The following is a 228394-nucleotide window of genomic DNA, read 5'->3' on the forward strand; positions in this document are numbered from 1 at the left end:
CCTCACGCCAGGCCGACGCTCTACCACTGAGCCAACCAGCCAGGGCCGGCTTAATGACATTTTATTTTTGTTTTTTGTTTTTTTTAATTTTATTTTATTTGTTCATTTTTAGAGAGGAGACAGAGAGGGAGAGAGAGAGAAAGGGGAAGAGCAGGAAGCATCAACTCCCATATGTACCTTGACCAGGCAAGCCCAGGGTTTCGAACCGGCGACCTCAGCATTTCTAGGTCGACGCTTTATCCACTGCGCCACCACAGGTCAGGCCTGGCTTGGCTTATGACATTTTAAAGTTTGGGGAGCCCCTCACTTTTTTTCCAAAAAAAGCCAGAGTATGTAAAAGTTTCAGTGAACAGTTCCTATCTTTGCTGTTAGAACAAGAAAACCTACTTGTCAGAGTCCCCAAAGTACCTCAGAGGACCCAGGTTTCAGTGCCAGGAACAGCCTGACAGCTCTGGGCTAACTCACCCCGCAGAACCCTCCTCAGTGCCTTCCTGCCTCGCGCACCTCTAGTGACGAAGGTCTCGCCAGCTCCGTGGGCCCGTCCCACCACGGCTTCTTCCTGCGCTGACCTCAGCTGTGCCTCTGGGGCCCCAGAAACCTCCTACCCCCCCAACAGTTCTTTAGTGCTGTGTGCACAGGCCCCTGGTCCTCCCGAGGCTCCTCCAGACCAGGGGCCTGTTCCCCTTGGGAGCTCGGTCAGCACGGAGACAGCAAGGAGCCCGTGTCCTCAGACTGCTTGGGGGTCGGGGGGGGGGGGGCACAGGCAGGTAGATGCGGGGAGGCCGGGTGGTCTGCGGGGCCTCCTGTGTCCTCAGACCGCTCGGGGGGTCGGGGGGTGGGGTGGGGGAGGCACGGGCAGGTAGATGCGGGGAGGCCGGGTGGTCTGCGGGGCCTCCTGTGTCCTCAGACTGCTCAGGGGGGTGGGGGAGGCATGGGCAGGTAGACGCAGGGAGGCCGGGTGGTCTGCGGGGCCTCCTGTGTCCGCTGCCCCGTCAGGAAGGATACTGTACTCGTGCAGGATCAGCTGCACCAGCTTCTCTGAGCACTGGGTCAGAGTGACAGTCGAATTGAAGGAGATGCCACCGCCTTTCTTGGGCTGGGGAGGACAGAGGAAGGAAGAGCTGCCCACAGGTCTGCTGTCGCCTCACGTGCTCAGCTCCAGGACGCCATAGGGGACAGGGCCTCACCTTGAAGTAGATGTTGGGCTTGTGCTTGTTGAGACGGATGCCCACCGACTCCAGCTCCTTCTCCAGCAGAGACCTGGGCGGGGACCCACAAGCCTTCACAGGAGCCCCAGGCAGGTGCGCAGCTTCCCGGCTGCCCAGGAAGCCCCTGCTCTGCCTGCCCCTACAGCCAGGTGTTCCTCCCCATACACCCAGAGCTGCACAGAAGCCCGACTCTCAGCCGAGTCTGGGGTAGAATGGCCAGATCTCTGGTCCGTGGGCAGAGGCAGGCCTGGTGGGCCCCACAGCCAAGGGGCTGGGGCACGAACAAGGCTTCTGTTGCTTGGGGCTAGGCTCCTGGCAGGTTTGGGGCAGCAATGAGGGAGCTGGGCCTCTCCTGGCTGGAGCCAGGCCACACTCCTCTGGCCTGGACGGCCAGAGCTGCCAGGGGCTTCTGCTACGAGTCTCAGCCGGTCTCTAGACTGGACGCAAGCCTCCTGGAGAGGAGCCACTGACCGCATGCAGGGGGTCAGCCCAGGGACAGTCCTGCTGCTCCTCCCTCCAGCAGGGCCCAGCACCACCCAGACTGCCCACCAGGAGCTCCAGGACACTCTGCTGGGGCCAAGGGCCCTTCCAGACACGTCAGCCCTGCCCCGCCCCACCCTGCGAACCTCTGCACCTTGCCCTTGGTGGCATCCAGCATCATGATGACGACGTCAGCCGTGCGGGCCACAGCAATCACCTGCCGGCCACGGCCTTTCCCTGGGCAGGCAGGAGAGACATGGTTACCCAGTGACGTAGGCAGGACCCCTGACCCCACCCCGCCCACAGCACCCAGGCCTTTCCCTGGGCAGGCAGGAGAGACATGGTTACCCAGTGACGTAGGCAGGACCCAGGACCCCACCCGCCCACAGCACCCAGGCCTTTCCCTGGGCAGGCAGGAGAGACATGGTTACCCAGTGACGCAGGCAGGACCCCTGACCCCACCCGCCCACAGCACCCAGGCTCCTGTCCTTTACAGACCTGCAGTGTCAGCGCTTGCCCTGGCCTATGCTATGACTGCTCTGGCATTTTTCTTTCCTCGAGATGCTACCTTAACTTGGGGATACTTGTTTTTGAAGGAAATTTGATATCACCACTCTGGGGGGGTGACATCCTCCCCTGGGTCCATGCTAAGTGCTTTGTGAACATTTCCTCACTGGATCCTCAAAACTTATCCCAGACGACTGGTGTTATGATGCCCATTTTACAGAGAAAACTGAGGCCTAGCTTAGAGATACCCAATCACCTGCCCAAGAACACAAAGCCAGTATGGTGCCAGGATTTGCCCCTTCTAGAAAATGGGTGACAGAATGCCCACCAGGGGCTGCAGCAGTGGGGCGGGGTCCCAGGGGTCTGGCCTATGTCACTGGGTAATGCCCATCTCAGAACACACCCCAAAACAACAAAAGACAACACAGAAGATGTTTCAGGGCTGCCACACAAAGGTCCGACCCCATTATCATCAGACGACCAGGGAAGCCAGGCACCCTGCCAATGTCACACAAAGTTGGAGACCAAAACTGCAGCGCCAGCATCTACGTACAGTGTGGGTTTCCACTGGGACAAGCCTCCCTCTTCTGAGAACGGGGGTTAGACGGGGTCCTCCCTGCTGCCGGCTGCTGCCAGCCTGTGCGCCCACCACAGGGGGCCAGACCACCTCCCGGCCCTAACACACCAGGTGGGATGGCATGGGAACCCCCCCTTCAAACAGGCAGGATCGTGACGCGGCGATGGCAGTGGGGCACGGAGAGTGCATGGCAGGGACAGCCCTGGACACCTGCAGACAAGGCCTGGCTGCCGCCCGGAGGCAGCTCAGCCCCGGGGCTGCCTCCCAACAGCCCACAGCCAGGCGGGGTAGACCCTCCCCTGTCCCCCGCGCTCCTCTCGGCTGTGGAACACAGACGGCGCCACCTCCTAGGTCACAGGGCTATCTGAGGTGAAAGGAGGTAGTGGTCAGCAGGTCACAGGGCTATCTGAGGTGAAAGGAGGGAATGGTCAGCAGGTCACAGGGCTATCTGAGGTGAAGGGAGGTAGTGGTCAGCAGGTCACAGGGCTATCTGAGGTGAAGGGAGGGAATGGTCAGCAGGTCACAGGGCTATCTGAGGTGAAGCGAGGTGATGGTCAGCAGAGCCCGGCGCTCACTGAGGAAGTGCTGGAAAACCAGCAGCCGGTGACCAAATCTGCAGACGCGGGAGGCAGCCACCTGCCACAGGAGGCCACAGGAACGTTCCCGTCTCAACACCCCCCCCAAAACAACAGAGGACAGGGCTAGGGACACAGCTGGAGATGACCACTAACAAGTGTCCACTCCTCATAGGCCACAGTGAAGCACAGGAGTGGACATGGGGATTTGAGCCTGTCTGGTCAGCTGCGCAGCCGTCTCGGCCTCCTCGGCTTTGAGATGGGTTTCTCAGGCCGGACCAGGTGGTGGCGCAGTGGCCAGAGCGTCGGCCTGGGATGCTGAGGACCCAGGTTCAAAGCCCCAAGGTTGCTGGCTTGAGCGCAGGATCATAGACACGACCCCACGGTCACTGGCTTGGTTGCAGCCCCCGGACACGGCACGTAGGAGAAGCAATCAGTGAAAAAACTAACGTGCTGCAACTGAGCTGACGCTTCTCATCTGTCCTTCCTGCCTGTCTGTCCCTGTCAGCCCCCCCGTTTCTCTTTTTTTTTTTTGAAAAGGAAAAAGAGCACAGCGTTGTGAGGGATGTGAGCCCCACCACACACCCTCAACACCACACCCGATTCCAAGAGTGAGGCTCCCTGCGTCCCAGGGGGAAGGGCCCCGGCGCCCAGCTCGCACCTTGCGCTGCGCCTTCAATGATTCCAGGAAGGTCCAGGAGCTGGATGTTGGCCCCTTTGTACTAGGTGCAGAAGAGAGGACGGTGAGGTGAGGGTGGCCCGCGGGCCAGGGCCTGCCTGCACCCAGGACACCGCTGTCAGCCTGCAGCCAGGGGCTGCTGGAACCCAGGATGCGCCCCACGCCTTGTATGAGCTGCCTGGGGGAGGCCTCTGGGGCTGCCAGAATCCCACTACACTCATCGCTGAAGGGAACAGCTTCTCACTAACACACGGTGCGTCACTGCGGGAGGCTCAGCCACAGGACCCCGCTGCGCACGGCTCCCAAACTTCATGGGAAACAGGGTGCACAAGCAGCAGCCAGTGTGGTGGTGTGGGGAGTGGAGCACCAGGGCCGGGAGATCTGTCACACACTGGCCCGGCTCCTGGGTCCACTCAGCACGGCAGGAGCCCAGCTCCGTTGGGGTCTCAGCGGCCAGAAGCCCCAGAGGTGCTGCGAGTGCTTGCTGCAGGGCACACGTGCTCGTGACACGCACACCACACTGAAAACACAAGCACACACGAGGGCACACGTGCTCGTGACACGCACACCACTGAAACCACAAGCACACACGCAGGGCACATGTGCTCGTGACGCGCACACCACTGAAACCACAAGCACACACGCAGGGCACACGTGCTCGTGACGCGCACACCACTGAAACCACAAGCACACACGCAGGGCACACGTGCTCGTGACGCGCACACCACTGAAACCACAAGCACACACGCAGGGCACACGTGCTCGTGACGCGCACACAACTGAAACCACAAGCACACACGCAGGGCACATGTGCTCGTGACGCGCACACCACACTGAAACCACAAGCACACACGCAGGGCACACGTGCTCGTGACGCGCACACCACACTGAAACCACAAGCAATCACGCAGGGCACACGTGCTCGTGACACGCACACCACACTGAAACCACAAGCACGCACGCAGGGCACACGTGCTCGTGACGCGCACACAACTGAAACCACAAGCACACACGCAGGGCACACGTGCTCGTGACGCACACACCACACTGAAACCACAAGCACACACGCAGGGCACACGTGCTCGTGACGCGCACACCACACTGAAACCACAAGCACACACGCAGGGCACATGTGCTCATGACGCACACACCACTGAAACCACAAGCAATCACGCAGGGCACACGTGCTCGTGACGCACACCACACTGAAACCACAAGCACACACGCAGGGCACACGTGCTCGTGACACGCACACCACACTGAAACCACAAGCACACACGCAGGGCACACATGCTCGTGACGTGCACACCACACTGAAACCACAAGCACACACCCTCTCCGCTCCTGGGATCCAGCAAACGCCCACTTACTTCAATGACCCCGGGGATACACGTCAGGGTCGTGAATTCATAGGACGCAGCTTCACTGGCTGTGGAGGTCATCAGGCTCAAGAAGGTGGACTAGGAGAAAAAGAAAGTCATTGCACTGTGTCCTGTCCCGGGGCTCAGGCAGCAGGGGTCCCCTCGTCCTCCGCTCGGTGACAGGGGTGGGAAGACAAGAGCTGCAGAAGCTGCCTCAGGCACTGGCCAGAGGACTTGGGCGCCAGGACCTCTGTTCTCGGAGGCTTCACGCCTGTCTCAGGTGGACAGAGACCTGGTTTCTACGTGGGTTCCCCCATTTAAAGCAGGGGCCCTTCCTGTTCTCGGAGGCTTCACGCCTGTCTCAGGTGGACAGAGGCCTGGTTTCTACGTGGGTTCCCCCATTTAAATCAGGGGTCCTTCCTGTTCTCGGAGGCTTCACGCCTGTCTCAGGTGGACAGAGGCCTGGTTTCTACGTGGGTTCCCCCATTTAAATCAGGGGTCCTTCCTGTTCTCGGAGGCTTCACGCCTGTCTCAGGTGGACAGAGGCCTGGTTTCTACGTGGGTTCCCCCATTTAAAGCAGGGGCCCTTCCTGTTCTCGGAGGCTTCACGCCTGTCTCAGGTGGACGGAGACCTGGTTTCTATGTGGGTTCCCCCATTTAAAGCAGGGGCCCTTCCTGTTCTCGGAGGCTTCAAGCCTGTCTCAGGTGGACAGAGACCTGGTTTCTACGTGGGTTCCCCCATTTAAATCAGGGGTCCTTCCTGTTCTCGGAGGCTTCACGCCTGTCTCAGGTGGACAGAGGCCTGGTTTCTACGTGGGTTCCCCCATTTAAATCAGGGGTCCTTCCTGTTCTCGGAGGCTTCACGCCTGTCTCAGGTGGACAGAGGCCTGGTTTCTACGTGGGTTCCCCCATTTAAAGCAGGGGCCCTTCCTGTTCTCGGAGGCTTCACGCCTGTCTCAGGTGGACAGAGGCCTGGTTTCTACGTGGGTTCCCCCATTTAAATCAGGGGTCCTTCTCTAGCTCCACAAAGCCCTCCAGACCTTCACGGCCCCCGAGAGCTTCAAGCAGGTGACAGCCCCGTGGCACTCAGAGCTGCTGGTCACACAGGGAGAGGTGAGACGAGCAAGCGGATACTGACCTTGCGGTCTGAGACAAAGCCAGGTGGTGAGAGAAGGTGCTTGAAGAAGGGAGGGGTGAGCTGAGAAGGACGGGAAGGACCGGGAGGGAACACTTACTCCACAGTTCACTGCGGGAACCGGGCTCCAGCTTGGTAAGAAGACAGAGACCTAGCCTTGGATCCCGCCTCTGTTGGGGGACCCGGGGCAACTGTCGTGACAACACACACAAGCCACATGTGGTCCAGAATAGACCTTACTTTGGACAGGCCAGGTGCAAAGGTCATTTGGGGTAACTACTGAAATGAGAAGACAGTCTGGGCATCAGATTGTTACTGGATTGCTGTTCACTTTGTTTGGTGTGCTACAGCAGTTTGTGGCTAGGTAGCAAAATATCCTTATTCACTGGAGATACAAGTTTAACCACAATGCTCACAGAAATGAGGGGATGCTTCAAAACTAATACGAAGCAATACAATATCCCCTCATTCTTGTGAGCAGAACATCTAGGACTGTGGGGTCATGAAGCATGACACCTGTAATTTACTCCCAAATGGTTCAGCCAACACAAAGAAGAAAACCCCGCACACGCACACACACGCAGACACACAGCAAACATGGGTCAGCGATGCCTCCAGACAGAAGGCACCAGGGCCCGCTCATCCACCTTCAGCGCAGCGGGACGTTTATACAACACTGGGAAGAATGAGACGAGACAGAAGAGTCCGGAGTCTGAAACCAGGACTGAAGGTTGTGAGTGTACTCGGTCGGCAGAGAGCACAGCTGGGGAAGTCCTGCCCTCTGCGGCTGGAGGGGCTCCCGCAGTGGGGGGGGGGGTCTGCTCTTTCTGAGGGGCTGAAGCAGGAGGCCCCCGAGCAGCTCTGTGTCTGGCTTTGGTGAAGTCGGGGCGTCACGAGCAGCCCCATCGCTAAAGGAATCTGAGCACTGGCCAGACCACAGCACGTACAAGGACGCTCACGTTTCGTGGGAGGGTCAAAGGGGAACACCGGCTGAACCACAAGGGCGAGTGTGTACAGAACCCCTGAGCAGCACCTCTCCACACCAGCAGTGGTCAAGTGAAGGCAAGGTCTAAGGCGGCCTGAGGAGACAGGACAACTGAGCGTGCGGCAGCCCCTGGGACAGGAAAAAACAGAAAATCTGCACACACGGGGGGGGGGGGGTACCCAGGAATCCTCTGTCCTAGCTCTGCAGTTTTGTTTCTGTAAATCTACGACGCTTTGAAAATTTAAAGTTTACTACAAAAAAGTTAGTCAGCTCAGCTCTTTTTCTGCTCAAAACCCTTTAATCTTACTCCTCACATAAAAATTAAATACAAATTTTACATGAAACGAGGAAGCTTATAGAAGAAACCTTCTAGAAAACTCTGCAGTGGCTCCTGCTTCACTCTTTTTCACTCAAGGCCAAGGTGCACTCTGGTGGCCCCACGGCCATCCACCCTCTAGAATCTGTCTCCTACTGCTTCTCCCTCAGACCCGCTGCCTTGGCCACCCCTGAACACGCATGTGAGCTCCCAGCCCTGGGCTGTGGCACTCTCTGCTCCCTCTGCCTGGGGTGCTCCTTGCCCAGGGCCCTGCTCAGTGCCTGCTGCCCAGAGCAGCCCTTCTGGATCCCCGACATAAGCCGGTGGGACGCCAGCCCTCTCCCCCACGCCCTCCGAGGCAGTCCTCACCACCTGATACCCCGATACTCCATGAGCTCACTGTCTGTCTTCCCTCCTCTGAGAACGGCTGCTCAGTGTGGGCAGGGACAGAACCCCCTCATTCCTGCGTATCTCCAGCAACAGGCCCACAGAATAAATGGGCACAATGGACGAGTCGGAGGCCGAGAGCAGCTACTTCTGCTGCAGCGGAAAGACTGTTCTCACGGTAGGAGGATTCCACCCCCTTCGACTGAATACCTATCATGGACCAGGGTGGGACCCGATCGGGGAGGCTGGTCCGCTCTGTCCCTGGGGCTAATCCAGAGGGGCAAGGAGAGGTGGGGTCGTGTTTGAACGAGACACCTGCCTTCCTCCCCGAGGACCGTCACTGACCTTACCCACAGAGGGAAAGCCAATCAGGGCCACACGGGCGTCGCCCGACTTCATGACATCGAAGCCCTCTCCTTTGGACGAGGCCGACTTGGAGGGCTCTAGGAGCTGGGCCCGGTACTTGGCGAGTTTTGCTTTCAGCAAGCCCAGGTGGTACTCGGTGGCTAAAGGATGAAAAGCAAGACAGAAGGAAGGTAAGTGTCCAAAGTACCCAAGCCCTGCAGGATGAGTGGGGCCCCACATACAGCCAAGTGCTGGCTGGGAGTATCAGAACCAAATGTCAATCACTGTCAAGATCGGGGACAGAAAACACTACCGCTCTGCTCACATCGCCTCCTTGGGTCTCACTTCACTCAGAGGAGAAACAAATCTCCCTGTTGGGACCTCAGGACCCCGTAACACTCTTGCTCTTATCTGCTACATTCCAGCTGTCGTGGCTTTCTCTGTTACTTCAGAATACGCCAACCCATGACTACAAGGTCCTACATGATTCGCTTTCTCCTTTCCCCTCACTGCACTCCAGCCCCAGAACTTCTGATTCTTTTTTTTTTTTTTTTTTCCTGAAGAGAGAAGCAAGCAGGGAGACAGAGAGACAGACTCCTGCATGTGCCCGACCAGGATCCACCCAGCATGCCCATCAGGGAGTGATGCTCTGCCCATCTGGAGCATTGCTCCATTGCAACTGGAGCCGTTCTAGCGCCTGGGGCAGAGGTCAAGGAGCCATCCTCAGCGCCGGGGCCAACTTTGCCACAATGGAGCCTTGGCTGCGGGAGGGGAAGAGAGAGACAGAGAGGAAGGAGAGGGGGAGGGGTGGAGAAGCAGATGGGCGCCTCTCCTGTGTGCCCTGGCCGGGAATCGAACCTGGGACTTCCGCACGCCAGTCCGACGCTCTACTGCTGAGCTAGCCAGCCAGGACCAGAACTTTTGATCCTTAAACACATCAAGCTTGTTCCTGCCGTGGGGCCTTTGCACCAACTGTTCCCTCTGCCAGAAACAGTCTTCCCCCAGATGTTTGCAGGGCTGATTTCATGCAAAACAGTCTAGTCTCAGCTCAAATGTCCCCTACTCAGGGTGCTCTTCTCCAGTCATTCCACCTTGGTAGGCCCAGCTCCCACCCCTAGCACCCTGGGCTTTCTTCACAGAATTCATTGCTATCTGGAATTACCTTGTTTATCTAGTTACTAACTTATAGACTGTCCTCCACGAAGGCAGGATGTACCTGCTGCATCCACCGCTTTAATCACACATATTAAGGGCTCAGCAAAGATCTACAGGATGAATCGAATGATACGAGCCCCTCAACTCCTCAGCCTTCAAAACTAAAGAGAACCAAGGGAGGACAGAAATCAGCCACCTAGCGTTCCTTGCTTCTTGCTCCTGGAACACCCCCACAGCAGGTCTGGCCAGGTACTGGGCCCTACTCACCTCAGCCAATCACATCCCCCCATTATTCCAGACCCTCCTTCTGATCTAGAGGGTTCTCCTCACGGTCCCATGAACACAGCATGCTTACCTAGACTCCCACGGCTTTGGCCCCCACGCCCTCACCCGGAATACCCTTCCCTCGGCCAGTTCAAGCCCCGTCTCCTCCTGGAAGCCTTCCTGAGTGTCGCCATCCTTGTCTCTTCACTTCTCTTGTGCTCCTGTTACCCTGACAATCTGAAGCCTAGAATTGATACACTGGGAGGTTGACTGGAAATACCCAGGGCTCCCCTGGGCCGAGGGCTCTGCACATGCTCTCTAGTTTAACTCAGCTGTGAGCTAAGTAAGATGGGGCAGGGGATTATCTTCCCCATTAGCAGGTGAGAACATTGAGGCTCAATGAGGCGAAGCGAGTTTCCAAGGTTTCACAGCAGGTTAAGTGGTGGAGCCGGGGTTCAAAGCCAGGGCCTCCAGACTCCAGGGTCCTGATAGCCTCCACTCCTCCACCAAGGGTCTCCTAGCTGCTGGGAGACCTCCGAGAGGTCTCCTCCCACACTTCCCAGCACAAAAGGGGAAAGCACCAGCTCCCCAAGCCCAGCCAGGAGGAGGCCCCGGGTTCGAACCCTGGTCCTGCCGCACCCCCCATCTCCCTCCTTCCCTCCCTCCCTCCCTCTCTCTCTCTCTCTCTCTCTCTCTCTCTCTGGGTCCGATGCTTGCTCTGTGAGCTGGGACTTCTCTCCTCGGTCTCTGTCACCCGGCAGGCCCCGCACTGATTAGATCCCTCAGAGGAAGTCTGCAGGGGGACCGGGTCGCGCCTGGCCCTGCCCGCCTCGGCTCTCTCATCCTGCCCTTCTCCGCGGCCTGCCCGCCGGCTCCAGCCCGACCGCCGGCGTCGCGCCCGCATTGAACAGACAGACGGAGGCCGGGCAGAAAGCAAGCCCCGAGCGGGTCGATCCTCACCCTTGTTCTTCTGCGTCCGAGCGATCTCCTTCTCGATCTCGGATATCTTCTCCAGGATCCCCATGGCCCCGGCGAAGCAGGGAGCAGCACCGGCTCCCGGCGGAGGGGCGGGGAATGCCGGCCGGACTGCGGGAGCCCCACCGCGTGTTCCCGGAAGTCCCACAGCCTGTGCCCGGAAGCCCCACTGCGTGGGGGCCCGGAAGCCCACACGTAACAGCGTCCTCCGGCGCTCCGGGGTTCAGAGTCCGGGCGGGCGACGCCGAGCGTCGTGCTAGACATCATTGGTTCCTGCCTCCGGGCTGGGCCGGCGGGGCTGGGGACCCCGGGATGGATGCACCCGGGTTGGGGGCTCGGCCGGGCAGACAGAGAGGGAGAACCTTCGGTGATGAACCCTGACCTGTCGGTCCCCAGTGGAGCTGACAGTGCGGGTGTAAAGAAAAGGCGCTGAGCCTGACCTGGGGGGGGGGGGCGGCACAGTGGACAAAGCCTCGACCTGGAGCACCGAGGTCGCCAGTTCGAAACCCCGCACTTGTCTGGTCAAGGCACATACGGGAGTTGATGCTTCCTGCTCCTCTCTCCTCCTCTCTCTGTCTCTCTACTCTACTCTCTTCTCTAAAGTGAATAAGTAAAGTCTTAAAAAGAATAAAAGTACCTCCATACCTTATAAAAAAAAGGCGCTGAGCTGAAAGTCTGGTGGCTCTTATTTTTATGCAGAGATGAACAGAGGGTCCCCGTTGCCATGTTAACCAAGTATTCCGACTTCGCCCTTACTATATCTGCTCTAGATACCTCCTGATAGGATGCAGCCGGAGGTAGACATCTCCTATGTGGAATTCTTGCCCACCCCCCAAAAAAAAATCTGTATCTGGGTTTAAACACGAGGAAACACAAATCTAGAAAGTGGTACATTTTATAAGACAAATAGCCTGAGTTTCTTCAAAATTGTAAACGACGGGAAAAGGGCCAGGGGGACTGTTCTAGATGAACAGATGTTAAATATAATGTGTGGCCCTTGTCTAGATTCTGATTAAAAAAAAAAAAAATTTTTTTTAAAACCAGCTATAAAAAGACATTCTTAGGATAATTGGGGAAAATTTGACTCCGGATAGGGCATTGGATATTATGGAGTAATTGCTCATTTTTCTGGTGTGATGATGTAGGAGAATGTCTTTATTATTAGCAGATGCATGCTGTGGTATTTAGGGTTGGCTTAGTCTGCTTAGGCCTAGCATAAAATACTTACACATTGAGTGGCTTAAACAACAGAGATTTTCTCAGTTCTGGAGGCTGGAAGTCCAAGACGGGGGTGCTTAATGTGGTTGAGTTCTGGTGGGAGCCCTCTTCCTCCTTTGCCAACTGCCGCCTTCTTGGTGAGTGTATGCAGAGAGGGAGAGAGCACAAGAAGTCTGGCATCTCTTCTTAAATTTTTTTTCAATGTTTATTTATTGATTTTAGTGAGAGAGGGACAGAGAGAGAGAGATACAGAAACATCGATCTGTTCCTGTATGTGCTCTGACTAGAGATCGAACCCAGGATGTCCACATACCAGGCTGATGCTCTATCCACTGAGCCAACTGGCTAGGGCCCTAAGTTTTTCAATTGGAAGGCTGAGATTTGAAAGCAGAGCTTTCAATTCCAAGTCCAATCAACCCTTAAGTAAATTGAAAGACCGCATATAGGAATGTCTACATATAAGGTTTCTGTAAGGTTTAAAGATGATATGATGCACTGCCCTGGCCGGATAGTTGGGTTGGTTAGAGCATAGTCCCAAAGTGCAGAGGTTGCCGGTACAATCCTGGTCAGGGCCCATGCAAGAATAGATGGATGTTCTTTCTCTCTCTCTCTCCCCCCCCCCTTCCTTCCTCTCTTGCTAAAATCAATTAAAAATGTAAAAAATATAGAATATGCAGCCCTTTGGGAATTAGGAGGGTCCATGCAAATGTGGAAGCCTATAAGATCCCTGGCCCAGAGGTGGGTCTCTAACTCCTCTCTGCCCCCAAATTCCACATGATTTGGCCCCTGGGGTTCATTTACTGCCACACTGTGCCCATGGAGGTGTGTTCACTTCCAGTTTATGTTTGCGGGAACAGAACATTCTGGAATATGACTCACCTTCCCAGAGTCTGGCCTCTCTGCTGTTGTATCAGTTGCAATTCCCAGGGGCTTCAGTTTCTTCACAAGTAACGTGGGAATCATGCCTACTTCGAGTTAAGAGAGATGACCAGAGTGTCAAGCTTTCTCCAGTCAACTGCCCTTTCCTTCTTGGAGGTCCTGAGTCCTCTAACCCCAAACTTGGGAGCCATGCTTGTTCATGCTACACAAGGAGTCTTTGAAATAAGAATGTACAGACCTTCAGAGAGGCTGCATTGGATCTGTGCATCAAAAGAGACAAGAGGCCTGACCTGTGGTGGCGCAGTGGATAAAGCGTCGACCTGGAAATGCTGAGGTCGCCGGTTCGAAACCCTGGGCTTGCCTGGTCAAGGCACATATGGGAGTTGATGCTACCAGCTCCTCCCCCCTTCTCTCTCTCTGTTTCTCTCTCTCCCTCTCTCTCTCCTCTCTAAAAATGAATAAATAGGCCCTAGCCGGTTGGCTCAGTGGTAGAGCGTCGGCCTGGCGTGCGGAAGTCCCGGGTTCGATTCCCAGCCAGGGCACACAGGAGAGGTGCTCGTCTGCTTCTCCACCCCTCCCCCTCTCCTTCCTCTCTGTCTCTCTCTTCCCCTCCCGCAGCCAAGGCTCCATTGGAGCAAAAGATGGCCCAGGCGCTGGGGATGGCTCCTTGGCCTCTGCCCTAGGCGCTAGAGTGGCTCTGGTCGCGACGCCCCGGATGGGCAGAGCATCGCCCCCTGGTGGGCGTGCCGGGTGGATCCCGGTCGGGCACATGCGGGAGTCTGTCTGACTGCCTCCCGTTTCCAGCTTCAGAAAAATACAAAAAAAAAAAAAAAAAAAAAAAAAAAGAATAAATAAAATTAAAAAAAAAAAACTAAAAAAAAAAAAAAGAGACAAGAGCACCCCCTTACCCACAGTGTCTCTCTGCGGTTTGTTACCTCAGACAACCTCCTTCTGAAAATACATATTAAATGGAAAGTTCCAGAAGTAATTCACAAGTTTCAAATCGCATGCCGTTCCGTGTAGCATGAAGAAATCTTGCGCTGTCTCACTCCATCCTGCCTGGATGGGAACCATCCCTTTGTCTAGGGTCTCCACACTGTAGAGCTGCCCATTAGTCACTTAGGGGCCATCTTGGTGATCAGATGGACTGTTGTGGTATCACCGTGCTCATGTTCAAGTCATCTTTGTGTTACTTAATAATGGCTCCAAAGATCAAGAGTAGTAATGCTGGCAATTCAGAGATGCCCAAGAGAAGCTGTCAAGGGCTTCCTCTAGGTGGAAAGGTGTGAAAATAAAGGAAAAGAAAACATCGTATGTCTAGGGTTTGGTAGCATTTGAGGTTTCAGGCATCCACTGGAGGTCATGGAATGGATCCTGTGAATAAGGGGGTGGGAGCTACTGCATTATCAACACAGTGAAAAGGCAACCCAAGGAATGGGAGAGAATATTTGTGAATCATCATCCTGATAAGGGGTGAATATCTAGACTATAAAGAAAAGAACTAAAAGCAACAAAGCAATGCAAGTTTTAAAACGTTGGAAGGACCTGAATAGATGTTTCTCCAAAGACACACACATGGACAAGCACAGGAACAGACGCTTGACATCGTGACTAATTAGGGAAATGCAAATCAAAACCACAATGAGCTATCACTTTCCATCCATTAGGGTGGCTATTGTTTAAAAAAAAAAAAAAGGATTGGCAAAGTTGTGTTACCACTGGCGGGGATGGAAAATGGTGCAGCTGCTGTGGAAAATAGCTGGAGCTTCTATTCTAAAGTTAAAAATAGAATTACCATATGACCCAGCAATTCCACTTCTAGGCATATACCCAAGAGATATTTGCACACCCATGTTCGTAGCAGTATTATTCACAATAGTCAGAATGGTGGGAGCAACCCAAGGGTCTGATGGATAAATGGATGACAATATGTGATGCGTACAGTCAGTGGGACACTGTTCAGCTTTAAACACGGAGAAAATTCTGACACATGCTAAGTGAAGTCACAAAAGGACAGACATGGTGCAGTTCCATTTATGTGATTGCCCAGAGTCATCAAGTTCATAGAGATAGAGAGCTGAAGTTATTAGGGGCGGGGGGAGAGAGGCGGAGGAGGTAGTGTTTAATGGGGACAGGATTTTGTGTTTGGGATAATGAGAAAGTTCTGGAGATGGATGGTGATGATAGTTGCACAACAATGTGAGTGTACTTAATGATTCCGAATTGTCACTTAAAAATGGTTAAAGTGATAAAACTTTATATTATACATACATATATGTAATATATATCATATTATACATACATACATATATACATACACACATACATGTGTATACATACATACATACATACAATATATACATACATACATTATATATATATATATTCTTTTTTAAGCAAGAGAGACAGGAAGGGAGAAAGATGAGAAGCATCAACTTGTAGTTGTGGCACCTTAGTTGTTCATTGATTGCTTTCTCATACATGCCTTGACTGAGGAAGGAAGCCTTCTGCTGAGCTAGTGACCTGTGCTCAAGCCAGCGACCACGGGGTCACGTCTATGATCCCACACTCAAGCTGGTGAGCCTGCGCTCAAGCTGGAGACCTGGGAGTTTCGAACTTAGGTCCTTAGCGTCCCAGGTTGATGTTCTATCCACTGCGTCACTGCTTGGTCAGGCTATTCTATTTTATTAAGAGACAGGAAGGGAGAAAGAGGAGGAGAAGAGAGATAAGAAGCATCAAGTCGTAGTTGCTTCACTTTAGCTCAGTGGTTCTCAACCTGTGGGTCGCAACCCCGGCAGGGGTCCAATGACCAAAACACAGGGGCCGCTTAATTTCCGATGGCTTTAGGCGACCCCTGTGTTTTGGTCGTTGGACCCCTGCCGGGGTCGCGACCCACAGGTTGAGAACCGCTGCTTTAGCTGTTTATTGATTGCTTCTCATATGTTCTTTGACTAACAGGCTCGGACCGAGCCAGTGACCCCTTGCTCATGCCAGTGACCTTGGGTTTCTAGCCAGTGACCTCAGGATCATTTTGATGATCGCGTGCTCAAGCTGGTGACCCTCACGCTCTATCCAATGACCTTGGGGTTTTGAACCAGGTCCCTCAGTGTCCCAGCTGATACTCAATCCACTGTGCCCCCACCTGTCAGGCTGTATTATATATATTTTATCACACTAAAAAAACTCATTACATATGATAGTATAAAACAATTTGCCAAAAACTCTCAAAACTGCAAGTTGCTTATTCTCACCGTCTCTGCTTTCTCTTCCTGCGTGTCCTAAACTTGGTATGATCCTCCCATTCCATGGAAGCTGCTCTCATCAAAGTCAGATGTGACCTTCACGTAGCTGTACCCGATGGTCAACCTCAGCGTCATCGAGTCAGTGAAACAGTCTTCTTCCTTCTAAAGGCACCGTCATCACGTGGCTTTTCAGGACACCAGCTCGTTAGCCCACCTCCGGCCTCATTGCTCCTTCTTTAACCTGTGCCTTCCGACATCTCCCTGGACAGGTGGGAGATTCCAGACTTGAGGATTCCCAATACTGTCAACTCCTACGTGATTCCAACATGCCACCACGTCGAGAAGCCCCATCCCAGTCAGTGCCCGTTAGAGACGGTGTGGAGGGTGGGGGCGACCGAGCCAAGCATAGAGAGGAACAATGACTAATGCAGTGAACGAGGCAGCAAGCCAACACATCAGCAGGAAAAAACCCCAAAACCCAGCAAAATAAACTTGAATGTCAGTATCTGCTTCTCTCTCGACACACGACAAGCCTTACGTGTTTTTCCTGCGAGGTACAAACGGGAAGCTTCCACCTCTTCGGTGTGTTAGAAGGAGAATCTGAGGGAGGAAGCGGCTTCATCGCAAAGCAACTTCCAGGCGCTTCTGTGTCAGCGCCGGGTGCCGCTTCATCACTGAGCAACTCGATTTTATTCATTTTAAAGTATTGTAGTTACATACGAGAATGTTTTTATTTATTTAATTTTTATATTTTATGGATTGATTTGGAGAGAGAGAGAGAGAGAGAGGAGGTGCGTGGGAGGAGCGGGAAGCATCAACTTGTTTGTAGTTGCATGTGCCTTGAGCCGGCAAGCCTGGGGATTCGAACCAGCGATCTCGGCGTTCCAGGTCGACGCTTTTTCCATTGCACTTGCGCCGCCACAGGTCTGGCATGGGTTCTCAGAGTTCAGCTCGATGGTTTTCAACCTTCTTATACGGGGCAGCCAGTGAAAACAGAATTACGTCGAGGACCCCTAAGGCAGCCATTACCCTGAGCGTAGGGGAATTCGACTTAGTACCCCTGGGTCTATAATCTTCATACAACATCAGATGGTTAAATCTTTTGCGGACTGGCATGAAATTTCTGGCGGACTGGTCCCTGGAGCAGAGGCTGAAAAACACTGGTTTAGCTGATGCGCAGGCTACGTTAGAACTTAGAGGCAGACCCAGGAGGACCCCAGGGGTCCCATGGCGTTTTGCGCTCTACACAACCACCAATAAATGGTGTCTTCTACTAAGAGTCCAGCGCGGTTGAGAGTTCATTCCTTTCTTGACACCACGTCTTGGGAGAAGTTTATTATTATTGTTCAAACAACATGACATCAGATGATACTTTATACCCATAGGGGAACTTTGCCCTGATAGCAATGTAAATTCACAGGATTTGATCTTAACATTTAAACCTTTCAGCACTATTAACCTTTCCTCAAAAACAGTGCTTCCAGCTGTGTTCCTCGCCACTAGGGAGGTGGGACCTGAAACCCCACACTGTAAGAAGAAAGCCAAGGTGCTCTGCCATTAGTTTGGTTTGTCAGAATCACCATCTCACACTCCAGTGGAACAGGCTGGGTCAGGGCCCTGGTCCTCAGGGCGCAGAGAAATCAAGGGCTGAAACCTGCCCCCACATCCGCTTCAGGACCTTTGCCAGTGCGGCGTTTCAGGTGCTCTGGGGCTCGGGCATCGCTGGGAGGGCCGGGCCAGAGGGGACACGGGTGCCAGCGTGTCACCATGCACGCCGCCTGCAAAGCAGGTGGCGAACATATAGCTCCATTTGCCCATTTTCTGTGTTAAATAAAAGTATAAATCCTGCACACATACAAAAATAATAAATAGATGCGCTGAGCACGTGACGATCCCCGGAATGAGAGGAGGGCCCCGCGGTGCACCAGGTTCTGAGCGGCCCAGCCCTGCACCACCCTCAGGTGTGGGGGGGCGACCTCGATGACCCAGAGACCTCCACCCAAAGCCACAGGGGCAGAAAGAGGACGGGAGTCGAACAAAACGGTTCTGATTTAGAAACAGGACAGACTCGCTGCTTAAATACCTTTATTATTTTTTTAAAAAAATTATTTGGACATTGATAGCTCTGCAAAATACTTCTCCCATCCCAAACCCTCAGACCCTTTTCCACACGTCCCCCCTAAAGGAACAAAATAGTCACACTGTGCGCCCATTCGCATCTAATCTTTTAAAAACATGTAAGACTCAAAAAAATACCCAAATACTTTTCGTTTCCAGAACTCATCATTTTAAACCACAATGCAACATGTTTAATGGCATTTCTTTTTCTTTTTTTAAATAGCTTATGAGACTATTTTATGAGGAAAAAAAGAATATCAATTCAAGGCCTTAGAATAGATTCCCTGTTTTTGAAAAGCAGGTGACCTTGAAGAGCCCCCTTTGCTCCCCTGGAGTTTGCCATTTCCCCATTACCCACAGAACCAGCTCACAGACGGACGTTCTGCTTTGCGTGGGGCCTTGCTCAGGTCCGTCTGGGCTGCAGCTGAGAAGCTCTGAAGTGTAGGGGAGGGTGAATGGGACAGGATAATTCCAGCACAAGACAGCAGTGAGGCCGGGACCCAGAACAAGAGCTTTCTGAGCCACGAGATAAAAGCAGCTAAATCCCTAAGACCGCCCCCCCACCCTCACGGCAGACCTGCTCGCAGCAGAGGAAGACGGAAGAGAACCTGTGGTCTGCGCGAATTTCTGAGGGACGGATGCAAGTGTCAACCAAAATATTGCACATAATGCCAGAGGCACGCGAACCACCGAGGGTCCAGAGAGAGGAACTGCACGTGGACAGGAGTCGATGTGGACGGTGTGGGAGTCACTGAGAGGAGTGGAAAACACTGCCTTCCTTGTCCTCAGTGGGCAGATCTTCATCACAGATGTGCCCGAAAGATCTAATAAAGGTTATCATTTCTTTATTTCCCCCAACACAACTGGTATGCACTTCACTGCGTGGCTAAAAAAAGGGAAGAAAGAAATCCTACATAGAACCCATCTGGCTAGCTGAACACCATTAATATTTGCAAATGTCCTTCCCTGGCCATTCAATCAACCCCAACCCACGGACCTCCCGGAGCCATAGGCAGGTCCTGATCAGCTCCACGGGATGACCTCACCCCACAGTGTTCTGAGCGAGACCTTGTCCTTCAAGAAGCTTGCACACTGCAGAGGATGTTTACGAGGATGCTGTGGGGGGAGCACAGAGGGGCGTTGGGGGGGGGGGCTGCATCAGGAAAGCCAGCAGTCCTGCAGCCTCTTCTCTCTTAGGTCACACTGGTCAGCATGTGTCATTGCCTCATCACTGTGTCTTCAGCTTGGTCTGACCAGGTCCACCCCTTTGTTGCCTTTTGGAGTTTCAAAACAAGAAAAAAGGCTCTGGCCAGTGGCTTAGCGGATAGAGCGTCTGCCCGGTGTATGGATGTCCCCAGTCCAATTCCTGGTCAGGGCGCTCAGGAGAAGTAGCCATCTGCTTCTCCACACCTCCTTCTCTCCCTCTTCCCCTCCTGTAGCCAGTGGCTCGACTGGTTCAAGCATTAGCCGGGTGCTGAGGATAGCTCCCTTGGAGTGCATCAGCCTCAGGTGCTAAAAACAGCTCAGTACTTGAGCATCAGTCCCAGATGGGCTGCCGGGTAGATCCTGGTCTGGGCACATGCAAGAGTTTGCCTTACTATCTCCCCTCCTCTCACATAAAAAAAGAAAAGAAAAAAGAAAGCGTTTCTGACTCATCTCGGAGAATGGACGTATATCACTGTTCCACTGAGGTCACGGAGACAAGTCTTTAGGCCTCTGTGGCCCTGGCTTGATGAGTCGGGTCCATCGCGGAGCCTAGGACTGCACATCTTTGACTGCGTTCCTGCACACTCTCCTCTAAGGCCTCCCCTAACATTCAGATCTCAGTAACAAACAGTACACGTCATCAAAAGAAAAGTCACTCTTTAAGAATGAAATACTCCCCACCACTCACCTAGACGAGGCTTTGTGTTCTCCCACATGGCCCATATATGCAGCTCTCAGCGTGTTTTGCTTCCGTTAGAATGCTATCTTGTTGTTAACACTTTCCCTCGAATCCTCTGAGTAAGTCTCGTAAACCACCAGACAACACCAATACCCCCAAGCCCTGCCCGTATCTGCGGGCCACAGCTGATGCCCACCTAGTAAGCTTTTTAAACATTAAACAAAAACAAAAGAAACACACACACACACACACACTTACTTTGGCACGTGAGCCTCGAGTTACTGGAGCACGTTCATGTCCCTGCCCCTCCCATCCCAACATTTCAGGCGCTCTTTCAGAATGACGGCCCCTTCTGCAGGACGAGAGATCACCGTGAAGCTCCGCTCTTCTCCCAGAGCAGCGAGAGGAGGAACCGATGCTAAACTGGCCCAGAAGCAGCTGTCATGTTTAGCACTCTTAACTTATGCAATGCCGCCACGCTTCTGTACCAGGACTAGTTTCACACTGCTGGTTGATTAAATATACATTTACATATAGATCTCGGTATAAAAATTACTAAGTCAACATTTGCTGTTTTCAATGTGAAAACGATACAATGCAATTCTGAATAGTTGTGCATTTGCCATAGGGTTCTCGTTCAAGGGATCATAAAAATAATTTTGCAATTAAAAAAAACCTTTTTTTCTCTTTTAAAAAAAGTTTAGTATTGCCCTCGAGTTCAAAAGTTTGGAGCAAAACGTGCTGAGTGAGCAGGACTGGAATCTGGTCCTGCCAGGGGTCTGGAAGCCTTAAATTCGGGGACCCCCAATGGCAGGCCCAGGGGACCCGCCAGCCACCAGCCAGCTCGGTGAGACCGTGACAAGGCTGGGCGGCGCCAGGTGACTCCGCTGGACAGCCAGCCTCCACTCGTGTCTCTTTGGGTTGCCGTCGCAGCTCGCCTACTCCCTGCACAGAGCTCCGGGGGGGGGGGGGTCGCGCGTGTGCTCGGGGTCTGCCCTTGCTCAAGCTACCAGACTAAGCAACCAGGGGGTGGGGGGGGGGTGCTGGCTGGGGACCACTGAGCACCAAGGTGGGCTGGAGGCAGGGATGGAGGCAGAAACGGGCATTTCAGTGACACAGAAGTTAGCTGTGCAGGAAGGAAAGTGCATATAAAGGTAGCTTCAAAACAGGGTAAGAGCAATGGCCACAGAGAGGGAGGAGAATGGAGACGGCCGCTCCGCGGGCCTGCCCGTTGGCCGGGGTTCTGTGTGACATTCATGCTTTCTGATGCGAGTCTGCTCGCGAAGAAACAGGACCGGGTGCTCCTGGTTCTGGCAGGTACACAATTTTCTTGGCAAAGTTTGTTTTTGTTGTTTTTTTTTTGCCAAGTTCAGTTTTATTGGGCTGCTGTTCTGAACCATTGTCACCGGAATTCATAGATGGGTGCGCTGTGTTCAGGAACATGAGTTAGGTTGAGTGACTGATACCTGCAATGGGGGAGAAAGACAGAAACGGAAGGCGGTTGTCTTAGCATCCCAAAAACTAGATAAAGGATGTTTAAAAAAAAAGAGCCAATCAGAGCGCCTGACAAACCACACACTTGGATGGAATGCAAATTTGTCTTAGACTTCTACAGGTGAGCCAAGTTTGGTTTTATTGCTAGTTCTTTGGTTAATCCTTTTGAACTACACATAAAATGAGCTGTTTTCAGGCCTCCTGCTCTAATATGAAGCAATTCTAGTAGCATGTCTTATAAAGCAAGAGGCTGAGGGCATTGAGAGAAGTCAGACTGCAGCCTGGTACCCCCCCACCCGCCTCTCTGTGACGTCCAGCATCGCTGCTACCAGGAACATCAAGCTGCAACATACTCAGAGCTTCACAGGTAACAAAGGCATACCCCAATTCTCCCAGAATCCCAGCAGAGGACGGGAAAGATAACTTCATAGCTAACCCTTTTTTACCATTTATTCTCATTTTCTCGCTCTCCAGACATGGCTACTAGTCTTTGAGAACGTTAGAGAGCTCTGAGGGGTACTTGGGTTTCCCTGTGGGTGGGGTGCTCCGAGGAGCCAAGCAGACGAAGGAGAAGCAGAGGCCAGCACACCCCACATGTGGGGTGATAACCCTCGGGGACATTTAGTTGCTGGTGTGGGCATGAGCTCTCCCCTTACTTGTTTCACATAGGAGTGAGCAGAAGCACAGGAAAAAGCAGTTTATTTCTTACCAAAAAAAAAAATCATCAGAAAAGGACTATGTATTAACCATCAGAATACGCATCAAAACTATGAGATACTTCATATCCACTAGGATACTATAATTGTAGCGACATCGTAACAAGTGTTGCCAAGGATATGAAGAAAGTAGAAAAATTGTAACCCTCATGCAATGCTGGTGGGAAGTGCAAACTCTGCTGTGGAGAACTGCTAGGCTGCTCTTTGGTGGTTCTTCAGAAAGTTAAAAATAGAGTTACAGTGTGGCCCAGCAATTCCACTCCTAGGTATATGCCCAAAGGAATGGAAAACAAGAGCTCGGACAGATACCTGTGCCCCCATGTTCGGAGCAGAATTGTTTACAACAGCCAAAAGATGAAAACAACCCAAGTGTCTATCCACTGATGACGGATAAACAAAATGTAGTATATATCCTTACAATGAAAAATGGTAACAAATATGAAGTACTAACACATGCTACAGAGTGGCTAAATGTTCAAATCATTATGCTGAGTGAAAGAAGCCAGACACAAAAGGCCACATAGTATATGATTCCATATTTATAAAATATCCAGAAAAGGCAAATGCATAGGTGGTTGCAGGGGGATGGAATGGGACGGGAGTTGGGGGTGACAGCTTAGGCGTGCGGGGTTTCTTCCTGCGGTGATAAGAATGTGCTACAACAGGGTGCGGGGATGGCTGCGCGCCTCTCAGAACACCAGAGACCATGAATTGTACACATGAAATGAGAAAATCCTATGGTATATAAATTGTATCTCAATAGAACTGTTATTTAAAAGAGAGTTATGGCCCTGGCTGGTTGGCTCAGTGGTAGAGCATCGGCCTGGCGGGCAGGAGTCCCGGGTTCGATTCCCGGCCAGGGCACACAGGAGAAGCGCCCATCTGCTTCTCCACCCCTCCCCTCTCCTTCCTCTCTGTCTCTCTCTTCCCCTCCCGCAGCCGAGGCTCCATTGTAGCAAAGTTGGCCCGGGCGCTGAGGATGGATGGCTCCATGGCCTCTGCCTCAGGCACTAGAATGGCTCTGGTTGCGGCAGAGCAACGCCCCAGATGGGCAGAGCATCGCCCCCTGGTGGGCATGCCGGGTGGATCCTGGTCGTGCGCATGCGGGAGTGTGTCTGACTACCTCCCATTTCCAGCTTCAGAAAAATACAAAAAAAAAAAAGGAGTTATAAAACGTTTTAAAGACTCCTTTAAAACAATTTATTGAAACCGTAGTAATTGTGGCTCTGAGAGGAGCTGGGGCTGCCCAGAGCCCAAGGGCCTGAACAAGAATTTGATTCAGCTCAGGGCAGAATCACTCACAAGTCACCAAAGTGTGTGGACATTTTAAAAGGAACCAGGTGTTTCTACATTGAGAGAAGAAATCAGGTATTTATGATACGGTCTGCCCTTCAGGTATAACAAGGTGCTTAAAATAGCAGCAAGGAGGCAGAAGAGTCCCCAAAAAGGGGGCAAAATTCGCACTTGCCGTGGCATTTGGTGCCTCACCTCGAACCAAACACAGGGCAGGACTGTCAACTCCCACGGGCCCCTAGATCACCAGGCGAAAACCAAGTGCATGTGGGACCTGCAAACTCCTGGGACCAGGAATGTGACCACAAAATTAAAAAGCTTGCTGACAGGCTCTGGCCGGTTAGCCCAGCATGCGGACATCCCGAGTTCAATCTCCAGTCTGGGCACACACGAGAAGTGACCATCTGCTTCCTCTTCCCTGCCCTCTCCCCCATCTCCCCCCCTCCACAGCCAGTGGCTCAACTGCTTTGAGCATTGGCCCCGGGTGCTGAGGATGGCTCAAGTGGTCCAAGCATCAGCCCCAGATTGGGGTTGCTGGGTGGATCCTGGTCGGGGCGCATGTGGGAGTCTATCTTCCCTCCTCTCACTTAAAAAAAAAAAAAGGTGGCGGACAGCAAAATTCACACTTTCTGCAGCTGGATCTGACATTTTTGTTACTGATTAAATCTGGGAGGAATAGATATGAAACCAGCAAGACTGAGAAGAACAGAGCTGAAAATACAGTCCTACTTTGAAAGCATTTAGCGGGAGCCCTTTACCTAATACTTCGTTTTCAGCCCATTCACTAAGCTCGTGGATGGGGCTGAGCTCCTAGTGAGCAACAGAGATTCCTGAAGGAGGCCCCCAGCACCGCAGAGGCAGGAGAGCCACGCAGACAGGAGCAGGGAAGGAGCAGCCGCGCCCCAGCCTCGGGGGCTCCTTACCATTCTGAACTCCTGTGGTAATAGTAGCCCTCTATGGAGGCCGCCGACTTCTGGAAGCAGATGTAGTAGAACCCGGCAAAGGAAGCACCGCTGATGTCTTTGATTGTGTGGTCGGGCACCAGGAACTGTTCCTGCACACAGAAGGGGAAGGTCAGTGACAGCGGACTCCAGCCAGCTCTGGGCCCCTTGTTAAGCATCAGGAGGTTCTAAGTTCCACCATCACATGGTCTAGCCCAGCCTGCTAGTTGATGGAAAGACTGCACTGCAACCCACCCTACTCGCCACACTAACGCGGGAAACTGTCCCGAGCTCAATAGGGTCAGTGACTAGGAGACGGTGCCATGGTCCACACACCTCATAAATGAATCAATGCCTGCCTGCCTGTCTGCCTACCTACGTACCTACCTACCTACCTGCCTACCTACCTGCCTGCTTACCTACGTACCTACCTACCTACCTGCCTACCTACCTGCCTGCTTACCTACCTGCCTGCCTACCTACCTGCCTGCCTACCTGCCTGCCTACCTACCTGCCTGCCTACCTACCTGCCTGCCTACCTACCTGCCTACCTACCTACCTGCCTACCTGCCTGCCTACCTACCTACCTGCCTACCTGCCTGCCTACCTGCCTGCCTGCCTACCTACCTGCCTGCCTGCCTACCTACCTGCCTACCTACCTGCCTGCCTACCTACCTACCTGCCTGCCTACCTGCCTGCCTGCCTGCCTGCCTACCTACCTACCTACCTGCCTACCTACCTGCCTGCTTACCTACCTGCCTGCCTACCTAACTGCCTGCCTACCTACCTGCCTGCCTACCTACCTACCTGCCTGCCTACCTGCCTGCCTACCTGCCTGCCTACCTACCTACCTGCCTGCCTGCCTACCTACCTACCCGCCTACCTACCTGCCTGCCAACCTACCTGCCTGCCTGCCTACCTGCCTGCCTACCTACCTGCCTACCTACCTGCCTGCCTACCTGCCTACCTACCTGCCTACCTACCTACCTGCCTACCTACCTACCTGCCTACCTACCTGCCTTTCAGAACCTACAGACAGACGACCTGGGAGGAGGAAGTCTCTGTGCAACTCCAGGAACTGTCATGAGGTTCCTGATCACGTCTGGAACAGCGGTCACTTCTGTTGGCCTATGGATCATTCTGAGGGCAGCTCCATCACCAGGAGCCCCGGTGATGTCCCCTTATAAAGCTTCTACAGCTCATCCAAAGCAACCAGAACATCACTGCTCTTGATCCGGCCCCTCAGGAGAGGCGAGCTTGCTACTCTGGTTGGAAACAAGGACTGAAAGGCCGCCTCCTGTTGCCTCCTCTCTTGGGGAGACACGGGCAGAGGCCCCAGGACACAAAGGGGTCTACTGAAAGCCCACAGGTGAGTCATCTGAGGAAGTCTTTGCAGAAATAACAGCTCTATTGCTTTTTTGTTCATCTTAAGACACTCTTCTTTCATTCCCTCAATCTCTGAAACTGTAGTTTTTAAAACTAATTTTAAAATCAGAACCTTACAAGACACTTCCTTTAATAGGTTCTTTTAGATGGCAAGCTCACGTGGGCAGGGCACAGTACCTGGCAACTCTCCTGAAAGACCACGCCCCAACCCCCGAAATGATTGCCCACACAAGGTGAACGTTGGGAATGACTACTCTGAATGATTTGACCATATAACAGCCAGCAAGATTTCAAGATAAAACAGCTTTTTCCTACAGGTTGGGATCTAGGGCTTGGAGGTAGGTATGTTCACAAAGGGATTTAACACGCTTGCTTCATGACTGGCTACCCTGTGACTGTCACACAGGAACTATCATGCTGCCACAGCAGGGAGCACAGATGACGTCTCGGCCCAGAGTGAATGCACGGGGCCCGGCCACACGGAGCTGTCTGAGGGCTGGTGAGCGAGAGACTGAATTCCATTCCTGGTTCCTCACTTCCTGAGCTGGCAGGGGCCAGGGGAGTGGAGCCTGCCCTGAGCGGGCCCTGGGCAGGGACATGATGCGGGACCGTCTCTCAAGTGGCCCTGAAGCCACAGCTGAGAACAGGAGATCGAGGTCGGCTGAGCTCCAAGGGCGTCAGGCTCTCCCCTGACTCCACCTCGAGGGCCAGAAGGGTTCTCGGGTGAGAGAGAGGGATGGGAGAGGACACAAACCCCAGGCATGAACTCATCTGCGAACACTCAACAGTCCAACCAGACGGCAACGTCTGGGACGGTAGCAGTGAGCCCGTGTGCCTTGGAGCTGTGCCTGCCGCTTACGGTGCACAGACCCTGCCAAGGAGAGAGGACTGTGACAGGCACTGGACAGGGCAGGGGGCACAGCTGGAGCTGCACAGCTGCAAGGAGAGAGGACTGTAACAGGCACTGGGCAGGGAGGGGCACAGCTGGAGCTGCACAGCTGCAAGAAGAGAGGACTGTAACAGGCACTGGGCAGGGAGGGGCACAGCTGGAGCTGCACAGCTGCAAGAAGAGAGGACTGTAACAGGCACTGGGCAGGGAGGGGCACAGCTGGAGCTGCACAGCTGCAAGGAGAGAGGACTGTAACAGGCACTGGACAGGGAGGGGCACAGCTGGAGCTGCACAGCTGCAAGGAGAGAGGACTGTAACGGGCACTGGACAGGGAGGGGCACAGCTGGAGCTGCACAGCTGCAAGAAGAGAGGACTGTAACAGGCACTGAACAGGGGAGGGGGCACAGCTGGAGCTGCACAGCTGCAAGGAGAGAGGACTGTAACAGGCACTGGACAGGGAGGGGCACAGCTGGAGCTGCACAGCTGCAAGGAGAGAGGACTGTAACGGGCACTGGACAGGGAGGGGCACAGCTGGAGCTGCACAGCTGCAAGAAGAGAGGACTGTAACGGGCACTGGACAGGGCAGGGGGCACAGCTGGAGCTGTACAGCTGCAAGGAGAGAGGACTGTAACAGGCACTGAACAGGGGAGGGGGCACAGCTGGAGCTGCACAGCTGCAAGAGAGGACTGTAACAGGCACTGGAAGAGGAGGGCACAGCTGGAGCTGCACAGCTGCAAGAAGAGAGGACTGTAACAGGCACTGGACAGGGGAGGGGCACAGCTGGAGCTGCACAGCTGCAAGGAGAGAGGACTGTAACGGGCACTGGAAGGGGAGGGCACAGCTGGAGCTGCACAGCTGCAAGAAGAGAGGACTGTAACAGGCACTGGACAGGGGAGGGGGCACAGCTGGAGCTGCACAGCTGCAAGAAGAGAGGACTGTAACGGGCACTGGACAGGGCAGGGGGCACAGCTGGAGCTGCACAGCTGCAAGGAGAGAGGACTGTAACAGGCACTGGAAGGGGAGGGCACAGCTGGAGCTGCACAGCTGCAAGAAGAGAGGACTGTAACAGGCACTGGACAGGGCAGGGGGCACAGCTGGAGCTGCACAGCTGCAAGAAGAGAGGACTGTAACGGGCACTGGACAGGGGAGGGGGCACAGCTGGAGCTGCACAGCTGCAAGGAGAGAGGACTGTAACAGGCACTGGAAGGGGAGGGCACAGCTGGAGCTGCACAGCTGCAAGGAGAGAGGACTGTAACAGGCACTGGACAGGGAGGGGCACAGCTGGAGCTGCACAGCTGCAAGAAGAGAGGACTGTAACGGGCACTGGACAGGGGAGGGGGCACAGCTGGAGCTGCACAGCTGCAAGGAGAGAGGACTGTAACAGGCACTGGACAGGGCAGGGGGCACAGCTGGAGCTGCACAGTTGCAAGGAGAGAGGACTGTAACAGGCACTGGACAGGGCAGGGGGCACAGCTGGAGCTGCACAGCTGCAAGGAGAGAGGACTGTAACGGGCACTGGACAGGGGAGGGGGCACAGCTGGAGCTGCACAGTTGCAAGGAGAGAGGACTGTAACAGGCACTGGACAGGGAGGGCACAGCTGGAGCTGGAGCTGCACAGCTGCAAGAAGAGAGGACTGTAACAGGCACTGAACAGGGGAGGGGGCACAGCTGGAGCTGCACAGCTGCAAGGAGAGAGGACTGTAACAGGCACTGGACAGGGAGGGGCACAGCTGGAGCTGCACAGCTGCAAGGAGAGAGGACTGTAACGGGCACTGGACAGGGGAGGGGGCACAGCTGGAGCTGCATAGCTGCAAGGAGAGAGGACTGTAACGGGCACTGGACAGGGAGGGCACAGCTGGAGCTGGACAGCTGCCAAGAACAGAGGACTGTGACGGGCACTGGACAGGGCAGGGGGCACAGCTGGAGCTGCACAGTTGCAAGGAGAGAGGACTGTAACAGGCACTGGAAGGGGAGGGCACAGCTGGAGAGCCGCCTGGGGGGTCAGGGGCTTACCTTCCACCTCATGAAGACATAATCTCCATTCGTTAGCTCTTCATAATCAAAGTCATCCGAATTAAATGATTTTGCATACTGATAAAAAGCCAGAAACTTGCCCTGAAAGCAGAAAAACAGAGTCAGGGGAGAAGAGGTCAACAGGAGAGAGAGGCTGGAGTCAGGGCCGCCCTCCGCACTCGGTGGAGGCACCTTCTCAAGGGCGGGACCGGGGCTGGCAGGGGACCGGCAAGAGCAGCGAAGGCTGAGGGTGGGGGCGAGCCTGTGGTCACCCCCCCTGAGCTCAGACGCACTCCCTCCGGACAGATGGCTGGACTCAGCCCAGTTAGCGCAACCCCAGGGGAGTCAGCTGGATGGAAACAGAGGCGATTCCAAGGGCCCTTTTCTCAGAACACTTGACCACAGACAGACCGGCCCGAGTGACTGAGAAGACCCCTGTGAGCAGATGACTGAGCAGACCCCTGTGAGCAGATGACTGAGAAGACCCCTGTGAGCAGATGACTGAGCAGACCCCTGTGAGCAGATGACTGAGCAGACCCCTGTGAGCAGATGACTGAGAAGACCCCTGTGAGCAGATGACTGAGCAGACCCCTGTGAGCAGATGACTGAAATACCCCTGTGAGCAGATGACTGAGCAGACCCCTGTGAGCAGATGACTGAGAAGACCCCTGTGAGCAGATGACTGAGCAGACCCCTGTAAGCAGATGACTGAGAAGACCCCTGTGAGCAGATGACTGAGAAGACCCCTGTGAGCAGATGACTGAGCAGACCCCTGTGAGCAGATGACTGAGCAGACCCCTGTGAGCAGATGACTGAGAAGACCCCTGTGAGCAGATGACTGAGCAGACCCCTGTGAGCAGATGACTGAGCAGACCCCTGTGAGCAGATGACTGAGCAGACCCCTGTGAGCAGATGACTGAAATACCCCTGTGAGCAGATGACTGAGCAGACCCCTGTGAGCAGATGACTGAGAAGACCCCTGTGAGCAGATGACTGAGCAGACCCCTGTGAGCAGATGACTGAAATACCCCTGTGAGCAGATGACTGAAATACCCCTGTGAGCAGATGACTGAGCAGACCCCTGTGAGCAGATGACTGAAATACCCCTGTGAGCAGATGACTGAGCAGACCCCTGTGAGCAGATGACTGAGAAGACCCCTGTGAGCAGATGACTGAGCAGACCCCTGTAAGCAGATGACTGAGAAGACCCCTGTGAGCAGATGACTGAGAAGACCCCTGTGAGCAGATGACTGAGCAGACCCCTGTGAGCAGATGACTGAGCAGACCCCTGTGAGCAGATGACTGAGAAGACCCCTGTGAGCAGATGACTGAGCAGACCCCTGTGAGCAGATGACTGAAATACCCCTGTGAGCAGATGACTGAGCAGACCCCTGTGAGCAGATGACTGAGAAGACCCCTGTGAGCAGATGACTGAGCAGACCCCTGTAAGCAGATGACTGAGCAGACCCCTGTGAGCAGATGACTGAGAAGACCCCTGTGAGCAGATGACTGAGAAGACCCCTGTGAGCAGATGACTGAGAAGACCCCTGTGAGCAGATGACTGAAATACCCCTGTGAGCAGATGACTGAGCAGACCCCTGTGAGCAGATGACTGAGAAGACCCCTGTGAGCAGATGACTGAGCAGACCCCTGTGAGCAGATGACTGAGCAGACCCCTGTGAGCAGATGACTGAGAAGACCCCTGTGAGCAGATGACTGAGCAGACCCCTGTGAGCAGATGACTGAGCAGACCCCTGTGAGCAGATGACTGAAATACCCCTGTGAGCAGATGACTGAGCAGACCCCTGTGAGCAGATGACTGAGAAGACCCCTGTGAGCAGATGACTGAGCAGACCCCTGTAAGCAGATGACTGAGCAGACCCCTGTGAGCAGATGACTGAGAAGACCCCTGTGAGCAGATGACTGAGCAGACCCCTGTGAGCAGATGACTGAGAAGACCCCTGTGAGCAGATGACTGAGCAGACCCCTGTGAGCAGATGACTGAGCAGACCCCTGTGAGCAGATGACTGAGAAGACCCCTGTGAGCAGATGACTGAGCAGACCCCTGTGAGCAGATGACTGAAATACCCCTGTGAGCAGATGACTGAGCAGACCCCTGTGAGCAGATGACTGAGCAGACCCCTGTGAGCAGATGACTGAGAAGACCCCTGTGAGCAGATGACTGAGCAGACCCCTGTGAGCAGATGACTGAGAAGACCCCTGTGAGCAGATGACTGAGAAGACCCCTGTGAGCAGATGACTGAGCAGACCCCTGTGAGCAGATGACTGAGAAGACCCCTGTGAGCAGATGACTGAGCAGACCCCTGTGAGCAGATGACTGAGAAGACCCCTGTGAGCAGATGACTGAGAAGACCCCTGTGAGCAGATGACTGAGAAGACCCCTGTGAGCAGATGACTGAGAAGACCCCTGTGAGCAGATGACTGAGCAGACTCCTGTGAGCAGATGACTGAGAAGACCCCTGTGAGCAGATGACTGAGCAGACCCCTGTGAGCAGATGACTGAGAAGACTCCCGTGAGCAGATGACTGAGAAGACCCCTGTGAGCAGATGACTGAGCAGACCCCTGTGAGCAGATGACTGAGAAGACCCCTGTGAGCAGATGACTGAGAAGACTCCCGTGAGCAGATGACTGAGAAGACCCCTGTGAGCAGATGACTGAGAAGACCCCTGTGAGCAGATGACTGAGAAGACCCCCGTGAGCAGATGACTGAGAAGACCCCTGTGAGCAGATGACTGAGAAGACCCCTGTGAGCAGATGACTGAGAAGACCCCTGTGAGCAGATGACTGAGAAGACCCCTGTGAGCAGATGACTGAGAAGACCCCCGTGAGCAGATGACTGAGAAGACCCCTGTGAGCAGATGACTGAGAAGACCCCTGTGAGCAGATGACTGAGAAGACCCCTGTGAGCAGATGACTGAGAAGACCCCTGTGAGCAGATGACTGAGAAGACCCCTGTGAGCAGATGACTGAGCAGACCCCTGTGAGCAGATGACTGAGCAGACCCCTGTGAGCAGATGACTGAAATACCCCTGTGAGCAGATGACTGAGCAGACCCCTGTGAGCAGATGACTGAGAAGACCCCTGTGAGCAGATGACTGAGCAGACCCCTGTAAGCAGATGACTGAGAAGACCCCTGTGAGCAGATGACTGAGAAGACCCCTGTGAGCAGATGACTGAGCAGACCCCTGTGAGCAGATGACTGAGCAGACCCCTGTGAGCAGATGACTGAGAAGACCCCTGTGAGCAGATGACTGAGCAGACCCCTGTGAGCAGATGACTGAGAAGACCCCTGTGAGCAGATGACTGAGCAGACCCCTGTGAGCAGATGACTGAGCAGACCCCTGTGAGCAGATGACTGAAATACCCCTGTGAGCAGATGACTGAGCAGACCCCTGTGAGCAGATGACTGAGAAGACCCCTGTGAGCAGATGACTGAGCAGACCCCTGTAAGCAGATGACTGAGCAGACCCCTGTGAGCAGATGACTGAGAAGACCCCTGTGAGCAGATGACTGAGAAGACCCCTGTGAGCAGATGACTGAGAAGACCCCTGTGAGCAGATGACTGAGCAGACCCCTGTGAGCAGATGACTGAGCAGACCCCTGTGAGCAGATGACTGAAATACCCCTGTGAGCAGATGACTGAGCAGACCCCTGTGAGCAGATGACTGAAATACCCCTGTGAGCAGATGACTGAAATACCCCTGTGAGCAGATGACTGAGCAGACCCCTGTGAGCAGATGACTGAGCAGACCCCTGTGAGCAGATGACTGAGAAGACCCCTGTGAGCAGATGACTGAGAAGACCCCTGTGAGCAGATGACTGAGCAGACCCCTGTGAGCAGATGACTGAGCAGACCCCTGTGAGCAGATGACTGAGAAGACCCCTGTGAGCAGATGACTGAGCAGACCCCTGTGAGCAGATGACTGAGAAGACCCCTGTGAGCAGATGACTGAGAAGACCCCTGTGAGCAGATGACTGAGCAGACCCCTGTGAGCAGATGACTGAGAAGACCCCTGTGAGCAGATGACTGAGCAGACCCCTGTGAGCAGATGACTGAGAAGACCCCTGTGAGCAGATGACTGAGAAGACCCCTGTGAGCAGATGACTGAGAAGACCCCTGTGAGCAGATGACTGAGAAGACCCCTGTGAGCAGATGACTGAGAAGACCCCTGTGAGCAGATGACTGAGCAGACCCCTGTGAGCAGATGACTGAGAAGACCCCTGTGAGCAGATGACTGAGAAGACTCCCGTGAGCAGATGACTGAGAAGACCCCTGTGAGCAGATGACTGAGCAGACCCCTGTGAGCAGATGACTGAGAAGACCCCTGTGAGCAGATGACTGAGAAGACTCCCGTGAGCAGATGACTGAGAAGACCCCTGTGAGCAGATGACTGAGAAGACCCCTGTGAGCAGATGACTGAGAAGACCCCCGTGAGCAGATGACTGAGAAGACCCCTGTGAGCAGATGACTGAGAAGACCCCTGTGAGCAGATGACTGAGAAGACCCCTGTGAGCAGATGACTGAGAAGACCCCTGTGAGCAGATGACTGAGAAGACCCCCGTGAGCAGATGACTGAGAAGACCCCTGTGAGCAGATGACTGAGAAGACCCCTGTGAGCAGATGACTGAGAAGACCCCTGTGAGCAGATGACTGAGAAGACCCCTGTGAGCAGATGACTGAGAAGACCCCTGTGAGCAGATGACTGAGCAGACCCCTGTGAGCAGATGACTGAAATACCCCTGTGAGCAGATGACTGAGAAGACCCCTGTAAACAGTAGCAAAGAGAGGCAAACAGCAGCTTAGCAACCTGCTAAGCCGAGGGGGGGCTAGGCACGGGGTCCTGTGTCTGACACAACGGAGTGGCTCGGTGCCAGCCAGGTAAGCAGAAACAAGACGCTGGCGGTGTATGGTTAAGTTAAAAAAAAAAAAAAAGGGTGGGAATAGAAATAGGTTACAAAACTGAATCTTATGATCCCATATTTGTTTCAAGAAAATAAAAAAAGTGTAGATGCTCAAACAGGTTTCAGGAAAAGGTTAATACCTGTTTTAATTTTAGGTGTTGTCACCTACAGGTGATTCTATTTCCCATTTGTTTTACTTTTTTTTTTTTGTGGTAGAGACAAAGAGAGTCAGAGAGAGGGACAGATAGGGACAGACAGACAGGAAGGGAGAGAGATGAGAAGCATCAATTCTTTGTTGCGGTTCCTTAGTTGTTCATTGATTGCTTTCTCATATGTGCCTTGACCGTGGGCTACAGCAGATTGAGTGACCCCTTGCTCAAGCCAGCAACCTTGGGTCCAAGCTGGTGAGTTTTTGCTCAAACCAGATGAGCCCACACTCAAGCTGGTGACCTCGGGGTCTCGAACCTGGGTCCTTCTGCATCCCAGTCCAACGCTCTATCCACTGCACCACCGCCTGGTCAGGCCCCTTTTGCTTTTCTGTTGTTCTTTTATTCAAGTATTTTTAAACAGGCATGTATTAATTTTGTAAGAAAGCATCTTAATTAAAAATGAGGACACACAGATATTAATCACAGGATTTGTTACACAGGTGTTTTTATTCTCAGAAGATCAAGTATATGAACTCCTCACTTTTTAGTGCCACTCTAAGAGCAACTTAAAACACCACTCAGGAAAACGTGAGGGTGAAACACAGGGTCTCCAATTCCAGTTTACATTGGAAATATGAGACCACAGGTGATGTTTATTAGACGCGGTAAAACCCTGACAAACAATGGCATAATATGGACCTCTAAGAGTCCTCAGTGGGGCCTTGGGCATCCTTCATGGGCTGGGAGAGTTAAGGGAAACCCGGGCATTACAGTTTGTGGGGCCAGCTTCCTGTCTTACCACGCCTGGCATACCAGCGCCTCTTTCACTCAGACTACCTCAGTCCAGCCTACCAGGGCTGGGGTCCCAGAGTTCCTGATGGGAAGACAGTGGGAAAGTAAGAGCTGCTCTCCAGGCAGCTAGTCTAGTGTGCCGCTGACCTCGTCTACAGCTGAGACTTCACTGGGCCTCAGAGACCTCGCGTTCTGCAGGACCGACTTGAGACGGAACACGAAGGTGAGTGGAAGAGCAGCTGCGGTTCATTATTACAGGAAGAACTGTCTCCCCTGTGGTTCATTATTACAGGGGGAACTTTATCCCCCGTGGTTCATTATTACAGGAAGAACTGTCTCCCCTGCGGTTCATTATTACAGGAAGAACTGTCTCCCCTGCGGTTCACTATTACAGGGGGAACTGTCTCCCCCGTGGTTCACTATTACAGGGGGAACTTTCTCCCCCGTGGTTCACTATTACAGGAAGAACTGTCTCCCCCGTGGTTCACTATTACAGGAAGAACTGTCTCCCCTGCGGTTCACTATTACAGGAAGAACTGTCTCCCCTGTGGTTCACTATTACAGGAAGAACTGTCTCCCCTGTGGTTCATTATTACAGGGGGAACTTTATCCCTGGGGCTGTCCGGAGAGGAGGCAGCCTTCCTGTGAGGTGGAAAGCCATAGGGAAAGAGCCAGCACTGGCAGGGCGGGGCCAGATGGTGCCAAGGGGCCTCCTACACCGCTGGCTTTCTTTTTGTGAAAGAGAGACAGACAGACAGACAGACAGGAAGAGAGGAGAGAGATGAGAAGAATCAACTTGTAGTTGTGGCACTTCAGTTGTTCATTGGTTGCTTCTCATAAGTGCCTTGATCAGGGGATTGCAGCCCAGCCAGTGATCATTTGCTCAAGACAGTGACCTTGGGCTTCAAGCCAGCTAAGCCAGCGACCATGGGGTCATGTCTATGATTCCACGCTCAAGCCAGCGGCCCTGCACTCAAGCTGAATGAGCCTGCACTCAAGCTGGTGACCTCAGGATTTTGAACCTGGATCCTCCGGGTCCCAGGTCGACGCTCTGTCCACTGCGCCCCCACCTGGTCAGGTTGCTTCCTGACACGGCACCACTGGCCACCACTAGGGCTCTAGTATCCCCACCCTCTGGATACTCAAATCCTGTTCGTTCTCTCACATTATAAAGACACAAACAACTGCCCAACCCCTAGTGTCTCTTTGCTACAATAGTCCAAACATGTAACTTTCAAAAAAAATGTTCTAAAAAGCTCAAGTCTAAATCTAAATTTAATCAAAACAGGATTTGATAGATGCCTCTTTCCTAACTCGAGAAAAACGTTAACAAGCAAAGCAGCTAAGCCACAGAGAAGCCAGCTCAGATGGGGCTCTGCAGCAGGAGTCTCTCCCAGGACTGCCAGGACTGGTTCAGGGACAGTGTGAACAGCCAGGTGTGAGCCCCCAGGACTGCCCGGTCAGGTTCAGGGACAGTGTGAACAGCCAGGTGTGAGCCCCCAGGACTGCCCGGTCAGGTTCAGGAGAGAGAGTGAACAGCCAGGTGTGAGCCCCCAGGACTGCCTGGTCAGGTTCAGGAGAGAGAGTGAACAGCCAGGTGTGAGCCCCCAGGACTGGTTCAGGAGAGAGAGTGAACAGCCAGGTGTGAGCCCCCAGGACTGCCCGGTCAGGTTCAGGGACAGTGTGAACAGCCAGGTGTGAGCCCCCAGGACTGCCCGGTCAGGTTCAGGAGAGAGAGTGAACAGCAGGTGTGAGCCCCCAGGACTGCCTGGTCAGGTTCAGGAGAGAGAGTGAACAGCCAGGTGTGAGCCCCCAGGACTGCCTGGTCAGGTTCAGGGACAGTGTGAACAGCCAGGTGTGAGCCCCCAGGACTGCCCGGTCAGGTTCAGGAGAGAGAGTGAACAGCCAGGTGTGAGCCCCCAGGTCAGGTTCAGGAGAGAGAGTGAACAGCCAGGTGTGAGCCCCCAGGACTGGTTCAGGAGAGAGAGTGAACAGCCAGGTGTGAGCCCCCAGGTCAGGTCAGGAGAGAGAGTGAACAGCCAGGTGTGAGCCCCCAGGACTGGTTCAGGAGAGAGAGTGAACAGCCAGGTGTGAGCCCCCAGGACTGGTTCAGGAGAGAGAGTGAACAGCCAGGTGTGAGCCCCCAGGACTGGTTCAGGGACAGTGTGAACAGCCAGGTGTGAGCCCCCAGGACTGGTTCAGGAGAGAGAGTGAACAGCCAGGTGTGAGCCCCCAGGTCAGGTTCAAGAGAGAGAATGAACAGCCAGGTGTGAGCCCCCAGGACTGGTTCAGGAGAGAGAGTGAACAGCCAGGTGTGAGCCCCCAGGACTGCCCGGTCAGGTTCAGGAGAGAGAGTGAACAGCCAGGTGTGAGCCCCCAGGACTGGTTCAGGAGAGAGAGTGAACAGCCAGGTGTGAGCCCCCAGGACTGGTTCAGGAGAGAGAGTGAACAGCCGGGTGTGAGCCCCCAGGTCAGGTTCAGGAGAGAGAGTGAATAGCCAGGTGTGAGCCCCCAGGTCAGGTTCAGGAGAGAGAGTGAATAGCCAGGTGTGAGCCCCCAGGACTGGTTCAGGAGAGAGAGTGAACAGCCAGGTGTGAGCCCCCAGGACTGGTTCAGGAGAGAGAGTGAACAGCCAGGTGTGAGCCCCCAGGACTGGTTCAGGAGAGAGAGTGAACAGCCAGGTGTGAGCCCCCAGGACTGGTTCAGGGACAGTGTGAACAGCCAGGTGTGAGCCCCCAGGACTGGTTCAGGAGAGAGAGTGAACAGCCAGGTGTGAGCCCCCAGGACTGCCCAGTCAGGTTCAGGACAGAGAGTGAACAGCCAGGTGTGAGCCCCCAGGTCAGGTTCAGGAGAGAGAGTGAATAGCCAGGTGTGAGCCCCCAGGTCAGGTTCAGGAGAGAGAGTGAATAGCCAGGTGTGAGCCCCCAGGACTGGTTCAGGAGAGAGAGTGAACAGCCAGGTGTGAGCCCCCAGGACTGGTTCAGGAGAGAGAGTGAACAGCCAGGTGTGAGCCCCCAGGACTGGTTCAGGGACAGTGTGAACAGCCAGGTGTGAGCCCCCAGGACTGGTTCAGGAGAGAGAGTGAACAGCCAGGTGTGAGCCCCCAGGACTGGTTCAGGAGAGAGAGTGAACAGCCAGGTGTGAGCCCCCAGGACTGCCCAGTCAGGTTCAGGACAGAGAGTGAACAGCCAGGTGTGAGCCCCCAGGTCAGGTTCAGGGACAGTGTGAACAGCCAGGTGTGAGCCCCCAGGTCAGGTTCAGGAGAGAGAGTGAACAGCCAGGTGTGAGCCCCCAGGACTTCGGCGAGGTCAGGTTCAGGGACAGTGTGAACAGCCAGGTGTGAGCAGCCGCGGGAAGAACGAGGACTTCTAGAATCTTCAGGACTAACACAAACAATCATGTCTGGTTGGTTCAGAGGGTAAATACACTGGACTTTCCGTGTTGAGCCAAAATTCATCATGGCCACTGTCAAGCAGGCCAATGGCTCTGATGATGGTTGGGAGGTGGACATTTGAAGACACAAAACTGTGCGACAACTGGGGTTGCCTTGAGGTGTTCACTGCTGATGAACAAGAACAGGCCCCACCCCTGCCGGTTCGAGGGGCAGAGGGCTGGCGCTCTCGGCAGCATCCTGCCCAGTACTTAGCACCCTGCCCTGTCCGTCAGGAGCCAGGACGAGACGTCTCCTGTGATTCTGCTGGTGGGCGGGGCGGAGGGGCAGTTTCCCAGGACCCGCGTCACGGTCTCAAAAGCTAAAGCTGGAGACCATCACTGCATGTTTGACAAGGTTTCCCCAGGTATGAGAGCTTAGAAAGGAACGTGGCCCTGGCCAGTTGGCTCAGCAGTAGAGCATTGGTCCGGCATGTGGAAGTCCCAGGTTCGATTCCCGGCCAGGGCACACAGGAGAAGCGCCCATCTGCTTCTCCACCCCTCCCCTTCTCCTTCCTCTCTGTCTCTCTCTTCCCCTCCCGCAGCCAAGGCTCCATTGGAGCAAAGTTGGCCCGGGCGCTGGGGATGGCTCCTTGGCCTCTGCCCCAGGCGCTAGAACAGCTCCAGCTGCAATGGAGCATCGCCCCCTGGTAGGCGTGCCGGGTGGATCCCGGTCAGGCGCATGCGGGAGTCTGTCTGCCTCCTGCTTCTCACTTCAGGAAAAAAAAAAAGGAAACGTGGACAGAGCTGGACAAACAGAAAAAGGGAGAGAGCACAAGACCCTGAGAGCCTGGTTCTTCAACTCGCCCGGGGGCAACCCCAGATCTACTCACCCAGTGTTTCCGATCAACATCTTCATCCGCATCCCACTTCCGGGTTAAGAAAGGATGTTTTTTGCTAATTATTTCTCCTTCAAAGAAGGTCGTGAGGGTTGGATACTCCTATATGGTAAAACACCCAAATAGAAAAAAAAAAAAAAATATATATATATATATATGTTGAACACAAGTTTTAACCTTTTACAAAAGGAAAAAATCAACCTCACTGTAACTTCTTCCCAATACTTAAAAAAAAATCACCAATTTGCCGATGGCTGTGGAGACCCTGAATTGAAGGTGTCCAGAGAATGGTGTCTCTCTCAGAACTCAGGGACTCTGCTTGACTTCACATGTTATGTGCTGATCACTCAAAAAATAACCGGGACGATTCCCACAAGTAAATTCTGAATATTCCAGCACACAAAGACGGTAACCTCATAGATTGCACTTTCCAAGGAAAACACCCAAAGAGTTTCCAAAATTACAGCCCTCCCAACTACGTCTCCCTCCATCTGCGATCCAGCCCACTGGTTCTCACACTGGCTCAGTGTTTCGTCCTTTATGTCAACTCTTCAAGCAAGTATCAAGGGGCGGTTTTGATAGTACACCTTGGTATACTAGGTACATTTAATTCTATCATCATATAAACAAAAATGATGTATACTAGAAAACTACACGTAAACCAGGTCTGCAAGGGAAAATCACAACCATAAAAAGAAATCTGTTGGGAAAGATAAGTAATCTGTATTCCTACCCGAGCTCTTAGAATACTTCTGTTCACTTGATTTGCTATTTTGTTCATTTGCTAAGAAGGACGCACCAGATTAATGAAAGAAAAATTAACACAATAAAAAGCCTACCATTTCTCTGCATTTGTAAAAAACCAACCAACCAGCCACCCAACCAACCAGCCGCCCTTCACCCCAGACTGCCGAGTCCCTGGGGCTCCTCGGGAGCGTGGTGAGGGCGGCAGTGCCCGGCAACCCACGATTACCGTCCCCATGTCCTTGGAACCACAGAGGCCCACTTCCCTCTTCAGACCCCAACGTAAGACCCTCTTGTTCTGCATCAAACATCTACACGTGTGTCAAGTGAACCTCTCCCAATGGCTGTGCCTCATCTCCCAGCCCAGCCTGCCCATGCTCCGGACCCTCCTGGGAGATGCTGCCGCACAGGCTCAGGGGCGGGCGGAAACAGCATCACCACCGTCACTGGTGCTGCCACGGCGACCGCGACCAAGGGGCTTGCTCCACGACACACCACCAGGTGTTCTATGCCCTCAGCAGTGACCTTTCAAATATTATAAATATAACATTCCCCACCACAGCCTCCTTACCCCGACACTGCTGCTGGGTTCTTCATGGAGATATTTACGTATACAGAGTGAAGAAATGAAGGAGGAGAAAATTTTCTAAATGGAAACCCGATCTTAAAGGTATAGACTAAATTATACTAATCTGTTTTAGGAAAGACTACTAAGGAAAACAAATTCTATATAAGTTAGCACCTGACTTGAGATTTTAAATGAAAAGCTACATACAGATAGGCTTACCGCTGTTCATATGGAAAGTAATACAGTAATAAATAACAATACAAGAATGAACTGTATCGTGTACACACAAGCGTCATTTTTCTGAGTTTCAAACTTTGATAGTTTTTCAAAACTTCGATAGAGAGAAGAAAATGATAAAGGCGTCCTATTATAATACAAAGAAAGTACGTATGCTTCAAGTCACATTTTCCTAACGAATGATTCTGCACTGACTTCTCCCTACAAACATTTTAGGCATTATATCAGGGTACCCCCAAACTCAGAGAATTAAATACTTAATAAACAAGAGCTAATATGGACAGAAGTTACCAAAAAGACAAAAATACCACCTCTCTCAGTGCAGGAACACAAAATTCGAGCACCTGGCTGCAGCCACGCTGTGGGTAATCCATAGAGCCAAAGAAAAACCGTCAGCAGGGGGAGGTGTGGGGGCATCAGAAAGATGAGCTACCCGAGAGGAGCAGAGCAGCACGCTGGCCTCCCTCAGCGGAGGTGTGCGCTTCCCACGGGGGACTGGCTGTCGCCAGGCAGTGACGCTGCTCAGTCTACTCCCCTCACCAAAAACTGCCTGGTGATAGGTCTGGGTCGCACGTAGACCTGCCTTCTGGGGGATCAACACTCAATTAGCCAGTAAGTCAAAGAGAACTTCCGGAGCATTCATGTAACTCCTAAGTGTGTAAACCAGCACTCTGTTTACACAGCGGGCTCCTGTGAGTTTAGTTAGTGTGACCTGTCTCCCTCCCTGCTCCAAGCTCGTTTTGCACAACGTCAGGGGGGCTTCCAAACCCTTCCAAGGGTCCAGCGAAGGAGGGAACAAGGGAAGAGTCTGCCCTGACTCCCCCAGGCCCCGGGCCAGCTGCCTGCCAGGGGCCTCCCCAGGGGACGGGTCCTCTCTCTCCCGCTGGCTCAGAACTGCAAAGAGAATGTTACTTGACACCCATTCTTTACAATTCTGGGATTTCGTTTCCAGAAGGCACACACACTTTAAAGCTGTGTGTTTCTGTGAATGTAAGGCAGCAAAGAGGCAAATTATCTCCCATTTAAGAGTCGATTCCATATTATAAGCACAAGTAGACTATAACTAAAACCCAAGCCGTTTAAATAGTTTTTATTAAACCAAATTATATAGTTTTATTAAACTAAATGTAATAGCTACAAATGGAAAAGTACACAAAATGGATGACTGCATTTTACAACACAGGTATAAAATCATTCTAAGAAATGTCACCCTTTTCTGAATTTTACTAATTATCTACAGTGACCGTGTATTTGTGTGTGTGTGTGTGTGTGTTTGTGACAGAGAGCGACAGAGAGAGGGACAGATAGGGACAGACAAGAAGGGAGAGAGATGAGAAACATCAATTCTTCGTTGAGGCTCCTTAGTTGTTCATTGATTGATTTCTCATATGTGCCTTGACCGGGGGGCTGCAGCAAAGCAAGTGACCCCTTGCTTAAGCCAGTGACCTTGGGCTCAACCTTGTGAGCCTTGCTCAAACCAGCAGAGCCCGCTCAAACTGGCGACCTTGGGGTCTCAAACATGGGTCCTCCACATCCCAGTCCGACGCTCTATCCACTGTGCCACCGCCTGGTCAGGCTTTAAAACATTTTTTTAAACTTAGTGATTTTAGAGAGAGGAAGGGAGAAGACAGAGGACACAAACATCGTGACCCTGTATGAGCCCTGACTGAGGGTAGCACCGGTAACCTCTTCACTTTGGGACGATGCTCTCACCAAACTGAGCTATCTGGCCAGGGCAACCACGTATAGGATTTATAATTTAAAAAGTTATTAAGAAGTTGTCTAACACCGCACCTATCCTGAAAGCCAATGAAGTTTCTTTTCAATGGGTAAATTGTATGGTATGTGAAGGATATGTCAGTAAAATTACTAAAACAAATGCTGTTTAAAAAAGATGAATTCAAAGAACCCAGAAGTTGAGCACAACTTAGAAGCATCAGGAAACACATGAGCCTTTTTCTAACTAAATACGACTTCAGCAGCACCTGGCGCAGACCACTCTGGGGAGGCCACTCCCGGTGCAGGTGGGAAGGAGAGGCCAGGAGGGCAGTCTCTGAGCTGTGGCCATGAACCAAAGTCGCCCTGGGCCGGCCTCCACAGAAGGACCATGCCATCACCCCCTCCTCAACAGAGCCTGGCTGTTTACGACCCGGAGGTGGGATTCCTTGCTTCTGATGCAAATGTCACAGCATTTCCATGCACTGGGGATTTTTAATGCTCCCTAGCATTTCTGTGCAGCTTCCCATGACCAGAATGACTGATTTTTAGAACCGGCATTAAATATACCCTACATTACAAATGTTTCTGGTTTCCTTATGAAGGTAAATGTTTACGTTCTGCCCTCAGTTAATTTGGCTGCCTAAGAGCGGAACATCCTCCGTTTGCTCTGTTTTCTGCTGCCACAGATGCAAAGGTTAGCATCCTTCACTCTGCAATCATTCCCGGTCCCTGCTTGACTGGGTCAGGCTCCAGAGGTGATGAAGGGATTGCCTTTTCTTTTTCTTTTTTTTTTAGATTTTATTTATTCATTTTAGAGAGGAGAGAGGGGGGGGGGAGGAGCAGGAAGCATCAACTCCCACATGTGCCTTGACCAGGGAAACCAGGGTTTTGAACCGGCGACCTCAGAATTCCAGGTCGACGCTTTATCCACTGTGCCACCACAGGTCAGGCGGGATTGCCTTTTCATCTCCACAAACTTCGCAGGAAATTGTCAACTAATGTTTCACAGAGAAGTAGAAGAACCAGAGGGAATCAAGGAGAGAGAAACTGTTTCAATACTGAGGGATAATGGGTACCTTATTAGCATTCTATATTGTATCACATTATAACCTACCACTTATATTACATTGTTTCCTCCCCACTAGGACTAGCACTGCCCCTTGGAGAGACAGAGCAAGTATTTCTAAAAATTTTTCTATTGATATGAGAAGGAAAGGGGGAGAGGAAGAGAGGGAGAGAGGGACAGAGGGAGGGAGGGAGAAAGCACCAATTTGTTGTTCCACTTAGTTGTACACTCATTGGTCGCTTCTCATATGTGCCCCAGCTGAGGATCGAATCCCCAACCTTGGCATGCTGGGGTGATGCTATCCACTTTGCAACCCAGCCAGGGCCTACAGAGCAAGTTTGCTTTTTGGGTTTTTTTTTTTTTTTTTTGTATTTTTCTGAAGTGAGAAGTGAGGAGGCAGTCAGACAGACTCCCACATGCGCCTGACCGGGATCCACCCGGCATGCCCACCAGGGGGCGATGCTCTGCCCATCTGGGGCGTTGCTCTGTTGTGACCAGAGCCATTCTAGCGCCTGAGGCGGAGGCCACAGAGCCATCCTCAATGCCCGGGCCAACTTTGCTCCAATGGAGCCTTGGCTGCGGGAGGGGAAGAGAGAGACAGAGAGGAAGGAGAGGGGGAGGGGTGGAGAAGCAGATGGGCGCTTCTTCTGTGTGCCGGAAGTCTGGCAATCGAACCCGGGACTTCCACATGCAGGGCTGAGGCTCTACCACTGAGCCAACCGGCCAGGGCCCAGAGCAAGTACTTTTAATTCTCATTTCATACATGAGGAAACTGAAGGGAAGTGCCAAGTCATGGAACAGTACAGGACAGAGCGAGAAGGCCACCCAGCGCCCTTGCACAGCTCCGCGCACCATCAACATGGCTGGGCCACCAAGACGGTGCGAGCTGATCAGGCCAACAAGACCCTGCGGCCCAGCCAAGCCCAGGCCCTCACCGTGGAGTCCGATGGCCAGTTTAGCTACCTCCTTCCTCTTCCTGTTTACTCACTAGTGGGAAAAGAAGGATGCTCCCTCTTGCTTCCTGTATTTCCAGGAGTTCTGAGGTTTAAAGAGTTGGTTCAAAGAAAACAGTCCACATGTACACAGCAGCCATTTCTGTTCAGAGGGTGGCTGAGCACTTCTTATTGTTCCAGGGAACTGAGGGACTGATGCTTATTTCAGAAACTCTTCAACTTAGGAGGGGGGTCAGCTATATTCTTTCTATTTTTTTTTCCTCTCAAAAAGGATGAAAAAGAAAATCAGCAGTATCAGTCACACTGTGACTTATTTACAAATGTGAAAGATTTGTGGACATGTGTCTTCCAACAGGAGCCATCCAAACGGCACGCTTTGAGTTCACCGCACAAGAACAGCACCTAGAAGCTGGGACTTCCCACCCCAGGAGTCGGAACTGCCGCCCTCCCCACTCGGAGACTGCTGAGAGTGCTGTCCACTCCCTAGTCCCAGTTCACTGAAAGGGGTGCTTACCTCAGTAAGGCCTTTAATCTTCAGGTACCCACAGAGGTAAGAGTTCCCCGTGTCCACATGCTGGAAAGAAAAGGATACACAGCCTCATTACAATTGCAAGAACCCCCAGGGGACAGACTGGAGGCCCTTTCCAGTGGTCATCCTTGAGATCAGGTGAAGTAAGTAAGAAGGGCCTGGAGGTCAGTGCACCCCCAGCGCAGCCTGGGGCCCCTCACCCTTGGAGACTGTGTGGAGTCCGCTCCACCCACGTGCCTGTTCAGATGAAGCACACTAACGCCAGGACCCCCTCAACTTCATTCAACCGAACATCTCAAGACCCAAGTTGCTTTTGGGACTAGCCGGCTCAGGGCAGCCTCATTTTTCCTACTGTCTTCGACACCAGTCTCCATGGGTCCTACAGACGTCGTGCGTCCCTGGCTATTAGACTCTTCCGTCTACCTGGTACACACGGGGTCCTGCCTAACCTTGGCTTCACCTGCTTTCTAACGTCTTTCTGGCCCATGTGTCTCCACGCTGCTCAGTTGCAGGTCTAACAAGACCACTCCTTCCCTGTATTTACACTAAGCACCACCCTGCATTATCTATGAAATGGGCAGAATACTTGGGGGAGGCGTCTTTCAAAGGTTCATGTGGTATAAATCTGTAAGACACCAAAATGCCAACCCCAAATCAGAATTCATTGTGAATGCCTCCCGCTCTGCCCAGTTCATGTTCGGAGGGAGCCTGTACTTCGTGATGAAGGGCGGAGCCTAAAATAAACAGGGGTAACAGGTGTAGATTTTGAGCTTTAGCAGCCACCCAATTTTCTACTTTTCCACAAGATCTGGCTGGGCCCAGATCTTGTTCTGGCACCAACCCTGGCCCTGTAAGACCAGGTTCACCCTGACGGGTCTGAGGCAAACTTGCCCCCCATCCCCTGTGAGTTATCAGTTTAGGGGTGAGTGACCCAGTTCTGGCCAGTCAGATCTGTGTATAAGTCTCCTGGGTGCTTCTGAGAGAGAGTCTGGCTTTGGGGAGGCTCTTTTTTGTCCCCTGCAGTGGGTGGCACTATCCGCACAGTATCCACACACAGTACCCAGTCCCATGGCAGCATCTAGAGATCATGAAGAGAAACAGGCTTGGAAATGCCAGGGGGACAGCACAGGAAAATGGAAAGAAATGGGTCCCTGAATGAGCCAATCTGGAACCAAGCCACCTCCAAACTTCTTGTAATATGGGACAATGAGTTCCCATATTCTGTAAGCTATTTTGCAATGGTATGGTTACTTGCTGCTCAACGCATACTAACTAGTGCATTTTATTTACCCCAATCTATGCAGACTCACCAGAATAGATAGGCAGATTTTCTGGTTTCACGACAACTGGATTTATTGACAAAGTTAACCCCCGGAATTAAAGCAAATCAATGTACAATGGTACGGTAAGACACTGGTATTTTCATGTTAAACGAGGTCTCATTTTAAGACACTAGAAAAGTTTTGTGGAATTTTATCAGGTTTGGGGACTCAACGACTTCCCAATTACACCATTATATCAAACACTGAGGCAATCCTCAAAAACTGTCATGAGCTCACTCAGCCAGATGAGGTCAGCACCAAAGCAAATGGGCTTCAATGAAGATAAAATTCTCCCAGGTTGTTGCTGGTGACAAAAGTATTCCCTGTGAAAACTGCCCAAGCATTTTAAATACCCTCATCTGCTGACCCTGGCATTGGACATTATCTACAGCAGCTGATCCGTACTAACACGGCTCAGCAAAGAACTTTTATTAAAGGATGCATAAAGCCTCAACCTGAGGCCTTCAATTTCATGTATGCCACTCTCACTGAATTCAACATTGTTTGGGATTTCACAGCCGCTGGAAAGGGTGTATCAGGTGGCAAGGATGCCCGCTAATAAGATTAAAACTCGAACTGTAAATTGGCTAACATTTTGCGTGGATTATCTCAAGAATCAGAATTTCCATTTGGCTTCCACTCAACCATGTGTTTCTCTCATTTTGCCCAAACATCTCGATGATGGTCGCTGAGCTCCGAAACACCACCGTCCAGAGCGCTTTAACCAAACCACAGGCTAGCAGCGGCTCAGTGAGAATAACAAGGCAAATGTTTAGCAAGAAAGCCTCACAGCACAGCTGTGTCCAACAGCTGCTCTTTTTAATATTCCTTTCACACTGACCCCGGCCCTCATTTTGCTCTTGGATGGCAGAGGAGAAACAGAATAGTCACAGGGAGAAACAACAACAACAACAACAAAACCAGTCAGCTCACTGGAGCTGAGGTGAGGAACTCTTTAAACTGGAATCTAACCCGGGTTCGATTCCCGGCCAGGGCACATAGGAGAAGCGCTCATTTGCTTCTCCACCCCTCCGCCGCGCCTTCCTCTCTGTCTCTCTCTTCCCCTCCCGCAGCCAGGCTCCATTGGAGCAAAGATGGCCCGGGCGCTGGGGATGGCTCTGTGGCCTCTGCCCCAGGCGCTAGAGTGGCTCTGGTCGCAATATGGCGACGCCCAGGATGGTCGCAACATGGCGACGCCCAGGATGGGCAGAGCATCGCCCCCTGGTGGGCAGAGCTTCGCCCCATGGTGGGCGTGCCGGGTGGATCCCGGTCGGGCGCATGCGGGAGTCTGTCTGACTATCTCTCCCTGTTTCCAGCTTCAGAAAAATAAAAAATGAAAAAAAAACAAAAAAAAAAAAAAAAAAAAAAAACTGGAATCTAAAAAAAAGAGAAAAAGAAAAGAAAAGAAAGCACTCCAAAGTGCACACGAGATGCCCCACATCCTTAGTCATTAGGGAAATTCAAATCAAAACCACAATGCCATACCACTTCACACCCACTAGGTTGACTACAATCAAAACCATGAACAATAGCAGGTGTTGCCGAGGCTGTGGAGAAACTGGAACACTCACACACTGCTGGTGGAAATGTAAAATGTTGCAGACACTTTGGAAATCGGGGCTGGTGGTTTCTCAAAACATTAAACACAGAGTTACTATGTGACCTAGCAATTCCACTCCTAGGTATCTAATCCAAGAGAAATGAAGACATATGTCCACACAAAAAACACAGTTGCATTTTTTATAACAGCCAGAAAGTGGAAACAACACAAATGTCCATTAACTGATCAATGGATAAGCAAAATGTTGTATCCCATACAATGGACTATTATGTAACAATAAAAAGAAACAAAGCCACATGCTATGGTATGAATCCTGAAAATGTGCTCAGTAGAAGAAGCCCAACACAACAGGTCACTGTGTTGTATAATTTCACTTATATGAAATGCACAGAATAAGCACATCTTAGAAAAAAATTCGTGGTTGCCTAGGGTTAGAAGGGGGTTACAGCTTAGGGGTCTGGGGTTTCTCTTCAGGGTGATGAAAGTTAGACTGCAGTGCTGGTTACACAATTTCTGTGAATATACTTGTAACTATTGAATCATCTACCTTTAAGGGGTTACTTGTATGGTTATGGGAAGTCTATCTAAATAAAACTGTTGTGGAAGAAAAAAAAAGAAAGCAAGAAAGAGGATGCATTATGAAAGACAGCAGTATTCTAAGAAACCAGTCCTGGCTGAAAAAATAGAGGATGGAGCAAGAAACTCTCAGTAATGGACCAGCAGCTGACCAATCCAGACACAGGGCAGCATTCCTGGGGAATGACCCCCCCACACACACTGCATTTTCTACTCAGTGGCTTCTAGCCATTGGCCAGGTGTTTGCTCTGGGCCTCTCTGAGACCTATCAGTCGTGTACCAACTCCATCACTGTGTCCACCGTCCAGTGGACGTCTGGAAACTGACATCTGACAGAAACTCAGAAACAACACACCGAGAACAGAAGAGTAGGTGCTACAGTAACCAAAGCAGACTTCTCTTTGACCCTTGGCCGCACGGCCAGTTGTTCCCTATCACATCAGAGACCGTCCAATCAAACAACGAACACCAGTTCACGATCACTCCAGAGAGGACCCATGCCAGGGATCCCACTTTCAGAATTTTATGATTTGTTTGCAGAAACGCTTGCACCTTCATGCTCAATTCTTTCATTTCAAGCAAAAGAAGGGGATCACCACGAGGGACATAATTATGAAGACTGAAATACCTCGGTCACAACGCTCTTCAATTACAGTAAATACCATCGCTCGTAATAGAAATTTAAGTCGAGGGCCCAAAGAGACAATCAACACGAGGGTGCAGCTTTCCCAATCCAAAAAAAAAGGGGGGACATTATTAATTTCCACAAAACAGAAAGAAAAAAGAGGCTGACAAGTGGTCTACAGTAGGCAGCGAGAGGCCATTCTCTTTTGGGTGGGAGGCTACTTGCTCAGAAGAGAGGCTGTTTAAGGGGTAACATTGAAAAGGGAGAAGGGCGAGTATTTGGAAAAGATGTTCCACATCCTGTCCTCACACACGGCGGCCGTGAGGCAGCTCAGGAGGACTGCAAAGCTTCTGTCAAGCCTTTCAAGGGGACAGATGTTTGGGAGGGCTTCTGGCAATAGCCTAGGAGTTGGGGTGTCAGGCTGAGGACGGGGTGGCAGAGTGAAGGAATACAGTGGGTCCTGAGGCGAGCAAGGGTAGCTAGAGAGGAATGTTTTTGGTAGGGAAGAGAAAGAGAAAGAGTATCAACGGCTGCAAATCTCCTTTGGCTGGGGAAAAAAATGTCCAGTGTACTACCATCTACGTGAGAGGGGTGAGGTGTAGGGAAGAGCCAGGGCAGGTGACAGTGTGCAGTTCCAAAGCTATCAGGAGGGGCTGACACCAGGTACTCAAAAATCCAGGTCAAATGGGGGTGGAGGTGGGGGCAGGGGAGGTGGAAGAGCACAGGAAAAGAAACACCCCCCCCCCCCCCCAAGAAATAAAACTAGGCGAGTTAGGCTTCCCGGCACATGGCTATCTATCTGACACTGGGAGGAAGCCACGGCGGTGGCGATAAAAGTTAAGAACCACAAAGAGGGTTCCCTGGAGCCACAGAGGAGGCAGAGGAAGGTAGAGCGGCCAGGGCAAAGGGCCAGAGAACAGGGGTAGGAGTATGAGAAGCCTGGGGCAAGAGGCCTGGGTGTGAGGAATCAGGAAGGTGTGGAGACCAGAAAGACACTAAGGCAGTGGGGGCGGGGCGGGGGGGGCACCAGGACAGGCTGTGAGGTGGCCCGTGGGGCAGCACCCAGGATGTGCGCCTGGTCAGAGGAGTGGGGGTCAAGGGCCAGGGGTCAGTTGTGCTTGGGGGCTCTCCAGCTGAGGGTCTACTGGAGGGAGGGTGCCCCCAGGTCTGAGGAGGCTCCCCCAGGAAGGAAACCCTCCGGGGGTGGAGGTGGGCCCTAGGACAGGATTCCTGGGACGGGGAAAGGCGGAGAGGGGGCCCGTGTCAGGTCTGGGGAAATCTGACATGGGCCCGGCCGCGGGGAAGAGTCAGGAGAAGCCCAGGGAGAGTTCTTCGGGGTCCTGGGAAGGACTGGAGGGAGGGCGGGTGTTGGGGCGACAGGTCACGGAGAGGAAGGACCCGAGTGTGAGTGAGGACTGGCCAGTCCCGGGGCTTCCGGATCCCGGGAGCGGGCCGGCTGGTCGCACGGGCTTCCAGTCTGGGCGAGTGTTCGGGGTCCGCCCGGCGCGGCTGGCGACCGGCTCCGGGGGCGGCTCGGGGCCGGGGGCGCGCAGAGTGTGAGACACCAGCCGGGCAGGTCCCGGGGCTGCAGGAGGCCCGGCGGCGAGGGCCTGGTCGGCGGCGGCGGGGCTCGAGGAGCCGGGCGGGCAGGCAGGCAGGCACGGCCCGTGAGCGCCGCGAGGAGGCCCTGGGGCCCCGGCCCGGCCCGGCCCGGCGCTCACCTGCAGCACCACCTCTACGTCGTACGAGTTCCCCTTGCTCTTCTGGTGGCCGCGGAACTTGGAGCCGCTGTAGAGCAGGCTGGTGGCCACGCCGGGCTGCTGGGTGTTGATGGGCGGCGGCGGGATGAGCGAGGCCGCGCAGGCGACCGAGGCACCGGCCGGCGGGGGACACTCGGTGCGGACCGGCATGGCGGGGTCCCCCGGAGCCAGGGCTGGGGGGGGGCGGGCGAGGGGGAGAGGAACCGCCGCCGCCGCCGCGCGGGAGCCGAGGAGGGTGGCAGCGAGGGAGGGGCCGGGGCGCGCACGCGCTGGGTCGGGACGCGAGTGGGGGGGCAGCACCCGCCGGCGGCCTGCGGGCCAACCGCTCCGGCCGCCCCGGGACCTGGGGACCGGCTAGCCGAGCCCCCCTGGTCCGGAGCCGACTCCCCCTCCCCACTTGTTCTCGCGCGCGCGCGCGCGCCGCGCCCGTGCGCACACGGACACACAGACAGCTACCGGGACACATACACACATACACACACACACACACACTCACAAACACACACAAAACACCGCCCCTTCCGATTGGCCCAGGAGCCTCTGGGGGCGGGAGCCGACTCAGACGGCGCTGCCACTCATTGGCGGGCAGAGAAAACACGTGGTAAAGGGGGGGGGGTGCGAGGCGCCCTCTGGGATTTGTAGTCTTCTTCCAGGAGCGCGACTGGAAGGGGGCGGGGCAAGGTGCGTTTGTGATGCTGATTGACTGAGGGAGTGCGCAGGAGGCGCGCCGCGGTGACGGTGCGCCGTGGGCGCCATGCGGAAGATGGCGGCGTCCAAGGGAGTGTGAGGGTCGGCGCTGGGCGGGCTCTGTCCGAGGTTTTCCGTACAGCCGGAGCGTGCAGCTTGCGGGGGGGAGCCCTTTCGCTCCGTGCTTCCAGCTCTCAGGTGTCAGGACTGGTCGTCCTCCCCCGGCCGGCGGGCACGATGTGGAGGAGCCGCCTCTGCCTGCGCGGAGGGTGGCGCCGTCTCCTGAACCGACCCTCGGGGGGTCCCACGGTCTCCGCCGGGGCCAGGGCGAACATCCCGTCCGCGTCCCCGTCCCCGTCCCGGGCCTACGCTCCTCCGACAGGTGAGGGCGGCCAGGGACCGAGCCGGGGCCCAGGTGGGCCGAGCGGTTCCTCCGGGCGGTTCCGGGCGGGGTGGCGAGGCAGCGGCTCGGCGGGTTCCCCGGGCCCGCCGGGTCGTGTTCTGTACAGTTTGGGAAAGGGACTCCCATGCTCGGGCAGGGACCCCCGGAGGGCACAGCTGGTGGCGCACGCAGCTCCGCCGGGCAGGAGACGGTCCCTGACATTTGGCACGTGCGGCGTCTCCCCAGGTGTTACGGCTCTCTCCTCCTGCAGAAGGAAGGCGGACGTCCTCCGCGTTTTCGGAGCAGGGGAGATGCGGGTTCTAGGTCAGGGCGACTCCAAGGTCACAGAGCAGACTCGGAGGTCAAGGGAGGAGAAAGGTCAGCTCGTCTGGACTGCGCTCTGTGTCTTAGGAAACTCAGGTCGTCCCCTCCCGGACGCTTTCCCTGCAGGTGGCCTGGCCCTCCCTCCCTCCTGCCCTACCGCAGCCACCGGGTGGCTGACACCTCCTGCCTCCTGCCAGTCCTGACTGATGAGATCCAGAAGAAGGTCCTGCGGCTCTTTCATGGCTTCTGGGGAGCGGTTTTAGGGTACAGGTGGGAGTGAGTCATTTAGAAGCGTGAGGAGCACCTGACCAGGCGGTGGCGCAGGGGATCATCTATCCGATAGAGCGTCGGACTGGGATGTGGAAGGACCCAGGTTGGAGACCCCGAGGTCGCAGGCTTGAGCGTGGGGTCATGGATAGACACGACCCCACGGTCGCTTGCATGAGCTCAGAAGTCACTGGCTTGAGCAAGGGGTCACTCACTCACTCTGCTATAGCCCCCCCCAGTCAAGGCATATAGGAGAAAGCAGTCAATGAACAGCTAAGGTGCTACAAGAAAGAATTGATGCTTCTCATCTCTCTCCGTTCCTGTCTATCTGTCCCTCTCTCTGTCTCTCAAGCTAAAAAAAAAAAAAAAAGTGAAGAGTAGTAACATTCTTTTTACATTAGCTTTCCTGTGCTGAGGGCAGGAGGCTTGGTGACCTTCAACACCATTAGAACAGCGGTCCCCTCCTGGAGGATGTTCATTGTCAAGGGCAGAAGTTGATTCTATCCGGGTTAAACAGCAGTTTGTAATGCCCTGTGATAAGGGAAGTACAAAGAAGCCGTGAGAACGCCCCTCCTCCCGTCTTGGGGGTGTCCAGAAAGGATCTTGGGATTTTGAAAGGACAGTTTAAGCTGCGAGCTGACAGATGAGTAGGAGTTTAGTGTAAAGGAGGAGCAGGAGGAGGAGGGAGAGGGTTGGGCAGCTAGAACACATCTAGAGGGGGCAGTGGGGTGGGAGGGATCTTGCTGCAATACTGCGTTCTTTAGAAAATCTGGAATTCTACCGGCGGTTTGGCGTTACGGCAGGGGTACCGGTCTGGGGTCTGGTGCTGGCCGGATTCCTGGGGGACTGTGTGATCTTGGGCCTCATTTCCTTATGTGAACTGAAGGACCAGGTTGCCTCTGAGGGACCGTCTGTTAAGTTCCATAATCTTATACAGGTGTTGGAGGGAGCTGGGAGCTATGGGTTCACCTACCAGGACCCAGGTGAAGGATCTGAAAGTGGGCCAGGAAGGGTGTCTGTGAAAACTGTTGATTTATAACAAGAAATATGTATCTATATTTGGACTTTGTCAGCTTCCTGGCGTACAGCTCCTGAAAGCCATAGGGACTGTGGGAGAATCTTTTGTTAAGATATTTGGTCTCTTGTCCTCAAGTAGCTCCGGAGTGAGAAAGATAAAAGAAAGATAAAAGAACCCGAGTTTCTGCCCATGAGGTGGCTTTTAGGACGGGGACTGGTTGCCCTGGGAACCAACCGTGCCTTGAGAGGGTTGACCTTGCAGCCTTCCCCTCCGACCTCCAGGCCTGAGATCGACCTGATCATTAATGGCCTGTTTGCCTACACCGTGAGTGGTCCCTGAAATCCTCGCACTGTAGGTTCTGAGGGGTCCAGAGAGCTTCCAGGCTGGTGACCCGGTAGAGATGCTGGTGGAGGGGCAGGTCCAGGAAGGGTAAGGAAGCTTCTTGCCCCTCCTCGCATCCCTCCCCTCAGGCATCTCTCCATCTGGCCTTCCGAGTTGTAGATTCTCTGACAGGAGATCAGTGATCTAGTTAGTGAAATGTGTTTCTGAGTTTTGTGCGCTGCTCTAGCAAACTAATCAAACCCGAGAGGACATCTTGGAATCCCCTCCGATTCCACTGGTTGGGTTGGTTGGTCAGAAGTATACGTGACAACCTAGCGTTTCGATTGGAGTCTGAAGGGGAGGTGTTGTGGGGACAGTCTTGTGGCACCGAGCCCCTAACCCAGGGGTCCCCAAACTACGGCCCACAGGCCGCATGCGGCCCCCTGAGGCCATTTATCCGGCCCCTGCCACACTTCCGGAAGGGGTACCTCTTTCATTGGTGGTCAGTGAGAGGAGCATAGTTCCCATTGAAATACTGGTCAGTTTGTTGATTTAAATTTACTTGTTCTTTATTTTAAATATTGTATTTGTTCCCGTTTTTGTTTTTTTACTTTAAAATAAGATATGTGCAGTGTGCATAGGGATTTGTTCATAGTTTTTTTTATAGTCCGGCCCTCCAACGGTCTGAGGGACAGTGAACCGGCCCCCTGTGTAAAAAGTTTGGGGACCCCTGCCCTAACCTGTGGGATCTGATGCTAGCTCCAGGGTGGACAGTGTCAGAAAATTGAACAGTAGGACTCCCAGCTGGTGTTTGCCGAGTTGATTGGTGGGAAAACTCACACATTTGGAGTGTCTGTGTGAGTGTGTAAAGGAACACGGGGGTTTTTTTTCTTCCGTTACAACATCCCAGGGAATTCACTTAAGTTGGCAAAAACAGAGGATTTATTTATTTATTTATTTATTTATTTATAATTTTACATTGATTTGAGAGAGAGGGAGAAGAATCAACTCTTTGTTCCATTTAGTTGTTCTATGTATTCAATAGTTATACACTCATTGGTTGCTTCTCGTATATGCCCTAACGGGGGATCGAACTCGTGACCTTGGAGCTCTCTATCCATGGAGACACCCAGCCAGGCCCAGAGGGTTCATTTGGGTTAGTGGATGCCCCACTTTCCATTTTAGTGACATGTCATCTGCCATTTCCTTTCCCTTCTACAAACTTACTAGTTCAGGCTCCTGGAAGTCCTTGATACATGGTAGGAAGTCAACCATGAAAGAAAATACGAATGAATGCAAGAATAGAGCACAGTGGGTGGGAGACGCCTGAATCAGGCCTAAGCGTGACCTACGGTGACTTTACCACTTGTGAGGTTCTGGGGTTCAGAGGTTCCTTGGAGGTGGAAGAGCAAACCCAGGCGGACCCGATGAAGACTGACTGGCAGGCAGGTTGAACTTTGGCCCATTGGGGAAGGGCCGTGTCATTGATGTTTGTCAGAGGAGAGAAGGGGGTTAGGATGGGGTTGCTTGGGCGTGAGAGGAGGTGTCGCAGCAAGGAGGCTGTGTGAGGCCGTGTGGCCGTCCAGGTCTGCCCAGCTGCTTGGAGGTAAAGGTGTTGTGGGGAGGCAGCTTGTCTGGCTGAGTGGTACATGCCCAGGGAAGTCAAGGTTAGAAGTGCTGTCTGCCGACTCCACTGACAGGTTGTCTGTCACCGGGACAAGCCGGGTAGCTTGTCAGAGGCTTCCACCTCAGGGACGCCCCCACCCTTGTCCTCCTCATGGCTGTGAGGGATTGAGGGAGAGTCATAGATAAGGTGTTCAGCCTGCCACCTGTTTTTGTAAAGTAAAGTTTTATTGGTCACACAGCCAGATACTCATTTACATATTGTCCCTGGCTGCCTTCACCACAGTGGCCAAGTGGGCTGGTTGCATCAGAGACTGAATGGCCTGCAAAGCCTAAAATACTTACTGTTTGGCTGTTTACAGGAAAGAAAATAAAAATTGTCAACCTCTGCTCTAGATGCTACAGCAGTTTGGAAAAAGGATGTTGAGCCATTTAGCCCATTTCCATTAATTGCTGTGGTAGATCTATTCGGCCCGAAGAATTCTATAACAGGTTTATTGGGGTAGGAATCACTTATTCTTCACTTACTTCAGGTGTACAATGAAATGGTTTTTAGTACAGTCACAGTTGTGCAAGCATTGCTACAATCAATTCTAGAACATTTTTATTATCCCACAAAGAAACCGTGTGCCTTTTGCAATGTTCCCTCTAGCCCTAGGAAACCACTCCTTTCTGTCTCTCCAGATTTCCCTCTTTTGAACATTTTATATAAATGGAATGTGGTCTTTTTTTGACTGGCTTCCCCCCCCCATTTAAAATATTTTCAAGGTTTATCTAAGCCAGGGGTCCCCAAACTTTTTACACAGGGGGCCAGTTTACTGTCCCTCAGACTGTTGGAGGGCCGGACTATAAAAAAAAATTATGAACAAATCCCTATGCACACTGCACATATCTTATTTTAAAGTAAAAAAACAAAACGGGAACAAATACAATATTTAAAATAAAGAACAAGTAAATTTAAATCAACAAACTGACCAGTATTTCAATGGGAACTATGCTCCTCTCACTGACCACCAATGAAAGAGGTGCCTCTTCCGGAAGTGTGGCGGGGGCCGGATAAATGGCCTCAGGGGGCCGCATGTGGCCGGGGGCCGTAGTTTGGGGACCCCTGATCTAAGCTGTAGCATGTATCAGCACTCTGTTCTTTGTCATTGCTGAATAACAGTCCGTCTTACCCATTCATCTGCTGATGAGCATTTGGGTCCCCAGGTTTTGACTCTTCTGCATAATGCTGTGATAAACATTCATGCACAACATTTTACATGGGCGTCTGTTTTTGTTTTCACGTATCTAAGAGAGTAGGATTTCTGGGTCAGATGGTTACACCTGTTTACCCCTTTGGAACTGCCACACTGCTTTCCAGGGTGGCTGCACCAGTTCACCTTTCCCCAGCGGTGCATGGAAGTCCAGTGTCTCTCATGGACACTGGTTATTATCTGTCTTCTTTATCATAGCCGTCCTAGCGGCTGTGAAGGAAGTGGTATCTCTTGTTTTTGATTGGCATTTCCCTGATGGTGAATAATGCCGATAGAGTTTTTATGTGCTTATTGACACTAAGTTAATAAGTTCTGATAACCCACTACCCTCGGACCAGCCTTTATGTGCTTATTGGACATTTGTACATTTTCTTTGGAGAAATGTCTATGCAGATCCTTTGGCTAATTTAAACTGGGTTGTCTTTTTGTTATTTAGTTGTAAGGATTCCTTATCCAGTTGGCCTGAATAATTTTTTTAAAATTTTTATTTACTGATTTTAGAGAGGAGGGAGAGGCAGAGACCGAGATCTGTTCCAGTACATGCCCCGACCGGGGACCAAACTGGCAGCCTTCGCGTTTCAGGATGACACTCTAGCCCGCCGCGCCATCCAGCCAGGGCGGGAATGTTGGTGTCAGAAAGAGGTGGTTGGAGCCTGTCTCCTCCCGTGGTGGATGGAAGGTACCGGAGAGAGAATGTTAGCATGAGGAGGAAGGCCCACCAGATGGCGCTGTTTAGAAAGATCGCGGTGTTGGCGGCTATGAGTAGGCGCTTCTGTTCTTGGGTCACAGTGGGAGTTGCCGTTCTGAGGTTTTGAGTCTTGATGAAGCAAAGGCCAGCTCAGTAATTGAGGCCGATAGAAAGCTCAGGCACTGGCCCAAGAAGCCTGGGACGCGAGGAACAGCGTCGGGAGGAGGTGACACAGGAGACGGCCTCGTGTTCTTTTACACCAGTGGTTCTCAACCTTTCTAATGCTGTGACCCCGCAATACAGTTCCTCATGTTGCGGTGACCCCATACCAAAAAATAATTTTGGTGGCTACTTCATATCTGTAATTTTGCTACAGTTATGATTCGGAATGTAAATACCTGATAGGTATTATGTATTTTCCGATGGCTTTAGGCGACCCTGCCGGGGTCGCGACCCACAGGTTGAGAACCACTGTTTTATACAGATTGAGGCAACTCACAGGAAAAGGGACGTAGTGGGCATTCATTTCCAATTCAACACAATCTCTCCATGAGCAGGTTTTTTTAAACACTTGTCCCTGCACATGGAGCCTGTTTTCTTGTGGTCAGCTTGTTCAGTTCCACACTTTCTCTAATATCCATTTCTTTGTATCTCCATAGTCCACAGGGGTCCCCAGACTTTTTACACAGGGGGCCAGTTCACTGTCCCTCAGAGCATTGGAGGGCCGCCACATACAGTGCTCCTCTCACTGACCACCAGTGAGAGAGGTGCCCCTTCTGGAAGTGTGGCGGGGGGGGGACGGATAAATGGCCTCAGGGGGCCGCATGCCGTGGCCGTAGTTTGGGGACACCTGGTCCACAAAATTGTTGGGTTTTTTTTTCTTTTTTTGATTGATTGATTTTAGAGAGAGGAAGGGAGAGAGAGATAGAAATATCAATTTGTTCCACTTATTTATGCATTCATTCGTTGTTGTTGTGGTTTTAAAGATTTTATTTACTGATTTTACAGAGGGGCAGGTGGGAGCAAGAAATATCAACTTGTAGTTGCTTCACTTTAGTTGTTCATTGGTTGCTTGTCCTATGTGCCTTGACCAAGGCAAGCCCAGGATTTTGAACCAGCGACCTCAGTGTTCCAAGTCAATGCTGTATCCACTGCGCCACCACCGGCCAGGCTCATTGATCGATTCTTGTGTGTGCCCTGACCGGGGATTGAACCCACAACCTTGGCATAGCAGGTTGACTCTCTAACCAGCTGAGCTACCACAGAATTGTCTCTTAAAAGGCAGTGAGTATGTTTTTGCCACAGAAACAGATATTCTCTAAAGAGAGTGATTTATACTCAAAATAGACCCACGTTCTGTGTGATCCTACAAAATTCGGCTATTTCTTTCATCTTTAAGGATGGTGTTCCTTCCTGTTGGCTAGCTCTGGATTCATGGAGACTGGAGTTTCCACAGGCTTCTCGTGGCCTCATGGTTGTCTTAGGTGACCCGAGGTAGAAGGCCTGGGAGAAGAACCTTTGTCTTTGGTCATCGTTGGGGAACATGGCTCCCATCAAGTGTACCCTGACCCTCTCTGGGCATCTTGACCCATTCTCTGTCAGCCAGCTGCAGTCTTCTCTTTCTGACTGTCCTTCCAGTTCTTCAAAACCCTGTCTGTCTCGAGGCCCCAGACCTGAGTGGGAACTCACACACTTCCACACATGCCCTCCCACAATGGACCCGTCGGTGCAGGTCGACGAGCTGCTTCCTTTCAGGTCTCAGACAGAATCTGACCGCTGGGAGCTCTCCCTGTGGCCCGCGAGGAGGCGGAGCCTCTGACGTGTGCTTCCGTGTTCCTGGTGCTCTGGCTGTCGCGGTCGCCCTGCCGTGCGGCAGGTTCACTGTCCATCTCCCCACTGGGTCGTCGGTGCCTCTGGGTTTGAGTCCTGTGGTCAAAGCACTTGTCACGCTTCCTGGGAAGAGACTAGCGCTCACCCGAGCTTCTTTCGAAACTTCGCGACTGAAGGTGGCCCTGTCCCCGTCACCGCTCCGTCCTCGGGAGAACTCCTAAGACCCGCCCGCACGTGGGCCCCCGGTGGAGGCCCAGCAGCCCCCGTGCTCCCTCTGCCCGGCTGTCCTCTCTTCCTGTGGGGTTTTCTCCCATGTGGAGCGATTCTGGTCGCCCCCTCTCTGCCCCTCCACCCATCCCACTCCCAGTTTTTCCTTCCTCCTGACAGATAAAGAACGGTCTGGCCAGGACGAAGGAGCCAAGTCCTGACCAACAAGGCAGGAAAAAGAAAGAAAAGGACTCCCCTTGTGGGACCCCGTGCTGGTCTGGCATCTCTGTCTGGGTCAGCCGGTGCTGGGGGACCAGTCCGTGGCCCCAGTCTCTGGGACCCATTTCCCAGGCTGTTGGGACGTGTGCTAGAAGGCTCCCCACTGACACTCCTGCTGAGGAGGGCCCCCCACCCTCTACCCTGGGGTGAGCCGGAGCTTTCGGACTCCCCGCTTCCTGCCTGGCCTGGCCTGGCCTGGCCTGAAGCGAGCTGACCAGCCCGGGCATTAGAGAGCATCCTGGATGCAGGCTGGGTGCCTTGATGGACGTCTCCAGACTTATACGAGGAGGCCTCCGCGCCCACGTCTCATCTGCCGTCTGACTGTGACTCCGATGGCCTGTGAAGGAGGGACATTTAAAAGCAGCCGGGTGGTGCACATCTTCTATTCTGGTGTCAGACGTGTGAGAGAATCGGTTTTATGATTTCAGACGAAGGTCATAAATCGTGTCCGGTTTTACCACTTTGTAAAAATGGTTGATGCCCTTACGTGCCCGGACGGTGACTGCACCTGCGACGTTGGCATATTGGCACGATGGCTCTAACCACTGAGATACCTGGCCAGGGCTGAAAAAATTTAAACTCTATGAAGGCAGGGATTTTTGTCTCTTTTATTCACTGTTTATTCCAGGTACCTAGAACAGTACCTGGCACCTACTTGGCACAAATAATTTTTATGGGAAAATAATGTGGATCTTTGTTTAATAAGGGCAACCATGGGAATGCAATTTCTGTTGTGTAAGCATTAATGATAGCAACTGAAATTTATGAAAAAAACAGTATGATGTAGAAAACGTAAACATTCGATGTTTGGAGTAAAACCAGGTACTCTCCATTACTTCCTTCCCCAAGCACATAAACCAAGTTCTCATTTTCATAGTCTCTTTGAATTAACAGAACTTTAACTAAAGCTTAGTTAAAAAAAAATCCAAAAGACATTAGGCCCTGGACAACTGGCTCAGTGGACAGAGCATCAGCCCAGCATGTGGACATCCTGGGCTTGATCCCCGGTCAGTGAACACAGGAGAAGTGACCATCTGCTTCTCTTTCCCTCCCTCTCCCCCTTCTCTCTCTCCCTCCTCCCCTCCCGCAGCCAGTGACTCGATTGGTTCAAGCGCTGTCCTGGTGGGCTGAGGACGGCTCGGCTGGTCGGAGCATGTCAGCCTCTGGCACTAGAAATATTATAGCTCGGTTGATTTGAGCATCAGCCCAAGAAGCGGGTTGCCAGGTGGCTCCCTGTCAGGGCACATGCGGGAGTCTGTCTCACTCTCTCCTCTCCTTTCACTTAAAAGAAAAAACATGAAAAGAAGGCAAAAGCATTAAAAAATAAGTGACTTTGGTCGGACTCTGAAGGCTTTAGGTCAGGGGTCCCCAAACTACGGCCCATGGGCCGCATGCGGCCCCCTGAGGCCATTTATCCGGCCCCCACCGCACTTCCGGAAGGGGCGCCTCTTTCATTGGTGGTCAGTGAGAGGAGCACATTGACCATCCCATTAGCCAAAAGCAGGCCCATAGTTCCCACTGAAATACTGGTCAGTTTGTTGATTTAAATTTACTTGTTCTTTATTTTAAATATTGTATTTGTTCCCGTTTTGTTTTTTTACTTTAAAATAAGATATGTGCAGTGTGCATTGGGATTTGTTCATAGTTTTTTTTATAGTCCAGCCCTCCCAACGGTCTGAGGGACAGTGAACTGGCCCCCTGTGTAAAAAGTTTGGGGACTCCTGCTTTAGGTACCTGATGAATATGTGAAGGAACAAATGAAGAAACGAATGAGTGAGTGAGTGAGTGAGTGTTTGTCACAAATGGCAAAGACGGTTATGGTTCATAGCTTCCAAAATGTGACCTGTTTATTTATTCTTTATTAATGGAAGGAAACAGCATTTTTTTTATGCTGTGCGCTTGGTGTTAATCCCCACAGCTGGAAGAGGGGAAATGTGTTTGTATTTTCCACGTAAGATGTTCTTCAAGCCGACTTCAGAAGGAAGGACAGGACACAGATATTTTCCTTCCTGAAGGAAGTGTTCGGAGTTCTGTTGAAGACACAGGCAGGCTGGTTAATTAGGTTAATTAATGAGTATAGGGGGTGGGAAAGGCTCTGGGACCTCTGCTTACGGCCTGTACACCGCACACGCGTGTGGGCGTGCACAGACGTTCACACCGGCTTCTATCTCTACTCCTGCCGGAGATGGGTCTCTGGCTTGGGTCTCTGGCTTGATCCCATTCGGACACCATCTTTAGATTCAGGCCCATGGGGGCAGCTCCGGGGGGTGTGTGTGTGGAGAGGAACGTGCTTAGAAGCTAACACAGGAGGATCTGGGAAAGGCCGTCAGGTCAGGCAGCAGGCTGCAGATTCGTGATGCTGCAGTGATCAGCGTGCCCCTGGGCCCACGGGGGCCTGACCCCTTGCCCTGTCCCTCCCTCATCCCCGGAGAGCGAATGCCCTCCCTCCCTCCAGCTTTGACCAGGAGCCGTTGATTGTGCCGCAGAGAGCAGGGCAGACCTTGAGTAGCGATATGAAAGAAAATCAAGCCCCTCAGTCAGCACGAGCAGTGATGGTACAGCGGGTCTTGTTGCTTCCCGCGCTGTCTGGACATAATTCTAAACTGCCTTTTTGAAAAAAATCTTTCCCACAGAAAGGAAGAGGTTTTATCAGAATGTCAGCATCACACAGGGTGAAGGTGAGTGTCTGAAATTTTGACTGCCTCTCCCTCCCTCTCTCTCTCCCTCTCTCTCTCTCTCCCTCTCTCTCTCTTCCTCTCTGTGAATGAGTAGAAACACTTTTCATCCCCCACCAGTGCAGTGGCGAGACTGCCCTGCACACTGTTCTCCGAGGTCTCTGTCAGCCCCCCTTGGGGGGACTCGGGGCTGTCTTTGTCTGCACCCCTTCAAGTGGCTAAATATAGGAATGGTCACCGGTTCCAGTTCACAGTCCCTGAGAGGGTTTTCATTTGATCTTTCAAGGTGGCTTTGAGATAAACCTGGACCACAGGAAGCTGAAAACTCCCCAAGCCAAGCTCTTTGCCGTCCCCAGCGAGGCCCTGGCTATCGCAGTGGCCACTGAGTGGGACTCCCAGCAGGACACCATCAAGTTCTACACCATGCACCTGGTAACAAGTTCGCAAACCTATACCCTGATGCCTGCTGTTGGTTTTCTAGGGCACCCGGCAAAAACTGAGAGTCCTATCCAATTGCAGTAAAGCCCCCCAGGGATGGACTCCACCCACGCTTGACCCCTCGAATGCACCGAACGTCCCCCGCTGTGTCCTGGCCACCAGCAGTTCCCCGGCTCAGAACTCTGTGCTGGGCGGCTGGTGCCTCCTCTGGCTGCAGGGCAGATTTACGCTCTCCACCTGCCCAGCTGCCTCACTGACTGTCGTGCAGGCTTTCTCTCAGTCTCATCAGCTGCACCGTTGTAACTGTCTGTTCTGTGCCTGCCGGCCTTGAGCGCACAGAAGGGCAGGACCCTCTCGGTCTTTCCAGCGCAGAGTGGGCTCCTCGTGTGAAGTGCAGTTAGCCCTCAGTATTGGTTGAGTGCAAGAGCCCCGGGGGCCAGTGGGTGAGGTGAGGGCCTCCCCCCTCACAGAGGGAGCCCCCATCCACACAGGGCGACTTGCTGAGGCACTGCCACAGCCTGAGGAAGGCGTTGGTTAGACCCTCTGGGTCCAGGCTTTGCAGCCTCCAAACCGTGACCTTGGGCAAGTCACTGCCCTTTCTCAGCTCCATGTGCCCATCTGTGAGAGGTAGGTGATAACAGTGCCCACTCAGAGTGGTGGCCAGGACCGGATGAGTGACATGTAGAGAGGTCCAAGTGTGGTCCCTGGTCCATGCGAGAGAGCGTCCAGTCCACACGGGAGGCAGTGCTGTCAGGTCTGCGCTGTGCTCGGCGGTGACGTGCGCACCCGGGCAGGGGCGGGTATCCTCAGCATCTGCACGGCCTGCGGTGCTGCTGGCTTGCTCCCTCAACCGTCTGATGACAGCAGGGTGACAGGGCTGCAGACTAGTCATTAGGGTTTCTAAGCAATCTGCTCCTGACCAGGCAAATCTGGAAAATAATCCTGCTTCTGGTTTCCAGTCAGATTTGAACTCCAGTCATGCTTATGTATCTTATTTACTGAGTGTGACCTCTGTGGGATCAGTTTCCACATCTCTGCAGTGGGTGTAATAGTACCTATCCACAGGGTGGTTGTGAGGATTATAGTAACTAGAGCAGAGCCTGGCAGTGGAGCGTATGAGGCCTTGGGAAATACAGGAACCCCAGGGCCTCTGAGTGCTCTGGGAGCCCCGTGGGCTGGCCCAGCCAGCGCTCTGCCGGCTCAGACCTGTGGCCGGGGCTGCTCTCCGGAGCCGTGCCGCAGCTGAGGTTGGGGAGGTGCCACGGGCCAAAGGCTTCAGCGTGGGACTGCCCCTCGCTCGGCGTTGCCGTGGGTCGGACGTGGCGTCCTCAGGAACGTGGTGCTTCTGCCCGGCCCAGTGGGTGCTGATGGGGCTCTCTGCCTTTTGATCCAGACCACGTTGTGCAACACGTCGTTAGACAATCCAACGCAGCGCAACAAGGACCAGCTGATCCGGGCGGCTGTGAAGTTCCTGGACACGGACACCCTCTGGTAATTGACGGTTAGCTGAACGTTCCCTCGGACCCAGGGAGTCCCTCCGTGGTTTTGCCTCATTTCCCGGCTGTCAGTAGAAGAGGCTGTGCTTTTCCTCTGTCTCACAGGGCAGGGGACGCTGACATCAGCGTTCCACTGCTCTGCAAGGTCCCTAGAAAGGAGAACCGCTCGGGCCGCGACTGTGTCGGAGCCCTGGGCACACCCCTCCTGCAGCCCAGCCGCTGTCCCTCGGCCTGGGATGGTGGGGTGGTGGCCTGTGCCACTCTGGCAGGCTCCAGGACCAAGGGAGGCCACTAGCTGACCCCCAGCAGGGCCTCGGACCCTGGACGTCTGCCTGCCGGCATGTCCTCGCCTCAGCCTCCTTGTCACTGACCGTCAGCCTGGACGCAGGAATGGTCAGATGTTGGTGTTCAGGAGCTGGCTTCCTCTGCTTCTGAATTTCCCACCATGTCTATGTGTTCTTTATTTTTATTTTTGCATACACACACGGAGTGGGGCAGAAGTAGGTTTACAGTTGTGATTGCGTGAAATAGCCTCTTGTGTTACTATTTATTAATGAATGTATTATTTCCATATAAACAACTGTATGCCTACTTTTGCCCCGCTCTGTGCTTATGAGAGGAATCGGCTCACGCAGGGTTAGTCCAGGCAGCCTCACCGTCCACCATCTGCAACCTGGACAGTTAAAGCCGCTCACGTGACTCAGTTCGGGTCTGAAGGCCTAGACCAGGGGTCCCTAAACTTTTTACACAGGGGGCCAGTTCACTGTCCCTCAGACCGTTGGAGGGCCGGACTATAAAAAAACTATGAACAAATTCCTATGCACACTGCACATATCTTATTTTAAAGTAAAAAAACAAAACGGGAACGAATATAATATTTAAAATAGAGAACAAGTAAATTTAAATCAACAAACTGATCAGTATTTCAATGGGAACTACACTCCTCTCACTGACCACCAATGAAAGAGATGCCCCTTCCGGAAGTGCGGTGGGGGCCGGATAAATGGCCTCGGGGGGCCGTAGTTTGGGGACCCCTGGCCTACACTACGTATATTCACACACACACACACACACACACAGACGCGAGGAAGTTCGTTATGAACGCCTCCTGCCGTGGGGCCCCGGCAGACCCAGGAGAGCCTGTGCGGCTCCAGGCCGAGCGCCCACGGGCTTGAGAACTGCCGTGAGCTCGTGTTTCTGTGGAGCCCGGGGCAGCGCAAGCTGCTGCCCGGCTTAAGGCATTCGGCCCACAGCGCCCTCCTCTGTCCTGCAGTTACCGGACGGCGTGTGGAAGGACAGAGGAGGCGAGGGCAGCGGCTGAGGTGCACTGTGTCTGCTGGCCGGGGCTCTAGGACCCTGGGTGACCTCCCGGATGGCCCACGAAGTCAGCAGTGAGGGCCGAGGAGGGAGGGGGCTCCTGCAGAGGCGGGGGGGGGGGGGCAGTTCTGAGTTGCTGGTCCGAAAGTTCAGTCCATGTGCGTGAGGGACCGTTGGATGGCAGGGAGCAGAAACCCATGCAACCTGGCTCAGGTGACAGGGTTTTCGTGAGAACTGCAGGGACCCGGACAGGAAATGAAGGACAGTTGGCCACCAGGCATGGGAGCCAGAAGACTCGATGTCAGCTGCTCGCTCCACCCTGCAGACGGGGCCTAGGAGCGGCTGCCCCTGGTCTGCTCCTCAGCAGCCCAGGTTTCCTTGGGCATGCAGGATCTCCTCCTCTGCTCACACCGGACTGACTCTCCACGGTGCCTGCTTGGGTGTCTGTGCCATGAGGCCTCGCAGCTCAGCGTCCTCAGCTGACCCGCAAGTGGTGCAGCCCGGCCTCAGCCGGTGTCAGGCCCCCCGGCAGCACCTGCTTCTGTAGCCAGGGGGCGGGTGGGCTCCCGAGGTCAGTTCGTGGCCAGGAGCACGCTCTCTTGAAAGGGGCGCGGGAAGCTAGGGACGCAGTGACTGAGCGTCCTATCCATACAGCATTCACGTGCGGCATCCCAGAGGGAAGGGGGCTTAGAGGGGCACTCACGGTGCCACACGCCTTGACCTCTGACGTAAAGTGGGAGTTTAGGACGGTGGTTCTCACACTGCAGCTTAGGTTGGAACCCCCGGAGGGCTCTGGTCTCCAGCCCCAGAGGCTCTGCTTCCCAAAGGTGCTGGTGGAGCCTGAGAAGTTGCACTTAACCCTGTTTCCCGCGGGTGCTCTGTGGGTGGTCTTCCCGGGTGCTCTGTGGGTGGTCTTCCCCCCCCCCCCCGTGCTCTGTGGGTGGTCCTCAGGCCTCACTGCTTTAGGGGAAAGATCTGTGGGGCTGGGGGGGGGGAGTTTGCTCTGAGGTCTGCTTTTGTGTTTTTCTGTTGTCTCTCACTGAATTGTACTTTTTTTTTTATTAATGAAGATGATTTTTGCAATGAATTAGCTACAGGGTGGAAGAGCCAGAGACATTAGTGGAACTTCAAAAGAACGAGTGGGATCCAATCATAGAATGGGCCAAGAAGAGGTAAGATGGGCAACCCCAGGTGTTGGGCAGGCTCTCAGGGTCAGGGGGCCCGAGCTGGACAAGCAGAGTTCTTAGCTGACAGACTTCCTGAGTCCAGAGCACCCTTGCGATGTGGCACCATCCTGGTGTGCAGGAACGGGACCACTTTGGAAAAAATGTTTCAGCCAGCATGCACCGAGCAGCTGCTCTTAGAAGGCATGTGCTGAGTGTAGGTGGGGAGCACCAGCTCAGCCACGATTGGCTTGAGCTAACTCTTTTTTTTTTTTAAGTGAGAGGAGGGGAGATAGACAGATTCTCACATGCGCCTCAACCAGGATCCACCCGGCAAGCCCTATTTGGGGCTGATGCTCGAATCAGCTGAGCTATCCTCAGCACCTGAGGCCAACACTCAGACCAACCGAGCCACTGTCAGAGAGGGGAAGAGGGACAGAAGGGGAGAGGGAGAGGAAGAGCAGCAGTTGGTTGTTTTTCGTGTGTACACTGACCGGGGATTGAACCCAGGACGTTCATAGGCCACGCCAGTGCTCTAGCCACTGAGCCAACCGGCCAGGGCCATTGAGCTGGTGACTTGATCTCTTTGTCTGAGTGGGGAGCCGATCACCCTACGCCTTAGGGTCCTGTGAGGAGAAAGCGAAGGCAGGCGTAGGTAGCATCCTGCTTGGTGCACAGCAAGGGTGCGTAACACGGTGTGTGTAATACGTGCACACGAGGAGGAAAGTCTGGACAGCATCCTACACGACTATAGGTCACGTCTAGCCTGTGGATGTAAAGGGTCCAGGAAGTGATGGTACCCAGTGTCCCCCCTTAGCAGGAGGACTCTTGTGCCAACTGAATGGTCTGTTGATGTGGTGGCCAAATTCAGTTTCGTTTCCTTCCGAGGGGACTTGGGAAGGGCTCCTCCCTCGGCCCCTCCCACCTTGACCTCATGGTGTTTTGTCAGCTTGCTGGGAGCAGTTTTCGGCAGGGCATTTTTCACAAAAGTGATGTCTGCTGGTCAGTCTGTCTCATTTGTAGACATTTCCTGAGTGCCCACAATGTGCCAGGCACCCTTGGAGTCTATATAGTAAAACGTATAGCCAGTATATTAAAGGGTCAACCAAAATGTAACACGATAGTACTGTGTAAGGACTACAAGGATACAGTGTCATTTTGGGGTCTAATGAAATATTGTATAACAATACTTAGGTGCTTGGAGAGCTTTGCTATGATACAAAATCATCCGGGGTTTTTTTGTGGCAGTTGAGATTTCTTGTTAATAATTTACAGCAAAACTGGGCCGTTTCCTATGTTCCATTTATACTATTAGAAATTTCAGCAAGACTATTTCTAAACCAATGGGGAAAATCAATGGTATCTGAAAGGAAATTATGGCTTCCATTTAAGATGGCGGACATGGTACTCATGTCCTCCCACGACCACATCAGAATCACAGCTAAACTACAGAACAACCGTCATGAACAGAGTCCCATAACTAAGAGTATACAGAAGAAGCCACGTTGAGACTGGTCAAGATGCAGAATGGGCAGGCCCCACCCACAGGTGGCCACTAAAGATCATGAGGGAGCCTGCCTGACAGGTGATGGCGCAGTGGATAGAGCGTTGACCTGAAATGCTGAGATCCCAGGTTCGAAACCCTGAGGTTGCAAACTTGAGCGTGGGCTCATCCGGCTTGAGCAAGGGGTCACTGGCTCTGCTGGGGCCCCCAGTCAAGGCACGTATGAGAAGCAATCAGTGAACAACGAAGGCGCTGCAACTATGAGTTGATGCTTCTCATCTTCCTTCCTGTCTGTCTCTCTCTCTCAAAAGGGAAAAAAAAAAAGCTTATAATGAGACAAAGAAGGACCCAGCAATTCTACATATGGGTTTATCTGAAGAAACCCAGAGACATCTGCACCTGTATGTTTACTGTAGCGTTGTTTACCATAGCCAAGGTGTGGGAGCGGCCTCAGGGCCCATCAGTAGACGGAGGGACGGATACAGGAGGCGTGGCCCGTACACAGGGAAGGATTCCGTGAAGGAAGGGAATCTTCCCATCTGTGACAGCACGGATGGACCTCGAGGATATTGTGCTGAATGAAATAAATCAGAGAGAGACAAATTCCATCTGACCTCACTTGCACGTGGGATCTGAAGAACAAAACACAAAAGCAGAACAGACTCAGGTACACAGGAAGCATTTTCTTTAGATTTATTGATTTTAGCGATAGAGGAACGGAGAGAGGGAAAGACAGGAACATCAGTCTGCCCCTGTGTGCGCCCTGACTGGGGATTGAGCTGGCAGCCTCTGTGCTTCGAGAAGATGCTGTAACCAGCCGAGCTATTGGGCCAGGGCCGGGGAAAATTTTGACGGTTGCCAGAGGGGAGGGGTATTGGAAGGCTGAGTGAAAAAAGGTGAAGGGACTAAGAAAGAAGCACAGATTGGCAGTTACAAAATTGTCATGAGGAGGCCCTGGCCAGTTGGCTTAGTAGTAGAGCGTCGGCCTGGCGTGCAGGAGTCCCGGGTTCGATTCCCGGCCAGGGCACACAGGAGAAGCGCCCATCTGCTTCTCCACCCCTCCCCCTCTCCTTCCTCTTTGTCTCTCTCTTCCCCTCCCGCAGCCGAGGCTCCATTGGAGCAAAGATGGCCTGGGCGCTGGGGATGGCTCCTTGGCCTCTGCCCCAGGCGCTAGAATGGCTCTGGTTGCGGCAGAGCGACGCCCCCTGGTGGGCGTGCCGGGTGGATCCCGGTTGGGCGCATGCGGGAGTCTGACTGCCTCCCCATTTCCAGCTTCAGAAAAATACAAAAAAAAAAAAAAAATTGTCACGAGGATGTAAGCACAGCATAGGGAATAGAGTCAGTAATTTTGTAATAACTGTATGGAGCCAGGTGGGCACTGGGTTTATTGGAGTGATCACTTCAGAAGTTATATAAATGTATACAACTGGGTTGTACACCTGTAACTAATATAATATTGTATATCAACTGTAATTGGAAAGTAAAAAATTAAGCAAAACAAAAGAAAGTTTTTAAAATTGCTTTTCCCTGGCTGGGTTGCTCAGTGGATAGAGTGTCGTTCCAGCACAATGAGATCGCGAGTTCAATCCCCAGTCGGGGCACATATGAGAGGCAGTCCATGAGTGAACAGCTAAGTGAAGCAACTGAGTAGAACAACGAGTTGATTCTTCTCTCTCTCTCTCTCTCTCTCTCTCTCTCTCCCCCCCTTTCTCTCAAATCAATGGAAATTTTTTAAAAATTGCTTTTATTCTGTTATGTTTTTCCTATATTCTATTAGTTATGATTGTTCTTGAAAAGATATCATTCTTGCCTGACCTGTGGTGGCACAGTGGATAAAGCATCAACCTGGAACACTGAGGTTGCTAGTTTAAAAACCCGGGCTTAGCCTGACCTGTGGTGGCACAGTGGATAAAGCATCGACCTGGAAATGCTGAGGTCGCTGGTTTGAAACCCTGGGCTTGCCTGGGCAAGGCACATATGGGAGTTGATGCTTCTAGCTCTTCCCCACCTTCTCTCTCTCTCCCTCTTTGTCTCTCTCTCTCCCTTTCTCTCTCCTCTCTAAAAAGAATAAAAAAAAAAATTAAAATTAAAAAACAAAACAAAACAAAAAAACCCGGGCTTGCCTGGTCAAGGCACATACGAGAAACTACTATGAGTTGATGCTTCCTGCCCCTCCCCCCTTTCTCTCTTCCTCTCTCTCTAAAATCAATAAATAAAATAGATTTTTTAAAAATCCCTTTAAAAAAGGATACGGTATATCATTCTATCTTTCTTTTTTTCTTCTTCTTTTCCATTTGCAGTATATCGTTCTGAAAGCCGGCTCATGTCCCAGACCAAAAACGCTGCCCACACTTCTGAAGGGGATGCCAGGCAGACAGTTTCAGGCAGCCTCACGTCAGGAAAGCCCCGGCTTGCAGGACTCGCTGACCCGTGCCTCCGTTCAGGGTCATTTCTTGATCCTCTGGCTTTGCTCGTGACAGAAGTGATTAGGTCAGGAGGTCACGGATTGTAGTGGCAGCTGCCCCCAGAGTCCTCAAGACTGACCTCTCAGTCCCATGCCCGGCAGGGGCACGCACCTGCTCAGCAGCTCAGGGCTTTGCTTCCAAGCAAACGCCGAGGGACGCCGCCCACCAGAGCCTTCTCCTTCCAGATACGGCCTGGAGATCGGCTCGTCCACCAGCATCATGGGGCCCAGCATCCCGGCCAGGACGCGAGAGGTGCTCGTCAGCCACCTGGCGTCTTACAACACGTGGGCCCTGCAAGGTAGGTGTGTGGTGGGGTAGGCACGGGCGTCCCAGCCCAGAGAGTCACAGGGGCGTTCTAGGGTGGCTCTGATGCTAACTTTTTGTTCAGTCTGAGGGGACAGCAGGCTTACCCCTTCCAGGAGGAAGTTGGCTCCTCTTCACTTCAAGTGTCACTGACCTGGCCAGTTGGCGGTCACTGGGCAGGGGGTGGAGTGCTGTGCTGGGCCAGGTTCAGGGCCTGTGTCTACCCAGGCAGTAGCAGAGAAGGGGCCTCCGCCCAAGAACAAGCAGAGGGCTCTCGGAGGAGAATGCGGGATGGACGCAGAGCTGGCCAAAGAGCAGTGTGTCCTGTTACCCATCCCCCACCTTGCGCCCGTGCCCCCCTGAGGGCCGTGTGGACCCGGAAAGACCAGGTCCGGCCGCTGCCCCGTGTGGACCCGGAAAGACCGGGTCCGGCCGCTGCCCCGTGTGGGCCCGGGAAGACCGGGTCCGGCCGCTGCCCCGTGTGGGCCCGGGAAGACCGGGTCCGGCCGCTGCCCCGTGTGGGCCCGGGAAGACCGGGTCCGGCCGCTGCCCCGTGTGGGCCCGGGAAGACCGGGTCCGGCCGCTGCCCCGTGTGGGCCCGGGAAGACCGGGTCCGGCCGCTGCCCCGTGTGGGCCCGGGAAGACCGGGTCCGGCCGCTGCCCCGTGTGGGCCCGGAAAGACCGGGTCCGGCCGCTGCCCCGTGTGGGCCCGGGAAGACCGGGTCCGGCCGCTGCCCCGTGTGGGCCCGGGAAGACCGGGTCCGGCCGCTGCCCTGTGTGGACCCGGAAAGACCGGGTCTGGCCGCTGCCCCACTTCAGTGGAGCTGCCCCGGGTTCTGACTGGGCTTGTGTCCCCGCAGGGATAGAGTTCGTAGTGGCCCAGCTCAAGTCCATGATGCTGACCTTGGGCCTGATGGACCGGCGGCTGACGGTGGAGCAGGCCGTGCTGCTGTCGCGGCTGGAGGAGGAGTACCAGGTGAGGTAGCGGGGGTCCCGCCTCCCCCCGCCAGGTGCAGACTAACGGTGGGGAGGGTGGTGGGGGGGCAGACCCATCTGTTTTTATGACTTTTGTGTATGTAGCAAACCACAAGAAACAGTAATAAAAGTAACAGTAAGTATTACCGCCTGGTCCCGGCATTGTGTTTGTCTCGCCCTCGTGGCCTCACCTCCTCTTCTGAACAACCCCGCTTCACCCAGGAGGAAACCGAGGCACAGGTCACACCCCTGGAAAAGGCTGGAGCCAGGTGGCTCCAGGTCAAGGCCTTCACCCCTCCTACCCTGCTGGGGGAGGTTCATGGGCACATCAAGAGCCCTTGGGCTGGCGCACCTGCAGATGGGCCTGTCACGATGCCCGGGACCCCCGCGTGTTCCGCTGGAGACCGAGCCGCTGTGCCCTGACCGCCCCGTGCAGGCGTCGGGCTGGCCGGGAGCACGGAGAGCTGCTGCTCGTCCACGGGTCCCGAAGCTCGGAGTTAACGAGGTTTTGCTGTGGTGTTTGTTGTTTGCACTTGTAACTCAGAACGACGGCGCTCTCTGCCATCTTGGCTGTTGCCACTTCTCCAGCCTCGTAAGGTTAACCGCTGTGGCGACTCGGTGCCCAGCGTGATGAAGCCCTTTGGTGATAGCAGTGTTGCACTGGTCCACCTAGTTGTCTGCTCAGAAAAGTGCCTGGAGAAGAACTTCCCTGTATCTCAGAAGAGGCCACAGCTGGTCTTTGGGTGTTAGAGACGGTCAGGTGGGAGGGGGACGGAGAGGTGGGGTCTGTGAGGGCGCCACGAGGTGGGCGGCCAGGAAGCCTGCCTTCTGGTCTGGGCACTGCTGTTTTGACTGTGGAACCCAAGCCAGGCCGTTGTTTCCTGAACTTCAGGCTTGACCTGCCACCGAACGGGGCGGAACGTGGATTGTGTCCGTGAGCTCTCTGAAAGTAAAATGTGCTCTTCAGGGGAGATCACTGCTGTCCAGTTGGGGACGGGCCTCTGTGGCCTGGTGGGTGCTGATTTCCTGGACCGGCCTCCTGGGCCCCTGGCCAGGGAGGAGCCAGCAGGCTCAGTGGGCAGCCTCATGCTGACACTGGGACAGCCACACTGAGTGTCCAGCATCTGCCCCTCGAGTCCTGAAGGCCTGGACAGAGAGTCTGGACCCCGCACAGGGTGCAGAGCAGAGGGGCCCCTGCAGCGCGGCAGCTGTCCCGGGAGTCGGACATGAAGTGACCGTGTGGCCTTGGTTGACCTTTCTCTTCCACCTGTGGGGGCCACTTGCAGCCCAGCCTGCTGAGACAGCTCACCGGAGGATGACCTTCTGCGGGCCGCCTGCGCCAGCCTCTTCATGGGAGGAAGTGTGAGGGAGAGGGTGGCGTTCAGGTCGGGCCGTGGGGGACACGCGGTTTCCAGGCCCAGCCTGCCTGGGAAGTGGGCGCCCACTGGCCGGGGCCTGACTGCGCCCTCCTGCACCACCCACACCCTGTGGAACGCAGGGCCTGCTCTGGCCGCCGTGTGTTCTGATCCCACCACGCACATCTTGCGTGTCTTGGCGAGATTGGAGCCTGCGGCCCTTGGTCCAGTCACAGGGATGGTGTGAGGCTCTGGCCGCTGTGTGTTCTGATCCCACCACGCACATCTTGCGTGTCTTGGCGAGATTGGAACCTGTGGCCCTTGGTCCAGTCACAGGGATGGTGTGAGGCTCTGGCCGCCGTGTGTTCTGATCCCACCACGCACATCTTGCATGTCTTGGCGAGATTGGAGCCTGCGGCCCTTGGTCCGGTCACAGGGCTGGTGTGAGGGTCCGGCTGGCGGGCAGCAGGGCCCGGAGCTACTCACATAGCACCTTCCTTGTCCTCTGCAGATCCAGAAGTGGGGCAGCGTGGAGTGGGCCCACGACTACGAGCTCCAGGAGCTCCGGGCGCGCACGGCCGCAGGCGCCCTGTTCGTCCACCTCTGCTCCGAGAGCAGCACAGTCAAGCACAAGCTCCTGCGGGACTGAGGGCCAGGCGGCACCCCTGGCACACGCCCAGCACCCCTGGCACACGCTCCGCACCCCTGGCACACGCCCCGCACCCCTGGCACACGCCCCGCACCCCTGGCACACGCCCAGCACCCCTGGCACACGCCCCGCACCCCTGGCACACGCCCCGCACCCCTGGCACACGCCCCGCACCCCCGGCTGCCGTCCCGCACCCCTAGCACACGCCCCGCACCCCTGACAGGACAGAGGCTGCCCAGCCCGCGAGCACCACGCTCGGCTTCCAGGCGGCGCCCCGAGATGCCCGAGACAGTGCGGTTTCCTGGGGGTCAGCTTGAGTCCAGTCTGGGTGCCCTGCCCCTGCCCCAGCCAGCAGGAGGGAGGGGACAGGTTGTCCAGGTGACTTCCTCTCAACCCTATTAAATATTTCTGCACCGTGGGAAGGTGTGGAGCCTGTTCTGATGTGCACTTCACGTGTCCACGTGTCCTCATTCCTCGTCTTGCGTCTGGGTCCCACTGAGGCCCGGCGCCGTCTGCCGCCTGTGGCTGGAACCTCACGCCAGCCCGGTCATCGTGCAGGACAACCGTGTGTGTGTCTGTGTGGCTCTCAACCCTCAGCCTAACAGCTTTTTTTCCCAGTTTTTAACCAAACGATCTTTGGAAAGTGAGTCCTTTTTGGTTGAAGTTGGCTGTTTCTACTTGTTCCTACTATTTTAGGGGAAAAAAATCATAATAATTTACTCTTGAAAAGAGACAATACGTATTTCTGGGTTAAAAGCCTGGCAGGCCGGGGTAAGGCAACCTGACACACGCCTGTGTCCCGCTTGGGGAGCCCCGAGCACCCCCGACCCGGCTCTTGCCCAGTGCTGGACAGCAGGTGCGGTGTGTGGTGCGGGGCCCACCGAGGAGGGGGCTGGAGAGCCTGGGTTCTGGCAGCAAAATGGCGTCACCTCCGTTCGTGGGCGCTGGCCTGGGCCAGGTGCTTCTCTGTACTTTCCACGCAAGTTCCCTGCACCCTCGGGCTGTGCTCAGAGAAGGCGCTGTCCCCTCCCCACTGCGCAGCAGTGACGTGGGGTGCCCCGCCTGGGCTCCCAACCTCCGGGGGGTCTTCGGGTGCTTGTGGCCACGCTCACAGACGCAGACCTGCAGCCTGGGCCTCGGCCCTGCTCTGCTGCAGCCCCGGAGAGGAGGCTCAGCCCACGCCAGCGCCAGCGCCGTGGCCTGTGGTCAGCAGCCTGCCGGGCGCACGGGAGGAGACTGCCCAGCTGTCCAGGCCACGGCCGGGTCTGGCCCACGGGCCGCGCCCGAGAGCTGCTCTCAGTACACCGCTGACTGCTCGTCTCGGCCTCTCTCCCACTCAACGTGTGTGTCAGATTCTGGTTCCTTCTCTGAGAATGGGGAGACGGTGACACACAAGTTCCTTTATTTTTCTCTACATTCGGGGGTCTTTCCAGGGGCGGTGGGAGGAGGACATTTGGGGGTGACGGGTGGAGAAACCCCCAGGGACTCCTCCGAGGCAGCCAGTGAGTCGGGGCTCTCCTGGTCAGAGCCGAGCGCCGTGTCTTCAGAAGGAGCCGCCCGGAGCCAGCGCAGCCCTAATCTATGAAATCGCTGCTCTCAAGGTTGTCCAGGTCACTCTGCACGTGGTCGATGTATTGATTGATCTCCTTCACACGCTTGCGGTTCCGCGTGACCTCATCCCGGTGAATCTGAGGGGAGACCAGAGCCCAGGGTCCTGGGGTCAGATCATCGCTCGCCACCCTTCACTGAGTCTGGTTCGGGGGGAAAGGGAGAGTAAGGGGAGTCCTTTGAGTTCTGCCCAGAGTTACGTTTCCCCTTTATGTCCGAGTCTCCTGTGTTCCGTCTTCTCTGTGTTTGAGGGAAGAGCTAGAAACATGAAGCCATGGGCTTTCCTGTCTGGTCGGGCAGCATGGAGTCCTCAGGGTAGAATTCTACAACGCTTATTTCCTTTTTTTTTATTTAGATTTTATTGATTTTGGAGAGGAGAGAGAGAGAGGGAGAGAGACAGAGAGAGAGAGAGAGAGAGAGAAAGGGAGAGAGTGTGGTGTGGGAGAATGGGCGGGAAGCACCAACTTATAGCTGCTTCTGGTATGTGCCTTGACCAGGCAAGCCCAGGGTCTGGAACCGGCGACCGGCGACCTCAGTGTTCCAGTTCAGCACACTACCCATTGCGCCACTGCCTGGTCAGCCACTTTCTCTTTTTTTTTTTTTTTTTTTTTTTTTACAGAGACAGAGAGAGAGTCAGAGAGAGGGATAGACAGGGACAGACAGACAGGAACAGAGAGAGATGAGAAGCATCAATCATTAGTTTTTCGTTGCACGTTGCGACTTCTTAGTTGTTCATTGATTGCTTTCTCATATGTGCCTTGACCGTGGGCCTTCAGCAGATTGAGTAACCCCTTGCTGGAGCCAGCGACCCTGGGTCCAAGCTGATGAGCTTTTGCTCAAGCCAGATGAGCCCGCACTCAAGCTGGCGACCTCGGGGTCTCGAACCTGGGTCCTTCCACATCCCAGTCCAACGCTCTATCCACTGCGCCACCGCCTGGTCAGGCCACTTTCTTATTTCTTAACACAAGTCTGTGCCCCCAGGGAAGAGCCCCAGTCTCTCCCTGGCTGGCAGCTAGAGGGTCGTGCAGCCTGCTGGACAGTTACAGCCCCTCACCTTGTCCACCAGCTGGGTGCACCAGGAGCTGACCCTGGTCACCAGCTCATCTTCTCGGTTGTCGATCTTCAGGAGGTGGATGTCATGCGACGCGCCCACGGCATTCACGATTGTGTCTTTGTCCACAAAGAGCTGGGAACGGAGATCAGAGGGGGCAGGTCAGAGGAGCAAGGGTGTCCCGTTCTTCCCTGAGCACAGCCACTGAGCTCGAGAGGAGGGACCACCTCCCCGAGAGTCCCCCGGCTGGTGGAGGCCGTGCTGCGTGGGCAGCTGACCGGCGCCCAGCCGACCGCCCGCTGAGTGTGAGCGCACTTTCCCACGGCTCACCTAGTGACAGCCCTCCCAGCCCTGAGCAGCACGAGCATTACGAGAAAGGTCAGCCGGGGTGTTGACCACAATCCTCGTGGCAGCTTGTTCTCTCCCAGGAGAAGGCCAGTGGCTGGCCCAAGGGTGACCTCACTCAGGACACCGGCTGTCACTACGCTTCTCTCTCAGTTGCCCTCAAGCCTGCATTGCCTGGACCCTCGCAGGCCAGGTGGGAGGTGTGAGGCTGGCCCGGGCTCTTGAGACAGCTCTGGGGACAGGAGGCCCTGCCCACAGATGGGCGCTGAGGCCAGGCCTGCTTCTCCACTGCCGCCAGGGAACCAAAGCAAACTGCCCACAGATAGGCGCTCAGGCCAGGCCTGCTTCTCCACTGCCGCCGGGGAACCAAAGCAAACTGCCCACAGATGGGCGCTCAGGCCAGGCCTGCTTCTCCACTGCCCACAGATGGGCGCTGAGGCCAGGCCTGCTTCTCCACTGCCCACAGATGGGCGCTCAGGCCAGGCCTGCTTCTCCACTGCCCACAGATGGGCGCTCAGGCCAGGCCTGCTTCTCCACTGCCCACAGATGGGCGCTCAGGCCAGGCCTGCTTCTCCACTGCCGCCGGGGAACCGAAGCAAACTGCCCACAGATGGGTGCTCAGGCCAGGCCTGCTTCTCCACTGCCCACAGATGGGCGCTCAGGCCAGGCCTGCTTCTCCACTGCCCACAGATGGGCGCTCAGGCCAGGCCTGCTTCTCCACTGCCGCCAGGAAACCAAAGCAAACCTTGTGTTGCCCTCGGCCCTCCTGCTGCCTGCGTTCCTGACCGTGTTTTCTGCCTTGTAAGAAGCTGTTGGGAACAACCATTCCCTACCAGGCCCGGCTGGTTCTGGGTGTTTGCAATGTGGCTGTGGTGTGTCTGGCACAGCTGACGATCAAGTGGGATCGTTTCCCAGAGCGGTGAGGGCTGCGGAGGCACTGAGCAGGCAGCGGCTTCTGCTGCACAGGGCGGCTCCCGACCTCGCCAGGGAGCCCGACGCCTGAGGGCTCTACACCGCAGAGGGAGCTGCAATGGACCCACCCCGGCTTTGCTCTTTTGTGTAGTAGCCTTTAGCTCAGGGGTCCCCAAACTACGGCCCTCGGGCCACATGCGGCCCCCTGAGGCCATTTATCCGCCCCGCTGCACTTCGAGAAGGGGCACCTCTTTCATTGGTGGTCAGTGAGAGGAGCACATTGACCATCTCATTAGCCAAAAGCAGGCCCATAGTTCCCATTGAAATACTGGTCAGTTTCTTGATTTAAATTTACTTGTTTTTTATTTTAAATATTGTATTTGTTCCCGTTTTGTTTTTTTTACTTTAAAATAAGATATGTGCAGTGTGCATAGGGATTTGTTCATAGTTTTTTTTATAGTCCGGCCCTCCAACGGTCTGAGGGACAGTGAACTGGCCCCCTGTGTAAAAAGTTTGGGGACCCCTGCTTTAGCTTAATAGTCTCAAAGTAAGTCCTGTGGAATCTTCAGATGTTTATATCTCTGAAAAAAGAAAGAAAGGGAAAGGAAGGGAAGTGAAGGAAGGAAGGAAGGAAGGAAGGAAGGAAGGAAGGAAGGAAGGAAGGAAAAGAAAGAGAGAGAGAGAGAGAGAAAGAAAGAAAGAAAAGAAAGAAAGAAAGAAAGAAAGAAAGAAAGAAAGAAAGAAAGAAAGAAAGAAAGAAAAAGAAAGAAAGAAAGAAAGAAGAGGGAAGGAGGGAGGGAGAGAGGGAAAGAGGGAAAGAGGGAGGGAGGGAGTCTGTACACCCTAAGTCCCTGTCCCTCCTGGGTTTCACAATGCACAAAGCATTTTTCTAGAGATAACTCTGGGAAACCCTGTGGGTGGGAAAAAACTCAACCTTTTTCTCTGTTTTTCACCTTATTTGCCCACAGGCTTCCTTCCAGAGTAATACCTGCTACTACCCTATGGGATGCTGGGTTTCCACAGAATCCCCTGTGGGAAATCAAGCTGGCTGACGTGGGGCATGGGCCGTCTGGGGGACCAAGTCGCACTGTCACATAGGAGAAATGACAAGAAGTCATTAAGTTCTTCCTCGGCATAGATGGTCCCAGGCCAGGCTCTCGGAAGGGTTCAGAGACATGCACAGCCTGCCTGCCTGTGAGCCTCGGCTTGCCCCGAGTGGTTGTGACAGCTATTTCAAAATAACCACAACACTGACCCATCACAAAAAAGGTCCTCATTCCTCATTTTTATTTTATTTTATTTATTTATTTTTAGCAAGAGAGAGAAAGAGAGGGACAGATGGGAAGGGAAAAAGATGAGAACCATCAACTCGTAGTTGCAGCACCTTAGTTCATTGATTGCTTCTCATGTGTGCCTTGACGGTGGGGGGGGGGGCTACAGCAGAGACAGTGACCCCTTGCTCAAGCCAGCGACCTTGGGCTCAAACCAGCGACCTTGGGGGTCATGTCCATGATCCCACGCTCAAGCCAGCGACCCTGTGCTCAAGCTGGTAAGCCCATGCTCAAGCTGGCGACCTTGGGGTTTTGAACCTGGGTTCTCGGTGTCCCAGGTTGACACTCTATTCACTGTGCCACTGCCTGGTCAGGCTCATTCCTCATTTTTATTTTTCTTTTTTTTTTGTATTTTTCTGAAGCTAGAAACCGGGAGAGACAGTCAGACAGACTCCTGCATGTGCCCGACCGGGATCCACCCGGCACGCCCACCAGGGGGTGACGCTCTGCCCACCAGGGGACGATGCTCTGCCCCTCCGGGGTGTCACTCTGCCATGACCAGAGTCACTCTAGCGCCTGGGGCAGAAGCCAAGGAGCCATCCCCAGCGCCCGGGCCATCTTTGCTCCAGTGGAGCCTCAGCTGCGGGAGGGGAAGAGAGAGACAGAGAGGAAGGAGAGGGGGAGGGGTGGAGAAGCAAATGGGTGCTTCTCCTGTGTGCCCTGGCCGGGAATCAAACCCGGGACTTCTGCACGCCAGGCCGACGCTCTACCACTGAGCCAACCGGCCAGGGCCTCATTCCTCATTTTTAAAAGTGGGTTACAGCTGACCTCCTAAGCCAAGCAGAGAAATCATCCCCCAAAGTTTGAATAAGAAGACAGCTTCGGAAACTGGGAAGTGGAGTCTGCTTGGAATGGATGAGGTAAGAATTGGTTATGAAAAACTGTGACATTTGTAAAATGCAAACAAAAGAAATTTGGTTTAAATTTAAAAATGATTTTAAAATGCAAGTTTCAAGCCTGGCCTGCAGCAGCACAGTGGTAGAGGTCACCTGTTCGAAACCTGGGCCTGCCTGGTCAAGGCGTGTACAACAACCAACCCATGAACAGCTCGAGTGAAGCAACTACTTTTCGGCCCCCAACCCTTCCTCTCTCTGTAAAATCAATAAATAAAATATTTTAAAAAAATAAAAAGCAAGTTTCAAGGTGTTTCTGGTGACCCAGAATGGTGGCCCTGTCAGTGTGCCTTCAAAGGGCAGAGTGTCCTAGACGCCCCTTCCATTTCTGCAGGTCGGAGCCCTGGGGCAGGGGCAGGGGTATGCAGAGCCCTTGAGGAGTGGCAGCCACGCCAGGCTCAGAGCCACCCCATCCTGTTCTGTGGGCCGTATGGGCACAAAGACACATTCGTTTTAAAGCCCCTTCTTGTGGTGGGGGCAGGGCTTTGGGCACAGCTGGTGACCTCCCCCCCAGGGCCACTGAGATTCTGGGGGCTTAAGGATTTGTTGCCCCACGCCCGTGTGGGATGACATCATTCTGCCACACCCACCCCGGGCACCTGCTAACACTGCAGCCCCTCCGCTGCAGAGCAGTGAGCAGAGGTCCTGCCCCACCGGTCCTGGCTTGGCCAAAGGGGTAGTGACCTGTGCCGCCAGCCCCCCTTCCACGGCGGTGCCGGTAGGTCCCAGCCTCCCTGTCCAGACGTTGCTGATTCGTGTCACACCCACTGTCGACTAGCAGACTCTGAGGGCTCACAGTCCAGTGGCCTGGGCCCAGGCTCTGGTCTGCCCTTGCAGCTGGACGTCCGCGTGGACGTTCAGAGGACCCGGGGAGCCTGTCTGGCCTCCTGCGCCTCCTAAACGGGGCAGTGGCTCGTCGCAGCTCCATGCTGGCTCTGCCCTCAGCTCTGCTGGAGTGGAGTAGCAATGTGCTCACCACCCCGCCGACCTTGCCACGGGCAGCGGTGCAGGCCAGCGCCGCTCAGGGCCGCCCCTCAATGCCCGCCCCGGGCTCTCTCCTCGCACCTGAATGTTTGGCTCTCCCTCCAAAGTGGTGACAGGCTTGAAAATACAGCCCCAGCCCCAAGTGTGGCATGGTCTGGCCACAGTCACTCAGCTGCAGCAAGTTTCACACAGAGAGCCGCCTCGGTGTGACTTCTTATCACGATATGCTCGATAATTACGTCCCGGAAGCTGGGGTTTTCACCCAGGCCTGTTCCCTCCCCGAGCCTCCCACCTGGCCACAGGCTCAGCAGACGTTCTGTCTGTGTTCGAATCCCAACTTGACCACTTAGATGCTTTGTGTCTTAGGGGGGCCAGTCTCACCTCTCTGCCTCAGTTTCCTTATCTGTCAAAGGGAGTCATGAGGGTAGGACGTTACTGTGTTGATGTGCAGATTAAAAGAGCCGATGTGGGTCCAGTGCCTCCCAGACGGCTGGCCCTCGGGAGGCCCGCAGGAACTGTCCGCTGTCTGGGTCAGCACTATGTTCCAGTCACGGCATGCTCTCTTCCCCCTGGGGACAGCACGCCACGCTGTGGCTTAACTCTAAGGAGACGTGGACAGCGGTGAAGGTCCCTGCAATGTCTCCCACTGCAACTGCAGACATTCCCGACAGGACGGAGGCTCACACCGGCCGCAGAGGGAAAGGCGTCCAGCGGGCCTGCTGGCTGCCCACTAGTGGGCCTCAGCAGGACAGCACTTGACACCACCCTGCGAGCGAGCTCAAGGAGCCCCTTAGCTCAGAGGTAGAGCCCTGGGACCACAGCGCCCGGGGTCACGGGCACGCCCAGATCACCAGCTTGTAGTCTGCGGCGGGGGCACAGGGCCAGCTCTGCAGGCCACAGTATCTCTCAGACTAGTCCGAGTCCAGACTCTGGTCCTCATGAGCGGTGCCATCTTGGGCAGTTTACCAAACTTTGTTGAGGCCCAGGCGTACCCAGTTTTCCCATCTGTCATCTGGGGTGGTAACAGTCCTGCCTGTGTGGGGGCCTTGGGTGGACTGAGATTGTGTGTGAGCATACGGCTTCACATCCTGGACCCTGTGAGCCCTCAGTGGGCAGAGCTCACATTGCCAGCCCGCGGGGGTCGGCCCCCTCCCAGTCAGCAGGTGTTGAGTGTTCCTGGGAACCCAGAAACAGGTGTAAGACGGTGCCAGGCAGAGCCAGCCTGACCAGAGAGAGGGCTGGCCACTGGAAGCCCCAGCCTCGTCTGCTTGTCAACTGCTGGCCCTCACACCATCTTTTTGTGTGTCCCAGTCATTGGGTCTGTGCCTGCGGGTGTCACAGACCAGGGAGCTGTGCCATGGAGGAACTCCACCCACCTCCCGACGGTCCCTTTGGGGTGTGCCAGAGGGCCCTTGTCGGTGGCCTTACTTCAGGGCTGGGGGGAGATGGCATCTCTCCGTGACTGGACAACAACTTTTAGTGGCTGTTTAGGGACGGCAGGTCGGTGACACAGTGGCCCTGCCTCCACTGCTATGCTGGGTGTCTGTCTCGGCTGAGCAGACCATGGGAGTTGGGGACCGCTGGTCTCGGTGCCTGCAGGATGTGGTCCACACCTGGTCGTGGAACTGCTGGCCCCTTAGCTGCGCCGTGCACCGTTGCCACCAGCACTGGGGAGCTACCTAGTGGTGAAGGGGCCATTGCCACCTTTCATGTATGTGGTGTAAATAGTCACATAAATAAAGCAACAGAAGCAACATAGCTTGAAACTATGTCAAGGGGTGTGACGGTGACAACCAAGGTTTGCGACACACGGTGGATTTTCAGGAGGTGGGAAGGGGAGGCTGCAAGGAGCTGCCGTTTGAGGTGAGAGCTGATGACAGGAGAAGCCAAACAGACAGATACCCAGGAAAGGGCACATCTGCCGGGCATGACACCATCCGGATGGAGCGGGCCTGGGCATTTGGGAGTGGCTCAGCGGCAAGGGCCGAGGGGAGGCCGCTGGGGCAGCAGGCCAAGCCGGAGGGTGTGCAGGAGCCAGGTCACAAGCTTACTCTAGGGTCACGGGAAGCCAGTAGAGGGTGTCATGCAAAAGCACCAACTGCTGCGGTTGGGTTTTCAGGGGCTCTTTCTGGCTTCCGTGTGGAGAGCAGTAAGGGGTCCCGGGGTCCATGCACAGGCCCATGGTGGCTTGATGTGGTGACAACGTGGAGGGGGAGAGAAGAGGAGGGACTGTAACAGGAATGAGCCGAGAGGGGGTGAAGGGCTCCTGACACGAAAGCATCGGGTCTGGGCTCCCACACTGGGGTCTGTGGCCCTTCCCTGAGATGTAACACGTGCTGCTGCTGCTAGGGCCCAGTGCGGGAGATCGGGGACCCGGGGACCTGGGGGTGAGGCCGACCCTGTGGGTCCGTGACCATCAGCACCAGTACCTCCAGTGGAAAGTGAGACGGCATCTGGCTGGCTCAGAAAGGTGCTGGGTGGTTCCCCACACCCCAGCAGTGCTTCTCGTCATACAGACGCAGGGAGAACAAGAAAGACCTTAGGGGAAATGTCTGACCTTAGCTTCTATTTGTAACGGCCTCTTCTAGAAAGTACCGGCAAACCCCCCAGAAATGAGCTTTTGGAAACCAGCCTGTTTTCAGGTAGTTGAGATGAATCTAATTATCATGAGCTCCTCTTTAGTTGAGCCTCACAGAGTGCCACCCCCACAGCAGGTGTTTGTTTTGTTAGGCGATTTCATCTGCCTACCACACTGCAATGGTGGTTATTGTCCCCTTTTACAGATGAGGACACTGAGGCCCCTGCAGGTTTTTAGGCTCCCTGGAGCGGTGGAGCTGGACCTGGCCGTCTGTTCACAATGGCCCCGCCCCAGCCCCGCCCCTCTCACCTCACTCTCTCACCATGGCCCCGCCCCGGCCACGCCCCTCCCACCTCACACACTCGCCATGGCCCCGCCCCAGCCCCGCCCCTCTCACTCACTCACCATAGCCCCGCCCCAGCCACGCCCCCCACATACTCGCCATGGCCCTGCCCCCAGCCCCTCCCCTCCCACCTCACTCACCATGGCCCCGCCCATCCCGCCCCTCTCACCTCACTCACTCACCATGGCCCTGTCCCAGCCACGCCCCTTCACCTCACTCTCACCATGGCCCCGCCCCATCCCGCCCCTCTCACCTCACTCACTCACCATGGCCCCGCCCCCAGCCCCTCCCCTCTCACCTCACTCACTATGGCCCTGCCCCCAGCCCCTCCCCTCTCACCTCACTCACCATGGCCCCGCACCAGCCCCGCCCCTTCACTTTACTCTCACCATGGCCCCGCCCCAGCCCCTCTCACCTCATTCTCACCATGGCCCCGCCCCAGCCCCTCCTCTCTCACCTCACTCTCACCATGGCCCCGCCCCAGCCCCTCTCACCTCACTCTCACCATGGCCCCGCCCCAGCCCCTCTCACCTCACTCACTCACCATGGCCCCGCCCCAGCCCCTCTCACCTCACTCACTCACCATGGCCCCGCCCCAGCCACGCCCCCCACATACTCGCCATGGCCCTGCCCCCAGCCCCTCCCCTCCCACCTCACTCACCATGGCCCCGCCCCATCCCGCCCCTCTCACCTCACTCACTCACCATGGCCCCGCCCCAGCCACGCCCCCCACATACTCGCCATGGCCCTGCCCCAGCCACGCCCCTTCACCTCACTCTCACCATGGCCCCGCCCCATCCCGCCCCTCTCACCTCACTCACTCACCATGGCCCCGCCCCCAGCCCCTCCCCTCTCACCTCACTCACCATGGCCCCAGCCCCGCCCCCTCACCTCACTCACTATGGCCCCGCCCCGCCCCTCTCACCTCACTCTCACCATGGCCCCGCCCCAGCCCCGCCCCTCCTCCCACCTCACTCACCACTCGAACGTCGTCGGGCAGGTCCTCATCCAGCTCGCCCTTCACTATCTTCTCCAGGGTGTTGATGGAGATCTCCAAGAGCTTCTCGTGGTGGTGGTTCTCCAGGTCCCGGCACTGAGCCATCGTGCCGCTGAGAGTTAAGCAAAAGGCGGGGGGTGGAGCGGCCTCCCTGTCCTACAGGCTGGTCCTTTCCGCTGGATGAGAACAGACTCTCAAGGGCCAAAAGGCACACGCGGAGCTGCCAGTGCCTGGCTGCCTGCATGGCCATCAACCCGTGAGCTCCTGACCCCAGGGCCATCTGACTCCCCCCACCCCATACACACACCTGCTTATCACGGACCCTTGGCCCTGGGCTCCCCATTGTCCACTTCTCTCCTGAATGGACTGAAGGCTAAGACCAGGCCCCCTGCTCTAGTGCTTTCTCCCCACAGCAGCCAGAGTGGACACCCCGGAAGCAGGACCCCATCCCTCTGGTGCTGACGGTATCGATTGCATCCTAAGGGCCTCTTTCTGGACCCATAAATCTCTGACTCTCCTCAGGACATTTACATAGGCTGCCTCCTCTGTCTGCTCTGTTCTCCCCACAATTCCACCTGGCTCTCTGCCCACCCTCAGGTCTTCACCTTGTGGGCGCTCCCTCAGGGAGGCTGCCGGCCCTGCCTCTGGGTCAGCTGCGACTCATTGCCTCTCTGACCTCTGTATCCCCTTGGGACTACTGGCTCAGGAGGGCAGGGCCAGGGATTACTCCTGGGGTGGAGCACAGCAGTTTTCCCCACACATGACAGGGCTCTGGGGTGGCAGAAGAGGCTGGTCATACCCCAGATGTAGGCTCCCCGCCCAGAAATTTAACCTGCCCTGCTCACTGTGAATAATTTGTCAGTGTCTTCAACGTGGAGGTTGTGCCAGCCCCTGGGCGGGTACACCTGCAACACAGTGGGCGGGTGCGGGTTCTGGGGTGTGGTCTCCCCTAGAGTGTCACTCATTCGAGAATAGACCTTTCAGGACTTCTATTGGAAACAATACCTCCTTTCCCCCCAGACCTCCCCAACTGCCCCGGAAGAGCAGCCCTGCAGGGGTTAACCGGTTAACCGGAACACAGCTGTCTCAGAGAGACTCCCTCAGAGCCAGGGAGCATTCTCTGAGCACTCAAAGTGGTTGCCCAGTTTCCATCCTTTGAAGGGAAGCTTTCTTCTTAGTGGAAAACAACAACAAAAAAACCCGGGAGATTTTACATTCCTCTAATTTCAAAAGTAGAGAATCGCAGGCAGCAGGATCCTGTGATGAATTTAGTGTCATCTTAGGGGTATAGACAGGTGTCTCTTTGTTACTATCTCTGCCGACATGTTAAGGCAGTAGTGGAAGGGGCAGGCATTGGGCCGCACGGTGGTCACCTGGAAGGGAATCCCACTTACTTGTACCCTGTTCACTTTGTGATGAAGCGTTACCCTCCCCGGCTGTTTGTTTAAAAGCGGCCACCATCCCCCCTAACCACCCCCTGGAGGCAGGGGGAGCAGCGGTGTGGGTCAGCGCAACCCCACAGGCCCGGCCGCCACCCCCCACCCTCCCAGAAAAGGAAGGTCAGTCACACAGGAAAGGATATAGGCTTTGGACATTTTCAGTAAAGAGCCCCACCAAGTCGATGATGTTCCTTTCAAACAGGTTGATTGTCTCCTAGAAATGATCAAGAACAGTGAGCGTGACCGGGCCTGGCCTCAGAGCAAAAGGCACTCCTTAGGACTTAGCCAGAACCGGGAATCACAGACGTTCAAGATGGGGACCAGCCACCGTGGCCTTCCTGGTAGGTGTTTATGAATGGATCCTACTCCTCTCTCCTCCCCTCTGCCCCACAGCGCTGTTCCTCCCTGGCCATTTCTGTCGCTCAGCACCCCTGGGATGTTTAATGGGATGCTTTCTCAGGCCCTTGCCTGTTCCCTCTGCCAGGTGCACCTGTCCTGGTTTTAACTGCCCCCAGCCTGTGTACACACACACACACACACACACACACACACACACACACACGCGCGCGTGGCTCTTCCCAGTCAGTGTGTAACTCTGGGAATGTCACTGAGCTGTCCTGGGCCTCAGCTCCCTCCCCTCCTCTGTGAATGAGGCTGCAGCACCTTATCTCATGGAGTTGCTGCGAAGCTTAAACAGGTTACTGCACACAAAGCGCTTTGCAGGGGGCCTGGCAGAGAGCAAACCCTCAGTAATCCTGTGCAGGATCCCAGACCATCGGAGCCCTGGAGGAACCCCCGCATTGCCCTTCCCAGTGCTTAGCAAGACAGACACGGGGGCCTGATGGGACTTAACGTTGACTGAGGGGACAGCGGAGGGTGAGGGTGATGCGTGGTGACGCCGTGAGCCCCAGGACGGCCACGTCCACAGGGCACCACGGACCCCAGGACGCAGGGAGCCTACGTAAGCTCCCTGGGGGTGGGAGTGGTCTGCAGGCTGAGCCAGTTGTCCTTATTCCAGATGCCTGTGAACGCGGTTGTAATGAATAAATTAGGGTCACTGAGAAGCGTGGCTGCACCTGCAGCCTTTGGGCGCTGTGCGCAGGTGTGCCGATGACATGAGTGTCACTGTGCACGGGCTCTGGGGATTGGCGTGTGCTGAAGAGGGGGTGGCTCTGGCTGAAAAGGTCGGAGCCGCGGCCCACGCTCCCGGGAGGCAGGCCCCGTGCTGCCGTCTGCAGTGCGCACGCTTTCCACAGCGCTGAGCACCCACCCGTGTGGCCGGGAAACCTGTCTGGCGTCTGCGGTGTCACCCGACATGGGAGGACTGGGTCAGGGGCTATCTCTTGGCCCGGCCGGCCGTGGCGGCATCCAGGGAGGCTCGACTGGTCCTAGCGCCTCAGACGCTGGACTCGGCTGACCTGTGAACACGCCTGTCACTCTGGTCGCTGAGGGATTTCCGATAGCAGCCTTCTCATTTCCACGCTGAGTGTGGAAGGGCAGGCTCCTCGCATCACCAGCAACTGCAAGCTGAGACGCAGAGATTTGTTTCATCCCCAATGGGGGCTTGTGGGAGGGGACACCTTGTTTTTGTTTTAGCACCTGGACAGCTCCTTGTCTGATAAAAAGTCCTCTCCTGCCCTGGCTGGTTGGCTCAGTGGTAGAGCGTTGGCCTGGCATGTGGAAGTCCTGGGTTTGATTCCCAGCCAGGGCACACAGGAGAAGCGCCCATCTGCTTCTCCATCCCTCCCCCTCTCCTTCCTCTCTGTCTCTCTCTTCCCCTCCCGCAGCCGAGGCTCATTGGAGCAAGATGGCCCGGGCGCTGAGGATGGCTCCATGGCCTCTGCCTCAGGCGCTAGAATAGCTCTGGTTGCAACAGAGCGACTCCCCAGATGGGCAGAGCATCACCCCCTGGTGGGCATGCCGGGTGGATCCCGGTCGGGCGCATGCGGGAGTCTGTCTGACTGCCTCCCCGTTTCCGGCTTCAGAAAAATACAAAAAACAAACAAACAAAAAAACAGCTCTTGGTGTCATTGATCTTTTGTATTTTTTTTAACTTCTATGTCATTTGTTTCTACTCTGATCTTTATTGTTTCCTTCCTTCTACTTCCTCTGGGCTTTGTTTGCGGCTCTTTCTCTAGTTCTTTTAGGTGCAGAGTTAGGTTGTTTATTTGCAATTTTTCTTGCTTTTTTAGGGTATTCCTGTAATGCTCTGAACTTCCCTCTCAGGACTGCTTTAGCTGTGTCCCATAGATTTTGTGTTGTTGTATGCTCATTTTCCTTTGTCTCAAGGGAATTTTTTATTTCTTCCTTGATCTTGTCGTTAACCCATTTGTTATTTAGTAACATGCTATTTAGCCTCTAAGTTTGAATGTTTTTCATTTAAACCTGGCACGGGCTGTGCCCGGTGTCTCCAGCAGGTGTGACTGTGGCTTCGTCGCTGTGTCCCCAGGTTCTCTCCCGGTGACCTGGCAGGGCCCTCCCTTCCGCCCTGTGCCCAGGGGACCCCGCCTCACCCACCTCCAGCTGCTCCACCAGCTGCATCTCCAGGGTGGTGAGCTCGCTGGACAGCTCAGTGATGGCCTCGCTGTGTTCCACTATCTTCATCTCGACCTTGGTCAGTTCAGACTCCTCGCGGATGGCACTCAGACACTGGGGACAGAGATGCCTGTGCTTTAGGGACCCACAGCTACGTGTGACTCGTTCGTGACAGGAGACAGTTCGGTTTTGTGGGTGAGAACTTGGACTCGGGGTTCGCGCCGCCCAGGCTCAGCACTCAGCTGTGCCCCCGGCTTGCTCTGTGAGTCTGTGGGAGCTAACGACCGGCCCGCTCCATGCCTCCAGGCGGCGAGAGCAGATGCTGACACTCGCTGGCGAGTGAGGAACCCTGTCACTCGACGGCTTGGGTTTTTACTAGAGGAGGTCGTCTGGGCAGTAGGAGCCCTGGTTGCACAATCAGGGGGAGCTGAACTCGAATCCTCTCTGAGTCACTTCTTAGACGTATGACCCTGACCGGGTCCTTCCCATTCTCTGAGCTTCCCTTCCCTCACGCAGAGGGGGAGAGAGGCGGTGCTTCCCCGTGTCCTGGGGACTCGGCAGTGCATGTGAGTGAGGTCTTGGCTCGCGGTGGGGGCTGACTAGTCAAGGCTCTGATAGAGGGCCCGTAGCAGACACGGGCAAGGAGAGACACGGGACATGAGACAGTCCAGTCTGAGGAGACCAGTTAGACCCACACACAACTCCAGGGAGCCAGGGGATGCTAGAAGGAAACACGGCTGGACTGCCGGAGTGGGGGGTGCTCCCAGACTGGAGGCACCCCGGGTCTCTCTGAGCGCAGCACGAAATACCAGCCGTTCACTAGCCAAGGGCCTGGGTACTTGGCCACCGGATACCATGTCAGCTTGATTGTGCCAATGTTTGGTATTAGTCGTGAAGGAAGAGTAACCGGACAGGAGGACCCGGGGAGAGGAGGTGAATGACATTTATAATAATGGCTGTCCCATCTGGACACAGATTCAGGTCCAATTCCTACCTCACACCCTACATAGAAAGTAAATTCCTGACAGAACAAAGATTTAAATGTAAAAAAAGTCATAACAGTACTGGAAAAAAAAATTGGGAGATTTTTAAATAAACAATCTCAGAGTGGAGAACTCCTCTCTAAGTATGACCAGCAGAAAAGATTGATAAATTCTAGCACATAGCCTGACCAGGCGGTGGCACAGTGGATGGAGCGTCGGACTGGGATGCGGAAGGACCCAGGTTCGAGACCCCAGGATAGCCAGCTTGAGCATGGGCTCATCTGGCTTGAGAAAAAAAGCTCACTAGCTTGGACTCAAGGTCGCTGGCTCAAGCAGGGGGTTACTCGGTCTGCTGAAGGCCCACGGTCATGGAACATATGAGAAAGCAATCAATGAACAACTGAGGTGTCGCAACGAAAGACTGATGATTGATGCTTCTCATCTCTCTCTGTTCCTGTCTGTTTGTCCCTATCTGTCCCTCTGTCTGACTCTCTCTCTGTCTCTGTTAAAAAAAAAAAGTAATACGGTGAATGTAAAAGCCCGTAGTAAACAAAATGAGAAGAGAAACGACAAACTGGGAAAAATATTTGCAACTTATTTCACTGACACAGGGCTGATTTCTTAACCTATAAAGTGCTCTTACAAAGTAATACTTAAAAAAAAGAAAGAAAAGAAAAAGAGAGGTAGAGATATAGATAGAAACACCAAATAGAAAAATGGTATGCCTGACCAGACGGTGGCGCAGTGGATAGGGTGTTGGACCAGGACACGGAGGACCCAGGTTCGAAACCCCAAGGTCACTGGCTTGAGCGCGGGCTCACCAGCTTTAGCGTGGGGTCATTGGCTTGAAGCCCAAGGTCGCTGGCTTGAGCAAGGGTCACTCAATCTGCTGTAGCCCCCTGGTCAAGGCACATATGAGAAAGCAATCAATGAACAAATAAGGTGCTGCAACAAAGAATCGATCCTTCTCATCTCTCTCCCTTCCTGTTTGTCCCTATCTGTCCCTCTCTCTGTCTCTGTCACAAAAAACCAAAAAACAAAACAACAACAAGAAAAAACCGAGTAAGGGCAGATTATTATGAGACTAGTTCACAAATACAAATATAAATGTTTGTCAAACACATGACGCTCACCTACACTTAAGAGAAAATAAATATAGGCCTGATCTGTGGTGGCGCAGTGGATAGAGCATCAACCTGGAACGCTGAGGTCGCCGGTTCAAAACCCTGGGCTTGTCCGGTGAAGACACACATAGGAGTTGATGCTCCCTGCTCCTCCCCCTTCTCTCTCTCTCTCTCTCTCTCTGTCTCCCCCCCACCTAAAATGAATAACTAAAAAAAAAAATTTTTTTAAAGAGAAAACTAGTATTCACTTTAAGTGTAACAAGTCAGCCAAGAGGAGAAAGCTTGCTGACAGGCGGACTACAGCAGGGTCCGCCTCTGCGGAGGGCAGCGGGCAGCGGCTGGGGAAGCAGCCGGGCATAGCGCCCCCCCAGGACTTCATCCTGAAGGCCACACTTGCACCAAAGTTCTCACCGCAACTCTTGAAAGAGCAAGAGATTGGAAAAAACCTGATGGTCTATCAATAGGAACTGGCTTAAAAAAGTATGGCTCGCCCATGCAATGAGATAGTTTACAACTATTAAGAACATGAAGCGCCTGACCAGATGGTGGCACAGTGGATAGAGCGCCGGACTGGGATGCGGAGGACCCAGGTTCGAGACCCTGAGGTCGCCAGCTTGAGCACGGGCTCATCTGGTTTGAGAAAAAAAAAAAGCTCACCAGCTTGAGCCCAAGGTTGCTGGCTCAAGCAAGGGGTTACTTGGTCTGCTGAAGGCCCGCGGTCAAGGCACATACGAAAGAGCAATCAATGAACAACTAAGGTGTTGCAACGCGCAATGAAAAAACTAATGATTGATGCTTCTCATCTCTCCGTTCCTCTCTGTCTGTCCCTGTCTATCCCTCTCTCTGACTGTCTCTTTAAAAAAAAAAAAAAAAAAAAAAGAACATGAACAACTCAAGTTTTAGAAGGCTCTCCAGGCCCTGGCTGGGCCGGCTCAGTGGACAGAGCATCATCCTGGCATGCCACAGTTGTGGGTTCGATCCCTGGTCAGTGCACGTACCAGAAGCAACCAATGAGCACACATGAAACGGAACAGCTAAGCGGAACAAGGAGTTGATGCTTCTCTCCTCCTCCCCTCCACCCTCCAATCAATGGGGGAAAAGAAAGAAATGTCAGCAAGGATGTGCCAGACAGACAGGGGGTGGGGGCGGGTGGGACTGCAGATGTGGCCTGTCCTGTCCAGAGGGGACAATGGCCACTCTGGCCCTGATGACAACTTCCTCCAGAGAAGTGGGCAACCATAGTTTTTCTCTGAAATCTTTCCATGTTTAATGTCAGTAGGATGTTCAAAATGTTTTAAAGCCCTCTGCAAACCAAACAAAATACACATGTGTGTGAGCCGAATGTATTCCTCAGCTGGTCGGCAGGGTTGACACAACACCCCTCCCGGCAATGCAGGTCCATCTGGGAGGCAGGCTAAGGAGACCAGGGGGGGTGGGGAGGCGGGGGGAGGCCTGGGAAGCCTACTAGAGTCTATCACCAGCCCCGCTACACCTGAACTGGCCTCATTGAGGGACTTTGCTCTACTTGAAACCAAGGAGTTCTCAACCAGGGGTGTCTTTACGGGCTCCTTGGAGCCCCTGATACTACCAGCAGGTGTCCACCTACTCAGTGTGTGCGTGACAGGTTTTTGTTTGTTTGTTTTTAACAGAGACAAAGAGTCAGAGAGAGGGATAGATAGGGACAGACAGACAGGAACGGAGAGATGAAAAGCATCAATCATTAGTGTTTTATTTTATTTTATTTTTACAGAGACAGAGTCAGACAGACAGGGAGAGACAGGAACGGAGATGAGAAGCATCAATCATTAGTTTTTCATTGCGCGTTGCAACACCTTAGATGTTCATTGATTGCTTTCTCATATGTGCCTTGACCGTGGGCCTTCAGCAGACCGAGTAACCCCTTGCTCAAGCCAGCGACCTTGGGTCCAAGCTGGTGAGCTTTTGCTCAAACCAGATGAGCCCTCACTCAAGCTGGCAACCTTGGGGTCTCGAACCTGGGTCTTCTGCATCCCAGTCGGATGCTCTATCCACTGCGCCACCACCTGGTCAGGCGAGACAGTTTTTTTAAGGAGAAAGAAGGTCCGTAGCTTTCCTTAAGAGTCTCGGAAGGTCTCTGCCTTAGAACAGCTTAGGAACTGGTCTTTCAAAGGAATGCTAACTGAGGACACAAGCCCCATCGGTGTGCAGAGTGGCCTGAGTCAGGCTGGTCCCGCAGGCCTCCCTGGGTGGGCCATCTCATCCTTCCTCCATCACCCCCGGTAGCTGGAGTTGATCTGCCTCTGGAAAGCCCCCCAGGCTTCCTGGGCCCCCTGCAGGTGAGAGCTGACTTTCCCGGCGGGGAGGGGCCTGGGTCTGCACCCCTCAGCAGAGGGGCGCTGTCTGAGGACCACAGGCAGTGTGGTTCCCTCCTGCTTCCCAGAGCCGGGCACAGAGCAGGGCTCAGAGCGTGTCTGCTAAAGAAAGGGATGAGGGAACAGAGGAGGGGTAGCAGCCATCGCCGTTGTAACAGCAGTGGTAACAATAAGACCTCTTGAATAGTAACGACGATGTTACCTTGAACCCCAAGGATGTTTCAGGGGAAGCAGACCACGGGCTCCATGTGTGGCTCAGCCCTGGTGGGTGGGTGGGCGGGGGAGGAGCTGTGGTTTGTGGTACGAGCGGAAGGCTGTGCCCTGGCTCAGCCACTGAGCTGTGTGGGCTTTGGCAAATGGGGACACAGGGGCAGCTGCCCCTCTGGTGGGGCCAGGCCCATAGCCGGGCCAGCACCCGGAGCAGGAGGCCAGGGAGGGGCGGGGCGGGGCGGGGCGGGGCCGGGGTGGGCGGGGCCGGGCAGGGCGGGGGGCGGGGCCGGGCGGGGCGGGGCCTACCAGCCAGTGCTGCTCCTCAAACGTGGCGACCCTTTGCCTGCCCTGCGCCTGGTTCTCCTGGACGGCCTCTTGGACACACTCATTGAAGGTGTCCAGCTCCGCTTTCCACTTGGCATGCTCTTTCAGCCCATACTCGAAGATGTTCAGACAGATGATGACAAATCTGTCCTTGTAGGTGAGTGGCCGTTAAGGAAGCTGGAGGTGGTTTCGGGGTACCAGTTGGTGGGAGAGGCTGCCTCACAGCGTGGGTGGTCGAGATCTGAAGGATAAGGTGGTGATGGTGGGGGTGCCCCCCCCAGCCTGAGGGAGGCAGGGACACAACCTGACTCAGGGAAGAGGACGGGAGCCATGGGAGGGGACGACAGAACAGACTCTTCTACAGGAGAGACTCCTGGTGGACCTGCAGGGGCCAGGGAGGGGCTGGGGGCCCCCAGGGAGCGGCCCAAAGCAGCAGCGTGTGTTTTTGTCTCCGTTGTGTCGTCTAGAGGGCACCTTTGTTGAGGGTCTGTCCTCAGGTGCTGCGGACGGGGGATCGCAGAGATCGGAGGACCAGGGGCTCGAAGCAGAGAGATCCAGGTTCAAGTCTGGCTTCTGCTGCTGCTTCTCCCTGGGGCTCGGGTCCCTCGCCTGCCCCTGCGGGCAGGCCACCTAGCAGGCCGGTGGCAGAGCGGGGCGGAGTCCTGGCCCCACTGGACCGGGGTCTGACCCAGAACCCGGCTCTCACCTTCTGCTCAGCCCCACACCCGGCTGTCCCTTCCCCACTCTTTTCAGAATGCTGGGTTTTTAGAAAGTGAGCCTTTTCTTTTTCTTCTTTTTTCCTATGTGGAGAGGGTGCCACAGACCTGCTCTGGGCCCTGCTGCTGTCTTCGCACTGTCAGACCAGGGGCCCCTCAGTTCTATCCAGAGTCCCTCTGCTTACAGTGTAAGTCACCCTGGCCGACCACCCCGGTCAAGGGCCTTGATGACAAGATGCCGGCCACCTCCGGCGGGCCGTGGCCAATCGGGGTGAGATTCCAGGCTATTAGCCCCACAGACTAGGGACTGAATCCCAGTTCTTAAGTGTGTGACCTTGGACAAGTCAACCTCCAAGGGGAGCTTCCCCAAGTACCAATGTGACTGCAGAGCAGCCCCCGCCTAGCGGGAAGGGGGTGGGAACATGACAAACACCGGACAAGCACACGCAGGAAACGGGAGATACGGCTGAGGGTCAGATCCTGTCTGTGACAGCCCGCTTGTCAGGCCTGAGGCCCCAGGCCGTGCTGACCGACCCCTCAGAGTGTCCCCCATGCGGCACAGCTGACCTGGGTCTGTGCTGACTCGGCTACCTTGCTCTGAAGGGGAGGTGTCACCCCCCAGGGTCTCAGCGAGAGCTGGGGAGACCGGCCCCAGCGGGCAGGCGGGCGGCGTCACGGGGCCCAGGCTTGGCCTGAGGGGGCAGCCGGGAACTTGGAAGGATATGCCTCGAGCAGCTCGCCCACGCCGTCCAGGGAGGCCAGCTTGCTGCCCTCCGCATCCTCGGCGTACATGCTGTCAAACAGGAAGGAGCCGTTCAGGTGCTCCACGAAGGCGGCCTGTGGTCACAAGCACAGCGGCGCTCGGGTGACCGCAGGGCCTGCACTCGGGCCCCGGGGGCTGGTGAGGAAGGCGAGGCCGGGAGGGCATGCCGGGCCGAGGGCCTGGTGCCCCGGCAGGTCCAGGGCATAGTGCTGAGGGCTCACTGGCTCGGTCTGGCGGGAGGAAGGTGTGGGGGCTCCGGCGTAGGGGACCCAGGACCATGCAGAACAGGGGCTCGAACCTGCCCCGCAGCCCTGAGACCCGCCCTGGGGTTTAAGAACGGGGTGCCCTGACAGGCTGTTCCAGCGGCCCCCCCCAGCCCAGCCCTGACAGGCTGTTCCAGCAGCGCCCCCAGCCCAGCCCTGTGAAGGAGGCAAGGCAGGGGGCGTCCGGGTTGAGGGAGTGCTGGCCCCGGGGCAGGTGGTGGGCAGAGCCAGGCGGGCACTCGGCCTGTGCCCTGTGGAGGGAGCACGGGCACAGTCTGCATGCCTCATCAGAGCCAGGCCACGGGTGCATGGGGTCTATTTTTTTTTTTCTTTTTTTTTTTTCCTGAAGCTGGAAACGGGGAGAGACAGTCAGACAGACTCCCGCATGCGCCCGACCGGGATCCACCCGGCACGCCCACCAGGGGCGACGCTCTGCCCACCAGGGGGCGATGCTCTGCCCCTCCGGGTCGTCGCTCTGCCGCAACCAGAGTCACTCTAGCGCCTGAGGCAGAGGCCAAGGAGCCATCCCCAGCGCCCGGGTCATCTTTGCTCCAATGGAGCCTTGGCTGCGAGAGGGGAAGAGAGAGACAGAGAGGAAGGAGAGGGGGAGGGGTGGAGAAGCAGATGGGCGCTTCTCCTGTGTGCCCTGGCCGGGAATCGAACCCGGGTCCCCCGCATGCCAGGCTGATGCTCTACCGCTGAGCCAACCGGCCAGGGCCCACGGTGTCTATTTTTAATCGAAAGGCAGGCTTTCAGGGGCCTGGGCCCTGCTGCCCTTTGTTGAACTGACCGATGACCTGGGGCCAGCAATCTGGAGCCCAGCAGGACAGGGCAAGAGAGGTGGGGAGTGGAGCTCCTGGGGGGGGGCGGACCTTGTGGTGCTCCAGCTCCTCCCTCTGGGCCTGCTCCTCCTCCAGCCGGGCCTGGATCAGCGTCTCCCGGTGCTTCAGCTCGTCGATGCTGTACTGGTGTTTGGCTTCCGCCAGCCCTTTCTGACGGGGGAACGGGAAGGGCATTCTTATTGTTACCAGGAGACACTGGGTCCCGGAGAGCCACGCTAGCCTCTGCCGGCTGGCGGTGCCCCGAGGTGGGTGGGTGTGTGGATGAGAACTGCCCGCTGCCTTACAGCCCCGAGACAGAGGAGAGAGAAACTGGCCGGAGCAAGGAAGACACTGAGGAAGTGGCTGAGCCACAGGCTGGACGAGCTGGGCAGTTAACTGACCGCCACCTGGAAGCACCAGACCCGAGCGTCCAATGGCCCTGTGCTTCCTGGCTGCCCCGAGGGCACTGACAGCCCACCCTGTCCCAGAGGGACCGTGGTCCTCCCCGAGTCCTGCCGAGGTGAGCAGCCCCCTCCCCGGCCCAGCCGGCCAGCACCCAAAGCAGGGACCCTGGGGCATCCTGGACTCCCCCGCCTGCTCAGACCCGGGCTGTGCCCAGGACAGTCCGTGCTGCCTCCTCATGGCTCTCTGATCCGTCACACCACCTCTCGCCGGTACCCCCACCTCAACTTCCTAGCCGGCCTCCCCTGGGCACCTGTCCCTTCTACTCTGTCCACTTCTCCCTACCAAGCAACTAGAGCAACTGCTAAATGCAGACCTGACCTGACCAGTCCCTCGCTTGCCCTGTGTGGCCCCGTCTCGGGCGCCGGGGGATGACAAGCTCCGGCTGTGGCCCGCAAGGTTCTGTCTGCCTACCTGCCCCCCGACCTGCTCCTCTCCAACGCTCCGAGCTCCAGTCACTGCTGCTCACAGTGCTGCCTCCTGACCCAGGGCCTTTGCATGTGCTCTGCCTGCCACCTTACCCCAGTCGGCTTCTGCCCGCCCTGTAGATCCCATCTCAGAACCGCTTCCCTTGGGGAAGCCACCCCATCACCAGCCACGCCAATCCTGCACATGTACCTCCGCCGTGTTCCTCTCTCCTGGTGTTTCCTAATCATCTGTCTCCCTTCCCAGTGTGCTGGCTCCCTGAAGGGAGGCAGGGGCTTCCCTGACTTCTGTCCAGTGTGGAGCCTGCGCTGCCTTCCACAGCCTGAGCTGTCTGAGGTCAGCCCCACTGTCCAACCAAACGTGACGTCAGGACGCACGTCTGGGTAGCTTTTATGCCTTAGCATGGGGCCTTGGCTGCAAGGAGCTTTCACAGCAGGAGTAGAAATCCCTCTCAAGAGCTCTTGCTCTTGTTGAGATGTACGCTTACATTGTTCCTTTACCTATTCGTACTTTGATAGATAAGTTTAAGTTGGTAAAAATCTCTAGTATCCGAGCCCTGGCCGGTTGGCTCAGTGGTAGAGCGTTGGCCCGGTGTGTGGAAGTCCCAGGTTCAATTCCCGGCCAGGGCACACAGGAGAAGCACCCAGCTGCTTCTCCACCCCTCCCCCTCTCCTTCCTCTCTGTCTCTCTCTTTCCCTCCCACAGCCAAGGCTCCATTGGAGCAAAGTTGGCCCGGGCGCTGAGGACGGCTCCATGGCCTCCGCCTCAGGTGCTAGAATGGCTCTGGTCACAACAGAGCGACGCCCCAGATGGGCAGAGCATCACCCCCTGGTGGGCATGCAGGGTGGATCCTGGTTGGGCGCATGTGGGAGTCTGTCTGACTGCCTCCCCGCTTCTCATTTCGGAAAAATTAAAAAAAGAAAAATCTCTAGTATCCAGCCTCTCCACTGATCTCCGTTCCCACTGCTCCGTTGTGACTGAGGCCACCACCTCCTCCCTGTCCTCCTCTCTCTGGACTGTGGTCCCTGCCTCCCCACCCCCCTCCTCTCCGTCTGCTCCTCTCTTCCCCGCAGCAGTCACCAGACCCCTGACCTTCTGAACACATCGTGAATTCTGCTGAAGACTGCTCAGGGCTCTCCCGGGCTGCCCTCTGCAACAGGACAAGGTCCAGGCCCCACCAAGGTCCTGCTGACAGCAGCCTGCCCCTCCTGCCAGTCTCTCCCCACCCCCGAGCTCACAGCCCCTGTCCATCCTCTGTGCTCGCCTGAGGGGAGAGCGGCCTTCAGGAACAGCCCAGGACCTCAACTTAAAAGGGGCCTCCGGGAGCTACTAAGGAGCTGCCCTTCCTCCCTGCCTCAGCGGCCCTTTCCAGGAGCCCAGAGACCTGCAGACACTCTCACGGAGCAGGGAGACCCAGAGGGGGACACTTGCCACGTGGTCGTCAATACGCCGGAAGTCCAGGTACACGAGGTCGGGAAGGTAGGCGCAGACAAACGTCTTGTAATCCTCTGCTCGGGCCATGGGGTTCCCGGACAGGCTGAGTGCCCGCAGGCCCTTGAACCGCCGCAGGTAGATGATCTGGGGGCAGAGCGGGGAAGGTCAAGGGCGCCCCGGTGGGGGGGGGGTGCCCCAGGCTGGGTGGTTGTACCCACAAGGCCTTTGGTCAAGCTGGGGCTTTGCGAAGGATCGGCAGACTCGGGTTCAAACACTAGCCGTGGGACAAGTTCCCTAATGTCTCCGAGCCTCGGTTTTCTCATCTATAACATGGAGGTGAGGATGTTACGTGCTGTTGTGTGTGTTGTAAGCAGCACATGAGATCAGCTGTGAGATGCACGTAGGGGGCGCCTGACACGGATTCGGTAGGTGGGACTGGCCTTGCCATCCTCACTGGTGGTCACTCAGAGCAGGCGAGCCTTTTACAACGGCCGAGCCCTGTGGGAAAGGCCCAAGCCTCGAAGTAGACGGAACTCAATGTACAGTTAACCTTGAATTAACTGGATAACATTCCACTCACTGCCGTTTATTTTTCCTATGCTCTATCTTTACTAAAATTGGAGGAGTGGGGAGTCACCACCAGGGTGACACAGGAGGCGTTGTGCTTCACAGAGGCTGCGTTTTCTCACAAATTGACGATTCGTAGCCCCCCCCCCCCCCCCCCCAGCGTCGAGCACGTCCGTCGGCACCAATATCCCAACCATGTGCTCATCGTGTCTCTGGGTCACATTCAGAGTATTTCAAATTGTATTATTATTATCATATTTGTTATGGTGGTCTGTGGCCAGTGATGATTATTATTTTTTTTTAAGAGAGGGAGAGGCAGGGAGAGAGGGAGATGAAAAGCATCAGCTCATATTTGCGGCACCTTAGTTGTTCATTGATTGTTTCTCATATAAGCCTTGACCTGGGGGCTCCCGCTGCGCCAGTGACCCCGTGCTCAAGCCAGCGACTTTGGGGTCATGTTGATGATCCTGCGCTCAAGCCAGCAACCCCTTGCGCAAGCTGGCTAGCCCACGCTGAAGTTGTTGACCTTGGGGTTTTGAACCCAGGACCTCAGTGTTCCTGGTCAACACTGTATCCACTGTACCCCCACCTGTTAGGCGAGGATTTTTTTTTTTTGTATTTTTCTGAAGTTGGAAACGGGGAGGCAGTCAGACAGACTCCCGCATGAGCCTGACCAGGATCCACCCAGCACGCCCACCAGGGGGCGATGCTCCACCCATCTGGGGCGTTGCTCTGTTGTGACCAGAGCCACTCTAGTGCCTGGGGCAGAGGCCATGGAGCCATCCTCAGCGCCCGGGCCAACTTTGCTCCAATGGAGCCCTGGCTGCGGGAGGGGAAGAGAGAAACAGAGAGGAAGGAGAGGGGGAGGGGTGGAGAAGCAGATGGGCGCTTCTCCTATGTGCCCTGGCCGGGAATCGCACCTGGGACTCCTGCACACCAGGCCGATGCTCTACCACTGAGCCAACTGGCCAGGGCCTTTTTTTTTTTTTTAATTCAGTGAGAGGAGGGGAGGCAGAGACAGACTCCCACATGTGCTGGGACCAGAATCCACCCGGCAAGCCCACTAGGGGGCGATGCTCTGCCCATCTGAGGCGTTGCTCTGTTGCTTGGCAACCAAGCTATTTTAGCACCTGAGGCGGAGGCCATGGAGCCATCCCCAGCGCCCAGAGGCCAACTGGCTCCAAACCAGCCATGGCTGCAGGAAAGGAAGAGGGAGACAGAGAGTAGGCGGAGGGGTGGAGAAGCAGATGGGCACTTCTTCTGTACGCCCTGAGCAGGAATCAAACCCAGGACATCCACATGCTGGGCCGAAGCTCTGCCACTGAGCCAGCCGGCCAGGGCCAAGAATATTTTTAAGTAAATACAATAATTACATTTTTTGGTTAAGTACTATAAAACCATAAAGATGGGAGAAATCATAGAGAAAATAAGAGGGAGGACCTTTGCAGGTCTCTGAGACCGAGGAAGCCAGTTACACAAGGGCAGAGGAGACTGCATTCTCAGAAGCGGAAGGGACAGGACTTGAGGCGAGATTGGAAACAATGTCAGGGTTGATTCATGTAAGATATGGGTCAAGGCTGCAGCCAGGAGTGTGGATTTTGTTCTAAGGACAATGGAAGCCCTTGGAGTTTTAAGTGTGTGTGTGGGGTGGGGAGATAGAATGTGATTTGATTTTTAAGAGCTCTCCCAGTGAAATTCTGTTTTTCATCTTTTAGATTGTTAAAGAGAGAATGGCTTGATAACAAAGCACGTTGTGGGAGGTGAGTTGGAAACAGGCCTTCTCCTCCTCATCACTGTGGGTTTGTAAATAGTTTCATTTTTACAGATAACCATTGGGCAAGACCCATCAGCATAAAAAAATGCATGTGCCCGCCGACCCCACAAGTCCACCTCTAGGAATTAATCTTTTTTTTTTTTTTTTTTTTTTTTTGTATTTTTCTGAAGCTAGAAACGGGGAGGCAGTCAGATAGACTCCCGCATGCGCCCGACCGGGATCCACCCGGCACGCCCACCAGGGGCAATGCTCTGCCCCTCCGGGGCGTCGCTCTGTCGCGACCAGAGCCACTCTAGCGCCTGGGGCAGAGGCCAAGGAGCCATCCCCAGCGCCCGGGCCATCTTTGCTCCAATGGAGCCTTGGCTGCGGGAGGGGAAGAGAGAGACAGAGAGGAAGGAGGGGGGGGGTGGAGAAGCAGGTGGGCCCTGGTCTGACTTAAGGGTCACTGTTGGGGAGAGATTTCTTGTGCTCTCTGTCCTGCTACCTGTAGATGTGGAAGCCTGTGGCCTTGGCTGCTGACCATGGCCATGAAGAGCAGCAGCCCAGGGAGAGGCCCAGGGCAGCAGAGCCTGGAGGCAGAGGGAGCCTGTGTCCTCGCAGCCCTGGTGACAAGCCTGCCCTTCCCCGAAGTGCCAGTCATCGCGGTGCTCAGTGTCCCGTTGTCTGGGGGGGCACTCGGCCTACCTGTGGCATCCGCTGCCGCTGGGATGGACTCCTGCTCCCAGTGCCCCCCTGTCTCAGCTCTCTGAGGCCCCCCAGAAACGAAGGCAAGAGGGAGGGAGTCCTGGGGACGTCCCTCAGCTGCTAACAGGACTGGGGGGTAAATGCCTCCGGCTCTGGTCCGGCAGGTGTTCGCGTCTGGAGGGCCCGCAGGACGGGGCGCCCGTCGCCGGCAGCAGCAGTGCCCCCAATGCACCAGCTCGTCTGTGCTTCCCGCTTCCTGGCTCTCGGCAACTTCCCGAGGTTGCCGCCCGAGGCACCCAGGCCCCTGCCCCTTGCCGTGGGGACGCCCGCCTGCCCGACAAGCCCAGCGTCTCCCCGGGGCGGCCATCTTTGCCGTGCCCACTCCCATGGTGCCCCTCAACCCACCCCCAAGGTGGCAGGTTTCCCTCCCAGGACACGGACTTGTTCCGGACACCCTGTCGTGCAGAGAAGTCTCCACTGGGCACCGCACCCCTCGACCTCTCCCGCCCACCTCGGGCTCCCCGCGGGGGGCTGCCCATTCCCAGGGGGGCACCCGGGAAACCTCCTCCTTCCGCTCAGTGGCAAGAGGGCCGTCCTCTTCAGTGAGTCTCACTGCAAAGCCACCTCGCCGGCTGTGACGGGGCCCCTGAGTGAGCAGCGTGCTCCGGCCTGACGCTGAGTGAGGCGCCCGTGCTCGTCACCCTCACTCCATTCCTGGCGGGTGGGTGACGGCCGTCATCTCCGTGCTGGAGACGGGGAAGCGGAGTTGTAGAAGGCTCCCGTCTTCGCGCGCGCGGCTGGCGTCTGGACCCAGGCCATCTGAGTGGCCTCGGCCGGAAGGAGTCTGGGGAGGACGCTGGACAGCTCCCAGGGTCCACGGGGCAGGCTGGAGAGGCAATCCCCGGCCCCGCCTGTCTCCGGAGCAGTCCAGTCCTGTCGGCTCTGACTCAGGACCCTTATGAATGCCGCTGGGATCTTGGTCTCAGCTGGTGGCCGAGAGCCTGTTGTGGGGACGGGCAGGGGCGCCAGCCCACCTTCCCCCAAACGTCCAGTGACCTCTGCCCCCCTCACACATACGCAGCCCGCACCCTGGGGTGTGGACACCAGCTTCTTGTTACCGTGGGTGTTGTGATTATGTGGATGTGTGCTTGAGACCCCCAGGGGCACTGTGCCTTCTGGGTCTCTGCATCCACTGAGCACAGGCCACGTGACCCACACCAAACAGGTCCTCGCCTCGGCAAAGGGTTGTTAAGTGAGAGTGGAACTCAGGGAAAGAAAGAGATACCCCCCCCCCACCAAAGCAGGAAACAAAATGGCACCCACGGATGGGCTCTCATGGGTCGAGCATGTTGTTTAAAGGTTATCAAATCTTTTGTGAAGTACCTGACCAGGCGGTGGCGCAGTGGATAGAGCGTCGGACTGGGATGCCGAGGACCCAGGTTCGAGACCCCGAGCTCACCAGCTTGAGCACGGGCTCATCTGCTTTGAGCAAAGCTCACCAGCTTGGACCCAAGGTCGCTGGCTGAGCAAGGGGTCACTCAGTCTGCTGTAGCCCCATGGTCAAGGCACATATGAGAAAGCAATCAATGAACAACTAAGGTGTCGCAAGGGGGGGGAATCTCAGTCTGCTGTAGCCCCATGGTCAAGGCACATATGAGAAAGCAATCAATGAACAACTAAGGTGTCGCAAGGGGGGGGAATCCTTTGTGAAGTTAACTTGATTTCTGGCTCCCCTAGGAGAAGGGGAAGATCTGAAAGACAGAGCCTGCACTTCCCCTTTGCCATGGCTCCCAGGCCCCTATTCCCCAGCAACTCCCCCACCCCGCCCTGGCCCGCCCTCTGCCCCCAGCTGCCCCACCGGAGCTCACGTTCATCATGTTGCCGATAAGGTTGTTGCCCAGTGACAGCACCTGCAGCTTGACCAGGGCATCCAGAGAGTCGATCTTGGAGATCCGGTTGTTGAACAAGCTCAAGTCCTCCAGGTTGACCAGCGTGTCCAGCCCCTCGATGGTCTCGATGTGGTTGAAGGACAGGTCTGGAAGGCAGAGGGCCCCGGGGGTTGAGTGATGGGTTTGGGGCCGGATGACCCTGAAACAGACCCTGTCGGGGCTACCTGTGCCTCTGAGCCGGCGCCAAGCTGTCGGTTCGGCACCGACTCGCCATCTGACACCTTGGGGCTTTCTAGAAGCCGTGCGTGGGGGGGTGCTTCCTGTGGCCGCACACCTTCATGGCCTTCTCCAGGTCTGCCATGCATCTTCCTGGCTGTGCTCTGCCATGGCCCTGGGAGGGATTGCTCAGGGGCAGGTCCCCTTCCCTCATTCCTCCGGGCATTTTAGTAACACTATAGATACCTCCCGTCTGCTTAGCGTGGACCAGTCTATCGACTGCTCCTGCGGACATCGCCCGGCAACAGCTCTAAGTGGCAGTTTGGAATTTCTCTCCCCATTTACTCAGTTGGGAAGCTAAAGCACAGAGAGGCTCAGTGATTTTTCCCAAAGCCACACAGCTAATGATGGCCGTGCTCATCCCAGGGCTCCTGCCTGGACCAATGGCAGGCCAGCTTCTTCCAGGACATCACCGCTGACTCAAGCTGTCCCCCAAGCCCAAACCCAAGGCCACACCCAAGGCCAACTGAGATGTCAGGATGCTCTCCGGCCCGGGTTTCACATCTCTGGGAACAGACTGGATTTTCTCCACCACAGATTTGGGTTGGGGTTGGAACTGCCACCCTGTCCTAGTGCACTGATGGCCCAGAGGCCCAAACTGGGCATTTTTCGTGAGCTTTGGAAGTATGATCATGGTCGCTGCAAGCTATCACGTTAAACCTATGATTTGGAAAGTCAGCCTGCTGTCCACATCTTCATGTAGCCTCCTTGGTGTATCAGAGGAAGCTCACCTTGTGACAGCGAGATGAATGATCCTTCCTTGTCCTTTTCTCTACGCCAGGCCCTTAAGTGCATCCCCTCCCTTAACCCTGGCAGCCCAGGCATCGCCGCCTCTGTCTTATGGACAATATAAGACCGGGATTGAAAGGAGCCGGGTGGTCACATGCCCAAGGTCACACAGCACATAGACACTGGGGTTGGAGGGCTGGAACGACTTGTGTGAAGTCGGTCAACACGCTGCAGGGCTGGACAAACACGGGCGTCTGCTCAGTGCCAAGCTGCCCACCTCCTCCGCCTCCACGCAGCCCAGGCTCTGTTCTCTGGGGGCCTGGCCACTCCCCCTGGAACCGGCACTGCAGGTAAATGTTTAATAACATAGGGAGCGGTGAGGGGAGCTCTGGTTGTCACATCTGCTGCCATCTGTGGGATGATACTCCCCCCACGGACAATGTCAAGCTGCCAACAAGACACCCCCGGGCCCTGGCCGGTTGGCTCAGCGGTAGAGCGTCGGCCTGGCATGCGGGGGACCTGGGTTCGATTCCCGGCCAGGGCACACAGGAGAAGCACCCATCTGCTTCTCCACCCCTCCCCCCCTCCTTCCTCTCTGTCTCTCTCTTCCCCTCCCGCAGCCAAGGCTCCATTGGAGCAAAGATGCCCGGGCGCTGGGGATGGCTCCTTGGCCTCTGCCCCAGGCACTAGAGTGGCTCTGGTCGCGGCAGGGCGATGCCCTGGAGAGGCAGAGCATCGCCCCCTGGTGGGCGTGCCGGGTGGATCCCGGTCGGGCGCATGTGGGAGTCTGTCTGTCTCTCCCCGTTTCCAGCTTCAGAAAAATACAAAAACAAAACAAAACAAAACAAAAAAAGACACCCCCGAATGCAAAAGGGGGACGAGAAGTGTGCAGTCAGCTCTCCAGAGTCAGCACACCTCCATCCTGGGGGGCAGCCGACAGTGGGGGGCCCCTGGCTGGGCCGGCGTGTGCACGTGGGGGCTGTGCTGGACCCTCAGAGCACTGTCCCCCGAGCCCCCGCCTCCCGCGCCCCAGTGCTTTCTTCTCGGCGATGGCGGGGTCCCCAGTTTCTGCCTCTTTGAGGGGGCAGGCCTGGGGGCTCTGGCCGGAGCACACCTGTCATCGGGGGGACGGCACAGCGGGGCCTCACCTAGCCAGACCAGGTGTGTGAGGCTGTCCAGCCCCTCGATCCGCTCGATGACGTTGTTGTCCAGCTGCAGCTTCCTCAGGTTCTCAAACTGCCAGAGGCTGTCGATGCGCAGGATGTCTGGAACAAGGGCGGGAGACCCGCTCGGCGGTCCGGCCTCAGTCCCCGCGTCAGCGCTCAGTCCCCGCGTCAGCGCTCAGTGCCCGCGTCAGCGCTCAGTCCCCGCGTCAGCGCTCAGTCCCCGCGTCAGCGCTCAGTGCCCGCGTCAGCGCTCAGTCCCCGCGTCAGCGCTCAGTCCCCGCGTCAGCGCTCAGCACCCGTGCGCCGGAGGGCTGGGAGGACTGAGAGGACCCATGCTGAGTAGACATGAGGCTGCGCAATCCTGCTGCCGTGCCCTGGGGTAGGACGGTGCCCTGGGCACTGAGGCCTGAGTCCTGTCAGTGTGCAGTGGGTGCTGATCAGTGCCCAGGGCCATAGCATGAGCATGATCTACCAGGCCGTGGGGGTGGGTGGGCGTGGGGGGGGTGTCAGCGTGAAGGTGGGCTGGACCAGCTCGGGGAATGGGACTCACTCACACTGCCTCTAGGGCCAGGCTGGGGCGCGGGGGGTGTGGGGGCTGCCCAGGAAGTCAGAACAACTTGGGGCATAAGACACAGGCCGGGTAACTCCTTCATTCTGCAGTGTGACAAGAAGAATCAAGACTGAAGGATGGCCTGACCAGGCGGTGGCGCAGTGGATAGAGCATTGGACTGGGATGCAGAGGACCCAGGTTTAAAACCCTGAGGTCGCCGGCTTGAGTGTGGGTTCACCAGCTTGAGTTCAGGGTCGCTAGCTTGAGTGTGGTATCATAGACATGATCCCATGGTCGCTGGCTTGAACCCAAGGTCGCTGGCTTGAGCAAGGGGTCACTCACTCTGCTGTAGCCCCCTGGTCAAGGCACATATGAGAAAGCAATCAATGAACAACTAAGGTGCCACAATGAAGAACTGATGCTTCTCATCTCTCTCTGCCCCTGTCTGTCTGTCTGCTCTCTCTCTCTCACACACACACATACACACACACTGCAGGGTGAATGTTTCCCTGTGCACAGTTGCTGGGAGGGTTAATCAACTAGTTCAGACGTTTTGGAGGGCAATTTGGCCACATTTACTTAAATATTTAATGCCTGTGCTCTTCGAGCCTGCAGTATCTCTCCTCGGAATCTGCCTGCAAAGACTCACAGTGTATGTGCCAAAGAAATCCCTCTGGGCAGGTGAGGCGCGGACAGGCAGGGGAACCCCACATGTCCACACATGGGGAGTGGGGTAAGCTGCCCACACAGTAAAGAGGCATGTGCCTCGTGTCACTGGAGCGCCTGACCCTGTGGCCCCTGGGGACCACCTTCACCCTCACACAGCCCCAGTCCCTTTGTTCCTCACCCCGGCTTCTGTCCCCGGCAGCCGGAAAGAGTTCTGAAAGCACTAACATGTAAACAAGTGAATTCTGTGTCCGTGAAACCCTGGAGGCTTCAGCTCGTTCCCAATGTGCTCTAGAAGCTACAAACAGCTCTGTTGCGGATATGCCCCTGTTTTTCTATGTTTGCTTTTGTGATCATTTCTAAAACTTGGAACAGGCTCATGAACGCCTGGAATAATATGGAAGTGAAAGGAGAGGGGAGAGGTACCCTCAGGACCCACGGGCTCAGAGGGACAGGGTTTGCCCGGAGGATGTGAGGACTGGGGGCAGGCAGAGAGCATCCCCGTGGTGGTCTTCTTCAAGCTGGGTCTCCGTGGGGGTGGGCAGACAGCGTCTCTGGTCCAAGGTCCCTCTCCTGGGGTCTCAGGGCTGTCCACTAGCTCGGGGCTGGCCACTGTGGCCAGATTTCCCCGAATCCTTCCAGCTCCCACCCCTCCTTGTGCTTCTGAGGTAGGCCCAGCTCCACCCTAGAATCTCAGCCACCTCCTCTCCTGGTCTGGATTTTCCAGGTGCCTTCTCTGACCCTGGCCTTGGCCTTAAACTGACAGGCCGTGAGGGTGGCTGACCCCCTGCAGAGACCACTCTGGGCGGCCCCCCATGCCCCTTGGTGCTCTGCCTGGCGCACCAGCCTGCTGGCTTCCCTACATACACATCAGCAGTTTAGCAGCTTGTGTGGAAATGCCAAAAGAACACAACAAAACCAGGACGGACTTCGCAGTGACCTCTAACTGAGTACCGGCATGACAGGACTGCCCCCAAGAAGCCAGTTGAATCTCCAGCACAGACACGGAACCCTCCACCAGCTTGGGTCCAGCCCCTCACGGTGGCTCTGCTGGACCACAGCAGCAGCTGTCCCTGCCCGGCCCTGGGCCCCCTAGTCTCTTGTCACCAGCCAGGGGGACCCTGTGAGCACCTGCTTCCCCTCCTGCCCCTCCTCTGCTCGGGAACACCACCGGACTCACTGTACAAACCAGGCAGCCTCGCCCACCCCCCCACCCCAGGCTGCCGCGAGCTGACCCCACGGCCTCTCTGACCTGTCTCCTCGGGGCTCTGGCACTGGCCCCAGGCTGCCGCGAGCTGACCCCACGGCCTCTCTGACCTGTCTCCTCGGGGCTCTGGCACTGGCCCCAGGCTGCTGCGAGCTGACCCCACGGCCTCTCTGACCTGTCTCCTCCTCGGGGCTCTGGCACTGGCCCCAGGCTGCTGCGAGCTGACCCCACGGCCTCTTTGACCTGTCTCCTCCTCGGGGCTCTGGCACTGGCTGTTCCCTCTGCCTTCAACACTTTGCCCTGCACCTCCACATGGCTCCTTCCCTTACCTCCTTCTGCTCTTTGCTCAGCTGCCACCTTCTTGGGGAGGTGTTGGGACCGCCGGGAACACCCTGTACCCCACCCTGCAGTGCCCCTGTTCTCCTCTCCCGACTGTTTTTTTCTCCATGTTACTTTTAGTGTACATTATTCTTTTCCTTCATTTTATCTGTGTCCTTCACGTGAATGTCAGCTCTATGAGGACAGGATTTTTATTTTTTGTTCCTGCTTGAGTGAATCCCTAGTGCCTGGAGTAGCACCTGGCATGTGGCAGGCACCTGGCAGACACCCGCGGAATGAACCTGAGGTTGGGGACCAGAAGCGAAGGGAGGGTGGTGGGTGCGGAAGCCCCTCGGGTGACAGCCATGCTGCCAGCCCTCTGACCCTGTCACCACTGAGGCCCAGGGGCCCTCACAGCTTTGGACGGCCAGCCGGCTCCTGCTGCAGGGCTGTGGTCAGCCCCGGAGGCCGTGCTGTGTGCTCCGTGAGGCCTGCGGCCATGGCGTCACCCGTATCCCCAGGGTCGGCACAGACTGGCTGGAGCAGGCCCGGGGGCACGAGAGGGTGAAGGGGATCAAACCTTACGGAGGTGGAAGGAGGAGGGACTCGGGTGGGGAGCACACACCGGAGTGTACAAATGTGTGTAAAGTTGTACACCTGAAATGTATCATGTTATTAACCAATGTCCCCCAATAAGCATAATTTTTTTAAAAAGAGAGAAGACCCCCCCACCGCCACTACCACCAAAACCGGTCCAAAAATTAAAAAAAGAAAGAACAGAATTCCTGTGGTTGAGTGGATGACTGGGCAGGCCAGCATAGGAACCCAGGACAGAGCAGGAATGTGAGTGTGACCAGGTCACTCTACTGGGGCTGCCAGCCCAGTCTATGGGGGGTCACGGGCCGTTCACAGAAAGGGACTCTGAGGCACGGAGGGTCTGCCTGGGCCCCAGCCACTTCTTCCCACTGGGCTGCCCTGCCACCTGGAGCTGCTTCCCTGCCTCACGGCCCTGGGCCAGCCTGCTGCCCGCTGCTCCTCTGAAGCTGCCCTGGTGGGGCACATTCTCCTCCTCCCCCCGCTCCTGCTGGACGGTTTGGGACCACCCTCCGAGGTTCCTCCTGCCAGGGGCCCCATTCCGAGGACACGAAGGTCTTTGTGGTTCACGTGAGATTTGGAGTGGGGAGAATGTTCTCTTTTGATACAGATTCTGCATGGACTGCTGGGGCTGGGATGTGGGGCAGAGAAGGTCGGGCAGGGCTGCCTGGCGGCCCCCGCCCCAACCCCCGGGATACGCACTCTGGAAGTCCAGCTGTAGGGAGAGGACGTCCTTGAAGAGGATGCCCTCCTGCTTGGCCAGCTGCCCCGCCTCCTCCTGCAGGCCCTGCTCCCCGACGGCCTGCTTGAGCATGTTGTCGTCCATCACTCGGGGCTCCACCGAGTTGCATATCCGGTTCATCTTCCCTAAAAAAAACATCAGGCCCTGGCCGGTTGGCTCAGCGGTAGAGCGTCGGCCTGGCGTGCGGGGGACCCGGGTTCGATTCCCGGCCAGGGCACATAGGAGAAGCACCCATCTGCTTCTCCACCCCACCCCCCTCCTTCCTCTCTGTCTCTCTCTTCCCCTCCCGCAGCCGAGGCTCCATTGGAGCGGGGATGGCCCGGGCGCTGGGGATGGCTCCTTGGCCTCTGCCCCAGGCGCTAGAGTGGCTCTGGTCGCGGCAGAGTGATGCCCCGGAGGGGCAGAGCATCGCCCCCTGGTGGGCAGAGCTTCGCCCCTGGTGGGCGTGCCGGATGGATCCCGGTCGGGCACATGCGGGAGTCTGTCTGACTGTCTTTCCCCGTTTCCAGCTTCAGAAAAACAAACTAACACACAAAAAAACATCACGTTCCTGTTCCACACCCTAACCCTCCCCTGGTCGGAGGACGGGTTGACGGGCACCCTTCTCAGGCACCGGGAGCAGGGTGGCGGGCAAGGACGCCCCGAACGCTGCCCTGCTCCCACTGCTCGGCCCCCGCACACAGAGGCGAGGGACATCTGCATCAGCTGCTCCCGGGCTTCCCCTGCAACCGACTGTGCCCGTCCTACCTGGTGCCCCCACTCAGGGGGGCAGCCCTTGGCCCCACAACCACAGCTGTGACCTACCCGACAAGTGGACTGCTGTCCATCCTGGTCTCCTGAGCCACTGCAGCTCAGCTGCCCTCACAGCCACGGTCATCGCGGACCTCTGGCTCTCTGTGCCCACCCTCACTCAGGTCGCTTGGTGCCAACCACTGAACACGATCCTTAGCAGCCCGGCCAGGCAGAGCAGCCCACAGCTGCCTTCTCTGGGAGCCTTACCCCTTTAGACATCATGTCTATATCCCCCTCACACACATACACCACACACTCACCTCAGTGTGCCCAGTGTGTGGGTGGGTACAAACCCAGGCTGGTCATTCATGTTCTCCCCCTGAGAAACGTGAGCTTGGGGCTTCAGGATAAGAGTGCCCATCAGAGCGGGCTGCTTGAGCCGGGGAGAGGCTGGGGGGCAGATGGACAGAGGCAGAGATGGGAATCTAGGTGATCCAGGAGAAAAAGCGACAGTCTGACACAGACAGATACTGCCTGCTTGTATCTACTCATGTCCCCAGTTTCAGACCCTGGGAGGGTCTCAGGGGTCCCTCTCTCTGAGTTGTGTGACTTCTAGTGTTAACTCCACGTTTTCTTTAACGCCAGCAGGCTTCTGTCGCTAAGAGTCCAGAGGAATTTGGCTGGGACACGGAAGGCAAAGGGGTGGGGAGCTGCGGCCCTGGGCTGCTGTCCCTGGCTGGGCGGAGCTACCACCCTGGGAAGCCAGGGCGCCCGACCTCGACCTAGTGGTCACCACCGGCCTCTGAGCCAGCGCCTCCGGAAGCACTGGACCTGCAGGGAGGCACGCTCTTCTGTCAGTCTCCTGGAGGCTCCCGGATTCTGCTTCCTGAGCACTGGGGACACTCAGGTCTCCCTCCCTTCTGCTGCCCAACCCTGCCTCTCACCTCTCTGCTGACTTCACCTTATACCTTCGTCTGAGCCTCTCTGAATCTCCTGTCCTCCTTGTCCTGTTAGTCCCAGACACTGGGGGTAGCCCCTGTGCTCTGCCCTTTATCCACTGAGTGCTGTTTGGTGAGACTGCTGGTGGTTGGGCGGATGTCCATCCCAGACCCGGATGGGCCTGGCCATCCCGCCACCTGGTCTCAGAGACCGCTGCTGCCCAGTGGCCCTTCCTCCCCCCTTCCCCACCGTCCACTTGAATTCAGCTCTTAGGTAAATACGCACCTTCTATTTCTGGACTGGGCATGATCACAGGTCCTGGTGCTTTTAACTCTCATGCATCCTTCCTTCTCCATGAGAGGAGGTACAGCCTCCCTAAACCCTACCCCATCATTGCACCCCTTCCCCCTGCCCGGTCTCCACCTGCACCTTTCATCTTCCCATTCTCTTCGGTGTGTCAACACCGGCTCCCCTTCCTTAGGGTGACCGACTCACTCCTGCCCCAAGAGATGTTTCCAGTCCTCCGGCTCTATCTCCCCACTCTTCTGAAACACACTTTTCTAAAATCTCCCATAACTTGACACCATGTTGCTTTTGGAGAACTTTTTATTGTTGTTTTTTTTTTTGTATCTTTCCGAAGTTAGAAGCAGGGAGGCAGAGACAGACTCCCGCATGCACCCGACCGGGATCCACCTGGCACGCCCACCAGGGGGCGATGCTCTGCCCATCTGGGGTGTTGCTCCCTTGCTCAGCTACTGAGCTACTGAGCTCTTCTTGAGTGCAGGAGGTGGAGACCATGGAGCCATTCTCAGCACCCAGGGTCAAATCATTCTAATCGAGCCATGGCTGCAGGAGAGGAAGAGAGAGAGAAAGAGAAAGAGAGAGAGAGCGAGAGAGAGAGAGAGAAGCGATAGGGGGAGCGGTGGAGAAGTAGATGGGTGCTTCTCCTGTGTGCCCTGGCTGGGAATCAAACCCGAGACTTCCACATACTAGGCTGACGCTCTACCACTCTACCGCTGAGCCAATGGGCCAGGGCACTTTTGGAGAAAAAAAATTTTTTTTCCCCTGTGGCAGAGACAAAGAGAGTCAGAGAGAGGGACAGACAGACAGGAAGGTAGAGAGATGAGAAACATCAACTCCTCATTGCGGCTCCTTAGTTGTTCATTGATTGCTTTCTCATATGTGCCTTGACTGGGGGCTACAGCAGACCGAGTAACCCCTTGCTTGAGCCAGTAACCTTGGGTCCAAGCTGGTGAACCTTGCTCAAACCAGATGAGCCCGCGCTCAAGCTGGCGACCTCGTGATCTCGAACCTGGGTCCTCTGCATCCCAGTCTGATGCTCTATCCACTGCGCCACCGCCTGGCCAGGCGTTTTGGAGAAATTTTAATGTGATGTATTTGGCAGACGTTACCTGCAGAATGTCAGTCCCTTTTCAAAGAAAGGTGCTGTACTTTGGGAAATGATTCTTGATTTTGATTTCAAAACTTTAACTGACTTATCCCTCCCACATTGTCAAGGCCTGGCACCTAGGACAGATCAAGCTTGCTTTCAGTCAAGCACGACAGTCGCCATGTGGAACAGCCGTTGTGCACATGAGGGTAGGACTTGGATCCTGACTGTGCATCCTTTTTGGTAACTCATCTCACCCTGTCTCTAAGCCTTGAACTTCCCATGTATAAAAGATGAATAGGCCTGACCTGTGGTGGCGCAGTGGATAAAGCGTCGACCTGGAAATGCTGAGGTCACCGGTTCAAAACCCTGGGCTTGCCTGATCAAGGCACATATGGGAGTTGATGCTTCCTGCTCCTCCCCCCTTCTCTCTCTCCTTTCTAAAATGAATAAAAAATAAAAAAACAAAAATAAAAGATGAATAACTCCTCCCTCCTACATTTATTCAGTCCACCTGCGTGAAATGAATACAACTACACGTAATGACTACGACAGAGAGGTCTCCTCACTTCCGTTTCAGGATGAATCAGATAATCACACAAATATTTAGTTACACACCAGGACAAATGTGTCGGTGTCAGGAACGAGGACAGCACACATTAGGGGCACCTGGCCTGACCACGGGAGACAGGGCTGAGGTCTGAAGGGTGAGTGGGAAAGAAGGAAGAGGGAACTGCATGGCAAGGGCCCAGATGTGGGACAGAACAAGACATTTTCCATTTTGGCTGAAGTGATGCATGGCGGAAGGGGACAACAGTTTTACTATTATCCTAGGATCCCTGGAAAGCTCTTGGGGCTTATGGGGGGAATTAACGGGATAAGATCTTAATTTTAAGAAGCTCACTGTAGACCATCATCATTGTCACAGCCCACGATGTATGTCACAGCTAGCTGTTCCTGGTCAGGGCCAGGGTCTGGACACTCCTCCCCGAGGGGAGTTTTCATCAGCAATTTACTAGCCAACCAGGGTTCCTGTTGACTTGCCTGCTGATTGTTTTATTGGCAAAGACCACAGGTAGGAGATGGGGAACGTACCCCTGTCCACGGAGTAGCCTCCTCACAGAGAAACAGCTCCACAGTTGTCCTGGGAAGCAACCACCGGGATCAACTGGAGCTGAAAAATAGAGACCCTATTGGCCACGAACTCCTAACCCACAGTTGACTGAGTGCTTACTGTGTATGGAGGGCACAGGTGATATTCAATTACGTGTCAGCTCCGGAGGCCACTAGAGAAGAGATTCCTAAAGGCCAGATCTCCCACAGAGAGAAATTTTTAAGACTCAGCAGGGGAGCTGTCCCAAGTCTTACCCCAGGAGCTGCTGACAAGAAACAGCCACGGAACTCGGGGATCCCTATTCCCAGCCAGAGCCCTTTAAGTGGCACCAAGATGAAGAATAAAAATAAGAGACAGAATGTAATGACAGCGAAGAAGTCGGATAGAAGGGTTCATTTATTCGCGAAGAAGTTATCATCAGCGGGCCCTGCCCTTGGAGGCCAAGCAATGCGTCTTCCGCATTTCTTTGTCTCAGCGCGGCTACGAAGTGGCCGCCAAGGGACCTGTGTGCTCATTTTAGTGACGAGCAGGGCTGGGCTGGACTCCTTGCAGAAAAAAAATGTCAGAGAAAAGAGTTAAGTCGGGCGCCGTTTGCCCGTCATAGTCCTCCCAGAGCGGCTCCTCCTAGTCCCTAGTCTCACCTTCTTAAGCGCAGGCTACCCGGCAGGTTCGCGCAGCAGACGCGTCGCTCAGTTGCCAGGGGAACCAGAAAGCCGCCTCTCTGTTGCTAAGGGGAAGTTCGGGGATAGACATCCTGGGTGAAAGTTGATGAGTCACGTGACAATATTTCTGGGTGGGGGGGAATTACTCCTACCGCCAATCAGCCGTAGAGAAAACAAAAGTTTCTCCAATCAGCATTTCCTATAGGCGGGGCTATGTCTAGCGATTGACTTGTCTATTCTCCAATGATCGTAGGGATCCTGGATTGACCAAGATAGAGATAAATCAAAATACAGAGATTCTTTCGGGGGCGGGACGGAGGAGGAGCCGCTACGCCGGACGGAGATTCCTGTGACTTAGCTTGCTCCTCCGTCCAATCGGACGCCGCGGAGTAGGAGGAGCTTCGCTGAAGGGCGATGTAGGAGCCAATCGGAGGGATACCGGGCAGGCGTCGCCCAATAGGAGTGCGACAGGAGCGGGATCAGGAGCCTAGCGTTCCTGAGGGTGGGGCCGTGGCAAGTGTCAGTCAGGTCGGAGAGGGCTACCGCCGACTGCGGAGACCCCGGGTGGCTTGACAGGGTGCCCGGGCCACTGCCGTGTTGTCGGCGCAAGATGGAGTTCCTCCTGGGGAACCCGTTCAGCACACCGGTGGGGCAGTGCCTCGGTAAGGCCGCGCGAGGGATGGGCGTCGGGGTGCACGGCGGCGGCGGCGGCGGCCGACGCGACTGGTGGGCAGCGCGGGCCTCTGCGGGGTCATTCTCGGGGCCGCCTCTCGGGCGGGCCGGGACCTCCTTGCAGTCCGGGCCTCTCTGCCCGGCGGCTCCCGGCGGCTCCCGCGTGGACTCGGGCTAGAGCCTTCGCGCGTCCCTGACCCATCCTCAGGGCCCAGCCCTCCCCTGGCACCGTAGAGGTGGTGCCCGCGGGAGATGCCCTCCCCCCCGAGGGCGCCCCTGTCCCGCTCGCTGCCACCGCTCCCAGGACCTCGTTCTCCCGTCATCCGTGCCCCCTCCTTCCCAGTCCCAGCTGCCCTCAGACTGGGCACCCTCCCAGGGAGCGCTCCCTGCTCCGGGACTGGCTCGTTAGAGCTGCAGTTCCGCCGGGGCTGGAACTGCCTGGGGTGGGGGAGGGGGCGGGCAGGGGGAGGGGCTGGAACTGCCTGGGGTGGGGGAGGGGGCGGGCAGGGGGAGGGGCTGGAACTGCCTGGGGTGGGGGAGGGGGCGGGCAGGGGGAGGGGCTGGGCCAGGGGTGGGGGCGGGGCGGGGAGGGAGAGCGGAGAGGAGCGCAGGGGGAGGGGATGGAGGATGGGGGGGAGGGGAGGGGTCTCCAGGGGGGGGTCCCCAGGGGGGGACGGCGGCCCTACCTGCGCTGCCTCCAGGAAGAAGGGCTGCCGTGTTCTTGCAGCTGAGACTCCTGGACTTGGGGAATCTGGAGCCTGGGGGCTCCGGTTGAGGCTTTTTTTTTTTTTGCCCAGTGTGACTGTCCCGATGACCTTGTGCCAGTCGCTGCTCTTTCTGCTCTGACGTTCCCCCTGTGCCTTGTTCAGTGAGGGTGAGACGTAGCGGGTTCCTTCAGACTCTCAAGTTTTGTTTGCTCTGCCTCATCGTCGACTCTGCACTATTTCATTTGCCAGAGCTGAACACTTTTTTTTTTTTTTTTGGTAGCAGTGGAAAGAGAAGGGTGGGTACTTACTCGGCAGTACCAGTGCATCCTCTAGAAAGGGTCTGGGCACCTGAAAGAGGGCATCCGAGGTGACCGGTATCCTGGGTAAGAAGGAGAGCCCCAGGCCGGGTGCAGGAACCCCCGAGTGGTCACCCCTAGGAGATTGCCGCCGCTGTAAAAAGCAACTTGCCTTTTCACCCCATGCAGGAGCTCATTATGGCTAAGGGATTGGTCAAGAATGTGAATGAGTTTCTTTTAAAACTAGGTTCCTGCTGGTTAGTGGAAGGACTGGTAAAACGTCTTCCATGGTTCCATGGGCGGGGGAATCTATGGAGTCCTTCTGCACCGGGCCCTTAGTGACTTGTGTCTTTTCTGCCCTGCGTAAGAACTTGCAGCTTACTTTTCAGCCTTTAGTGGGGCCTGTGACATTGTTGGGGCCTCTCCCGTTGGCTCACCGGCATTTGGGGACCTTTCCTTCTCTTTGTGTTGTGAGGTCTTTGATAAGTGATGCCGGACAGTGGGTGTGGGGAGGGTCTTTTCTCACCTTCCCACACTCCGGTCTCTGGATGCTCACCCCTCCTCATTCCTCGCTTTTTCCCATACGTGCTCTTTTGCTGCAGCGGTATTCCAGAAACTTATTTCTCAGCCGGGCGTGGAATTACAACCAGTTTCTGGAGGGAGCCAGTAAGCTTAGAGGGGAGATTTCTTTTCTTTTCTTTTTTATTGCCTTTACAATAGGAAGCTCTACACCTTTGAAATGCCAGAGTAGCTGAGGCTTAGAAGGTAAAGGGGGCCTGACCAGGCGGTGGCGCAGTGGATAGAGCGTCGGACTGGGATGCTGAGGACCCAGGTTCGAGACCCCAAGGTCGCCAGCTTGGGCTGAAGGCCCACAGTCAAGGCACATATGAGAAAGCAATCAATGAACAACTAAGGTGTTGCAACGCACAACGAAAAACTGACGATTGATGCTTCTCGTCTCTCTCCGTTCCTGTCTGACACCCTGTCTATCCCTCTGACTCTCTCTCTGTCTCTGTAAAAAAAAAAATTAAAAAAAGAAGGTACAGGGGGCTTAAAAATATGCAAATATAAGGGATGTGGGGTTATACAGTATAGTGGGTGGAAAGAGCTTGATGCTTCTGTCAGAAACATCTGGCTTTTGAATATTGCCTTGTCCATTTGTTGGTGGAGGGACCCCAGAAAACTGAGTGACCCATCAGAGCTTTAGTTTGCTGAGAGAGAGAGGTTTGGACTCACAAAGTAGTGAGGTTTAAGTGAGCTGATGGATACAAAAACACTTAGCATATGCCTGGAACATAGTAGAGGCTCAATAAATCGTAGCTGTCGCTGTTAATAGCAGAATTAAGTTAGGATTGAGTTTTTCTGTCTGGAGCAGATAGGTGGACAGTGGGCCCATCTGTGACCTATGAAGGCAAGAAGATACACTCTTGCAGGCCCCAGTGTTTACCATCACTTAGAAAAGACACTTTCTTTCTCCTTTTGATTTTTTATTGGATTTATTGGGGTGAAATTGGTTAATTAAATTATACAAGATTCAGGCACAAAATCCTACAGTGCATCTTCTGTATATTACATTGTGTGTCGACCCCAAGTCCAGTCTCCCTCATGGAAAAGACCCTTGACCACGAAGAGAAGGAAGCCTCCTCACTGGTAGCTGGTCAGCTGGCACTGCCTGTGTCATTCCACAGTTCAGTTCTGATGAATGTTCTGTACTGTCGTGACCAAGTGTAAAAATGATTTTCATGACGTTTAGTATTGTTGGTATTATTTTAAAAGTATGTGCCAGGGGGTGGAAGGGAGGGAGAAGAGTACAGAAATAAAACAGCAGCAACAGAGCTAATGACTAAAAGCAGCAGCTCTAGTTTACACAGAGCCAATTCCACAGCCATTGTTTCTCCTTACGCCTGCTCCATGAAGATAGTGTGTTGTCTTCCTACGTTAGAGAGGAGGACACTGAGGCTCCGAGGAGCGAGGGGACAGCTCAGCTGGTCGGGGGGAGAGCTGGGAGTTCACAGCTGTTGGTCCTCAAGGGATCTGTGGCATCAGGAGGGAGGACAGAGGTGCATGGTCCAATGGCTGAAAGAAGACCCCTGTTCAGGTAAGTGCTTAGCCGAGCAGTGGGGCTTGTCGGTGCTGTTAGGAGTCCAAAAGAGTTCAGAAGAGCTGGCATGATGTGACCGGTTTCTTTGAACCCGAGGGCTGTTCATGAGGATGGTGGGAATTCCGGAGGCAGAGGAGAGGGTAGCCGTGGCTGGAGACAGGTAAATTAGGTGGAGAGGAGGGGTGTGGGCACATCTGTGAGGACCAGTCTGAGTGGAACGGAGGTAGGTGTGGGGAACAGTGCCAGTAGGGTTTGGGCCCAGTGTGAAGCCCTGTTTTGGTAGGTGACATCAAAGACTACGTTCTTTAGCTAACGTCAACTTTTAGTCTCTCCGGACCTCATTTTCCTCACTCATGAAAGAATACCTCTCAGTGGCTGCATGGGGCTGGTCCCTAAATTCATAATTCATCAGTCTATTTCAGTACGCATTTGGAGTGCCAGGCTCTGGGATAGAAATATTCAAAAGCTGCTCTTAGGGACCCTTCAGTAGAGGTAATGCGCCCACCAAAGGGCTTCTGGAGCTGCAAAGTGTTAGGCTCATAGTGGGAGGGCTGGTAGAGTAATTGTGGCCGCCTGGCTGGCTTCACCCGGATGCTCTAACCCGGCGCTGTCTGGTTGAGCAGTCTGCCGGTCTCCAGCAGCAGCGCCTTGCTTGCTCCATCCTGGACTTCAGAGAAAGAGCCTAAGTATGGAGAAGGAAAGAGTACTTAGTGTTATTTCTGGATTTTTTCTTCTGAAACAAGTTTCAAAATGTGACTGTCTTAATCTCAACCCTCCACGACTGACCACTGGGAGTTGGATTTCTGCTGGAGTCGGATGTCATACATTGAGAGTTGCTGACAAATGTTTTGTATTTCTTTTGGTGGCTGGAAAACCTTTTTAAACTTTTTAAAAATTGATTCTGAGAGGGGGGGGAAGGGGGAGAGAGAGAGAGGAGAGAGAGTGAGAAGCATCAACTCATAGTTGCTTCACTTTAGTTATTCATTGATTGCTTCTCATATGTTCTTTGACGGGGGTGGGGGTGGGGGGATACTCAAGCCAAGCCAGTGTGACCTTCAGCTCAAGCCAGCGACCTCGGGCTTAAGTCAGTGACCTTTGGGCTCAAGCCAGCAATCTTGGGATCATGTCAATCATCCCACACTCAAGCCAGTGACCCCGCACTCAAGCTGGCGACCTTGGGGTTTTGAACCTGGGACCTTAGCGTTCCAAGTTGATGCTTTATCCACTGCACCACCACTGGTCAGGCTGGAAGACCTTTTTAGATAATCCTTTTCCAAGAGTAAAGTTTGGATTCATTTACATTAAAAGTTCAGTGGTTAGTTGCTTCTGACCAGAATATTTGAAGGTGGGAGGAGGACCATCATCGTCTGCATAGTTCTGCTTTAAGGAGCATGTAAGGCGCTGTTCTGTTGTGGCCTTGTGTTTGTGCACGGGGCAGTATTGCTACAGACGGCTTCCAGGGTCCTGTGACTGCTGGGTGTTTGATGCTAGCATGGCTGTGTGGACCAGGGATGGCCAGTCCTTGCTCAGGTTGGTGTGGCCGTTGGCAGTGTGCAAACCCTTTCGCTCAGTAATTTTTTTTTTAGTCTTCACAACCCTGTGAGAGACACAGGAAGAAAACTGAGAGGAACTTGTAATTATTAGGCACCTACTGTGTGCACACTCTGCACATGGGATCTCATTTAACCCTTTGAATGGTGGTGTTCCCTGTATTATTATATGTATAAGGAAGTTGAGAGATGGAGATTCGTGCATCAGTGACAGAGTTAGACCCAGAATCCACTCCTGATCTAGTGCTCACTCTGTGCTTCCGTGTTGTCTCTGGCTCTGCAGATCCCATGACTCGGTCATCTGAATGACCTGGAGGGCTTGTTAAGACAGATTGCTGGGCTCCACTCTCAGAGCTTCTGTCTCAGTAGGTGCGGGCTGGGCCCAGCATTCTGCGTTCTAACGAGTTCCGCAGGGTTGCTGATGCTGCCGGTCCAGGCACCACACTTTGAGAACTACTGCCTTAGGTGAGAAGTCTGCTTCTTTACTCTCTCTCTCTCTCTCTCTCTCTTTCAAGTGAGAGGAGGGGAGGTAGTGAGACAGACTCCCGCATGCACCCCGACTGGGATTCATCCAGCAACCCATGTCTAGGGCTGATGCTTGAATCAGCCAAACCATCCTCAGGGCCTGGGGCTGATGGTCGAACCAATTGAACCACTGGCTACAGGAGGGGAAGAGGGAGAGAAGGGGGAGAGGGAGGAGAAGAGAAGCAGATGGTCACTTCTCATGTGTGCCCTGATTGGATATCAAACCCTGGACGTCTACATGCTGTGCTGATGCTCTGTCCACTGAGCCAACCAGCCAGGACCATTTCCTGGCCTTTTTTTTTTTGTATTTTTTTTTGTATTTTTCTGAAGCTGGAAACAGGGAAGCAGTCAGACAGACTCCCGCATGCGCCTGACCGGGATCCACCCGGCACGCCCACCAGGGGGCGATGCTCTGCCCCTCCGGGGCGTTGCTCTGCTGCAACCAGAGCCACTCTAGCGCCTGGGGCAGAGGCCAAGGAGCCATCCCCAGCGCCCGGTCCTGGCCATTTTTAAAATCAGATTGTTTTTGTTGTTGTTGAGTTTTAGGAGTTCTCTCTCTGTTTTGGATATTACTGCCTTATTAGATATGTGATTTGTGAATATCTTCTCCCATTCTGAGTTGCCTTTTCTCTCTGTTGACTGGGTCCTTTGGTGTACAACAGTTTGTAGTTTGATGAAGTCCAGTTTGTCTTTTCTCGTTTCCTGTGCCTTTAATGTCATGCCCTTATTTTCCAGTAAAGTCTAACCCATGCCTAAAGACAAGAATGATGCTGCTGATAGTACTCTAGTCAGCGTCACTCCTCACCAGGCACCATTTCCTTTAAGTCCCTCAACAGCCCTGTGAGGCAGGTACTGTCATTCGATTTATAGAGAAGGAAACGGAGGCTCAGAAGTTAAGTCCTTCTCCATGCTCTGTGGATAAAAAGCAGAGCAGAGACTTGAGCACCAGAGCCGGTCATCTTAACCACTGAACTGGATAGCTCCGTAATTATCTGTAGAACTGAGTAGATGAATACCTGAATGAACTCTGGCTGAAAATCTGGCCGTAGTTGTTTCAAATTCGGGTCTGCTTTAGTATTATAAATTATTCACCCAGTTTCAGCCCTCCTAGTGTATGTAATTCAGTGTACAAGAGTCCTCATCGTCTCAGCAAGTTTTCTGAGAGTTGGTTAAAGGCTTTGATTTCTTACAGCTCCTTGAAGCTCTTCTTGGTAATCAAAGACCTCTGTCTTTTCATTCTTCTTTGGATTTTGCTTTGGAACTAGGGCCGAAAGGAGAAAAAGAGGGGATGTAAACAGATGCTAAGTTGAGTCTAACTGCCGAACTTGCTTTTAAAAGATTACTTACCAGCTGCTGTTTTAATCATTAATGAAGCCCAAGCCTTGTAGTCTGAGAGGCACGTCAAAAATTCTGTTTTGGGTCTCGGTTTAAAATTGAGTGTAATGGAGAGAGACTGATTCTTTCATCTAGAAGAATTGGGTTGCAAGTCTGAGAGCTGAGGACAAGGACAGGGCCCCATAATTGGACACTGTTGAGTTCTTGCCGCCCCTCAAAGGAGAAATCACACAGAGTGCCGGCATATCATTAGTCAAAATAGGAGAAGAGGCCTGAGAAATGGTCCTGCTCTGCGTTTGAAAGCTCATTTGTTTGTTAGCGGCTTCCAGAGCGAGAATCCCCCTTATTCACTCTGGAAATTGTTAAACCAGTAGTTGCAAGAGTCACGGAATTGGAATTCTAGCCGAAATGGCCTTGGCGGCATTTAGTGCGGTCCGCTCAGTTTTTGAAGCCCAGACAGAATATAGCTCTGTGCTGCTTTTACCCTGACAGTACTTCTGACACCAGCTGTGTGGGTTTTTGTCTGACACCAACTGGGTGACACCAACTTCAGTTCTTACCTAACGACCTGGAGTCATCACAGACCCCCACAGTTAAGGGCTCAGTCCCACCAGACTGCCCCCCACTTCAGGCCTGTCTTTCGGACTACCTGGCTATAGATTGGGGTTCCCATGACCTCCTCTGCAGGTTCAACAATTTGCTGCAATGGCTCACGAAACACAGGAAAGCACTTTACTTACATTAACTGGTTTCTTATAAAGGATACAAGTCAGGAACAGCTACGTGGGAGAGACGCAGGGGGCAAGTTGTGAGGGGCAGGGCACAGAGCTTCCCTGCCTCCCTGGGGGCTGTTCTCCCAGCTCCTCAGTGTGTCATTGGCAGGGCATCACCAGAACCCCAACAGCTAGACGTGAGCGTCTAAGTCATTGGCCGTTGGTGACTCAGCCGCTGTCCAGTCTCCTCCCAGAGGTTGGGGAGGTGGTGGTGCTGCTGCTGTGCGTCCCAACCCCCTAAGGGTCTTTCTGGCTCCCAGCCCCCATTCAGAAGCTGTCCAGCCCCCCCTCCCCCATTCCCAGTTGTCTCATTATCATGCAGAGGTTCTCCTGGGGAGACTCCAGGACCTGCCCGCCAGGAATCCGGAACAAAGATCAAATATTTATTTCTTGTTATATCACAGTAGGTCACTTGCCAAGGTCCCACAGTGAGTCAGCGGTAAAACTGGGGAAAGGACTCAGTTTATGACTCCCACATTTTTTCTTCTTACCTTCGGGCCCTTGCCAGTGATTGGATGTTTGTATGTGGGCGTGGCTAACTAAGCTAAGTGGTGGCAAGTCTGCCTGTGATTGGAGGGGAAGTTCTCGGCTCAGACTCAGGAGGGTAAATACTTTTTTATTGTTTGAAAGTTAATCTCTTGCCGTTATATAAAATTTCTTTGCTGGGAGGGAGGGTGGCTACCTAGCCTTATGGATGTAGAGGCCGTTATAGAACAGATGGACTTGAGGGGTCACTTATGGCTGAGTGACGGAGTGGAAATCACAGCTCCCAGTAGAGCTAGTAGTTCTCCTGGCCCTTGGTGTGTAGATGTCCTTCAGGAGGGGACGCTTCTGTCTTGGGGGCAGCTCACCACCCTGGGTAGGGTCAGGCAGGTTGCAGTGTGATGGGGTGGAGGCAGGACAGCCTTTAGAGTGCCTGCCCTACTTGGTACTGGGGCTATGTGAGGGTGGGGACATCCTCCCCAGAGGGTCCTGTCCGGCACTGTGGGGGGCTCAGGGAAAGCAGAAGGAAGGTTCCTGGACCTGGTTTTGAAGGTTGAGTAGGAGCTGGGCAGAAAGAGAGAAGGGGTTAGAGGGAACAAGCCTTCCAGCTGGTCAATGGACTTCATTGAATGTGTCTACTCCTGTTTGAGAGGGAGTCCCAAGGGGTCTTCACCTTCAAAATGTGATGGACTTAGAGAGCAGGGATGGCCTGACAGGTGCTTCAGAGCTCCGTGGAGCAGAGAGGGACGTGATGGAGGCGGGAAAGGGGAGACAAACAGCCTGTGGAGTGTGGCCTCCCAGAGGCCCCATTGGGTGGGCTCCTGTGTGGCCTGAAGGCCCCTTGAGAAAGGTGCACACACACCCCTGGCCTTTTTATAGGTGAGCAGAGGGGGAAGCAGCACCTGGGGGGGGGGGGCTGAGGGGCTGAGGGGCCTTCCCGTAGAGGGTCGGCATTCAAACCCTCATACTCTGGGGTTTCTCGACCCCAGGGGCTGCCTTCTCTTGGTCTTTTAGTCCAACAGTTTCTTTGTTTACCTTTCAGTGTGTGGGAATGCATATACCCATTCTTATTTTAAAGTTAGACAAGAAGTAGATAAAGTGAAAGTAACAAATGTATACTTTGTTTTAAATAATTAGACAATACAGGCTCAGCCTGGGTCACTCAGCTGGTTAGGATGTCATCCCAGCATGCCAAGGTTGCTGGTTCTGTCCCCAGTCAGGGCATATACAAGAATGAACCAATGGCCTGACCAGTTGGTGGTGCAGTGGCTAGAGTGTTGACCTGGGATGCTGTGATCCCAGGTTCGAAACTCTGAGGTCGCTGGCTTGAGCACAGGCTCACCAGCTTGAGTGCAGGCTCAGCCACTTGAGTGTGGGGTCATTGACATGATCCCATGTTGCTGGCTTGAGTCCAAAGGTCACTGGCTTGAAGCCTAAGGTTGCTGGGTTGAGCAAGGGGTCACTGGCTTGGCTGGAGTGTCACCCCCCCCCCCCCCCATAAAGGCATGTATGAGAGGCAATCAATGAACAACTAAGGTGCCGCAATTATGAGCTGATGCTTCTCATCTCTCTCCCTTCCTGTCTGTCTCTCTTGTCCCCCTGTGCCAAAAAACAAAACTGTTTTTTAAAAGAATCAACCAATGATGGCATTAGTAAATGCAACAACAAATTGATTTTTCTCTCTCTGTATGTCTTTCTCCCTTCCTTTCTCTCCAAAAAAAAAAAAAAAAAAAAGACAATACAGAAGTATATTCTGTTTGAAGTGTCAGTCCCCACTCCCCACTCCCCACCGTGGGCTCCTCAGAGGTATCCCCAGCAGCTGCTTCGTGTGTGGTCCTTGTTCCATGAAGTTTCTTTTGTATAATGGGTCCTATTGTAGGTTTTGTTTTACAACTTGCTTTTGTCACGCCACCGTCTGTTTTAGAGATCTTTCCTGGCAGCATGATCTACCTCAGTGGGCACAGCCTTCCACAGGGGAGATGCACAGTTATATAGCCCTTCTCTTCCTGGAGACAGTGCTTTTTGGTTTGTTTGGTTGTTGTTGTTGTTGTTTTTATCCTTATAAACAATGCTGTGGCAACATAAGTTTGTAAATTTATGCATTTCTATGGTTTAGAATCCTAGAACTAAAAACCTGAGTCAGACTATAGGAACATTTAAAACTTTATTATAGAGACTACCAAATGGCCTTCCATAAAGGGGTCCGGTCCTACAGTTGACTGTCCCTCACAGATTCCAAGAGGTCCTGTTTTCCCTACCCTACTCTGAGAGCAGTGGATTAAAGCTCACTGCCCTTGGCTAGCGTCTTTCCTGAGCCCCCATCCTGGAAGTGCAGAGTGGACAGTGCTGCTGGTGGAGCTGGGGACATGCGCAGTCCCTCCTGCATCTGCCCTCCCCTGCCCTGTGTCAGGCCAGCGGCAGCTTTCCTTTTCTGGTTGAAGGCTTTTTTCCTAAGAACCCTTTTGGCCACCGCTTCCCAGCTGAGTTTCATAGGAAGTGTATCAGTGCCCCTCTCTTTTCCCTGCCTGCCTGCCTGCCGGCGGTGAGGGGACCATGTCTGCCTCCTGCTGCTCCGGGTGGGAAACTTGGATGCTCAGAGTCACACACTCTGCACGTTACTGGGTGACTTGTCAGCCTTGAGAATCCTCTGGGTCTACCTCCTTGGCTCTAACCCAGTGACATAAACTGAAATCCGAAGTTTTGTACATCCTTGAATGAGGGTCAGAACAGAGGAGTAAAATTCTGTTCCCACAAATCTGATGAACGTCCTCAGAGACTGGGTTTTGGATTCAGTTCTCTGCCAGAGCGCTGAGAAGGGCGTAGGTGAGGAGGGGCTGCTATTTATGGGTTAGGGTTTCTGTTCACTCCCCTCGCTGCAGCCCCAGGTAATGGCTTTATTTTCTCTGATTTATAGTGAGGCTGAGTCCCACGCAAGAGACCCCCAGGGGGCAAGTGGCACCTCCCGGACTTGAACCCAAGTTTTCCTACATGAATGCCACTGTCCTTGCTCATAGATTGGCTCCAAACAGATCCTCGAGATACCGTCCCAGACATCCTCCCCCTAGAAGTGGAGATGAGTGAGCGCCCCTCCCGGCTGGGCTCCTGGCCCCCGGGGCCCCCTGGGAGAAGAAACTGCAGCTTCTCCTCCTCCCTTCCCTGAACACCCAGGCTCTGGTCGTGCTGCCCAGATAGCGCCACTTCCATTCGCTCTGGGACCACCTTCATGACTCTCCTAGTTGTGTATCAGATTGTCTTCAACATAAGTTACGATTTGATTAAATTTCATAGCCCTTAAAAAAATCTATTTGAAGACAAAAACCTCTCTTTATGTACAGTATCTGTTGTCTAGAGTCTTGCAAACATAGTACCTTTCATTGCAGGGTTTCTGCTTAACATCATAAGCAAAAATGACCAAAGATTATAAATCAAATTCCCCAGCTTCTCAACTGTCAATATTGAATAAAACATTAAAAGGACAAACACAGAAAACTTTTTTTTTGTTTAGATATGCAGAATAAATACCAGAGTTAGTGGCAAAAAAGAAAAAACAATAACAAAAAAATAAAACTAAAACTCCAGGAAGATAACCAGCGATCTCTGGGGATGACCCTTCCTGCTCAGGATAGAAGCCGACTCTCGCCCACCTCTCCGTTCCTGTGGAGAGCACAGCACACGCTCGTTCTGAAGATCAGGCCACATATCTTCTCCACGGCCGTCCTGATGCCCACCGCGCCGGTGATGGAAGACCCCTCTGATGGCCTGCGGCCGGGCTGCACTGAGATGCTTGAGACTATGTGTATCCTCGGGGGAGCAGATGTCTGAGATGAATTGTTTCACTCCGCCAGCTGCACCACAACAATTCAATATTTAGCGAATAGCTCTTAGCGTTTCCTGCTGGGGCTCGTCCTTGGATTTTAGCTTGAGGTAGGGGTTCTTGTAAGGTTCCAGGAATTCCCCAATCGCCTCATCTTTGTGGGAATATTCCCAGGTGGCTGCAGCTGTTTCAAGGGCAGACAGCACAGTGAAGCAGACAGAGAATCCCAGCATGCACTGGGACCTTGCACAGCCTGCAGCAGACCAGGACACCCACCAGCGTGGGGAGGGGCGGCTCCAGTCGGGACATAAATCCTGTGTGGAAGCAGGGGTGATTATTTTCTTGCTTGAAGATGCTCTTGGTCTGAGAGTTGAATCAGAGCCATAGTTCAACGGCAAGGACTGCCGTCCCGAAAGGTGAGGTTGGAGCTGGAGAGCAGGTAGTGGATGCCCTTGCCGCCCCCCTGACCGGCATGGTGAGGGCGCGCTGGCCTGGGCTGCACCGGTACGGGATGAGGACACCACCTTTGTGGTTTTGCAGTATGTCTGAGCCACCTATCCTGTCATTTATAAAATATTTTCTTTATATTGACTCACTATTTTACTTGGGCAATTTTATTTTTTTAAAAAATTAAATAAATTTTGTTTATTGATTTTAGAGAGAGTGGAAGGGGGAGAGAGAAAGAAACATTGATTTGTTGTTCCATTATTTATACATTCATTGCGTGATTCCTGTATGTGCCCTGACCGGGGATCAAACCTGCAACCTTGGTGTGTCGGGATGATGCTCCAAACAGCTTAGCTACCTGGCCAGGGCCTGGGCAAATTTACTTTTTTTTTTGTGTATTTTTCTAAAGTTGGAAATGGGGAGGCAGTCAGACAGACTCCCGCATGTGCCCGACCGGGATCCACCCGGCACGCCCACCAGGGGGCGATGCTCTGCCCATCTGGGGCGTCGCTCTGTTGCGACCAGAATCATTCTAGCGCCTGAGGCAGAGGCCACGGAGCCATCCCCAGTGCCCGGGCCATCTCTGCTCCAATGGAGCCTCAGCTGCGGGAGGGGAAGAGAGAGACAGAGAGGAAAGAGAGAGGGAGGGGTGGAGAAGCAGATGGGCGCTTCTCCCATGTGCTCTGGCTGGAAATCGAACCCGGGACTTCCACACGCCAGGCCCACGCTCTACCTCTGAGCCAACCGGCCAGGGCCTCAAATTTACTTTTAAAGGACCTTTATTACTATTGTAAATTGAAAACCAGTTTCACGTGGCATTACCCAAAGTAACAAAAATAGTAAATGTGGTGAAATCAAAACTGGGTTATCTAGCTGAAATCCTTTAGCCTTCCCGAGGGCCCTAGCCAAGGCCTATTTCCTTGTTAGCACAGGGAACATTCATAATGTGGGAATAACCTAACTGGGGGATAAGCCGGAAAGCCTCAAGAGCACTGAGCTGCTGTTACTGAACACCAGCCCTCTGGCCACCTAAAGCCACCCACTGGTGGTCCGTGGCCCACTCTTTGTGGAGGGCTCTTGTAGCCTGTGGGCACCCTGGACTGTGCCGCTTTCCGGGCACACTGTCTACCTCAGGGCCTTTGCTCTGCCCTTGCCTTCACGGTGATGGCTCTCTCCTCTGCTTCTCTTGCTTGTGGAGTGAGACTTGCTCCTCCTGCCAGGGCAGGCTCAAACACCACACATACTGAGACATGTCCTCTGATCACAGGCCACCGTCACCCTCACCCCAGGTGTCCCGGGTATTTTCCATGTGTCCATCCTGGCACGGATCAGAGCAGGTGTGTGTGTTTATCCTCCGAGGCTGAGGTGTGGGGAGAGGCCCTTGCACAGTCTGTTCTTCCATCTCAGTCGGGTGCCCCTGCGGGCTGGGGCAGACTTCTGTGGAGGGAGGCTCAGCCGTGCTATTCCTGCACCGGGCCCTCTGTTCTTCTCTGGTAGATGCTTGGAAATGTTGCTGGGGAACTGGTCCTCCTGGCAGGCATTTGGCAACTACCACTCCCCAGTTTAGAGCAGCGCCTAGTGCTGTGACGAGGTGGTGTGGGGACTCTTGAGTGGCAGGTGGCAAGAGTAGCTGTCTGGTGTGGAAGGTGCCTGTGTGAGAAATGCATGCCATGGAGAGTCCCCAGCGCTGTTAAAGCCAGGTCTCCTGCAGATGCCCCCAGGGCCCTGACGTCCCGTGGTTCCACCTGGCTTTCTGGCTCGAGCTCCCCATTCACTTGGTCTTTGGCACCATCTACCCCTCTAGTGGCCCCCTCTGATTTTCCTTTTTCTTTCTCTTCTTTTTTGAGAGAGGCAGATAGAGAGAGACAGGAACATTGAGCTGCTCCTGTATGTGCCCTGATCAGGGAATCGAACCCGCAGCTTCTACCCTGCAGGACGACACTCAACCAACTGAGCTATTCTGGCCAGGGCTTAACTTTCACTGAGTTTTAGAGAGACAGAGGAAGGAAGAGAGAGGGGAGGGGGAAGGAAAGCATTTATTGTTCCACTCAGTCGTGCATTTTTTGGTTGCTTCCTATGGTGCCCTGACCGGGGATTGAACCCTCAACCTTGTTGTTTGGGGAAGAGGCTCCGAACTGACTGAGCTAACCAGCCAGGCCCCCCTCTGGTTTGTCAAGCCCTGCTTGGCACTGTCGCTGCCCAGCTTTGCCCATGACCCACTGTGAACAGTTTGCTGGGGCTGCCGTAACAATACCACTGACTCGGGTGCTTAAGCGGCAGTTTATTTTCTCAGATTCTGGAGGCTGAAGTCAAAGATCAAGGTGTCAGCAGGTTTGGTTTCTCTTGAGGCCTCTTTGTGGCTTGCAGACGGCTACCTTCTTGCTATGTACAGTATGTCCTAATGTGGTCTAACTCTGTTCATACGAGTCCCTGGAGTCTCTTTGTTGTGTCCAAATTTCCTCTTCTTGTAAGAACACCAGTCAGATTGGATTAGGGCCCACTCTAAGGGGCTCATTTTAACATAATCACCCTTTTAAAGAACCTATCCTCAAATACAGTCACATTCAATGTAAGAATTGGGCAGGTGTGGGGAGCTTGGAGACACATAATTTAGCTCATAACATTTGCAAAACAGCTCAATGGATGGCAGCTCTCATTTAACTTGGTGCTTTTTTTTGTTCTTTTAAAAAGATTTTATATATTGATTTGAGAGCGAGAGAGTGATTGTAGCTGCTTCACTTTAGTTGCTCATTGATTGCTTCTTGTACGTGCCTTGACCCAGCAAGCCCAGGGTTTTGAACCAGCAACTTCAGCGTTCCGGGTCGATGCTCCATCCGCCGTGTGTCCACAGGGCAGACAAACGTGGTGTGCTTGAGTTCTTTACGGTTCCTGCGTCAGATTGTGTCTGGTGCTTTCTGTGGTTATCCTGAAGGCTGGCAGTGCAGCTAATCTCTATCTTTATGATTTCATGCAAAGAAAATCTTTGTGAAATACTAAGGGGTCATTTCTGCTCCTAAAATGTCAACCATTGATTAAGATTTACAGGCCTATAAATAGAGAGGAAATGGGTATGTGATGAAGCTTAATAATGAGTTTGATCTGCCGTGATGTTGGTCCTCTAAGAGAGGGTCTGTCTTCTCATCAGGAGCAGGTCTGTGGTTTGTGGCAGGATTCTCTTTCTTGTCTGATGGAGTCCAGCTGGTGTCAGGCACTGAAACCCATGTTTATGTAAGTGGGTGTGTTCTCTCTGGAAACTTCTAGTTCCTGGTTTGACATTGTTTTCCATCCAATGCCCAGAAATGTCTGGGCCATATGTATTTTAATATATGTTAAATAACTCATCAAGGAACGTGTGTGTGTTGAAACACTGGTGGCTACCTCACTTCCAGTTTGAGTGTTTCTACCCACTTTTTTTTTTTTGACAGAGACAGTGAGAGAGTCAGAGAAAGGGATAGACAGGGACAGACAGACAGGAACAGAGAGAGAGGAGAAGCATCAATCATTAGTTTTTCACTGCACATTGCAACACCTTAGTTGTTCATTGATTGCTTTCTCATATGTGCCTTGACCGCGGGCCTTCAGCAGACTGAGTAACCCCTTGCTTGAGCCAGCGACCTTGGGTTCAAGCTGGTGGGATTTTGCTCAAACCAGATGAGCCTGCGCTGAAGCTAGTGACCTTGGGGTCTTGAACCTGGGTCCTCTGCATCCCAGTCCAATGCTCTATCCACTGCGCCACCGCCTGGTCAGGCTCTTTTTTTTTTTTTTTTTTTTTACAGAGACAGAGAGTCAGAGAGAGGGACAGATAGGGACAGACAGACAGGAATGGAGAGAGATGAGAAGCATCAATCGCTAGTTTTTTGTTGCAACACCTTAGTTGTTCATTGATTGCTTTCTCATATGTGCCTTGATGGTGAGGCTACAGCAGACCAAGTAACCCCTTGCTCAAGCCAGCAACCTTGGGTCCAAGCTGGTGAGCTTTGCTCAAACCAGATGAGCCTGCGCTCAAGCCGGCGACCTCGGTATCCTCTGCATCCCAGTCTGATGCTCTATCCACTGTGCCGCTGCCTGGTCAGGCTCTACCCACTTTTTTTTTTTTTTTTTTTTTTTTTTGTGTATTTTTCTGAAGCTGGAAACGGGGAGAGACAGTCAGACAGACTCCTGCATGCGCCCGACCGGGATCCACCTGGCACACTCACCAGGGGCGACGCTCTGCCCACCAGGGGGCGATGCTCTGCCGCGACCTGAGCCACTCTAGCGCCTGGGGCAGCGGCCAAGGAGCCATCCCCAGCGCCCGGGCCATCTTTGCTCCAATGGAGCCTTGGCTGCGGGAGGGGAAGAGAGAGACAGAGGGGAAGGAGGGGGAGGGGGTGGAGAAGCAAATGGGCGCTTCTCCTATGTGCCCTGGCCGGGAATCGAACCCGAGTCCCCTGCACGCCAGGCCGATGCTCTACCACTGAGCCAACCGGCCAGGGCCTCTACCCACTTTTTAACGGCATTGATCCTCTAGGGCAGTGGTCCCCAACCTTTTTGGGGCCACGGACTGGTTTAATGTCAGAAAATATTTTCACAGACCGGCCTTTAGGGTGGGACGGATAAATAAATGTATCCCGTGACCGAGACAAGCGTCAAGAGTGAGTCTTAGACGGATGTAACAGAGGGAATCTGGTCATTTTTAAAAAATAAAACATCGATAAGACTTAAATATAAATAGAACATAAATAATGTAAGTTATTTATTATTTCTCTGCGGACCGGTACCAAATGGCCCACGGACCAGTACCGACTGGTCTGCAGTCTGGGGTTGGGGACCACTGCTCTAGGGCCAATGAGAGTCTAGGCAGTCTGTTTCCTGGCTAATGACAACATTGTCTTTGAAAGGAGAGCTTAGACTTCTGAATGACCCTTTGCCAGTTTCTGCTTTCAACCCATTGTTTGGTATTTTGCAAAGGTCAGATGAGCTGTTTTGGTGTCCAAGGCCGTGATGAATGGGCAGTCCCGCATTTCCATTGGCTCTCGTGAGGAAGGATTCCCGTGGCGGTGGCCCGGAGGAGGGCAGCATCTGCCACAGGAGTTGAGGGAGCAGTGGCCCCTGGGAAGAGGAGGTGGGGCACTCCCGCAGCGCCAGCCCCGCCGCATTCTTCTCCGCAGTGACGCATAGTGGGGGGGGGGGGGGCATTTGTTTTCCTCCGTTAACGCTGTTGCTAAGAATTTAATGTGGACAGCACAAGCTCCCCTTTCCTGAGGGGCCGTGGGCCCCGTGGAGCGTCTCATGACCCTGCCACGGGTGCCTCAGTTCCCTGCGATTAGGCATGCTCGTGTTCAGCTTTCTACCTACACTTCCTCGTAGGAAGTGGTTTTATCTAAGTGAAATAGACACTGTTGTGCTGGCTCCAGATTTCTGCGAGAGGCAGGTGCTTGGTGCACTGGGTAGAAGAGCTGGGTGTGGCATTTGTCTCCCCCACTGAGAAGAGCTGAGTGGGGCCCTCTCCCCCACCCAAGAGCAGATGGTCTGGATCAGTGCACCTTGTGACCTTCCTTTGCTACTAAGCCCTCGAATCTCTGATCCCGTGGGTCATAAATATTCCTTAAGTTTCCACGGAGGTAAGGATAGCATCTAGCTGTCGTTACGGTTTTCCACGTGTCTGGAACCTTGGAAGGAAACTGTTACAGCATTTTAAGGCACTAAATAGGCCTCCTGCCGCCGTGCGCTTTTCAGACACCTGGAGGCCCCCAGTAAGGCAGCCTCTGCCCAGCGTCCTGCTGTACACGCCCGGCCACTCGCGGGGAAGCCTCTCCCAGTAGCTGCTTTGTGCCAGGCACCTTACCTGTCTGCTCAGGCACTGCATGTTTTTTAAAAATTTTTTCATTTTAATTTTTTGTATTTTTCTGAAGTGAGAAGCAGGGAGGCAGAGAGACAGACTCCCACGTGCGCCCGACTGGGATCCACTGGCATGCCCACCAGGGGGTGATGCTCTGCCCATCTGGGCCGTTGCTCCGCTGCAATCGGAGCCATTCTAGTGCCTCAGGTGGAGGCCATGGAGCCATCCCCAGCGCCCGGGCCAACTTTGCTCCAATGGAGCCTCGCTGTGGGAGGGGAAGAGAGAGACAGAGAGGAAGGAGAGGGGGAGGGGTGGAGAAGCAGATGGGCGCTTCTCCCGTGTGCCCTGGCCAGGAATCGAACCCGGGACTCCTGCACGCCAGGCTGACGCTCTACCACTGAGCCAACTGGCCAGGGTCGGGGCTACATTTTTAAAGTCATCACTAGTGATAATAGACACCTTGTATTAACCACCTGTTGTGTAAACGGGGAAAAATAAGGGTTGGTCTCTCCTGCCCCAGAGCCCACATTCTCATCAGGGGCTGACGCACAAACAAGTGTAGTGTGGGGGTGTGTGTGCTGTGCGGGGGCAGAGTGAGGGGGTGACCTCTGGACTGGTCCTACAGGAGTTTATTGAGGTGGGGGGCATGCTAGGGAGAGAGAACATTAGAGAGAAGACACCCAGGTGTGTGAGGCAGCTAGACTGCAGGCTTTGGGTATCTGTGTGGGGACCTGGCAAGGGGGGTGATGGCAGTGAGGGCTGGTTAGTGACAGTCACCCTGAGCATCAGGTTGAGGAATGTAGGCATTGTCTGGAGATAATTGGGGAGCTCGGGGAGGTATTCAGTGCACAGGGGAAGAGGCGATCGGATTTCTGTTTGGGGAAGATTATCCGGTGGACACCACACCAGCTCAGCTGTGCCGCCCCTTCCGTGCTGCTACACTCACTGCTCCTGCCCTCCTCCTCCTCCTCCCCCTCCCCCTCCCCCTCCCCCCCTCCTCCTCCTCCTCCTCTTCCTCCTCCTCCCCCTCCCCCTCCTCCTCCTCTTCCTCCTCCTCCTCCCCCTCCCCCTCCTCCTCCCTCTCCTCCTTCTCCTCTTGCTCTCCTTCAGCTCACTCAGACCCTCTTCACTCCCAAGGCCGCTTCATTTCTAGGCCTTTCCCTGAGTCCCCAGCCAGCAGGGCTCCCTTCCCCCGCCTCCAACAGCAGTGTGGCCTGCGTGATGCTCAGAGGACACTACCTTGCTGTCCCTAATTTTTATTAGCAGAACTTTGGGCTCTATAATGATGCCAATTCCCTAGTCGGGCTGGACCATACGGTGAGGGAGGGAGGGAGGGAAGGAAGGAAGGGAGGGAGGGAGGAGAGGAGAGAGGGAGGGAGGGAGGGAGAGAAGGAGGGAGAGAGGGAGGGAGGGAGAGAGGGAGGGAGGGAGGGAGGAATGCTTTAAAGCAGTTATTACAGTGGGTTGGAAGGGAGTCAGAATTTGGGGACAGAACACACCAGGTTAAGACCTACTTTTTTCTGCCTTATACATTCTCCAGGAGATGAGGTGACATTTTTTGTTTTTGCTTTTTGTTATAAAAAGTTTCAAACATAAATGAGAATAAGGAAAACAGTATAGTGAACTCCTATGTACCCATGACCTAGCTTCAACCGTTCTCAGCATCCGGCCAACCCAATTTTGTTTCACATCATTATCCGTCCCCTCTCATCGCCCTGCATTATTTTGAAGCAGATGCCAAGCATCATATAATTTTATCCATAAATATACTGATGTATATGTCTCTAAAAGGTAGGGGCTTTTTATTGAACTCTAGGAATCTAGACTAGCTGAGCCCACAGCTGCTGTGAGTCAGGCTCATGAAGGCCTTTGCCAGAACCCTAACGGCTGCCTTTCTTACAGCCTGCTGTGCACCAAGCACAGTGATGGCACCAAGAACACTGCCTCAGAGCCTGCTGTGCACCAAGCACAGTGATGGCACCAAGAACACTGCCTCAGAGCCTGCTGTGCACCAAGCACAGTGATGGCACCAAGAACACTGCCTCAGAGCCTGCTGTGCACCAAGCACAGCGATGGCACCAAGAACACGGCCTCAGAGCCTGCTGTGCACCAAGCACAGCGATGGCACCAAGAACACTGCCTCAGAGCCTGCTGTGCACCAAGCACAGCGATGGCACCAAGAACACTGCCTCAGAGCCTGCTGTGCACCAAGCACAGTGATGGCACCAAGAACACTGCCTCAGAGCCTGCTGTGCACCAAGCACAGTGATGGCACCAAGAACACTGCCTCAGAGCCTGCTGTGCACCAAGCACAGTGATGGCACCAAGAACACGGCCTCAGAGCCTGCTGTGCACCAAGCACAGTGATGGCACCAAGAACACTGCCTCAGAGCCTGCTGTGCACCAAGCACAGTGATGGCACCAAGAACACTGCCTCAGAGCCTGCTGTGCACCAAGCACAGTGATGGCACCAAGAACACGGCCTCAGTGGCAGACACACCCGGGTCCCACTCTCAGCCCCGATACTCACCGCGCGTGTTTTGGGTACACACGACTCAGTCTGAAACTCAGTGTCCTTAATCTTTAAAACTGGGGCAATACCTGACCAGGTGGTGGTGCAGTGGATAGAATGTCGACCTGGGACACTAAAGACCCAGGTTCGAAACCCGAAGGTCACCAGCTTGAGGGTGGGCTCATCTGGCATGAGCACGGGGCTCACCAGCTTAGCAAGGGGTCACTGGCTCAGCTGGAGCCCTCTGGTCAAGGCACATGTGAGAAGCAATCACTGAACAACTAAAGTGCTGCAACTACAAGTTCATTCTTCTCATCTTTCTCCCTGTCTCTCTCTCTCAAAAAAAAAAAAAAAGCCACCCTCTGAAAAAATGACCCTCTATGGTTTTCTTCTGGACACTCTTGGATACCAGACCACTTGCTCCGAATGGCACTCGCAGCAGCTCTGAGCAGGTGTGCAGACGCACAGGCGGGAGGCCGGCCGGAGGTCAGTGGTGCTGGCCGTGCAGCCGCCTGCAGAAGCCCTTCACACCCCAGGGCGGTCTCCAGTCTGGACGGGCCGCTCCTGTCCTCCCCGTCTGGAGCGACTGGCCGAGGCCTTTGTGGTTCCCAGCCGCGCTCTTGCTCGTGGCCTTCACCGCCTGCCAGCCACTGGGAGCTGCCCTGCGGCGTCCCCCTTGGGGACAGTGGCAGAGTGGCAGAGGCCTGTTGTCCAGGCTGGGCTTGGGGACCACCTTCAGACTGGGTACTGGGAACCGCAGCAGAGAGACTTAGGACAAGCTGGTAAAACAAAATGAGATTTTTCTCTGTGGTCTGGACTGGAGGTCAGTTGATTTTGTTTTGCCTTGCTCTCTTTTGTCAATGTTAAGAGACGTCCAAACCTGTAAGAATTTTTATGAGTTTATTTGAGCCAAACTGACGACAATTGCTAGAAAGCAAAATCTCAACAGACTGAGAAAATGCTCCGGAAAATGGCAGTTTTGCCACTTATTTTATCCATCAGAATCGGAGGGGCAGCAGAAGGGCTCACGGGAAACCCACTGGTGGTAGGTTAGGGAGGCGGGAGAAGGCACAGGGAATCTGAGACTGGATACAAAGTAAGAGGAGAGACACAGACTTCTTCTACATAGGCAGGTATAAAATCCTTCACAGTTAACAGTTAGCATATTAACAGTGAGGGCATGTGTGGGTCATTTTTTAGTGTGGTGGTTGGGTCCTAGGGGTCTGGAAAATGTTCCTCTTAGATTTCAAAAACATATTGCTTTTACATTTCAAGGTCTAGTATATCAGGTATGTTATTATAGGTAAAAAAAAAAAAAAAAAAAAAAAGCGCATAGGCTCAGTTAAGGTGAACATTGACCTTTGTTAGGGAAAATACCACTTGAAGACCTGCCTGCCTGCCATGAACTGCTTTTAGTTAGAAAGTTTTAGCCTGTGGTGGTGCAGTGGCTGGACCATTGACCTGGAACACCGAGGTCACCACTTGGAAGCCCTGTGTTTGCCTGGTCAAGGCACATAGGCCAAGCAACGAATAACTAAAGTAAAGCAGCTATGAGTTGATACTTCTCTCTGCATCCCCCTTCCTCTGTGAAATCAATAAATAAAAAATCTTAAAAATGAAAGAAAGAAAAAGAAAAGAAAGAAAGAAAGTTTTAATTTCAGACCATCCAATGTGGTTACTTTAAGTCTCCACCATGCTGGACTTCCCTGAGCTTTTTCATCCACATTTTCTTCCCAAGACCATGGTTGCAAAAGCACGTGGTGAGTCAGAGCCGGAAGCATGCTCTCTGGTGATTACTAAGGAATGTCTTTCCTGAATGACTACTATGAGTGTGAATAGCTCTGCAGAAACAAAATAAAACTTACGCTGTTGACAGCAGCTATTTATAGTCTATTCTGTTTGACAAGCATTTGTTGAACACCTACTGTGTGCTGGTAGAATTCTTGTCTGTCAGGGAAGGCAGGGCCACGAGGAGCCATTGCAGGGGCGTAGGGACTGTAGGAGAATCAGCACGCAAGGGCTGTGGATCCCAGAGAGCACAATTAATTCAGCTGGTGTATGCTTGCGCTTGCTGGGGTGGTCAGGGCCTCCTGGAGAAGAGGCAGTGGGGCTGAGAGTTAAAGGAGTAGCCTCCTGTTCTCTTCTGACCCTTTCATTATGTGAGTACGCATTTTTACCTTGTGATTGGTATGCACACATTGTTTTATGCTGCTGCTTTCCCACTTAAGATTCCTATACTGATTTCCACTTAGCAACTTGGCCAAAGCACTTACTGTTTCTAAAAGCCATGCAGCATTTTCTGCCTCATCGATGCCCCCTTGTTGCTGAGCCATCTCCGTGTTGTTGGGAGCAACAGAGTTTTTTTCAATTAGGCATCTTTGCAGAATCAGCTTTTTCCCTCCCCCTAACTGATTTCCTTAGGGTTATATTGCTGGGCCAAAGTTATGAATGGTTTTATGCCTTACCTACTAAATTTGTTTATTATGGAAAATTTTGAACATATAAAAGAGGAGAAAGAATATTATGATGAATTCCTATGTATTATCAGTGGGTTTCAATAATTATCAACTCATGGCAGTTTTAGTCTTCTATAGCCCCCCACGCTTCTTCTATCCCAGACATCATGTAATTTCATCTATAAATACCTGTGTGTGTATTTCTAAATGATGTCAACTGATGGTCGTCGTCGCCGATTCAATCTGAGGTGTGGTGAAGAAGGAAACTTGACTCAGTGCAAAACAGCTGAACTGTGATGCAGCAGGGAGGCCATCCGGCAAGCCTGGGGCCAGGCCCCTCCATCTACAGCTCCTCTGCTCCGCTTGGCTCCTCAGTGGTCTGCTCTGTCCTTGCTGGTCCACTCTGTGCTGCTCTGCTCTCTCTGGTGAGACTTCAGTGTGTCAGTTCTACACAGTGAAAAGCAATCTTCAGCCTTTGATGGGAAGAGAAAACCAGAGGGGAGCTGGTTTATATGGACAGAAGTCCCTGCCTCTGATCCCGGATTGTTCTGCCCTCATGTACATGAGGACTCCAAATCTTTGCAGTTTGATTGGTCTAAAAGGCACTGTCTTGATTTGTTAGAATAGGGCTGCTGTGATTGGTTGGAGCTGCACAGCACGTTGGAAAAACCTCAATCCTATTGGTTGAAATAGATTTCTAGGAACTCATTTAAAAGGGCTGGCTCAGATGGCAGAAACAAGTGCAAGTAAGCAGACAGTTCAATACGGGACTCTCTCCAAAGTGTAGTTTGTATGAGAAGCCCCTGTGTAGAAATGGCTGCTAGCTCTGTTTTTTTAAAAAAATTGAGCCCGGTTAGCAACCAGCAGCCCTTTTGAGGAAGTGTCCTTTCTCAGGGTTTACAAGGATAAGGAATTTAAAAAATATATAATCTGTTTTATTATCACATCTAAAAAAAAATCAACTATAAATCTTAATATAATAAAATATCTAGCCATATAACTGAAAGTTTAAGATCTCTCAATGTTTTCTGTGGCCAATCTCAGAAGCCTGGTTTTTTGTTCCAATGGGTTCTCTAGGGAAGGGTTCACTGGACACATCACCCAAAGGTTGGGAAGTCTTTTACTGAGAAGGATGCTCTGCCTACAGGTCCTGGTCTCAGAGAGGGAAGAATGGACGGAGGCCTCCCTCAGGGCCTCTGCTACTTGTCCTGTGTGATATGTGCTGCATGGGGCAGTGAGTACTGTCCATCTATTACTCAGATTTCCTCTCGTAAGCGTGGCTGTGTCACATTAGATCCACACACCAGCATCACTAGGTATGCTATACGGGAAACAACATCAGGCCATTCATTCTCTTTGGTCTCCATACCATTGAAGAATGAAATAGGATACTGTTTCTTCAGTGCTGAAGAAGCTAGGTAGATACTATGTTTCTTTTTCTACCATTAAAATTTCCAGGATGCTAGGAAAATAACTATTCCCGCTGGATTTTAATCATCTTACTTGCCTGTTTCCCTTGGCAAGCTTTGTTTGGTATTTTGTTCAAGGTGACCCAGCTACAACTGTTTAAAGTCACTTTGTCATTAATAAGTTACACATCCTGTGTGTGATATGTCTGAGTTCTGAATATTGTATAAATAAGAATACATGCTTGTGTTGGGTCTCTTTTTCCTGTTTAAATATGGTTGAATTTAAATGTAATCTCCCTGTTTGTTTTTGCTATTGATATTTTTGATTTTTCTATGTTAGGGATAGGAACAATTTCCCAGATGATTCAGAACCCTGTTGTATTTGGCTTTGGAATAGAAATAAAATCATATGCATACATTGTCTGCATCTCCTCCTGTGCCAGCTCAGACTGGCTGTCAATTTGGACCTCCTTGACTAGTTGGGTACCCAACCAGGTGGCAAAAAATGAATCATGGGTAACCCATTCTAGGGAAAGGGGAAGTTAATAAGGAGGCCTGGTTAGGATGAAAATGCCTTTTTAAAGATATTGGGGTTTGAGGGCTTTTATCCTTCAGGGAAATAGTCTTTACTTTTAAATGTTTTAAAAAAATTGTTTTTAATATTAGGATGACATGGTTCACCAAACCATACAAGTTTCAAGTGTACAACTCCATACAACACCATCTGTACACCTCATGGTTGCCTCCTGTCCCTGCCTCGATACTCCTCTCTCCCTCTGCGGGTGCCACCCTGGGGTCTGTGTCTGTGTGTTGGGTGTATGTGTTTTTCTGCTAATTCCTTCACCTTCTTTCCTCTGGTCACTTCACCCCCCAACTCTCTGACAGCTGTTCGTTTATTCCATGTGTCCATGCCTCTGTTTCTATTTTGTTTCTCGATTACTGTGTTCATTAGATTCCACATATAAGTGAGATCATATGGTGTTTGTCTTTCTCTGCCTGGCTTATTTCACTTAACATAATAATCTCCAGGTCCCTCCATGCCATCCCAAAAAATAAGACTTACTTCCTTTTTTATGGCCGCATAGTATTCCATTGTGTATAAGTACCACAGCTTTTTTATCCACTCATTGACTGAGGGGCACTTGGACTGCTTCCAGATCTTAGCTATTGTAAACAATGCTGCAATGACCATGGGGGTGCATATCTTCTTTTAAATTAGTGTTTCGGGATTCTTAGTATATATTCCTGGAAATGGGATAGCTGGGTCAAAAGGCAGATCCGTTTTTAATTTTTTGAGGAAACTCCATACTATTTTTCACAGTGGCTGCACTAGTCTGCATTCCCACCAGCAGTGCAGGAAGGTTTCCTTTCTCTACATCCTGGCTAGCACTTGTTTGTTGATTTGTGGATAATAACTGTTTCTTGTAGGTGTGAGGTAAGACCTCACTGTGGTTTTAATTTGCATCTCTCTGATGGTTAATGATGTTGAGCGTCTTTTCATGTCTACTGGCCATCTGTATGTCCTCTTTGGAGAAGTGTGTATTCAGGTCCTTTGCCCATTTTTTTTTTTTTTTTTTTTTTTTTTTTTTTTTTACAGGGACAGAGAGAGTGTCAGAGGGATAGACAGGGACAGACAGACAGGAACGGAGAGGGATCAATCATCAGTTTTTTGTTGTGAGACCTTAGTTGTTTATTGATTGTTTTCTCGTATGTGCCTTGACCGTGGGCTTTCAGCAGACCGAGTAACCCCTTGCTCGAGCCAGCGACCTTGGGTCCAAGCTGGTGAGCTTTTGCTTAAATCAGATGAGCCTGCGCTCAAGCTGGTGACCTCGGGATCTCGAACCTGGGTCCTCTGCATCCCAGTCTGATGCTCTATCCACTGCACCACTGCCTGGTCAGGCCTTTTGCCCATTTTTTAATTGGATTGTTTGTCTTCCTAGTGTTGAGTTTTATAAGTTCTTTATAAATTTTGGTTATTAACCCTTTTTCAGATGTATCAGTGAATATGTTCTAGAGTTTATAGTAAAAAAATTTACTTATGTTTAGGACAGCCTTATTCCTGTGCCTGTTTTCGATAGAAGAATTAAATAACTGGATTTTAGTTTTGGTTATGAGTTTGCCATTTTAGTCTTATTTATTCAATATCTATCTTTATAAAACAGTAATAACAGAACACTTTAAGATTTGCCTCTATGCGAGACACTTAAATGCATTGATTTTTACATTTTTTATTTCTCTTCTAGGCATTATTCATATGCATCCTTTTTTAAAAAAGAATTTTGTGTCTTGTTTCCTTTACACTGGTATAAAATGTTTCTCTATGTTTTAATAATGATTACTTATAATGGCTGAAAGTATAATTACTTATAATTAATGGCTGTAAGTATAATTATTTATAATTACTTACAGTGGCTATTCAGTTCCGTTGATAATTTACTTAGCCATCATTTTTCTATTTTATATCTGGGAAGTTTTAAGAATTTTAAGTGATACTGTATTGAACATGTGTGTAGCTTTCTCTCTTTTTTATCGGCTTTATTGAGATATAATTTACATACCATGCAACTTGCCCAATCACAGTGTCCAGCCCAGTGGGTTTTAGTATACTCACAGAGTTGTGCAACCGTGACCACCATCAAGTTTAGAACATTTTCACCATTGGCAGTCACTTCCCGTTTCCCCCAACCCTGGGCCATCACTAATCTACTTTGTCTTTATAGATTTGCCTATTCTGGACATTTCCTATAGATGGAATCATACAACCTGTGGTCTTCTTCTCCCACAAGAAATGCATAACATTGTGATAATATACATGGCCAAATTTACCGTGTTAGCCATTGTAAGTGTATATAGTTCATTCAAAGTAGTATTCAATGCATCGTACATGTGGCATTGGGAAGCAAGTGCTGGCTTGCACCTAATGCAACAGAAATCAAGAAAAGATAAGGAAACTTTATTAGTGTGATAAGAAATATTTAAAACTTAGTTTCACTGTAGCACCTGGTAGTGAATTATTTCCAAGGCCCTTGTGTATGTTCTGAAATTGTCAAATGTTGCAATGAAACCTTCCAAACTTACTCATCATTTGCATTTGAAAGATAGGGATCTTTTTGAGAAGCCACTGGGTTTTTTATCAAAGATTTACTCAACCAAATGAAAAGTCAAAATTCAAATGAAGAAAATGATGACCAGTGACACATTGCTGTTTCAAGTGTCTTATATAGCTTCTCTTTGAATATTGAAAATGAAAAAAACCATTCTCTACTGGTGAAGAATAGACCTTGCATCTTAAATGCCACTTGGGAAATTTTAGATCCTCAAGCCACACAAAAACTTGAGGGTATATCACTTTTGAACTATACCATTCAGAGAAGAATTGTTGATATAGCCAACAATATTGAAGAGCAAATTGTAGAAGGGATAAAGAAATTGAAATGTTTTGCTGTTCAACTTGATGAATCAACTGATGTGAGTAACCGTGCTATTCTACTTTGCTTCCTGAGGTATATTGACTATTAAGACTTTGGAAAAGAACTGCTCCATTGTCTTGATCTACCTGGTCAGCCCACTAGTTCAGAGATTATTTAATGCTGTTAGTGAGTCCTTTCAGGTGGAGGGTTTAGGCTGGGGAAGGTGCGTCGGAGTGTATACAGATACAGTGAGAGCGTGACTGGACATCACTCAGAGGTAGTTGTGACGATAAAGGGCCCTGCACATCCAGAAAAGCTGTCCACTCACTGTATGACTCACTGGCAACATTTGGTTGTAAACAAACTTTCCCCTGCATTGAACACAGTGCCGAATGACACCGTGAAGATTGTTCATGACATTCGTCGTTGAGATTTGAACGCCAGACTGTTCACAAACTACTGAAAGCAAGGATTCACAACACCAGCATCTCCTTCTCTACATGGAGGTGAGGTGGCTCCCAAGAGGATGGGTTCCTTCACGCCTTTCTGAGCTGAGAGAAGAAGTGAAACAGTTTCTGCAAGAGCAAAGCTCTGCATTAGTAGAGCTTTTGTTGGATGAAGAATAGATGGTGAAGCTGCATATATGGAGGATATATTTAGCCTCTTCAATGAACTAAATCTTTCTCTTCAGAGGTTTAACAAACATTTCTGCATTAAGAAATAAGACGGATGCATTCAAAAAGAAACTTGTTCTTTGGGAAAGTCAATACAGGAAGAAGATGTAGAAATGTTTCCACTTTTCCAAGATTTTTTGATTGCTGAAGATGTCAACCAGTAATTTATATTTAATATAGTAAGTCAACATTTAAGCGTATTAGTTCAAAACTTTGACCATTATTGCCCTGAAAATTAGGATCCCCATTAAGGTACCCTCTGGATCAATAACCCATTCATGGAAGATTTCAACTCATTGTGAAAAAGTAAAGCTGACAGACTTATCTTCTGATGTCGCTCCGGTGTCCAAATATTAAGTACAGTCATCACAATGTTGGATATCACTGGAAGAAGACTATCCATCTCTTAGTTACAAAGCTATTAAGTTATTATTATTAGACAGAGACAGGAAAGGAGAGAGATGAGAAGCATCAACTCATAGTTGTGGCCCTTTAGTTGTTCATTGATTGCTTCTCATATGTGTCTTGACTGGGGGGCTCCAGCTGAGCCAGTGACCCCTTGCTCAAGCCAGCGACCTTAGACTTAAGACAGCAATCATGTTGGTGATCCCACACTCAAGCCAACAAACCCACACTCAAACAGGTAAAGGAGACAGGACAGTCCCATCCAAAGCTTTGTCCCTGGGAAGGGAGACCTATTTATTGCTTATATATACTGTTTGGTCAATTGCCTGTTGATTTCTCCTTTGCTCAGGTTGGGTTCTGGTCAAGTTCATCAAGTAACAGCTGCATCTGCAAAGTACTGTTCTACATTTTAGCATTTAGCATGAATAGCATTTAGTAAGAACTGCAGAGACCTTGAGACTCTTGTCCCATCTAACAGTTTTACCGGAACCTTCCCAGCAGGGGGTATTATTCTTTTAAAGTGTTAATTAATTTATTTTTTTTAAATAAATTTTTATTAATGTTAATGGGATGACATTAATAAATCAGGGTACATATATTCAAAGAAAACATATCTAGGTTAAAGTGTTAATTTAAAAGTAAGAATTTAACTTAGTTGTTTTAATGTGGATGTTTTTTATTATTAGTTGCTATTCCTCCAAGAGTAGGCCCATAGGTGGGAAAACCAGCTAATTTTTAGCCTTGCCCTGATGGGTTGCTTTTGACTGTTCCCCACAAATGCCTTTGAATACTGCAAAGGCTGTGATGGTAGCAAGGAGAGTGTTTCTTTTCTTTCCAAATTAAATTTTCAATTGATTTGAGAGAGAGAGAGAGAGAGAGAGAGAGGCATCAGTTCATCATTCCACTTATTTATGCATTTATTTGATTCTTTTTTTTTTTTTTTTTTTTTTTTTACAAGGACAGAGAGAGGGATAGACAGGGACAGACAGACAGGAACAAAGAGAGATGAGAAGCATCAATCACCAGTTTTTCGTTGTGAGACCTTAGTTGTTCATTGATTGCTTTCTCATATGTGCCTTGACCGCGGACCTTCAGCAGATTGAGTAACCCCTTGCTCAAGCCAGCAACCTTGGGTCCAAGCTGGTGAGCTTTTTGCTCAAACCAGATGAGCCTGCGCTCAAGCTGGCAACCTTGGGGTCTCGAACCTGGGTCCTCCGCATCCCAGTCTGACGCTGTATCCACTGTGCCACCGCCTGGTCAGGCTCCATTTATTTGATTCTTGTATGTGCCCTGACCAGGGATTGAACCCACAACCTTGGTGCATTGGGATAATGCTCTAACCCAGGGGTCCCCAAACTTTTTACACAGGGAGCCAGTTCACTGTCCCTCAGACTGTTGGAGGGCCGCCACATACAGTGCTCCTCTCACTGACCACCAATGAAAGAGGTGCCCCTTCCCGAAGTGCGGTGGGGGCTGGATAAATGGCCTCGGGGCCGCATGCAGCCAGCCGCTGGCTGTAGTTTGGGGATGCCTGCTCTAACCAGTTGAGCTGCCGGGCCAGGGTGGAGAGTGTTGCTCTTTACCTAGTCCTGAAGGAGAGCTCTTTGCCAGAGTTAAAGCACTGTGACTTGGCTGAGTACAAGTGTGAGCCCTTGGCAACTTTTTGGGAGGTTTTCTCCAGCCTTGGAGATCTCGAATCGCGTTTTGAGGCGGAAAGGAGATCTTCCTTTTTGGACTGGCTCATTCTGATGCCTGCTGTCCCTGGCTGGTCTGGTGCCTGGTCAGCAGAATACAGCCCTGTCAGGGTCCAGTGTGCCCCCACTCTGGGAGGGATTTGGGGTGGCCTCTACCCTGTCTGCCTCGGAGGCAACTGCCTTCCCTTCGCCTCGCCCACGCGAATTCAGTCTTTCCCGAGGTACAGTCCACCTGATGCTCGTGTTGATAATTGTGGTCCATATTTATTGTACACCCACCGAGTGCCAGGTTCCCTGTTTTATATCGCTAGTTCATTGGTATGACTGACTATTTTGCCTGTTTCATAGGTGACTAAACTTAAGTTCAGAGGTCAAGAAATTTGCCCAGGGTCAAATGACCCGGGACTGACCCCTAATGTAGCAAATTCAAAGCCATGCCTTTGACCGAGGGCTGTCCTGTCTCCCCTTTTCAGGGACCAGTGGTGATAACCCTGCCCCTGCTTCCTGCCTGGGTCTCTACCCTCCAGTACAGCCCCGTGCTGTTACCAGAGCGACCTGGCCTTTCCGTTGGAAAGCCCCTCCCCCTGGCTCCTGCGGACCGGACTCCTTACAGAGAATGAGAGGACTCCCCCCAGCTGGCCTCTCGGGCTTCCCTTCTCCACAGCCCAGCGTCCGGGCCTGGCCTCTGCTCAGCCAGTTCCGACTGCCTGGAGGACTCCCTTTCGCCCTCCCCCCCAATTCCTGCTCTTGTGTTTCACCAGGTCCTTTCCTCAGCTCTCACGGACCCTCCCTCTGCCCTTTTCAGCCTGGTTGTTCCTCTGTCGTCTGGTCCATGCGTCTTTCTCTTTTCCATACGCTCCTATTATAACACTCACCACATTGTGTACTGGCTGCTTGTTTGGTCTCCTGCCCCGTGAGCTCCTTATGGGTAGATGATCTGTCTGCTTATTTTTCTGTGTACCCCTAGCACAGTGCCCGGCAGAACAGGCCTCTCGGTTCAGTTCTAAAATTGATCCAGGAAGCCGGTGGATGGCCTTGCCCGTCCTGCTCCTCTAGGCCTGGCCTGCACGACCTCTGACTGTGCACCCCTGTGATCGGGGCAGCTGGAACCAGGGCTGGTGCTAGGGCCGTGCCCAGGGGGGTTTGCGGGCACCTCATCTCTTCTCTCAGTGCAGGAGAGCGTGAGCAGCCCCCAGAGGCACTGGGGAGGGAGGACATGGGCAGCATATCTGCTGTGCTTTGATGCAGCGCTAGCCTGAGAGCCAGCTCCCCGGGGACCTTTTATCCTCCAGGTCAACTGGCCCACCTGCCGGGCTGTTAGAGAGCACCCGCTGGGCTGGGCTGGGCTGGGCTGGGCGACCCTGGCTCGCTCCTCTGGCCTGGGCCCGGGCCTGGGCCTGGCTCCCTCAGGGCCCCTCCCCCAGGTGCCCACTGCCATCCCAGCCCTAAATCCGTGTCTCCCCCAGGCCTCTCCTACGCTCTGCTTTATTCCATAGGTAAAATGTGCCACTAAGTACGAGATGGGAACATATCAAACCAGGGGCTGTGCTTGTAGGAGGACACACCCCAGCTGCATTTTAAGTCTGGATTCTTCTCAAGGGAATTCCAGTGAAAAAAGAACTTGGATCAGCAGCCTCAGGCCTTTGTGGCCAGCAAGCTTCTGTTTTCCCTGTTTGGCCAGCCTGAAGGGCCCCTTTGTCCGGGGAGTGGGCGGATGTGGTGCCCTAATTAGGCCTGGTGTGGAGCTGGGGCTCACGCAGAGCTGCCCTGAGGAGCTGTGCGCTCCACACAGGAACCAGTCCGAAGCGATGCTGCGAGTTTCTGGGTCTTGAAAGAAAATAGAAAATTAAAAAGGGGGAAACTGGCCCTGGCCGGTTGGCTCAGCGGTGGAGCATCGGCCTGGCGTGAGGGGGACCCGGGTTCGATTCCTGGCCAGGGCACATAGGAGAAGCGCCCATCTGCTTCTCCCCCCCTGCCCCCCTCCTTCCTCTCTGTCTCTCTCTTCTCCTCCCGCAGCCAAGGCTCCATTGGAGCAAAGATGGCCCGGGCGCTGGGGATGGCTCCTTGGCCTCTGCCCCAGGTGCTGGAGTGGCTCTGGTTCACCGTGGAGCAGCGCCCCGGAGGGGCAGAGCATCGCCCCCTGGTGGGCAGAGCGTTGCCCCTGGTGGGTGTGCCGGGTGGATCCTGGTCGGGTGCATGCGGGAGTCTGTCTGACTGTCTCTCCCCGTTTCCAGCTTCAGAAAAATACAAAAAAAAAAAAAAAGGGGGGGGGGAACTAAATGCAGTGTGGCATTCTGGAGTGGCTTCTAGACAAAAAAAGGGCATTAGTAGAAAAACTGGAAAATTCCAAATAAAGTTTGGAGTTTAATAGTCCTATGCTAATTCAGTTTTTAATTTTGAGACATGAGTGATGGCTATGTAAGATACTGACATGAACAGAAACTGGAAGAAGGGCATTTGGGGACCCTCTATATGATCTTTGCAACTCTCCAGTACATCTAAAAGTATTCCAGTACTGAAAGTCTATCGATGAAGAACAAGGTAAAGGGCTGATCCGTCAGCTAGTTTAACTTGACCCTTCATTCATCAGCACTTTCTTCTCCACTCCTTAGCCCAGGTTCTTGCCCTTCACCTGCAGAATGGGCAGGAGAGGCTGTGTCTAGGGAGCCTGGACCTGTCCGCTCTCCAGCGAAGGTCTTCTCTGTGCCCTTTGTTTGGGCTGCAAGGCCAGGTCGACCGGGAGACCTGGGCCGTGTGGTTGGCAGCGCTGCTCCGCTGCCAGTGGCTCAGGGTTAGCCAGCAATCTGGACTTGTTTCTTCTCCTGTGGGGAGGGCGACACCCGCCTGGAGGGGAGGGTTAGATAAGGTGTGTGCAGAACTCAGCCCGGGTGAGTGTTGTGCTTGGCAAACACTGCTTTTCCCTCTCCCTCTGCGTCTCCATTTCTTGTGTGGAAGAAACGAGATCTGTGGTTCAGTGGCAGCTCGGTGTGGGGAGCCAGCAGCAACACTGTGCCCCCACCCCACCCACACACCCGTTTCCAGAGATCCAGGAAATGTGATACCTGTTTTGAGTAACTCCTGGGGAATCTTCTTTACTAGATGGTCCCTGAGACCTCTTGGAGTTTTAACATTTGGATTTCAGGAAATTGTGCTGTGGTTGTTCCTTTTTTCTTTTTGTTTTAGTGAGAAAGGGATCGAAACAGACAGGAAGGGAGAGAGATGAGAAGCATCAGCTTGTAGTTGTGGCACCTTAGTTGTTCATTGATTGTTTCTCGTATGTGCCTTGACCGCGGGGGCTATAGCAGACCGAGTGACCCCTTGCTCGAGCCAGTGACTTTGGGCTCAAGTCAGCGACATTGGGGCCACACTGATGATCACACGCCTAAGCTGGCAACCTTGGGGTTTGAACCTGGGACCTCAGTGTCCCGGGCTGATGCTCTACCCACTGCGTCACCACCAGTCAGGCTGCTGAGGCTGTTTCTTCCCCTTGTCGATTTGGGGCTTCCTTCTAGAAGGGGAGCCCTTGAGCTTTTTCTGGGCATGGAGCTCTCCTGGCTTAGAAACCCGGGAATCTGAAAGGCTGGAGATATTTGCAAGATCCAAGGGCGTTGACTCTGCTGGGCACAGCTTGTGGACGGCTGTCCACCTGTAGGTGGCACTGGTGACACATAATGCGGAAGGCACGGGAGCTGTGTGCTGGCAGAATCCCTTTGAGCAGAGCTGTAATAATAACAAAAATAATGGTGATGACCACGGCTGGCCGTGGAGAAATGTTACTCTGTATTAGAGGCTTTGTCAGATGCTTTATGTGTGTTATTTAGTTGACTGTCACAACAACTATGTAAGAAAAGTGCTTACAGAGGACAGAAAGGCTTAGAGCGGTCAAGTTCCTACCCTGGTCACACAGTAATTGGCAGGAGTAGGACTCACCAAAGTCTGAGTTCAAACCCTGCTGATACTCTGTTATGATGCCCGTTTCTCCTGTTTCTGAGTTCAAGGAGAGAATGCAGAGGTAGCGAGGGACCCAGTTCTGCCCACACCACACCGCCCACACCACACCGCCCACTCCACACCGCCCACACCACACCGCCCACTCCACACCACACCGCCCACACCACACCGCCCACACCACACCGCCCACACCACACCGCCCACTCCACACCGCCCACACCACACCACACCGCCCACTCCACACCGCCCACACCACACCGCCCACACCACACCGCCCACTCCACACCGCCCACACCACACCGCCCACACCACACCACACCGCCCACACCACACCGCCCACACCACACCGCCCACTCCACACCGCCCACACCACACCGCCCACACCACACCGCCCACTCCACACCGCCCACACCACACCGCCCACACCACACCGCCCACTCCACACCACACCGCCCACACCACACCGCCCACAGCCTTTCATCACAGGGCCTCGGAAGGACTTACCCGCATTGTCTCACTTATAAAGGACCTTTGTCACTGTAAGGTTGGACCCTCATGAGGAAGTGAAGATGTCCGGCCTCCATGCAGCTCCAGGGTTAGGTGTGTTGCACACTCATGGCTTCTCAGGCCAGCAAGGTTGGAAGGACCTCCCTGACCAGCAGGGTTGGAAGGACCTCCCTGACCAGCAAGGTTGGAAGGACCTCCCTGACCAGCAGGGTTGGAAGGACCTCCCTGACCAGCAAGGTTGGAAGGACCTCCCTGACCAGCAGGGTTGGAAGGACCTCCCTGACCAGCAAGGTTGGAAGGACCTCCCTGACCAGCAGGGTTGGAAGGACCTCCCTGACCAGCAGGTTTGGAAGGACCTCCCTGACCAGCAAGGTTGGAAGGACCTCCCTGACCAGCAGGGTTGGAAGGACCTCCCTGACCAGCAGGGTTGGAAGGACCTCCCTGACCAGCAGGGTTGGAAGGACGTCCCTGACCAGCAAGGTTGGAAGGACCTCCCTGACCAGCAAGGTTGGAAGGACCTCCCTGACCAGCAGGGTTGGAAGGACCTCCCTGACCAGCAGGGTTGGAAGGACGTCCCTGACCAGCAAGGTTGGAAGGACCTCCCTGACCAGCGTTAGCATGGTCTTGAAAGCTCAGTCCTTGCGTGGACTCTACGTCCAGGTGCCGGAGCCTATCAGAGGCATCCCGCAGGGCGGTGTCGAAGGGGGCTCTGCAGAAGAGATGGGATCAAAGTGAAGGCTTTTCAACCAGAGAAGTCTGAGGTGACTTCCTCAGGGCTGGAAGTAGAGCCACGAGGCCCCATGGCTTACAGAATCTTCCAAATACTAATGCAGTTCCCTTCCACCCTCCAGCAGATAACCTGCTTCACTGTGGGGTGAGAGTGCAGATGGGCCTTCTCTTCTGCTCTGTTTGCTTTCACAGTGTGTGATCGGGGTTTCTGAAAGTGCATGTATGCCCAAGGATGCTCACTTTAATCACTTCTGTGTGACACAGTACTGGAAGTTCTAGCCAGAGCTATTAGGAAGGAGAAAGAAATAAAAGACATCTAAATGGGAAAGAAAGAATAAAATTATCTGTTTGTAGATGATGTGACCTTATATGGAGAAAACCCTAAACATTTCACCAACCCCCCCCAAAAACCCTGTTAAAACTAATAAATCCAGCAAAGTTGCAAGAAGACAAAAATCAGCTCTAAAAATCAGCTGTTTTATACACTAACAATGAACAATCCAAAAAAGGAAATTAAGAACACCATTTCATTTGCAATAGCATCTAAAAGAATAAAATCCCTAGGAATTAATCAAGGAGGCAAAGGCTTGTACATGGGAAAACTACAACATGTCACTGAAAGAAATGAAAGAAGACATAAATAAATGGAAAGGACATCCCATGTTCATGGATTAGAAGACTTACTATTTTTAAGATGACACTACTACTCAAAGATGACACTATCTATAAACTTAGTGTAATTCCAATTAAAATCCCAACATCTTTTGCAGAAAAAAAAAAAAAAATCTATCCTAAAATTCATTTGGAAACTCAAGAGAGTGAAAACAGTCAAAGCAGCCCTGAAAGAGGACCCAGTTGGGAAACTCATACTTCCGGATTTGAAGGCAATGTGGCACTTGCATAAGGACAGACATAGACGCCAGTGGAGGAAGAACCTGGAAATAAACCCTCCGTTATATAACCTATTGATTTTCCACAGAGGTGTCAAACTGTTCGAGGGGGAAGGACGGTCTTTTTAACAGATGGTTCAGAAAAGCTGGATGGTCACATACAAGAGAATGAAGCTGGACCCTTACCTTAAACGGGGTCAATGTTTTTGTTGTGTTTATTTTATCACAAAATCACCAAAAAGCGGAGAACGTGCGTGCTTAGGCCTAAGTCCCGTCAGAGTGCCGTGAGGGAGCTGGGGGACATGTGGGGACTGGCCAGCCTTCGGGCTGTGGCCTCATCTGACAGGAAACCTAAGGGCCAGGGGGACATGTGGGGACTGGCCAGCCTTCGGGCTGTGGCCTCATCTGACAGGAAACCTAAGGGCCAGGGGGACATGTGGGGACTGGCCAGCCTTCGGGCTGTGGCCTCATCTGATAGGAAACCTAAGGGCCAGAGAAGAGGTCATCGAGGGCTCAGAATCGTTCGTGGCAAAGCCAGAGCAGGGACCAGGGCCACTCGACCCCGGCCCCTCCCTTGGCTGTGAGCCGGGGAGGGCGGGCGGGCACCACATCTGTTTGCCTTCGCTGGGTCTGCAGCCAGCGTTCAGCCCTTGGTCGCCGTGTGGTCCGTTTGTGTCAGGTGATGGCTGCGTTCTCAGCCCCAGCTGCACGTGGACGACCCGGGCAGTTTTTGAAGCATGTCACCATCTGGGCCTCAGAACTCAGAGGGTGTGGTTGGCAGGCACGCGGTGGTCGCAGGCAAGAATACTTTTTAAAGGCCTCCTGGTGATCCTAACCTCAAGTTTGGGGACCACTGTTCTGTGCCCTACCTTCCCCTGCTGTCCGCTCTAGCTGGGACTGAGAGAGGCAGGCTGAGCAGACGCCGCTCGAGTGGCACGCAGCCTCTGGCTGGTTTATTCTGCTTCTCCTGTCCTTACGTGTGTCTCAGTGTATGTGGTGGAGTTGTCATTCATCTCCTCCCGGCTCCTCAGTCCCAGCACAGGCGTCACAGCTGCTCAGACTGCTGTGGCCGTCCTCTGTTCCGGCTGGACTGTGTCACGACTGACTGCCTCTCTGCTGCTCCCATCGTACTGACCTCTTAAGGCAGGGTCTTAACTGTCTTTCTCTCCTCAGCTCTAAGGACATTATGTGGCACATCTCAGGTCCTGCCAATCTTGAGTAAATGGCATGGGGACCGTGGAGTTTTATTTTATAGTTACAGAGAAAATGACCTCATAGTAGTCTGTAGGCTTATTTAGATGTTAATTAGTGTACCTTCTTCTGGCCCTATTTTCTTCCTTCTAAGAAGGGTGAGGGAGGAGTAGGGACAGCTGTCATAGAAAAGGACACGCTGTAAAGTAGGTATGTGTATTTGGAGTTCACCCTCTTGTCTCCCCAGTGGAAGAGGAGCAGCTACAATTAACATTCATGAAGCATGTTAGGAATCCGAAGCAATAGGCAGTAATGGTTTTAGTAGAATGTCAGGGTTGACTTTTCTTTCTGCATGACTGGTAGATGCCTCCCTGCCTCGCTAGCATAGAGGGATCCAGAGTTTCGTCTCGTGTTATTGGTGCGTGATATCAGACGAGCTTCCTGCCCGTCCAAACCCCTTTATCTCTTTTCTCCAGACCTGGCACAGAATGACCCTGAGTGTCATCCTCTCTGCTGGCACCCTGGTCTCCTGCTCACACCCTCGCTGGCTGGAGAGGTAGATAATTTGGCTGATTTTTCTCCATTCTCACCAAAAGAATGTTGCTAAATGCAAAATGCTAAAAACCAGCCCCCTTTTGCCTTCTGGTGCTGGCTGCTTCTGAAGTCACTATATTTAACATCAAAGTATAGAAAGCAGCAGCCAAGAAAGCAAGCCACTGGGCTGTGGGACTCCCCCCACCAGGACGTGGATTTCAGACTGCAGACTGCACGTGAGGGATGGGGGTGAGAGGCAGAAAAAACCAAGCCCCAGAGAGCAGTACCATCGCTGTCCGGGCCTGGGCTCAGGGCACCCTGCCCTCAGCCTACACCAGGCAGGAGGCAGCGTTTTCTGAGCAGAGAAAATGTCATGGCAACAGCATCAGGATGACACACTCTTTTGCACTGAATGTTTAATGGGAGCTGTGTCTCCCTGATCTTCCCTGCTCGGCCCTATTCATCCGTGTTCAGCCTTGTCCTGTCCCTGGCCATCGGCATTATCACCAAGACCTCTGAGAGGTCAGCCCTTTGCAACCGGGATCACTGGTGTTTTGATCTCGATCCGACCGCCGGGCTGGCTGGGAGGAACGACGGCCTCATTGCTTCCTGGAGCCTTGGCTGCTAGTGTTGCAGCAGCATTTGTTTCAGGTCTTGACGACTCACATGGCCAAAGAAATGAGAGTGGACTTTGCTTACCCTGGCCTGGAGCAGGACGGAGCGAGGGAGCTCACACTGAGCGGCTGCAGCCCCAGGCATCAGATACAACTCTTCCCATCGCCGGGAACGTTTCTGTGAGGGAACTAACTGGTGTGCACCCCTCTGTCAGCCTGACTGCCCTCAGCTCTGTTAGAAGAGCCAGATATCCATGGCTGTGTCTATGTGGCACTTCAACACAGTGGAAAGAAAGACGCCTTCTTTTAGGGTTGGTTCTTCATAATCAAAACAAGTATATATATATCTTTTAGCTGGAAAAGTCAGAATCCCAGTAATGGAATAGAAGGCACTGACCCTGAGGATAAGTTGATGCCATTGAACCTCTTCCCAACATTCTTAGAGGAAGGGAGAGGGTGAATATAAGGTTAATGGGTTCTGCTGCTGAACTGAACTTGGAAATGAGATTTCATTGATTTAATATTTCCTCTGTTAACCTCCCAAGACAGAGTCCCCTGTGGTCCTACCAAAGTGCAACTCCCAGACTTTCGTTCCCGTGAGTCTGTGCTGTAGCCCTGGTTACGACAGGGACAGATGACAAGTGCAGGGTGGCCCTTTGGCCAGCTGGCCTCTCTTGCTGGCTGAGAATGGTGGCAAGTCGGGTCCGCAGGCAGAGCCTCGTTAGTTACTAGGACTGGCCGTGGGAGGAGGCTGCGGACTGGTGACTGCAGACACGCCCCTGCTGCGTGTGGCTGTGGGGATGAGTCACATCTCCTGGGAGGGGACACGGGGAAGGAGAGGACTGTTGAGAGACAGCGGGGCGAGAAGAGCTGGGGGCTGGAGGCACGGGTCGTTTCATCCGCACACCCACCTGCTCAGGAAGCTTGCTGTCGCCCTCCGGACAGTCAGGGCCTCTCCTGCCTCCGGGCTGAGCACCCCGGTCAGCAGCACATGGTTGCCTCCTGCTGTCCCCTCTGCCCTCCGTCATTTTCTTCTCTAGACTAGACGGGTGCTTTGAGCTGTTCTTCCTGGGTATCTATCTACCCCCCTGACTCTAATTTCCCCTTTAGGTCCAGTGGTGCCACTTACTGGCTTTGTGAGGTGGCCCCTCTTCCACATGCGTGCAGTAGGTGGGGGATGTGAGCGCCCTCTCTGGGGCCTGTCTGGCTCTGAACAGTCTCCAATGTGGGTTCTCATCCTCCTCTTCCTCTCCGCACACACACTTTCTTCTTCTTGTGGTGGATGTCAGATACGGCCTCTGTCCCTGCCAGACTTTGGGTGAGGCTTCTGCACATCTCAGAACCTTCCCCGCACCCTTCTCATTCACTGCCTGAGCGGTGTTTGTCCGAGGCAGCGTCTCTGTTTGTGGGTGGGTTTACCTCTTCAGGAGGTGGCGAGTCTTTGGGTGCCAAGGGTGACGAATAAAGAGGGTGAAAGTTGGGGATATCTCTTTGTTGGTAAAAATTAAAACAATGTGGCTTTTTAATGCAGAATGAAGACTGTTACACAAATACTTTGAGCAATAGCAATATTTTTGGAGTGTGTTGTCACCGCTTATAAATACAGCCTTTGTTTGGATGTGTGAGCTCTAGTATGTTATGTAAAAACAAGAGTCACGTCTCCATAGCTGCATCTCGTACAACAAGGACACTGCCAGCACGCACGGAGGTCCTCTGGTTTACTGAGTGTTGGGGTGGGTTGTATGAAGCTTGGTAAACATGGTGGTGATGGTATCCCTCTCATAAGTGGTACAGGTAGGATGAGGCAGGTTTATAATTCATCTAAGACATCAACTTTGGATCTGAACCCTGCCTTTGCTACCAGGTGGGCAGTACCAGGCAAGTGCCTGGGCTTCAGAGACCCATCCTGAGATGGACTGTCGGTACTGTGACTTACCCTCAGGCTCAGTGCATTCTGTTCAGTTACTGGGACTCTGAGCTCTCAATTCAATTCTGTGATACTGGCCGAGTCCCCAACCTTTCCGAACCTCGTTTCCTTCTTTTCAAATGTGGGAGGGAATCATGCCTAGCTTAGGAGATCTTTTTTTAATTAAAAAAAAATTTTTTTTTTTTTGTATTTTTCTGAAGCTGGAAACGGGGAGAGACAGTCAGACAGACTCCCACATGCGCCCGACCGGGATCCACCTGGCATGCCCACCAGGGGGCGATGCTCTGCCCATCTGTGGCGTCGCTCTGCTGCCATCAGAGCCATTCTAGTGCCTGAGGCAGAGGCCGTGGAGCCATCCCCAGCGCCCGGGTCATCTTTACTCCAATGGAGCCTTGGCTGCGGGAGGGGAAGAGAGAGACAGAGAGGAAGGAGGGGGGGTGGAGAAGCAAATGGGCGCTTCTCCTATGTGCCCTGGCTGGGAATCGAACCCGGGTCCCCCGCACTCCAGGCTGACGCTCTACCACTGAGCCAACCGGCCAGGGCCTTAATTAAAAATTTTAAATTGTGTTAAATTACACATAAAACCTGCCTTTTTAACCTTTTTTTAAAGTGTGCCAATATCTAGAACTTTTTCATCTTGCAGAACTGAAACTCTGTACCTACTTGACAGCAGCCTCGTCCCCTCCCCCCCCCCGTGCCTGCACCCCCATCCTACTCTGTCTCTTAGGGACCAGACTGTTCTAGGGACCTCCTAGAAGTGGAATCACACAGTATTTGTCTTTTTCTGTTCAGTTCATTTCACTTAGCACCATGTCCTCGGGATTCATTCGTGTTGTAGCATGTGTCAGAATGTCCTCGGGATTCATCCGTGTTGTAGCATGTGTCAGAATGTCCTTCGGGATCCATCCATGTTGTAGCATGTGTCAGAATGTCCTTCGGGATTCATCCGAGTTGTAGCATGTGTCAGAATGTCCTTCGGGATCCATCCGTGTTGTAGCATGTGTCAGAATGTCCTCGGGATTCATCCGTGTTGTAGCATGTGTCAGAATGTCTTTCGGGATTCATCCGTGTTGTAGCGTGTATCAGAATGTCCTCGGGACTCATCTGTGTTGTAGCATGTGTCAGAATGTCCTTCCTTTTTAAGACTGAGTAATATTCCATTGTATATACATATAGATCACGTTTTGTTTATCGCTTTGTTCATTGATAGACACTTGGGTTGCTTCCACCTTTTGGCTATTTTGAGTAATGCTGCTATGAGTCTTGGGTATAAATATCTCTTTGAGACTCTTATCTTCAATTCTTATGGGTATATGTCCCTGGAAGTGGAGTTGCTGGATCATGTGGTAATTTTTAAAAAAAATTTTGAGAAACTGCCTTACTACTTTTCAAAGCAGCTACTTCATTTCATATTCCCACAGAGAGTGCCCAAGGGTTCTGATTTTTCCACATCCCTGCCAGCACTTGTTATATTGTGTGTGTGTGTGTGTGTGTGTGTGTGTGTGTGGATTAGCAGCTCTCCTAATGAGTATGAAGTGGTGTCTCATTGTGGTTTTGATTTGCATGTTCCTAATTCTTGGTGATGTTGAGCATTTTTTTCATGAACTTGTTGGCATTTAAATACCTTCTTTGTAGAAATATCTGTTCTAATCCTTTTCTCATTTTTAATTTTTTTTCTTATTGAGTTGTAAGAGCTTTTAAAATATTCTGGATATTAACTACTTATCAGATATGTGATTTGTAGATATTTTCCCACATTCCATAGGTTGCCTTTTTACTCTATTGAGTATGTCTTTTAATACAAAGGTTTTTATTTTATGTAACCCAATGTTACCTGTGCTTTTGACATGAAAATCCCGTGTTATAAAGCTTTTTAAAAATGTTTTCTTATAAGAGTTTTAGTGTGTAGGTTTACATCTTTTGTGAATTTTAGTCCACTTTTGCCTATGGTGTAGGGTAAGGGTCTAATTTCATTCTTTCATATGTGGGTATACAACTTCCCCACCACCACTTGTTGAAAAGACTGTCTTTTCCCACCGACTGGTCAGGAAGTCATTTGGTGGATGAAATAAAATAGTGTGCATGAAGCTCCTTCCACCATGCCTCGCTGTGTCTTAAAAAGAAACGACGGTCCCTCTGTCTCCCCCCTTACTTGCGATATAGTTTTTAACTACTGAAGTTGATTTTTAAAAGTTATAGCAACTACCTAATAGTACTGACTCTGTGTTAGACTCTATCCTAAGGGTTTTACATACATTAACCATTAAATTGTCATAATAACTCTATGGGGTAGGGACTGTTGTTTTCACTAGTTTACAGATGAGGAAATTGGACACACAGAAGTGAAGTAATTTGCCCAGCTCACATAGCGAGTAAGTGGTAGGGTCTGGATTCAAACCCAGGGAGTTTGGCTCCAGAATCTGTGGGTTAACAAACTTAACACCGCCCTGTGTTTTGTTTGTTTTCGTTTTTGGCTGGGTATAGTGACCTTTGTTAATAGTATATGACCAGGTGGGGCTCCATAAGCCCCTCCCCTTCAGGGGCCTAGGAAGCTGTGGAGGTCAGGAGATTCTCAGTGTTTTTTGTTTTTTTTTGCTTTAATTTATTTACTTAAGCTGGAAACGGGGAGAGACAGTCAGACAGACTCCCGCATGTGCCCGACCGGGATCCACCCGGCACGCCCACCAGGGGGCGATGCTCTGCCCCTCCGGGGCGTCGCTCTGTTGCGACCAGAGCCACTCTAGCGCCTGGGGCAGTGGCCAAGGAGCCATCCCCAGCACCCGGGCCATCTTTGCTCCAATGGAGCCTCGGCTGCGGGAGGGGAAGAGAGAGACAGAGAGGAAGGAGAGGGGGAGGGATGGAGAAGCAGATGGGCGCTTCTCCTGTGTGCCCTGGCCGGGAATCGAACCCGGGACCTCTTGCACGCCAGGCCGACGCTCTACCACTGAGCCAACCGGCCAGGGCCTTAGATTCTCAGTGTTTTGGAGGATTAATTTGGGGCAAGGACTCCCCAGTAACTGAGGGTCTCTCTTCCTCTAGCTGGGGCTGGTGGTCCAGGGGCTGCTTGGAGGCCATGTGGACCATAAGGTCCATCACCTTGTTGCTGTAGCCAAATTCATTGTCATACCAGGAAATGAGCCTGACAAAGTGGTCACTGAGCAACCCCAGCCCCAGCATGGAAGGTGGAGCAGTGAGGGCCACTGTTAAGGCTGTAGGAGGCGACCTGGTCCTCAGAATAGCCCAGGGTGCCCTTGAGGGGGCCTCTGACACCTGTCCCATCACCTTCTTGATGTCAGCGTGCTCGGCAGCTTTCTCCAGGTGCAGGTCAGGTCCACAGCCAGCACGTTGGGAGTGGGGACCCGGAAGGCCATCCTGGTGAGCTGCTCGTTCAGGCCAGGGATGACCTTGCCACCAGCCTCAGCAGCAGCAGTAGAACCAGGGGTGACGTCCTTGGTGGCCCCTCAGTCAGTACGCCACAGTTTTCTGGAGGGGCTATCCATGGTCTCTGGGTGGTAGCAATGGCATTGGCTATCGTCATGAGTCCCTCCTTGATGCCAGAGTTGTCATGGTTGACCTTGGCCGGGGAGCCAAGCAGTTGGTGGCACAGGAAGCATTGTGACAGTCTTGAAGGAGTCGTCACACTATTCATGGTTTATATCCATCGCAAACATGGGCATCCCAGAAGCGGCGGAGATAGTGACCCTCTTGGCTCCACCTTTCAAGGGAGCCCCGGCCTTCTCCAAGGCAGAGAGGACACCTGTGGACGCCACAGTGTGTTCTGTACCCACTTCGCCCCGTTTGGTGTTAGCGGAGTCTCGCTCCTGGACGGTGGAGGTGGACTTTCTGCTGACGACAAGCTTCCCTTTCTCAGCTGTGACTGAGCCTTTGGGCTTGCCGTGGGGAGAAGCCATACTGGAACATGCAGACCGTGTAGTTGAGGTCAGTGAAGATGACAATATCTACTTTGCCAGAGTTAAAAGTAGCCCTGGGCCTTGGCTGGTTGGCCTGGTGTTGGACGTCCTGGGTTCCATAACCGGTCAGGGCACACATGAGAAGTGGCCATCTGCTTCTCTTCCCCTCCCTCTCCCTTTTCTCTCTCTTCTCCTCTCACAGCCAGTGGTTTGAGCGTTGGTCCTGGGCACCGAGGATAGCTCGGTTGGTCCAAGCATCAGCTTCAGGTGCTAAGGATAGCTTGGTTGATTCAAGCATCAGCCCCAGATGGGGGTTTCTGGGTGGATCTCCGGGCACCTGCGGCAGTCTGTCTCTCCCCTCCTCTCATTAAAAAAAAAAATTTGCCTGGACTCTGGCTGGGTGGTTCAGTGGTCGCAGGTTTGATCCCCAGTAAAGGCACATACGAGAAGCAATCAGTGAGTGCACAACTGAGTGGAACAATGAGTTGATGCTGCTCTCTCTTTCTCTCTCTCTCTCTGTCTCCCCCCCCTCCCCCACAATCAGTGGAAAATTAAAAAAAAAAAAAAAAGGGCCCTGGTGACCAGGCACCCAGTACAGCCCGTCTGCTTGTTCTGACCTTCACCATCATGTCCCGGGCGGTGGCTGCTTTTACCCGGCTTTGTGGAGGAAGACATGGCTGTCCCTTGAGCCCGGAGGAGCAGAGAGCTTTGGGTGATGTTGACTAGTTCAAGTCTGTCGTGAGCTTTTCAGACTGGAGTTTGGAGAGAGAAGGGCAGTGCCAGGACGCCGGCCCCAGGCCCTGAGCTCCTGCGGGGCGTCCTCTTGTGAAAGCAGCACCCCCAGAACGGCTCTGCTGGCTCAGACCGTCTGTGTGGGGGAGTGAGGGGCTCTGGTCCCTTCCTGCGCCCTGCCCGGCCCCTCGTGCAGGAGAAGTGCAAACCCGCTTTCTCTCTGACTTTACAGAGAAGGCCACGGATGGCTCCCTCCAGAGCGAGGACTGGACGTTGAACATGGAGATCTGCGACATCATCAATGAGACCGAGGAAGGGTGCGTGTGTCCTCCCCGCCCCCCCCCCCCACCAGACTCCTCAGCTCCCGGGGTCACTCGGCGCCTGTTGGGGCGTAAGGGTGTTGGGGGCTTTGGTTGTGTTTTTAGCCTCTTTGCCTTGATGTTTGATATGTTGACAATTCTCCCTCTTCCTGTCCACTCCACCCCCCAGTTCCCAAGGCCAGTGCTGAGTTAGAGCACTGACAGCCGCTTTTAACATCCCAGTTAATCACAAGCAAAAGTGAAGTTTCCTGGTTATTTGGTCCCTGTAGTCGTTCATCTCCACAGCCAGATGGTCACCTCTGCCCCCTCCTTACTCCTGACCTCCCCGGAGTTGGAGGGAGCCCACAGGGCCCACAGAGGGAGGCACCGGGCAGCCTGGCGCTTCGGGAGTGGGCGCACTTAGCCCCCAGGCCGCCCCTCTCAGGTCCCTGTGCTGCTGAGCTTGTCCTGGTATGCACGGTCTGTCTTCCCCTTCTGCATTGTGGCAGCATTCCAGTTGCACTTCTCCTGAGGTAGTCTGTGTTTGGCCCTCTGTCTACACCAAAACAATGGGATTTGCCATCACCATGGTGTCCCCATCTCCAGAGTGGGGGGAGAATGCCTGGACGTGGGCACCCTGAGCTGCACTGTGACACTGTCACGCATAAACTGAGGACCAGCCTCTTGAGGTTGGTCCTGCTTTTATTCAACAGATATGTGCTAAGTGCTGACCTTGTGCTGGGCCCTAGTGTGTGTCCTGAGGACACAGCAGTGAACAGGACAGACAGACTCCCTCCCCTTGGGTAGCAGACAGGCAGAGTGGGGAGGGGACCATCAACAAGGTAACTAGAGCACGCACCATGGACGGGGTGGTGGGGCAGTCGGGGAGTCAGCTGTTAGGAGGAATAATCCCGGGGAGCCTCACAAAGACCACTGAGCAAAGACTGGAGAGGAACGAGGGGTGGGGTGTGAGGATTCTGCCGGAGAACCTCCCCACGGAGGGACCAGCCGCTGACACTGGGCCTGCCTTTAAAAAAGTCTATTTAGAGCCGTGCCTCTGGGAGGCTGGGACCCTGATGGGTGGCCCCCAGCCCCTCCCTGGGCTTTTCCTAAGTTCAGGGCTGAGGTCCCCTCCAGCCTGAGGCCTGTGTGCAGCCAGCAGCCCCTTGGGTAGGGCCCATGGCCATTAGCCAGGAGTGCCTGGCTGGGTAGCCTGCCCAGGAATGTTTGAGACCCCGTTTACCCGGCCTCACCCAGTCCTACCCAAGCAGGGCATAGGCACACGGATCTGGGAAGTGCTGATGCAGTTCGGATGGGCGGCTCTGGTGGGGACCCGCTGACCTGGCTCATCTCCGTGACCATTTTTGGATCTTCCAGCTTACTGAAGCTTTGTCTGTTCCCCGGTGTGAGCAGGAAGGGGCTCAGATGAGTAACCTCAGCTGAATGTGGGTGGGGCGGGCCCACCATGTCCTCTGCCAGGGAATAAGGAGCGTTCAGCCTGACCAGGTGGTGGCGCAGTGGGGAGAGCGTCAGCCTGGGACACTGAGGACCCAGGTGGTTGCACAGTGGGGAGAGCGTCAGCCTGGGACACTGAGGACCCGGGTTCAAAGGTCGCTGGCTTGAGCCCAAGGTCACTGGCTTGAACAAGGGGTCGCTGGCTCAGCTGGAGCCCCCAGTCAAGGCACATAGGAGAAAGCAATCAATGAACAACTAAAGTGCTAGAACTATGAGTCGATGCTTCTCATCTATCTCCCTTCCTGTCTGTCTGTCTGTCTGTCTCTTGCAAAAGAATAAAAAATAAAAATAGATAAAGGAGGAAACATTTCAGCAGTGGCAGTTCTGGAGCCAAAGGACAAGATCAGTTAGTGCGGCTGGAAGGCGGGCTGTCCTGAGTCTGAGGTCCGCGGTGACTGGACCACTGAAGATGGCTCAGAGGCAGAGCTGAGGCCCTGGAGGCAGCCCTGAGGGGCAGCCTTTCCTGCCGGAACCGCCGTGGTCTGGGGCACCTCTCACCTGTCCTTGCCTCCTCGTTCTTTCTGCTCTATCTTGGCTCTTGATTCTCTCTTCTTTCCTTTCTCCCTGTTTCCAACTCCTTGCTGTCTAATCTGCTGCTGGTGCTTGAAACTTTGCAACTCCTCTGACATGCCTTTGATCCTCCTCGAGGAAGCTTCTTCCCCAGGGAGAGAGATAAATACTTGCTTTTGTGCTCACCCAGTCACTCCCAGGCAGTACTTGCCAAGGATGAGTTTTCTTTTTAACTCCAGTCTGGAGTCTGCTCCTGAGAGCTCCCTCCACCACCATTAGCCCACACCAGGAGAGCTCTGAGTGTGTGTGTCTGCTGTGAGCTCCAAGTGGTCGCAGCCCTGGAAGCTGCTCCCGTTTTCCTGCTCCCTGGAGGTTCAGGAGGAGAGGAACGAGACCAGCCTGAGAGGACGGCGGCCACGGGTCAGGGCTGCCCGTGCTGGGCAGAGCCCTTGAGGGAGGAAGCCAGGCCGTGCTCCTGGGCAGCAGCTGCTGACCTGTGCCCGCTCAAGTCCACAAACAGTCCTCAAAGTGGAGCGTCTGTCAAGTCCCGTAGTTGCAGAAGTCAGCATTCCTGTGTGGGAACTGCAGCCGTGCTGCAAACACACTGAGCAGGGACCCAGCCCCCAGAGAGCCTTGTCCCCGAGAGCCGGGAACCCCGCAGGCGGCCACTGTCCACACTGGGAACGGGAAGTGGGGCGCAGGTGTTCTTAGGTTTCTCCTCTGTGTTTCTGTCTGAGTCTGTCTGGTTAACAGAGCTTCCACCCCCTCCTCCCTCAGCCTCCCTGCAGGTGTGGCAGGACTTTTCCATTTGCTAAGTAGATCATAAATGTTTCAGAGCCGTAGGAATAGGAGGCTGACTTGCCCACCTTCGGCTGTGGAAAGACCCAGACACAGAGCCACGTCAGTCTGTAGCAGGCTGGAGCCCACCTGTGAGAACAAAAGACAGGCCTGCAGATGGGTGGGGCGCTCCCCAGAGCGGGGGTGCTGGTCATCAACAGCAGGGGCTTGGTGCTGGAGGTGGCTGTTAGCTTCCACACTGTTGTTTAATCCTGACTTAGAATAAATTAAACAACATAGTAGACACAAGGACTGTACCTAATAGGTGCTTTTAGAGGGCTGGCTGGGGACCCTAACTCGCAGCTCTTGCAGTGATTTAAGGAAGAATGTGGTCCAAGTTCTAAATGAGCTTTTGAACATGACCTGTTGGTGAACTGGACACTGCCTGTACTACTCTGAGATTCTCTCTGGGAACCCACGTCAAATCCATCACCTAAGCACACAATTCCTTGGGTTTTGAGGAGACAAGTTTTCTCAGAGGAGAAGGAGCCCCACGGAACTGGGGAGGAGCCAAACACCCAGTTCTAAGCAAGGACTGGCCATTCTCTCTGCCTTCCCCTGGTTTCTTCAGTGTGCCCATGGGCCAGTGGGCTGGTTGTTGTTTTGGATAAATAATGCTAGCATGTGATACAAAATTCAAAAGGCCTACAAATAGACAATCCAGTGGAAAACCTCCCAGTCCACTGTGTCACCCAGTTCCCAACTAAGGGGCAGTGAGAGTGACCAGCTTCTCGTGGCTCTCTCCAGAGAGTGTCTTCACTGCTGGCCTGTGCAGTGTGTGTTTGCTGTCCCTGTGTAACTAGATAGTAGCGTACCGCATGCCCTGCTCTGCAGACTGCTCTGTTCGCACAGTTCGCTCCACATTGGTGTGTCAGGAGCAATTCTCTTTGTGGCTGCTTAGTACTCTATTATGTGGATAAACAGGATTTAATGTAACCTGTTTCATATTGATGGACATTTAGTTTGTTTCCAATCGTTTACATTTACAAACATGCTACAGCAAGTAACTTTGTACCTATGCTAGTGCACACAAATGGGAGTGTGTCTGTAAGGTAGTGCCCCAAAGTATAGTGTGCAAGGGTCCTAATGTGTTCTTTTCTCCAGGCCGAAGGATGCCATTCGCGCCCTGAAGAAGAGGCTAAACGGGAACCGGAACTACAGAGAAGTGATGCTGGCATTGACAGTGAGTGTCGCCGAGTAGGGGAGCATCTGGAGACACCATGCTCCTGACTTGCTCCACTCTCGGGGCTCCCCTCTGTCTGCTGTCTTGGGATGGCTGGTGCGTGCACCACTGGAGTCCAGTGGAGCCCTCCCGCAGGCCCCGGGTCCCCCCACCTCCTGGAGTCCAGTGGAGCCCTCCCGCAGCCCCCTGGAGTCCAGTGGAGCCCTCCCGCAGCCCCCGGGTCCCCCCACCTCCTGGAGTCCAGTGGAGCCCTCCCGCAGCCCCCTGGAGTCCAGTGGAGCCCTCCCGCAGCCCCTGGGTCCCTCCACCTCCTGGAGTCCAGTGGAGCCCTCCCGCAGCCCCCGGGTCCCTCCACCTCCTGGAGTCCAGTGGAGTCCAGTGGAGCCCTCCCGCAGCCCCTGGGTCCCTTCACCTCCTGGAGTCCAGTGGAGCCCTCCCGCAGCCCCCTGGAGTCCAGTGGAGCCCTCCCGCAGCCCCCGGGTCCCCCCACCTCCTGGAGTCCAGTGGAGCCCTCCCGCAGCCCCCGGGTCCCCCCACCTCCTGGAGTCCAGTGGAGCCCTCCCGCAGCCCCCGGGTCCCTCCACCTCCTGGAGTCCAGTGGAGCCCTCCCGCAGCCCCTGGGTCCCCCCACCTCCTGGAGTCCAGTGGAGCCCTCCCGCAGCCCCCTGGAGTCCAGTGGAGCCCTCCCGCAGCCCCCGGGTCCCCCCACCTCCTGGAGTCCAGTGGAGCCCTCCCGCAGCCCCTGGGTCCCCCCACCTCCTGGAGTCCAGTGGAGCCCTCCCGCAGCCCCTGGGTCCCTCCACCTCCTGGAGTCCAGTGGAGCCCTCCCGCAGCCCTTGGGTCCCCCCACCTCCTGGAGTCCAGTGGAGCCCTCCCGCAGCCCCTGGGTCCCTCCACCTCCTGGAGTCCAGTGGAGCCCTCCCGCAGCCCTTGGGTCCCCCCACCTCCTGGAGTCCAGTGGAGCCCTCCCGCAGCCCCTGGGTCCCTCCACCTCCTGGAGTCCAGTGGAGCCCTCCCGCAGCCCCTGGGTCCCCCCACCTCCTGGAGTCCAGTGGAGCCCTCCCGCAGCCCCCTGGAGTCCAGTGGAGCCCTCCCGCAGCCCCTGGGTCCCCCCACCTCCTGGAGTCCAGTGGAGCCCTCCCGCAGCCCCCTGGAGTCCAGTGGAGCCCTCCCGCAGCCCCTGGGTCCCTCCACCTCCTGGAGTCCAGTGGAGCCCTCCCGCAGCCCCCGGGTCCCTCCACCTCCTGGAGTCCAGTGGAGCCCTCCCGCAGCCCCTGGGTCCCTCCACCTCCTGGAGTCCAGTGGAGCCCTCCCGCAGCCCCCTGGAGTCCAGTGGAGCCCTCCCGCAGCCCCTGGGTCCCTCCACCTCCTGGAGTCCAGTGGAGCCCTCCCGCAGCCCCCTGGAGTCCAGTGGAGCCCTCCCGCAGCCCCCGGGTCCCCCCACCTCCTGGAGTCCAGTGGAGCCCTCCCGCAGCCCCCGGGTCCCCCCACCTCCTGGAGTCCAGTGGAGCCCTCCCGCAGCCCCCTGGAGTCCAGTGGAGCCCTCCCGCAGCCCCTGGGTCCCCCCACCTCCTGGAGTCCAGTGGAGCCCTCCCGCAGCCCCCGGGTCCCCCCACCTCCTGGAGTCCAGTGGAGCCCTCCCGCAGCCCCCGGGTCCCTCCACCTCCTCTGAAGCGGGGCATGAACTTGGGAGTATAGCCTGCAGAAGGGCAGTGCTGACTGGCACAGAAGCCCAGGGCGAGGGCTCCATGTGCTGCGCAGCCTCCGGGCTCGCCGCGTCCCTGGGCCAGTCTCTGTAAAAGGCTCACTTCACCTCTACCTGCCTGCCGTCGGGCTTCTCAAGGTCAGTGCAGGTGTTTGCAGTCACCTTCCAAATAGGTCTCGTCGGCCCCCACGGGGTGCCGACTTGAGGCTCAGAGAGGTCTCGGGTTTGCCCAGACTTCCCAGCTGGCGAGGGACCCAGCGGTGGGTTCTGGGGGGAGAACTGAGCGTCTGGGAAGTCGTGGAGAAAGGCAGCCCCGTGACTCCTGTCGGGAAGGAGCAGACCAGGTGTTTGCCCTTCCTCGAAATGTCAGAAGATGAAAGGGACAACTTGAGGTGTTACTTCTGTCTTTAAAGGCTAACAGTTTTCAGATGTGGCAAAATCTGAGCCACAGTATTTCTTTAAAAATATGTATTTTTTATTTTTTAAATTACAGTTGACACACAGTGTTACTTAGTTTCTGGTGTGCAACTCCATGGTCAGATATTTACGTACTTGGTGAAGTTATCGTTCTGACACTGGGCGTGGTGACCAGGATAGTGCTGCCTGTCTTCCCCGGCCACACTTTCCACCCTGTGACTCTGTAACCCCCAGTTTGCTCTTCTGAGTCCCTTCACCTCCCACCCACCCCCCACTCCTCCCTCCCATCTGGCAACTCTCAAAATGTCTCTGTATCTGAGTCTGGGCTTTTTTATGATGATGATGATGATTACTGATTTTAGAGTGAGAGAGAAACATTGATTTGTTGTTTCACTTATTTATCCATTCGTTGATTCTTGTATGTGCCCTGACCGGGGATCGAACCTGCAACCTTGGTGCATCCGGGACAGTGCTGTAAACAACTGAGCTATGCAGCCTGGGCCTCTATGAGTCTGTTTTTGTTCTACTTGTTCATTTATCTTGTTTTTTAGATTTCACATGTAAGTGAAGTCATCTGACATTTGTCTTACTCTGTCTGGTGTGTTTCACTTAGCGCAGTCACCTAGGTCCACCCATGGTGGTGCAGATGGCAGGGTGTCATTGTTTGTTGTGGCTGAGTCGTTTCCATTGTCTACACACACCACTTCTTTATCCGCTCGTCTACTGATGGACACTTAGGTGGCCTCCACTTCTCGGCTGTTGTAAACAAAGCTGCAGCGAACATGTGGACGTATGTGCCTTTTTGGTTTAGTATTTTGGGTTTCTTCAGATAAATACCCACCAGTGGAATTGCTGGGCCCCTTTCTGTCTGTTGTAGCCTCTGTTTTATAGTCTCCTTTGGTAAATAGATCACGTTTGGTAAGACTACTTAAGTAAGTATGCCAGGCTTTTTTTGTTTCCATTTTCATGAAATATTTCTTTCCAGCCCTTTACTTTTTCAGTCTGTGTGTGTCTTTCAATCTGAACCGAGTCTCTTGTAGACGATGTATATAATGATGGCATTGCTTGGTTACCCATTCAGCGACCATATGTCTCTTTATTTGTTTTTTATTTATTGATTTTAGAGAGAGTGGAAAGGGGAAGGGAGAGAGAAAGGGAGGAACATAGATCTGTTCCTGTATGTGTCCTGACTGGGGATCGAACCAGCAACCTCCGTGCTCTGGGATGAAGTTCTAACCAACCGTGCTATCTGGCCAGGGTACTATGTCTTTTGATTGGAGCATTTAAAGTACAGTAATTGTTGATAGATATGTATTTATTGCCATTTTATAATTCATATTTTTTATTTTTTTTTCCTTCTTTTTGAAAAAAGACCCTTTAATATTTCATGTAATACTGGTTTGGTGGGGATGAAATCCTTTAGCTTTTCCTTGTCAGGGAAGCTCTTTTCTTTTCTTTTTCTTTTTTTTTTTTTGTATTTTTCTGAAGCTGGAAATGGGGAGGCAGTCAGACAGACTCCTGCATGCGCCTGACCGGGATCCACCCGGCACGCCCACCAGGGGGCGATGCTCTGCCCATCCGGGGTGTCGCTCTGTCATGACCAGAGCCACTCTAGCGCCTGGGGCAGAGGCCAAGGAGCCATCTCCAGCGCCCGGGCCATCTTTTGCTCCAGTGGAGCCTTGGCTGCGAGAGGGTAAGAGAGAGACAGAGAGGAAGGAGAGGGGGAGGGGTGGAGAAGCAGATGGGCGCTTCTCCTGTGTGCCCTGGCCGGGAATCGAACCCAGGACTTCCGCATGCCAGGCCGACGCTTCACCACTGAGCCAACCGGCCAGGGCCTTCTTTTTTTTTTTTTTTTTGCGGGATTGAGAGAGAGAGGGACAGGCAGGGACAGACAGACAGGAAGGGAGGGAGATGAGAAGCATCAACTTGTTGTTGCAGTACTTTAGTTGTTCATTGATTGCTTCCTCATATGTGCCTTGACTGGGGTGGGGGGCTCCAGCTAAGTCAGTGACCCCTTGCCCAAGTCAGCAACCTAGGGCTTCAAGCCAGCGACCTTTGGGCTCAAGCTAGTGACCATGCGGTCATGTCTATGATCCCACGCTCAAGCCAGCGACTCTGCTCAAGCTGGTGAGCCTGCGCTCAAGCCGGCAACTTTGGGGTTTTGAACCTGGGACCTCAGCATTCCAGGTCACTGTGTCATCACCAGTCAGGCCCTAAGTATTTTTTATATTTTGATTCTAGTGGGCAGATCTTTGCTGCAAATCCGGTGGTGCCTTTGGCAGACGATGAAATGTGCAGCTCCCCTGTCCCTACACCAGGGGCCCTGGCCTTGTGCACATTGCATGGTCCCTTGTCTGCTTTTATAGCCTCCTGTCTCCACTTACCCTGCTAGTCGCTGTCAGGTCTCCTGCTCCTTGTGGGCCTTCCCATACTTCACATCTGCACACACCGAGATTGCTCATCTTTCCCCCAAATGGAAGGTACTCAGAGGCCTGAGGGGCTCCCTGCCTGGGCCCTAGTGCGTGGACTGGGAGCGGCTGTCTCTCGTTGCTCCGGGCACCTGCTTACTCTGTGGGCTTTGGCTGCATTCTGGAAAATTGCTGCTCTGCCTCTCGTGCCCTACAACCCACAGGGACAGGTTTTTCCAAGGGTCTTTTTGGCAGAGTGGCCTGAGGTGTGTCACTGGGCCTCCTTGAGCTGAGAGGTCCCTGCAGCCGGGGAAGACCTCCTGCAGCTCCTGCTCCGTCAGCGTGGGGCTGCTCTGGAGCACATGCCTTCTCTGTCCGGGGCCTTGCCAGGCTTGTGTGTCCGAGCCCCAGAGTGTCTGACCTTAAGGCCTCCTGTCCCGAAGACGTAAGCGTGTGCTCCGGAAGGTGCAGTGTGTCCTGGGCCACTGCTGCCCTGAGCGCCTCCGTGGCCTGCCCCTCTTTTCCCAAGTACTTTCCCACCACACGTGCTCTTCCCAGCCTCCTGGTCCTCGTGCAGGAAAGCGTGCTTCCTGCCGCAGCCCACTGCCTGGGTAGGTACAGCGGGGAGGAGATCTTAGAGTCCCTGGAGGGCAGGAAGACCACCTGTGGTTCCTCTTGCCACCTCGCTGTCCCCTGGAGTCCAGCATGGGCAGAGGCTAAAAAAGAGACAGCCCCCCACCCGTCCTGACTGAGGGAAAGCTCAGCATGAAAGGATGCTTTGCTTTGGAGCCCTCCTCAGCGTCCGGGCGGATCCTGGAGTGTCCCGGGGTGGGCAGTAGTGGAGAAGGGGCGCTTACAGCTGGTTGGAGCTGCTGGGCTCGGGACAGGCTCCGGCTCCAGCCTCCTCGAGAGCTTACTGGCATCTCCCAGCCTCAGTTTCCTCATCGCTGTGATGGGACAATACTTACCTAGCAGGCCTGCTTCAAGGGCCACGTGCGGGAGCCCGAAATCAGCACAGACTGCCTGTCCTCTCTCGGGTGAGGAGATGAGGGCCCCAGGAAGGCTGGCTGGAGTCCGTCCTGTGTCTGGCTCTGACCAGTGACTTCTGCCTAGACCAGTGGTCCATTTTTTACTGAGGCCAGCTCTCCACCTTGCCCAGCCTCCTCACAGGAAACAGGGCAGTCATGTCCACTTAGAAAGCGGATGAGTTGCCAGAGTTGAATGAAACGATCTGTCCTGTGAAACCACCCCCACAGCACCTGCCATGCAGTCTGTGTTCAGCTAGTGTTAAGGTTGTGGACCTTCCTTTACAGCCATGCTTTGTCATTGCGTGGACCCAGTTCTGTGGAGTGGCTGCATAAGGTGACCCATAGTCAGGTTGGTTTGGGCAGCGAAGGCAGTCAGAATGACCCCTGTTGCTGGTGTTGTCCTTCCAAGAAGGCATCCCGCACTGGTCAGCTGTGGCAGTGCGAGATGCTGACGTGGGGCAGTCAGGTGACGGAATGGGTTGATCTGCTGAGAGCTAAGAGGTTCAGAAAGCTGAGGTCCAGCCAGGAGAGACCCTGTGGTTGATACCCCTGAGTTCCAGGGGGCTTCTCCCTGGTCCCGTGGGGACTGAGAAGCTGTTCCTTTACTTGAGTGTGGACCGCCGCTTTCTGACTGGTGACCATGTTGCCCCAGCTCTCAAGCACAGCCCTCCTCTGTGCAGGGCACTGTGCTAGGTGATTCAGGCGCACTCGGCCTCGTTCTCACGCTAGTCCTGCAACGGGCAGCTCTGTGCCCACTCTGCAGGCGAGGAGGCTGAGGCTCACACAGACTTGTCCTGGGCCGTTCAGGAGAACGCACTGGAGCTGAGACTCAAGCCATACTGGCCGTCTGGCCAGAACCCACACATGCCCCACGCTGGCCGTCTGGCCAGAACCCACACATGCCCCACGCTGGCCGTCTGGCCAGAACCCACACATGCCCCACGCTGGCCGTCTGGCCAGAACCCACACATGCCCCACGCTGGCCGTCTGGCCAGAACCCACACATGCCCCGTGCTGGTCGTCTGGCCAGAACCCACACATGCCCCACGCTAGCCGTCTGGCCAGAACCCACACATGCCCCACGCTGGCCGTCTGGCCAGAACCCACACATGCCCCACGCTGGCCGTCTGGCCAGAACCCACACATGCCCCACGCTGGCCGTCTGGCCAGAACCCACACATGCCCCACGCTGGCCGTCTGGCCAGAACCCACACATGCCCCACGCTGGCCGTCTGGCCAGAACCCACACATGCCCCACGCTGGCTGTCTGGCCAGAACCCACACATGCCCCACGCTAGCCGTCTGGCCAGAACCCACACATGCCCCACGCTGGCCGTCTGGCCAGAACCCACACATGCCTGTGCTGGTCGGAATGGCTGAGGCCTATGCAACTCATTTTTCCAGAAAGACAGCAGCGGGTAGGGTTTGAAGTATAACATAGACCATAAAGAATTTTTTTAAAGTTTATTTTATTGATTTTTTTTTTGAGAGAGAGATATTGCTTTGCTTCTGTATGTATCCTGACCGGGGATCGAACTGCAACCTCTGTGCTTCAGGACGACGCTCTAACCAACTGAGCCACCTGGCCAGGACATGGGTGTACCTAGACCTTAAAGCTTACTGGCAGCTGAGGCCCACAAACCATGTATTAAGGGTGCAGATTCCTTTGTCATTTTCCATTTTAGTTGCAGAAACATGGTTGTGTGAGTGTGTGTGTGTGTGTGTGTGCGCGCGCGTGCGCACGCGTGCTTCCTCACATACAAGGGCCAATAACTCACTGGATAATTCGGGCTTCTCTTGTCACGCAGTCTTCTCTTGTAACAGAGCATGTGTCCTGTTGGCTAATGCCGCACATCCAGAAACCCAGAGAGAGGAGTTAAAATGCTAATTTTCAGAGCCTGCTCAGTCATTTTGATCCCGTTGAAACATCAGCATCCTTCTCATGCAAAACTGATGCCTAAATTAACAACTAATTGCCTGATTATTGTGCAGGTACAGCCAGCAAGGGGCTGGCCTGGTCCCGGAGGGAGGACCGGGTAGGAGCGTGAGGGTGCTGTGCCGTGCAGGCTGGGTCTACCAGGGGGGGTCAGGCTGGGTCTAACGGGTGGTCAGGCTGGGTCTACCAGGGGGGGTCAGGCTGGTTCTAACAGGGGGGGTCAGGCTGGTTCTAACAGGGGGGGTCAGGCTGGGTCTAACAGGGGTGGTCAGGCTGGGTCTATCGGGGGTGGTCAGGCTGGGTCTAACGGGTGGTCAGGCTGGTTCTACCAGGGGGGGTCAGGCTGGTTCTAACAGGGGTGGTCAGGCTGGTTCTAACAGGGGGGGTCAGGCTGGGTCTAACGGGGTGGTCAGGCTGGTTCTAACGGGTGGTCAGGCTGGTTCTAACAGGGGGGGTCAGGCTGGTTCTAACAGGGGGGGTCAGGCTGGTTCTAACGGGGTGGTCAGGCTGGTTCTAACGGGTGGTCAGGCTGGTTCTACCAGGGGGGGTCAGGCTGGGTCTACCAGGGGGGGTCAGGCTGGGTCTAACGGGGTGGTCAGGCTGGTTCTAACGGGTGGTCAGGCTGGTTCTACCAGGGGGGGTCAGGCTGGGTCTACCAGGGGGGGTCAGGCTGGGTCTAACGGGGGGTCAGGCTGGGTCTAACAGGGGGGGTCAGGCTGGTTCTACCAGGGGGGGTCAGGCTGGGTCTAACAGGGGGGGTCAGGCTGGGTCTAACAGGGGGGGTCAGGCTGGTTCTAACGGGTGGTCAGGCTGGTTCTAACAGGGGGGGTCAGGCTGGTTCTAACAGGGGGGGTCAGGCTGGTTCTAACGGGTGGTCAGGCTGGTTCTAACAGGGGGGGTCAGGCTGGTTCTAACAGGTGGTCAGGCTGGTTCTACCAGGGGGGGTCAGGCTGGTTCTAACAGGGGGGGTCAGGCTGGTTCTAACAGGGGGGGTCAGGCTGGTTCTAACGGGGGGTCAGGCTGGTTCTAACAGGGGGGGTCAGGCTGGGTCTAACGGGGTGGTCAGGCTGGTTCTAACGGGTGGTCAGGCTGGTTCTAACAGGGGGGGTCAGGCTGGTTCTAACAGGGGGGGTCAGGCTGGTTCTAACGGGTGGTCAGGCTGGTTCTAACAGGGGGGGTCAGGCTGGTTCTAACGGGTGGTCAGGCTGGTTCTACCAGGGGGGGTCAGGCTGGTTCTAACAGGGGGGGTCAGGCTGGTTCTAACAGGGGGGGTCAGGCTGGTTCTAACAGGGGTGGTCAGGCTGGTTCTAACAGGGGGGGTCAGGCTGGTTCTAACAGGGGGGGTCAGGCTGGGTCTAACGGGTGGTCAGGCTGGTTCTAACAGGGGTGGTCAGGCTGGTTCTAACAGGGGTGGTCAGGCTGGTTCTAACAGGGGGGGTCAGGCTGGTTCTAACAGGGGTGGTCAGGCTGGGTCTAACAGGGGGGGTCAGGCTGGGTCTAACAGGGGGGGTCAGGCTGGTTCTAACAGGGGTGGTCAGGCTGGTTCTAACAGGGGGGGTCAGGCTGGTTCTAACAGGGGGGGTCAGGCTGGTTCTAACAGGGGTGGTCAGGCTGGGTCTAACAGGGGTGGTCAGGCTGGTTCTAACAGGGGGGGTCAGGCTGGGTCTAACAGGGGGGGTCAGGCTGGGTCTAACAGGGGGGGGTCAGGCTGGGTCTAACAGGGGGGGTCAGGCTGGTTCTAACAGGGGGGGTCAGGCTGGGTCTAACAGGGGGGGTCAGGTTGGTTCTAACAGGGGGGGTCAGGCTGGGTCTAACAGGGGTGGTCAGGCTGGTTCTAACAGGGGTGGTCAGGCTGGTTCTAACGGGTGGTCAGGCTGGTTCTAACAGGGGTGGTCAGGCTGGTTCTAACAGGGGGGGTCAGGCTGGTTCTAACGGGTGGTCAGGCTGGGTCTAACGGGTGGTCAGGCTGGGTCTAACAGGGGGGGTCAGGCTGGTTCTAACAGGGGGGGTTAGGCTGGTTCTAACGGGTGGTCAGGCTGGTTCTAACGGCGGTGGTCGGAGAGGCGGTCAAGAAGAAGGAGAGAGGGCGCGGGCCGCTCAGCTGCGCGCCTCCGTTCCCAGCAGCTCCTCTGGCGCCTGTGGTGGTCACCTCGCTCCTTCCCTCCCACGTCAGGTGCTGGAGACATGTGTGAAGAACTGTGGCCACCGCTTCCACGTTCTCGTGGCCAACCGAGACTTCATCGACAGTGTCCTGGTCAAGATCATCTCTCCCAAGAACAACCCTCCTACCATTGTACAGGACAAGGTGCTTGCTCTGATCCAGGTAGGTCAGCTCCTCTCGTCCAGTTTGTTGGGACAGAGTCAGATGGGGCCTCTTATCTGTGAGTCCTCATCTTGCCCCCCATCTGGAAGAAAGAATGGAGGCATCTGGGTTTAGATACTTGTTGTGAAATACTTCTTTTTATACTTATCCCACTGGAATGAACCCTACGTGGTGGCTCTCCAACCAGTTGACAGAGGTTTTACTCAAGTTTTCTGGGTGCCCAGCCCTCTGCTGCCCACAGGGGCAGGTGGCGGGAGCTTGACAGGACTCTGAGGCATCAGGAACAATGTGGAATAGGAAAGGTCGTCTTAGAGCCATATGCAGGGCTGGCGGGGGCCAGCTCTGGGGCAGGCTGGGGAGTAGGGGGCGGGTGTTGTTAAGGAGCGATATTTCTTTTATTGATTGATTGATTTTAGAGACAGAGGAAGGAGAGAGAGAGAGAGAGAAACATTGATTTATTGTTCCACCTATTTTTTTTGTGGGGGGTTTAGATAAAGTTCCACCTATTTATACATTTTTTGCTTGAGTCTTGTATGTGCCCTGACTGGGGATCCAAACCACAGCCTTGGTATATCAGGACGATGCTCTAACCAACCTGGTACCTGGCCGGGGCTGAGATGACGTTTCTGTTGGGCCTTGGGGGACGGTGGGGAGCCTGGTGGGAAGGTCAGACGCATCACAGGTGGAGAGAGTGGCATGTGCAAAGGCCCAGATGCACCAGGGAGTGCGGCTGACGCATAGGGATGTATTTGCTATTAATTGCTCTGTAGCAAATTGTCCCAGAATGTAGCAGCTTAAACAAGAAACTGCTTATTATCTCAGCGTTTCTGTGGGTCAGGAGTCAGGAGGAGCTCAGCTGGGTGACGCAGGCCCAGGAGCTCTCAGAAGACTGCAGTTAACATGTTGACCCGATCGCCTCATTGAAGGCTCAGCTGGAGCTGGAGGAGCCACTTCCACGTAGCTGACCTACATGGCTGTTGTCAGGAGTCCTCCATTCCTTGCTGACAGTTGGTAGGAGGCCTGAGTTTCCTGCCATGTGGACTTGAGTGTCCTTATGACATGGCAGCTGGTTTTCCGTAGAGCAGGTGATCCAGAGAGAGAGGAGGAAGCTGCGGTCCTGAGGGGCTGCTCTCCAGAGCAGGGGAGGTGGCCGTTCCTCTCGAGGAGGGCGCTCTGAGACCTCACGTCGCGCGGGGAGTGGGACATGGTCAAGAACCTCTGGGGCTGGCAGGCGCGGCCAGAGGCGTGGTCAGCCAGGGCTCAGAGCGGGCGCCCCGTGTGCTGAGGGGTCTGTGCTCCAGCCTCTAGGAGGTGGGAGCCAGGGCTCAGAGCGGGCGCCCCGTGTGCTGAGGGGTCTGTGCTTCAGCCTCTAGGAGGTGGGTAGCCACTGCATGTTGCCGATCTGGGCGTACAGTCCGATCTGGTTTTCATTTCATTTTTTATTTTTCCAATGATTTGAGAGAGAGAGAGGATGGGGAAAGGGGAGGGAAGAGGGAAAGAGAGAGAAAAGAGAGAAAACCATCAACTCGTTCCACTTAGTTCCATTTAGTGCACTCACTGGCTGCTTCCTGTATGTGCCCTGACCAGGGGTCAGACCCATGACCTTGGCACAGTGGGGCGACGCTCTACCCCCTGAACCACCTGCCCAGGGCAGATCGGGATTTTAGACAGAGCACTCTGGTGACGGGTGACAGGCACATCCAGTGCGGGGTGGTTGGTGCTGTGGCACAGGAAAGAGAGAGCCTGCAGGAGCCAAGAGGAGAGGGGAGGACCCCCCAGGGGGTGGGGGTGAGGCTGTGAGGGCTGGCTGCAGGGGGATGGGGGTGGGCTTAGGAGGGGCGGTGGCGTGAGGCTGGAGAGCAGAGAGTGGCCTGAGCCGGGGAGCCCGCTGGCTCACCCTTTTACCCGCACCCTGTGCCTAGGAGTCCCCGCCAGCACCTGGGAGCGTTGACTCTTCTCCATCATTCAGTCGGTCCCGAGACCTCCCGCCCCCTGGTGTGCAGCACACGTCACACGCGCTCTGCCCTGTCCCCCTCTTGTGTGCTCCTCAGGACCTCTGCAGGTGCTGACTGTCCGCTCGCACTCTGAGCTCCCCGAGAGCCCAGGGACCCGGTATCCAGGGTCCAGAGCAGGTGCCTGTGTTGTCGGTGTTCAGTAAGAGGTTGTTTTCTTAATGAGTGAGTGAGTGGCATTTGCTGAAACTCTTAAGAAAGGAAGGAGTGTGGGTGACAGCAGAGCCCTCACCCGCTGCCTCACGTTGTCCCTGTGCCTTCACCTGGCCACCAGACAGCTCCCTCTCTCCCCCTCTCTCCCTCTCTCTCTCTCTCTCCCTCCCCCCCTCTCTGTCACACGCACGCATGTGCACTCACGCATGTGCACGCACACAGGCACACGCACACACACACACACACACATCATCTCAGCCCCTCCCTCCCCACTCCCACCTATGCCCCCAACAACCCCCTCGCTCTGGGATGTCCCAGCACACTGCCTGTCAGCCAGTGGGCCCCAGTGCCCCCAGTATTTGATGTCAGGGAAATGAACACTGGCTTTTTCTCACCGAAGATGGGGCGTCCCAGCCCCCAGGGAAGCCAGGCGAGGTCTCTCTGGGGCCAGGCCCAGACGGAACACTTCCTGTGGCCGGTCCCAGCGGGCTGTCAGCTGCTCCCTTGCAAGCACAGCACGGCAAGGGTCACGATCCACACTTCTTCTGCTGACTGTGGGGACTCCTGCCGAGGGCAAAGGCTGCACTGTCTGTGGCCCCCGGCTCACCCTTGGATGCCAGCCCAGCACACCCTGCCCTGACCTCCAGAGCTTTCCCCATCGGTCACCACCGCCTCCCAGCCTTGCTCCTCCTGTGGTCTGACCTTGTGGGTAGTGTAACCTGTTTATGGTCTGCGTTCCTGCCTCCCCCCCAGCCCCGGGTCAGTTAGGTCAGTGCAGGGTAGCTCCGGGGCCCACACCTGCGTTCCGAGGATGCCCCCTGCTGGCCCGGCAGCAGCATGTGCACCGGCCTCCAGGGACCCAGGAGGCATGAGGCCAGGCTCCAGTCAGGCCAGGCCAGGACGCGCTTGACAGTCTCCCTGGTCCACCTGGGAACACCGAGGGCTCTAGGTAACAGTGCTTCCGGGTGGGCCTGCCCAGGTGGTGGCGCTTCCTGAGGAACTTGTCACGGCTGACCAGTGCAGAGAGCGGGCAGCCGTCAGTGGGCAGCACGCGTGGCTTCTGGAATGGGGTGGACAACGAATAAACAAGGTCAGGCTTTTCTTTTACTTTTTACTGAATTATATATATAGCAAATCACATATTAACCAAGCACATACAACTCGATAAGTCTGTACAAACGGGACACATCCATGTCACCGGCCGTGTGTGGGAAGCAGAGTGAGGCACACTCCGAGAGCCCTGCGCCCGGGAGGACCGCCCGCTTCTCGCTGCGCAGGGGGTTCTTCCCACTGGCCTTCCTCTGCGTCTGCGCCGGTGCTCTGCCGCGTCTCTGTGGCGTGCTGTGTTTGCGGGCCTCGCCTCGTCACCCTCACCGAGGGAGACCTTGTCACTGAGCACGATGGCCGGCTTCTGCTCCCGCTGCTCACGCCCTGGTGCTGTCTGCTGGGTGGGCGTGCGCGGTTCCTCGTCTCCCCGCCTCCGGGGGCGCGGAGGGCGTGCGCGGTTCCCTGTCTCCCTGCCTTCGGGGGCGCGCAGTGTTTCCACGGGCTGTGATGAAAGATGCTGCACCCCGGCCAGGTAGCCCGTAGCACGGGGGGTTAGAACATCGTCCTGAAGCGCAGAGGCTGCTGGTTTGATCCCAGTCAGGGCACATACAGGAAAAAATAGATAGATGTTCCTGTCTCTCTCTCTCTTTCCTCCTTCCTCTCTTGCTAAAATCAATAAATAAATGTTTTTTAAAAATAAGAAAAAATGCAGCTATAAGCATCTAGCACGTGTCTTTGGTGAGCATATGTATTCATTTTATTGGGTATAGAGTTGAATAGGTGAAGCTACCCTCGTTGTTGGTCAATGGTTGAACATTAGCAATTTTATGTGGTTCATCCTAACAGCCAGGAGTGAAATCGCTGGCTGGTGGGGAACGCCCCGTCCGCTTCAATAGTTGCACCTGCAGTCTGCGTTTTCTTCTCCCAGCGTGAGGGTTTAGCTGGCTCACACCCCACCAGTGTGCCCTATCTGCCTCGTCACAGCCCCTCTGAGGAGTACGCAGATGTATCGCATCCTGTCAACCTTTTTTTAACTTCTTTGAGAAAGAAGGTGATTTTATTTACCTGCTGAATGGAAATAAAGCCCCCAGAGAGCCTGACAGCTCCCCCTGGGAGAGCTCTAGACCGTCATAAAACACAGCCAGGCTGAAGAGAGGTGCCGCTGACTGCGGGTGCCAGAGCTGTGACAGATCCTCCCTGTCACCCCGTCACCAGGACAGTCTTGGTGCTCTTCAGAGCCCACTGGTCGGGAGGTGGCACTGAGTCAGTCCCAACCCTGACCTCAGGAAGCAGGGCCCTGAAAGCATTTACCCTACTCAAGTGTGAGTGCGCAGGGGACCTACCCGCTGTGGTGTTTGCCCTTTGGGGAGGGAGCCGGTGTCCCTGGTGGCAGAAGAGGAAACATCTGGAGAGCAGAGCGGCCCTGTGAGCAGCGTGCCAGCGTGCTCCCTCCCAGCCTTTGAACTTGTCTGAAGAGCAGCAAGGTGGCCACTCGGCCATCAACCAGCCAGTGCCGGAGACGGGCACCCTCAGAGGGCACCAGCACCGCCGTGGCACTTTGCTTTCTGAGGGCACCCTGCCAGCACCACCTCTCTGGGGCGCCAGCGTCAGGTTGGGGACCTAGGGCACACCAGGTCCCTGAGGTTTTCCGCCCCTCCCCTGGAAGAGCTGCCCCATTCTCTGGGTCACTGTCTGTCTGGAGGGGCTGCTGCTTCACCACTGTCACCTCAGTCTGCTGACAGCCTGCGTGGCCGGCTTCCTCTGCTCTCTGAAGTAGAGCAGTCAAGATGCTTAGTAGCCACGAGGGTGGAATTCAGGCTAACTCAACAAACACTCACTGCTCCTTCTCTGTGTGAGTGCGAGGCCACATGCCTTCCGAGGTGTGAGCTAGTCGGGAAGAAGACAGCAGCCCAGGTGTCTGGGCTGGAAGCACACAGCGTCTCTGGGTCTCTCCCACATCTGTGTCTGCATGTGACCGTTCCTACAGAGGTGCCCGCACTGCCCGCCCCGGGCTGGCCTCAGAGTCTGTGGGTAGGGACCGTGTTCACGAACACTTCAGAGGGGAACGTGTTCACAAACACTACAGAGGGGACCGTGTTCACAAACACTACAGAGGTGCCCGCACTGCCCGCCCCGGGCTGGCCTCAGAGTCTGTCGGTAGGGACCGTGTTCACGACCACTACAGAGGTGCCCGCACTGCCCGCCCCGGGCTGGCCTCAGAGTCTGTCGGTAGGGACCGTGTTCACGACCACTACAGAGGGGAACGTGTTCACAAACACTACAGAGGTGCCCGCACTGCCCGTCCCGGGCTGGCGTCCGAGTCTGTCGGTAGGGACCGTGTTCACGACCACTACAGAGGTGCCCGCACTGCCCGTCCCGGGCTGGCGTCAGAGTCTGTCGGTAGGGACCGTGTTCACGACCACATGTTCTCCCAGCAGCCACCCCACCTGAGCTGCACAGGGGCCCCGTGCAGGGTTGGGGAGGGTGTGGATCAGCCAAGGCTGCTTGGTCACAAGACACAGGTGCCTCCTTCAGCTTGCCCAGGCAAAGAGGAAGGCTCGTCATGGGAAGACAGGGCTGCCTGGAGCCCTGGGGTACGACGGGGCCTGGGCAGAAGGGACCAGAGAAGCCTCCAGCTATGCCCCTGTGTGTCTGCACCTCCCAGCACAGCAGCTGCACCTTCCGAGCATGCGGGCTGGGGCTGGCACATGGCCGCCTCCCAGGGCCCACTTCTGTAGAGGACAGCTTCACCCTCCCAGACAGCAGCCCAGCAGTCCTGAGGTCCAAGGCTAGACTCCTGGGGGGAAGAGAAGCTGACGGGTCCAGTGAGGGCTGTGTCTCCCCCACCCCTGCTTCCCAGTCCCACGGAACAGAGGCCTGTCGATCCTCTCTTTAGGCGAGTGCCCCCGGAATTACCGCTGGCTGGAGGGAAGAGCGATGGTTCTTTGATCTTCATTCTTCTTCTCTCCTTTAGCTGGGACAGAGAGTGAGATAAATTAAAAGGGCCCCCTGAGTTATTTGTCCTCCCATAGAAATAGAGGCCCAGAGCAGCACCAGGAAGAACTGTCATCCTGTTTTCTCTCAGCCTTCCACAGTAGGCTGTGAAACTAGACTAAGATGCTCAAGTTTGGGCATAAACTGAAATGCTAGCGCTTTTGAAGCTGGAGTTCTGAGACCAGGCTGGAGCTGGAATCCGGTGGCTGAGGCCACAGCAGATGGTGCAGGATGAGGCTGGGGCGCTCCCGGGGGCTGCCTGCATCCTTGCTGCAGCCGGCTGCTATTTCAGACAGGCCTCAGCAGGCACCTGTGTCCCGACTCAGAACTCAGAAGGGTGCATGGGCCGACCCAGGAGCGGCTGTGCTGACGCTGGGTTCAGACCCCTGAGTGTGCAAATGGAAATAAGCGTATCACAGAAGCGGGAGCCCCGTGGGTTTGTACAAAGTGAGGTGCGTCCGTTGTCATTAACAAGACTTTTTGGAAGCTGACCTTTTAACTTGAAGAGGGTCTCCTTGTTAGAGGTAGAATTTCTGTGGTTGCTTTGGGATTGGTTGGGACACGTGGCTGGGGCCAGGCAAGGCAGTTAAATGTGGAGACAACAGCAGAATTCGCAACAGAACCCCGGCCCGAGGCTCTGCCTTCTGCTGTGGGTATGGGCGGTGGGGGCCGGCTTGGAAGAGCTGGACCCTGTGCGGGCAGCCTTCTGGGTATACTCCTCTTTTCTAAGTGTATTCTGTAACTTCCAAAGAACAGATTTCTAAGAGTTTTATCAATCCGTGATAAGTAGCCATGTCCGTGATAAGTAGCCATGTTTAGAGGCTTGTTCTTCCCTCCTGTGCTGTGTTTCCATGTAAGGGAGTCCAGTGGCCATGCTGTCCTGTAGGTTCTCACTGTGGGCGTGTGAGTGGACCTGTGGGCAGCACGGGCTTTCCCGCCCCACGCCTGTGTCATCTCGCCCGTCGGGACAGGCTGGGCAGGCCGCCTCCGCCCCCACGCTCTCTCATCCACAGGGAACCCCAGGTTCGCCTCCTCCCCAGTCACACACCAGCTGCTCCTGTCCTTTCTGCTCAGTTTGACCGAGGTTCCCATTAGGTTCACCAAGAGGAATTGCACGAGGCCCAGGGGGCAGAACGGTGAAGTTGATGAGCTCATCCGGGCGCAGGTGGGCCGAGGCCCAGAAAGGCATCAGCCCTATGAAGAGGGAGTCTGGGGAGCGCAGAGGGTGGGACAGCTCCTGCTGACGTGGGCACTGCCCGGGAGCTGGCAGAGCGTGGTCTGTCCCTCGGAGTCTGGGTGGGTCGGTCTGTGATCGGCCGGTTCCAGGAACACCGGCACGGTGTGTCCAGCCGCTAAGTCTCTCAACCACGTCTGCTCCTCCTGGGTTAGACTGTGGTCACTGTGAGCTGCACAGGCCTAGTGAAAAGGGGAGTGAGAAGGGGCAGAATGGAGCTCCTGTTTGTTCCACCTCACAGCCCCTTCTCCACTGGTCAGGGCTCTGCTGAGTGCAGTGCAGAGCGGAGATGGGGCTGCAGACCCGGGGTGCCCTGGCCCGGGCGGTGGACGGTCCTCGTCACCCTTCTCCGCTGGTCAGGGCTCTGCCGAGTGCAGTGCAGAGGACACGGGGCTGCAGACCTGGGGCGCCCCGGCCCGGGCGGTGGACAGTCCTCGTCACCCTTCTCCGCTGGTCAGGGCTCTGCAGAGGGCAGTGCAGAGCGGAGATGGGGCTGCAGACCCGGGGCGCCCCGGCCCGGGCGGTGGACGGTCCTCGTCACCCCTTCTCCGCTGGTCAGGGCTCTGCAGAGGGCAGTGCAGAGCGGAGATGGGGCTGCAGACCCGGGGCGCCCCGGCCCGGGCGGTGGACGGTCCTCGTCACCCCTTCTCCACTGGTCAGGGCTCTGCTGAGTGCAGTGCAGAGAGGACACGGGGCTTCAGACCCGGGCGCCCTGGCCCGGGCGGTGGACGGTCCTCGTCACCCCTTCTCCACTGGTCAGGGCTCTGCTGAGTGCAGTGCAGAGCGGAGACGGGGCTGCAGACCCGGGGCGCCCCGGCCCGGGCGGTGGACGGTCCTCGCCACGCCCTCTCTGCTGGTCAGGGCTCTGCAGAGTGCAGTGCAGAGATGGGGCTGCAGACCCGGGGCGCCCCGGCCCGGGCGGTGGACGGTCCTCGTCACCCTTCTCCGCTGGTCAGGGCTCTGCCGAGTGCAGTGCAGAGGACACGGGGCTGCAGACCTGGGGCGCCCCGGCCCGGGCGGTGGACAGTCCTCGTCACCCTTCTCCGCTGGTCAGGGCTCTGCAGAGGGCAGTGCAGAGCGGAGATGGGGCTGCAGACCCGGGGTGCCCTGGCCCGGGCGGTGGACGGTCCTCGTCACCCTTCTCCGCTGGTCAGGGCTCTGCCGAGTGCAGTGCAGAGGACACGGGGCTGCAGACCTGGGGCGCCCCGGCCCGGGCGGTGGACAGTCCTCGTCACCCTTCTCCGCTGGTCAGGGCTCTGCAGAGGGCAGTGCAGAGCGGAGATGGGGCTGCAGACCTGGGGCGCCCCGGCCCGGGCGGTGGACGGTCCTCGCCACGCCTCTCAACTAAACAGCACCAGAAATGGATTTCCTTGCCATGAGGGGCATGCCAGCATTTCAGGATATGCCTCAGAGCTTGGGTGTTATTTCTCCGTCTCTTCTCCAAGGAAATACTACATATGCTCAATTAACTCTTGTGTTTTGTTCATGCTCAGCAGCACCGTTGGAAAACCAGGATGTGCCATCTGTGCTGTGGCAGAGTGGGCAGAGGAGAGGCACTGAGCAGGCTAGGCCAGGGCAGTGTGCTGTCGAGGTTGGGGGACACTGGCCTCAGAGCAGCTGGGCTGCTGGGCCCCGCCCTGGTGAGAACCGCTCTCTGACAGGCCTCTTTCCTCCTCCCAGGCCTGGGCCGACGCCTTCCGCAGCAGCCCTGACCTCACGGGCGTCGTGCACATCTACGAGGAGCTGAAGAGGAAGGGGGTCGAGTTCCCTGCGGCAGATCTGGACGCACTGTCCCCCATACACACTCCACAGCGGGTGAGCTTCCAGCTGGCCTTTTCTAGAAAGGCCTGTCGCAGAACACGCAAGCCAGTGCCACCACCCTTCTGCTGCGCCGTTTGAATTATTCAGCTTGTCATCACGCTTTCTTAGAGCTCCAGGGCATTTCTTTTTAATAACAAGGGGAATGCAGGAGCGAGACAGCTGGTTGACTGGTGATTAAGTGACTGCGCTGTCTCCCCCCAATTTCCAGGCTGACTGTGGGAGAATATAATAGAGGGATCATTTCAGACGTGTTCATGGAAATGGCTGCTTGGGGAAGCCATTCTCTGAGGGTCATTAGCACCTGCTTTTCAGAGGCCCCAGGAATCTGGGGTGGGGATGCCAGCCTCTCCCTCTGAGAGCAGCAGAGTCCCTGAGCTTGGGAAGGCGGGGCCGCTGGATGCGCCCCTGAGCATGGGGCAAAGAGCAGCTTCTGGGTTTTCAGCTGTACAAGTTAATCATTGGATCTAAATGGGTCCATTATCAAATGGATCTAAAATTTATTTTGAGCTGTGAGCCTCCAGCATCAGCCCAGACGCCCCTGTGATTCGGAGCACATGGGAGCAGCACTTGGAAGCCTCCCGCTGACGCTTCTGCAGCGTGGGAACGCTCTGTGCTTCAGAATGGAGAGCACGCAGGTGTGCTGTGCACCCCTTCCCAGGGAAGCTGGAACGCACCCCCTGGCTGAGAGTCTGCCCCGGCTGGCCGGGAGAGAGCCAGGGAGCTCAGGGTCTGGTGGAGGCACCTCCCTCACAACACTGCCTCGCGGGCCCCTCTCTGCCGTCTCTGAAATGGGGCGAGCGGACAGCACGCCTGTGCAGGTCTGTCATGCGAACAGTTAGTGCGCAAGAGGTTTTCGGAGATGCCGGAGAGGAAGGCACCAGGGTCATCCTTTCCAAAGCAGCGTTTTCATTGTGATCCCTGCGAGCCACTCACGGTGCTTTGTGTAGTAAATATAACCTCTTCCATTCTTCTAATCATGACAGAACTATGTTATTGTTCCTGTAATTACAAAGAACATTCAGTAAACTGCGTAATTATTATTTATATCAGTCCGCTTTTGAAAGCCAGAATGTAATTTTATGGCACCAAATAAGGATTCGTGAGTAGCAGAACTTAACAGTGGCCCCTCTGCCCTGGGGTCCGGAGGAGACCCTGGTCGGGGAAGCAGGACCGAAGCTCTTCCAGAGCGCTCTCCTGCTGGGCGGTGGGGTCCGTGAGGGAGGAGCCCGTGGGGGAGGAGCCCGTGAGGGAGGAGCCGTGAGGGAGGAGCCCGTGGGGGAGGAGCCCGTGAGGGAGGGGCTGTGAGGGAGGAGCCCGTGAGGGAGGAGCCGTGAGGGAGGGGCCGTGAGGGAGGAGCCCGTGAGGGAAGGGCCGTGAGGGAGGAGCCCGTGAGGGAGGGGCCGTGGGGGAGGAGTCCGTGGGGGAGGAGCCCGTGAGGGAGGGGCCGTGAGGGAGGAGCCGTGGGGGAGGAGTCCTGGGGGAGGAGTCCTGGGGGAGGAGTCCGTGGCAGCCCCCTTCCTGGCGGAGAGACTGGGAGCAGAGGGCATCCTCGCGCATCACCGGCCAGCTGGCGAGCGGGGCCCCCACGTCTCGGCGGCAGCTGTGGCGGGAGTGCTGCCCGGGGTGCGTAGGTGCCAGGCCGGCTGCACGGACAGCTCCCGTGAACAGAGGGCTTTGCTGTTGCCATGCCAGAGTGTCCCCGAAGTGGATCCAGCCGCCAGCGTGCCCAGGTCCCAGGTGCAGCAGAGGACGAGCGCCGGCTCCGTCTCCGTCTCCGCGCCTCCCCCTGCGCCCTACTCCACTCCGCAGGCCCCGGCTCTCAGTGTGGCTGGCCCCATCACCGCCAACTCCGAACAGGTACCACGACCCCAAAGGCAGGCCGCCAGCTGTCCTCACCTACACTTCCAGAGGGTCCAGCCCCTCCCCTGAGGACCTACAGGTGGGGGGGAGGACAGTCAGGACGGTGTGGTCCCACTGCGGGGGGCAGTCCCCAGTGCCCTGAGCCCAGGGAGAGCAGTGGCTGGGTGGCCGCGAGGGAGCTGGTTCTGTGGGAGGTCCTGCAGCTGGAGCAGGCCTGTCCAGCCGGCCGGGTGTGTCCAGAGGCAGAAGAGTGTGGTGCACTAGGGAAGAGCAGGTGGGTGGTCAGAGGCAGAAGAGTGTGGTGCACTAGGGAAGAGCAGGTGGGTGGTCAGAGGGAGAAGAGTGTGGTGCACTAGGGAAGAGCAGGTGGGTGGTCAGAGGCAGAAGAGTGTGGTGCACTAGGGAAGAGCAGGTGGGTGGTCAGAGGCAGAAGAGTGTGGTGCACTAGGGAAGAGCAGGTGGGTGGTCAGAGGGAGAAGAGTGTGGTGCACTAGGGAAGAGCAGGTGGGTGGTCGGAGGGAGAAGAGTGTGGTGCACTAGGGAAGAGCAGGTGGGTGGTCGGAGGGAGAAGAGTGTGGTGCACTAGGGAAGAGCAGGTGGGTGGTCTGGAGGGCGGGGAGGGTGCAGCCCTGGGTGGGGAGGAAGTGGTGGCAGAAGGCGAGGCCAAAAGCAGAGGAGCGGAGTTGCGTTGTGAACAGCCTGCGTGCCACGCAGAGGGGATTAGAGTCATCCTGCGGGACGGGTCAGCCGCCAGAGCGCACGACCCTGGCAGCAGGGTGCCTGTCTGTGGAGGCCGAGGCTGGACAGGGAGGCCTTCGGAAGCATTCCTCCTGCCTTATCCCAAACGCTGCCTGCCTCCCCCGAGTGACCTCCTGAGAGGCCAGTGACCGTTAACCCCAGGCTGGACTTTTCAGATGAGATGTGGGGTCTCCACAGTTCCCATTAGTTGAAATTTGAGAATGGTCAGACTTTTAAAAAATTGACACAATGTTTATATATTTAAAATCTGTATTTAATACCTGTGACAATGTCATTATTGTGGAACTTTGTTTAGGCAGAAGGTCAGGCCAGCCTCTGGTTTACAGAGTGTGGAGCCAGGGCCCGCACATCTCGCGCCTGGCTGCTCTGAGCAGGTGGCGTGGTGCAAGGAGGGAGAGTGAGCTATGGGTTAGCCGGGCTGGGCTGCCTCCGCTCTGCTGCTCAGGGGAGACTCGAGGTTGTTTAGCCTCCGTCTGCTGTCCAAACGGGGCCTCCCTCTCACCCGGCGGGCGGTCCTGGCCTGGGGGTACTTGAAGGATGTGCAAACCCGGGTGCTGTGCGCAGCCAAGGAGGAGAGACCGTGAAACGCACAGCTGAAGCGCGGAGTTTCCAGGGTCCGTGGGCCTGGCTTCGCTGAACTCAGCCCGTTCTCAGCACCTGCCTGGCGGGCAGCGGGGAAGGAAGGCCTCTGGCCCCGGGCTCTGCTCAGAGGGAAGGGAGCGTGTTTGGAGCTGGATGTGCTGAGACCCTCCGCTGACTTGTGGTCAGTGCGGGAGCCTGGGAGCAGCCCTCCCAGCAGCCAGAACAGACCGGAGGAGGCTTTAGAATGGATGAGCAGCCTGAGAGTTGCCCCTGGGGGAAATGAAAGCAGAGGCAGGCAGGAAGCCAGCCTAGCTACAGGCCGAGGACTTCAGAGCCCCTGTGGTTTCTAGCTGTTGCAGTCCTGGGCCTCCCTGGCCAGAATCCCAGCCAGGACGCAGGCCCCCATCCATCAGGCAGAGCCAGAGGCAGAGAGGGGCCTTGTGACCTCGCCTGTCACCCCAGTTGACCCTTCATCCCATCTCTCCATTAGTAAACATTTACTGAGGCCTCCTGTCCCTGGGCCGAGGGTACGGACCTCAGCCCAGCAGAGGCCGTGCCCCCAGGACCTGGGCACAGGACCAGGAGGGGCCTGCAGGGGCGACTGTGGGGAGGCTTCACGTGAACGTGGGTCAGATGCAGTCCAGAGTGATGGCGAAGTCCAGCTCTGGACACGAGCCGTGTTGGGGGGTGTACACCGACACTGTGGGCATCCTCACATGTGACAGCAGCCGTGTTTACTGGGGGCACTCTTATCTCCTCACGGGGAGCAAACTGAGGCCCAGAAAGCTTAGGGTCTGTCCGTGGTGCTCCCGCTGTGGGAGAGATGGCCCGGGCCCAGACTTTGGGGTGCTCTGCCGGGTGGGCTTTCAGGGGGTCGTGTTGTCCCTTGGTAGGGAGCGAGGTGGGGAGGGGTCTCCTCTGTAGTCTTCTCTCAGTCCATCTCCCTCACTCTGGCCATACCAGAAAAATGGGGTTAACACTGGCCAGCCGGTTAGAACCATAGCATTTAGATTATAAACTGCTCGGAGCCCGAGTCTATAACTAGAAGGTTCTGGATCCCAGTGCTGACGGGTCTTGGGGACCACGTGCTCCACCTTTCACCTGAAAGAGCAGAGACCGGGGCCTGAGGGAGAACTCCCTGCTCGAGGCCCGTGCTGGGAGGCCAAGATTGCGCACCGTTCTCTCTGGGCCCCGCACGCCTCCCCTGCACAGCGCTGCCCCGGTGTCCTGGGCAGTCCCCAGAGACAGACTCCTGGTAACTGGTGGCCTCTGCGGTGGCCCCGCCCAGCACTCTCGCACCCCGTCCAGCACTCTCACGCCCCGTCCAGCACTCTCAGAGCCGCCATCCACCTTCCATGCAGACCAGACGGAGGCAACAGGCTCCTTCAGCTGCACTCACTCAGAGGGGGAGCAGGTGTCACCAGGAATGGGACTGTCACCAGCCAGGTACAAGTGACTGAGCTCTCCTCCCTGTTCTTCTCCTCCTGGCCCCGCAGGTCACCAGGCTGCGGAGCGAGCTGGACATTGTCCGAGGAAACACGAAGGTCATGTCTGAGATGTTAACGGAAATGGTCCCTGGGCAGGAGGATTCATCCGACCTGGAGTTGCTGCAGGTGAGGGGGACCCCATCTTGTGGGAGCTCTGGGCCCGGGGAGGGGACACAGCAGTAAGAGGAGGTGGCCTGCATCCATGCAGGTCCAGACTCAGCTTCACGCTTCCTGGAAACGGTCAGAGGCCAGTGCTAGGCTCTCTCTTTAGTATTTTCCTTAATAACATTTCTTTTCCTAATGATAAAATGCCAATCGCAGAATACATGCCCATCTAAAGAAAAAGGGAGTTCAAATAATTTTTTTTTAAGCCAGCATCCACAAATAACCACTGTCAATGCTTTGAAATATTTTCTTGCAGACTTTTTTCTGTGTTTATTTCAAATGTAGTTGAGATGAGATGATATCATGTGTATGATTTTGTGGGTTGCTTTGCTCCCTCAACATCCTCAGATGTTGTAAACGTTTGCAATGGGACTTCAGCCTGTTCTGTACACAGAGCCTTCTCGTCACGCCTCCTCCTAGACCAGGCATCCCCAAACTACGGCCCACGGGCCGCATGCGGCCCCCTGAGGCCATTTATCCGGCCCCCCGCCACACTTCCAGAAGGGGCACCTCTTTCATTGGTGGTCAGTGAGGAGCACTGTATGTGGCAGCCCTCCAATGGTCTGAGGGACAGTGAACTGGCCCCCAGTGTAAAAAGTTTGGGGACCCCTGCACCTTCCCCAGGCCGAGAGGAAGCTGATCCTGCCCTTTCCAGCCAAGGATTCCCAGGCCGACGGCACTCCCTTTGTGATCTCCGAGGCCTTCCTGCCACCTGGCCTCCTCCTCTGGACTCCTTGCAGACCTGGGAGCAGGGCTGGGAGGGGTCCAGGAGCAGGCTTGCCTGCAGGGATGCCCTCAGAGCCGGAGAGCCTGCCTCAGACCCGTGCCCCAGGCCAGCCGGCCCAGAACTAGCGACAGGTCTGCGCCACGCCATCTCAGACAGCTCCGCTCTCTGTGGAAGGTGACAGTGGCCCTGCCCTGAGAGGCAGCGGCCTCCTGAAGGGTGGACAGCGGGTGCTGCACACTCCCGCGTGCGGTCCTGTGCTGGCCTGGTGAGCTGGTGTGAGTGCCTCGTGGCGGGCCTGCTCTTGCTACTTCTGTCTGTCAGTGCCCAGAGTGGTCAGTCTGGGCCCCGAGTGCCGCACCTCCAGCCTGACATCCCCGCAGCCTCAGAAAGCTCGGCTCCAATGGCCTGTCCCTCGGGAATGCGTGCAGCCGGAGTGCTGTCCTGGTCCTGTGCTGTTCTTGTCACGCGCCCCTCATTCTCCAAAGCCATCTGCTCCTGGGGCTGAGGGAGGGCAGATGTCTGTTTTGGGCCTAACACCGAGCAGAGCCCTAGAGGCGCAGGGCAGCAGGGCCGAGATCCGTGCTCCGGAGGAACTCACGGCTCAGTGCAGGGACAGACAGGCGGCAGCTCCTCTGCATGGAACCCGCCGAGACAGCACGCTGCTCTGGAAGCAAGCGTGGGGCCCTCTGCCAGCCCAGGCTAGGAGGCCTGAGCGCCCGCCCTGGTCCCCAGACCTCACTGGGGGGCCTGCAGCAGCCCAGGCTAGGAGGCCTGAGCGCCCGCCCTGGTTCCCAGACCTCACTGGGGGGCCTGCAGCAGCCCAGGCTAGGAGACCTGAGCGCCCGCCCTGGTCCCCAGACCTCACTGGGGGGCCTGCAGCAGACCAGGATAGGAGACCTGAGTGCCCGCCCTGGTCCCCAGACCTCACTGGGGGGCCTGCAGCAGCCCAGGCTAGGAGACCTGAGCGCCCGCCCTGGTCCCCAGACCTCACTGGGGGGCCTGCAGCAGACCAGGCTAGGAGGCCTGAGCGCCCGCCCTGGTCCCCAGACCTCACTGGGGGGCCTGCAGCAGACCAGGCTAGGAGGCCTGAGCGCCCGCCCTGGTCCCCAGACCTCACTGGGGGGCCTGCAGCAGACCAGGCTAGGAGGCCTGAGCGCCCGCCCTGGTCCCCAGACCTCACTGGGGGGCCTGCAGCAGACCAGGCTAAGAGGCCTGAGCGCCCGCCCTGGTCCCCAGACCTCACTGGGGGGCCTGCGGCAGACCAGGCTAGGAGGCCTGAGCGCCCGCCCTGGTCCCCAGACCTCACTGGGGGGCCCTCTGCCAGCCCAGGCTAGGAGGCCTGAGCGCCCGCCCTGGTCCCCAGACCTCACTGGGGGGCCTGCAGCAGCCCAGGCTAGGAGACCTGAGCGCCCGCCCTGGTCCCCAGACCTCACTGGGGGGCCTGCAGCAGACCAGGCTAGGAGGCCTGAGTGCCCGCCCTGGTCCCCAGACCTCACTGGGGGGCCTGCAGCAGCCTAGGCTAGGAGGCCTGAGTGCCCGCCCTGGTCCCCAGACCTCACTGGGGGGCCTGCAGCAGACCAGGCTTCCTCCGGCGAGCAGGTCCAGGTCCCCAGGCCACACTCCATGGGACCCAGCGTCCCATCAATGTGTCACTGACCTCCACTCCCGGTCGGGGGGTGGGGACGGCAGGGGAGGTCCTTCCAGGCATTACCCGAGGCACCGGAATCACAGATTTCTCCAGAAACAGTACAGAAACAAGGGCTTCTTGAGGCAGCTCTGTGCTGTGTCAGCATCAGAATTCCTGCTGACAAGGGGTTTGCAGTGGACAGAGCCGAGCTCCTGGCAGCGGGGGGAAGGCTGAACAAAGCCAACATGCTTCCCGACAGCCAGAGCAGACCCAGACAGCAAGAATACTCTGTGCGTGCATGTGTGTACGTGTGTGTGTGTGCCTGTGTGTACGTGTGTGTGTGTGTGTGTGTGTGTGTGTGTGTGTGTGTGTGTGTTTTAAAACAGGCCCATCAGCCAAGACAAACAGAACCTAATCTCCTGGCGTCAGCTCACAGTTTTCAAAAATAGGTTGCTTCCCATGACGTTTTCCTTCCCTCTGTTTTGTTCCAACTCTGAGCCTACCAGCCCTCCCTGTTATCTTATAAATCAAACAGAGAAAGAACAGCTCTGAGTACCAGTGGGAGGCTGTCGTTTCAGCACAGAAGATTCAGGAGTCGGGAGGCTCTGTGTGAACAGACAGGCTCCCCCGGATGCCGGATGCCGGCACACTCTTCAGTCACTCCTGACATCTCGCCTCTTCTTTCTTCCCCATCAATCAGAAGCTGGCCGGGCAGGGTCTCCCAAGGGTCAGGGCCAGACCAGACAGTGAGCCTTCCACATGGGAAAATGGCACAGTCTGCTCGGAAAGTGACACGATCAGAATGTGACCCAAGGACCCCTCCGTCGAGTTGGAGGGCAGCCAGACTGCTCAGAGGAGAGGCTGTCTGGAGCTCACAGTGCTGGCCAGCACCATGGAAATAAACACTTTTGTCACCAACCCAGAGGCTCACGCCAACAAAAGCTGCTCCGTCTCCATGTAGATTGCTGGGCAGGAGGGAGGTGGAGGAAACGGGCAGAGAGGAAATGGATGTACTGGCGTGACAGACCGTAATTATGGGCGGCCGTGTCCCGACTGCTTCCTGCGCCTCACAGAGCTCTCTCAGGTGCAGCCTGCAGAGCAGCATGGAAGCTTCTGGGGAGAGCTGTTTGTCTGAGGACTCTGGGGGGGGGGGGTGCAGCTGGTGGCTGAGGGAGGCTGGGCCGCTCCCTCCACTGTGCTGTCAGCGTAGCTGGACTCGGGGGTGGGGGGCTAGGTAAGGCAGAACACCCGGCAGGGGCAAGGGCAGGAGCAGGAGCAGGGGCAGGGGCAGGGGCAGCTGCAGGGGCAGGAGCAGGAGCAGGGGCAGCGGCAGGGGCAGGGGCAGCGGCAGGAGCAGGGGCAGCGGCAGGGGCAGCGGCAGGGGCAGGAGCAGGGGCAGGGGCAGCGGCAGGGGCAGCGGCAGGGGCAGGGGCAGCGGCAGGGGCAGGGGCAGGGGCAGGAGCAGGAGCAGCGGCAGGGGCAGGGGCAGGAGCAGGGTCAGGGGCAGCGGCAGGAGCAGCGGCAGGGGCAGGGGCAGGAGCAGGAGCAGCGGCAGGGGCAGGGGCAGGAGCAGGGGCAGGGGCAGGAGCAGGGGCAGGGGCAGCGGCAGGAGCAGGGGCAGGGGCAGGAGCAGGGGCAGCGGCAGGAGCAGGGGCAGGAGCAGGGGCAGGAGCTCCTCTCGGGATGGGGCATGCCGCCGTGCTCTGCGTGCTGGGAGAGCCTTCCAGGCGCCTGGTCCAACTCCACCTGTGCGCCTGCTCAGGGTCCCTCAAGAGCAGTTTGCCTGCCTTGTTTTTCTGAACACCCTGAGCAACGGGCTGTTCAGAGCAGCCCATGGAAGCATTTCCGTTTCCAGGTGGGCATGCTGGTTAGACTTTGGGAAGCAGCACAGCAGGACAGGACGAGCAAGGGCTGAGGGGTCGCTGGGGTCATGTCTGAGTCCAGCCACTGATGAGCTGGGTGACGCTTGGCAAGTCCCCTGTCCCTAGAAGCTTGGAGTACTCACTGCCACCAGGGAAGGTTTGGAAATCGTCTATTTACAGTGCTAGCACAGAGTGGCACCAGCCAGGCAGCCACAAGTCAGAGCTTCTGTGGTTAGTACAGCACACCCAGCCGGAGTCAGTCTCCTCGTGACTGCTGCCTTGGTCTGTCTGTAACAACAGTGGGCAACAGTTCCTCTTTCACACGGTAAATCCTAAACTATCTGAAGACCACCTGTGGCCTAGTCTCTGCGTGGTGCAGATGTGGCTGTTGGCAGCCCACCTTGCTGATGACCAGGCAGTTCTCAGCAGGAGACAAACATCATAAAACTGAGGGCTTCCTCGTGGGGCTGTTAAGCCACGTCCTCCCATCCTGTGCAGGGCGCGTGGCCTGAGCTTTGAGGTTCTGCATCTATGTCTGCTGAAGTCCGTGCCTTGGCTGCAGTCTATGAGGCCAATTTTTTGGACTCAAATGATCCTGATGCTATCATTTGGTACCTTCTGTCTCTTTCACATTAACTTCTTTAGTTTTGTCTTCAATGAAGAACTTTTTATTAATTCGGTGATGCTAAAAATGGGTAGTCTACCTGGCCACCCACAGTGATGACAGGAACCTTCCTCCATGCTCTTCTTCCAGCAGCAGGAGGTGGGTCTGTCCCTCCTGCTGCTTCCTTCTCACATCTCCTTCCAGCGAGGCCAGGACCGCAGGACGGCAGGACCGTCTTCTCTGGGGACACCTGGTTGGTTCGACAACTTCAGCTTCATTATTACCCCTTTCTCTTCAACTTAGAATCTCTTCTCCCACCCTGTCCTTTTCAGCTCTCGGACACAGATCTTCAAGACCTTACTCCATGCTCCTTAGAGCTTGGAGAAAGTTCAGAGGACGCCCGTAACAATGAGTAAGGCTGTATTGAGAGGTGGGGGTGTGAGTGTCCTTTGAAGAGAAGATAAAGGCGTTGGGAATAATTAGACAGAAAAGAGAAGATATTTAAAAGATGTTCTGATAGACAAAGGGCTTCTGCACAGAGCACAGTAACCAGTTGTTCTCGCTCTCTGTTGAGAGAACCAGACAAAGGTCCAAATCTGAAATCTTCAGCGTTGGAGAAACGCCTGTTCCAGCGGTTGCCTGTGGGAAAGGGCACTGAGGAAGCCGTGGGCTCTCAGCGCCTTAGGACCGAGGAGAGTCGCTCTGTCTGAGGGGTTTGGAGGTGCAGGGAGGCAGAGGAGGTCCCCCAGCTGCACCTGCCATGGTCCAGCTGAGGATAACCCCACGGAGGCCATGCAGGTGGCTAGCTGGTGTTTGTGGTAGCAGAAATCTTCACATTCCGGTCCTCTTTTTGCCTTTGATCTCTTTGTCTTTTTCCTTACTATTTAATTTTATTTTAAGACAGTAACTTAAAAGGTTAAAGCACAGAGTTGGTAAAACTTTCTCCGCAGAGACCTCTCCGAAGATGGCTGACTCAGAAGGCCCAGGCCAGACCCTCCGGGTGCTCCTCTGGGATCCGAGCTCAGGGGGCTCCCTGCCTGTGGGGCAGGGGCTCTTCCAGCCGTCCGTCACCCCAGCGGAAGGCAGTAGGGAGCTGGGCAGCTACTGCGAGGCTGAGGCCTGTGTTTCTGGTGCTTACAGTCCATGAGATCACTGCACCCTGTGTCCTTGGGTCTCAGTCCTCCTCCAGTGTCAGAGCTAGCAGAGGTCTCAGAAATCACCTCCCTTTTTCCGAACACTGTAAAATGTTGGATTTTTTTTTTTTTTTTTTTGCAGAGACAGAGAGGAACAGACAGGCAGGAAGGGAGAGAGACGAGAAACATCAATTCTTCCTTGCGGTTCCTTAGTTGTTCATTGATTGCTTTCTCATATGTGCCTTGATCAGGGGGGGCTACAGCAGACCAAGTGACCCCTTGCTCAAGCCAGTGATCTTGGGCTCAAGCTGGTGAGCCTTGCTCAAACCAGATGAGCCCGCGCTCAAGCTGGCGAGCTCGGGGCCTCGAACCTGAGTCCTCTGCGTCCCAGTCTGACACTCTATCCACTGCGCCACCGCTCGGTCAGGCAAATGTTGGAATTCTTACCTCCACAAGTCAAATCCTACAGAGAATTGAAATATTTAAAATAGATAAAAACAGAGCCGCCCTGGCTACTCTAGGGTGGAGTGCCCCAACCCCCCTTCTCTGAAGGTAGAATGGTAGTCTTAGGAAAACCAAGAGGGGGAATCTGTTCCTAGAAAAACCCAAAAGGTCCAGACACTGGACTTGCTGTGCCTGTGGACCAAGACAGACCGACAGCACCATTCTGGCTGGGCGGAGGGCTGGCTGCAGGGTGAAGCCAAGACCAAGGGCACTGTTCCCGTACCAGACAGACAGAGCCCAAGGGCCCAGCAAGCCAGAGAGTCTCCAAGTGAAGCTTTCGTCGTTAGGGCGAACCAGACCCTTTTGTACCCAGCTGCCTAAATCTGGGTCTGGGTACCTTCTGTCTTGAAAAATACAGCTCTACTGGGTGATTCTGGGCTGACCCACACGAACCAGGCTGCTCTTCTCTGCTGCCCCCACTCTCGGGGAAGGAGCCCCCCAGGCTGAGCAGCCGTGGAGGAGTGGCAGCAGAGGTCGTGTCCAGGCCTGGGTCTGGCTGGCCATGATCTACTTACTCAGCGATGGCTGGTCTGTTGAGGTCCCAACCTTGCTCCTACCTGGAGGATCAAGCCTAGGACACTCCTCCCCCTTTAGCAGTGACTCCCTAACGGTGTCCTAGGTCCCCTCATGCTGTTGCTGGGAGTGTGAGTAAACTGGCCTCATTCGTTGGAAGGTTCTTTCACTCTTACCAGTCAGTTTTCTAAATGGCCATGCACTTCCACTCAGAAATTCCAGTTCTCAGCATGTCCTCTGGAGGTGCTGGCTTGAATGTCTAAGCATGTATGTGTACAACTGCCCATAGCTGCGTTAAGCTGGTTGGCCAGGAACAGAGACCACAACCTGACGCCCCAAAATATGTATAGAAGACTGGTGCGAGACAATAGAACACACACAAAGGGATGAGCCAGTCTGTGTGAAGTGAGGGGCAGAGGTACGTGGAGTACCCTATCGAAGAGAAAGCAGCTGTGAAGAGTCATCTCTTGGGCTTTACAAGTAGTTTGTACAGACGTGGCTTACGCATGCAGAGCAGTGTGTGTACACATCTGGGCACCTGCCTGTCTACTGGGAAAGAGCTGGCCTCCTCTGCGGTGAGCGGGGGGCCTTCTGCTCTGCATTCTGTGCACATCTGGCTTGACGGACAAGGACGCAGCCCTTTCGTGACTTTTCCACAACAGTACACGGTTTCCCAGAGGCCGTGGGGCAGGACAGAAAGCCCAGCCGGCAGGCTGCCGCAGTGTGTGTGTCCGCAGGAGCTGAACAGGACGTGCCGCGCCATGCAGCAGCGCATCGTGGAGCTCATCTCCCGCGTGTCCAACGAGGAGGTCACCGAGGAGCTGCTGCGCGTCAACGACGACCTCAACAACGTCTTCCTCCGATACGAGAGGTGGGGCACGCGCCTTCCTGTTCCCCCGGGAGAGGGCTTTCTTTCCTAAATACGGGGGGAGAAAAGAGACGCTAGATCTGGAAAATAGTCATCAGAGGTGCTACTTTGCTCCCAGATGACAGGAACAATGCTTCCCATCCTCCTGGGAAGACGGGACGGCAGCATTAGGCTCTGCCCTTTGTAAGCCTCAGGCTGCTCTGCCTTCCTCACGCCCCCCAGCCCCAGGGGATGAGGATGGGGTGCACCTGGGGCTCCTGCACCTGCTCCTTTGAAGACCCTTTAAATTAGAAGAGGATCAAAGTGGGGAGGGACTCTACTAAGGAAGAAAGATTTTGTCTTTTCCATCTTTAAAAAAAGATTGTCCCTATTTGCAACAGTGGGCAGGGTACCTGCTGCACAGGGGACACATTCACACACACACACACACACACACGTTCACACACACACACACACTCACATACACTCACTCTCCCTCACACACACAACTAACACACACTCACATACACTCACACACTCACCCTCACACACACAACTCACACACAGTCACTCATACACACACTCACCCTCACACACAACTCACAAACACACACACACTCACATTCACACACACAGTCACTCACGCTCACACACACAACACACACACACACTCACTTGTACTCACACTCACACACTCACCCTCACACACACAACTCACACACAGTCACTCATACACACTCACCCTCACACACAACTCACAAACACACACACACTCACATTCACACACACACAGTCACTCACGCTCACACACACAACACACACACACTCACTTGCACTCACACACATACTCCTTTCAGTTCTTTCTGCAGCCGAATCATTTGTGGGCTTGAGGTAACAAATTTACAAATTCTTCTCCCTTTCCAAAGCCTCCCCCCAGAGTCCCCCCCCCATGCAGATGCAGTTCTCATTAGAGATAGCAGGATGGACAGTTCCCATCCCATCACTCGGGCGGGTGCACCTCAGGCTGTCCTGAACCACCTTTCCCAGAGCTCCTGGGTCACCCAGTGGCAGCACCACTGACCTCAGCCGGGCCAGCCTGCTCCTAAGCTTTAATTAAGCCCCTAGTCCCCTGCAGGTTTGGGGTCCTGGCCCCTCCTGACTCATGGCGCTAGCGAAGGTCAGTGTGACAGATACTTGCATTTGGGATCTTAGAGGGTGACTTATCTCGGTTTCAGCTGTGGCAGTAGAGAAGGGTGGTCCTGTGTCCACCTGGCAGAGGAAGAAACCTCTGCAGGGAGAGCTGGGGCCACCAGGGATGTGCACTTAGAGAACGAGGGGACATGGGAGATGCCTTCGTCCCAGCCCGAGACCTCTTGGTCTGGCCATGTGGTTCCAGTCTTACATGGGCTTGACTTTTAACCTCTTAGACCCGTTCCAGCCCTCTCTAGAGCAGGATGACAGGACCTAGTGTGGGCATTTTCACCTGAGCCTGCCGGTCCCAGAGTGACCACAAGTTCAGAACCAAGGACTGAGGCCATCACCCTGCAGTGCCATGCTGGCTAGGTGCTGTGGCAAAGGTGCTTCAGGATTAGAATTGTTCAGATGCGGTAATACCCCTCCTGTAGACCGTGGCTGGGAAACACCACACAAGTCCTTAAAACCATCATCGTCGACACACGTCCTAGCCAGATTGTCCCTTGGGGAGTTCCCTGCGCGGGGGACCAGTGTGGAGCAGTGAGTCCCAGGGAGTCTGGCTCTCGGTCCAGCTGGAGCAGGGCTCTTAGCCACCTGTTTGCCGTGGCGTTTGGGAGCTTGTAAATGCAGCCGTGGCCCACATATACCCCTCACAATTGCCCCTCCACTTCCCACCTGGTGTGAACATGACGGGTGAAGAGAGATGAGGGTGTCTGCAGCTGCCCTGAGCCACATCCCATCCTCGGCCAGCCTGCAGCCAACAGGCTGGGCGCAGAGACTGGCCGGCAGCCTCTCTTGGGACCCTTCCGCAGGGCCAGAGGCCCATGCCTGGCTTCCCCTTCCAGGTGCCTGCCCTGTGAAACAGGGCTTTGCCCCAGGTAAAATGGCTGGTCCAGCCTCTCCTCCGGGGACAAGAGGGGCGCCTGGGCCCAGAGTATGCGGGGATGACTGTGGGTGCTTCCAGTGGCCTCCTGGATGTGCCAGCCAGCACCCTGCTCCCTCACCTAAGGGTGCCCGTGGGGGAGGCCCGGAGGCTGGTCCTTCTCAGGGAAAGTGTGGTGCAGTGCATTGTGGGTCCCTGCCCTTTAGCCCAAAGGGGGCCTGGCTGGCCTCCTTTCCTGAACCCATCCCCAGAAACTTCACAGGACCAGTGAGCACCGTGGTGCCTGTTTGCCTCTCTCCTTACTCTGTGTCGTCTCCTCCTCTTAGGTTCGAACGGTACAGGTCGGGCCGATTGGTTCAAAATGCCAGTAATGGAGTAAGTATCCCTTCAGCGTTCTCTCGTCTCCGGAAGCCAGGAGCTGCTCGGCGTGCTCTCCCCTCTGTCTCAGAGCTGGGATTTAAATATGTGGCTCACTGAACAGCAGGCTCTGGCTGGTGGGCTGCTGAGGAGGAGCTAGCTGCCTGTCCCCGCGGGAGGGAGGGCGGCAAGCAGCCCCTGGCCTGTCCTGGGACTGGGGTGGGGGAGGAGCCAGAGGGCCCACGGCGCACCTGCTCTCAGGGTGAGGGGCCCTGCACTGCCTGTGTTGGTGCAGCAGCGCCACCCTGCACGGGGCCTGCTGGCTTTGACCTTGGAGACCGGCTCAGGGCTCTGTCACTCACTGCCACCTCGTGCTCTGACAGGTTCTGAGCGAAGTGACCGAAGACAACTTGATAGACCTGGGGCCTGGCTCTCCGGCTGTGGTGAGCCCGATGGTGGGGAACATGGCACCCCCATCCTCCCTCTCATCCCAGCTCGCTGGCTTGGGTGAGTGTCCCATGGGGCGGAAAGGACCTCCTTCGTGGGCCACCTCTCGGTGGGGGGTCTGGGCTGAGGCCCCCTGTGCCCTGTGTGGGAAGGCCTGAGGAGCACTGTGTGGGGAGTCCGTGCGGAAGTGCATTCCCGAGTCCTGGCTAACTGTGCACCTTCACTCAGCTCACCGCTTGTTTCCCTGAACTCAAAACTTACGCCTGGGTGGGGAGCAGGGGCTGGGGGAGGTCCAGGAAGTGGAAGCTGTTTGCCTTTTGAAGCAAGGCGGCTGCCGTGTTTTCTCTGGACTGTCGCTTGTGGTTGAAGTGATTTCCTTCTCAATATCAGCGAGGCCGAGGGCGGCAAGTGGGTTCCAGCTCATTGGCTGCTCGGAACACAGGCCTGAGAAGGGTGCTGGAGGCAGGTCCGGGCTCGGGACACGGGTCTGAGAAGGGTGCTGGAGGCAGGTCCGGGCTCGGAACACGGGTCTGAGAAGGGTGCTGGAGGCAGGTCCGGGCTCGGGACACGGGTCTGAGAAGGGTGCTGGAGGCAGGTCCGGGCTTGGGACACAGGTCTGAGAAGAGAGCTGGAGGCAGGTCCGGTCTTGGGACACAGGTCTGAGAAGGGTGCTGGAGGCAGGTCCGGGCTGGAAGACGGGTCTGAGAAGGGTGCTGGAGGCAGGTCCGGGCTGAAAGACGGGTCTGAGAAGGGTGCTGGAGGCAGGTCCGGGCTCGGGACACGGGTCTGAGAAGGGTGCTGGAGGCAGGTCCGGGCTCGGGACACAGGTCTGAGAAGGGTGCTGGAGGCAGGTCCGGGCTGGAAGACGGGTCTGAGAAGGGTGCTGGAGGCAGGTCAGGGCTCGGGACACGGGTCTGAGAAGGGTGCTGGAGGCAGGTCTGGGCTCGGGACACAGGTCTGAGAAGGGTGCTGGAGGCAGGTCCAGGCTGGAAGACGGGTCTGAGAAGGGTGCTGGAGGCAGGTCCGGGCTCGGGACACAGGTCTGAGAAGGGTGCTGGAGGCAGGTCCGGGCTCGGGACACAGGTCTGAGAAGGGTGCTGGAGGCAGGTCCGGGCTCGGGACACAGGTCTGAGAAGGGTGCTGGAGGCAGGTCCGGGCTTGGGACACAGGCCTGAGAAGGGTGCTGGTGGCAGGTCCGGGCTCGGGACACGGGTCTGAGAAGGGTGCTGGAGGCAGGTCAGGGCTCGGGACACAGGTCTGAGAAGGGTGCTGGAGGCTGGTCCGGGCTGGAAGACGGGTCTGAGAAGGGTGCTGGAGGCAGGTCCGGGCTTGGGACACAGGTCTGAGAAGAGAGCTGGAGGCAGGTCCGGTCTTGGGACACAGGTCTGAGAAGGGTGCTGGAGGCAGGTCCGGGCTGGAAGACGGGTCTGAGAAGGGTGCTGGAGGCAGGTCCGGGCTGAAAGACGGGTCTGAGAAGGGTGCTGGAGGCAGGTCAGGGCTCGGGACACGGGTCTGAGAAGGGTGCTGGAGGCAGGTCCGGGCTCGGGACACAGGTCTGAGAAGGGTGCTGGAGGCAGGTCCGGGCTGGAAGACGGGTCTGAGAAGGGTGCTGGAGGCAGGTCAGGGCTCGGGACACGGGTCTGAGAAGGGTGCTGGAGGCAGGTCTGGGCTCGGGACACAGGTCTGAGAAGGGTGCTGGAGGCAGGTCCAGGCTGGAAGACGGGTCTGAGAAGGGTGCTGGAGGCAGGTCCGGGCTCGGGACACAGGTCTGAGAAGGGTGCTGGAGGCAGGTCCGGGCTCGGGACACAGGTCTGAGAAGGGTGCTGGAGGCAGGTCCGGGCTCGGGACACAGGTCTGAGAAGGGTGCTGGAGGCAGGTCCGGGCTTGGGACACAGGCCTGAGAAGGGTGCTGGTGGCAGGTCCGGGCTCGGGACACGGGTCTGAGAAGGGTGCTGGAGGCAGGTCAGGGCTCGGGACACAGGTCTGAGAAGGGTGCTGGAGGCTGGTCCGGGCTCGGGACACGGATCTGAGAAGAGAGCTGGAGGCAGGTCCGGTCTCGGGACACGGGTCTGAGAAGGGTGCTGGAGGCAGTTCCGGGCTGGAAGACGGGTCTGAGAAGGGTGCTGGAGGCAGGTCCAGGCTCGGGACACGGGTCTGAGAAGGGTGCTGGAGGCAGGTCCGAGCTGGAAGACAGGACTGAGAAGGGTGCTGGAGGCAGGTCCGGGCTCGGAACACGGGTCTGAGAAGGGTGCTGGAAGCAGGTCCGGGCTCGGAACACGGGTCTGAGAAGGGTGCTGGAGGCAGGTCCGGGCTGGAAGACGGGTCTGAGAAGGGTGCTGGAGGCAGGTCCAGGCTCGGGACACGGGTCTGAGAAGGGTGCTGGAGGCAGGTCTGGGCTCGGGACACAGGTCTGAGAAGGGTGCTGGAGGCAGGTCCGGGCTTGAAGACGGGTCTGAGAAGGGTGCTGGAGGCAGGTCCGGGCTTGGGACACAGGCCTGAGAAGGGTGCTGGAGGCAGGTCCGGGCTTGGGACACAGGCCTGAGAAGGGTGCTGGTGGCAGGTCCGGGCTCGGGACACAGGTCTGAGAAGGGTGCTGGAGGCAGGTCCGGGCTGGAAGACGGGTCTGGGATTGACGGGGACTCTTGCCCCTGGGTTGACAACAGTGAGAGATGGCGAGGACGTACTGCTGTCCTTGAACTAACATCTATTGTCTGACACCGGAGCGAGGAAACACCGCTCTCCCCCAGCTCTCTCAGGGTGAAGGGTGTGTGGCTCCAGGCGGCCAGACATGCGGCACGGTGCCCGCTTATAACAGGGCGTAATACTGAAGGCTATTCTCCTGCTTTCTTATTTCTTAACATGTGTCTTTCTATCTTCATTTCATTTCACTTGAGTTGTGCTTATTTCTGGCTCTTGAGTATCTTATACTTGTAGCCTCTGTTTCTCGTCCAAAACAGGTTTCTCTGCCTCAGCCCATCTGGCCTGCGGTCACTGGGTTTAATAGCCAGCATTCAAATTGGGTTATGCTGCCTCCTTTCTTTGGGAAGGTCTGATGTTTCTTCACCGGCTCCTTTTCCTGGCAGCTGCAGCTTTCCCCCAGCCGCCTTGCACTAATCCCTCTCCGGAGCCTTGCTCACGGCACACACCCTGTGCTTCCGGGCCCTGTGCCTTTGGACCTGTCTCTTCTCCCCTCCTCCCCCAGGCAGAGTCCCACTTGTCCTTAAAGACCAATTCCTATGTCAGTTTTGAGTCTCTTCTGCAGTCTCAAGCTAAGTGCCACTGTTGTCCATCTCTCTCCCGTCTACTCTGAGTGCTCCTGAGACCAAGGACACACCAGACTCCATCTGGTCCAGTCAGGGTCTGGTTCTGAACATGGTGGGCAGCTGCACGATAGTTGTCAAAGAACCAGATGGCCCAGGTCCTGAGATGTTGCAGTTGAGCTGATGAGGAGCCCTCTGTCCCCAGGGCATGATGGGACATCTGTGGGGCGCTGGTCCCGGACCCCTCCTCACTGCCGTTCCTTCATGGTGACTTTCCTTGCTGTGAGCAGCTTGGGGGTCAGCGGCTGTTCTCACTCCGTCCAGACCCTGCCCAAGGCTCCTCTTGCACTGGTGGCCTGGGCGTGCTGAGGAGAGTGTCCCGACGTTGGGGCCGCCGTTAAGTCCACGAGCGATCCACACTTTGTTCTCGCCTCCCCCTTGTTCCTTCTGTCGCCGCAGACCTGGGGGCCGAGAGCGTCAGCGGCACCCTCAGCTCCCTGCAGCAGTGCCACCCTCGTGACGGCTTCGACACGCTCACCCAGACGAGAGGGAGCGCCCTGGCCGAGCAGCACAAGACGTATGTGGGGACCGTCCCGGTGGCTCTTGGAAGATGTTGGGGGAGGGTGGGTCCAGGCCTGGTCCCGGGCCAACACAAAGAGGCCTTTTATTTACCAAGTCTGGGGCTGCCAAGAACTTTGAAAGATGGCTGTGAGGACTTGGCAGGAGACTCAGATGTTGAATGCACGCCAACCGCCGCCTGCCTTGGGGTCGGCTGTAGTTGGATTTCTCCCGTCAGTCACGAGAGAGTGCCCTGCCCTTTGCTTCCTGTGCTGCTGCTACGGAAGCCTCGTCTGCAGGAGGGGCTGGGGGCTGGGGCGTGCGGGCAGGCAGGGTCGACCTGGGGCTGGGGGGTGCGGGCAGGCAGGGGTTCACCTGGGGCTGGGGGGTGCGGGCAGGCAGGGTCGACCCGGGGCTGGGGGTGCAGGCAGGCAGGGTCGACCTGGGGCTGGGGGTGCGGGCAGGCAGGGTCGACCCGGGGCTGGGGGGTGCGGGCAGGCAGGGGTTGACCTGGGGCTGGGGGGTGCGGGCAGGCAGGGGTTGACCTGGGGCTGGGGGTGCGGGCAGGCAGGGTCGACCCGGGGCTGGGGGTGCAGGCAGGCAGGGTCGACCTGGGGCTGGGGGGTGCGGGCAGGCAGGGGTTGACCTGGGGCTGGGGGTGTGGGCAGGCAGGGTCGACCTGGGGCTGGGGGTGCGGGCAGGCAGGGTCGACCTGGGGCTGGGGGTGCGGGCAGGCAGGGGTCGACCTGGTCCCTAGCAGCAAGGCGCCCCTGCCCAGGAGCACTCCTCCCGGGCTCTCGAGAGCAGCTTTGGGCAGGGTGAACCATATGGAATTGGGAGAGTTTATTACAAAATAGACAATTCCACGCACCTCAGGGAGGCACTGAAACAGGCTGTGGGCTTTCTGTTCAGCCCGTAGGCAGGTGAAGAACACTTTTCCCAACCTTTCCCAGGGCCTTGGGGGCTCAGCGTCTTGCTGCATTTAGCGCTCTGAGTCCCATGCTGCAGAATCGTCAGGTTGACCAGAAACCCAGGGCCCCATGCACCCTTGACCAGCAGAAGCCCCCTTGACCATGCATACAGTGGAAGAGGCCAGGGGGCAGAGGAAGACAGCCTCAGAATCCGCAGGCCCCCTCTCAGACCTCCTTTGTCAAATGCCACTGAGGCGGCTGCCTTTTTTATTTTTTTTAATTAAGTGAGAGGTAGGGAGGCAGAGAGACAGAATCCTGCATGCCCCCTGACCTGGACCCACCCAGCAAGCCCCCTTCAGGGCAATGCTGTGCCCATCTGGGGCCACTGCTCCATTGCTGGGCAACTGAGCTATTTCAGGACCTGAGGTGAGGCCATGGAGTCATCCTCAGATCCTGGGGCCAACTTGCTCGAACCATTCGAGCCTTGGCTGCGGGAGGAGAAGAGAGAGAGAGAGAGATAAAGGAGAGGGGGAAGGTGGAGAAGCAGATGGGTGCTTCTCCTGTGTGCCCTGACCAGGAACCGAACCTGGGATTTCCAAACACCGGGCCGACACTCTACTGCTGAGCCAACTGGCCAAGGCTTGAGGCAGCCACTTTTAAAGTAAGAAGTACTTTGCCTTTAGCTCACCTCCCACTGGGCAGTCCCAGAGCACTTCTGATCCCGTCACTGAGCTGTAGAGATGCCCTAATACAGCTCCTGAGAGTCCGGCTGAGGCCCCAGAGGAAATGCAGTCCTGAGCCAGTACTGGACCCCAGGCGGGGCCCCCAGCTCAGCGGCCGTCGGACAACACGCCAGGGCTGCGTGCGAGGGAGGGGCCGTGGGTGGAACGGTCACAGGTCCCCCCCACACCCTACCGTGTGACCGCGGGGGGGAGGGGACGACTAACTTTGCTGGTGCTGCTCTGTCTCCAGGGTAACTGGTGAGGATCCCCAGGCTGTAGGACACGCTTCTGCCCCAGACAGTCGGAAACAGAGCTCCGAAGTGGTAGGTCTTAACCCCTTTTCCTGCCTGGAGTCCTGTGGAGGGAAAGTCGAGCAGTGTGGTCCAGCTGGCTTGCATGGCGGGCAGGACGCACTGGAAAGGCTGGGATGCGGACACTGTTATCTCACCGAGTCCTTCCCACGGCTTGTGAGTGACAGCCCGGTCAGCCTTCCCATGATGTCCAAGAGGAAGCCAGCCCAGGGAGGGCGCCACGTTGGAGCACCCGGCAAGCAGACAGCGAGCAGGGGTCCCCCCTGTGGGGTCTGGCTCCAGGACCCTCTTCCTGCCTGGTGTCTCCGAGCTCCCGGGCACAGGCTCCCTGTCGCCAGTGTCGGTGCGCTGGGCAGGCCGGGCTCTGACGAAGTGGTGGCCCTTGCACGGAGGGCGATGCTGGCCGGAACCCCATCTTCTGCCGGTCACTTGCTGCTGGCCCAGAGGACCGGCACCAGCCTCGTTAGGAGGCGGCCGACGTCGGGGTGTTTGGGAAGCCGGGGCAGAAGGCAGGGGAGGAGCAGTGGGGTGGTGGCCAGGCGGCTGTGCTCCTCGGCGCCTGGTCTGGAAGCACCAGAGCTGAAGGCACTCTGCCGTGGAAAACGGCGCCTGTCAGGGCCCCGGACGCACCCTGGTTTCTGTGGGAGTCAGCTTATCGCAGGCGAGGGTCAGTGACTGTTCTCCCTTTGCCTAAGTGTGTCTGTGGCTGTGTGCAGGGGCAGGGCAGGGCGGGGCGGGGCCTAAAGGGGCAGTGCCCCTCTGCCCACTGGATGGGGCAGTCTCTCCCCTGGTGCCAGATGGGGGCCTCCTGCAGCCGCTGTCCAGAGGGGCGCTGGCAGGCAGCATGCTGCTGCTGGCTGTGCTGGGCGGAAGGGACTCCTCCTCCTCCTGACACAGCCGGGATCGCAGGGCTGTGCCTCCCCCGCACTGGCCACCAGGGGGCACAGAAGAGCCGCCCCGCCGCCTTGGGCTCTCAGTGCCCTGCCTTTCCACAGAAGGGTGGGTGGGCAGTGCCACTTGTACCCGAGACTGGGACTCCAGAGTCTACGCAGTCGTCACGGTTCTGTTCCCCCCCTTCTCAGAGTGCACCCCACCTGATTCAGGGGGGTGTTTGGGAGCGGGGCTGAGGCTCGCCAGCACGCTGCTGAGTGAGGCTGTCCCTTCCTCGTGGGCCCCTGCCCTGGCCTGCAGCCCTGTCCCTCAACCAGGCTGACCGGTTTGCTTCCCAGTCTGTCTCCAGGGCCTGCTCTGTCCATGCCAACGCGTGGTCACTGCTCCTTTGCCATTATCAGTGGCCACGCCTGGGTCCAAGGTAAGGAGATGTGGCCAGCCTCCCACCCTTCACCCTGTGGGTACGTGGCCTGGCCAGTCTCCGGTTTCAAAGGTCTTGATGACTCCAGCATGTTTTCCACACGATGACAGACAGACTGCCTCTCATGTCCTGCTTAATGAGGCCGTGCAGGGAACAGGGCTCGTGTTAGCTGTGCGTCTGTGTGCAACTGTGTGCACGTCTGTTTGTGCATGTGTATCTGTGTGTGTGTATGCGTGTGTGTCTGTGTGTGTGGATGAGTCCATGTCTGTGTGTGTCTTTGTATATCTTTGTCCCTGGGTCTGTGTCTCTCTAGGTGGGTCTGTGTGTCTGTCCCTGTGTGTCTGTCTGTGCCTGTATCTCTGTGTGTCTCTGTCTCTGTGTGTCTGTGTCTGTATCTCTGTGTGTCTGTCTGTGTCTGTATCTCTGTGTGTTTCTATGTGTCTGTCTGTGTCTGTATCTCTGTGTGTCTCTTTGTGTCTGTGTCTCTATCTCTGTGTGTCTGTGTCTCTGTGCGTCTATCTGTGTATCTGTGTCTGTATCTCTGTGTCTGTGTCTCTGTATGTCTGTGTGTCTGTCTGTGTGTCTGTGTCTCTGTATCTCTGTGTGTCTGTCTGTGTGTCTCTGTATCTGTGTGTCTGTGTGTGTCTCTGTATCTGTGTGTCTGTGTCTGTATCTCTGTGTCTCTGTGTGTCTGTCTGTGTCTGTATCTCTGTGTCTGTGTGTCTGTCTGTGTCTCTGTGTGTCTGTCTCTGTGTGTCTGTCTGTGTCTCTGTATCTGTGTCTCTGTCTGTGTGTCTGTCTGTGTCTGTGTCTCTGTATCTCTGTGTGTGTGTGTCTGTGTCTGTCTATGTGTCTGTGTGTCTGTCTGTATCTCTGTGTCTGTGTGTCTGTCTGTGTCTGTCTGTGTCTGTCTATGTCTCTGTGTGTGTGTGTGTCTGTATGTCTGTGTCTGTGTGTCTGTGTCTGTATCTCTGTGTCTGTGTGTCTGTGTCTGTGTGTCTGTATCTCTGTGTGTCTGTCTGTGTGTCTGTGTCCGTATCTGCGCTCACACACTGATTCGCATGCATCATCAGGCCAGCACTTCAGGTGACGTGGCTCCAGGTACTAAGCCACACAGGCCTGGAGATGAAAACTGGGTCACGGGAGAAAGTAAGAACACAGCAAGGGGTGGGGGGCTGTATGGCCGCACCCCAAGTGAAACTGAGTCAGTTGTCTTAACTTTAAATACTGCTATCATTTAAAAAAAGGTAACATACCCAAATTCAGAGTTTAAGCTAAGAGTGTGGAAAAAGAAAACGCAGGTTACTGAGGAGGAAAAAGGGAAGAAAAAGTAATAAGTTAGAAAAAAATAGAAACATTGTAAAAGCAGGCTCTTCGATAAACTGACCCTTTGCCGACCCTGGGAGTCCTGATGGGGAGAAACAGCCCTGGGTGGTCTCTGACTCACAGAGATTTCCCAAGGGGGCGGGAACAGTGGGCCTGTTGAGATTCTTGGTTACAAAACTTCTGTCTTCCAGGTAGGTAAAGGGGACATGGGGGGGGGGCATTGGGTCACATCCCCTTATGCGACAAACGGTCACCTCAGAACGGAGCTTCTCTGTCTCCATGATACTGTCTATACTGTTGCTTCCTTTTCATGGGTCTTGCTGTGACTTTTCTTTCTGAGACGTTTCTGTCCTCCGTCCAGAAGAGAGTTAAAGGTGGGCACTCTGACCTGGAGCCCATAGACAGCTGGCTCATAACCCAAGGAATGGTGAGAGGTCACTAGCTGAGCAGAGCTCCTTGTCCACCCCAGCGCTTCCCTGTGTCACCTGCTGAGCCCTTGTGAGTCAGACAGTACAAGGCCATTCTCCCCTTTGGACTGGGTGCCAAATTTTCTCCTCCTGTCTGTACATCTCCGTAAGCTGTGGACTTCCAGCCCCATAGAACGCCTCCTCTGGTTTTCTGCTGAGGTCCATGGCCCTGGGCCGTGAGGGTCAGGGGTCAGGAGGGCCCCTTCCTTCCTTCTACTGCCTGGAGCTCAGCAGTCCCCGTGTTCCAGGGTGAGCACAGGTTAGTGTGGCTTTTGCTTCTAAGGAATAGACACAGAGCATCTGACCAGCTGCTGAAGCCCCTGCAGCCTGTGAATTTGACAGTTCTGGGCTGATGGGTTCTACTGTGCTACAGTCTCGTCCTTATTTGTGCCCATTATGTCCCCCAGAAGGACCCGAGACCTCGTACAGAAACACAGACACAAGAGGAACAGAATAAAAGCAGACAGCCCGGCCAAGTTTAATATCGTGAATGCAGCTGGTTCTCGAGAAGCAGAGCTTTTTGGGCACAGACCTGGGAGGGTCTCCTGCCCTTCTGACCAGGGGCCCTGAGCCCGGTGCAGGGGGGAGGGAGAGCTCACCCCAGGGAGGTCCTGGCCCACAGTGAGCGCCTCTAACAGATCAGAGCCCCATGCGCCTGTGGCACGCTGGGGTGGGAGAGGATGCGGAGCAGGGGGGTGGGGAGAGCGTGGAGGCCCAGGCCCCTGCCCTGAGCTGGCCTGGGAGGCAGGCACATACCAGGAAAGAAGCATAGCTGAGCCCCGGGGACCGTGCCCGGCGGTGGCCAGGCAGGGCCATCAGAACCCTGGGGCAGAGGGGTGACCACCTGCCATCGGGTGGGGCCCATCTCCCTCCACTGGCCGAGCAGCGGGCACTCTGTCTGCACCAGCCCCCACAGCCCTGCCGAGCAGCGGGCACTCTGTCTGCACCAGCCCCCACAGCCCTGCCGAGCAGCGGGCACTCTGTCTGCACCAGCCCCCACAGCCCTGCCGAGCAGCGGGCACTCTGTCTGCACCAGCCCCCACAGCCGTGCTTAGAGAAACGGCTGCCTGAGCCCCTCCCCTCTCCCGTCAGGGACAGGCTGTGACTCTGGCGCACATGTGTGGGTGGCTGTAGAGCAGGACTCCTAGGAACCATGTTCACTCCATTGTCCAAGTTAGAAGGATCTGCTATGAGTCCTTGTGCCTATTAATCCTGCAAAATAAAAAAAGGACCCTGCCCACAAAAAAATTACCAAGTGTGGCCTTGGCAGCTGGTGGTGGTGCTGGCCTCTGCCCACAGAGGCCACCCCCCAACTGTCCTGTCTCCTCCTAGAGCTCCAGTCTCCGACTTCCCAGAAACAAGCCCAACTAACTGCTAACCTGGTACCTCACCCGTCTGACTGCAGTGTTTTTACTTTTAAACAACGTGCATTAATTGCTTTGCCTTACTTCCTGTAGCATAGAACCCTGAGTCTCCCCAAACCTCCTGGGTACAGATTCTTCACTTGGAAACTTTTTGTACTATCATGTGAGACCGAAGGGCTGGTGGCCCCGTCCTCACGCGCGGTGGCTGCAGGAGCTGTGCAAGGGGACGCTCACAGCCTCTCTGGAAACAGCACAGCCAGCTCCAGAGAGGGCCTGGCAGGGCTGGGGGTCACACAGCAGTCAGGCAGGCTTCCTGGTGGGCGGGGCAGTGGGGGACGGACCCCTGCTCTCTGCGACTTCCAGCACCAGAGTTAACAGCAGGCTCAGTACCAGTCGAAGAGACACAGACCCTTCCCGAACCAGCCTGCCCAGAGGTGGCTTGTGCCTGGCTGGCTCTCCCTTCCCACTGTCCCCAGCCTGTGGGCCTCTCCTGGCTGTGATTAGAGAGGAGTGTCCTCCACACGCTGGGCACAGCCAGGAAACTATCTGCCTGTGAATGCAGATAAGTCACTACCAGAACAGAAGGTTAGTGAAAGGAGTCTGCTGTTGCCCAAGCTCAGGGCTGGGGTGGGTGTGGTGGGGGTGCGGGCTCTCGACTGGGACCTGGAGGACACAGCACGCCCGGAGTCAGAGCACTGGCTGTGACTGAGCCAGCGGCGGCACCTCTTCCCTTAAGACAGGGGACCCGGCTCCTCCCTCAGCGGAGCTGTCCTCCCTGCAGCCACCGCTGTGGTCAGAATCCAGGGCTGGCCTCTGACAGTCCAAAGTTCTCCTTGGACTCTGGAGGTGGAAGGGTTCATCATCCCGTAGCTTCTGCTGGGCCAGCCCCGCCCGGCCCGGCCCGTCCTCGGACAGCTAGTTCTGGGCCCCGGTCTCTGTGGGAAGGGGCGTCCCGAGTAGCTGCTTTTCTTTCTCTCTCCACATTCTTTTCTTCTTTTCTGTATCCCTCCTCCAGCCCACTGTCTTTCAGATCCCTTGGACCAGCCTTGGGCTTGAATAATTACCCAAGAAGATGCTAGAACCATGGCAGGACAGAGCCTAGTCTCTTAGGGATGAGCTGGGCTGGCCCTCGTTTGATGGACAAGGGCCCTGGGGCCTTGTAAAGGCCTGCGGACCTGCCCGAGGCCACAGGGCAGCAGCAGAGTCCAGTGCCCTCTTCTCTAATCAGGACTGCTCCTTCCCTTCCGTCAGCCTGGGCAGGGAGCTTCCTCTTCCTCTGCGTCTCACCAGCCCGTCTCTAGAACAGTGTGGATGTGAGGTCTGGTCTGATAGCACCGACATCGTTAGAAGGGACTTGACCCTGGTGCGGTGCTCACAGCACTGGCTTTGGAGGGTAGGAGGGTTGTATGGCTAAGGTGTGGTGCCCAACCAGAAGCCAGTCAACCCCGCCTTCCGTGGGGGCTTTACTGCCAACCCGCACCCCGGCCCCACAGAGACTCCCGCCCGGAGGCCGAGTGCCTCTCATCCTGTGGGAGTCCATTCCAGTTTCTGACGTCCCTGGGTTTTTCCTCTTTTAACAGCTGATGCTCCGTTTGTTAAAAAGATTGATGTAAGCATCTGCACTGATGGCTTCAACCTCGACTCCCTGGCTCAGTCCTGGAAGTAATCTGCTTCACAAGCTCGTGAGGGCTGTGCAAGTCAGTGAGTCGCTTGTGGGTGGGTCCTCCTCTGACACTGGTCCCGGGTCCTGGGCCCCAGCCCACAGACAGCTCTCCTTGCAGGGTCTCTCGAATCTGGGGTCCTCTCACTTTGAGACCCTCTTCCTTTGTGCCTCTGGCCAAGCCAGCGCACACCCCCAAGGTCTTGACGTGGTGGCTGTTAGTTATTCTGATAGGTGACTCGCCTCCTCTGGTTCCACGGGGTCCTTCGTGTCCCTCAGGAGAGCGGACAGCCGTGGGTTGGGAGCAAGAGCAGCCGGATGCAGCTCAGCTGCAGCTGTGACTGCCTGTGTCTTCCCCAAAGAGCCGGGCCTGGGTTCTGAGTTTGGGAACAGACGCCCCAACTGGGAAGCTCAGGGATTCAGACCCATGGGCTGTAAGAGCTAGATGTCACTGAGCTATCACCCTGCTTCACAGAGGAGGAAACTGAGACCAAGACTTGCCCAAGCCCCTGTCCCTCCTCCTGAGCTCCTGGGTGGAGACGAGGGCCCGGGGAGAAGCGGAGCACCAGGTCCTGCGTCAGTGAGCTGGGACCCAGCCAGCCCAGCGGTCAGCGACTCACGCACAGGGCCTGGGCCTCGCCTGGGGGGCTCTGCACGAGCACACTGCTTATTTGGAGAAGCCTAGGAGGAAAAGTTCCCATGATCCAGCTTCAGGGGAATTTCTTTCAGGGGGTGTGGAGTCTCTCCAATGTCAGTGTTTGTTTTCAGGACGTGTTGGTTCTCAAGATTAGTCCTCGAGGAAGAAAGCCTGGAGCATGACCCCTGGCCTCGAGGGACTTATTTTCGAACAGTAACACACAAAAAAATTAATGAGCAAAATCTGAAGGTTTAAGGCCCATGACCTCTTAGTGGCTTTTTCAGAATTTTGCACCACACTGAAGAGCTCTGTCCACGGCATTTCCATTTTCCTAGGTGGACTAAAGCTGGGCAGATAAAAAGCCCAGGGAGCCTCCCAACAGCTGCTGTTGGGTGTTTTCTTTCTGAAGATGCAGCTGGCTTTTCAAGCGTTAGCTTTGGGAACCTGGCCTGGTGGCACCCTCACAGAGGCCTGGCATTCTGACTTCTGAGTGTCGAGATAATAAAAACTGGCGTGTCCTGTCATGGGAGCATGTCAAGGCAGAAGTCCCACCAGCAAGCATAGCGTTAGCAGAGTGCAGCCGGCATCCTGACTGCTTTTCGTCGGTGGGGGAGGGGTGCCCCGGGCTGTCAGTGAGCCCACTGGGCGGTAGCTCTCCGGAGTGAGAACCCCGACCTTCATCCCTAGGAGTCGTTTCAGGGCGATGGAACTCCTTGGTATTGTTTCGTTCAAACCTGAAGTCCTTAGTAATTCAAAGACATAAAGTGAGAACAGAGACTCTTACTAGTCTGACCAAGGCTGGCCTGAGCCCTTGGGAGAGTGTGTGACTGCCCACGCTGGGCCAGCAGTTCGGCCCACGCACACCCAGCTACTCCCGTTCACCAGAGTGAGTGTGTGCAGCACAGCAGGTGGTCAGAGGCACCTGCTCGGCGTGCTGGGGGCACCAACATCCTTGCCCCCTACCCCCCAAACCCCGTCCCTGGCAGGGCCCCCCCTCGGGGAATGGCTCGCATCAGGGCAGGGCTGGTGGTAAGGAACCCTCGTCCTCCCGTGTGGAGGTCATGTCATGTCTTCAATTGGGCACATGGAGAGGCAGTCCTTTTACTGCTGATTTTAACTCTATTCTTTGCCCTGGGTTGTGACCCTGGGGTGAAGCCAGCGACAGACTCAGTGCTGGCGATTTCCCTAGGAATAGTGGGTTTGTGAGCCCCTGGGAGACACTGCTCAGCTCCAGGCTAGTTGGGCAGGCAGACAACCTCGGTGAAGGCCAGTGAGCTCCTGCGTGTAGGCTGGGAGCCAACATTTCATTAGTGTGACTTCGAGAGGGTTTAAAGGTTACCTTTTCCTCTTACCATGTTATCTCGGGTAGCAACTTAAATATCTGTTTCCAGCCAGGTGTGTTCTTCAGAACACGCCCCCAAGGCCCTTGGCTTGTGCTCCAGAGCGGGTGTGCTCAGGCACCCGCGATGAGGCGTGTCTCCGTGTGCTGGGGGGCCCAGTCACCCGCTGGCCACCACTCCCCATCTCAGCTGGACTCATTGACTGCGGAAACACAGCCAGCCACTAAAGCTAGGAAGCAGGACAGGACCAAGGGAGCCATTGATGCAGACCCAGCTAGTCTCCTGCAGATACACGAAGACTCAAGCCCCTAAGTCTCTCTTGTTATGAAGCCTTTGTTTTGTTTCTGTTGGTGGTGAAATGTGCCCGCCTTCTGTAGGCCAGCCCCCCCCCCCCATGCCTCTCTCCCACTCAGGGATGCACCAGGATGCATTTTGCAATATGATCAGTGAGCAGGCAGAGCCCAAATGGGCTCCCAGGGCTGGCTGCAATGCTGCCCGGCCGCCTGGACCCCTGCTCTGGACAGATGGCCACGGGGCCTCCCCAAGTGGCATCAGGGGCCCACTGGTGTCTCCTTGAGTCACCCAGCCCACCCCACCCCCTGGGACTGGGCTCAACAGCAGGTAGACAGGACTCCTCCAGGTGTGGTCAGGGAAGGGCTGAGAGCCAGCCTGCAGGAGCAGCGCATTCCTGAGATGAGAAGGCACTTTGCAGCCGGGCGAGACCCGTGATGTGGGGCTGGCACCCTAGTCAAAAAGTTCTCCATTTCAAGAATGCGTACTGCCCCCCCCCCCCCCGCCCCGTCAGCCCTGCTGCTCAGCACTGGCCTCCTCGCTTCCCTCGCCTGTCATTCCACGTGGCTGCCCATGTCGCTCGCGCCTGCTGTGCTCTGTTGTTTTTTTCTTTGTGTGCGTTTTGGTTTTATTTGGGGGTTGCTTTTGACGATTTACTTTGTTTGGTGTTCTGTCTCCCTCGCCTGGCTGTGCGGCTGCCTGGCCCACCGCTTGCGCCCTGTAGATCCCTGTCGCGCAGCCCTCTGTCATGGACGACATTGAGGTGTGGCTCAGGACGGACCTGGTGAGACTCCTGGCTTCTCTCTTTCCAGTGTGGGGTGTGGCGAGGACAGGCCTCAGGGGCAACCCCGGGGGGCCTTGGAGAACCGAGACGGGCAGGTGTGGCCCCCACGGCCACCAGGTCCACACGCGTGGCCTTGGAGGACCGAGCCAGGCAGGTGTGGCTCCCACAGCCACCAGGTCCATGCGCGTGGCCTGCGGAGGAACCAGACGGGCAGGTGTGGCCCCCACGGCCACCAGGTCCACGCACGTGGCCTGCGGAGGAACGAGACAGGCAGGTGTGGCCCCCACGGCCACCAGGTCCACGCACGTGGCCTTGGAGGAACGAGACGGGCAGGTGTGGCCCCCACAGCCACCAGGTCCACGCACGTGGCCTTGGAGGAACGAGACGGGCAGGTGTGGCCCCCACAGCCACCAGGTCCACGCGCGTGGCCTGCGGAGGCCTGGCTGGGATGAACACTGTGCCCGAGGCAGGGTGGGGTCCGGCGAGCCCTTGCTGACCTCGCGCACACACTTTCCCCCCAGTTCCTCCCAGTTTCAGGTGTGGGTGTGTGTACTGGGTTCTCTTGGTTTTTGTTTTCCCTTTTTTTTTTTTTTTTTTTTTTTTGGTGAGGTTTTCTGTTTTTAAGGAGTTTTTTTGTGTTTTGGTTTTCCTTTCCTCATTGTGACATGCACACAGAGATGAGCTGGGTGGTTAGTTTTTATTTTACATCCACTGTCACTTCCCTTGTCCGGTGTCCTCTGGTGTCGGCTCTGTGAGGACTCCTGCCCCAGAGGCCGTTGTCGTCGTCCCCAGAGCTAGGGCAGGACAGCAAGGACCTCAGCAGGCCCCGAGCAAGGAGGGCACCAGAGGCCGGCCCCACCCTCTGCCCCTCACAGGGCACTTGCTCTCAGCAGCCTGTGCTGGAGGCAGGGTGGAGGCCATTGGCTGGTGACCCATGAAGAAATGCATCCTGGGAGGGGAAGTGGCTTGCCCAAGGTCACGGGCTGCAGCTGGTTGGATTCTTTCTCAGATCGGGAGACACCTCATCTCTTGCTGCTAGCTGCCTCCTCTCCAGTGGTCCCTGTCCCCAGAGTATGGAAGTTCTTTAGTCACAGGGTCAGCTTAGCAGGCTCTGGGCTACTGATACAGACAGCCCTTCCCACACGAGAACAGCGGACCTGAGACAGGGCTTCCTGCTGCTCTGGGCCACCCCCCTGGAAGGCCAGGCTTTCCAAAGACACTTACGGCCACCCAGGTGCCCTCCGTGGGAGGAAGAACAGGTCCCACTATACCCTTCCTGAAGGGACGCCTGGTAAGCAGGAAGGGCCAAGGCCTTCACCTCACCAAGGGGACCCCCAAGGTCCACACAGGGGAGTGCTTGTCTGTAAGACTGCCGAGTGGGCCGGTGGCACAGCCAGGAAGGAAGCCAGGCCTCCTGGCACGGCCCTGGGCCTCACGCCCTTCCCACCCAGCTCTCCTCATCCCTGCAGAGAGTGCCCAGGGACCACCACATTCTCCAGACAAAACCACAGCTGACCCCCTCTCATTAGGAAGGAGTCACAGAGCCTCCGTGGCTCCTCAGGACCGGCAGCCGGTGACGGAATCCGGGCCACAGAAGCCGGCTGGCGCAGCGCCTGGGCGGCCACGGGACACAGCCTCCAACCGGTCAGGCCTCCACTGCCAGTGCCAAGCAGCACCCGGTGCCAGGCCCTGTGCCGTGGGCATCGTGGCTCCCGGAGCCCTGCGGCTGCCTGCAAAGGGGCGCTGAGGAGAGGGCTCCCGAGGGCTGGGTGCGCCCTGGCTCCGCTCTTTGTGCCCCTCAGGGAAAGGGGGTGTCCAGAGGCCGTCCATGGTCCTGCCGGCTGCTCAGCCCAGAGAGCCAGCTTGCACCTTTTTTTTGGAATTTTTCTTTTGGGCCCTTCTGAAGGGTCAAAACCTGGAACCAACTCAGAGGGTTTTGATTTTTGCTTTTTCAAGTCAACATCTGTCTCGCCAATAAGATAAATAGTGCTTGACTGTTACGGAGCTCTGGGACCGGGAAGCAGGAAGTTTTGCTTGGACTGCCATGGGCATTCTGCTGCAGGGTGGCCCTGGTGGGGCGTCGGCCCTGCCGTGCGGCCCTAACGCTGCTCTCTGCCCTCCACAGAAAGGCGATGACCCGGAGGAGGGCGTCACCAGCGAAGGTACGGACGGCCTGCAGCCTTACAGCACTGCTGCCCGAGGGCCACGCCCCCTGGGCTCAGGGTGCCCGGGGCTGGCCTCCCACCACCTCGGAGCCTCCGCTGCGGGAACCCCTTCTGGTACCTGACCAAGGCTAGGCCTCTCGGGCCCAGAACTTGTTAACTCTGCCCTATTCAGGTCCCAAGCGAGTGAGGGGGGTGTCAGAAAGAGCATGTGGGCCCTGGCCGGTTGGCTCAGTGGTGGAGCGTTGGCCTGGCGTGCAGGAGTCCCGGGTTCGATTCCCAGCCAGGGCACACGGGAGAAGCACCCATCTGCTTCTCCACCCCTCCCTCTCTCCTTCCTCTCTGTCTCTCTCTTCCCCTCCCGCAGCCAAGGCTCCATTGGAGCGAGGTTGGCCGGGGTGCTGGGGATGGCTCTGTGGCCTCTGCCTCAGGTGCTAGAATGGCTCTGGTCGCAGCAGAGCGACGCCCCAGATGGGCAGAGCATCACCCCCTGGTGGGCGTGCCGGGTGGATCCTGGTCGGACACATGCGGGAGTCTGTCTGACTGCTTCCCTGTTTCCAACTTCAGAAAAATACAAAAAAAAAAAAAAAAAGAGCATGTGGCTGTTAGGTCACAGAGCTAGTGAACAGGAGGTGATGCTGCCGTCCGGGTCAGCATGGCCCCCCAAACCTGTGCTCCTCACCAGTGTGCCCCCCAGGCTCAGCCCAGTAAGACAGATGCCGTGCAGTCTACAGGGCACACAGGGAGCCTCTCCCGTGACCTCACTCCTGGGGGCCAGCTGTCCGGGTCATGTGCTTCTAGAAGTTTCTGTCCCAGTCCCCTCGCGCTCTCTCCCCCCCTCACCCCCTCTCCCTCCCACCTGGACTTCGCACTGCGTCCTCATCCTCGCACAGCTGGACCATCTGGTCAGCTCCCTCCTCAAGCACAGCGTGCTGGCGGGAGGGTGGGGGAGCAGACATTCCCTGCCAGGCGGAAGGAGGACTGGTCAGAGGGTTGAAGGGCTGCGGGTTGGAGGGTCAGGAGCCTCGGCCACCCTCGGCCCCAGCCCCCAGCGGGTCCCCTGCTCGCCCTGGGGGTGGCAGAGCGCCCACAAGCAGCCCTAGCCCTGGCTGGCTGGTCCCGTCCCTCCCTCCTCCCACCGGCAGGTGGCCCGAGCCAGTGCAGCCAGGGTGGGGACTCAGGCTGGGGTGACCTGTGGGCACGAGGGAGTGGGCTCTGGGGGAGCAGGGGGACTGGCTGTCTGAGCCTCGGTGCGGCCTCGCCCCACCAATCCTGGCACCGGCCTCGTTGTGTATTGCAGAGTTTGACAAGTTCCTTGAAGAAAGAGCCAAAGCTGCTGAAATGGTTCCCAGCCTCCCCTCCCCTCCAGCGGAAGCCCCGGCTCCAGCCTCAGACTCCTCCAGCAGGAAGAAGCCAGAGCGGTCAGAGGATGCCCTCTTCGCCCTGTGAGCTACTCTGGGGTCTGGCTCCCCAAGGGCAGGTCACCTCTCGTCCCCTCCCCCCTCCATACCAGGCACTGGCCACTCCTGCACCCCTCAGTCCTGCGGTCCTGCATTGCTGTGTCTCCATGGAAACGCCACGGTGTTTGCTACCAGGCCTCCCGCCAGTCAGGACAGCGTCGGCCACCTCTCTGGGCAGTGGGACTGTGTCACTGCAGCCAGGGCCCTCGGCCCCCAGCCCTGCCGCCCACAGGACCCCTCTGCCCACGTCCTCCCCGAGTGGGTCAGCAGCAGGGCCCGGCCTTGGGCGAGGCAGTCTCCTTGGGGCTATGTCCTGAGCAGACACTGGGACTGTCCCTCCTGCGGTCACCGGCCCACAGAGAGGGGACTCGGACACTGGCCCCTTCCTCCACATGCCCTGTCCCTTCCTGGCCCCACAGGTCAGGCTGGCCTGTCCGTCCCTGCTGCTCTGTCTCAGAACGGGCTTGCCCGCACCTCAGGCTCGGTCTCCCTGGGAAGGGCTGCTCCCTGACGGGCGCGGCCTGTGGCACGTGGCGTGCTCAGCACTTAGAAGGCTCTGAGCGCTTCTGCGTGGGGTCTCGGCAGCCGTGCCTGGGACCAGGTGGCTTCTCGTGGACCGCGCTGGAGGGGGGCTGGGAGGGCAGCACTCAGTCTCTGGACAGTGGCCACTGGCATGCTGGTCAGCTCCTGTGGGGATAACGACCACCACAAACCGACTGGCCCTGCGCACTACGCCCCCCACCAGCTGCCCCGTCTGTGGAGGGGGAGGGTCTGGCTGCTTGCTCGGGCGTGGTGGGTGTGAGCATCTGTGTGGGGGCTCCGGCCTGGCCCAGGGCGGCCTCGGGGCCTTGACCTCAGCCCCCGCGCTGACAGCTCTGTGCCATGCTCAGAGCGCTGAAGGACTGAGGGCCACAGCAACACAGCCCCTGCCGAGGCCTTCTCCACAGACCGTCCTGACACCTGACCCCCAGCCCAGCTCTGCCCGGGCCCCGGGTCTGTGTTCTCCGGGCCCACCTGGGAGGCTGGCAGCCGGGCTGGGGCCCAGGCATCAGGGTAAAGCCTGGCCAGGCCACCGTGTGGTCCCAGCCCACCGTGTGGTCAGCCTTACCCGCCTGACTCTAGGAGAGAATTCAGGGCCAGCTGGGGGTCGTGTTGGACAGGAATGGCTCTGGTGGAGAGCCAGGTGCTCTGCACCCCAGAACACCGGACCCAGCCTAGCCCTGTGGCAGTTTCCTCCAGCAGGGAGGCTGTTGGGTCTGGCTGGGGGGGCGGGGTTCATCTGGCAGGACCAGCTGGAAATGTCACACTCCAGGTCCTTAGAGAACACTCCTCCAAAGAGGAGCTCAGTCAGACTGGTCCCAGCCCTGCTGTCCCTGACGGCAAGTGCCACAGCCCCCGGCCCGCCCTGGCCCTTTGCTAGTCCCCACCTGTGCACGCACTTCCCGAGGGCGGGGCTTGTAGGCCTGATGGCTGGGTGTCTGAAGCCAGCTGGCTTGACAAGAGCTGCAGAGAGGTGTCTGGGATGGTGGACATGCCCAGTGACCTCCGCGAGTGTCCCCAGCCCTTTGACCCAGCCTGAAGTTGTCCCTGTGAGAGCCGGGGGCTCGCGTTCACGCTTGCCAGCTGTGGTAGTGGGCAGCGGGCCTCAGGCTGTCAGTCCTGTGGAGCCACAGCCCCACAGCCACCGTGCACCGGCCTCTGAGGGAAGAGCCAGTCTCCCTGTCCTGTGGGAGAGGGAGTGAGGGCCTCAGGGGAGAAACTCCTGGCAGAGTGAGGCCGAAACGTGCACCCACCCAGGGAGACCTCAGCAAAGCCCCTCTCAATGCCTGTGGGCCAGAGCTGCCCCCTCCCCCCGCTCCGCTGGGCAGTCGTGGTGGTGGACTCCGGTGGGCTGGCAGGAGGGCCCTGGCCCGTGCAGAGAAGTGTCACCTGTTCTCCCGGCTGGAGCCACACCTCCTGCTCACACAGGTCCAGAGGCAGCCTGCCTCCCCCTTGAGGCCGAGATGACCCCTGCTTGAGGCCTGCACAGGAAGTAGGTACAGGCCCAGGTGCCTTAGGGTGAGGGTGCTGCCCGGCCTGCTTCCTGCCCTGAGGCCGTAGGCGCCCTGGCCACAGGGCCGCTGGACCCCTTCTGCGTAGGGCAGGGAGAGCCCTGGCAGGACGCTGGTCAGAGCCTGCCCCCAGGAGAGAGACCCCCGCGAGCCCGCCTCCAGTGTTAGAAATCACAGATTCAGAATGTACTTTAATCACACTAATTATACCTGATTATAGGTTAAAATATTTATTTTGTCAAAATATTTTCTTGGGGATGTCTTGAACCCTTTCTGTGTGTATTGTGTGTGGACGTGGAAACGGACTGTCTCCTCCTGCCAGCCCTGGCGCTGGGCAGCAATGCCGGCTCTGGTGCAGTTTGACCCAGGGCACCTGGGTGGCCTTTGGCCAGACTGCCCCAGAGCAGCCCCTGCAGGTCCCCCGGGCACTGAGCACAGATGCCAAGTCTCATCCGCATGCAGGGGCAAGGGGTTTCAGAGCTAAGGGGCGTGCTGCTGGCCGGGGCGGGGGGAGGGGGCCCTGGGCACCTCCTGTCTGTCCTGTCTGTCCTCCTGTCTGTCCACCCCTCAGTGTGAGTGACCGCTGCCTGTCCTGGACCACGCCTTGGTTCCCGGCCCTTCCCTCCCTCACCCAGGGGTCCAGAGCAAGAGGGCCTGAGGCGGCAGGGGGCCCGCCCCACCCGTCAGGTCCCCGGCTAGCAGGGTGCCGCCCGGGGGTCTGGATGGCCGGACTCCTCCAGCATCTGGGGGTGGCTGCTCCGGCCTCCCACACTCCCAGGCCTCTCCTCTCCTGCTGCCACACCCCAAGACCACCTGCACACATACAGCCCAGCCTTCTGGATGTTTCCAGGGGCTGCGGGCCAGCGAGGGGAAAGCGCTCTGGAGGAGTGTGTGCTCAGCCTGGCCTCCAGCCATCTCCTGTTAGGACTCTGGGCTCCTGTCCCCTGTCCACCCAAGTGGACGCGGCTAAAGGCATGTGTGCCCAGAAGATGCCCCTATCATACCTGCCTCTGCCAGGGCCCCTCTCCAGCCTTTCCTGTCCACTGGGGTCCCAAGCCAGCCCTGCCCACACCCATGACATCGGTCAGCCCCAGAGTCACACTGCTTCTCTCTAGGAAACCTGGCTCTCCTGGAGAAAGGGAGGTGGGTATTTATTTTGTAACGTCTGCAGTTCCTTTGTGAGGGTTCTCAGGATTGTCGGGCACTGTTGAGAAGAGGAACGTGTTGAGTTTGTTGTCCAGTCGTCCCAGAGTGGTGTTCCTTCACTGTTGTGTGTTTCTGTGGGCAGAGCCGGTTCTGGAGGGCAGGGCACACAAGGCTCAGCGTCCATCCACCCACTGGCTCTCCCAGATGTCGTCTCTCAAATTTGGGTTCTTGCATGTAAAATACTCCACAATAAACAAACCAACGGTTCCTACGTGGTTTCTGTTGAGTTGACTGCGATTGTCGAGGGGCTGGCCAGGTCTGACCACCTGTCCTCTCTAAGCAGGGGCCGCCACAGGGCTCTGATGGTGGGACAGCCAGGGAAACCCAGCCCAGGCTTCCCCTGGTGCCCGCTGCTGCGGGAGTCTGGGCCGGAGGGAGACCCCCGTGTTTGGGGCACAGCCCAGTCTGGGAGCACTGGAACCCAGGCTGTGGTCCTGGTCTTCTCCTGCTCCTAGCATGTTTGGGGGAGCCCCTTTAGTCCCCCTGCAGCGTCCGGCGCCTGGGTGGGCAGGCCTGGGGCACCACGCCAGCTGCTGCTCAGCTGGGCTTCCTGAGCTGGCTGGACCTTCGACTCTTCCATGGAGCTCATGCGAGGTGTTCAGTTCGAGCTGCTGCTCCAGGCAACACCCCCCCCTTAGTAGCAGCTTTATCGAGATATAATTCCCACAGCACACAATTCACACATTTAAGTACGCAATTACGTACTTTTTAGTGTCGTCAGAGCTGTGCCCCCATCGCGACAGCCAATCAGTGTTTCCATCCCCGCCCAAGGAGCTCCTGCTCCCCCTCTCCCGCCCCCTCCCCCTCCGAGCACCTCTCTCTGTTTTAAAATGGCTTCTCTCCTCTTGCGCTGGGAGGTGGGCACCCTGGTCACGTGCTGCCAGGTGGTGGTCCTCCGGGAAGCGTGTCACTCAGCAGGCCCTTGCGGGCGGGTGGTGGACACCATGTGTGCCTGTGCCACCTCCGAGTGGCTCGGGAGGTCGGGAGCCCTTGAATGCCTTCACCCCCTGGGTTCGACCATGGACCTCGAGTAGGGCGATTCATCAGATAGATGCAGAGACACCTGCCCAGCCAGGTACGCAGGTAAGGAAAGGAGGTCCACGGAGAGCTGTACGCTTGCCCACGGTCACACAGGAGCCAGCGGTGGGACAGCATTTGAACCCGGGCCCCAGGCCCCCCAGGCAGGCCAGGGAGGGAGCGGACAGGAGAGACAGCATCTCCATGACCAGCAGGTGAGGCTGCCCCACCCTCCCGGAACAGCAGCCCTTCTAGAAGGGCTGCCCTGCTCACCCGTACGAGGCAGAGGGGCCCATGACGTGGGGTCACTTGGGACAGCCACCAGCCCACACCAGGAGTGGCAGCACCCACCCAGCTTCCTTCAGCCAGTTGCCTCCCCGGGCTCCAAGGGAACAGCAGAGACCCTGCCTGTTTCCAGCCAGCCAGAGTGTGATGACGCCCCCCCCCCCCGGTGTGCAGGGGGGCCTCTTGGACGCAGAGACCTGCACCCCCCAGTCCCTGTGGATAGGGGTGGATGGACTCTGGGCCCATTCTGTGCCTCCAGCTCTGGGGGAGGGACTGTGGGCACCAGAAGAGGACTGACCTGTGTCCCTGTCCTGTGGAGGGTAGGCTGGCCCTGAGGAACCACCATGGACTCACCAGGATGTCGGGTCCACATACACTCTCCGCCCAGGCTCCTGAGAGCCTGCCATGCGCTGGGGAGTGCAGCGACCAGGGGCTGCTTGGGTCCTGCCCTTGGGGAGCTCGCTGTATAGTTCATGCTGAGGGTCCTTCCAGGGCGCTCTGCAGTGCGGAAGCACTGGAGCCCCCTTCCAGGGCCTGGGGGAGCAGCCAAGCCGGTCCTGCCCATCACAGGCCAGCCGCAGGGCCAGGGCAGGGGCGAGAGGGAGCGAAGGCAGCTGACCAGTCTCCCAGGAGCGACCTCAAGAGCCCCGGTGGGCAGTTAACCTTAGAAGAAGAGGTTCCGCTGAGGAAGAAGTTTGGGGAACCCTGGAATGGACTTGGGCAGTGACAGTTCTTCTCTGTCTGAGACCAGAGTGCTCGGGAGCCCAGTCTCACTCAGGTCGGCGTGCTGTGGCAGAGGCTTGGCTGAATCAGGAGGGATCGATAGGCACGTGTAACCGAGACGTTCAGGCAGCTCAGCTGCAGGCACAGCTGGAAGCAGGTGCTGGGGGACTCGGGCAGGCTCGCGCCTTCGCTTGGCCGAAGGCTGCGTGCAGCTCTGGTTTGCCGTCCACCGGCAGGGACCCCCGCAGTGCTCCGGGAGGGGGCACCGGGGGGGGGTCCGGTCATGGTTCGCCGTCCCTCTGCCGGCTAGTCCCCCACAGAAGCATCTGAGGAGCAGTCTTTTTCCAGCCCACCTCTTCTCTAAGAAAAGAATCTCCTTTGAGTCTTGTATTGCTTTTTATTTTATTTTATTTCTTTTTTACAGAGACAGAGAGTCAGAGAGAGGAATAGACAGGGACAGACAGACAGGAATGGAGAGAGATGAGAAGCATCAATCATTAGTTTTTCATTGCGCGTTGCAACACCTTAGTTGTTCGTTGATTGCTTTCTCAAATGTGCCTTGACTGCGGGCCTTCAGCAGACCGAGCAACCTCTTGCTTGAGCCAGTGACCTTGGGTTCAAGCTGGTGGGCTTTTGCTCAAACCAGATGAGCCCACGCTTAAGTTGGCGACCTCGGGGTCTCGAACCTGGGTCCTCTGTTTCCCAGTCCGATGCTGTATCCACTGCGCCACCGCCTTTGAGTCTTTAGGGCATGGGGACACGCAGAACTGGAGAGGCCTTCCATAAGTCACCCTGTCGTTGATTTTCAGGGGAGTCCCTGCCAGCTTTTGCTGGGTGGCCCTTGGAGGGGTCCGGCCAGGATCTCCAAGCCCAGGCCCTCAGCATCCCAGGGAGCAAACTCTCTGCTCTGAGCATGAGGGGATGTTTCCGGAAGCTAAGTGAACTCCTCCATCTGGGGCCATCTCCTCTCCAACCCCATGCCCACCGTGGAGCACCCTACCCAGGGTTGCAGGCTTTCGCTGGGGGTCCCTGAGCAGGTCACCGCCCCTCTCTGGTCTTGACTCTCCTGATCTGTCAGAGGGAATCCTGGGCAGTAAACCCATTGCCTACAGGGGCCTTTTTACTACAGTCACTTACAAGTGCAGCAGGCTGGGTGGACACACAGAGACCGACAGGGACCAGGGGAAAGCTCACAGCCTGGCTGGCTGAACAGGCACTGGTCCCGGAGCCATGCTGCCCAGCAGTCTAGTATGTTAAGAAAAGCCACAATCCAGCCTTCTGGTGAAAGCTCCACTGGACAATTCATTCAAACTCGGGATCCATGGATAGTTAGATTAGGCCTGTAGGGTCAGATGATGCCGGGGGTCCCCATTTACTCTCCCGGCCACCAGCTTGACCCACCCCATTCTGTGACACTCTTCCAGTCTACAACCTGGCCTCTCACCCCAAAAGCCAGTTAGCCTCCAAGGGATAGATGTCTCCCTCCATCATGTCCGTGAACCCCACTCCTCCCTGTGCAGAAGATTTTGGGGTCCAACCAGCTCTTTGTGGACGGTCTATTGAGTGACTCATGATGACCCAGAGAGGCTTCAAGAGGGTAGAAGTAACTTGCCCAGTGCACACAGAGAAGACACGGTCGGTCATCCAGGACCAGAATCATCCATGTCAGTGGTCACCTGGCTCCATTATGTCCAGATGGGTAAGGCAGAGGAGGGGAATGCAGGGCTTTGGGCTGTGTCCGTGCCACTTGGCCCCCTCGACCATCACCTGGGCGGGTCTGTCTTAGCTACTACGGAAGGGAAGTACACAGGGGGCCTCCAGGAGTGGAGAGGGGGTCTCAGTACCCTGTAGGGACTGCCCAGGGTGGCCAAGCCTAGCCTTCTTGTGCAGTGCCTGCCCCTCTACCCATAGTGGGCACAGTTCCATGTGAGTGGCCTTGGCAGACTCACCACGTGGCTTGGAACCCACAGAAGATGCCTCTCTCGTCTCTAAGATGCTCAGGGAAAGAAGGGGAACCTGTGACCCCCTATCTCACAACTGACAAAACCGAGGTCTGGGAGGGAGGGGCCAGGCTTTCTGTCCAATCTTGAGGGCTGGGACCCTTGGGGCAGAGGATGGGGCCACCGGCTCAGATGTTCAGGACACACCTGGTGGCAGGCCCAGCCAGGTGTCAGGCCTGCAGCCCTGCCGAGAAAGCAGGCCCAACTGGCCCCAGACCCTGCCAGCTGGCCCCACGGCCCCTCCCCACCCCCCACCCCAGGTTGAACAGGCACAAGGCATGTGACCTGGGGCCTGGCTCCCAGCAGTTTCTTGCTGACGCCACGTCACCCCACTCTGGGCAGGGAGCCCATTGGTTGCACCAGGGCCTTTGGGGCGAGGCTTCTCTGGCTCTGTGCCCCAACTCTCCCTGGGTCTCCAATGGCTGGCCTGCCCCAGCCTGCTGGGTGACATGCCAGCTCATGGGACTCGGGCAGCCCAGCCCCTGACATGATTAGGGGCAACAGGGCTGCAAAGTCCTGGGCAAGTCACTTCACCTCCCCTGCCTCGGTTTCCACATCTGTAAAATGGGAGTGATAACAGCCCAGTCCTCTGATGACTGTTGGGAGGACTAAGTGAGCTAATCGAGGTAAGCACTCAGTGATGGTAGCCAGTGCAGACGCAGCCAGCTGCAGCCCTGTTGGACAGGCTGGGACCCCCTGTCCTTTCTAGGGGCACACCACCAGGACAGAGGGGTCCACCACTGAGGCTGGGCCCATCGGCACCCTGCCACCGGTTACTTGTGTGGGTTCAGCCCTCCCAGCCCAGAGGACCCTGAGGAGCTTGTCTAGGGGTCAGGGAGTTTCTCAGGATCTTTGAAGGGGAGGAGGCAGGTTCCCCTGAAAAACAGCAGCTCCCAGCCTGGCTTTCCCTACCCTCGCCTTGAGGATTGCCTGGTAATCTCAGGCTGTGGAGCAGAGTTTTGTATCTTTGGTGGGAAAGATGAACACTCCTCTGCCCACCCCCTGACTATGTTCCCCCCCCCCCCCATATGTAAAGAGGCTTCTTCCAGCCTTTGGTTTCAACTGGTGTTTCTAGTCTGGGCTTCAGGTCTCCTCTTGACCTCACCTTATTCTCTTTCCCCTAGCTCCTGCATATTTATTGAGCCATGCTCTTTACATATGTGGTAAACTCATTTAAGGAACAGTGAGGCAAGTCTGTTGTGACAGTGACTCCAACACACTCTACCGGCCTCTGCAGAGGGACTGTAGGAAGGGTTATTCTCATTTTAGCTGACTCAGAAAGGTGAAGTGAAGTGGCTTCAGGTCACACAGCAAGTAGGTGGAAAACCAGACCCGCTTCCTGAGTCTGAAGAAGGTGGTCTTTAGGTTCACTCAGCAGCCCCCTCCCCTCCCGGGCAATCAGGCAGGTCACCAGATGGCCAACGCCTCCTGAAGGATCCAGGCCCTGAGTGGGTTCCTAAGCAAGGCCACTGCAGGAGGGGAAGTGTTGTCTGGAGTCCCCCATGGCTCCTGGCCACCCCTGTTCTGGGTAATTTTCCACAGCAGCCATTTCCGGCAGGCAAACAAAGAGAGCTGGGTGTCCAGGCCGAACCTCGGGATCTGGGCCTTCAAGGCCTCTCTTGGCCCTGGGCACCCCTTTCTAAAGTACACCACTAATTTTACTCCCTCAGAGGGCGTGGCCAGACAGGCTAAATCTGGAGTCTGAGCAAGGTAGTATTCGGGATGACATGAGTCACTGAGGCCAGGGGTGAAGGGGAACTGGGGGTCTAGATCTCTATGAAAAGTCTCCTTGGCTGCCCTCTACCAAGGATGCCTTTTCTGCTTGCATACCTCCAAGGACAGGGAGCTCACTCTTTCCATTTTCAGATACCTGAATGTTAGTTCTGGTTTATTTCAACCCAACTCGTGGGAATCCCTCCCCTGGCTACTTAGCTGTCCCTAATCCACAGGCCCCAGGGTTCAGTCTCCAGCCTTCTCCCCAGCCAGGCCGAGGGCCTCCTCTGACCCGGCCCCGGCCTGTCATGACCCACAGCAACCTGGCTCAGGTCTAAAGCACAGTCTGCCTCTTTCTCATGACTTCCCCCATCCTGGCTGCAGCCAGGGACAAACACCAAATCTGGAGTCAAAGAACCCTGGAGCCTAACCCTGTTGGCTGTCCTTGAGCAGCTGGGAAGTCTTGGGCAGGTTGGAGCCTTAGAACTCTCTGGGTCTTCCTGAGAAAGGTCAGCCCACCTTCAGGGACTGGACTGACCCAGGTGGCCCCCAAGCCCATCTGCCGCCCCACAGCTGGATCTGGGAAGAAAGTAGGTTAAGTCAGGATGGAAAACGTCAGCCTCTCCTAGGGGCCACCCCTCCTCAGGAGGCCGATCCGATCGGAAGAGGAGCAGGCTGATCTCACAGGCCCCGTTCCTCCAGTCTCCACAAACATGCCAGCCAACCCGTGGAGAGGCATCATCGGGTTCCTGCTACAGCTGAGGAAACTAAGGCACAGAGTGGTCAAGTCACTGGCCTGAGGCCACACAGCAGTTATGACAGCTGTAAGTTGGATGGATCTGCCTTGTCCTAAAGAGACAAATA

At 55.3% G+C, this 228394-nt stretch overlaps 5 protein-coding genes across 13 annotated transcripts in view; 2 read left to right on the plus strand and 3 right to left on the minus strand.

The window, feature by feature from the left end:
• DRG2 (developmentally regulated GTP binding protein 2) overlaps positions 1–11118 on the minus strand; it is an 18598-nt gene extending 7480 nt beyond the window's left edge. Inside the window, exons 1-7 of the mRNA XM_066365029.1 lie at positions 10935–11118; positions 8556–8716; positions 5397–5486; positions 4009–4069; positions 1835–1925; positions 1188–1260; positions 1006–1096 (exon numbers count right to left, since the gene is read on the minus strand). Coding sequence (XP_066221126.1) covers positions 1006–1096; positions 1188–1260; positions 1835–1925; positions 4009–4069; positions 5397–5486; positions 8556–8716; positions 10935–10998 — 631 coding nt within the window. The 5' untranslated portion in view covers positions 10999–11118. The remainder of the gene's footprint in view (positions 1–1005; positions 1097–1187; positions 1261–1834; positions 1926–4008; positions 4070–5396; positions 5487–8555; positions 8717–10934) is intronic.
• A 7735-nt stretch (positions 11119–18853) lies between these two features.
• On the minus strand, positions 18854–51307 carry GID4 (GID complex subunit 4 homolog). The gene is given in 7 exon segments (XM_066365030.1): positions 18854–21757; positions 24718–24848; positions 29024–29125; positions 39151–39258; positions 44958–45017; positions 50778–51101; positions 51103–51307. Coding segments are annotated over 7 exon segments (969 nt in total). The 5' UTR covers positions 51283–51307; the 3' UTR covers positions 18854–21693.
• A 251-nt stretch (positions 51308–51558) lies between these two features.
• Positions 51559–74134, plus strand: ATPAF2 (ATP synthase mitochondrial F1 complex assembly factor 2). The gene is made up of 8 exons (XM_066365031.1): positions 51559–51885; positions 62332–62376; positions 62660–62805; positions 64205–64302; positions 66716–66796; positions 70942–71054; positions 71920–72035; positions 73901–74134. The coding sequence occupies exons 1-8, from the start codon at positions 51741–51743 to the stop codon at positions 74036–74038; spliced, it is 882 nt and encodes a 293-aa protein (XP_066221128.1). The 5' UTR covers positions 51559–51740; the 3' UTR covers positions 74039–74134.
• A 1348-nt stretch (positions 74135–75482) lies between these two features.
• On the minus strand, positions 75483–114852 carry DRC3 (dynein regulatory complex subunit 3). The gene is made up of 14 exons (XM_066366465.1): positions 114523–114852; positions 114250–114328; positions 110054–110218; positions 105999–106115; positions 103825–103991; positions 98925–99075; positions 96661–96776; positions 95487–95599; positions 94029–94203; positions 89037–89168; positions 86663–86733; positions 85063–85186; positions 76701–76832; positions 75483–75726 (listed from the first exon to the last, which is right to left on the minus strand). The coding sequence occupies exons 3-14, from the start codon at positions 110211–110213 to the stop codon at positions 75613–75615; spliced, it is 1572 nt and encodes a 523-aa protein (XP_066222562.1). The 5' UTR covers positions 110214–110218; positions 114250–114328; positions 114523–114852; the 3' UTR covers positions 75483–75612.
• Positions 114853–115423: 571 nt separating this feature from the next.
• Positions 115424–221999, plus strand: TOM1L2 (target of myb1 like 2 membrane trafficking protein). Of its 9 annotated transcripts, none has more exons than XM_066365032.1 (16): positions 115424–115592; positions 161230–161314; positions 165263–165341; positions 175009–175158; positions 184279–184413; positions 186112–186276; positions 189117–189233; positions 196980–197113; positions 199493–199541; positions 199907–200030; positions 203690–203807; positions 205672–205744; positions 208711–208797; positions 214854–214913; positions 217039–217192; positions 218376–221999. In XM_066365032.1, exons 1-16 carry the CDS (start codon positions 115541–115543, stop codon positions 218522–218524), a joined length of 1731 nt encoding a protein of 576 aa, XP_066221129.1. In that variant the 5' UTR covers positions 115424–115540; the 3' UTR covers positions 218525–221999. The 9 variants fall into 9 exon arrangements, with proteins under 9 accessions (XP_066221129.1, XP_066221132.1, XP_066221130.1 ...); XM_066365035.1 differs by having other exon boundaries at positions 217039–217075; XM_066365033.1 differs by having other exon boundaries at positions 208732–208797.
• Positions 222000–228394: the final 6395 nt, after the last annotated feature.

The sequence above is a fragment of the Saccopteryx leptura genome, chromosome 2 (genome assembly GCF_036850995.1).
Source record: "Saccopteryx leptura isolate mSacLep1 chromosome 2, mSacLep1_pri_phased_curated, whole genome shotgun sequence".
NCBI lineage: Eukaryota > Metazoa > Chordata > Mammalia > Chiroptera > Emballonuridae > Saccopteryx > Saccopteryx leptura.

Bases quoted from the DNA above. Each gene is read 5' to 3' on its own strand.
- ATPAF2 (XM_066365031.1), top strand. From the start codon at position 51,741: ATGTGGAGGAGCCGCCTCTGCCTGCGCGGAGGGTGGCGCCGTCTCCTG. The intron at 51,886-62,331 runs GTGAGGGCGGCC...TCTTTCCCACAG, and splicing joins GGCCTACGCTCCTCCGACAG to AAAGGAAGAGGTTTTATCAG. The intron at 62,377-62,659 runs GTGAGTGTCTGA...TGATCTTTCAAG, and splicing joins CAGCATCACACAGGGTGAAG to GTGGCTTTGAGATAAACCTG.
- DRC3 (XM_066366465.1), bottom strand. From the start codon at position 110,213: ATGAACCGGATATGCAACTCGGTGGAGCCCCGAGTGATGGACGACAAC. The intron at 103,992-105,998 runs GTGAGGCCCCGC...TCTGCCTTCCAG, and splicing joins CACACACCTGGTCTGGCTAG to ACCTGTCCTTCAACCACATC. The intron at 76,833-85,062 runs GTGAGTGAGGTG...CTCCGTTCCCAG, and splicing joins TGCCCGACGACGTTCGAGTG to CTCTTTGTGGACAAAGACAC.
- TOM1L2 (XM_066365032.1), top strand. From the start codon at position 115,541: ATGGAGTTCCTCCTGGGGAACCCGTTCAGCACACCGGTGGGGCAGTGC. The intron at 189,234-196,979 runs GTGAGGGGGACC...GTGTGTCCGCAG, and splicing joins CCGACCTGGAGTTGCTGCAG to GAGCTGAACAGGACGTGCCG. The intron at 214,914-217,038 runs GTGAGACTCCTG...TGCCCTCCACAG, and splicing joins TGTGGCTCAGGACGGACCTG to AAAGGCGATGACCCGGAGGA.